General features: G+C 37.3%; 4 protein-coding genes, 1 long non-coding RNA gene and 1 other non-coding gene across 8 annotated transcripts; 4 read left to right on the top strand and 2 right to left on the bottom strand.

Annotated features, from left to right (window-relative positions):
• Positions 1-25,214: 25,214 nt before the first annotated feature.
• Positions 25,215-120,537, bottom strand: Vps50 (VPS50 subunit of EARP/GARPII complex). Of its 2 annotated transcripts, XM_048340033.1 has the most exons (28): positions 120,402-120,537; positions 113,296-113,364; positions 105,353-105,475; positions 103,914-103,985; positions 101,050-101,103; positions 100,235-100,305; positions 99,441-99,558; positions 99,324-99,359; positions 97,774-97,856; positions 88,360-88,402; positions 87,030-87,128; positions 85,889-86,029; positions 75,244-75,376; positions 72,067-72,158; positions 69,164-69,258; positions 68,740-68,838; positions 64,914-65,004; positions 63,089-63,265; positions 61,227-61,345; positions 58,975-59,081; positions 45,750-45,871; positions 42,461-42,541; positions 36,786-36,934; positions 34,888-34,984; positions 33,805-33,963; positions 30,035-30,156; positions 28,126-28,315; positions 25,215-25,887 (listed from the first exon to the last, which is right to left on the bottom strand). In XM_048340033.1, the coding sequence occupies exons 1-28, from the start codon at positions 120,432-120,434 to the stop codon at positions 25,768-25,770; spliced, it is 2,895 nt and encodes a 964-aa protein (XP_048195990.1). In that variant the 5' UTR covers positions 120,435-120,537; the 3' UTR covers positions 25,215-25,767. The 2 variants fall into 2 exon arrangements, with proteins under 2 accessions (XP_048195990.1, XP_048195991.1); XM_048340034.1 differs by lacking the exon at positions 101,050-101,103.
• On the top strand, positions 42,707-42,832 carry LOC125347450. Its single transcript, XR_007210226.1, has one exon. It is a non-coding gene; the product is annotated as a small nucleolar RNA SNORA40 (small nucleolar RNA).
• Positions 75,977-79,937, bottom strand: LOC125347009. The gene is made up of 3 exons (XR_007210086.1): positions 79,283-79,937; positions 78,148-78,154; positions 75,977-76,338 (listed from the first exon to the last, which is right to left on the bottom strand). It is a non-coding gene; the product is annotated as an uncharacterized LOC125347009 (long non-coding RNA).
• Positions 120,538-126,503: 5,966 nt separating the features above from the next.
• Hepacam2 (HEPACAM family member 2) lies at positions 126,504-164,865 on the top strand. 2 transcript variants are annotated; one of them, XM_048340031.1, is made up of 10 exons: positions 126,504-126,659; positions 134,804-135,157; positions 137,409-137,693; positions 146,308-146,604; positions 153,537-153,662; positions 153,749-153,773; positions 153,865-153,902; positions 154,937-155,010; positions 158,717-158,826; positions 164,135-164,865. In XM_048340031.1, exons 1-10 carry the CDS (start codon positions 126,581-126,583, stop codon positions 164,136-164,138), a joined length of 1,392 nt encoding a protein of 463 aa, XP_048195988.1. In that variant the 5' UTR covers positions 126,504-126,580; the 3' UTR covers positions 164,139-164,865. The 2 variants fall into 2 exon arrangements, with proteins under 2 accessions (XP_048195988.1, XP_048195989.1); XM_048340032.1 differs by lacking the exon at positions 164,135-164,865 and having other exon boundaries at positions 158,717-158,830.
• Positions 164,866-194,987: 30,122 nt separating this feature from the next.
• Positions 194,988-212,288, top strand: Samd9l (sterile alpha motif domain containing 9 like). The gene is made up of 5 exons (XM_048340030.1): positions 194,988-195,172; positions 195,763-195,901; positions 198,661-198,834; positions 206,800-206,865; positions 207,405-212,288. Exon 5 carries the CDS (start codon positions 207,426-207,428, stop codon positions 212,199-212,201), a length of 4,776 nt encoding a protein of 1,591 aa, XP_048195987.1. The 5' UTR covers positions 194,988-195,172; positions 195,763-195,901; positions 198,661-198,834; positions 206,800-206,865; positions 207,405-207,425; the 3' UTR covers positions 212,202-212,288.
• A 7,599-nt stretch (positions 212,289-219,887) lies between these two features.
• Positions 219,888-237,672, top strand: Samd9 (sterile alpha motif domain containing 9). Its single transcript, XM_048340029.1, has 2 exons — positions 219,888-220,182; positions 232,825-237,672. The coding sequence occupies exon 2, from the start codon at positions 232,833-232,835 to the stop codon at positions 237,570-237,572; it is 4,740 nt and encodes a 1,579-aa protein (XP_048195986.1). The 5' UTR covers positions 219,888-220,182; positions 232,825-232,832; the 3' UTR covers positions 237,573-237,672.
• The last annotated feature ends 1,991 nt before the right edge of the window (positions 237,673-239,663 follow it).

The following is a 239,663-nucleotide window of genomic DNA, read 5'->3' as shown; positions in this document are numbered from 1 at the left end:
CTAACCTTTATTAGTGTAGCCACCTTCAATCTTCAATTTGACAATGAACTTAGCAACTGTCAATCTATTATTGTGTAAGTTTGGAGTGTACAACAAAGAAATTCAAGCAAGGAAGTATCAAATCCTGTTCATAGTTTTTACATTGTTATGGGACCAGAATTGATACGTCCAATATCATATCAGATCGTTAGAATTGTTACAATCAGATCAGATCATTAGAATTGTTACAATTACCGCTTTTCAATATAGTTAGGGAAAAACACTAAGGATAAGTAAAAGGTAACTAATTAACTATCATTAGAATTTGCAGAGGCTACTTATTGTTGATTTGGAAAGCCTGAAATGGAAAACTGAGGATTAAATGAGAGAACTGTGATGAACTAATAATGGTGAACAGGAGAAATTTGTAAGTACTTCACATTATGTGATAGGATCCAAAATCATTGCCTCATAAGATCTGGGGAACTTTTTCAGAAATGATACATCAGGACTGCACTGCTTCCTGAATGTTCCAGAGAGTGACACAAATAGATATTATTTTCCCTGTGATCTTGAAGAACAAAAGCCATTTTCCATTATAGCTTAAAACCTAATTCTTCAACAGAATGACTTACACCCAGATAGACATCTGCCCATCTGCTTTGATTCCTAACTACAAAGTGACCCAAAATAGGCCTTTGAGTACAAATGGATAATATGATTCTCAGAGGAAGAAGAGATACTGAAAGAGACATGAAAAATGCCTATAATGGAGCTACGAGAGTTTTCATTCATTCCTTCATTCATCACTCATGGTTCCACAAATGTTTCATACACCTTCCATCTTCCCATACTAATGTTTATTACGAAGAATTATCATGGCAAAGTTTCTTTGGAGAGGTGACCACCTCTTTTCTGAGTGAGTGATAAAAATCAAAATCTACTAAGTGAAAACTGTAACCACTAGTAACTTTGGGCTGGGAAAAAAATAATGACACATGTGGCTGGAGGTTGTGGCTGAGTGCAAGTGTCCCTCCTCATGAACACGGACCAAAGGACTCAAGTTATCAGGTGCATGCTGCAGATAAGATCTCCACACAAAGTTTTGATACTCCTCTTCATCATGCACACACAAAAGTCTGAAACACTGGTTCTTCCTTCAGTCACACTGCAGCTTACTGCATGCCGTTAGAGTCACACTTCAGTGTCTAAAATGAGATTACTTAGGGTAAGTAGAGATCAGAAACAAATTGAGAAAAACTATAAGATGAAGTCAGAAGTTCCATCTGATACTAATACTGAAATGAAGATAAGGAAGCATTGTTATATTGAGTAGATGAACTAATGGTCATTGGCTTATTAATTTTGAGTACAACATCTCAGTAATTGGTGTTTATTTGCTTCTTCTTAAATTATCTATATTTAGAGATATTCTCTATAACTTAAGGAAAAAGTATGCCTCTCCCAAAGGAGTGGGTAAAGGGGAAGTAGAACATAAAAACAATGAGATATACAGATGGAAAGACAATAATAACTGGACAATAGTCCCCAAAAGACACAAAAAGCTTGCAATGAGAAATAGGATATGTTTGCAGAAATATAGTTGAAATTCTTCCACATTTAAAAAAAATCTCAAGATAGAAATACTTCAAAGACTTCCAAATAATGCACAAAAATGTTTAGGAAAAGATCAACATGGCATGGCAGATGGTTACAACTTTTCTCTCATAGGGGAAAGATGAATATAGAAGGTGAAACCTGAATATTGAAGAAGGAAATATAGAAAAATAAAAGTCAAAAGATATATAAAATACATTACTATAACAACCCATCTAGGATCCGAACAACAAAGTCATACACCAACATGAGATACACACAATTCAACAGGAACTCTAAAAAGTTCAACAAAATAGGCACCAGAAAATGGGTACTTGGTGGGTAAGGGGTGGGAGTGGCTAAGGGGACAGAGGTAGGCAAACGAGGAGGAAATGAACAGGAGAATTCAGTCATGAATTCAATGTATATCCTACAAAATTGAGAAAAGTGAGGGCAGGGCTGTTTTGGGAGGGATGGTAGACAATGCTGAAAGGAGTGACATTCGTCAAGATTCATTGTATTCCTAAACTGCTTTGTTAAATGCACCCACCCCTAATAAAAGTACACAGGGACAGGAACATTATGATAGGGAAAAATGAACCAAAAGAAACTGGTGGGAGCTGTCTTAATATTAAACAAAATATCATAAAAGATGTGGTCTTGGTCCTTTAGGATGCTATAACAAAATATCCTTAGATTGGGTGGTCTATAAGCAGAAATTGATGTGCACAGCTCTAGAGGCTCAGAGTTTGAGAGCAAGATGTTTATTAAATTCAGTGTCTGAAGAAGGCCCATGCCTCATAGATAATGACATGATAAAAGGTAAAAAAGGGAGCTGGGAAACTCCTAAGGCCTCTTCTAGAGAGGCATTAATCACATCAGCAAGTAAAAAGTCCTTATAAGTTTACCATTTTTCATTCTCCTAACACTCTTACTTCAGAGATTCCATTTCAATATAAGAATTTTGAGAGGACTTAGACATTAAGATCACAGCAGACAAAAACAAAAATGAAGGGCTGGGTATATGGCCTAGTGGCAAGAGTGCTTGCCTCATATACATGAGGCCCTGGGTTCAATTCCCCAGCACCACATATACAGAAAATGGCCAGAAGTGGCGCTGTGGCTCAAGTGGCAGAGTGCTAGCCTTGAGCAAAAAAAAGCCAGGGACAGTGCTCAGGCCCTGAGTCCAAGCCCCAGGACTGGCCAAAAAAAAAAAAAAAAAAAAAGAAAGAAAGATATCCTAATAAAAGTAATAACTGAACAGAAGACTTAGCCAACTAAATGCATGCATATCTTAAGACACAGCTTCAAAATGTGTCAAGCAACACTGACATGAGAGCCACCAGGAGACAGTGGTGACTCTAATTGCAGAGCACAAAATTATAGAAAACATGTCTTCTCTTTAAGTATGCACAGGATATTGACATAACAATGTATTTAAGAACAAAGTATATTTACAACAGAAAGATTGAAACCACAAGATCTCTGCCCATTCTGCAAAATAAATAAATAAAATCAATAGCAAAATTGTAGCTTAAAACAATCGGACACTAAAAAATGAATATTTCTATGTAATTCTCATTTTTAAATGGATATGAAGAAATGCAGAATGGCGCTTATATCTATTAGTGCCACAGAAGCATTGATTATTAATATTTCTTAAAGAAAGTATTACAACTCTAAATTCATGGGGCATACCTAAAGCAATTCTTAGAAACTCAAATTTTAGTCACATTTAAGAGAAAACAATGACTCAAACAGCCAAGAAATAGCAAAACACAAAGGACATTGTCCTTGTCACAGCAGATTTTCAGTAAAAATTAAAGATTATTGACACATAGGTACTTTTATCTTCTTCAAAATGAAGACAGTAGCTTGGTCAAAAAGGTAAAGGAAATGAGGAGAGTTTCATCTGTGGATATCAATGTGAAATAGAATTTTGTTTTCTGAGTAGTACTCAAATAGTACAGTAAGGGCCTGCTACCCTTTCAATAGACAGAGGATTCTACTTGGTAGAATATCTACTGATGCAGTCAAGAACTCTTTGAACTGAACATGGGGAAGGAGAGTGATGGTCCCCAGACATAAATCTAAAACTTTCTCTGCAGGAACTCAGCATGACAAATAAAAGAGAAATTAGATTTCATGGGAAATTATCTGCTCAAAAGTGAAATCATTCCTATATCCTATAGACACTATAGAATGATGCACAGTGTGAGAGTAACAGAATGAATAAGAAATTTAAAAGCAAATAGGAAAGTATTGTAAGATGGATAGTACAGAGAGTTGAGGAAACATCAACAATATAAAGACATAATGTTTTTTTAAAAAATAAAATAACTACTAAAGGGATGGATGGCCAGCATAATAGAACCTTGAGAACTGGTTTGCCTAAACAATCAGAAGTAGAGTTGGATCTGATGAAGAAATGAAAAAAGAACATCTAAAGACATTAGCGTGCTATTCACAACTCTCTGGGCAGAATGCAGTACTTTATGAAGAAAAACACAGTTACAATTTTTTGTTGCTTGTGAATAATCAGGTAATTCATATTAGGCTCTTCTGTTGTCTTGTTTTGTTTTGTTTCAGGGTTTGTTTTCAGAAAACAATTAAAAAGTTTGATTAAAAGCATTTTGACCAAAGCATAAAACTAAGAATGAAGGGGGCTGGGGATATGGCCTAGTGGCAAGAGAGCTTCCCTCGTATACATGAGGCCCTGGGTTCAATTCCCCAGCACCACATATACAGAAAACGGCCAGAAGTGGCGTTGTGGCTCAAGTGGCAGAGTGCTAGCCTTGAGCAAAAGGAAGCCAGGGACAGTGCTCAGGCCCTGAGTTCAAGGCCCAGGACTGGCCAAAAAAAAAAAAAAAAACTAAGAATGAAGAAAAGAAACATAATTGATAAATGACTGGGAAGCAAATAACCAAGAAAGTGATTTCAGAAGCCACTGTACACTGAGGCCATTCCCATTAAGAATCTTTTTTTACAATTTAAGAAGACTATTCAGATATTTCTTTTTTTCTTTCTCTTTCTTCTTTCCCCTTTGGTTTATCCCCTGTTGTCACTGTTTTTTATTTCTGTCCCTTTGTCTTGTATGTAAATTTATCTCATTTGCAGAAGGGAAGGGAAATCACAGAAATGGCAGATCAAGGGGTAAAGCAATGCAACAGGGATACTCATGAGACACTAAAATGTTGGAAATGAACTTTACAACTTGGGGGAAATGGAGAAAATGAGGGATGGGATAACACTGTTAAAAAAGAAATGTACTGATTACCTTACTTGTGTAACTGTAACCCCTCTATACATTACCTTTACCAAAAAAAAGCTGGAAAAATGAATATTCAAATAATACATAAACAACTCCTCTTTAAAGTAAACTGGAATCTCAAAAGGCTACACCTTTAAGATAAAGATGACTTAAATTTAGTTTAAATTTTCCAGAACTATTGACAACAATAATCTTACTCAATTTTTATATTTTTATTTTTATAAAGGTGATGTACAGAGAGGTTACAGTTATATTTATTTTTAATACAATTTAATAATTTAAATAAATATTTTAATAAAATACTCAATAACTGGAACTTGAATGATAGAATTAGAATAAAATTATGTAAAGATGCAAGATATTAAGATTGTTGTATGCAGAATACAAAACAACTTTGCTGGCTATTCTTAAACATTTAAAATTTGAGCCAAAAACTAGTGGCTCACACTTATACTCCCAGCTACTCAGGAAGCTAGGACTCAAGGATTTCAGTTCAAAGCCAGCCCAGGTAGGAAACTCATAGAGACTCTTATCTTCAATTAAACAACCAAAAACAATCCTAAAGTGAGCTATGGTTCAAGGGGTAGAGCACCTGTGAGCAATAAAGGTCAGAGACAGCACCTAGGCCCTGAATTCAATCCCAGTAAGCAAACAAAATTTGTTTAAATTTGAAGATATTTTAAAAACGAATATAGAATGTATAGTTGTATAAGTAAATTGTATAAATATATAGTCTACATGTAAATAATATTACTACTAATAATATAAGTAATTGTATTTATAATTATAATTTAATATAATTTTAATGATATAAAATAACATTATTTTAACATTGTAACACTACATAATATAATAATATAGAATAATATTAATGTTTGAGAGACAAACAATGGGCTTAATTAAAGATTAGGCAGGTAAGCAAAAGATTCGTGGATTTAAAGAAGAATGAGATAATAATTATCCAAAGTTCATATATAAACAAGAGAAATACGTAGAACAAAGTTAAGAGGGCTTGACATACATTTATCCAATGTTTAGACAGAATGGAAAAACAAAACTTACAAGCAAAATAAGAAGAAATGAAAGCTTAAAATTTCCCATAACAGTTCAAATACATCAATGCACAGACACAAGAAACAAAATGAAAATCAAAAAGAGTAAATTTTAAAACTCCACTCACAGTCACACACTCGAAACCCATAGAAATCAAAATCAGGAAACTTAGAAAAAAATAAGCAGTGACCCAAAATTCACCTAATAAGTGAACTAGATTGACAATTGGATTTCAATGTTAGTAACAGAAACCAGAAGGTAGAAAAGTTATGGAATCAATAGGATAAGATAAAGTGCATATCTTCCTAAATTATGTGCTAAAGAAGAATGAAGAAGAGATAGAAAGGAAGCACATCCTGAATGGCAGAATAAAGTTTCAAAAAAAAAAAAAAAAAAAGAAAGCAACTTCTCATCCATAAAAAAACAAACACCTAAGAACCTTACCTGTCCCTCAAAAACCAAAAGTCAGATAGCATTTTAATTTGTGTTTTGCCACTCTCTTCTCCCTAGATATAGTGGTCTTGAAAGTCAATCATTTTGTAATATCAATAATGAAGTAGAGTGGGGGTTCGCTACAATGAAACGGGTTCCACCCCCAAGGAAGGGGATTTCTAGTCCCCCCAAGAGTCCACTACAAGATGACAAAAAGACAGATTTATTGGGGAAGTAAAAAGTGAACAAAAAGTGAACCGACCGGCCTTGGTCGCAGCCCAGACTCAGGAGCCAAAACTGCCAACCATGAGTGCAGGATCAGGGCCCAGACTCCCAGACTCGGAGCTGGATCCGCCCGCACGTGTGCAGCCCAGACTCGGGAGCTGGAACCGCGCATACATGTGGCCTTCCAGCCTGGTTATAAGGCAAACATCCCAGCCAAACTTGCCACATGCAGGTGACCAATGAAGATACAACACTTACAGAGCATGCTAGGCCACACGCAGGTGGCCAATAGAGTTACAGTCTGTCTCATAGTATCTATTTGAACCAACCTATCATTCTAGTTAGAATTGACGCATGGATTTGGGGGGTTCACATGATGCAGGTGGATATGCCTACTCACAGGTTCTCTTGAAGCTCCCCAGCCTCAGATGGTCAATCTACATAACTTATCATAATAAAGGGGAGATCCCTGAATAGGGTGGGGGAGGGCTTAGTGGAGATGGAGTTGGCTCCTGCTTTTATCTGAACTGAAGTCAACCTGAAGTCCCTCCACAGTTAATGATGGCACTGGCCAGATGTGACCTCCCTATTACATTCCCCCTTTTTTTTTCTTGTACATAAAAATCAAATCATTGATTTTTCTTGGAGAGCTTAATCTTGCCTGGACTGTAACATGACTCCACCCAAAGGTTTCTGGGGAGAGCAAGGATGATACAAGAGCCAGTCTGATGTGACTGCTGCTCTTAAGCTTATACCCAGAAAGAACCTGGTTATCTATGAGGTCCATTCTCAGGACAGATGCAGATGTTCTCACCTGTTTTAAATCTCCATCCAGTTACCTAGGTAACTGGCACACCTCCTCTGAGGTCACACCCTAGTTCATCTGGACAGTCTAGTACACTTGGACACATCTCCCACTCCAAGCATTTCCTGGGAGTGACTCTGTAGCCTGCCACGCATGTTTTTCTTAATAGAGCTCCTCAACTCCAGTTAACTTAGAGGAGTGGGAAGGTTACCACAGGAAGAATATCTCCCCAATATCTTAGTTTTACTACCCACTATCACAGATGACTGGCAAGTTCCTGCCCAGTAGGTAGGCATGGGCATTTAGAAAAGCATGCTTACAAACTATTCTTTTAGGACCTCCCGGCTCTGGTTAACTTTTGAAAGGCCAAACACGGGTGACTCTGAGATCTGACATCATCTCTGCCATCCAAGCAGTGGTTTGCTGCCTCTGGATGTTCCATTTGTCCCAGGAGTGACTTTTCCACTCAGAGGTAAATGCACCTTTGGCATTTCTCTTGGTCCGTCGCTGGACTTGGACTCAGGGCTTGAGTGCTGTCCCTCAGCTCAAGACTAGCACTCCACCACTTTGAGCCTCAAAGCAACTCACAGCTCTGTTCCCAGCACTCTGCTGGCTGAGTAGAGACGAAGACTCTCACAGGGACCTTTCTCTGCCCGGGCTGGCTTCGAACCGCAGATTTCAGATCAGTGAGTCTTACAAGAGGCCACTTTACTCCAATTAAGGCAACAAGGTGGTCCACACAGAAATAGTTTTTAAGTTTGCTCTTACCTGGAACTTATTAAGGACCAATGTTAGGAATCACCTCTCCTCTTTGGGTCTGTTGAAAACTGTTACAAAATGCCTATAGACAGACTGGAAATGCATTTTTGATTTCAAAGTCTTTTCCTCAGTTCCTTTTTTGACAATGCAATAAACCTCCAAAAATTTGGTAATGCTCAAACTCCTGAGTTTAAACTTAAACTCGCCCATTCTTACTCTTTATCAAAGTCACAAGAACATTGCTAGTTCAAATGTTTCACAAATGTCCATTTTAGTGGGTCATCACCAGATTGCACCACCTTCCACTTGTCCTCCTTGGTCAGGTTAGCTGCTTTGACGTGGGAAGTGTGGATCCAGGTCTAAGCTTAGGCCATCTACCTTGACAGCAGTAGGAGTGGTCAGGACTACAGTGTAGGGGCCTTTCCAGCGGGGCTCCAAGGACTCAGTCTTATGTCGCCTTACCCACACCACCTGTCCTGGCACAAAAGAGTGTAAGTCTAGGCATCCTTAGGCAGCTTCTCATGAGCGACCTTGATCTGGGAGTAAAGTTCATTTTGGATTCTCTGCAGGGACTGTAAGGACTGTAACAAATGTTGGTTAGACAATTCAGCTATGGCTTCAGAACCAAGCTTAGGGCATGGGGAGGAAGCCTCCCAAACATTATCTCATAAGGTGTGATGCCCTTGAAGTATGGTGTACAGTGTACCCCCAGAAGGGCAAATGGTAGGAGGGCCGTCCAGTTTTCGCCAGTCTCAAGGGTCAATTTGGCTAAGGTCTCCTTTAGAGTCCTATTTATCCTCTCTACCTGACCTGAACTTTGGGGATGATAGGCACAATGTAATTTCCAATTAATCCCCAATGACTTACCCAAAAGCTGGGTTACATGAGAGATGAAAGCAGGGCCATTGTCTGAGCCGATGGCCACTGGGAGTCCAAACCTGGGAATTATCTCCTCTAGCAGCTTTTTCATTACAGTCTGTGCTGTTTCCCACTTGGTTGGGAAAGCTTCTGCCCATCCTGAAAAGGTGTCTACAAAAACTAGCAGGTACTTATATCCATACTTGCCTGTTTTTACCTCATTAAAGTCTACCTCCCAATAGGCTCCTGGCACTGTTCCTCTTTCCCTCCTTCCTTTGACGGCTACTCCACCAGCAGCATTTGTCCTCTGGCATGGCACGCACCGGCTGGTAATATCTTCTAGCATTTTGTCCATTTCAGGTATATAGTAGAACCAGCAGATCAATTCCGCTAGCTTGCTCTTTCCTAGATGGGTTCCCTGGTGTATTTGCTTAATGAGAGTCCGACCTAATGTTTGTGGAAGAATAATTCTTCCGCTGTGAATCTGTTTCCAGTTTCCCTTTTCACTTACATTGTGAAGAGACTGGAGAACCTTTTGATCTTTAGAAGAATATTGGGGCTCCTCTGGGAGGGCTGGTTTCGGGAGAAAGGCTAATGCCATCAGGCCCCTATCTCTTGTAGCCACTTCCCATGCGGCCTCGTCAGCTCTCCGGTTCCCCTTTGTCTCCTCTGAGTTTCCCTTCTGATGTCCTTGGCAGTGCATTACAGCGACTGCCTTTGGCAACCATATGGCCTGAAGTAGGCCTAATATCTGTTGTTCGTTTTTGATGGTTTTGCCTTCTGCTGTCAGCAGCCTGCTTTCCTTGTAAATGGCCCCGTGTACATGTACAGTGTCAAATGCATATCTGCTGTCCGTATAGATGTTGACCTTCTTGTCCTTTCCCAGCGTCAGAGCTTGGGTTAGGGAAATGAGCTCAGCTTTTTGTGCTGAGGTGCTCACTGGTAACGGCTCAGCCCAGATGACCTGGTCCCCTCCTGCTAGCCTCACTCCGTCCATCGCATAGCTGCTCCCATCGGTGAACATCGTCTTTTCCGCATCTGGTAGTGGGACGTCTGTGAGGTCTGGTCGAATGCTGTGGACATGGGCCACAACCTCCACACAGTCATGCAGCACTGTCTGATCAGTGTCTGGCAGCAGGGTGGCAGGGTTGAGGGCTGTGGAAGCTCAGAAAGTCACTTTAGTCTGGTTGAGCAGCAGGGCCTGGTACTGTGTTAGCCTGGCAATGGACATCCACTGGTCTGGGGAGCTTGCAACAAGTTTTCAACTGCATGGGGAGTAGTTACCACTAGGTCCCGCCCCAATGTTAGCTTGTTAGAGTCTTTGACTAGCTGAGCTGTTGCTGCAATCACCCTTTCCTACTCCACCCTTTCCTACTCACACCTTTTCCTACTCCAGCCTTTTCATCCACGAATAAGTGGAAAGGTTTGTAGATATCCAGAATGGCCAGGGCTGGAGCTGAGACTAGCTGCTTTTTAAGGGTCTGGAATGCTCACTCCTCTTCTCCTGTCCATCTAATATTTTCTCCTGGCCCTTTGGTAATCTCATATAAGGGCCGTGCTACTTCAGCAAACCCCAAAATCCAGAGTCTACAGTATCCCAGAGTTCCCAAGAATTTCCTTACTTGTCTCTTAGTCTTGGGAGTGGGGATCTATAGGAGTATAAGTACAGTAAGCATCAAGAAGCCTTTCTAAATAAGCTGTTGGGGACTCATTTATTCCCTGTCTTACTTCCCCAACCTTAGAAAAATTCATAGGGCGCTTTCCAGCAGCCCGGAGACAGCCCAGAATAGTCTGGCGATAAACCTTTAGCCGCTCCCTACCTGCCGATGAATTCGGGTTCCAGTCCAGATTCTGGGAGGGGAGGGCTTCCTCTATCTCAAGGGGGTCTTCTGATGGCCTGCCGTTGTTTCCTGGGACCAGCTTCTTGGCTTCCCCGAGAATCCTGTCTTTCTCCTCAGTGGTAAAGAGGACATCCAGGAGTCGGTGAGTCATAAAGAGAGTTTCTAACAAAGAGGTTAGTGTCTGAGGCTTCTTTGAGAAGGGAGGGTTCTGCTGTTTCCAATTTAATAGATCATAGAAGCGAAGGGGACATGAACCTCATAAGGGTGAGCCTGAACCTCTTCAGGGGGTCCCACCTTTTCCTGTAAAACACATCTGAAAACAACAATAAGCAAAAGCAAAAAGCAAGAACAGACACAGGTGGAGGAGCAGTTCCTCAGTGGATTTTGCTCATCCCATGCTTCCCTGTAGAGAAAAGTCAATCACAGCACTAGCAAGCAGGAGTTAGAAGCATGAACAGACACAGATAGACAAGACCACGTGCAAAACAAGGTCAGAATTGCTGATCTTTTGACAAAATTTATACATGTCCTTTCCAATGAGGACCTCCAGAAGGGAGTCAAAGCGTCCCTCGACAACCCCGGCCTTAGAGAGCTCTGTCGCATCCAGCTTCTCTCTGTCTTAGGCCTACAGACCGTGCACCTTCAGATTCAGATGGGCCCACTTGGCAGCCCCACAGACAGCCTTTACAGCCAGTGCACTCTTGCAGACAGGCCCACTCGGCAGCCCCTTTACGAATGGGCCCACTTTGGCGGCCCTAAAGACGGGCCCGCTCAGGCAGTCCTACAGAGGTGCCACTCAGGTGGCCCTAGACATACCTCATACCTCCGGAGGTTCCTTTTCTTCACCTGGGTGTCTAACCCAACAAAATATTGTGGTTAAGGACTCTTCCCGGCCCATGCACCAATATGAAGTAGAGTGGGGGGTTCGCTACAATGAAACGGGGTCCCCCTAAGGGAGGGGATTCCTGGTTCCCCCAAGAGTCCACCACACAATCTCCAGCTACAAGATGACAAAAAGACAGATTTATTGGGGAAGTAAAAAGTGAACAAAAAGTGAACCGACCGGCCTTGGTCGCAGCCCAGACTCAGGAGCCAAAACTGCCAACCATGAGTGCAGGATCAGGGCCCAGACTCCCAGACTCGGGAGCTGGATCCGCCCGCACGTGTGCAGCCCAGACTCGGGAGCTGGAACCGCGCATACATGTGGCCTTCCAGCCTGGTTATAAGGCAAACATCCCAGCCAAACTTGCCACATGCAGGTGACCAATGAAGATACAATTACAGAGCATGCTAGGCCACACGCAGGTGGCCAATAGAGTCTCATAATATCTATTTGAACCAACCTTTCTAGTTAGAATTGACGCATGGATTTGGCGGGGTTCACATGATGCAGGTGGATATGCCTACTCACAGGTTCTCTTGAAGCTCCCCGGCCTCAGGTGGTCAATCATAATGAAGGGAAGCTTCCCTGAATAGGGTGGGGAGGGCTTAGTGGAGATGGAGTTGGCTTCTGCTTTTAGCTGAACTGGAGTCAACCTGAAGTCCCTCCACAGTTAATGATGGCACTGGCCAGATCTGACCTCCCTATTACAAATAACTTTGTAAACCAGCAACCTACAAACCACTGAAGGAAGAAAAGTGAGCTTGGAACCCACAATGTTCCATTTCCACAAAAATGGCTTCTACTTGGCTATCTGGAAAATAACGAATGAACTTGACTCTGACCATTTGCCTATTTGATCTATTCGATCTGCCTCCAAATAGTCTGTGCAAACAGTCTTTCCTTTCTTATTCCTGGAATAAGTGGTAAAAGAAGCTATTTAAAAAATCTTAAAAGAAGCCAGGCGAGGGTGGCTAATAAGTGTAATCCTAGATGCTCAGGAGGCTGAGATCTGAGGTTTACAGTTTGACGTCAACTCAGGTAGGAAAGCCCCTGAGATTCCTACCTCCAATTAATCACAGAAAGAGCAGTAAGTAGAGCTGCAGCTCAAGAGGTAAAGAGTTTGCCTTTAGTAAAAAAAAGCTCAGGAGCAATAACTGGACTGGGGGCAGGAAGAAAGTGTTTATGGATAGTGGACTGGTTGGGAGTAACCAGTCAGAGGCAATACACACACACACACACACACACACACACACACACACACACACACACACACAACTAGCAAGTTACAAAGGCAAGAATGCAAGTTTCTGTCCAGATGGAAAATGGACAGGTATGGACATTAGGTGGGTAAACAACTATTCCTTTTGATCTCCCAGCTCTGATTAATTTTGAAAGGGCAAGTTTAAATTGACTCCATTTAAGATGAGACTTCATCTCCTCTTACTCTTCTCCATGGTTCCTCATTGTCAGGATTGACCTTGTCCTGAAGGTCTAGGTGCTCATTGCTTGGATAGTTTGTCCCAGTTGGCATTCACAGGGTTTGAACTCAAGGCCTTCTTTGTAATGGGCCACAACTGGGTTTATGTTCCAAATATAACTTTTCTGGCTTGTGACTAGGCTGTGTTCTCCCATGTCATTCATGTTAACTGGTCCTGTGAACTTGTCAGCCTTTTGCCTGACCCTTTTCAAGTCTCTTTCAGCAGGATAACATCCCTCACCCAGGATGCAGTTCAAGGCCATCCTCTTACTACACTGCTCTGCCCAGCGCAGATCTGGACCCTGAAGACCCCAGACCCAGTGACTCCTTGATGTGCCCAAGCTGCAGGAGGTAGCCAGAGGAGACCATGACACCCATTGGCCCTGATAACCATTCTTGTGGAAATGATGAGGACTTTTACCAACCAAACTGTCAAACAAATACTTCTTGCACGGTAGCAGGACAAATAACGAATCAGGAACACCTGACTACATCGCCCCTTTACAGCAGGAAGTAGCTCCACAGGAAACAACCTCGGCCCATACTCCCAGCCTGGTACCCTCCTCTGTATTAATAAACAGCAAATGGGGGAATGTTAGCATTTCCCTAGCCTCAGGTCCTCAGCTCCTCCCACTAGCCCCCAGATCCACCCATACCTAATGAGCCACTCCTACTTACTACCTAACCACTTCCCCTTTAGCCCCAGAGAGAGAAGCTGCCACCAGGATAAGGTACAGAGGCCATGTAGCTCCCTCTCCTGTGGGAACTATGGCCCCCACTAATAAACCTTCTTATGAACCTGAAAAGAAAAGAAAAAAATAGCTCAGTAGCCAAGTTCAAGCCCTGGGTCCCCAGCACCAAAGAAAAACCAAAACAACTCCACTACTGGCTCCCTTTTCTATGAGTAAGGACCTAAAAGGAAAGAAAGGTGGCATATATATTTTATGCAAGTTAAATAGCTATCTTTTCACCTATAAGAGAAAAACAAGAAACAAAAAACTGAGCCAAGAAATAAGATTCCAGATGTTTTAAAATTGTTCTTCTCAAACAACAACAGGCGAACTAAAAGCAATTTTCAATTCAACAACAACAAAAAATCTACTTCATTTGCATTAATTACTAGTTGACAACTTCTATTGACTACATTGAACTTTGTAACATGTTCTAACAGAAAAACATTTTTCAGATGGTAATTTCAGTCTGGTAGGTAATTAAGGCAACTCTTATTCAAATTGGCCAGTATTTGAGTACCTGCTACTGGCTTAAAAATGGTACTGCACCATGAAGTTCCATCTGATTGACAGTTAGAGAAAATTAGTGTCTTGCATGTGTAATGTGGAGTCTGAGATAATCAAACTTAACTCTCTTATTGTCTTCAAAAGAAAGTGAATCACCTTGGACAATCAAGAAAAATGAAATTTAGTGTCTATTGTTTTGAAAATATATAACTTACAAATTACACTTTCAATGTCTTGAAAAACAAGGTTTTCTTTTGAGAAAAACATAATCACATGTAAACCAGGGGTAATGTACAGCCTACTGAAAGGGCCACGAGTTTGAATACAAATAACAACACTCTCATCTTTGTATGTCACATGCCACATCTTGGAGTTGTAGTTCTTTAAAAAAAATAATCATTATTGTTATTGTTAAAGTTGCATACCTCAGGTAATGAGTACATTTCTTTGAACAATCTCACCCCCCTCCCAGTTTTTTCCTCCCATCTCCACCCACATTTTGTTCATCCTTTCTTTGTCCCTCTATTTCTCTGCCCTTTCTTACCCTACCAAAGACAGATAAGATGAACAAACAAGACAAAAAGAAAAGAAAACAAAAACAGCAACAAAGAAAAAAAAGCCTCTTGTTTTCATTTCCTTGAGTTCATTTTGATAAATATTATTTTATATGATTAGGTTAAGATTTCCTCCTCACACTTGTTAAAATGACCATTATCAAGAAAACCAACAATAACAGATGCTAGTGGGGATGGGGCCAAAAGGGAACAGTACTACACTGTTGATGGGAATGCAAACTTGTTCAACCACTCTGGAAAACAGTATGGAGGTTCCTCAAAAGTCTAAACATAGAGCTTCCCTATGACCCAGCAATCCAACTTCTGGGCATTTATCCAATGGATTTTCAGTTCTAAGATTATTTGAAGTATTACCTTACCAGTGTTCAAACTCCCAAAAACGCAAATAAATACAATGAGTGCTTTTTATTTTTTATTTTTATTTTTTGGCATTTCTGTAAGTGCGAACCCTGGGGCTTGAACTCAGAGGCTGGGTGGTGTCCCTGACCTTTTGTACTCCAGGTTACCATTCTGCTACTTGAGCCACAGTTCCACTTCTGGTTAATTCTGTATGAGTCCCACAGACGTTCTTGCTTGGGCTGGCTTTGAATCTCAATCCTCAGATCTCAGCCTCCTGAGTAACTGGAATTGGGATTACAGACCAAGTCATCAATATCCAGCACAGAATTGTTTTTATAATATAGTGTTTTAGTCTGGTATTCTGTACTTGAATAGAATGTCCCCACTGGCTTTGAAGCTAAATCTTCAGTTCTCAGAATCCCACGTGGCTAGGATTAAAGGCATAGCAGCTGGCACCCAGTAACAGTCTTTATTTTGCATTCACGTCACAATCCTCTCACCAACAACACCATCATCATCATTTTAGATGTATTCTCCACAAATGAATAGGAATATGCAATATATTTTTTAAAAACATGGTTTATATCAACACAGTGGTCTCTAGTTACATCTATTTTTCTGCAAATTAGTAGCACTCCATACTGTGTGTGTGTGTGTGTGTGTGTGTGTGCATGTGCACAGCTGTGTGTATCAACCACATTTTCTTTATCCACTCATTGGCTGACCACCTGAGCTTATTCCTGGTTTTTTCAAACGTAACTGCAACAGACATGAGTGTGTTGGTATCTTTATTGTATATTGATTTGCTCTCCCTCAGATATATGGCAAGGACTAGTATTGTGGGATCCTAGTATAGTAAGTAAGTATATTTTTAGTTTTTTTAGGAACCTCCATACTTATTTCCACAGTGATTATACTAAATTATAGTCTTGCAGTGGTTTATAACTGTTCCTTCTTCCACTCACTCACATATATCCTTCCCAGCATTTGTTGTTTGCTTTCTTCATAAATGCCATTTGACTAGAGATGAAATCTGAGTGTCATTTGGACTTGCATTTCCTTTAGGCTAAGCCTGTTGAATATTTCTTCATGAATTTTAGATGTTATATGTAGGTCTAGAATTTATTTTGAGTGAATGTTTGTACATGATCGAGATTTTGCGTCTTTGCTTTGCAAGAACTGGGGAAGGTACAGTTTTTTGTTTGTTGTTTTACATGTGGATATCCAATTGCTCTGGTACCATTGTGAAATGTTGTCTTGCATCTTTTGTCCAATAAAATGATTGTGTGTTTATTGAAAATTAATTGGCCACATGTATGTGGGCTTATTTCTGGACTCTTAAAGTTCTATTAGTCTATTCTATCCTCTTTACCAAACAATCTTGATAACTGCTGCTTTACAGTAAGTCTAGAAATAAAAATTAGTACGATTATCAAAAGCAGATATCCTTACCTTGTTCCCAGTGTTGTGGGAAAAGAACTTATAGTCTGCCACCATTAGCTAGGGAGTTAGCAGTGACATTTCTATGTTTTTTGTTGTTTTGCTTGCTTTTGTTTTTTGCCAGTCCTGGGGCTTGAATTCAGGGCCTAAGCATCATCCCTGGCTTCTTTTTGCCCAAGGCTAGCACTCTACCACTTGAGCCACTGTGCTACTTCTGGCCTTTTCTATATATGTGGGGCTGAGGAATCAAACCCAGGGCTTCATTTATATGAGGCAAGCACCCTACCACTAGGCCATATTCCCAGCCCAGCATGATATATCTGTGTCAAGTATGTTCCTTTCTATTCCTTTCTCTGAGCAGTTTTGTTGTGAATAGATACTGAAATTATTTTTCAAATTACTTTTTCTTCATTGGCCTATCGAATTGATTCAAATAGAATAAAACTGGAGTCAATAGTAGAAAGATAATAGAAAAATTTCAAAATAAATAGAAACTACAAACACATTTCTAAATAATCCATAGGTCACAAAAGACATGTCAAGATAAATTGAATCAAAGGAAAGTAAAAGATAGAGTACATTAGAAGTTGTGCAAAGAAGCAAAAGCAGTGCTGAGAATGGAACTTACAGCACTAAATGCTTATAGTAGAAATGAAGAAATTCTCCAATCTGTGAGTGCCCAAGGAGAAAGAAATTAAAGATGTCCAAAGAAAACAGGAAGAAGTATTAAAATAAGAGCAGAAATTACCAAAATTGGAGAACAAAAATCAAGAAACTAAGAAAAGTTGGTTCTTCTCAAGGGTCAAAAAGATTGATAAGCCTCTAGCAATACTTACATCAAAAAGAGACAAAATATAAGTCTGCAATATTAGTAATGAAACAGGTGTCACCACAGACCAGGAGGTCAACAAAAATATAATCAAAGAATACTATAAATCATTCATTTGATCAGACCTATTAAGGGAATTTTAAAATCTCCAAAAGAAGTCTCTAGGCCCAGAGAAAAAATTATCAAAATGGTTAAAGAAGTAACACAAATTCTAAGTCATCTCTTCTACAAAAGAGTAAACAGTGAACACATCCCAATCTATTTTGTGAAATTATTATTCTCCTGATACCAAAATTCTACCTAAAGAGTTCAAAACAGAAAAATACAGATGAATATTCCTCATGGATGTAGATAAAAATTCTTAAAAATATTAACAAATATAACATACTGGTATATATCAAAGACATCTTGTCTTTCATTCAAATGTTCAGGGTATTTTTTTCACTAAAATATTTTTACTTCTAGGCCTTCCTATTTCAAATACCAAAATTATATCATTTATAATTGTCTCTCATTGTTCTGCAGAACACAATTATCAACTAGTCCAAACCTTACCACCTCACCTCCCACACAAACTATTCTATGCCACTGTCATTTTGATAAAAGTGCTATCTCTCCAAAATTCCTCTTTATTGTCTCCTGAAAATGAAATCTAAAGGGTAAATGGGGAAAGGAAGCCAAAGAGGAAAAGACTTGACAAAATCTATTTTGGCTTACAATTTACAAAAAAGAAACTATCAAGATAGTTCAATCATTTTAAATCACAAGTGCCAAGTTCCCATCATCATCATTAAATACCAGCCAAATTCTTCAAATTGTCAGTATGTTGAAATTTCCTCTAATATGCCCAAAATGATCAATGGAATTTCAATCCTTGCTTTCTAAGGTGTCTTAAAAAGTATTTAAATGAGCTTCCACCAAATGAGCTTTTAAAGATAAAGACAAAGTACTTACTAATTCTATCAGGTATTGCCAAACCTCTTTCCCTGGATGGATGCTAATTATAACCTCATTTAGAATTTTTTTTATTGGCACACACTTAAATCTCAGGGACAAAACTACAGTTAGTTTGCTCACAACAAGCCTTGTCTCCAAGATTAATGACTCAGAAGAGGTATCCAATGGACCTCAGTCTAAATAAATTTTGAAAGAACTATTCCATTATCTGAACAAACAGATAGCAAGCAGTGCATTTGTTTGTTTTTACCAGTGAAGTTAGGGACAGGCAGATGTGTGTGTGTGTGTGTGTGTGTGTGTGTGTGTGTGTGTACATATGAACCTGGAAGGGAATTATTGTCTCTTCATAGTTTTTCAGACTACAAATTATGAAGAATACTACTAAAAGCCACGGGAGATATTAAGATATTGGTCAATGGTGGGGTTCTGTGGACATTTCCAATTTCTTTGCTTCCCACTGTCATTCAAACACCAATTTTTCTCCTTTAATCCTCAAATAAGATGAAATAATGAATCTAGGATATTTCTGATCCCAGTGTAAACTAAAATAAGCTCACTTGTAGACTACTCATTCTCTTTCCCCAAATACCACAAAGTTGAGTAGAGAAATGGAATTCTGGGAAAGTTGATTAAGATTCATGCCCAGTCACCTTCTCCATAGAATTAAGTAAATAATAATGACTAACATTTACTTATCTCTACATCTAAAATTGTTTTTGTCTTTCCTTATGGCACAGAAGAGTGGCCAGAAATTACACAAGGATCCATGAATGTAAAATCAGTTGAGCTGGGCATGGTGGTTCATTGCTGTAATCCTAGCTACTCAGGAGGCTAAGATCTGAGGATCGTGGTTCGTAGTCAGCCCAGGCAAGAAAGTCCATGAGACTCTCATCTCCAATTGCCCACCAGAAAATGGGAAGTGGTGCTGTGGCTCAAGTGGTAGAGTGCCTTGAGCTGAAGAGCTCAGAGACAGCATCCAGACCCAGAGTTCAAGACCAACTGACCCCTCCCCCGCACCAAAAAAAAAATCAGTTGAGTCACAGCAGTCAATATGCATCCAGTTCCAGGGTAAGTCTAACATAGAAACAAACAGGAGGGGAAATCTGTATTAGCATTGCATCAAATAAGATTTATCTTTCCTAATTTAATCAAACCAAAAATGGTGTGCTTGGCCTAATGTATGTGATAATAAATAAATGTTCTGCAAGTGGACTCATGATAGATTCCTAGACCTCTGAGTCAAATCCACACTACCCTCTTAACTAAGTAACAATGACTTACACTGAAATTCATGGACCATCCAGTGTGGACATGATCACAATGGTGGCTACCAGACTTGATGGGACTAAATGGACAGAAGTAAAGTATGCTTGTTGAATGCTGACTACTAAGATGTGACCACTAGTTGTTTGATGTTTGGCTGAGTTTTGTGGGAAACACACAAATGCAGTATGTAGCTCTTTCCCCAGTATCCCAAACCAAGACAGACATCTAAGGTGACCAAGTACAAAGATGGTCTAGACGCTGGCAAGGGAGTGTGTAGGAAGGCTTGATGGTCCTGAGTTTATGATGACAGCAAAAAGGTTTCAATGAGAAAAATCCCTGTGGATGAATGTGCCTAGAGAAATAGAGGCCATGATGAGAGTCTGGGACTGTGAGGTTGAGATACACAGGATGTCCCTTCAGAAGGCACAGGCTGGAGGAACAGGATCATTTTAGTTTTCTAGGATGCATTAGGACAAAAAATAAAAGCACATATATTTTTGGGAAATGGATGTGTATTTGAAAATTCTCAGAAAGGGCAGTTCTTAGAAATTGTTACAAAAAGAAACATACCAAAAAGAAAGAAAGAAAAGAAACCGTGTACTGTGTCCATTTTTAAGAGTCACATGTCCAATCCTTTCCCTAAGTACTCTGACAGGTGGCCATCCTGATGTGCTCTATTAGGAAAAGAACTCAGGCAGCCTTTTATTTTTGTACAAAGCCTTATGAAAACCTCAGAATAACTATAGTGTAATAACTTCATTTTTCCATTTTATGCACTAAAAGAGATGTACTCACATACCTCCCAGAGAGTCTAGCCATGGCTTTGTAATGGAAACAGCTGCCTTCCCAAATGCTTCTGTGTTTGTATGGACAATTGAACACTAACCAGTTCTCTCAACTATTTGAGTCCTTTCTGTATTTGCTGGACTATAGGGAAAGTGGATTTATGTAGCCAGCATTTATTCTCAGACAACAGCCACCTGGCTGGCTAACTTCCCTTACCACATTGTGAACTAGTTTCTGTCTTTCAATTAATTGCTGAGTGAATCAAAACCCAATTCCCAGTAAAAAAAAAAAGTTACAATTTATTAGTTATGCCTGCCTTTCTACTTGTCATACTGTACTTAACTTAGGGCCCAATTAATCATCTTTCTCATTCAACTGCAGTGAGAGTGGAGGAGAAACAGCTTGCATGGTGGCCTGTCCAACACAGGTCACTCGAAGGCTCAGGTAGGAAAGACAATATTCTAAGATTTGTCTCATGGAAAAGTTGCAATTCTTAGACTATTGTTTACAAATGGAAAGAAAAGCCTTCTCGGGGCTCTGTCTGGGAGAGCTATACTGCAGGTTTTTGTTGTTGTTTTGTCAGAGGGAAGAAAGTTCCAGATGAAGTAAGTACTCTGGGCCACAGTCAGCGTACTTCTATCTGGTAGTTGTAATAGGTATGACATAGTAAATGTCCCAGAGACTCTTGCGTTGAAGGCAGCAGTGTTCAGAGGTCAAGCCTTTAGGGAGATGTTTGCATCCTGAAGGCTTTGACCTTATGAGTGGAGTAATCCATTGATAGATTCCTAGTGTAATGATTTGAGGAGGAAGGACTTTGTTCTAAACTCATCCATGCTCTGTCTCTGCCTCCTGGCTGCTAAGAAGTGAGCCTTCTTCACAACAATGCAGCCATGACCATGATGCCAAAAAGTAACAGGCCAACCAGGTACTGACACCACAAGCCAAAAATGTTCCTCCTTCAAGTTGATATGTCTCAGGTATTTTGTTACATTAATGGGAAGGTGATCAGTGCAATAGGTAAGTCCACAGCCCTGATTCTTAAATTTTACTTTGTCCCAGGGCTTGTTAAAACACCAGCTGAAGAGCTCTGTCCAGAGTTTCTGATTTTATTGGTATGGTGAGTAAAAGAGTATGCATATCTAAGGAGCTGCCAGGTGATTATGAAGCTGGATAAGTACAACATTTTCAAAACCACTGATCTAGGGCAATCTATTAAAATAAGTCAAGCTCCATCCCAGATAGTTTGCAGGTGATATACAAACATTGAAGGGAATGACGTAAGCCCTTCCTTCATCCTTAACAGGCAATATGTCCAATTCAAATGCCAGTGTGCATCTCTCCTCAACAACATGCGAGAAATTAATCCTCCTTCCTCAATACTGAGAAATCAATAGACAAACCCCAATCACTGTGTGATCCACATGGAGGTTAATGTGTACAGGTGAACAGTTCAGCCCCAGTAGAACTGATCAGCTTCTCAGGACCTACATTCTTATATTTCATCCATCTTCAAGGTCTACATAAGGTTTTGTGCTAGATGCTATCCAAGATGCCCTCTAGAATGGATGGAAATTCTGGTCTCTTCTTTCCTTTATAGGGACTCCTCCCTCCACTAACTAATGGGCCAGTATAAGAAGTCAGTTTATTTGATAGAGTTTAGTGACAGTTCAAGTGCTTACAGATACTGCTTGGCCATACTGATCACTTCTTAAAATACTTAGAGACATCTGCTGCTTTGGGTGCTTGTGTTCCCACACCAACCTTGCTGATCCTCAAAGATGCTCTTCTCTCAGCCATTGCTTAAATGTGTCTTTTTGGGAGGAGCCTTTCCTGACCTCTACCCCAGACATTTCCTCTGGAATAGTCTCTCCAAAGATCCTATCAAATAGCCAATCATAGTGCCTGCCTACAAAACACAGGTGCAGTCTGATCCCTGTCTCACAACACCCACTAATACTGCAGCAGTCCCAGCCCCTTTCCTGCCTCTCAGGGTTATTGTACTAGCTTTCCAACCTGAGCCTTGTTTTGGTTATGGGTTCCTGTATAGTCTTCTCTCAAATACACAGGCCTTCTGCAAACAGCTCTGTGAAAATTGGATTACAAGGGTGTCTCATACGGTTCCCTATTGATTTTTTTTCTCCACAAAAGCTGTCCTTGAGACAGTCTATTATAATCTGGGTTTTTTGATATATTTATTTGCCTGCTATTTTTTGGTTGGGGGTTTGGGGATTTTTAGTGGTACTAGGGGTTGAACTAAGGGCTTCATGCTATCAAACAGGGGTTCTACCCACACATCTCATCCTCCATTAAGAATTCTCATTATAAATACATTTGACATTTTGTCCTTGTAAGAGTTGTGCAAATTAAACTTTTAGGTGACCTTTAAATTTTCATGAAAGATAGCAATTGGGCAAATATTTTCCACAATAAAAAATATCTGCAGAAAGCTGGACCTGTGAAACTTTAACAAAGATTACACAAGAGGATTAATAATTCTCGTTATTAATCTCTATCCAGGGCTGAATATCATTTTATTGATCACAAAGTCTATATCAAAATTATTCTGGAGTAATGAATATATATTTTTCCTTCCCTGTACCACTTCTATTCGACTTGAGTACAATTTGTATTCATCATCTTCAGACCCACTGTTCATTACAAAAGATAACTATGCTTTCAAACTGAATTAAATTACCAGCCTTTTTTATGAGGATTTTTCAGTGTATGAGTAAAGAAAAAGTTATTTAACTTAACTTAAAGTTGCATGTTAGCACATAGTTAAACAGAAATTTAAAAGCAGTTCTACTTAAAGATATATCATATGATTCTGGCTTCAAGAAAAAAATTGATTTCATTTTAAAAGTTGAATAAATGAGCTTATTAAAGTGACTAATGAGGTCTCTATAGTATTTTTGTAAACTGAAGCAAATTAGGTCATCTAAATTGCCCTGTATCTTCCTAGCATTTAAAGATGCAAAACAGTGAATTTGTATAAATAATCATCCTTTCTCAGGAGATATTAGTTTACCAGGCTCCTGTAACAATTCAAAATCTAGAATTTTACAGGATACTTTCTTTTAAACTGTTACAGGAATATTAATACTCAAAAAAATTTTTGGATATCTCTGAAAGTTTTTTGAGTGTGTAATCCCATTTACTTCTGGCTTTTCAATTCTATCTATCTTAAAATAAGTTTTCCAAGATATATTGTAATTCAGTATCACTGCATAATATATTTGAGAACTGTCCAATAATTCGATTAGGTAATTCTATGATTCAAGTCTCTTGTTATTTTTTTGATACTGGCATTTGCTAAGCTACCTTTCAATGTAAAAAACAAACAAAACCTTTTTTTGAGGGCTATGATGTAGCTCAGTGGCAGAGTACTCAAAAGCAAGTGAAATGTCCTGGGTTCCATACCCAGTACTAAAAAAGAAAAAAAAAAAAAGAACACTTTCTTAAAAGCTTAGAGAAGATTTACCATTCTTAGTTTGAAGATAGAGAAGCAAATTAAAGGTAAGTTAAAAGGTCTGTCAGATTGTATGCCTGAGTCTCTTATCTCCAAAGATAAGTATGTCTTTTGTATCAAGTCCTCTTACCAGGAAGGAAAAATGGACTCTACTAATCAAGTAATTGCTCTCCATTTTACCTAGAACCAATGAAGGTAGAAATGAATGGAAAACAACTATAAAATCCATGTTAAAAAAAAAAAGAAAAGGAAGCATTTGCTAATCAACTGAGAAATAAATAAGATTGATTCGTCCTTTATGTGCCCAGCTGAATAAGCCATTTCAGCACAAGGCTTACCTTCTGTTTGTTTTGTCCAAGTGGCTGCAGAACCTACTTTATCATTACAATCTAGTAACACAGCAGATCACAATGGCACCAAACTCATCGCTTTATAGGAGGAAAGTTTTAAATTGGCAGTAAATAAAGTGTGAAGCAACTTGTGACTGAAAATGAAAAACTCTCCACAGAGACACACACATGAACACCCCTCCCATCCCAGACAAATGCTAGAAGTGCTTCACTGTATACTGTGCTGAGAACTTCTGGAGGTATAGATCATGCAGGTAATCAGTGGATCAACACGGTAAGTCAAAAAGGGCAAGAACAAAGTTTCTTTTACACAGCTGGCCGACAGAGGTGTACGGCAAATTTTCATGTTGTATATATTAACAAAGCTATCTGGCGCCAGTGCAACATTTAGAAGAATAAGACATGGCTACTACAGGCTAATTAACTCAGTCCTAAAGTTCACCACTGTCTGCATTCATGCCAAATGAGTATTTAAGGAAAGTAAAACTATGGCCCTATATTTATGCAAAGTTAATAGACACCTCTTCCCCAAATCAGGAGACTCAGGTATTGCTGTCCTACTATGCTGAATTCAAAGATAGGAAAACAAGATTGAAATATTGCATATTTTTATAAAGGAGGATAAAGAAAACCCCACAATAATCATTCTGTATGCTACTAAGCACTAAAAAGGTACTTCTCACCATCAGGGTTTAAAATAATAAAAAACGATTACAGTTTCAAGAATTCTGCCTTCCAGGTTAAGAAAAAAATATATATATCAAAATGCAGTCTCACACAAGCTGATTCTTTTACAATGTTACATTTATTAAATCTCATCATTTGTGATCACTTCATTATAACCAAATTAACCTTGACATAAATTTGACACTTAAAACATAACATACTGATTTTTCAACTATTTTACTTACATTTACTTTTAAATTTTCATGCAGCGCTCATAATTAGGAAAACTGTACATCAACCCTTTCATATTATGCTTTGTAAGAACCAAATTCAGAGCATTAAAAAAAAGCCAACATAAAGTCACTCTCCAAAAACTGCTCAAAGATACATTAGCCACAGTTCTAATGACATATTAATGGTACAATCTTTTTGACAAGGCAATAATATCATTTCAGGAAAGAATCACAACAAATGAGACCAAAAGTTGAAGGGAAGAGGCTGGAGCAAATAAACGTCATTGAGAACCACACACATTTCAGTATTTTCCACCTTCCAGTTGCAAGGAATGTACACAAAATTTTTCTTATCAACAGTTGTCAGGAGCACAGGGAAACTGCCTTTCATATCATATATTTTGAGAGAAGACCAGTGCCAGGAAAGAGAGCTGTGCTCATTATCTTTTAGGTCTATCTATATCATCTATAGCTGCCAGAAGTTTTTGTCTTGCTTTCTTATTGATATGGGATCCCAAGCAAACATTTACCAGGTTGGTCAGCTGCTTCGTTGAATATTCCTGTGCAAAGAAAGAAGATGCAAGTTCAGAACACAAAGTACATATGTGTGTGATCAATGATAGGAGAGAACAGGGAAGTTCAGTGAACACTAGAAGCCAGGGAGAAACAGCACACATTACAGTTGAGATGCAGAGAACTTGTTGTCTGAACAAGAAAAACAGGGAGTAAAGATACTACACCATAGAACATTTGAAACACAAAGCAACAGAACCCATTTTATAACCTGGTAAATAGGACAAATCCATGGTTTATATCAGCTTCAAGCTCACACATGTAAATCTGTTTCTGTGGTAAGTTCTGAAAATATACTGTTCATACAAAAATTTTAAATACAACTATTTTTTAAATCTCCAACAGAACTCAAAAAAGATTAAAAATAACTAATAAATACTTTTAAAAACAACTCATTTATACTTTCATACTATTCAAATGTTTCCTGAATTTCAGTTACCAGGATAATAATAAATTGGGACTTATCAGAGACACCTGATGGTTTGATTGTAAAGGATGAACAGCAAAAGTTGTAAATAGCCATGTACCATTATCTAAGAAGAAAAGAACATCTAAAAAATAAAAACAACAGAAAATCTGTCATTTTTTGTCAGCCAATAATGGAGTATAATTTGAAATTCAGAGGAAGAGTTCATTCTAGCAAAGCAAAATACTATTGGCACTGGGTAAAATCAGTTTTAATCAGTTGGCACTTAGTGAGAATCCACTGCCACCAAGCACTGAATTTGGCCATATATGTAGTTTTTCTAGAAATTTCCTGTTTTCCAGGAGGAAAGACCATGCAGCAAGTGTCTCAACTGCTACTGAGAAAATGCCACCAAATGACAGATATTTATCAGAATATCAAGCTAAGAAACTTGGACGTTCTCTATTAAAAGAATAAATCCTAAAATAAGTATCATTCTTGCACCCAATAAAGGCTAATTAAGAACTGTGAGTTTTCTCAAAAGAATTCAACCCTGAAGTGTTTGCAGCTTACTAACCTAAATGCATCCCAGCACTCAGGAGTCCATATGCAGACAGATTTAGCATTTGGGTCACAGATATCCCTGGGGTTAAGAGGTAAGGTTTTCCTCAGTTCTGGTTTATGCCAAAAACCACTGAAAATAATCTGTACATTTTTTACTTTGCTTCCAATCTAGAGTGGACACATTTGCACACAACCCAGCAAACACTGGTGCTCAGGGATAGAGTTCATTTGATCATTTTACAATGTTAAACCTTGAAAGGATGCACCTAAAAATTAAATACAAATATTACCTATTTCCTTATCCAAATGACTAAAGTATCACATAGGTTCTACCTTGATAGCCTGAGTATAAACACTACAGTTAATAAATTAACAAGATTTGGTGACAAATCTTTTTTTTTTTTTTTGCAGGGGGGGTATGCTGGGTTTTTGCAGTTGTTTTATTTTGGGGACAGGATCTAGCTATGTCATCCAAGTTGGGCTCAAATTCCTTCCTGATTGATCCCCTGCTTTAGATGCTGAGTGCTTAGACTGGTGATGATTTTAATATCTCCCATGTTTTCATTAACTCCATTTATCTATCTGTCTATTTATTTATCTATCTGTCTATCTATCTATCTACCTATCATCTATCTATTTATCATCTATCTATCCAGACAAACGATACAAAAGTCATAGAGAAAAATCCCCATACCAAGCATGCTGAAATGATACATGTGAAAGTTAAACTGTTAGAAACTTCAGCATGCTAAATAACTTATAGTATTTTTCCTACAAACAAAAAAATTAAATATATATTAAAGGTAAAATCTAATTTAGGATAAAAGTCTAGTTATTTACATATTGTTACCTCCAATTATCATTAATACATGGCAGTACTTTAAGGCTGTACTATTTCACATTGGGAAGAACAAAGCTTAAGTAGTATAAAAGACTGCAGCTCATGAATTGGTTCAACATTACTAGATTTAATCCACCTTGATCCTAATCAACAGATTCAGGAAAACAGTAAGTTCTCACTTTGGCTATATTTCCAGCATTCTAACGGTTCAAAAGCGCACAAAAGCTTAAAGAGCACTGCACAGACACAGTGTGAATATGATTTTTAAAAAACTGAACTGAGCTAAGTAGTTCATGTTTTAAAAAGCTGATGTTTTTACACTTCATACTAATAATTTATAATTATATAATATACCAGACAAGAACAGCACAAAGGGAAGGAATGAAAACTTAATTAACTATTTCTAGTTCTCACCCTGTGCTCTTTGATCCAGCGTTCCATGTCATTCTCAGTTAGGTAGTAAGCCTTGATGTAGGTTTCCACAAATTCCTTATCAGGAATGGGTCTAATATCAGTCAGTTTTTCAAGTTTCATTAAAAACTGCTGGAAATCCAATTGCATTAAGGCCCGACCTTCATTACTGCACTTTTTGACGTTGGCATATCTAAGATACATAATTGCAAGACAGCACAGATGATGGCATGATTAGGGAAAGAATCCTTTAGGTATCTGAACTTCCCCTAAACTCATTTGAGTAGATGGTCCAAAAAAAAAGAAAGCATTCAGGAAAAAGAGTATATGATCCTGTGTTACAAGAAATCGGTTGAATTTGTGCCTGGCATTTTAACTATCTGACTGAAAGAAAAACAATTTTTCCTATCTGACCTCCGTTTTCCTCATTTGCAAAGCAGACTGAAGACTTCAAGGTTCTTTGTTCCTCTATGGACTATAGCTCTTTGCACCCAATTAACATACCTATGAGAAAGTTGAACTGTTACTTCAGTTAATCTAGCTGCCAAGAGTTATTTATAAAACTAAGCTCTGAATATCCCGAAGTAATCCATTTTATAAAACCATTCAGTACTATAACCACTGGATGCAAAAGAAACAAATTAAGTAATTCTCCCACTAACAGTATATATATTTTCCAGGATAAAACAATTCCGATTTATTGTGACCTCCCACACTGTTGAAGCATTATGTTTTGTAAGGTGAATTAGCAATCTGCATAAATATATTAACTTTAACGGTACATATTTTATTAGTCCTAAGTCAGTATATAGCTCCTTTAATTAATCATACAGAACATGGAAAATTCAACTCAGGGAATGAGTTATTTCCCCTATGGAAAGTTGCAAGAGAATCACAGCTTATATTATTTATTGACCAAGCTTTCATTTATTTTTCAACAAAGTGATTTATATAGAAACCTAACATGTATTACTTACTTTTCTACTCTAAACAAGTTTACTGAAAATACTTTCCAGTCTGAATTATTGAGACAGCCATTTTATGACTCGTAGCATTGGAATTTCCAATACAGAGAGACAAGACAGCTGTCAGTTCATCCCCATAAATTTGCCATTTTCTAATACTTCCCATTTTATAGCAAATAAGAACTAAGGAGAATTGGATGAATAAACATGTAAAAATTCAACTAATGTACAACTCTACAGTACTGTACATGCTATTTGACATATCAGTTTGTCTTTTGGGGATGTTTTTGATGTATTACTGATTTTTCTCTGTGTTCACCTGTGGCAGACTAAGCATGGTCTTTCAGTAAGTGGGAGAATTGCTAACAACTGGTCTGTAAATTAGCACATAAAAATGATACTAAATGTTTAACAATAACTCAAATATGACAGAGAAAACAGGAATACTGAAACATGGATAATGAGAACTGACATTACCAGCAGAAATCTCAAGTCCATATGTCTTCTCTGAGTTTACAATCAGTATGAACTTGGACAAGTTATTTAAACTCTGTAAGTCTTGATTTTCTAAGGCTATCTCATTAAGTATATAGAAAGAAAAATAGTGTCTGTCAAGGAGGTAAGTCACATGTTGGTGATGCGACTCAGTGAAACATTTGGTTCAGTAAATGGCATATACTTAGTGCTCAAATGTTTGGAATAATTGTCATAAAAATTTTACTTTAGGTAATAACTATTAGTCTAGTTTTCAGATAATTTAATTATTCCTTAGTCATCTACTAGCTTGGATTGGTACCACCAGCAACAAAATAAAAGCACAGAGACAGGCACAGTGAGGTTTAGAGTTTCTTCTCAAATCAGATTCCAAATTTGTCTATTATTATCTCCACCAATTTCCTCCATCCACTAGTGATAGCACAGACTGTCACCCATCATTAAAGACTTACCCTTCTACAATAGTTCTATTAGCCAGTCGTATACAATGTTCCCACAGTATATTAGACACAGGCAAGGGTATCCGAACTCTCTTTGACACTTCATTTAACCTTCTGTTAAACTGCTCAAATTCCTAAGAACACAAAAATGTAATCAACTGTGAATGTCATTTTAATGCCATAGCACTTCCCCCCAAATAGTAAAAGAACATACTTCATCTGAAAAAAAAAAAAAGTATCAGTAGTAGCTGACAATGTCAACTATGTCCAAATGTTGCTTCTTTGTAACATTGTTATGGTTGTCACTATAGACTAAATGAGCCCAATGTCTCAATCTGGCTTTAAAACTACATTTGAGAATCCAGTGTTTAAATGGTTATTTTAAGAAATTTCCAACTGAAAGTTAACTCTCTGTAATCTGTTCTCTCCTTAGAGAGCAATCTGATGTTATTTTCCTTCCTAACATTATTTGAAAGTGAATTGTACCAAATGATATGAAAGCCATGGCACATGTAAACTTTTAATACAAAGGAAAAAAATACAAAAAGTACCTCCAATTATTCACAGAAAAAAAATGGAGTCTCTTTATTGGCTATTAATTTCTATGACATGATGGTACTAAAAAGACTATATGCTGCTAATTTGGGAACTTCAAATAATTAGATGAATGCAAGATATGGTGGTCTTCCACAGATGATCTGTTTGGATTCCTTTCTTCATGTAAACCTGGCCATTTATAAGAGCAAGTGCCACAGCCTTTCTTTTGCAATGTATTTTAACAAATTTAAGAAAGCTTAAAATGATGCTCTTATTCTCTGGTATCCTGAATAGAGAAGTGACATAATGTCTAACAAGACAGATGTTTAAATGTTCTAATAACATATAAGAGAGAATAACCCAAGCTGATTGTCCCATCAGATGTAAAGATAATTGTGTTACTCTTTGCTCTTTGTTGCTTCTTAAATCACAGTTTTCCTTGCTGATTTATTTTTAACAGTTCATTGCTTTTAATCATTTTTTAAGAAAGAAGTAGATCCTCAATTCACTAAGTGCACCACTGAAAATCAAAGTAAAATAAATAATGGCACTTTCTGTATCATTTCATGGATCTAAAAGAGCAGAAGCATTTGACATGGTACTTACTTGTGTGTTTAAACTGTTTTGAATTTCAAGAGTCATAGTTTTCAATAAATTTCATTAATTGTTTATTTAAAGATAAAGCTATATGCTCATGGTACAAACTGACATTCTTACTGCTAAATTTAATGTTTAAGGATGGCAGTCACTAAATGAAAAATAAAAACCATTTCACTGTACTTATAATTCTCTCTTGCCAACAAAGGTGGAAAAGCAATCCAAAGATCCAAAGTAACAGCAATAATTAACCTTTATCCTTAAAGAAGGCATTAGCCTACTGAAAACTGGATTTAGGGTACTATATGCTGGTTCTTCCTGATAATTATGCTTCTTGGATTTAGGAATAACTAAGCAAGTAACTCACTCTAGTATATGTATATTAGTCTTTATTTATTTATTTATTTATTCATTTATTTATTTTTCTTTCCTGAGTTCTGAACTCAGGGACTTGGCTTGGAACTCTAAAGCAAAGGCGTGCCTCTAGCCCTGATTTTCTCTCATTAGTTTTAGGGTAGTGTCTTGCTTACTGGCTGGTCACATGCCTGAGTTGCTATCCATCAACTTTAAGCTTCTCATCATAGCGGGGATAAACAGGGTGGCATCATCACATCCAGCTTCAGGGAAAACAGATTCACTGGACTGACACTTCTACTCTTCTCAGCTCACATACCTTAGAATAACAGGTGAACACCACTGTACCCAGCTATGGACTGAAAAAGGGTCTTGCAAACTTTTCTGCCTGGGCTTGCCCTGAACTAAAATCCTCTAGATTTCAGACTCTCAAAAAGCTAGGCCCACACAAAGTAGGATCAGCAGAAATGGTTCCTGCATCCTCTGATGAGGAGCACACTTGACATATGGTATGGTCTGAAGGTTTGTATCCCCCTAAGTCTACATACAGAAATCCCAGTGTCAATGGTGATGGCATTGAAAGTGGGGCTTTTTAAAAATTGAGTTGTGCCCTTTTACCATATGAGCGTACAGTGAAAAGGTTACATGTATTAGAAAGTAGGCCATTACCAGACAGAATCTGAGGACTGATCCTGAACTTTCTGGCCTTCTCAACTATGAGCAACAATGATTTGTACTATATAAACAATCTAGTCTGTTGTACTGTTAGAGCAGCTGAAACAAACTAAGGCAGTATGTCATAAGGCAATGTCATTAATTGCAAATTATATTACCATTTCAACATTCCATTAAGAATTCACAACTGGAATCTCCTGTGTCCTCTGCAAGTCTGTTTTCCCTTCCATTAAAGGTTAATGATCAGTTAATTCAGGATGGTAAATAGTACTCTTGTCACTTACCTCTTAGATCTCCATGGAAACTTCTAGACATTATTTAGTAAGACCATTGAATTTGGACATAGTCTAGCAATCCTCTGGCGGGTGAGGGTGGGGCTGAAGGGTGGGAGAAGCAGGACTACTAAGGAGGACTAATAATATGGTTATCTTTGTTTCAAGCTACAGCTCCTGAGTCCTTAGGCTTCTCAGGCTACTATTTATTACCTTGAGGTAAACAGTCAAACATAAACATGTAAATGAGATAAAAGTCAGGGATTTTAAAAAGGCTCAATTTCTACCATTACCAGTGGCTCACACTTATGATCCTACCAACTCAAAATGTTGAGACTTGAAAGACTGCAACTGGAAGCCCACCTGTGTCAAAAAGACTGTACGACTCATCTCCAATTAACCAGCAAAAAGTTAGGCAGAGGGTATAACTCAAATGGTAGAGGATCAGTCAAGTAAGCAAGCTGATTAAGTGCAATCCCCTGAATTCAAACCCCTGTGCCTGAAAAAAAAAAGGGAGGGATGCTAGCCTATTTCTTTATCGTGACAAAAAAACAAAAATAAAACAAAAGAAACAAAAAACTCAACAGATATTTCGGAACACTGCCTCCATCTTCTCAGATACTCTTTTTCTTTACTCAGATATCACATGGCTTATATCTCCACTGGACCAAAGCAAATACATGGCATTTCTCACCTATATCTTGTCATTTCCTATCACTATTTACCTCTTTTTTTTTTTCTTTTCATGGCACTTGACATTACTTCTCAGTTCATTGGTTACTCCTATGTCTGCACTGGCAAGTAAGTTCCTTGAGGGCATGTAAGTTCCTTAATTCATAAGTATAGTATCTCTATTAGTGCCTGACACTTATCAGGTGATCTATAAATATATAATGACAAATAAATGAAAATGAACTACAGTTCTTTCTAAGGAACTTATTAATATAGGTCACTGAAAGCAAAGAGCTATTTCTTTCTATGACACATTGCCAAAGTAATGTGATTTCTACAAAATACAATTTGGAATAATCAGGGGCATGGTTATATACAAGCTCAACTATAGAAGTAACTTGTAGTTAAATAGGAATATCTTCTTGAGTTTAAAGTCAAGATCATTGGGGTTAAGTAATATGAAAGTCACCCATGACAGGAAATAATAAACTCTAACTCAACATGGGAAACTAAAACAACAAAAAAATCTATGAAAGAGAAAGTTTTAGATCTAAGTCAAAATTCAGAAGTCAACCTATTCTAACTCAGGAACTTTAATTCTGCAAGGGAAAAAATGTGGTAGTAACTATGTCACTGACAGTACTCTTAGTAGAACGATGTTACCAAGGTACTTGCCTTTAACAATGCATCTACATATATGTTGTGCTGTGACATAATTTCCTTTACATCCCACTTCACGCTAGCCATTAGGAGCAGCATCTGTTCGTAATCAATGGCTTTCCCAGCTACAATCCAGTAAATTGGCTTGCGCAGTTCACTGGCAGTTGAGACCGTCTGAAATATATTATACAGAAATGAAAATAATTATCTTTACAAGCATCAAGTTCATAAAGAATATTCTGCCCCTCTTTCTAGTATACATTGTACCAGAAAATGAAACACTACAAATGTGGAGACTTAAATTATGAAAATATTCTGGTACAAGGATTTACTCAAAATATAATTTTCTTCTATGCATTTCAATTTCCAGTATCCCAGTACATGATTCCAGAATCTCTCACCTATGATGTGTAAAAGCCTTCAAACCAGCCTTGTTTTCTCCATCTAGACAAGCCAACTAGAGTCTATCCTTCACCTGCCTCCAACGATTCTGTCCAAAATACACACTAATATACTGCTTGATTGTTTCAAACTCTCTCCAGTAGCTTCCTAGGGCATTCAGAATGAAGTCCAACTCTAGGCTGAGTGCTTCCTAAGATGTGGCTTCTGCCTGTCACTCTTATCACTAGCTCTTCCATGTTCTGTCAAGTGGGCTGTCTTCAGATGCTCATATGCACCATGCTCTCTCTCACTCTCTGGTGTTGATGTATGCCACCCCCTTAGTTGGGAATTTGTTCCCAATTTACTCTCTCTATCTGGGCAGTACCGTGTAAACCTCTAGACATCTATCCTCCGACTTCAGCTCCATCTTCTTTAGACTAGGTGGCATTTGCTGTCATTCTTCTTTCCCCTTATCATAGCACATATTATAATGTATTATAATGTAGTTTTAATTAGTTCTCTTCACTAGATTAAAAATTGTATGAGGTGTTTGATAGGTACTTATCTGACATAGGGAATCCATGAGTAAATAGATGAAGATTCCCTCTAGCTCTCCATTTTATAAAAATTTTGAAGCAAAACATACCCAAACCAACCTAACAACTGGTGAGAGTCCCACCTTGATCAGGTTGAAATGATCAGTAGAAGACAACTGACCTGAGAATAGAACTGCTGCAGAAAGGGCTTTTTGACTGCAGGCATCACAGCATCCAGATGTGGCTGAAGGAACTCGAACTGTTCAGCCAAGAACACCCTAGAGGGAGCAAATAACTATCATATAAACAAACTAGGCAGGCCTTCTAGTCACTGAGTCCATACAAGCAATCCAAGATCTCCAAGAAAAACATAAAAATTAATATTACTTCCCAATTTAACTAACCACCTTGTTCTCCGATATGCTCACTGACAATCTACACAACAATGAATGCTGACACAAGGGAATGGAAGTTGAAGTAAGAAAACAGTAACCTTTTTTCAGTTCCATCAAAGATGAACAGTTGAGATCAATTGACAACCATCTGTTGTGAGACTGTCATGGTAATGGGAGAATTACTTAGTTGTTAGAATCAGTCCTATAAGTATGTTATGTTAGCAACATAAACATTATTTTGGATAAAAATTTCAAACATCTAGTTACTAACTTGAAATACTAGACTCAAATCCTCAGACTTCTTGAAAATTAGCATACAAAATAATTTAGCAGGACCCAGTCATTTGAAAAATTAAAAAAAAAATCTCTTTACCAGAACTTTCCTTATGCTACTTAAATGTAACACAAATTGCATCTTAAATACAATATCCTCCCTCCATTCATTCTTCCATATATCTTTCCAGCATTGTGTCGGAGAGACTAAATTGGCAAAATGACCTCAAAATTTTCCTTTCCTAATCTCAATACAAGTTCATCAATAATTTTGTATAGTATTTTTAATAAAGCTTAAATACATTTAGAAAAAAAACAATAGTTTAAGGAAGATAATCTGATTAGTGCAAATTGTAATATTGCTTTGCATGTAAGACATGCAAAGACTAAAGAAAGAAGAAGGTATTTATTGTTAGAGAGATTCTTTTAAAAAATCCCAATCATTTATAGACCAAGAGCCTTGGATTGTGGGTTGTACGTGTAACTGTAATTGGGCCTGAGCACACATGCGCATTCCAGGCCCAGGCTGCTGGTGCAGGAGTGGTGGTCACTTGGCTGGGGGATGCACTTACAGAATCACTGTTGTGAAGCAATTTTTCTCTCCATTTTTCTTATGTATGCTGGGATTTTTAAGTTATACTGGACTACATTTTTTTGTCAGTCCTGGGCTTGAACTTAGGGCCTGAGTACTGTCCCTGACTCATTTTTGCTCAAGGCTAGCACTCTGCCACTTGAGCCACAGCGCCACTTCTGGCTTTTTCTATTTATGTGGTGCTGAGGAATCGAAGCCAGGGCTTCATGTATGCAAAATGAAGCACTCTACCATTAGGCCATATTCCCAGCCCCTGGACTACATTTTATAGAAGTTAGTTGAGTTAACAAATTAATTTGGGGGGTTATAAGGGTCAGGAAGCACTCTTGCTTACACCAAGGGTAAATTCCACTAAAAAATGACAACTTAACTATTTCTCTAGAATCATCAATCCATAAGGAAACGTAACTTTTTTTTTTTCTGATGGTAATACAAAATCTAGTAAGCACTATGAAAGCTATGCTTCCAGACCATTTATCTTTGTTCTTCTAGACAGGGTCTCATTAATTGCCTAGACTGGCTTTGAATTTGCCATCTCCTGCATCCCTGTTGCACACCAGAATTACATGCATGAAGAACCACACCTGGTCTATAAGATTAAAAAAAAATTTATCCAAAATAATGTTTATGTTGCTAAAGATCAAAATTTATAATACTCTCCTTCCTTTAATTTATAAATTAAAAACCAACCTTGCACTTATAAAAAGTAATTCACAATCTCTGTTAGCATATTCTTCTTAGACATACATATATACAAATCTTTCTTTTATGGCTTTTCTTAAATAGTTCATGGCAGTGCAAGTGCTTTTAATAACTTACAAGGATTCGGTGGCTACCACTCTTTCTGCTAATCCGTATAATGTATCCCCAGATGTCAAAACCACTAGATGACTAAGGTGTGGGCTGGGTACCTTCTCCTTTCTTTCTTCTGCTGCTGCAAGTGTGGCAGTGGGATCAGCTGAGACTTCCTAAAAATATAACACAAATGTAAACACCAGAAACAACGAAGTCTGCCAAAGGGGGGATGGGGACTACAACCAAAATATAGAGCCATACAATAATCCCACTTAGTTTCAACAATTTTACAGCTGCTTTTATGTTGCTATGTACTAAAAGTATCACTTTTTATACTAAGAGAAAATTGTTCTGTACATCGAGTATATGTTATTACCATCCCTGCACAACCTAAATTCAGCCTAGACAAGAAACCTGGATAAACTGACAGCTGTGTCACAGAGACACTGGAAAACTGGTATACAAAGGAAATGAGATTGCCCCTTGAGAAGATGGCTGGAAAAATCATAAAGTACAGCATATCTAGTCATTTCACACCTAAATCTTCATCAAGGCAGCCTTGGTATAATCTCAAGAGGGCAGAACTAGAGTATAGTTATAAACAAATACAAAATCAAATTCAACGTAGATGTCTTGGAGAAGATTTTTGATGAGAAGGAGGTTGCTCAATGTGAATAGATTAAAAAAAAAAAAAGACATCTATAGGGTAGAGAAAGCCGGGCTCCTCAAAAAATTGTCATTGGTTTAGACAAAAAACAAACAAAACATATAGTCAATATCAGTGACAGTACAATTTGTGGCAAGGAAAACTCATACACTTTAAATCTGTCTTGTTTTCAGCTGATGCCATGCTTACCAGTAATCTTCTCCATAATGTATCCTTCCCACTATTGTGATACCAGAAAAAGAATACCTAGGATATGTCTTATACACTCTCCTGGACTTCACAGAAATACAACTCATATTACAAACAAACAACATGGGAGGAGAGAGGGTCTTGAGGTCTTAGGTAATGCGGTGCTAGACTATTTACTCAGAGTAGCTAATAGAGGGCCAGAAAACCTCGAAATATTTAGGTAAACAGGCTTCTCTTTACACAACAAATAGGAAAAGTTTCTGCACTGAATAGTGATGTCATCAAACCAGTTACCTAAATAGTTGCTCCACTCAGTCAGAAAATCTCATTTATGGTTTTGTGACAAAACAATTCCAAAGGACCTTCTCAATAAAAAACTCCTAACAATGCTGTTACTTTTATAAACTTAGTCACTACACTGTGGAAGGCCATGAAGCCTTTTATAACAAAATATATTTGTAATAACAATTAGCTTGACTTAGAAATGGAAGTTATAATCTTTGTTTAATTATAATACCTTTTCAAGTAATGACATGACAACAAAATCTATTTATTACATTTTGAAAAAAATTTCAAGAATTGGTAAGAAGAAAATAATTAGTAAACACCATACAGATACACTATTATATTTTTAAGAACAGGAGAACTCCAAAGCACTTACCTATGACCTTAGTACTTTGTATATAATGTTGAGTTCCCTCTTTACTTACAGAGCTCTTTTATAAAAACACTCAGCAATTTCCAATTGCTGCCTAAATCCCAAAGGTTTTCATTACAATGGAGTCCTTTGTTCCCAGTTACCACTTGCAATTTAGGAACAAAAATTATGGTAATTACTTGCTGGAAGGCTAAAGGTCAGTGTTTACATTTAAGGAAAAGAAGTGAGCAAAAGAGAATAAAAAATGTCAGGCTGACATACATAAATGGAAGTACTTATTGTGCACTTAGGTAGAAAAACTCCTAAACTGAATCCCTGTTTCAATGGATTACAACCCAAAGAGTAAAAGAAGCTACAGCTCCTTTGGCAACTGAAAAATGAAATCTTAATCTCTATTCTCATAGAAAGATACATTTTGCTAGCCTTTCCCTGGCAATAACTTATTACTACAAAGAGAGTTTTGTAGATTTTTCTGGACAAATTTAAAATACTTTTTATTACCAAAGATTCAAGCTGCACACAGTTATAATCCCAGTAGTAGGCAGAAGGATTACCATATTGAGGCCAGCCTAGGCTACACAGTAAAATACCATCTCAAAAATAAATGAAGAAAAAGTAAACCAAAAAATTCAAAGTAGGTCAAAGGTTTTAAATAATTTAGTTACCACCATCAAATAGATAAACTTAGTAATTCCCATTTCTGGCGCTATCATCACCTACATCAACTGTCTTTCCTGTATTTTCTACAGTTACATTTCATTTGTTGCACTTTTTTTTTGATATGCCAAACAAATTTTTTACACCGAATTTATATGAGAAATTTTCGTTGTCCTTTTTAAGACCACAATCATTCTATTGTTCCCTTACAATTTAAAGAAAAGTAAAAATCAGAAGAGATATAATATGAAGGAAATGAAACTTCGAAAAGTTTACTAAGATCTTATATGAGATGTAAGAGAAATATACAAGAAAGAAAGTATTACTTTTTTCTTATTGGTTCCCTATTGGTTATGCGCAATTATTTTACTACCCAAAGAATGTACTAGTAAGAAATCAGTTAATTTTCTGCCAATGTAGAAATTAAACTGAAGAAAATTGATATGCCAACTTAAAAAGATCTGACATCAAGGTCCAGGAAATAACCAAAAAAAAAAGTATCACCAAAATAATAAGTCAAGGCTTAACAGTATGAAAACATAGAACAGAACAATAAGCAAAACCATAAATGGAAATTTTTGAGGAAATTTCAACTGGATTGTGTAGAGTCCTATCCCCTAGAGAGGCGAGGATGATGGCAGGCAGTGCTCCACACGAATGGAGGGAGGACCAAGGTACACATGGGCTTCTCATCCAGTGGGAAGTTTTCTGACTCAAAAGATGAGTAGAACATAAAGAAAGGACAGGTTTAAAAAATAATGCGCCAGGGGCTGGGGATATAGCCTAGTGGCAAGAGTGCCTGCCTCGGATACACGAGGCCCTAGGTTCGATTCCCCAGCACCACATATACAGAAAACGGCCAGAAGCGGCGCTATGGCTCAAGTGGCAGAGTGCTAGCCTTGAGCGGGAAGAAGCCAGGGACAGTGCTCAGGCCCTGAGTCCAAGGCCCAGGACTGGCCAAAAAAAAAAAAAAAAAAAAAAAAAAAAAAAAAAAAAAAATAATGCGCCAGGGCTGGGAATATGGCCTAGTGGCAAGAGTGCTTGCCTCATATACATGAAGCCCTGGGTTCGATTCCCCAGCACCCAAATATATAGAAAACGGCCAGAAGTGGTGCTGTGGCTCAAGTGGCAGAGTGCTAGCCTTGAGCAAAAAGAAGCCAGGGACAGTGCTCAGGCCCTGAGTCCAAGCCCAAGACTGGCAAAAATAAATAAATAAATAAATAAATAAAATAATGTGCCAAAAGTAAATGTATAACATGGGCATATTTACATATTGGGGGGAGGTACAATTGGCTTGTAAGTGTACACCTCTAAATCATCCCACAATCACAGAAGTCGGGCAGATGTCACATTTATTACCAGGGGATGAGGGCAGCTGTCTGAAAGAAGAGCTAGTTTGATACCGTTTTGTTCTATTTATACACATGTGACAAAACCTGAAGGAAGGATAAGCCCAAACCTTACTGGTCAAGTTTCTGTGGATGGCTTGACAGTCACAAGCCCGTAACTAGCAGAGATGACCAAGAAATCCAACAGTGAAGGATTCTAATGGTGAATTCTAGCCCATCATTCCTGAGGCTTAAAGTTAGAAACAAGGGAAACTTCAGCTGTGGACTAAGAGCTGTAAGACAAGATCTGATGGTCAAAGCTATGCTAAGCCCCAAAGAAATCTGAATTAAGCACAAGAAACTTCCAATGGGCTGAAAGCCAATGGATTTTTGAAAGCAGACTTAATATGGAAACCAAAGAATAAAGCTTATTCATTTATTCCATACACTTGTATCAGAGAAATGCTTCATGTGAAGGAGACTGCTGTGATTACATAGTCATTCCTCCATATTCATTGGTCTGTAGATTCAACCAATTATAGATAAAAAATATGTGAAAGGAAAAGAAGCACCTGTGTATAGAACATGAATAGACATCTTTCTTGCCATTATTCTCTAAACAACATAATGTAGCAGTTACTTACAAAGCATTTACATTACACTAGGTAATTTAATCTGGAGATGATTTAGTGTATACAGGAAAGGTTGTGAAGGTTGTATAGAAATATAATGGTATTTTACATAAGGGACTTGAATATACATAGGACTAGGTTATGTGTACACTGGGAGAGCATTAAAACTAATGCCCTAGAGATACTAAGGGAAAAACTGTATTAAAAAAAATGTACTGGATTAAGACATAGTCAAAGAATAGTAGAGATAGTAGAGAGAGACATTACTTACTTCCTCTGTTCAGTGTTCACCTAAGACATCAACATATGCCTCTCAATATCACTTATGCACATTTTGCTCAAACATTACCATCCTACCATGCTCAGCTTTACTTCATCTTAACACTTAGCAGTACCTCACAATATATTTATTGGTCTTTTGGATCCAACAAAACATAAATTCCAAAAAGAAGAGATAGAAATGATCTCTTCTATGCACGGATAGAGATTCTTAGCAGCAAGAATTATTTCAGTAAGATTTTCTTTTCTTTTTGATTAAGAAGAGGTTGGGGGGCTGGGGATATAGCCTAGTGGCAAGAGTGCCTGCCTCGGATACACGAGGCCCTAGGTTCGATTCCCCAGCACCACATAGACAGAAAACGGCCAGAAGCGGCGCTGTGGCTCAAGTGGCAGAGTGCTAGCCTTGAGCGGGAAGAAGCCAGGGAGGGTGCTCAGGCCCTGAGTCCAAGGCCCAGGACTGGCCAAAAAAAAAAAAAAAAAAAGAAGAGGTTGGTCTTACTATGTGGCTAGGAAGGCCTTCAACTCCTGATCTGTCTAGCTAATTAATACGTTTCTTTTTTTTTTTTTTGCCAGTCCTGGGCCTTGGACTCAGGGCCTGAGCACTGTCCCTGGCTTCTTTTTGCTCAAGGCTAGCACTCTGCCACTTGAGTCACAGCGCCACTTCTGGCCATTTTCTATATATGTGGTGCTGGGGAATCGAACCCAGGGCTACATGTATACGAGTCAAGCACTCTTGCCACTAGGCTATATTCCTAGCCCTAATACATGTTTCTTAAAAGAACAAATGGTGGCATTGCATTCTAAAACTTCCAATAACAGAATCATACAGACAATATGGACATTATAAAAAGAGTCAGACACTATGAAAATGACTGTTGATTAAAAAAAAAAAAAGACTGCTGGGGCAGATTGAAGAAAAAGAAAAATTCAGAGAGGCCCAGGGCTAATGTAGCTACAGAAATACGTCCTAAAAAATAAATTTCTGACTAATAATGACCAACCACAGAATTTTTTTTATTATTCAAGTTCTTAAGCTAGCTTAAAAACTACCTTTGTGCTGCTATCATCTCTTCTTAACAAATGAATTTCATCATGTGACAAGAGTCAAGAACTGGGGCTGTCCAATCACAAAGATTTGTCCAACTAGGTACAACCTATTTTACCTCCTACATCTAATACTAATGGGCACAAGTACTCCAAAGATATATAGATACACATTTACAGGGTTGATTAGATGTTAATTTCTATTTTATACAACTCAAATGAATTAATTCCAATTCTTCACTTACCAGATCAATTAGGCTCTCTTGTATCCTGTTCAAAGTTGTTCTTAGTCGACTACTACTAAGACCAAGTCCTGTTGATTCTAACTGAAGGGGAAAAAAAAAGAAAGAAAGAAAAGCATGTTACTTCACTCTGGAGATAATCTTGCAAATGATGTATCTTCCAACTAACCAAAGTATCTGATGAGTTTCGTCAGATGAAAATAAGTTGCTCATCTTTCAAACTGCACTAAAAAATTCCAGCATGTAGTATTTGTCTGTATGCGTCTTTGTTTAATTTGTAACAAAGTTTTACACACAGGTGCAAACAGTAAACTCTTTTGCAACCCAGAACTTATTGTTGAGTACAAGTTTTTGGTACATGTAAGAAGGACTATGATTCCTACAATAATTGGCAATGACAGGGGTTAGTTAACTCATGCAGGTTGGCTCTGAGAATAAAGTTGATGTAAAAGCTGGAAACAAAAAATTAGCACAGCAAGCAAAGCAGTCAAATCTTAGCCCCTAAGGAAACCAAAAGGCCATTCCTCATGGGCTCACACCAGCATCAATCTTACAAATCACCAGGAGAGAATTCATCAAAATTTCCTCCTCCCAAGGTATTATTATTACAAAGCTTGACATTTTAGATATGTAAAGACAGTACACCAGTGTTTTATTCATGTAGAAGCAAAACACTGAAGAGATGCTAATTGTTTTTCATACACAAACTAGAGGTAGCTTAAATCCTCACTTAAAAAGCAAATGAAGTTTTCTCTTAAGCTTTGTAACAATTAATAGAATTCTATTCACTATAAAAAAGCCAAAGCAATTTGAAAAACTTGTAAGGAGCATAAATGAAAAGATACAAAAATAAATAACTACATGCATACATAGTACAAATTGCCTTGTTGGCTGTTGAGTCTTAGGTGGTGGGAAGGGAGAAGGAATCAAATAATGAATAGAATAGGATGAAAAAATACATGTTTGTATTTCTTTTTTCCCGTGAGAGGGACTTGTATGGGTGATCTGACAAGGATTTTCCTTGAGGAAGAGTCACTTGGCTCAAAAATGCCTTTAATAGAGATCAAAGTTTTTGCTTAAGTATTTCATCCAGGTTTATAAGACCAAAAATATTAGGGTCTGAATAAGCTGTTCTATTTGAAGATATGTATATTTTCAATATTCACATCGCAGCCAAGAACAAGTAATACATATAATTTAGTAACCGAAAAGCTTTCTTAAAAAGCACAAGCGGAAACAAAAGTGCTATTCTTTACACATTTACTGGTATGCACATTTTTCAACTCACCCAAAGATACAGTCTAAAGATACAGTTTGCACTTTCACAAAGGGATGGACTCATTAAGGATAGAACTCTTTATATCTAATAGCTAATTGCTTCAGTAATTAAACAGTTCTTACTGAGTCTAATAGAATGAAAAATGATTTTAATATAAAGTATTGTGTTGGTTAAAACATAATATTAAACAAAGTATGTAGTACATTTGACAGTAATCTCTAACTAGATTTTTGCCAACTTCTCAGAATCTAGTCAAGTACACTGTAAATAAATATGTACCAGTCCATGATCAGCTACAAAGTTTCAAAACAATTCTATTTAACACATTTTATCATAATATTGTCGATAACTCTTCTTTCAACATGATAGTCATTAGTCACATTAGATATCTGGATCCAAAGATAAATTAACTATACTTAGGATACAATTGAAGATTCATTTCTTAAGTCACATAAGTCACAATTCAAAGGTTAAATAGTCACTTGTGGCTACCACACAAGGTAGTGAAAGGACAAAACATTTCTATTTGATGAAAAATCTCTTGGGCAGAGTTCAGAAGATAAAAGACTCTTCTAGAAGACTTGGAAGATTCTGACATTTAGCTGAAATTCCAGAATGGCTTCCTCTGATTATTTGGTAAACTCCTAAATTCAGAATAATAAATCCTGTGGTGATACTTTAATGAGGACAAATTGAGGATAGTTATTACTCTTTCTAAGGAACAGTTTTCAGAATTAGGATCACAGGGAATTCTATAATAAAAGGGAACACAGGGAATCCTATAGTAAAAGACCATGGTTTTTATATATCTATGATATCATTTACTTGTGATTCACATGATGAATGTAGCTATCCATTAAAACATACATGTTTTCAAAATGGAAATATGGTTATAAAAACTAGAATTATGATACATTCATGTGACCCAGTAGTATGTTCTTATATAGAAAACTTAAATATTTATGCAAACCACATAATAATTTTTTAATATGAGATAAGTTCCTGAATAACACTGTGCTATACTTCACTAGGAATGGAAAAAGATAAACTCAGTAAGTGTTTCAACACAAAAATAGAGGTAAACATTAATTCTGTGGCAATCAGATGGGCTAGTTCAACAATTTCCAATTATTTTACTACACATTTGTCATTAACTTCTAAATGTATTAATGAAATTTAAGATTGTGAATATTTAGAAAGTCTTATTTAGTGTATATTAAGTATGTGTACAGCCAGATTTTTTTTTTTTTTGGCCAGTCCTGGGCCTTGGACTCAGGGCCTGAGCACTGTCCCTGGCTTCTTCCCGCTCAAGGCTAGCACTCTGCCACTTGAGCCACAGCGCCACTTCTGGCCGTTTTCTGCATATGTGGTGCTGGGGAATCGAACCTAGGGCCTCGTGTATCCGAGGCAGGCACTCTTGCCACTAGGCTATATCCCCAGCCCTACAGCCAGATTTAAATAAAGTAACTTGTACATTTTTCATTGCCCAAACATGTCAAAATTAGAAACAGTCTCACTTTTCCTGCCTGACATGTAAATAATATACAATGATTATGACAAACTTCTTTCTTTCTTTCTCTTTCTTTCTTTCCTTTCTTTCTTTTTTTGGTTGATTGTGGGGCTCGAACTCTGGACCTGGGCGCTGTTCTTGAGCTCTTTCTCTACCACTTGAGCCACAGCACCACTTCCAGTTTTCTAGAGGTTAATTGTAGATAAGAGGCTCACGGACTTTCCTGCCTGGGCTAGCTTTGAACTGTGATCCTCAGATCTCATCCTCCTGAGTAACTAGCATTACAGGCATGAGCCACTGGTGACCAGCTATAACAAATCTTAAATTCATATATAAGTAAGGCAGTTAAGCAGAAAACAGCAGTTATGAACCATTTTGTATCTATCAGAAAATACTCAAAATAATGTTACCTACATATTTTATACAGAAAATGAAAAACTTTGCTTAATGTTTTTAAGAATAGGTAAGTTTAAAGAGAGGTTTTCCACTAAAGTTTGACTTACTGAATCATTTCGCCCAAAAAAGGTATATATTGCATACAAGTAATAATCAAAGAGCTGGGACATGAAATGGATAACATCAAAGGCAATTGGTTTAAGAATGTTCATCATTTGCATATATTTCCCTGAAAAGAAAAGAACAAAATTAAACATTTAGTCCATAATTTTAAAACAACAATAAAAACACTATGTTAAAATACTTAAGCAAAATGAAGTGCTGTACTCCTCAAGTTATGTGATCTATGCTTTAAGGACTCGGTAATTACAAAAGGCTAGTTAGTGGCTGTCGCATTAGCCACAGCCGAGATTACAACTAGCTCCAACACCCTAAAAAGTTCTTTTAAACAGCAGTGATGAATGGTTCCCACCCTTGTAACATTTTCCTACTATTATATCAAAAGTTTTATTTAACTGCGACAAAGTCTTATTTAAATCAGTTAATTTTCTAGAAATGACCCTGAATGAATACAATATCAGTCTTCTGTTGAGTTTCCACTTAAAGTAATTTCCTCAGAAATGTTTAAGCATAATGAACACAACATACTAGAGAAAAAGTGAGTGTTTTTGTTTTGTTTTGTTCTGTTCTCCCCTTAGGCATACACCCATAGTGAAAGTAAAACAGCAAGAGGAGAAAAGGACCTAAAGAAAGCACTGTCCATTCCCTTTGAGGCTAGCCCTGTGAAATATTGTGTAGAGGCCAAAGAGCATGCATTCCCTGTATCTTTCTCTTTCTTCTGTGATCAGCTAATCAGAAGAAAAAAGAACTAAAAAAAAAAAAAAAAAAAAAACAGTAACTACTTATAGAAATTTGCTAATACAAGGGAGATGGGATACAAGTTTCAAGTTCTGTTTCTTTTCTATGGAAACTGAGAGAAGCACAGCTACTAAAAATGCTCTATGATCATCTCTTGCAAAAGTAAAATGTTAAAATGAGTCACTTGCTTAATTTGCATATAACTCACAAAACTCTTAGCTCTCAATTGAAAACCAATATGCTATTGAAGATAGCAGGACTGAAAATCAAACAAATTAAAAAAGAAATAAAATTTTTATTTTCATGGAAGTGCTTGCTTTCAAAGCCATTACTTTTCGAACCCCATTCTCTGCCTTAATTCATGTAATAGGCAATTCCAAGTAATAGTGTTATGGTCAGGAAGAGAGAAACACAAGCATACATCAAAGTCAAGTGAAAGCCACTCTAGTTAGAACCTATCTTAATCCTGTTTACAACTCTTTTGTTAAAAAATCACTTTTGCAATTGTTTCATATTTAGACATTTTTCTAAAATTCACATTTAAAAATTTCAAAGATATGTTCCTCCAGCATTCTGAGTTACTATGCTGCTCTTTCCTCTTCCCTCTAGCTAACATAAACCAATGTGATACTGTCAAGAAAAGAAACAGAGCTGGGAATATGGCCTAGTGGCAAGAGTGCTAGCCTCCTACACATGAAGCTCTTGGTTCGAGGTTCGATTCCCCAGCACCACATATATGGAAAACGGCCAGAAGGGGCACTGTGGCTCAGGTGGCAGAGTGCTAGCCTTGAGCGGGAAGAAGCCAGGGAAGGTGCTCAGGCTCTGAGTCCAAGGCCCAGGACTGGCCACGAAAAAAAAAAAAAAGAAAGAAAAGAAACAGAAAAATATATTACTTTAATTGTTAGAAGAAAAACCGAGATGAAAAAACAGAATACATATAACTGAGCCAAAATATATCCAGCATATATGGCTTTTCTCCATTCTTGATAAAATCAAACATTGCTCATTTCATCTTAAGATTTAAAAGTGATTAATAACAGGTAAAGGCTATTTTGAGTATGTATTCAAAAGAAAAAAGAACATCTTTCCTCACTTATCTGAAAAAAATGTGAAGCAAAGATAGACATTCGGCAAACACTATTTGAAGACTGACTAGGTATTTGGCAGCTGAGTTCCTGCTCCCCTACCCTGAGTGGTAGACCACCATCAGTCAGTAGTACATTACACAGCATAAGAGTGAGGGGTCTAGTTTGCCATTCAAGAGAGCTGCACAAGCAGACAGTAGTCCTTCAGAGGCCTGGAGAAGCTTACACATCTCATCAGATGCTAATAAATTAAAAAGGTTCCACAACGAATGGATCCCACACTTATGAAGGAAAAGCAGAAAGCAAGGGCAGGCAGAAAATAAATCTCAAAATATCTATAGATAGGGGCTGGGGATATAGCCTAGTGGCAACAGTGCCTGCCTCGGATACACGAGGCCCTAGGTTCGATTCCCCAGCACCACATATACAGAAAACGGCCAGAAGCGGCGCTGTGGCTCAAGTGGCAGAGTGCTAGCCTTGAGCGGGAAGAAGCCAGGGACAGTGCTCAGGCCCTGAGTCCAAGGCCCAGGACTGGCCAAAAAAAAAAAAAAAAAAAAAAATCTATAGATAGAGGTTAGCAAATATCTCCCGTAAAGGACAAAATAATAGATAGTGAGGCTCTCTATGGCAACTATGCAGATTTGCTGGTTTCTGTTGTGACTGCTCAACTGTGCCACTGTAGCACAAGAGCAGCTATAGACAAGTGTAAAAAAATGACATGACTGTATTTTAATGAAACTTTATTTACCACTGGTCCTTAGGCCTAATCTTGTGCCAGTACCAAGCTGTTTTTATTACTATGGCTTTGCAATAGAGTCCTCCAACACTGTTCTTAATGCTAAGGATTGTTTTTGTTATTCAGGGCCTGTTATTACTCCATTTTTGGACTGTTTCCTCTATTTCACTAAAAAATGTTGTTGGAATTTTAGTGGATACTGTATGGAATTTGTAGATAGGTTTGGGCAATACTGCCATTCTCATGATGTTAATAGAAGAAACAGAAATGAATCCAAAGACCTACATCCACCTAATATTTGATAAGGGAGCCCAAAACACAGGATGGAAGAAAGGCAGCCTCTTCCACAATTGGTGCTAGCAGAATTGGCTACACACGTGCAGAAAACAGAAGCTAGATCCTAATATACCACCATGTATAAGAATCAACTCCAAATGGATTAAAGACCTCAGTGTAAGATCAGATACCCGGAAAATATTACAAAAGGGGTTAGGGCAAACACTTAGGGCTCCTTGGCACACAGGTTGAAACATAAATAAAGATCTAGAATCACAACAAATCAAAGAAAGACTGGCTCAATGGTAATGCATCAAACTGAAGAGTTTCTGCATGGCAAAGGACATAGCTAGCAACATAAATACAAAGCCCACAGAATGGGAGAAGATTTTTTACTAGCTATGCATCACACAAGGGTTTCATATCTAAAATATACTTAGAGCTCAAAAATTAACCCCCCCCCCCAAAATCCTCAACAACCCAACTAATAAAGGCTAAAGACTTGAAGAGAGACTTCTCAGAAGAAGTATGAATGGCCAATAGGCATATGAAGAAACATTCAACATCTCTGGCCAAAAAAGAAATGTAAATCAAAACAACATTGAAATTCCATCTCACTCCAGTCAGAATGGCCATTATCAAGAAAACTAACAATAACAAATGGTGGTGGGTCTGTGGCAAAATGGGAACTCTACTACACTGCTGGTGGGAACATAAACTTGTTCAACTGCTCTGGAAAGCAGTAAGACATAAAGACTAAAACATAGAGCCTCCCTACTGACCTCATTATAACCCAGCAATTCCACTCCTGGACATTTATTTAATTGACCACAAACCAGGCCACATTAAAGCTACCAGCACAACCATGTTCACTGCAGCATTATTTACCATAGCAAAAATATGAAATCAACCTAGATAGCCCTCAGTGGATGAATGGATCAAGAAAATGTGGTATATATACACAATTTTATGCTTCCCTCAGAAAGAATGATACTGCACCATTCATAAGGAAATGGAAAGACTTGGAAAAAATTATATTAAGACCCAAAGAAACATAAGTTGCATGGTTTCCCTCATTTTTAGTGATCAGAATGTGCCTATAAATCTACAAGTAAACACAATGGACAGTAAAAGAAAAAAAAACTACACTTTAACATTATAAATTAAACAGGAGTCTAAACATTCACAAAGTGAGACCAAAGGAGGATATTCTTAGATAATCACAAAGGCTCAATAGGTATAATTTAAAATGATATATATCAAAATGAACTCCAAGTGTTGTTTAAGTAATTTTACATAATTCACTTGACCATTGGTAACCATACAGTCAGATCAGCACTATGGTTTGCAACTGTTCCCTGAGAAAAATGTTTTTAATACTGAGGTAGTCAAAAAGCAAGCACATCAGATGTTTTTAAAACTAATACTTGTTTCTACTCCATTTATGAGTTAACAAGTTATTTCACATGAGCTGATGATTTTTTTTCTATTAAAAGAAAAGGCTTCTTCCTTAATATTGTTTATCATTAATTTTCTAAAAATGCCTATTTTCTTAAATTTACAGCATAGGAATATCTTTTTTTTCCCCTCAGAGTTCACTTCTTAGCATGGTCTGGCATAGAATATTTGAGGACAAGAATTCATAACCTTTTATTTAAAGAGTCTGTAAAATCAATGGGTTTGTGTTTATAAGGTTGGCTTCAAGATAATTAAGCTGCTAATTATAAACAAATAAACCAATTATTCTAAAAAAAACAACTCCAAGAAATGAAAACAATAAGTGTTTTGCTTTTGTTTTGTTTTGTTTTTTCTCCTTTGGTATTGTTTTTGATTTCTGTAACCTATTGTAAGTTGTGTTTTTTTTTTATGCACAGACAATTTAGAACAGACAGGTCTGTTGTATATGATGCAGATTGACTATGGTTGTCTAAAGTAGGAGAAATGACCACAGAGAGGCATGGGAGACTTTGGGGGATGATATGATTATTCTCTAGTTTCATAAGTAACTTATTAATTCTCATTTAACTACACTGAACTGGATATATTCTATCATATGTTCATTATTAGCACAGATTTTTTTTATTAATTAAATTTTGTTGACAAGGTGGGGAAAAGAGAGGATAGAAATTCACCTGTAACAGAACAACTAGAACCTTTAGAGGTTTCAAAGTTCCAAAGAAAATAATTTTTAATCTACATTTCTAGTCACAGCTGAACAGTAGTTCAAATCAAAGAGTAAAATAAAGATATTTTCAGACTGACATGAATTCCAAACATGACTTCTCACCCTTTTTCTGGGAAGTAACTAGAAGACAAACAGACCAAGAAATTGCTTCCACACTGCTGATAGGGAGCAGCGGGGTGAGTCTCCTGCTGCTTCTCAAAAGCTCTTTTTTTTTAAAAAAACAACTTCACTATGAGATGTGGTACCTTGATAAAAAGAAGGCTTTGATGTTAGCCTTTTTAAAAAGTGTTCACTGTTCAGAATGTAGCTGATACACAACAGAGAAGTAGAGAAGTCATGTAATATAGCTTAGACCAGGAAAGGTATCTGTTCCCAGATTCTCCATTGCAGAAGGTTGTCATGAAGTATGTATACGACGATATCTATACGATACCATTCTGACATGAACAGTTAACTGTTCAAGACTGAGAATTTATGTCCCTGCTTTCCTCCCCTCACTAGGAAGCATGAAAGTTGAGCTGTAGGTTGCCATATGGAAGAGGGTCCAGGGAATTTCAGGTTTTATCAGGAAGATAGACACTTTTCCTGTCTAGAGGAGGGAGCACACATATATAAACACCTTTGCATTGTGGGTAACAGCAAGAGAGTGGGAAAAAGTTTCTCCAGCAGGCATGTTTTAAAAACTTCAGGCTTGTCAGACCAACTTGTACTAGGAAACTACAAAAGTAAAAGACATGGCTGGGCTGCACAGAAGCTCCACAAACTGACTGCTATCTCTAGGAGTTTACAGTGTCATGAGAAAAGAGCAAGAACAGAAGCAGAGTTGGAAAAATAGTAATTATTCTTGCTATAGTGAATCAATCTGTGGAATCACCAATTCATATAAACAGCACATAAAGATAAAAGAGTATAACTAAAGGCAAACTGGGAATGTTATAAATGAAGAATAAAAGAAATAAAAGTTACTAGAGCTTGGGCAAGTTAGAAAGGGCGCAGAACAATGAAGAGGACAGTAGAGTAAAATATTCATTTAGTCCTTAGCCAGGCACCAGTGGCTCATACCTGTATTTCTAGCTACTCAAGAAGCTGAGGTCTGAAGATCGTGGTATAAAGCCCAGCCCAGGCAGGAAAGCCTGTAAGGACACATAGCTCCAACTCACCATTAAGAAACCAGAAGTGGAGCTGTGGCTAGCTTTGAGCAATAAAGCTCAGGGACAGCATTCAGGGGCCGAGTTCAAGCCCTTAGACACACACACACACACACACACACACACACACACACACACACACACACACACCCCTCTCAATAGTTCCATTCAGGGGCCGAGTTCAAGCCCTTAGACACACACACACACACACACACACACACACACACACACACACACACACACACACACACACACACCCCTCTCAATAGTTCCATTGTCTAAGTGCCTTGTTTTGGGGAGGTGAGTAGTGTTGAAATGAGGTTTGAACTTAGGGCCTCATGCATGCTAAGCATGCCAACAACCTGAGCCATGCCTTCAGCCTTTTCTCTATTGAGAAAGGATCTGGATCAGCTGGTATTGGTCAAAATGCAGTCTTGAAATTTCACCAGATTGGCCTTGAACCACAATCCCCAACCTCTGCTGCTCAAACTTCAGTTACTTTGGGATAAGGTCTCAAAGGTTTTTCCTAGGGCCGAGGTCTTGGACCATTCTCCCATCTATGACTTCTGACATTGCTGAGGGCCACCACATGTGGTTGGAATATTCTTAGTCTCCTAAATCTCCAATATCATTTTCTTGTGACTTGTTCTACAGGACTGTGCTTCTTGGAATACCATCTCAAAATATCATGGTGTATATACAACCAGCAACTCTAGGAATATTCTATAAAACTGTTTCAAAAATAAAATTTACACATTATAGCAACATATCAACAATAACATCAACAATAATACCTTACAATAATACTGAAATCAAAGAGTGATAGATTTTTTTCCCTAGGCATTAATATCTTTAAATGATTTTAGTTTAATCACAAAACATGGTTTATAATTTTAAAGCAAATTACTTTGGTACTTCTATAAGATTACACTTAAGATTTCACAGAATTCTGGAACTTAACTCAAATATCTGAAATAAGTTTAGTTTTTAAAACAATTATTACTTGCATTTACTAGTAAAAAGCAACTAACATTTAACTATTTGTTATATAATCAAGAGTCTTCTGTTATTTAAGCACATATTGTTTTGTATTTTAATTAGGAAACTGGAGAAAGCACTTTCCCTGGACCAGTTATTCAAGCATCACCAAGAACCTTGTTAAAAAATGTACATTTGGGGGCTACATCCCAGAACTGTAGAATCAGATGCTCTGCAGGTGAGACCCAGCTTTCTGTTTTATCAAGCTCTCTAGTGATTCTGATATATGACTAAAATTGAAAATCAGTAGCTTAAATCAGCAGAAATGACTGATCACACATGGTCTTTCTTCTTATCAGGAGTAGAGATGATCCTTAAGCTTCAAGGACTTGAAAAGGGTGTTATTCTTTATCTATTAATTTTTCCCAAGTTTCTCTACCATTTATTTTAGGACCTCCTTGGCTTCTCTTACTGTCTTCTTGCTGTCTTCTCTTGCTGCTCCTCAAATGTTCCAACACTGTACCCTAGGCCTCTGTGCACAGCTAGCCTGTGCTTAAATGTTCATTTATACCATGTGGGTAGAAGGGTGTTAGAGTTTCCAACTGATTCTCAATAAACCCAAAAGGTTAAAAGCCACTGTCCAAATAAACACACCAACCATTATGATCTTAATACAGTTTATATACTAATAACTCAAATGTTGTACTCTGACAATATTTTAAATTATGTAAAATAGGTCATCTTCTCTCTATTATAAACGTCATTGTTTTGCTTTGGCATTCTGTATTGTATCAAATGATTTGAAAAAAACAGAAATGTTCAAAAGCAGAAGACTTGTAAAACAAATCTTGGTACACTTACTATGCAATAAAACCAGGACAAGGAATGTGACCTACCAATACTAAATATAATCAAAATACATTAAGTGAAAAAAGTTTAATGGATGCTAACATTCTGAGTGATCCAGTTTTTAAACTATAACAAAAAAAATCAAGAGAGGAGACAGACATAACAAACTTACTTATAAAAGCACATTACATTTTTCAAAATCAAACAGGGAAAAACTAAACCATTTTCTTTCAGGGTTTCTGTTTAGGGTATTTTAATCACAAGCCATTCCTATATATTGTCTTTTAAATAATATAAATGCCTAATAAAAAAGAATGTGCCATCAGAGCAGCAGATTGCTTCCCTTTCTTTCTGTGTTCTCTTTACTACTACAGAAACTCAACCACTTTAAATCTAAAACATTCCTTAGATGAATATATCCTAGGTTGATTTTTAAGTCCTGATGAATGCTCTAGTATATTTTTATCCTAGCAACCAATCCAATATGTTTGATGTTGTAAGCTGTGTATTTGTTTGTTACTTGGTCTTTGGTAACCTAGATCCGGCTCCTGGGATCTATAAAATGTACTCAAGTGAGAGCTGCCACCAGGAGACAGACTCTTCAATATCAATGTTAGTTCCATGATGAGACAGACACATTTCTCTGTCTCTACCTATAAGTACTCAGAACTTTCTCGTTACACAATGGTCTGATTAGTCCTCTGCATGGCTGGAAAGTCTCACTGAGCCTTTCTAAGAGATGCATGTACATCTGGGGCTGGGAAGCTCCATTAACACTGCTTTGTTTAATCTTTGATAATTATCCTAAGAAAATAAATGCCTTAAGTGGATCTCAAAATGTATTTCCCATGAACTTGATCATTAGATCTTTCATGTTCTATGATGCTAAAAAATTAATCTTTCTTATTTACACAACTATGAAAAGAGGCATGTTCTTTGCCGTAACGTGATGGAATTGTGTTTGTACTAGTTGGAGGTCCTTGAATGAAAGGTTCTCTTCAAATTGTATTTCATGAATATGTACATGTGAGAAAAACACATTATAGGAAGACAGAAACAGGCACTAAAGTCTACAATGGGGACCTGGAGGTTAAAGACAGAACCTCATCTAAGCCCTAAGTGAAAAGATTTAAAAAAATAAAATTATTATATTCAATGTTGCTTCCTAACTATAACTCTAGTGAAAGATATGGTATTGAGTAAGGTTTGACTCAGGGTGATGTCCTACTTAACAGGGATGATATAACAAAGACCCACAAGAAGAATATGGCTCTTCTCAGCCTCTATATATCCAATGCTAAGAAAAATAAATAAATAAAAACACACAGCATAATGGCTACTCCAACAATCAGTAATCCTTATATGATGAATTGCTGCTATTACCTTGAATTTAGCATTCAGGGAACATTTCTGTTATTAAAAAAGAAATAATCTGGGCTGGGAATATGGCTTAGTGGTGGAGTGCTTGCCTTTCATGCATGAAGCCCTGGGCTCAATTCCTCAAAAAGCAGGCTGTGGCTCAAGTAGTAGAGTGCTAGCCTTGAGCAAAAAGAAGCCAGGGACAGTGCTCAGGCCCTGAGGCCATGCCCCAGGACTGGCCAAAAAAAAAAAAAAAAAAGAAAAGAAAGAAAGAAAGAATCTTTTTCAATCATGAGAGTAGCAGGACACATCACTTCTTCAAATTTGTATGCCAACTAAGAACTTAAAAGCTGCATTTCACTGAACAAAAAACAGGATATCCTCCATCCTCAGTTTGGTTTTGCCTGTGTTTTGTTTTATTGACTGTCATAATGTATGCCTTTTTAGAGTAAAAAGAAACATGACAATCTCTATTCATTTTTGAGCTAGCTAGGCTTAAAAAATCCACTCACATGTGACCTTTTGCATTATTTTCCCCAATTATTGGTTCTTCTCATACTCTGTAAGAATATGTATTATATGTCCCTGGCCACTTCCCTTAACTTGCCATGTTTTTTAATGCAAAAGCACATGCCCCTGATGTAAAAAGCCACTATGGTAAGACTGTTTGTAACTCAAACATAATCAGCAAAAACAAACAAACTACATCTCAATAAGCATGCTCAGACGCCAAGAACTACAGAGTGTAAGCAAGCCTAAAGAGAATGACAATTATTCTGAAATGATAGGAATTCCTATCAGTAATGACAGATAGGGTATTGCTGCATACTGAATCTAAGAAATGGATGAGATGGCAGGTGTAAGGAAAGAAAAGACAAGATAACTACCATCACCATAAAAGTGACTACATAAAAGAACAGGAGGAAAGGAGAAAAAAAAAAAACCTACAGACAGGGCTTCTTTCAAGGAAGAATTAAGTCCAATAAATAAATTAGAAAATAGAATTAGAGAGAAAGCAATTTTAATTTTGCATAGAGAAAAGATTTCTAGAAATTAGATCAGTCTAATAATAGAATTAAGTAGACTGACAAAATAATATGCTTTGAGTGACTGTAAGTCATGAAACTGAAGCTTAGAGGCTACCACATGCTATCACATTATTGAAAGAAAACCTCTTTCTGTGGGGATTCTATGCCAGATGATCTCTTAGCACTCTTCCAATTCTGGTTCTGAAAATTCTAGTAGATTATTCATGACAATATTCAGCAAACTCTCTTGGATAAAAGGAGAAAAATCTAATTATCCTGACAATAATTAGCAAAAGATTAGGTTTTGGGGGTGAGAGTCTCTTTTTTTTTCTTATTTATTGTTAAAGTGATGTACAGAGAGGTTACAGTTTCATACGTTAGGCCTTGGGTACATTTCTTGTACTGTTTGTTACCTCCTCCCTTATTCCTCTGCCCTTCTCTCCCTCTCCCTCTCCCCCCATGAGTTGTTCAGTTGGTTTACACCAAACAGTTTTGCAAGTATTGCTTTTGTAGTCATTTGTCTTTTTATCTCTCAATTTTGGTATTAGCTTTCACTTTCCTAGTTCTAATGCCAGTACATACAGTTTCCAATGTACTCAGATAAGATTCAGTGATAGTGCAGGTACAACCACAGGAAGGGGATACAAGAGGATCATCAACAATAGAAGCTACTGTTTCATATGGCATGTTGAAAGTAATTACAACAGTGATAAAACAGTCGTTTCCAAAACATGGAGTTCATTTCACTTAGCATCATCTTATGCATTAATAAGGGCATAGCGATTAGGCTCTTGTGATCCTCTGCTGTGACTAGCCTAAATTTGTGCTCATTATTCCCTATGAGGGAGACCATAGAGTCCATGTTTCTTTGGGTCTGGCTCACTTCACTTAGTATAATTTTTTCCAAGTCCTTCCATTTCCTTATGAATGGGGCAATGTCATTCTTTCTGATAGAGGCATAAAATTCCATTGTGTATATGTACCACATTTTCCTGATCCATTCGGTCTATTGAGGGGCATCTGGGTTGGTTCCATATTTTAGCTATGACAAATTGTGCTGCAATGAACATTGCTGTGCTGGTGGCTTTAGTGTGTTCTTGTTTGTGGTCTTTTGAGTAGATGACCAAAAGTGGGGCTGCTGGGTCATAGGGGAGCTCTATGTTTAGCCTTCTGAGGAATCTCCATACTGCTTTCCAGAGTGGCTGAAGCAGTTTACATTCCCACCAACGATGAAGTAGGATTCCCTTTTGGCCACATCCCCTCCAATATTTACTACTGTTAGTTTTCTTGATAAAGGGCATTCTTACTGGGGTAAGGTGGAATCTCAATGTTGTTTTGATTTGCATTTCTTTTATGGCCAGTGATGTACAGCACTTTTTCATATGTCTCTTGGCCATTCTCATTTCCTCATCAGAGAAGTCTCTTTTTAAGTCTTTAGCCCACTTGTTGAAAACTAGATCCTTATATATCACCCTGCACCAAAATGAATTACAAATGGATCAAAGACCTCGAAATTAAAAGAGATACCCCAAAAACAATAAAGAAGAAGTAGGAAAAACACTTGGGCTCCTTGGCACAGGATGGAACTTCCTTAACAAAGACCCAGGAATGCTACAAATCAAAGAAAGGATGGACAAATGGGACTGCATCAAACTGCAGAGCTTCTGCAGGGCAAAGGATATAGCTCACAAGATAAACAGAAAGCCCACAGATTGGGAAAAGATCTTTACCAACCATACAACGGACAAAGGCCTCATATCTAAAATATACACCGAACTAAAAAAATTAAATTCCCCCAAAATAAAACCACGAGTCTCATTTTTTTGTGACATGAAAATGTAGACCTTTTCTTCACAATTCATTCTTACTTTTCCATATTTTCTTTGAAGAAAGTAGGACTAAAGCATTTTGTACATTTTAGTCTATTTGTTAATGAAATTAAAAATTATCTTCCAGACCCAAGCTTAATCAAGCACAGCAGTAGACAAATACTATCTTCACAAACAAAGTTCAGAGGACTTAATGTGACAAAACAACTCTTTAACTTATCTGTCAAATGTATAGACAACTTGTGAAATATAAAGGCTGAGAGCATAAAAGATATTGAAATACTAGCAGGAAAAAGTCTATAACATCTTCATTTTGAAAATGGTATTTCATGTTGTCTTCAATACAATCATCAGTTAAGATCTTTTCTGAATACTTTTACTAACCACATATTTAGACCACAGAACACTTCCTGTGATGTGACATTAAATTAAATGTCTGCGTGACTATCACATGTGCACATCTAACTAAATTAGGAGAATCTTTACTATGTTTCAAGTGATTACAATATTTTAGAGATATAACGATTTAACAAACAGTTAAGTAAAAAATGTGAAACTGACACTTGGATCTGTATCTTACTATTTGGAACATATAAGATGAGAAACACTGACATGAAACTTTGTTATTCCATTTGGTTGAGTTTTGTTGTGCCGGTAGTAGGGCTTGAACTCAGAGCCTGAGCACTGTCCTTGAGCTTTTTTGCTCAAGGTTAGTGTTCTGCCACTTGAGCCACTTGAGCAACAGCTCTACTTCTGGCTTTTTGGGGGCTAGTTGGAGATAAGAATCTCACTGACTTTCCTGCCCAAGATGGCTTCCAATCTCAATCCCCAGATCTCAGCCTCTTGCCACTGGCACCGGAGACAAATGAGACTCTTTAAACCCCTCACAGCACAGGTTACTGATTACCATATAAGGAAATTATCAAATAAAACTCATATAGTAATAAAAACAAATTCATTCAACTGTACTAACCTTTTTATAACAAGGTATAACTACTTACCAACAAGTCTTATTACATTTAGTGTTGTATTTGTTAAGATAGGTGCATTCACTTTATTTAGACTGTAATCTGATTTCTTCCTGCTTTTTAGGGTTTCTCGAGAAACACTTAATATGGAAAAACAAGAGTTGTAATTAGGGTTACCAATTAATAAACTGGTTATTCAGCTTAGCATCTAGTTTTTAGTCACTATCTATTAAAAATTGGTAAGCTTTTAAAAACAGATTTTTCTAGGGAAATTATACATCTAGGTACAAATGTACTAGGTTTTCTAATTTTGAAAACATATAAACAATAGCATCATTAGAAGCTTAATTCAATATACAGTGTGACATCAGAATCTGGGATTAAGGAGCAGAGTCAAAGGAGAAGCAGAAGTTATACAGGAAGTATACAAAACAGAGACACTCAGCATACTCAGAAACCCAGCATAGTTAAGGAGGATGATTGAATAATTTGGCACAGAGATAAATTTGGCATGAAGTAGAAAGGTCACTGCATCATAATATGAAAAAAAATTGTATTTTCAAGGGACACTATAATTTAGAACAAACAGCAGCTGTTAACTGATTGGCTTCTGTTGGTTAATTATATGATTCAAACTTCTTAGGGGTAGATCAGAGGATTTCGGAGGCTACATTAACATTACCAAAAAATGCAGTACAAACATACTCCAGCCAACCCTATATTACTGGTTCCTCAATTCAAACACAGCTTTACTTTGACCAAATTATACCCAAACTTAACATGAAGATGTACAACAAAACAGCTCTATTCAGCTCAAAAGAGATCACATCTATAGATATTTCAATGTATTACATATGGAAAAACAAATGAAAACAGTATTTCAAAATTAATATACTTAAAGCTATATGAATTGCTTATCTTTAAGGAAAGAAATGGAGGCTGGGAATATGGCCTAGTGGTAGAGTGCTTGCCTCACATACATGAAGCCCTGGGTTTGATTCTTCATTACCACATATATAGAAAAATAAAAAAAAGCCAGAAGTGGCGCTGTGGCTCATGTGGTAGAGTGCTAGCCTTGAGCAAAAAGAAACCAAGGACAGTGCTTAGGCCCTGAGTTCAAGCCCCAGGATTGGTAAAAGAAAGGAAGGAAGGGAGGGAGGGAAGGATGGAGAGAGGGAGAGAGAGAGAGAGAGAAAGAGAGAGAAAGGAAGGAAAGGAAGGAAGGAAGGAAGGAAGGAAGGAAGGAAGGAAGGAAGGAAGGAAGGAAGGAAGGAAGGAATTATTCTATCTTGGGTTTTAAGAGTAGGGAAGAGTATATCTTAATCTTTTTATTTTAACTACATTTGTGGTCACTAACTGGCTGATATTAATTCGTATGAACACATCAAAATCAAGGCTACTAAACTGATAGAAAGTGACAAAGAAAAACCTCTGTCATGGTTTTGAAAAGACAGGTTATTGCAAAACAAAATTCAATTGCGAACAGGAAACCTTAGTACAAGATTCAAATATAAAACCCAAAGGACACTGGGATAATAAAAATGGAAAGTTGCTGTATTTATTGAATGATAGCAAAAACTCTTTTTTTTTTTTTGCCAGTCCTGGGCCTTGGACTCAGGGCCCGAGCACCGTCCCTGGCTTCTTCCCGCTCAAGGCTAGCACTCTGCCACTTGAGCCACAGCGCCGCTTCTGGCCGTTTTCTGTATATGTGGTGCTGGGGAATCGAACCTAGGGCCTCGTGTATCCGAGGCAGGCACTCTTGCCACTAGGCTATATCCCCAGCCCAATAGCAAAAACTCTTGATCTCTGAGTTGAAAACTCTTTGGTTATGCCCAATATTTTCATCAGATAAAACTTAAAGCAGTTCAAAAAAGATTAACTTTTGGTAATATTTTTTAAAAGGAATTAGAACCTTGCTGCAAAAACCACTAACAAACAATCTATATAAAGTTAAAGCTACTTTAAAAACCACTTTTGTAGATAATAAAATCAACAATTGTGATTTTTTTGACACAACTTTTATGAGCAAACTCCCAGTGAAATGAATTAGTTTGTAAAATGCCTAAAGGAAGTTCTGTTAGGCATTTTATATGCAAATTATATGAAAAATCCTATTTTTTTAGTCTTCTGGAGTCATTTTTAAACCACATTAACTTCTTTTATAGAATGTTATGAACACAAAAAAATCCATTTTTTAAATTTCTGTTAATCTTCAAAGGGAATTCTATGATATGTTAGACCCAAAACCTAAGAAGCTAAATACCATACAACCTAAGAATGATTACCTTTTTACTGGAGCATCGCCTGTCTGCTCATCCACGTAATCTCGCTTGAGTTCCTCAGGAACATCACTGTCACTGTCATATTCTTGATAGGCACTCTTTTCTTGTTCATCAGACTCATACTGAAGAGAACAAAGTGGATTTAAGAGCATCTTTACTGCAATCCTTCTACACAATGAAAGTAACCCAACTATAACTGTGTAAGACACCACTAAATATAGGAAATTTCTTAATAATTTCACTTTAATTTCACTAAAAAGAATCATAAGATACTTCATTTTATCATCACACCTCATCCAGCTGAGAAGAAAAGCAAAAAGATATGTATAGAGCTTTGTAAATGACCAAGAAAATCAAATTTCCACATACAGGAATCGAACACATCAAAAGGAACTCAAATGATGAAAAGAATATATATCTGATTATTTTACTAAAAAAAAAGTAATTTCCTAAAAGTTCCATCACACTTACTTCTGATCTGCTGATTCATTATAAACTGGTTGAATCTCCATTTTTGGCACACTGGAAGTATTCATTTAGTTTAATGAACAAGAGCGACTTAGGAAATTACTGTCATCCACAGCCATACTGGTTGCTTTTGGGAGGAAGGATACATTGCTAATATTTCCCTATCTTACGTTATCATGACCTCAGCCAGAAGGGGAAAACACAGTGAAACCCATACTAGACCAAAAGGAGCAATAGTAGCAATATCATCATCAACAATGTAGTAGATTAATATGATTCGACAGTGGCTAACATTCCTTGAGGCTTTGACAAACCCAAATTATTTCACTAAAAGTATTTAGTAATTCTTTGACAATGTTTTATCTCCTTATGACAGCTGAAAAAAAAACTGTACAACGACAACATGGAAAGAAGTTTGTCATAAATTCAACAAGTACTACTTGAGTCTTTGTTAATGAAATCCACTAATCCATTGCACTATATTTAGATGTGGATCCAGATTCTCAAGGACTAGTTCTATACCTGGAAAGATTAGGTTATACGTGAATAATTCTAAAATCACAGTAAGCTTTCTTTTATAGTTATGAGCAAAATTCTTGATATCAGACGAAGTTCTACTCAAACTAGCTCTCTTGGTTATAGAAACAGAGCTTCATAATTACATATATTGTTGGTATTCTGTTTAAGGACTCAATATTTTCAAACTTGTTGATATGTTAGGATTTATTTGTTGTTTTTTTAAATATGAATAATTCATTATCTTCAATATTAAAAGCAAACATAATATATTTGTAGCTCATAAAAATGATAAACGAAATGTTATACACACTATTCTATAGCAATTTTAATAAGAGAGGACCAAGGTTCAAATGCTCCATCAATTTAAATCCATAATAGAATATTATTTGTGCTATACAGTATTAAACACCGAAAAGCAGAGATACATTAAGATTTATTTGTAACACCCCCAAACCCATCCTTAGGTACTTTTCCTTCATAGTCATTCATGGACATGTCATCCAATATGAACATTCTATCTGAGGGCAAACAAAGCAATGGCCTCCTTGCTTTGGGTCTTGTACTATAAATAAGTGTCCTTTCTATGAAAGTACTGTGAACACTGAGTTAGCAAATACTGAACTCTTGTTCCTATTAGATTCTAGTGATCCTCTGGTCACAATATTCATCATTCATTAATATTGAACCCAGGGCCAACAGCACTATAATTCATGTCCAAGTAAAGCTTGTCTAGTGCAACCATTTCACCTTAAGATATATCAAAGCCTTCTTGCACTTCTGCACTTCATTAAAATAGAGCCACTCTATGAACAGTGAACTCACCAACAAAAAGGACAGAAATAGAAAATACATGGCACTAAATACACTATATAACATACCCCATTAGAAGCCAAGACATCCTCTGTTTCTTCATCTTTGTGGTTGGCTTGAATTTCAAATGGATTCCCACCACTACAGTACTGCTCAAACAATGTTGTTGCTTTTGAAGAACTCGATGTTGGCTGCTTACTAGGTGAAACTGATGGGGATCGGGACTGTTCCATGAATTTAAATTCCTAAACAGTAAAAAAAAGAGCTAAATACACTTTAGCAACAACAATAAACTTCTAGTACATAAACATATCCTGTTGATATAGAGTAAGTAGAAAGAAAAATCATGATCTTCAGATAAGTCAGTCTTACAAGCTGTATGAAATCAGTTTTGGTAATCGATGTTTAAAGATTTTGCTAGAGCTCACTCAGTCCATGCCATCACATAAATCAGAGTTACCTGGTTTGAACTAATTTTAGTTTACTTTAAGGAACTTTTAAGAAAAGTTTTTGAAAATAATGTGAAATTTCAATGCTATTTTCTAAAAATTTTTAAATAGTAGCAAAAGTCTTTATAAGCAGAATAAAATCATTTATAAAAACAAATTGTTAAGCTGAGCATTTGGCTTACTCCTACATCATGTAAGATAGTCTATACAGATACCAAAAATTTATGACCTAGAGAAATTAAGGACCAAGTAGAAGATAATACATCTAGTTAATGAAATCATTGAAACAATCTCTAAAATTCATTTGAATTATAAAACTATTGATGGAAAAATTTATCAAAAATTTAATAAATGTTTCTATACCTATAAGAGATTTCCAAGTTAACCTCTATGAAGGAAATGATGCTCACCTGAATAGGAATGTTTCAACATACTGCTTAGGAAATTGGCTTACAATTTTACCAACTATGTGTAGAAATATGCACACATAATTATTAAATCAAACATCAAATAAAGTATTTAAACAGATATTAGATATTCAAAAATTAACACTAACTTAGAATTCTAGGTAACATTAAGGAATTATTTCATGTATTTATAATTAAAAATTAATGATAGTTGTGTTGTCTTTCAGCATAGATTAACCATGTTTCAGTGTTTTTACTATTTCCATATTAAGACAGAAACATGACAGAACTAGATAAGAAGCTATTATAAAATATGAACAGAACAACTAAGCACTATCAAAAAAAAACCCCTAAATTATCTATTCCCAGACTAAATGGAAAGCCATTTTTCTATAAGTTATGTGTTCCCCAATAGCCATTTTTCTCAAAGGCAAAAACATGGTTCTTTCAAAACACAGATATACACTGTATTTTGACATGTGTGATTTGTAGAAAATAATCTTTCACACAGGAATATTTATCAACAATGTATTTCAATTAAAACAAAATCACACCAATTTAAGACTTTTTCATATACTACTTATTCTGTTAATTAAATTCAAAATAAAAATCAGTTAAAAATATTTTGGTGTTTTTATTTTTGAGGCATTTGCTCATTACAGGCAAATTAGTTCTTTTAAGCAGTTACAAATAAGCACTGTAATAGACATTCTTATTAAACAGTACCAAAATACAATTAACTTTCTGAAAACTTAACAGTAGACTCTCTTTAAAATTCAGAGAAAAAAAATCGTTTTAAGTGTAACTCCTTTTAGGCAAAAGTTTTCCTAGAGGGTGTAAATAAATTTTGTAAAGACACAGATTTTTTTCATAACTATAAAAAGATAATCCTCATAGGAGGGGCTTGCCATTAAAAACATCAAGGCAGACAGAATCAGCATTATTCAGACATCCCATTCTTTTATAAATGCACTCCATACATCTGTTTTTTATTTTAACAAATTAAAAGATTTATTTGTTCTTAAGAAAAAACTTACATGAAGTTGCAAGATGCTGAAATTTGACTTCACAGGACAAAGTTCCCAAGTCTCATTCTCTAAGAACATTCTCAGTTCATCAAGCCGTGTTCTTCAAAAAGAAAAGCAACACTTTACAAATTAGAAATGAAGAAATAAAGCACAGTCCAATCACAAGGTTATCATCATAATCAACTTTGAGAACCCATTAAGATGAACACAGCAAACAACAAAAGTTTACTTTTACTCATTAATATCTTATAATCCTTAAGAGGAAAATTATGAAGTATTTACTTAAGTGAATATTCTTATTGTATTGCAAAAGAATGTTAGGAAATGGCATTATTAAGGGGCTAAAATTCAAGCTTATTACCACCTTGTTTGCTTACAATATCCATCACTAATGATACGTCAATGTCAAAAAGAAAAATAATGTACAAATTATATAAGATGGTAAATAATACATACTTCATACTGAACACCACAAATCTTAATCATATTTACAAAGCCACAATATCAATATAAATATCACTTTCTCGACATCTTTAGCTAAATGTCTATCTCATTTATAAAACTGAACAAGCAGGTAAGGGATATCTGTACCTGACAGTCTACTAATCACCAACGTCATATTGATCTTTTTATTTCTCTAAAGCTACTGCTGCCACTATCTATCCTCGGTAATCAGCATGTTTCCTAGGCAGCCCAGGAAAGACAGGTGATAACAGCTAGTGCCTGTCTTGTTTTTGTCTTTCCTGCCACAAGTTGTTACTACTATGTTAAAAAAAAAATCTAGAATATTTTAAAATATAAACACCTTAAACTAAAGAAGAAATAAGAAGATGGGTATATAAAAGCTAGGAATGTCCAAAAATATTGAGGCCTTGGACAAGGACTATAAGTTAAATAAAACAGACAGAGATGTAACAAAAACGTATGTAAAAAAATGGCAAAATAAAAAAAATCAAAATAATCAAATTATCATGCCAGAATGACTTACAGTTCTGGAGACCAAAAATCCAAATATCTGTAGCACTGAGTTGAAATCCCAAGAGTTGGGATTCTGTACTCTACTACATTTTAGGGGAGAATGCATTCAATCATGCCTTTTACAGGCTTTGGCAGCTGCTGGTATTCTAGATGTGCAGCCATGAAATCACAATTCCTGCCTCAGGTGGCCTTTTCCACTGCATGTGTAGCTTTTTCTCGCCTTAGAAAAATCCCTATTGCCTTCCTTTATTTGTGATGGCATTTGGGGCCCATCCAGCTATTAAAAAGAACTCGTTTCCATTTCTTGGAGTTCATTTTGATAAGCTTCACTTTATATGATCATATGCATCCAGCTACTGAGCTATTGCCATCCTCTCCTAAGAATATCATAAATATATTCTAGTTGTTGCAGATGTGGGAAACCATACAGCCTATTTTTCTTTGGATTTGGCTTGCTTCACTTAATGTAATTTTTCCCAAGTCTTTCCATTTCCTTATGAATAGAGCAATGTCATTCTTTCTGAGGGAAGCATAGAATTCCATTGTGTATTTTACCACATTTTCTTGGTCCATTCATTTACTGAAGGGCAACTGGATTGGTTCCATATCTTAGCTATGGTAAATAATGCTGCAATGGACATTGCTGTACTGGTAGCTTTAGTGTGATCTAGCTTGTGGTCATTTGAGTCAATGCTCAGGAGTGGGATTGCTAGGTCATAGGAGAGCTCTAGGTTTAGTCTTTTGAGGAACCCCTATACCGCTTTCCAGAGTGGTTGAACAAGTTTACATTTCACCAACAATACAGTAGAGTTCCCTTTTGGCCACATCCCCACCAGCATCTGTTATTTCTTTTTTCTTTCTTTTTGTTCCCCTGTGGATTATGCCCTGTTGTTACTATTTTTGATTTCTGTCCCCTTTGTCTTGTATATAAGTTTAAATGATTTGGGGAAGGGTAGGATAATCACAGAAACCTGACAGGATAATATAACAGTGATACTCACTAAACACTATGTTGGAAATAAACTTTACAACCTGGGAGGAAGGAGTGGCAGGGGGAAGGGAGGAGAAAACAAAGGAAGTGGTAACACTGTTCAAAAATAAATGTACTTATTATCTTATTTATGTAACTGTAACCCCTCTGTACATCACCTTTACAATAAAAAATGTGTACATTTTATGTGTAGGGATGGACCCTGAGCCTTGTATGTGTTAAGTAAATGTCGTACCATTGAACAACCTTCTCAGCATATCCTCACAAATTTCTTAATGTGATCACCACACCTTTAGGTACTTTTTTTAAGTAAATAAGTTAACATTTACAGTTTCTAGCCATTTTGGACCTGATATTTGTTGTTGTTGTTTTGCTGAGAAGGAAAGAGGATGTTACATTTTCAACATTTTCTGAAAGCAAAAAATCTTTTTTATATATGAACAGTAGTTTTTTTTTCTCATTAAAAAGATAGGTACATCTGTCAATGTACTTTTTAGGGTCTTTGAAAACATTTGATAAACATTGAAAATTACAGTAATTACAAATCCGATACACATGCTATAACCAGAATGTTTTGACAATTACACATTGCTATATAATTTCAATGTCATTACTTTTGAAATTAGAAGACTGTGCTTTGTAAAATTTTGTAATTTCTAGCAAAAGAATGATAGTACTAGATGTATATAATCTATGAGTACTAGATCATAAAGTTGGTGGAATAAAACTGATAATTCTGAAAGCTTTTGTTCAGAAAATATAACATGTAAAATTTTATATAACTTCCATATACAGCATCAGTGGAATTCCTAAGTAGATGATATTCCTCCAAAAAGTAAACTGCTATTTTAAATCTTTTTTATGACTATGTCTTCATACTAATCACCTAACCATGTACCTAATACAAGAATAATTTGGTTCAAAGACTTCTTCATTCCCAAGAGTTCTCCTTGGCAGGAGATTACCATTAAACAAATTGTTCATACATTTAAACATTTTTAAGAACATTTTTAAACATTTTTAAGTGTGTGAAAACACACTTGATCTGTATTATCTTTCCCCTGATATAACATATTATCACTGTGAGCTGGTATTAACAGTAAACAAAGAGAAAAGCTAGAATTTCAAATTTTCACTCTCTGACACTAAAATAACAAAATCAAAACAGTTGAACAAAGTAAAGGTTTGGAACAAAAAGTAAACTGTAACTCCAACAACAAAATATATGTCAAAATGCTCTGGAACTGGTTTCTAGCAGGAAAGATCTATGGAATGTTAGCCTTCTCTCTCAGTTGAACACTGGTTTAAACAAGCAGTCCAGTCACTCTGATATATAAGCATCCCTTCTCAGCTTCTTCCACCAAAACCATTCCTTGTCATCCTTTCTAAAGGTGGCTTTGCAAAGTAAGACAGCACACAATCTTGGTTTTGCATCTAGATTCTTGGAATATCATTACGTCCTCTATTTTAAAATACTTCTTACCCATAAGAGTAAGAGGTAAGCGCACCCCCCACTGATTATGCCCTCTATGGCCTTAAGTTCTATGATTAGGTATGACATGGTAGCCAAATTCCTTCAGTAAGCTATGATGTAGTGATCATTTTCTTTAACCCTAAAGAAATCCATTCAGTGCTTTAAGCTTGCAAGACAAAAATATAGTAAGACATTCAATGAATAAGTGAGAATGTTTTATCATATATTTATCATATATTTGATAAAACATTTTAGTTTTATTAAAGAGAGCTATGAATAACACATTTAAGTATAAACACTATTGTTTTAAATCAATTAATGCTATAAGAGTAAGCATTAGCCTAAACCATTCTCGTTACCTAAATTTATTCATGTTGTATTAGAATTCTTACCTATGATAGTTCTTGAAATAATTGACACTCTGTTTTCTAATAGACTCTTGTAAAACTTCAGATTTGCTACCACAAAATTCTTCTCCAACCTGCATCAACCTAATTAAACAGAAAGTTTATGTAAATTTCAGCATCAATCTCACAAAGAAGTTGGATGTTCTTTGTTCAAAGACAATAAGCCATAAAACTTGCATATTGCAAAGAATTCTACAGATCACAAAATCCAAACTGTGTTAAAAACATCCAAAGGGCAGACATATTTAAACACACTCACAAACAAACCCAGCCGCAATCATTTTTTAGTGTACAATTATCTTCATTTGCATGAAGAAGTTAGACATAATAACACATTAATTCCTCATTTCTGTGATTATCATGGTTGAATGAATCAAACTAAAGATTAAGGAAAGACCTCAAACACTACCTGCTTATTATATCCAAAACAAAGATGAAATCATCATATTTGAATATAGACAAATCAGTTCCAAGCAAGTAGGTTTTTACTTTTAGCTGAACATCCTGCAAGACCAAAAAAAGATAATCAAGAACCTCAAATATAGAAAATAAGCTGTTAGATCCATTTATTCTATACTTACAGATGAAGATAAAGAATGTGTTCCATTCTTAATAAAACTATTTAAGCTAATAGCCAATAACTTTAAAGGCAATATTACAGGGGCAATGTCATAAATATTAGATACAAAATAGTAAAGGCAAGAATCTCACTATAATATAACCAAGTTCTATTAAATGCTGTGTTGTATGATGTAAAACACATGCACGTACACACACATACACACAATTCTTTATGATACACAAGAAGAAACCTTGAAAATTTTTCAGCAAACTTGAGAGTAATGAGAATAGACAGGAAACCAATTAGTATAAAGATGTCGATTTTCCAAATCAATGTACAGGTTCAATGAAATTCTAACCAAAATCACCAGACTTTTTTTCTAAATTCTAAAATTCACATAGAATAAGAGGTAATAACTGGGGTGTGTGTGCGTGTGTGTGTGCGCGCGCGCTGCGGCTTAAACTCAGGGCCCAGGTGCCTCTATCCCTGAACTTCTTTTGCAAAAGGCTAAAGCTCTAGCACTTGAACCACAACTCCACTTTTAGCTTTTGGGGGGTAGTTCATTGGGGATAAGTCTCACAGACGCTTCAAACTCTTAATCCTGAGACCTCAGACTCCTTAGTAGTTAGGATTACAGATCTGAGTCACCTAGACCTAGCAATAACTTAAGGGCTTTGTAAGGCTTTGTAAGGACTGAATAAAAGTTATAAATAATGTTGAAAGACTTATAGTGTCTATATGGAGTTACTGATATAGGGTAGCAAAAGAATGTTAGCAATGTAACAATATGCACAAAAAATCATTTAGGATCACCAACAAAAAAAGTACATTAAATATTCCAGGTAACAGTGCTGGTAGTTTAAATGAATGACTATAATTTTCAGATAAAGTTTAACTAAACATTACATGGAGTTTTTAAGAATAAAGATAGCATATTAAAATTCACAAAAGGGAAGTGGTGCTATGGCTCAAGTGGTAGAGCACTAGTCTCGAGCTGCAGAGCTCAGAGACCATCCCAGGCCAAGAGTTCAAGCCCCATGACCAATAACAACAACAACAAATAATGGTAGTAAAAACTCACAAAAGGCAATAGTTTGATATAAAAATGCTAAATATCTGCAAAGTGAAAATAAGTAAAAATAATATAACTAATAAAGGATTAAACATTACCACAAGTAGAATCTAGGAAATAAATGAGCATAAAAGTATACAAAATTGCATTCATTCATAAAATTTTAAATATTGAATCTAATGAAAAGAAAAAGTATCTCTCAAACAAAAAATAACACGTTTACACTTACAGAAGAAACAACTGTAATATTTAAAATAAAGCGATAGTCAAGACAGGCACTGGTATAATCCTAGCTACTCAGGAGGATGAGATCTGAGGACCAAAGTTGAAAGCCATCCAGGCAGGAAAGTCCATGAGACTCTTATCTCTAATTAACTACTAAAAAGCCAGAAGTTGAGCTGTAGTTCAAGTGGTAGAGCACTAGCTTTGAGCATAAAATTTTGCTCAGGGAGAGTTCCCAAGGCCTGAATTCCAGCCCCAAGTCTGGTAAAACATAGATACACGATAGACAGACAGACAGGGATAGAGACTTGCCTGGTAAATATAAATAAAATAATGATAGCAGTGCCAGCAGCAGTGGCCAGTAATCCCAGCCATTTGGAAGGCTTAGCTAAGAGGATCACAGTCTAAGGCCTGCCTAGGGAAAATGGAACACCCTATCGGAAAATACTATGAAACAAAGGCATGTCTCAAGTGTTAAAGCATGTGCATAGCAAGTGCAAGGCCCTGAGTTCAACCTCTTGTACTACCAAAATAATAGAGATAGAAGTGGTAATAATAGTACCAAGCATACTAGAACTCACAGTAAAATACCTCAATAATCAATTCCAAGAGAGGGAATTTTCTTCTTTCACTCCAGGATTTTTACTTTATTCCAATTCTTACTTTATTTGTTGCTTTATCTGAATCATCCTTAGCCAAATATTCTTTGGAATCAGGATTTCAGATGTTAGAAAGGTAATATGGCATATATAGCATACATTATATTACAACCCTGTAGTGGAGTATGTGACAACATCCCAAATCAACTCATTACTATTCTCATGACTATTAATAGACTAAAGATAATACTGGTCAAGTTCTACTAGCAAAAAGTTAAATTTAGATCAAATTTTACCTGCCAGCTGTCTTAACAAAAAAAGATTCCTTATTCAAAATTAATGTTTTCAACGGTACTGTATTTAGCCTTGTAATTTCAATTTAGTAAACTCAACAAGTTCCTAAAATATACAAATCTTTGTTCTAGACAAGTTGAGAATTGGGAATGAAGAGGGGACTGAGCAGTGATGAGGTGAAGATATTCTAAAGTTGAAACAGTTATCTATACTTAAAAGCATGATGATTTCCATTAACTTGGAAATGCTTACCAAATTCTTCAGTGAGAATGGCTCACCAACCATTACATTTAATAAATTTTCTTGTATCATTAATGCCATTGGTTTGCCACAATGACTGGAGACTAGCTATAAGAAATGCAAGGTATTTCAAAGTACATATATTGTATTACCAGAAATTCTACCATGGGCTGTCATTTCAATGCCAATTAAATTGTAGCCTTATTTGAAGAAAAACTAGGATTAGATCCACAAAGAATATAGAAAACTTTTAAAGCCAGTTGGTAAAGCAACCTTGACATGAAGATTTCTACTGCTTCTATAATTTTTTTAAAAAACCAAACCTGCCATATTCGTGTAAGTCCATGTTCTAACTTCTTCTTTATGTAGCCACGATCAAAATTAGTTTCTTCAGTACCCATCATATTACTCCCTTCTGAAAATAAAAGATGATATATATTTTTAGATTTTAATTCAGTTTGGTTTTCCAACTAATAGCCATTTGTAATCTCATTTCTGTAAGCTACATAAAATACATAATATATGCCTTTGCATATCTAAAATACATAAATACATAAAATATTTACACATTCAAAACAATGTCAAAAATAGACACCAGAAATTAAACTCATTTGGTAAGACTGATAAGGTTAGCTAGTGAAATGCTAAATATACCTCATAACACTCAGCTCATGTGTGATTGGAGCAAGAATTCCAACACAGTAGTGTGGTCTCAGTGACCAGGTTGTCAATGGTCACATACTGCTTGTTGAAACACCACTGAACAAGCCGGCATTGGGGCATTATAGGATCAACCAACCCAATCATGAATTAATATTCACACCAAGCAGAGTCAATCACAGAAGTGTTCCTTTAATGAAGTAATGATGAATACTTTCATACTTTGATTACAATAATTGAATTCATCGTTTTATAAAAATAGTTCAACCATATCTAGTTCAAAAAGTTAAGACCAATGATCTGCCTTAAAGCAAATCTTATCCTTAAAATAATAGATCAAAGCTTGAGCCACCTAGCTTGGGCCCACAGTTTCCCTTAATGGTATAATTTATCTTTCTATTAAACTCTTTGCTTTGTCACTTTGAAAAGAATAAAATATAATAATAGAAAATGTATTTGTTTGAAGAGCTACACATTTATGTGAATAAACTATGTGGAACAACAAAGAATTAAAGTGAACAATTAACTTTTGGAGTCCTCAAAACTATCAATGGAATGTGAGACTAATCAGAATACTTGAATACTCAAAATACACAGATTAGAGCTAAGGAATCTTAGCCACGAAGACTAAGTAAGGCTCAAATCATTTTAACTTGAATTCAGTACTCTATGGAATGCAAACTATTAGCTTAAAGTAAAAACAGGCTTTACCATGATAAATGCAAATACTAACCTCTAACTCCTTTTTAATTTTTAAAATTGTTATTGATACATAGTAATTTAATATATTTATGAATTCCTATACCTAAATGTATGTATTAATTCTGTTAGAAACTTTCCTTTGGTTTGTTCTTTAAAAAAATATATCCTAACCATATCTGGAAGAAAACATAAAAGGTCCCAAATCTGAATCCATTTTCTGAAAAACTGGATCCTTAAAGAACCAGGATTAAGTTTTGATTTGGCCTGGCTCTGTCCTCACAGTGCTGAACCTTGAACCCAAGGCCCTGCTTGTAGCAAGTAGATGCTGTATCTTAGCCCACTGGACTGTAATCCTGGCTCAGTGCCTGCTACCTATTTCTCTGCCTTCTCTTCCTTTGCTCTCCCTGACAATATTTCTAAGTAAATGAATATCCAGCCATAGAACTTTCCTTTTCTGTTTTGCTTTCTGTGTTTATAATCTTTTTATGAATCAAGACAAAGATTAAACTTCTATTTTGTAACCTATCAATGTCTCTACTCATGAATACTGGGTGTTTCTTGAACTTGGAAGTTACTAAAAAATTTGAATAGTTTTTATTAAATTGTACTTGATACAATTGAATGCAATATAATTTTTATAATTTCTTTCCACATTAATCAAGATGCTGATAAAGTCATTTCTTGCTCTTATATGCATTCTGAATACTTAATCTTGACTGTTGTTTAAAGGATAATCACTTAAAATACATAATTATACAAATGAGGCAATTTAAACAGAATGCCTAGTAAATACAGTAATTTCTTAGCCTTGTTCTTTATTGTTTGGTTGTCTATATTACAGTCATTTAAAACTGTGCTTTCCATTTAAAGATATTTAATTATTGTATAAAGTTCAAAATCATCTTGCATTTCAAGAAGGAAAAGGTCAATATGGTAATAAATTCTTTTTTTTTAGAGGTTGAATCAAGAGTCTTTATTGGAAAGCCAGTCATTGCAGGTGGACTCTTGTCCCAAAGACCTGAAGCCCCTCAAATATACTTAACACTGTCAGAAAACTGACCCACATGAGCAGGAGAGGAAAGAAAGAGCAACAATACCAGCAAACCAGATCAACTCGAAAAGAAAGTTGAAATGGAACACTATGGTGACCGGAGGAGAGCCAGGAGACAGAAGACACTGGACACAAGGCACGGGGCCTGATAAATTATTAAAAGAGTCGGGGCTGGGGATATGGCCTAGTGGCAAGAGTGCCTGCTTCATATACATGAGGCCCTGGGTTCCCCAGCACCACATATACAGAAAATGGCCAGAAGTGGCGCTGTGACTCAAGTGGCAGAGTGCTAGCCTTGAGCAAAAAGAAGCCAGGGACAGTGCTCAGGCCTTGAGTCCAAGCCCCAGGACTGGCCAAAAAAAAAAAAAAAAAGAGTCTACCTTTATTAGTATAACCTGGACATAAGCAAAACAAGTTAACAAACATTTACCATGGATTTCATAGTAAATTTGAAGGGAATGATGCTTACTTGGTTCACAATAGTGTGTACACATACACACACACTACACTTACACAAGTTCTCAAAACTAGTGCTAACAGCCACTTAAAAGTCCTTGGCCAGGGCTGGGGATATGGCCTAGTGGCAAGAGTGCCTGCCTCATATACATGAGGCCCTGGGTTTGATTCCCCAGCACCACATATACAGAAAATGGCCAGAAGTGGCGCTGTGGCTCAAGTGGCAGAGTGCTAGCCTTGAGCAAAAAGAAGCCAGGGACAGTGCTCAGGCCCTGAGTCCAAGCCCCAGGACTGGCCAAAAAAAAAAAAAAAAAAAAAAGTCCTTGGCCAGCCAGGCATCAGTGGCTCATGCCTGTAATCCTAGCTTCTCTGAAGGTTGCAATATGAGGATCGCAGTTCAAAGCCAGCCCAAGCAAGAAAGTCCATGAGACTCTTATCTCCAGTTAAGCATCAGAAAACTCAAGCTCAGGGACAGTTCCCAATGGACAATGGAGATTTGCAATAACTAAAGCATGCTCTTTAACATTTACTCTGTAATCACTAATAATATCTGAAATCCTCAAGATATTTCCCTTTCCTTTTTCTCCTACTCCAGGAATAGTTCATATTATTATAATTTACTCTTTTCTACCGGAAGCTGAAGTCGCATCCTCACTGTCATGCTTTTCGTGCCACTCCATGGTCCTGTAGTAGCTGAGCATAACTTCCCATAGTGCTTTGCACAGATCTGCCAGGCATGGAATGTAGCTATCTGGTGTAACATGCTGAAGAAAATGAGAAAAAAAAAGCCAATTTTGAAATGATTGCACATACTTAAAACACTCGACATTAATTAGTATAAGCCATTATTAATCAAATTCATTACAAATTAGAGATACGAAATGTTCTTCCACCATTATATCTATAGAGAAAATTCAAAGGTAAGAAATTCTTTTGAAGCAATTCCCATGTCAACTTTTTTTTTTTCTTTTTAGTATTCATCAGGAACAGCAATCTATACAGAATGAACTAACTACCATTCCAGGACCATCATTTTTAAGAACTCACTGAATTAGCAAGTATTCTCGTAAACAGCCTCTGTACAAATGGGAGCTAAATTCAGTTTACAGTAGCCTCCTTCTTTTTGGAGCAGGGTATTGCAAATTAAGATCTGTCCTCACCACGGAAGAGTCTGGCTATGACCTCATCTTCCCTCTGTTGATGAGGTTGTGAAGAACACTGCTGGTAGGAATGCAAAACTACAACCACAAGAAGGAACCAATGTAGGAAGAAATGTATCCAATGCCTAATGTATGAAACTGTAACCTCTCTGTAATTCAGTTTGATAATAAAAATATATTTTAAAAAAAAAGAAGGAACCACACCACATAACAAAACAGCTACGGATTTCCCTTCCACCAACAACCCACTCTGAGAAATTTATCCTGAAGTTGTATCTTGAACAATGTGGAATACATGCACATAAGGCTATTCATTTAAGGCTTCTTTACAATTGCAAAGTCATTAAAATCTACCTGACTATCCAAACACAACTGAAGGATTAAAAACTATCACTCACACACGAAAGAATATTATGCAGTAGAAAAAATATTTGAGGTAATTTCCAATGCTTACTTTATAAATGCAACCATTATCATGAACTAGTCTTAATGTTTTTTCCTTTGTTCATGTATTATGGCACGCACACACACACACACACACACACACACACACACACACACACACACTGAAAACAATACTGATGAACAAGGTTGGGAAAAGGGTAAAATGGGACAGCAAAGGAAATAAAGAAAGTACCTGAGTTCTGTCTATAACTCAAAAATGATTCACTCAAATATAGGTACCCTTTTACAAGTCCATTTTCTTCAACTCTGCATACATTTATATTCCTGTTATGCAAATGTATCTCAAATTTCTTTATGGTAATGAGACAAAGGCTATTAGGCAATGTTAGTTTTTCCAAGGAAAAAAACTATGACCACACAAATAACTGTTATAGGCCACCCATTAATCTCTATTATACTTGTCTTGTTACAGTTAAACAAACCAGAAAATTAAAACTTAGATGTACTACTTTCTATTCTCCAGCCAATCACTGTGTCACTACTTGCCTATGTATTTGAGAAAAAAAGAAGTTATGTTGAAGATTTGCCAAAATTTAATGGATTTAGTCATACACAAACACACACACACACGTAAATTTATTTTAAAGAAAAAACTTAAAATATTCAGTGAAGTTACAGCAAGCTTTTCCCCTGCACTAATTCCAGTATAAATGGTTATCAGATCCAACCAAACCACTAAGCTTGCCTAAAAGTCCCTCACAGAACTCCACTTTTTTAAATTTCCAAATATATTCATATGTAGAAGCAAAACACCATAATACGCTCAACACTGGGTAACAAGATGACTTTTCCTTAAGCTTAAATCTAAAACAGAAACAAATAAATATACCCCTTTGCAAACATGTATATATCAGTTTCAAAAGATCAAAATAGGATAGATAAAAAAAATACTGTTTCCTACAGGTATAAGTGCAGATATGCTTGTCTTTGTACTTGAAGACTATGCAGAGAATAAATTAGAGTTATTCTGGGTAAAACAGGATAACCTTCCATTGTAGCATGCCAACAACTGATGACAACTTCACATCCACAAATGCGTATCAGACTTTTAAGACTACGGACTTAAAATCAATTGTAACTAGCATTTTCTAATTATAAAGATCCCCTCCAAATTCCAAACAAGAAATCTTATACAGCTACTGATAAACTGTGACCAAAGACATTCAGAAAATCAACACATATGCAATAACAATGTGAGTTAAAAAAAAAAAAAAGCCAAGAAGAGATGAACTTCAGAACTAAGAGCTCAAACAACTTCTACTCAGATTTCAATTCTTCCATGTAGCCAAGGAATCCCAGCCACCTGATCAGAGACAAGCCATTCTGAGACAAACCTGGAACTTTCTGCCATTGGCTTAAATCATTCAGGCTGCCTACCATGAAGACCCAACTGAAGTGCCAATTAAGGGAAGACACAGCGTAAGATCACGATCTCTGGGATGGGAAACACTATATCCCAGTTCTAGGTAAATATTCTATTTGGGAGATAGGAAAGGAAGTAATTAGTCAATCAAGTTAGAAAATATTCTCATAGTAAGACACCCTAACCATTAAATGTCTTGGAGGGTTTTTTTTAAGTTAAGAATAGAGTGTGTGGAAAAAAGAAAAGGTTATAACCAGATAGATAGATAGATAGATAGATAGATAGATAGATGTGTGTGTGTGTGTGTGTGTGTGTGTGTGTGTGTGTGTGTGTGTGTGTATTACTGGGGTTTGAATGCAGTCCTCTTACTTGAGTCATGCCACCTACGCACTCTTCTCCCTCCTCTCTCCTCACACTAAGCCTTTTCATGCTTTACTTCTTTTTCAGATAGGTCTCACTGTTTGCTTTGGACTCTAATCCTGTGCCACCCTGTAGCTGGGACTGTAGGTCATATAGCATGTCTGACTTATTGGTTGAGATATCTCACTTCTTGCCTAGGCTGGCATGGAATCAATATCCTTCCAATCTCTGCCTCCTGAATAGCTGGGCCTAAGCCTGAGAATTTTCTTTTTTTTTTTAATGCAGAAAAGAAAAATATTTTATATAACCTAAGAGTTAAAGGAAACCATCTACAACCTTTACAGAGAAGACATACATGTCTCATAACTTTGATAATTATAAAAGGCAACAAATACCTTAAGATTTAAGACCTACAAATTTTAAAACCCAAATGTTACAATGCAGTAAGAGTGACCCAGCATTTCTTCCATGTTATCCCAAATATTTTTTTTCAGATAGAACTTCCCATTTTGGTCCAGAGTAGACTTCAGACTTAGTTCTTCCTACTTGAATCTCCAGCCTCACTGTCATATGAGGTGTGCACTACCACCTGGCTTGTTTTCAGATAGAGTCTCATTAACTGTTCCCAGGCTGGTCTCAAACCAAGATCCTCCCAACTCTGCCTCCTGAAAAGCTGAGATTGCAGGTCTGTATGGTTAATCCAATCATGATAAAATGCTTTCACAGATCTGATCTTCTGAGTCAGCATTACTACTTCTAAGTAACACTTGGCACCTTCAGACTTCACCTTCTCAGCCAACCAAAGTGATCAGAATTATAATGATGAGATTAATTCATTAAAATCAGCAACAAGTCATCTTTGATTATAATCAGTAACTTTAGGTATTTCCAAAGAATAGTGAAAATCCAGCAGTAAATGAAAGCAACCTTTCTGAATTTGATGCACACAAAGAAAGAACGCCATATTTTAGAAGTTAAGTGCAAAGTAAAATAACAAACCTGAAAAAAAAAGCGAGGCTGCTAGTCTTTGCTTTTTCTTTTTTACAAAACTTACTTTTATACCCATCAGAAATCTCTTTTAACAAACCCCTAAAGAAATTTTAGGAAGATGTTTCTTATATTAAAATGTCAAAACAGAAATTCTTAGTGGTATCCCGAAAGCATTGTTATTTCTTGCCTCACATTCAAAGTTAGCACTCTCATCACTTTCTAACAAATATAAAGAGAATAGATGTCCTGACAGTTTCACAGGAATCCAAACATGGCCGCTCCCTACCTCATATGCATGCGTGCGCCCCCCCCCCACATACACACACACTCACACTAAAGAAATCAAAAAGTTATCAGTATCATAATGTAAATGCTATTAGTGGTGAGCTATCATCACAAGCAAATGATGGGGATAGCACAAATGCTTCTGGAAATACTTTTCACAGGCCCAAGAAGGCTCATCTGTGAGGGGCTGAACACTGGTCCTCAATATAAGTGTCTGAGATAAGCAGCTTCAAGAGCCTGGCAATCTCTAACTACCACTCAAAGTACCAAGCTGCAAAATATGAACAGCTTAAGCAATTCCTAACCATCACAGACCAGGTACACAGAAGGACCATGAAATGAGGGAACATGCTTGGGCTTGGAGTCTAACCTTGCAAGTGTCAGTTCATGATTCCTACACATCTCTTCATGTATGGGAATCATAAAGGTTAAAAGAAAATCACCTAGAATCTCTATGATGATGCACATAAACAAACTTTGGCATAACATCCATTGCACTTGAGTGGATTCATTCACTGTTTAAAAGCATGACTATATTAGAGGAACATGGTCATTCTCAACTGCCAGATTCTGTGTCATCAGTGCTCAGTATGTTTAGACACAGGAAGACAAGGTAAGCCATGTAACAAGACTGATCTCCACTTGAACTAAAGAACTAGCAACTGCTAAACTGTGAAATAGAAAGTGCCCCTTCATTGATTTTTTTTCAGTAGTTGTGCAAAGGGTCCTCAATTCAACATGTCAGTTTATGAATCTTGATCAGTGTCACCCTTTCTATGGTTCTTCCCATCTCTTCCAATCCCACCCCATACCCTCAATATTCTTAGTTATATTTTCACATACATATTATGGATGCATTCTCCCACCCTTCCTCTCTTTTGTCTGCCCTGTTCCCTTGACCTTTCCTCCCTTGACACCCCAAATTCCAGCTTTCTGGTATTTATTTTGTTAGACTGGAAGTAAGTTTGTTGTTCAAAGGACACCAATGGAATTCTCTCCTGCATATACCATACTTCAGTTAATACATCTGTATGTGTTTACATATATGTGTATAATTTATATCTAATTTCCACATGAGAGAAAATAAATTGCTTCTAAATACATTCCAAATTTTCTAATTGCTGTGGAATGCCCATAATCAAAGGTATACACTAGTATCATAAAACAAGCAAAGCATGTGCAATCAGAATACATTCTATCTTTCAAAATTTCAAGTAACAAAATGTTGTTAATTAATCCTTATGCTATTTGAGGTCACAATAAAAGGTAGTGTTTAAATATAAAAACAATTATCAACTTAAGAAGTGACTCTCTGGCAGATTTCAAAGTGGCTTTCTCCTAGTAAATTACATTTGTTTCTGTTAGCAGTTGTGGGCCACCCTCTAATACTAAACTAGCACTTTCAACTTTTACCTTTGGTCCTTTCTCACAAATCATGCAGCAGCAGTCTTAGTTACATGGGTGGTTTCCTGCAACAAAGCTCAGGTGAACAGAAAAGCCTTGCTTTTCCAACCAACACTGGGAAGACTACCCAGAGAACTACCGCCAAGCATATACTCCATTAGCACTCACTGGGTACACACCATTCAACCAAAGCACTCCAGACAATATTCAACTCAATAGCATTCAGGGGGGGAAAAAGAAAGGCTCACTCACCAACCCAACAAAATTAACAATTATAAATGCCCTGTTTAATATAATATGTCAAATATACCTGAGTAATTAGTAACACAAATTATTGTTTTTGCATGTGTGTGCCAGGGCTTGAACTCAGGATCTCATGCTCTTGCTTAGCATTATAACTCAAGGTTAGTATTCTACCATCTGAGTCTCAGCTCCACTGCCACTTTTGGCTGGTTAAGTGGAGAGGAGTTTAACAGACCTTTCTGCCCACACTAACTTTAAACCATGATCCTCAGATCTCAGTCTTCGGAATAACTATGATTACATGTGTGAACTGCCAGCACTTGGCACAAATTATTTTTGATATGCTACCTTGTAATATCTGACAATTAATTAATTAAATAACAAATAATCATTTGTATATTCAGGGACGAGGCCTAGAACAGACACTGATGTGGAGTAAGCAAATCTACTTTCAAGAAGCCTTAGAAATGTAAACACTTGGACAAGGCAATTTCATTTCTCAAGATCTACTCCAAAGAAATAATTCAATTAATGAAATGATGTCTTTTATAAGACTAGAACTCTAAAAGCCTAGAGGCAATAGCCAGGTTTGGTTATTATGCCGTTGGTGATATGCACATGCCTAGCACATATGGCCCAGCAAAGATACTCAGTGCTGGATTCTTTTCCGCCCACCTAACTTACTAGATGTGAATTGTGTCAATAACCACACCTCCTAGACACAAAGATGGAAGTCCAATTTACTCAAGCAACATTTATTTAGCACCTCTAACATGCCAGACACCATGAAAATACATAAAGCTCATTATTTGGGAATGAGCAACTGCAAAATGGTCGCGCAAACTTCAGCCAGCTTAGTCAACTGTATATCATAAACTTAATAACATCCTAATTAACATCTTGTAATAGGCCCTCAAGGGAACCCTATCAGCCTACCAACAATATTATTAAAAACTTGAATACTTTATAAACTTTCACATAAGCACAAAAGCTTTCCCTTCAAAATTAATAAATAATGATCATCTATGTGGCAACTATAAATCTCTCCATGTAGAGTTTTAAATACCTAGGGCATGCCAAAATATAAGTACATCACAAACAAAGCTTAACATTTTTCAGGAAATTACAATGTCCCCTTTTGGAAACAAATTAAGTTGGATTTTCTTCTGCAAGTACTACTGTTCAGAATAAGCTTGATGGCCCACAACCATAAGCTCAGCAACGTGAAGGTCACAGACTGCAAAGGACTGCAATTCAAAGGCCAGCCTAACAAAAATTAGCAAGACCCCACCTCAATTAATGGAGCCATGTATGACAGACCAAGCTGAGGCCACTGCTACAAAGAAGATCTCAGTCTGGGGCTGGCCCTGAGAAAAAACACAAAATACTACTTGCCGGAGTGGCTGAATCAGTTTACATTCCCACCAACAATGAAGTAGGGTTCCCTTTTGGCCGCATCCCCTCCAACATTTATTATTGTTAGTTTTCTTGATACGGGACATTCTTACTGGGGTAAGATGGAATCTCAGTGTTGTTTTGATTTGCATTTCTTTTATGGCCAGTGATGTAGAGCACTTTTTCATATGTCTCTTGGCCATTCTCATTTCCTCATCAGAGAAGTCTCTTTTTAAGCCTTTAGCCCACTTGATGAGGAGGCTGTTGGTTCTTTGCGGTTTTGTTTTGGAGGAAGGTAATTGTTTTAGTTCTGCATATATTTTAGATATGAGGCCTTTGTCCGTTGTATGGCCAGTAAAGATCTTTTCCAAATCTGTGGGCTTTCTGTTTATCTTGCGAGCTATGTCCTTTGCCCTGCAGAAGCTCTGCAGTTTGATGCAGTCCTATTTGTCCATCCTTTCTTTGATTTGTAGCATTTCTGGGTCTTTGTTAAGGAAGTTCTATCCTGTGCCAAGGAGCCCAAGTGTTTCTCCTACTCCTGCTTTTAGTGTTTTCAGGGTATCTGTTTTAATTTCAAGGCCTTTGATCCATTTGGAATTCATTTTGGTGCAGGGTGATATATAAGGCTAAACATAGACCTCCCCGATGACCCAGCAGCCCCACTTTTGGGCATCTACCCCAAAGACCACAAACAAGAACACACTACAGCCACCAGCACAACAATGTTCTTCGCAGCACAATTTGTCATAGCTAAAATATGGAACCAACCCAGATGCCCCTCAGTAGAAGAATGGATCAGGAAAATGTGGTACATATACACAATGGAATTTTATGCCTCTATCAGAAAGAATGACATTGCCCCATTTGTAAGGAAATGGAAGGACTTGGAAAAAATTATACTAAGTGAAGTGAGCCAGACCCAAAGAAACATGGACTCTATGGTCTCCCTCATAGGGAATAATGAGCACAAATTTAGGCTAGTCATAGCAGAGGATCAGAAGAGCCTAATAGCTATACCCTTATGAACACATAAAATGATGCTAAGTGAAATGAACTCCATGTATGGAAATGACTGTTATATCACTGTTGTAATTACTTTCAACATGCCATGTGAAACCGTAGCTTCTATTGTTGATGATCCTCTTGTATCCCCTTCCTGTGGTTGTACCTGCACTATCACTGAATCTTATCTGAGTACACTGGAAACTGTATGTACTGGTATTAGAACTAGGAAAGTGAAAGGGAATACCAAAATCGAGAGACACAGGATAAAAAGACAATCGACAAAAGCAATACTTGCAAAACTGTTTGGTGTAAATCAACTGAACAATTCATGGGGGGAGAGTGAAAGGGGGAAGGGGAGGTGGGAATGAGGGAGGAGGTAACAAACAGTACAAGAAATGTATCCAGGGCTGGGGATATAGCCTAGCGGCAAGAGTGCCTGCCTCGGATATACGAGGCCCTAGGTTCGATTCCCCAGCACCACATATACAGAAAACGGCCAGAAGCGGCGCTGTGGCTCAAGTGGCAGAGTGCTAGCCTTGAGCGGGAAGAAGCCAGGGACAGTGCTCAGGCCCTGAGTCCAAGGCCCAGGACTGGCAAAAAAAAAGAAATGTATCCAATGCCTAACATATGAAACTGTGACCTCTGTGTACATCACTTTGACAATAAATAAGAAAAAAAAGTCCAAATACAACTTGGAAACAGCAAAACAAAAAAAACAAAAATCAAGTAAAAAGGACTGATGACATGACCAAATGCTAAACTGCCTACCTAAGAAACCTAAGGTCCTGAGTTCAAATGCCACTACCACTGAAAAGGAAAGAAAAGAGAAGAAATGAAAATTTTGCTGTCAATTAACAGGTATTTATTTGGACTCCATAATAATGTACGCATTTTTGTTAGAAAGAACTTAAATGACTAGTCTAAAAGCAGTCATCCAATATATTAAAAAAAAAAAGACAGGGAACCAGACTAAATAGATTATTGAAAGAAAAAAAATGGTTCAGTATTGGGGGTGAAAAAAGGACAGTGAATTATACTTTTTTCTTGGGGGGGGCGGTTGGGAGGGGATGGAGACTTACTATATAGCCCAGGCTCACCTTGAACTTGTGATCCTCCTACCTCCGAATCCTAAAGGCTGGAATAACAGATATGCACATCCAGCTATAAAATCGTTTTCTTTTTCCATTAACATATGGATGAATATGAGTGTTTGTGTGTGTGTGTGTGTGTGTGTGTGTATGTGTGGGTATGTATTTGCCAGAACTGGGGACTGAGCTCAGGGCCTTTTTACCCAGCTACAAAAAACATTTTTAAAAGCTCAAAACCAACTAAATTTTTAAATATAGAGAAATGGTAAAAGGAAACCAATGGAAGAGAGTTCCTAATGAGACAGGCTGCTACTGGTCTTCAGAACTGAGATGATATGAAAATTAAGTAATAAAACACAACACTAATTTTACCCAAATTTCTTTATAAAAGGACTTAGTTAAATTTCACTCCCATTCATGTAGGCTGACATGTGAAAGTAGTTGACTGAGAATCTCTCTCCATTGAAAGGAAGCACAACTGTTCCCTACTTGGTTCCTTTTTCCTCTCCATTCGATTATCTTAGTTTTAATACTATTTTTAAACTATATTTATGATTAAGAATTTCCTTCAAAATATTGTTCAATAGGAAGCAAACACACTGCTAACATGCCTAAGCTCTCTCTTCTCAATTCCAAAATATGCCAGTCAGCCTAAATATCTTCTTCATCTATACCCATTTTCCCCAATCTTCTTAGTCTCATAGCTATAACTAAGAAGATGCTATACCTTCCAAATCTGTTAAGTTCAGCCCTGATCTCATGGGTTCTTTTATACAATGGCCTCAAGGAATAAGTATACTTGAATAGTCAACAGGATCAAACAGGCTCACAGTTGAAACCTCAGGACTGAGGCAAGAGGACTTCAAGTTGAAGAACTGCCTAGACTACACAAAAAGATGTCCCCCAAACAAACAATAACAACAAAAATCAACAGAATGAATAATTTTCCACTGCAATCCTGGTTCCTTTCAACCTTCCCTTGTAAAAGTAGATGACACTTCCACTTTGCAGCTGTTTATCCTTTTTCTACACACTGTATCCCATCAACAAGACCTACTACTAAGATAGCCCAGATGGACTTACTTGGACTTCTCACCTGTTGGGTTCAATTAGCTTAAAACTTCATGCGCTTTTAGGAATGAGAAAAAAATAGCTGGTTACAGAGACTGACAGAAACAGTACGTACACACATACAAAGACTGGAGAAAGATGATTCCAGAGGAAGATGATTGCAGAGGAATCTTCGCAATTGCAAAGAGAATTTAGATCAGTGAAAGAAGAGGAAAGTAAGCTACAGAGCAGAATCAATTTAGAAGCAAAAACACTACAATCCCAGCACTCTTACATTTGTGTGACTGAGTCTTTGGTTTTCCTATGAAGAAAATAATATGAGAGAAAAAAATAGCTTTTGAGCAACTTGTTTGTTTGTTTTTATTTTCTAGCCTCATCCAAAGGTAGATTCAAAAAAAGGGCATATCAATTTAAAACCTAAGAAAGATAGATGAACATATTACATACTGTACAGAGATCTTTGTATTGCAGCTTTTGAAATTTTGTGTCCGTGTTTCCTGCACATAGTTCCACATAACCAAGGACAACTTGAAATACAGTATTGTGAATGGCTTGAGTAAAGTGCATATGAAGTTGATCCATTGCAGTCTATGGAAGGAAAAAATATACAATAAGAAAAGACATACAGTTTAACTTCATATTCCTAAAATAAATAAATGTCAACAGATTGGAAAACACAGAGACAAGAATCTTTACTGATTATAACTACAGCACTAAGATCAGTTCTATTCCCAGCAGTAACTGTGTTATTTTGCTATCTTCAAATAATTCTTTACATAACCAGGTCATCAATAGCATACAAGGAAGTCTGCAGACTGTGAACACTACTCTGTTGCTCTGTATTTACAAATGGTGCTCATCCTGCCCTTTCTCAGAGGTGCCATGAATAGAGCACACCTCAGGACCCCTCCAGCATTCAGCATTCACTCCCTTACAGAATTCAGGACATACTTTCATAGTTGACTTCTCATATAAAGCAGTACTTCCAGTGCTCTAGTCACTTGCCCTAATTTATAGTTCTGGGTAGCACTGGTTACTTGTATGTGTGTGTGTGTGTGTGTGTGTGTGTGTGTGTGTATGTGGTACACGTGCATGCATATGTGCGTGTCTCATCTGATTTGGTTTTATTTTGATTTTTTGAAATATATTCTTACTGTGTAGCCAGGCTGAACTTAACTCCATAATCCTCCTTCTGCAGCCTCCCAAGTATAACACATTAAAAAAAAAAAAACCTATATAAAACTATGAAAATACTAAACCTGGAAAACACTTTATTCAAAACAGATGTAAGTACCATTTTAACCATACTACAGAGAAGCGGAGAACCTGTTTTCTGCCAAGGGCCATTTGAATATTTGTGACATCATTTGCAGGCCTAGATTTATTGAAATTCAGACTCCCAACTGCAGTTGCCTTAGAGTGACCGCATCAACAGATTTCCGACCAGATGTTCCCACCCCTGGAACACCCATGTCACCACTGTTAATAAATGTACTTTATTAAGTGAAATTTTGAGGATACTGCATTACTATTATATAGTCCTAAACAAGCATGAAAGCCAATAGGAGAACATCCTTTTAAAACTAACCTGTGTTTTTCCAAGAAGTCGATAAGCTTGTTGCACCTTGGTATAATGATTAATGTCAAAATTCTTGCAGATTTTTGAAAGTGCTACATCCAATTGTTCCTTTGTAATTAAAAGAGGAAGAAATGACTTAAAATTAGGTTTTAAAGGCAATGGAAAGAAAATATTAAGGCTACTCTCTCAGAGTAATCAATGTCTATTTAGTATCACACTGAATTAGAAAGTCAAAAACGAATTAAACTAAAATTATAATTTGCTAATTACCACACCAAGTTTCCTGAAATAACATTAATATAAATGTTTCAGTTGTGAAAACCTTGGACTTTAAGGAAAACAAATTAAGTATGATTTTTTTTAATCTTGTGTTTTATTTTTTGTTAACTTGTTATTTCCTCAGGTATCTGCTAAAATGTTCTTGTGAAGTTATTAAAAAAAACCTTTCTGTAATCACTGACAGGTAATTTTCAACAAAATAGTGACTTCAAAAGCATACACCTCAAGATTAAGATGTTTACATCTAAATAAGTAAACTTTATTTATGGGTTTCTATTTTAATGATTCAAATTTTAAATGCTGATTTGCTACAAAGTATAGACTAATATTTTCTATTAAGGACTGAAGAAATACTGAGCTCTCAACAGGAAGTCTTCATTAAATGTCACTACTTGTAGAAAAAAAGTTAGTGAGTTAATTTACTTAAGAGTAAGGTTTACTTACAAAATTCAAAGAAGCTGTTTTTTGCGATTATCAAATATTTCAGTTTTACAACTAGCAAATAACTGCATTTATAATCAAAGAACACTTTCACAAAAGGTCATTTAGAGTCTTTTACTTTTATAAGTACCTCTATTAGTAAAGCAATAAAACAGAATGTCAAAAGAAATCTTACTTTGTTAAAATGAGTGCCCTGCTCGCAAATATTGACAACAGATGAATTCTGCATAAGTAAGAGAAAAGGCAAGTCTGCGTGCTCATACTACACACTCTTATTTTCTACCATTTTATCAATTATATGAAATATTACTAGGAGGTTTAAGAATTTAAGAGTATTCCTCTTAAGGAAATTACTCTTAAGTTAATTAACTCACTAAAGTTTTTTTTCTACTAGTAGTAACACTTAAAGTACTGTTTTGAGGCCCCATAATTCCAAAAGCATTATGAAACTCACAAGTAGATTAACACTATTTGACATTTCATGGATATTCCAAAGCAAAACAACAGCTCAAGTGTAGTGATCTAAAAACACTGATAATAACATGAAGTCAAAACATTATGACGCACTGTGGTAATCAAAAGCCACTGCAAACCATTTACTATAATAAAACCTTCTCACCTCAATTTGTTCCAAAGTGTCTTGAAGCTTTGAATTCAACTCACTATTAAATAAAGCAGAGTTAGATATATTATCTTTAAAAGAGACAAGCTAAGTGTGATCAAAAAGTTAGGTGAATAAATAATCAGCAAATGCCAATAGTATACTATTGATTCTATGGGCACTGCAGTAAGACAAGAAAATAACAAGAAAAGAAATAGGAAAGGAGAAAGGGAGGAAGGGAGGAAGGGAGGAAGGGAGGGAGGGAGAGAAGGCGGGAGAGAAGGAAGAGTCGGGGAGGAAAACAAGGAAGGAGTTAGTGTAGATGCAATAGGACTATGTGTAGCAAAGAACTAGAAAATGAAAAATTTTATGTACTACTTTTAAAAATCAAATATGCACAAAAAGTCTAATAAAAAGTTATACAATATAACACCATGCTAAAATAAGTAATAATTAAATACACAGAGGCATATACCACGTTCACAGATTACAATTTTCAGCTAAGTTCCCACCAAAATGATCTAGAAAAAATGACATTCTAATCAAAATCCAAATAAGCTTTTTTTTTTTTTTTTGTAGAAACTAAAGGGCAGATTCTTAAATGTATGTGGCAATTTGAATGGCAAAGAATAGACAAGAAAACCTTGATGAACAATGTTAAATTATTAAACTAAATCAGGCAAAAACTTACTATAAAGTTTTAATCCTAAGAACACATAAACCCATCAATACAACAAAATGAAAATAAAGGGCAAATGGATTGAACACATACTTAGAAATACCCAAATAACAATAAATCCATAATATATAAGCATTCGAGTCCATCAGTCATCTACAAAAAGTAGCTACAAAACCAATGTAATTAACAAGCCGAACAGCCAAATACATTTGTAAAACACCAGAAATAACATCACTTAATTTTGTTTCATATGGAGCAAATGGAATACTGATTCAATGTTGGCTAGAGAACATTCATGCAACCTCTTTGGAAAACTGGCTATAGAAATCCCACACTGACCATACATAACTCAGCAGCTTTAGTCCTGAGAGCACATGATCCTTGCAGCACTATTTGTAATAAGCAAACATGTAAAACTGACATTTAATTATTATGTCCTGTTACTAAAAAATGTTAGGGAGATGTAACAAAATAAATGCAATAAAAATATTTTAACAACAAAAAAAGACTGACTTAAAAAACTGACTTAAGTTATATATAAAATAGTAAAAACAAGTGAAAAAATGAGTTGGACATGCAAAAAAAAAAAAAAAAAGACTGTTTGCAACTGTTATCTACAAATGACAAATCTGACTCTTAAATTCCTAACAGAGAGGAATACAATTCAGTGTCCACAATATCAAAACACACCAGCAGGTAAGCTGTAAAACAAAACAAAGAAACAAAAATTACTTTTATTGACATAACATTCTAAGAAAAATTTCTGCACATCTTGATAAAGGAGACTTTCTATCTTCGAAGCCTCTAGAGCCTTGCCGATGTCCTCACAGCATCAAGCACATGCTTCCTTCACTGCTTCTTACTAATTAAGCCTTTCAGTGCACACTGAGGTCATCACATAGTGGGAGGTAGACACAGAGAACTGGCAATTATATTATATAGCAAAATCTGAGCATGAGCACAACTATACTGTTTGACAAGTAACAGAACCCTACTGATACCTTATTAGAAAAGTTAAGATCTCTAACCAGAACTTATACCTGATATATGACCAAATATACAAATAGAGGTAAAAGGAATATTTTCAGACCAAGATTTTCCTTAAAAATGACTGATTCTAGGACAATTCCTCCCCCTCCCCCCAAAAATTAATGAATGAATAAGAGGTACAAACTCCAAAATAGTTCCACTGAAAGGATAGTCTTTGCATTTGGAATTAAGCCTCACCTCACTCCCTGTCCAAAACAAAAGCATGAATGTATAAAGAAAATGTGGTATAACATTGTAAAACACAGCCAAAGAAAGGATGACATCTTGCCAGATTGGACAAGATGCTCAGCCTGGAGTAAGCAAAACAAGCTGAGCATGGAAAGATACTCATTGCATAGCCTCACTCACATGTAGAATCTAAAACAGTTGGTCACAAGAAATTGAGAGTAGGGCCCCATGCAATGGCTCACACCGGTACATTTTAGCTAATGGAGAGGAAGAGATTGGGAGGATCATGACTCAAAGTCAATCCAGGCGAAAAGTTCAAGAGACTCATACAACCAATAAAATCTGGGTATGGCAGCATGTGCCTGACATCACAGCAGTGAGGAAAGCATAAATTTGGAGGACTGTGGTCCAGGATGGCCAGGGAATAAACATGAGGCCCTATTCAAACTCTAAAGCAAAAGCGGCTGGATGTCTGATTCAACTGGGAGGATGCCTGCCTGCCTGCCTTGCAAGCACAGACCCCAATTTCCAGCACCAAATCCAACATAAAACAGAAACAAGAACAACAACACTGACGGTAAAACAGTGATTACCAGGGTAGAAGAGTTATCTCAGGAATGAATATACAAATTATTTTGTTTTAAAGTAAAATAAAACCTCTCTCCTCTCGAGCTTTCTTCTCCCATGTTTTCTGTGTAGATTCAGAGCATCACCACCCACTCCATTCAAACTGGATCCTTCCAGTCATCTTCCACGCTTCTCTCTCTTCAGATCTAACTGGCAATGAAATTCCAATGGGTTCTACAGTAGAATCAGTGTTTCCCATATCTGTACCTATTTATGAGTATATTTCTCATTTTTGTGTCCTAACTCAAGTTTTATCACTTTTTTGTACGATTTATTTGAATAGACACCAAATAAATTTGCATATACAACATATACATCCAAACATCCATCCATTTACTTGACAAACACAATTGCCACACATTGTAAACCTTCCTCCGTTCACTAAGCAAATGTCCATCTAACTTTCCAGGCCCGACTGATATGTCATCTTCTCTGGAAGGTCCAACTCACTAAGTACTTCCCATATTTTTCACAATGCTCTGTTCACAGCACTCAGCAATACAGTATCAAATATCTGTTGCCTGTGACTGTTTTCTTCCAAGACAGCCTCTAAGAGATGGCCACTTATTTGTCCATAACTCCCAGAATTAAACTCACTACCCAACTCAGAGCAAGTAATAGTAAAATTTGCAGCTCCAACAAAAATACAAAGGTTTACTATCATTCCTTTAGCTCCACTTTTCTACGTCAATGAATAAAACTATGGAAATAGAAGAAAAAGAAATTTTTAAGAAGAAAAAGAACCACACTAGACTCAAGAAGAAGTTAGCAAGAGAAAAAGAAAAAAAATAGCATTTAAAGCTGGATTCATTCCTCTATTGTATAAACTTCTAAAGTTCACCTACAGCTGAAGCTAAAGACAATGCAGGCAAAACCACAGAAATAATGGAAAACCAGAATAGGAAAGCATATTGTTTTAGGAAATATTTTGAGTTTAGACAGAAAGCATAACTTAAATTCACTCACAGCCTCCAGACAAAAAATGAAAAACCAGCTGGATGCTGGTAGCTCACTCCTGTAATTCTAGCTACTCAAGAGGCTGAGGTCTAAGGATCATGGTTCAAAGCCAGCATGTGCAAAAAAGCCCATGAGAATGTTATCTCAATTAACTTCCAGTAAGGCTGGAAGTCAATCTGTGGCCCAAGTAGAGAATGCTAGTCAGGGACAGCATCCACGCTCTGAGTACAAGTTCCAGGACTGGCACACACAAAAAAAGTAAACTGTAGTAATCATTCCTAATTTTTTAATTTTCGTAAACCTAGCTATTGCTTTTACTGGTGTTTTTATTTCAAGTTAGATGTTTGTAAGTTTCATGAAGTGAGGTACTATGAACATGGTAACATAAATAGCAAGTAGAAGGCTATAAATATAAAACATCAAAAATAATCTTTTTTAAAAAGGCTTTCAAAATCTATAACTTCAGTTTGACAACAATTGACTGCTAATTAAATATCCATACATAAAAATTAGTGGTTAAGGAGTGGACATTAACTGTACAGTTTTTAAAGAGATCCTTGGTTATCATTTAGTAATGTGAATTCAAGCCATTTCAGTCAATTAAGCAAAGTACGTTAAAAGGATCTGCTCATAAACATTTTGATAAATAAAAGCTACATTATGATTTTTTTTTTCATTGCTTGTTCCCAGATGGAAGGCTAAAAGCTTTTAAGAGCTCTCGGCAAGCTGAAAAGGATAAATTGAACAATTCAGCAGAGTATCTCTGCCATCGCTACCAAAAATACTGAATACAACATAACTATAAATAACTAATTAAGTGTTCTTTTAAACAGCTGCTCTAGGATACACAAGCTAGCAAAACTTAATCCTAGAAAGGTTACAAATAAAGCAATGTTTTGTACACATTTGGCCATACAGAAAGACACAACAGTACAGGGAGTGTTCGCATCATTGGCCTGATCTGTTATTTAGGAACCCATATGACTTAAGGCCAAATCTCTTAGAATCGCCAAGCATCAGTCTTTCTACAAATATAAGGGGGGGGGGGGGGGGAGGCTATATCAAAAGGTTTGCTTCGAGCTCGATTGATGATTCTACTACCTGCTAAATGCGCTATTCAATTATCATGTCCTTTTAGTTAAATATTATGGTTTTGCCATCTATAGATTTATTTAATTTTTAAAGAGCACTATACAGAGGAGCGAGACAGCAGAAAACAAAAATTAAAAGATGAGGAGCTATCCAAATAGAACAGTAACAGTAACTCTGTTAAAGCACATACAGCAACAGAATTCAGGGTTAAGCCTGGTGACCCAGAAGAACCACTCAATGCTCCAACATCACTTGAGCAGGATTCCCAGGGGTCCTGGCCAAAATCTACTAGACAAACAGATCACAGACACATTTCCTAAGAAAGGAACTAAAGACAAAAGAGAAAGACAAGTCCCTAACCCTAGTATATTTATAACTAAAATGCTGTATTCATTGGCTGTATGACTTATGTTCTAAATTCTACAGTTTCCACAAAACTGATAATAATATATTCTAAGAGGAAATAAAAGATGATTTAAAAATTATGAAAAATTAAATACATTTGTGTCTATGTTAAAAGTACAGTACTCAACAAAATAGTCTGATAGCATGCAAACTTTTCAAATATAATATAGACTGCTCTAAGATTCCATTAAATAATGTCTCTCAAGTGAAATAAAAAGCAATAAAGTAGCTTTAACTTTTCAGAATAACTTCTCTTGAAGCTAATTTAGATAAATTCAAGTGAAAAAGAATGCCTCATTCACAGACATACTTTAACATAAACACATTTTGATTCTTATTCCCAGTAAATTCCAACTATGACTCTGTCAATCAACTCAAGAATTTTCAAATAATATAAAAACATTTGCTGTCAGTCATAAAAATAAAGTTTCCACTACAGTTCCTTTTATTAAAGATACTGGAGCATGATACATGATGATACAGTTTGACAATACATACACACATATACATATATAATCTGAGATTTACTAGACATAAAGTCAATGCTTCTTTATAAAGAAACAAATATATGAATTCTGATTTTCCTACTTCCAGAATCATAAATCAGTCTCCTAGTTGTCCCATGTAATCTACTCCAAGTATCATTCCTTGTACAAGAAGGTCTCTGCCCTCAACCAATTTCCATTAAAGAAATGAGGTATGACTAGAAAAGAGGATAATACAATTTACCAAAGAAAAACTAAACATGGTTGAGCAAATATATCATGCATATGAACTTGCTTAACGTGTTTTTTTTCTTTTTAATTCATACCAGAATGTTGCTAGGTGCCAGTGGCTCCCACCTGTAATCCTAGATACTCAGGAGGCTGAGATCTAAGAACTGTAATTGGAAGCCAGCCCAAGCAAAAAAGTCCATGAGATTCTTATCTCCAACTAACCACCAAAAAGGCAGAAACAAAGCTGTGGCTCAAGTGGTAGAATGTGGCCTGTGACTTAAGTACTAGCCTTGCCCAGGCCCTGAGTTCAAGCCCCAGAATGGGCACTTTAAAAAAAATATATATATATATATATTAGATTTAGAGCAGAAAGCTTCTCATATACATATATATATTAGAGCAGAAAGCCTCTCAATATATAATATAAACATAAACTTATATGTCAATATATAAATAATTATATGCACAAATATATGTATAAATCATATATAAATATAAAATCATAAACATTTGTGATTTTCCAGTACAAAACAAGACTTAAAATATTTATAAAAATTTAAAGAACAAAAGTATAAAAATTCAACAGGAAATTTAATTACTAAGATTTTTCACTCTGGTTCACTTCCATTGAAGCAAAAATTATGTCATGTCCTTGGCTAAATTCCACAAGTTTAGATCAATAAAATAAAAAGTCTAAAGAACCCTTCCACATAGCTCAAAAACAGACACCAGCACATTATTGGAACACGAGAGGAGAAGAAAAATAAATGCACAATCACAAAAGTCTACATCTAAATAATAAAGACAAAACTAAAAGGTTGTTAGAAAAGAGTAGCTTCCATTTTTATGAATCTGTTCCACATGATTAACTAACCTACATGCTTTTTAAATATTGTATAGCCTAAAATAAGACAACTATTCATATGTCATCATTACAAATCTCCAGTTTCTACCTTTTTACTGTATCTGAATACTGTAGCATGTACTGATACTTCTACCTCCTTCACTTATCCGTGCAGACAACAATATAAAAAATGGTTAGAGACCAGGAATGTGGCTTAGTGGCAGAGTGCTTGCCTAACATGCATGAGGCCCTGTTCCATTCCTTGGTACCACATAAAAACAAACAAACAAAAATGGTTAGAAGCCACTTCATGCAAACTTCACAAAAGCCAAGTAAGAATTTCTTTCAAAGACATTTTCATAGCCAACTCTCATCATGTAATATATTTCATTTAGCCTGGCTAAAATAGAATTTTAATTAACCAAAAACAGTTTCAGCAGTGAACTGTTCCCACAGTTTCATGCTATCAAATTCTACATTCATTCTATCCTATTATAATAGATGGTGTCCAAATTAATTCCTGCAAAGACCTGGAATTTTATTGTATTCTCCTATTTCATTTTTAGCCTCTCATACTTTTCTAGCCATTTTTCAAACATTCAAGTTTCTCTCTAATTCTACATCTTTCCTCTTGGCAAAACTTCTCAATTGTAGTAATACTTCAACCAACTTCTACCAAATCTCAAATCTGTCCTTGAAAAGGTTGACTATAGCTTTTGTTGCTACAAACACAATAGATAGATATTGTCAGTCTTCATTTTGTTTGGCAACAAAGACTGTCTGCAAGGAAGATTTAATTCATAGTCCTTGGAATTTTCCATGACAGTCCCTCCTATCTTGAATTAACTCCTGTCTGCCCTTCAGATCCTCCTTATTCTTGACATCCCAAAGTATGAGATCTTATTGCTTCCAACAACTGTATGTTTGATTCTTCTGTCTCACGGCCTAAATTCTACTTGTGTCTACTTCAATGCAAGCCCTTCTTACCATGCTTTACACTTACAGTGAGGATTTATAGTGATAACACTGTATATGGTTAATCATTATATTGTCAATTTCAAAGCAAAACACCAAGTATAAATACTCAGTAAACACATAACTTCCAAAATTATTTATCCTCAATAAAAAATCTGTTACCACTGCAACAGATGCACCAAAAAACATGAACTAAATGAAAGATAACTTTTTTGGACCCAAATGCTTTATTAGAAATTTCCAACTAGATTCAACACTATATGTTAATTCTCTGTTCACTCTGTCTAGTAAGTGCAAATGAGATCACCACAGTTTTAGTAATCCATTCTCCAAACCCACAAACTAAAATATTACTGGCCATACACAACTATGTATATCCCAGTCAAATAAGAAGTATGTTATTTCAAGCCACATGATCCTTAAAAAAAGATAGTAAATATTCTAGCTATTTCTCTATATGAGCAAAAGCCTTTGACATGAAAATATATTAAAGCAAAATTGTGACCCAAACCCTTATTTTTCAGATACAAGCAATCAACACTTACAACATCAGTGACTTAGGCTCACTGACAGGCAGAATTTCCATACAGGAAACCAAAGGCGTGCATTCTGGGATAGGTACAGATTTAATTTCAATTAGAATTTAATTTGAAACTGGGTTTGCTTAACAAGCATACTATTTTACTTGCTTATTTGGAATGGCTTTGGAAAAATGCTGCAAATTATACCAGAGTTTAGAGCCTCCCCAATACAAATAATATAAACTCTTCAGCAGTGGAGATGGTCTGGCTTGAGAACCATAGAAGACCAGCAAAATAATTTGATATGTGAAAAGACAGACATATGCTTCTTGTCACTTGCCAGTAGTCTATCTTCCTATACTGATAATTCTGTATTGCCCATGACGATGTAATTAATATCCAAATTACTCTTGGCAGAAAAAAGATTCCCATCCCAGCACAGAAACAAAAAAAATCTACTAATAAAGTTAGAATAACAAAAGACTCAGCAGCCACTGCTGCATGATATATTTTATAATTGTACATTCTAAATAGGAGATATAACACACTAAAGACACAATCAATGAAGTAATACAAAGATGATTATTACATAAACTGAAATCATATTTAAATTTTCTAAGACTTATCATGATGAGCCAAACACCTGAATTTTGTCTTAAAAATAAGCTGGTAGAGCTGGAGGAGTGACTCAGTTGGTGTAGCATCTGACAATGAGCAAAAGCATCAGGTACCAAGTTAGTGTCCTGACCTCAAACCAAAAGAACCCAAAATACAACAACAACAAAAATAGCTGACATAATATTCTCAGTATTTCTACAATGGGAAAGGTTAAGGAAGAAAAATTCCCAGGAAATGTAATAGAAATAGGAACAGGATTATTTTGGTCTAGTACTTTATTTTTTTTAATGACATCTTTGAGACTAAAAAGAACAAGGGGGGAAAGTTCCAATGAAGTACCAAGAGGCAGGAATAAGAAATGTTCACATCTTGGGCTGCGAATATGGCCTACTGATAGAGTGCTTGCCTCGTGTACATGAAGCCCTGGGTTCAATTCCTCAGCACCACATATATAGAAAAAGCCAGAAATGGCTCTGGGGCTCAAGTGGCAGAGAGCTAGCCTTGTGCAAAAAGAAGCCAGGGACAGTGCTCAGGCCTTGAGCTCAAGCTCCAGGACTCCCAAAAAACAAAACAAGCAAAAAAAAAAAAAAAAAAAAAAAGAAAAACCATTATTCACACCTTAAGCATTACTTATATTTCGCTGTACTACCCACATATGACCATGGATGTCAGGCTAGAACACAGCACTTTATATTAACTCCCAACATTTACTAACATCATGTTACACAACTACATTAAACTGGCACCATAATCAGCTTTACAATTCTTACATTATCATACCTTATACAACTGTAATGTTTAAAAGTGCTGGCAGCTTTTTGACATTCCAGGCACAACTGAATAGCTCCTGGATAGTCTTCCTCCTTAAGAAAACAACAGTAGTCATTAGACTAGAAACATTTTTCTTAACAATTTTCCCCATAAAAATACATCCATGTTCATAATCTAACCAAAGTTACAGAATTAAAAACTGCTGATCAAAACAACAGTAAACAAAAACATAAGGAGACAACTACAACGAAGCCTAAAATGTAGACAAAGAAAAATAATTTTTAAATATTCTGTTCCCTCCAATACATCCTAACACCCCTCTGAGACCTTTACTTATACATAAAGTCTATAAATAGAAGCTGCTTCATAGGAACATTTTAACAGTTCACATATCTCCTGTAGTAGTAGTGTTTATATAAAAATGTTTCAAAACAGTAGAAAACTATTGGTAAGTGACACAATCACCATCAAACAACAACCTACGAAATAACAGATATTTCTAAAGAAACAAATTTAGACAAAAAAGTGAAATATTAATGAGTAATTTATGGTTTAGCAATGTTTGCAATGTCCCCCAAAGGCCCATATGCTAAATAAAGCTGTGGTCACCAGCCTGTAGTGCTGCTGGGGCATGGCAGAACCTTTGGAAGGTGAAGCCTAATGGGAGGAAGAAGGTCATTGTGGATGTGCCCTTAAAGACTCTCTTGACACCTCTTCCCAGAGCTCCCCAGTCATCATTACCTGAGCAGCTTTCATCTGCCTTCGGCCATGAAGCCCTGCCTCACTATCAGCCCAGAGCTAATGTGGCAAATGTCTACAAACTGAACCTTCTGAAAGGTTAAGTCAAAATAAACCTTCCTTCCTTTAAGCTGATTTTTTTCCAGTATTTTGTCACAGAAATAGAAAGATAACACAATAACTCCAGAATATTAGCAATAGTCTGGAAGTAACACTGCGTTTATAATAGAAAATCACATATACTTTTTCCTCCTATGCTCATCTCTAAAGTCAACAGATGCAATTCAACCCATTAGGGATGCTGAGGTAATGACAAAATAACTACCCCCAAGGACCTTAAATATTATGTTCCTCAGAATATTTAATATTTCATTATGCTTTCTTGAACCTTATTATAACAGAAATAGTCACAGAATATTAGGAAGCATCAAAGAGAAACAGATGGCTCACTCAGAAAACCAGTTCACACACGAGATACTAAATATAATGGAAGTCCTACACATATTCCACCCACTGCTACTGTATGTTAAATGCAAAAGATAATTTTATTCTTATTTAGACACATGCACCCAAGACTAAAGATAACATTCCCATGTTATTACTAAGTAAATGTTGTCCTAAGTAAATTTGTTTTTCTAAAAGAACTATATATTATGTTTATAGAAAAAAGGTTCTGGAGCTCTAGATCCTTATTTTTAAACAAGGGACTTGTTTATAGAACATAGCAATTCAAGAAAAATGCAAATCTGCATTAAGTCCATTGCATTTTTTTCTATATAATTTTAACTTAGCGTTAACTAATTTCCAAGTTTGTTACTTACCTCCAGCATTTCACTTAAGCGTACATCTGTTCTTTGCTGGAGAAAAAAAACAAACCCACAAATTTAAGATGTGTTTCAACCATGAAACTAAGTTATTATTTTTTAAACTGTATATACCAATGTTTTTATAGTTCTCAGAGACTTCAGAAGTCCAATCAGCAACTGACGTTTCCTCTGATTTGCAAGAAGGCCTAAGCTAGCTTGAGTAAAACCTTCCTTTGCAATATTCAAATGTCTGTAAAAGAAAAAATAGTTAAAAATGTCTAATATAACATGAATACTACCCACACAGAACTATCAGGCAACTAATGAGGCAGTGCCCTGGATTACTATTAAAACTGGGAACTGTGACAGTTACTTGAAAAATTAGTTAATTTCTCAATCTAAACCAGCATTATTCATTCATGCTCAGTGGACTGATGCCAATGTACAAACTATTCATGGTCCATGGTAAGAAAAGCACAGAAATTGAAAATAAGCATCTAAAAACTTAGTGCAAACATTGGGGGACAAATTTTGTTTTTGTAATTCTTATAATAAAGAATTGTCATTGTATTATATAGCTTTATTTTATTATTCTTAAGAATCAGTTTCTATTGTATTTAATTTTCATTATGGTTTGGTGATAGTAGGGGGTAAAAAAAAGGTATAAGCAATGATCTTTCACCACCAGTACTTTAGGAAGCACTAGTCTAAATAATATATAATAATAACATTTTTAAACTACTAGCAGATTTGTAGATATTTCATACATTCACTCTACAGTTTTTAAATCACTGTATATATTCACCCACTGAATGGTATTCTAGAGATTACCACAATAATTTAAAAGCTCAAGTGTCAGTGATAGATTTTAGAGTTACTCTTGAAATATGTTCAACCTTAAAGACAAATATCACTGAAAGCAATACCTCCTCCCATTTGTGCAGATAACAGCAGCTAACTGTAGTCCTGTCTGTAACGAGGTAACTCTTTCAAGTTCCTGTGGAAAGATTGGGTACAGGTTTCTGACTGAGGCATTTGCTCTAGTGAGTTTCACACAAAAGCCTACTTGGAAAACAAAGCAGCAACTTGAAAAACATCAGCATATTTTTCAAAATTATTTTAAATGACTACTTCCAATTTTTACAATGACAGATGACAAAATATTTAATATTAATATTGCTTCTAGGTAAAACTAGGCCTAATTTTTCCAGACAGAAATAAATAATATACCTATTTACATGTTTCCACCCAATACAACTTCATGAAGTAATTAAGGAAATGACAAGTATGACTTCTGCTTGTGAAAATCCATTGACAATGAAGATTTTGATCTGAACACTGGTAGACATTTCAATGGATTTTAAAGGCTTTTTTTTCTCATAAAAATACAGATTCAGCTAGGAAGTAAAAATTTCATCATATTTTGCAGCCAAATTGTATATTGTTGGTAAGGAAGATTATTCTACTGTTGATGTATGTGTATGTTACAAAATTTACGGAAACAAATTTTTACTAAACTTTGAAAAACAAAAGATATCACTTTAGAATCCTATATACAAATTGCTTCTTTAGCTTGGTAAGTTGCCCCAAATGAGAGAGAATATATACATATACACATATCCCACAGAGGCAGTATGTTGGTATAGAATTATAGACAAAACCATACAATATTAATTTTCAAGTGTAAGTCATTCAATCATTTATAAAATTTTATGATAAAAAATCATAAATATTATCATACCTTTACATAAGCAGGCTGTTTCTCAAGGATTAAATCAGCTACTTTTTTAGAGACCTACAAGAACATGTAATCAAACAAAGTAAAAGAAAAGGCCTCATACTGCACACTACATTTTATAGTCAAAGTTTTTACCAAGGAGAGCCTAGAGGCTATCCCAACAACTACTAGAACAGCACTAGAATGTGATGGCAGCATCTAAGCTCTGAAATTAGTTAAACAGATGCAAAATAAACACATGATGTAGAACCTGGACCTTAATAGAAATTTAGTATTTGTCATTAATAATGTCAGCAACTTTAATAGAATTTGATTTAATAGGAAGAAAGTGTCACATCTTTAAGGGCACAAGATATGACTTACAAAGATGAAGTTGTTAGGATTAATTTTCCATCAGTTGAAGGTATGGAGACAATCTCTGGAAAACAGAGAATTTGCCTGGTACCAGTAGAAGAATTTCAGCACTTAATAAGAAAATGAACTAAGTTGGTACCTTACTTCTGAAACATTGAAAATACATGGTTTTTGGAATACAATAAACTATCAAGGTGTTGCTCTTCAATTCCATGAATAATGCTGACATAAACCAGTCATGTTCTTATTCCACATTTTAGAGGCCATGCCAGCTACATCAAAAACATCACATCTACCGCAAAGTATGCACACAGAATGTATCTGTGTACTTAGATAAAATTTGCTCCAATGCCCCCAGGCCAAATGAGAACAAACCATCGCACACTACTGCATTAATCCTTTAATGGTTTTTTGTTTCATTTTGTTTTTTGTTTTGTTTTGTTTGCCAGTAGTTGGGCTTGAACTCAGAGCCTCACACTTGTTCAGCTTTCTGGTTCTGCTGGTACTCTATCACCTGAGTCATGCTTTCACCCCAGTTTTTGTTTTTGTTTTTGTTTTTGTTTTTGCCAGTCCTGGGCCTTGGACTCAGGGCCTGAGCACTGTCCCTGGCTTCTTCCCGCTCAAGGCTAGCACTCTGCCACTTGAGCCACAGCGCCACTTCTGGCCGTTTTCTGTATATGTGGTGCTGGGGAATCGAACCTAGGGCCTCGTGTATCCGAGGCAGGCACTCTTGACACTAGTCTATATCCCCAGCCCTCACCCCAGTTTTTTATTTTGGGAATACAGTCTCAGTTTTTTCTGCCCAGAGTGGTTTAAAACTGTGGTCCTTCAGATTTTAGCTTCCTAAGTTGCTAGAGTTACATTCATGGACCACCAGCACCTGAAAATTTTGCATTGTCTTAATTTGCATCAAACATCTTTGAAGTTATGTAAATTATTTTCTAGATACACTGATTCATTTTGTCTAGAAAGGGTTTAAGAAAGATTAAGAAAATCAAACTTTAAATAAATTTTAGACCTCAATTAATGAAGGTTAACATGAATATTTCATATCATTTAAGAATTCCAAAGATTGAATCAGACACTCTAGCAACAGCTTAATTAACATAATATAACCCATGAGAAAAAAAAATCAAGTGGGAGCCACAGTAAGAAAATGAGATCAGTAAGCTCTAACTATACCATATATTTAAATATCTATGGGGTTGTATCGGTGTACACAGGAAGTACCTATCTAATTTTACCCAAGTGGATTACAAAAATAGATAATATAATGACTCAGTCTGCACCATGCTAGGCAGTGCACTTACTGTTTTTTCTACATTATTAGGACTCATTATAATCCCTTTAAAAGGGTTTTATGCTTTCTCCTTCTCCAAATAAGCATTTTTTTTCTTTTCTTCTCTTTTTAGTGGTTATGGTAGTACCAAACTCAGAACCTCATGCCCAGGCACTCTGCCACTTAAGCAATGTCTTGAGCCCAGAGAAGCAATCTTAAAAGTAACTCACAAATAGTCCCAAAGTCCCACAATTAATAAATTCTAAAGCCAAGATCCAAATATAAGTTTACCAAATTCCAAAGGCCACTACCCTACATAGTCCTTGTTAAGAGACACGTTTCATCAGGAATAACACCCCATAAAGTACTCATATGGAAGATAACATGTGGAAGCCAAAAGATGTTCATTACCACCCACCAAAGACTAACCCCCTAGAAGCTCAAGTTACTACACAGCTCTCTAGGGCTCAAGTTCTTTCTCCTGCCTAAGCCAACTACTTATACCCTCTACTCCTGCTACCCACTGGGTGTAACAAAAAAAGAGAAGTACTGATCTTCCTTCATTTGCAGATAATTGCTAAACTCAGAATAAACTCAAATAGATGAATTCACTACTATTACTCCTCTACTTGATAAAAATTCACAAGACCACATGCTACTAGCTAGTCTTCCACAGTGAACTGCATAGAAGTGAGTTCAACTTAACATGAAGAAAACATAAAACCATGGAATTGTAGAGCATTACAGAAAATGCAGACACTTTTACAGGAAAAAACCAAAGGGATTCTTTAGTGAGGTACAATGACCTGGTCAACACCCTAATTATATGCTAACTACAACTTAGCCTTTCTGAATCTTAGCCCTAAATTCTCTTTAGACCTAGAACCAGAGACTTTCATTGAGATAAAAATGTTCCACTACAAAATTACAGGTAGCAAAGTCACCATACATGCTTAAAGACCCTTGTTCATCTGAAAGCAAGGTTGAATTCCTTGATCATATTTAGGACTCCTGAGATAATTACAAGTTCTAGAAATTTGCTTTGGGTAGAAGCAATACAAATCTATCAAAAGAAACTGCATGAGCATTAAAACTTATTAATATTAATGTATAATTTGAGTTAGTCATGTTAAATAATATGTTAATGTATTAATCCAAACCAAGAAATTTGTAAACATTACATCTCTACTATGTTTATTTACAGTTTTACTGGAAATAAATGGATTTTACTTACTGCAGCTTGCTGTTGTTTCAATTTGTCTCGGTACTCCTCCAATTCTTGCAAATTGAGAATAGGTGGAAGTTTCTATAGAAAAAAATATTTACTAAAAATAAAAAGCGGTGTTTAATCTGGCTTCATTTATTTGAACACCTATAACTAGTATGCATACAAAAGCATGATTCATATAAATTGTTCTCCATTATCCCTATCTCATCCAAACCCTCCTAACTGGACTCCAGCCACAAAAACGTACACATGTTTTATGTGATCCTCTGGCTTCTACTCTGACCAACCTTGTTATCTCCATTGCTACCACTCTGACCACTGGGAAAGTCCACTAGCCATGGACAGTCGGACTTCCATGATCTGAGCCAGGAAAATGGGCCCTAACATCCCTCATTCCCATCTCTAAGGCACCCCTACTTACTTATAATAGAAGTCAACACAAACTTTCCCTCTGCACTACTGTAAATGGTAACTAAGCTAAACACTACAGTTGCTGTACTACATTCTGGATTATATCCACTTTTAGAAAACAGTATGAAAAATAATTTTTAAATGCACGATACTGGGGGATGGGAATATTGCCTAGTAGTAGAGTGCTTGCCTCATATACATGAAGCCCTGGGCTCAATTCTTCAGCACCACATGTATAGAAAAAGCCAGAAGTCATGATGTGGCTCAAGAGGTAGTATGCTAGCCTTGTGCAAAAAGAAGTCAGGGACAGTGCTCAGGCCCTGTGTTCTAGCCCCAGGACTGGAAAAAAAAAAGTGCACAAAACTGTACATGTAGAGAAACATACTATAAATCCCAGCCAATTAAGGAATGAAACTTGAGAATGAGTTGGGGATTGGTTGACTTTGTATCTACTGAACATAAAGTATATATGCATATTGCATTTGGTTTTACCTAAAACCAAATTTTACTATTCCAATTTTTTGGAGTTCCTATAAATTTTAATGTCACTATCATAAACATCATTCCATGTGGGTATTGCATGTGAGTGCATAATATGCACTCATGATTAAAAACCTCAGAGCATTAACCGGAAATGGTAGAGGCACACTTCTATCTCACTTGCATGGGGGAGAGGGGGTGGGATGGCCTAGGAGTTTGAGAAACAGTGAATCTTATCTCAAAAAAATAAACATTCTACTTTCCTAAACATATTTAGGCAATATAAAACAGGAAAGAAACAGAACACTAACATACTGGGATGTTTACAGGTAAAAACCAAAATTATAGGAATGTTTCCCTGACTAATACCTTAAAGCTGCACTTAAAACTACTTTTCTAAAGATAGTCTGACCTTTAAACAATGCTCACAGCTCATTTAGTCACAGTGTGATAATCACAGATCCGATCTGGTCCTCATTAATAAATAAATAATTCAAATCTTAAATGAAATCACTGAACAGAGAAGATAGGTTTCCACGAAAGTTTTCTTTTACCTCCAGCTCATATTTAACAATATCAAATGAGTCTGCAGAAAAATAGACTTGCTCAATACTATTAATTAGCTCTTGTTCAGCTTGAGGGTCACTTGGCTGTTCTCGAAGTTCCCTGAATTCCTCCTTTAAGGAAAAAAAAAGGCACAATTACCAATTACAGTGCTTCTAGCTGTTAAAATTCCATCTACATAGAAACAAATGATCATCTGTCCTAACAATCACATCTCTTCTGAGAGCCATTCTGATCAAGGACACAAACTAATTAGAAACCAGCAAGTTGGTAGAAAATTAGGAAATAGTCTAGTGCTAAAAACTGCTCACCTACTGCAGAGACAAAAAACTGGCCAACTGAAAGATTTTTTATTTTACTCTTCCTTCTGAGTGCCAGCAAGGTTGAGAAACATCAGTGTAAAGCTAAGCAACACTGACTCCAGAAAAACGTTTATAGTTTAGCTCAGTAATCTCATGGAGCTTCCTTCAAAGTGTACTGAATATTGCCATATATAATATGATTATTAACCTAAAGTTCTATATTTGATCAAATATATTGCTTTCTAATGGTATGGAATGAGGCGTCCATGAATTTTTGCAACAACAACAAAAAAAAAAGCTTGAAAGACAAATCCCTATTCGTAATGTTAGCATCCTTATCCTACGCAATTACTGCATAATTGCACACACCTTCAATTAACTAGAAAATTTCAATACATTAAATACCCATCCCCACCACACTACCTAATCAAGACACTATTAAAAACACATAACAAGTTAGCCTGTTCTTCTCCCCCCCCCCATTTCCCTCAGTGAAATAAGCATCCAAAGTTATGAAAAATGACAAAGGGAAAATGATTTCATTAAAAAAAATCTCACAGGTGTACATTTCAAAACCGACGAATCTGTAAAGAATACAATCTCTATGTGTGTATGAAAGGTCAGATGCTTTCCTTCCTACAAACAAACAATATCACAGAGAACCAGCCAATCCCATATAATTTCAAATCGCTGACACGGAACACCTGACACTCTAATAAGAAACCTGAAATAAGAAAAGGAATAAGACCAATGAAGGCAGGGAAAGAAAGATAGCATATGATGAAGAACTCATCCCAAAACAAATGCCCCGATATATCACCACATCCCTAGAAAATGTCCTCTCCTTTCAGCCAGGCACTGGCTTCAATGGAAATACACAAACTGCATTCTCAACAGAATCAGATCTACATGGACTTTGCAGTCTCACCGAACTACAGGATGTAAGACTCTGCTTCTACCCTAATCATTCTCCAAATGCATTGTGGATGTTAGAGCTGGTTGCCTGTCAGTTTTGGAGAAGTAAGAATGCTCCTGAGTCTACTTCACCATGCTCCACAGTACCAAGGCACATTTCTAGGTAATGATCACTAATCAAACTAAACTCAATTGAACAGTCAATTCAAAATCTTCCACCAACGATTAATAAAAGGTCTCTTCGAGTCAGAAATAACAACAAATGTTAGGTGATTTAGAAATTCCTTGTGAATCTCAAAGTATCTTGTATTTTTAGAAATATATAAATTTAGAAAATTAAGCAGCTACACTGTATTTTTAATACAACTGCCCTCTTATTTTTTGCCAGTAAAAAAATTCATATCCTTTGACCACTCAAAAAAATAGCACCCAATGTAATTCCTTAAGAAAAATTTACAATATTATTATTTGGAATAAAATTATTTAGAATAAAATATGTCTTATAAATTGTTGTTACACTAATGAAACATTTAAGGATTGATTTTTTTTTTTTTTTTTTTTGGTCAGCTGTGGGACTTGAGCTCTGGGCCTGACCTCTTCAGCTCAAGGCTAGCTAGTGTTCTCTACCACTTGAGCTACAGCACCACTTCCTGTTTTTTGGTGGTTAATTGTAGATAAGAGTCTCACAGACTTCCTTGCCCGGGCTGGCTTTGAACCACGATCTGCAGATCTCAGCCTCCTGAATAGCTAGGCTTACAGGCATGAGCCACTGATGCCTGGCTAAGGATTGACTTTTATGGTAAATTCCCTGCCATATAGCACATAACTAAATACATATTATATAATAAGGGTTAACTGCTTTGTAAAATAATTTGTCAACAACTACAGACTACTAAATGTGCCACAACTTGCTTGCCAATTAACTAAAAAAATTTTTTAATGTACATTGATGTCAACCCAGAATTAAAGATGGTTAACTGCACGTAAGGGAAAGGAAGCACAAAAGACAAAAATGAAGAAGTCAAGTCTCTCCCATCTTACTTTTGGGAGCCAATCTGCCTACTTTGGGGGCTCTTATTACCTTACTTTTTCCAGACAGTATAATTCCATAAGCCAAACAATATTTCATTCTTAATATGTAAAAGTTCCACAAACAAAAAAGTTAATACATACACAGAAATGAGCTCTTGGCCCAAATAGTTGAAAGACAAAACCCTATCCCTAATGTTAGCATCCTTATCCTATGCAATTACTGCATAATTGCACACACCTTCAATTAACTAGAAAGTGGAATCAGGTAAAGAAGCAAATAGCAACAGCACAAGGCCAAACTTCAGGAGACACAAAAAAAAAAAAAAAAAGGGCATCAAAATACCATGATGTCGCATCTGATGGAAGAAATGGTATTGAGAGAATATAGAACAAATAGGCAGAATTTAGATTTCAGACACTAGGGCATAGACAGGGTTACAAATATAAAGGAAAACTAAAGTAAAAACAGTCTATCAGGGAAGTGAAACGAGTTCAAGTGATAAAGTGTTAGCTGCCTGCAGCAGACAGAAAGGTTAACACAGCCTGCAAGTACACCATGAGGCAATAAAAGGCAGTTATTGGCATTTTTATTTTTTATAAGTAGTTCTTTTTTTAATTTTTACTGTCAAATTAATGTACAGAGAGGTTAGTTTCATACATTAGGCATTGGATACATTTCTTGTAGTGTTTGTTTATTGACATTTTTAATCCAAAATATATATGTATATATATATTCTATTTTTCTTTACTAAAAGCAAAGTATTGTATTGTCCCTGTAGCAGAGATTATATCAAAGCAAGCATAAAGATGGAATTATTTCTTACTATAATAAATCAAGCAGGATGACTTTAGGACAGTGGTAGACAAAAAAAGATGTTTCATTTTTTAGAGGCTGGTTTTTCCAACAGTCCTAACACCTATATGTAACCTATAGCTTACATATAATATTACCTACACTGTTTTTCTACTTTTCTGTCTCTGAGTTAAAGCTACATGAATTGTTTAAAATGTACATTATAAATGTTACTTTATAAAAAATGAAAAAATAATCATAATGGAAATTTAAGTCAAGATTTTTTACTTACGAACCCATGTTATACTGTCAAAATTAAAACAAAAAATTTTATGAGAACTGAAGATTCAACCCTATAAAATAATTTGAGCCCTCTAAAACAGCATAAGGTATTATAAAACATTTATAGCTTCAAAAGAACCAGGACTAGAACTTTACAAAGCAACTTCCCACTTAAGAATTCATCTTGTAAGGGAATATTTCCAAGTTTAAGAAAGAAAATAGAGACTACCAATTTTGCATTTAACCATTACTTTCAAATTATCCGAAATCATGTACTCATTGAAAATACAATCCAAGTTCAGAACTTTCTATTCTATTCACTCTAAGATATGTTATGACAGCTTACCAGATCTCCTCACCACTATGAAATTCATTGTTCTCTTTAATTCTGAAAAGTAATGTAACCTCATTTTTAAACCCACAAGACAGCTTAGAAACTCATAATCTTCAGTAGCAGATTTCATTCAAAGAAAAAAGTAAATGTAAAATCTTCATGGATGAACTTGCAACTCTAAAGAAAATTTGTAGAATACTGAGGCCCCAACTTCTCTTTTTACACTTAGCTTATTAGAACACAGGTCACAAGGAATACTTGATTACTTATCTGTAAGGCAGAGTGTGTGTGTGTGTGTGTGTGTGTGTGTGTGTGTGTGTGTGTGTGTGTGTGTAGGTAAAGGTGGGGAGGGAGAATTTTGCTCTTATAAAGCATGAATTTAGTGTTTGAGTTAGGTTTTTGCCATTGACATTTCTTTATCAGTAAAACCAATCTTACAACAAATTCTAAAAAACAGACTCCATAATCTTATAAAGCTAACACCATATTAGAAATGTAATTGAAAGAAAAAAAACATGTTTAGCCACCAAAATTCATAGAGCTAAAGGAAGAACAAAATAAACAGTCTTCAATTTGCAGTCAGTACTATTAAAACCATAAATCACTAACCAGATATCGGTTTGATCTGCTTCCAAATGAAAATCTTCTTCAAGATCACACATACCCTAAAACCATGTACCAAATAAGTTTATAATGAATTTCCAGATGTTTGATTACATGTGGAAGTAGAATATTTTCTTAAAATCCCACTAGAACAATAATAATCCATCAAAGGTAGTCGGTTCATCAGTTTCTATTTGTATTTTAAATAAAACACAGCTTTTAATGTTTACTCCGTTTTTCGTCAAGCTTCCAGTGCCATCTAGCGGAATACTAGAGAGATTACAATTGGAGAAGTTTCAGAAAAATGACAGGAAATTTTTACGAACGGTTTTAGGATTTACACAATCCTCATTTACACAAAATCGAGTCAAATCCATTTAGTATATTTCACAAAATAATTTTAAACTATAGAAAACATTTTGCTCTAACTCTCAATGTTTATGCAACATAAATACTACAAAGCAGGAAAATACTCAATAAATACTGGTAGAATGGAAGAAGTACAGAAATAAAAATACTTTCCTATATGTATAGAATTGTATTCTCAAATTGGACAGCCACAGGGACTTCCTTTGTCTTCACACTTGGTATTTTTCTTTCACGAAAAATAGGTAACACTAAGCCAACCATGTAATACTAAACATAGCTGAGTTATATTTATATTTATGAGTTAATCAAAGCAAAAAAAATTCTTAAAAGAGTTATCAGGTAGTAGAAAGCCATTATAGCCACCCATGAAGTGATACTAACATCAGTATTCTTTTCAAGCTTATAATTGACAGCCATTTGGAAGCACTATAAGCAGTGTTTATTACAAATCAATATAATTTTTAAGGTATTTTTACTTTTATCAAAGCTCAACAAATACTCTCAAACACAGTCTTAATTAATTCCATAACTAATAATTTTGTGAGCTACTATAATTATTTTATAATAAATACTAGTTTTAACTTTTCAATCCTTATATTCAACTAAGTGAAAACTCCTTGACATTTCAATAAATTCAGTCAATAAACAATCTTCTTTTTCATACTTTACCTCTGCGTGAAAATAGTACTAATTTGAAATACTACAAAATACATTTCTCAAGAATGGAATTTAAAATATTTCTACTTAACCAACAAAAATTGTCAGTCAAATTGGAATTTTTTAGAATACTTGTTATATTTCCTTTCGTATTTTTCCACTCAGTGATTGTGCTTTCTATAATACTTTATTCACCAAAATCACGAATTTCCAGTATTTAAATTATCATCAGAATTATGTTCTTTTAGTAGGCCACAGCATCACCTTGTCTATAAAATGTGGAAATTGTACAAAATGATTTGTAAGGTTTTTCCTCCCTTACATTTTATATAATTCTCAAAAATATGAGATAAACAATAACCTCTGGTTTATGAAACATATCCACATGCCCTTCTTCACCCTTCACTACCCTCCTTGTCTTACAGAGTATATGAAATTTCCCAATATCTGGCCATTTTTAACCTATACCAAGAGCCATTTCATATGACTCAACCTAATATTCACACAGATACACACTTACCCTTTGTATTAGAAATTTTCAATATCTCATAATCCAACTTACTCTTTCTTGAAAACAGTACTAAAATCTAATTCCTTGTTACAACTTAAAACATTTTGACACCAAAGGGGTGAGTAGCAGGCCCATTCTTAAAGAGCCCATTCTTAAAGAGCACATTCTGTGTACTTAAAGAGCAAGTTATTTGAAAATGGGAAAAATACAGCTCTTTTTTCTGTTTTGTTTTGTTTTGCCTTTTGAGGCAGTCTCCCTGTGTAGCCTAGGCTTGCTCACTATCTTCCTGCTTCCACTTTCCAAGTGCTGGGCATGTACCCCTGTACCCATCTATGAAGGTCATCTTTTAAAAACATCTGATTTTAGATCAGCAAGAATTCAGAGCACACTAATTTTAAAGCAACTGTATAAAAAGTAGAACACTCCATACACCTGGATAATAAATCAAGTACAAAGTCATATGTAGGTTATAAAAAATACACTCAGTATTAAAGTTATATTAAGCCATACTGCGGGGAACCTCTAAATGTAAATCTTAACTGTCATTCTCACTTCTGTGTATACTCCACTCATATCCAGTCTATGGACACCTTTGTCACACTCTGGGCTGAGCAGTTCTAGAGAAAAAGCAGCTCTGGTCATCCAGGCACTTGCAATGTGACAAGCAAGCACAGAGAAAATCTGCTTGACCAGCCAGTTAAGTCATATGTAAGGCTAAACATAGCTTGTAGCCCTGGTACCATGTCACTCACTGGTCTCTTCCCCTGAACCATTTTCATTTGCTGACCCTGTGGCCCCTGATTAGCCAATATATCCAGGGCCAGTTATCTCAAAAGCACACATTAGAGGGTCCATAAATACAGGGTGCAATAAGAGCATCATAATTCCACTGCTGGATAAAGAAGACATCCAGGCTCAAGGTTTAATGACAATAGAAAGTTCTTATTAATACATTCCTGTATTTCTTAATGAGACTCACTCATCATTTTGACAATGAGTATAAAGCATGCAAAGCAGTTTAATTCAAGGCACGTCCAGTACGTTATTTATTTTTTCTGAAGTCAAAGAAATAATATGAACTGTTCTCAGGCAACAGTTTTCCCTTATTTCCCAATTGTATCACATCCACTCATCCTCATTAACATTACATAAAACGATAGTATTGGAAATGCCTCTCTATGTTTTTGCCCAAACAATTGCATGCAAAAGTGTTAGTTAGACATTTACTGTATTTGAACAACATGTATGGGTCTGAACGAACACAAAGACTGACCAGTAAATGCAAATTTGCTTTAAGGAAGAAGGTGCCCCAAGGAGATTGGACCCATCTTCCTTAGCCACTGACACGGGGGGGGGGGGGGGGGGGGGGTGGTGGGGGAGGAATGTTAGGGCACGGAGGGGGAGGCCTTACAGTACAGAACAAGGGGAAAAAAAGCATTAAAATATAAGACATGGAAAACAAATGTAATCCTCAAATTTAAAATCCTAGGAGCAGGCATTCAGAAGTGCCAGATTTTCTTTGTGCTGGAGACAAGACGCTATGCCAAGTAGCAGCACTACAGACAGCAGGGACTTAATAGCTAATACTTTTCCTGGGGGAAAACAGCTAGCTTTCAAATAATCTACATTAAACCTGTAAACTGAGAAATCTGCATGAGTATCAGATATTTAAATCTGAAGGATATGTGATGCAGTCAAGTTATGCTTTAGCAGCTCATTCAAAAAACTCTAACTAAAAGAAAATCATAACTGTAATTTGGGGCTTGGAATGTTATAGTATAAAAGGTCTGTAGCAAATTACTTTATTTAAACTATACAGATAAAGTACTTAAGTTAAATATGCATACGTATGTGTATGTGTGCCTTTGAGCTAATAATTTGATATATAAACTTTAAATTTATCAATTTTGCCATTTCTGCTTCACTTTAATGAACCATACACATCTCAGTGAAAATGCATAATAAAAAGCAAACAAAAGCCCCATATGACTATCATATTACACAAATTTACCTAGCGTATCCTAACCACCACCTGCCTGTGGGAAAGAAAAGCTTCTGTGAATCAATTGCTATCCACAGGCAATCATATTTCCTTAAGGAGGTGAAAAGTCACAATCACACATGTAGATCAATACCTTTCCAGGGACCCGCAGACTCTCAATGGCACCAAGATCACTGAGGCTCTCAGGGGGGCTTTTTAAACCCTTCAAAAAATGAGAAAAAACTAAGTTTAATTGTGCTGACCAATGACCAGAGGATAGAATACACGTAGGAAAACAGAAATAATCATTTTTAAAATACAAATGCATTTACTGCTTCAAAATACACAGAACATACATTCTAAACACTTAATAAATGCAGTACTGTTATGGATTTAGGTTACGGTAGAAGTCTTAGTCATAATTTTAAAACCATCAGAAGGGGCTATGGTATAGTAGCTTGGTGTTAGAATACTTGACTAGTACATGAAAGGCCCTGGGACCCATCCCCAGCACAAATGCCACACACACACACACACACACACACACACACACACACACACACACACGTACAATTCAAGGCAAAGGAGAATTTGACTATAAGAAGTGTCCTAGGGTCGGAGGTGTGGCGTAGGTTGTAGAGCACCAGCCAATGAGCAAAATCAAGTGTCAGATAGTGAGTTCCAGTCCCGGTCACAGACAAAAAGAAAATTAAAAAAGGTGTGCTATAAAAGAAAAGTACTTATTTTTAACAATTAGCAAATTTACCAGGAAAGAAAAGGACTATGCAATAGAATTATGATTCACAATAATGTACTACCCGTGAGAGTTAAGCAAAGACTTTTCAACAATACTAGCTGCGTAATAAAAAGGGGGCTTTATTTTTCGTGATTATTTCTCAGTAATACAGACAATTCATTTTGCTTAAACTGAGATTTAAATTCCACATCTCACTGCTTTCTACCTCTTCTTTTGCCCTCTTCTTTCTGCATGCAGTGTGAGACTTACAATAGAATTGGTTTATCTTTAGGTAATACAGGTGTGTGTGTTTTATCATCATTTTATGAAATGTCACAAATAAAACTGGATTACAATCCTAGCTACACAGGAGGCTGCAATCTGCAGATTGCAGTTTGAAGCCAGCCTGGGTAGGAAAGTATGTGAGACTCTTATCTCCAATGAACCACTCAGAGAAATCCAGAAGTGGCGCTGTTGTTCAAGGTGTAGAGCACTAGTCTTGAGCAAAAGAAGCTCAGGGACAACTCCCAGACCTTGAGTTCAAGCTCCAGGATTGAAACACACATGCACACACACGCACGTACACACACACATTACAAATCAAATCATTATTTTCTGACAAAGTGCTGTTTCACCCCCTAAGTATTCCATTAAGCCCAGAGTATGTAACTGGTTTTCATCAATTATTCTCTTCCTTTCTCTTCCCTCCCCCTCACTTCCTATCCACACACTCCAAGAAGAAACCATTATGCGACCTTCAAAATTCCTTCCTCTATGAAGTCTTCCCGGTATTTCCCAATGCAACTGAAGAATCAACTCCATCAACTTCACCAAAGGAATGGGTTAACAATTCAGGGGCCAACTCTACTACAGACCTAATAAACAGATACTTCTGGATTCAGATCTGGACTCTGCATTTTAACTAGACCTCAGGTGACTCATCTGATTCGTGATACTTAGAAACATATCTAGACATTTTCCAAGACAAAAAGAATTCTGAATGCTTCTCTCTCCCAAAGGAAGAGAGGACCGCTCTTATTAGACTCAATTGCCAGATGGATACCAAAGTTCCTGGAACAGAGTTAAACACCACAGAAATGAGGTAAATTAGTAGAAGAGACTAGTTAGGCTACAATCTCCAATTAATTAGTACCATGTTCTCAAGGGAACATGAATGAAGTTTCTAAGAAGGTGTGCTAGAAAAAGGCCTCACATGAAAGAAAAAAGAAAAATCTGACATGTTTTAAAATGGGGGGGGGGCAGAAAAACAGCTAAACTTACAAGCCTTGGGCTGTCTATTATTTCTTGTCTGGATTTCTTAGTAACAGCATCAAAACTGGTATTGGAGGCAATGCTGGGTTAGGAAACTACATTTCTATGTATATTATGTACACACTGTACACATGCACATACACACACACACAAAAGTGCTTCATAATTAGATTCGAAATTATGCCCTAAAATATTCTTTTGAAAGTATAATTGCCATTTCTTTTTAAACAAATATTTTAAAATGTAAAAGAAATCCTCAGAGAAATTCATCATGCTAATTTTCTTCCCCTACAGCTTCTCAGTAAGAATATTATGCCTGAAATGTAAATGTGATATAGACCAACATCCAGAAAAAAAGGTTTTCAATACCAAGAAACAGGAAGCCCTAAGCTCACATCAGGAGGAATAGAATGATTTCCAAAGGGCCTCGGGGGCAGCCCACCTGGGCTTCTATCCTGTGCTCCCAAACAACTTACTGATCCTATATGGTGATAACTCACTGGTTGTAATAAGGAAGAAAAGAAAGTATGTGTGGCTGCAAAACAGAAACCAGTATACTGCAAGAATTCTTTTTTTTGCCAGTCCTGGGCCTTGGACTCAGGGCCTGAGCACTGTCCCTGGCTTCTCTTTGCTCAAGGCTAGCACTCTGCCACTTGAGTCACAGCGCCACTTCTGGCCATTTTCTGTATATGTGGTGCTGGGGAATCGAACCCAGGGCTTCAAGTACACGAGGCAAGCGCTCTTGCCACTAGGCCATATCCCCAGCCCCTGCAAGAATTCTTTAACTATTAAAAGTACTCAACCGAAACACTTAGTACAAAAATTGAAATCCCTTGATATAAATAATAACAGAAATATAATAATATACTAATTTTAATGACAACATTATTATGATCACAAGACATGTTTTTCTTTTATCAAAACAAATGAAGAATAATTACATAAATATCTCAGACACTCAACTGAAGTTTAGGATTATAGATCTTTAACCCTTTCTCTGGCAATATTGTAAGTTCCTACTAATAAATATGGAGCCATTTTTATGTTATATTTGGCACTCTAAAACACAAATTCATGATTGTAACTCCAGTAGTCCACCTTTACTAAAACTTTCATTATAGACACTACCCATTTTTATATTTTCTTGTATTTGAGTTTTTAATAATTTCCTTGTTTAAATTTATATAAAATTGAGCATTAATAACATTTAGTTCAGCATTATATTTTTTGTGTGTAAGTGCTGGCACTGGGCTTGTATTCAGGTCCTTAGCACTCACTCTACCACATAAGGTTTGCCTTCAGTTCCATCTTTTTGCTGCTTAACTGGAGATAAGAGTCCCATGGATTTGTCTGCCCAAGCTGGCTTCAAACCTGGATCCGAGATCTCCACCTCCTGAGTAGCTAGGACTATAGGCATGACTCACTAGTTACCTCAGCATTTTTTACCCAAAGCTTTGACCCAACTCAGATTAACCCTGTAGACTACCTCAGCGAATCTTTTCCCAAATCAGATATCCCGTCAGACTATTCTCAGCTCTCCACAATGTCTACCAACAGATCAGCAATCTCTGTCTAATCAGACCAAAATGAACATCTGAAAGGATTCGTTTTTCCTTCCTTAAAAAACTCAAGACTGTTTATCCTAAGTTTCCAGTTTCTCTCCCCATATTTTCTTCTGAACCCACCTACCAAGCTTTTCTCCACACCAATACCTGGAAAGTGCTATTGGCAAATCACTGATGACCTCCATGAGGTTCAACTGAAAAGCTTATTGTGTCACCTTGGTGGATCTGCAGCATTCATACAACTTCTCCTTCTCTCTTTCAAATCACTTGCTGGGCTTGTGGGACTCACTCCTACTGGCTGTTCTTTTTATTCAATATTCATGTTTGTTCCACAAGTATTTATTGAGCATCTGCTATATGCTAGGAATCATTCAGGATGCTTACCTCACTGACTGCTCCCTTTTACTCTGCTATGCAGAATCTCGTTCTTCTTTCTGAGCTTTCAACACTTAGTTCTCAGAGACACCAAACTTTCAATGGTTCACATTACATACTCTCATTCCATTGGCTATTCTAGTCATCTGTATGCTTGTAATGCTGAAACTTCATACATTAAATTTTGTCCCATAAATTCAGACTCATTTAGTTTTGTTTCTACATTTAAATATGAGGCTTTCAAATGAGCAAGTTTAAGAATCATTACCACTCAATGTGTTCCTCCCTCAGTTTTATATATCTCCATAAGTAGCAACTCCATTCACTCAATTACTGGAACCAAACTATTTCAGATCACACTTACTGTCTGTCTCACTTTCCCCAAAATCCAAATCCAATCCATCAGGAAATCCTCTGACCTCTACATTCACAATATATCCACAATTTGACTTCTCAACACTTCTACCACTAGCCCCCTGGATAAGGCTCATACTGTTTCTCACTAGAATTACTTTAGTAGCCCCCTTCAGAACTCTTTGTTGTTTTTAATCCTTTTCCTTAACTGACTTTTAACATATAAGTCAGATTGATCTCTCTGAAGTACTAAATGTTACATCACTTCTCTGCTATTTTACTGAAAATAAAAGTCATGGTCTTGCTATGATCTGTCATGCTCTCTGTGATCCTGTGTCCTGCCTTTAGCATACTGACCTCATTCCCATCTCACCTCATCTGCAACTGCTGTTCTCCTCACTCACTTCACTCCACTTACACTTGTCCTGTGCTGTTCTTCAAACAAGTTCCTGCACCATCAAGACCTCTTCATTTGCATTTCCTTGTACTGATACCCACATGGTTTACCCTGCTATTTCTTTGGGATCTTTATATTCTCTTCTCACTGGGGCCATAACTGATTTACCTAAAATTACAAATGAGGTCAAGTTGCCAACAACTCCCATAGTTTCCTGTCTTTTTCTCTAAAGCATGTTTCACTGTGTTTGCCTTAAAACTGGAGTGCCTATCTAGCAAGTGAAATGTCCTGAATTCAAAGCTCAGTACCACGAAAAACAACAGGCACAAACTTGTCTTTTTTTTCACAGCTGCATCCTTCAGGCTTAGAATAGTGCCTGACACAGGGCTCAATCCAGTTTGAACTGAATGTTCGAGTTGAATAAAATGAAAGACCAGTGGCCAGCAAAATGGTCAATTATTAACAATAGCTCTCCTTTAAACAGAGACCTAACAACACTGCCCTTAGTTCTGCCCTCAGATCTTTCACAAAAATCCTAGAACAGTTGAAATGTCACACACACACATGCTTGTGCATGCATCTCAATTTCATAGACCTTAAATTCATATATCTCCTCACTGACTCAATACAGAACTAGTATAATCAAATATGTATGAATCAAGCCATAAACATATATAATAGGATGGCTTTATAAAAACTGTAAAACACCAAATTTTTGACAATTGGTAAAATGTTTATTTTTTTGGTGGACTATGGCACCACTTTGAAGAATAAAAGACAGGATTCATTACCATTTAATAAACAATATACTTTCTTAGGAGTAGTGTTTAAAGAAGTTTCTTTGAAAAAAGGTAACTTTCAAGACATTCTTATATTATATATTTTCAATATTAAAGGTCCTAATTTTTCTTACTTTTTACACAATATAGCCCTGCTTTTTATTTATTCATATTTTTCATATATGTATATATGTGTATATATATAACCTGACTTTCATCCATTCCAACTAAACAGAGATGACTTGATCAAATTCAATAAACAACTGATTGAGGGTTAAGAATTAGCATATCCAACACAACTTTATTATACTTAGAAAACATAAGCTTAAATTTGGAATTTCTGGAGTTTTTTTTTCCTCTACTACTCACTACAGAGCAATATCCAAAAACAATAAAACAACAGCTGCTGTGCAACACTGAATTGTATGACAGTGCAAATTGTATGAAGTGAAAATTATACAAAGGGCAAATTCAGTAATCCAAAGGGAGTTTATGTGGTACAATTTACAAAAAGTACATGCTGTTTTACAAGTCAAACAAATGCCAAAACCAGCCTGGGATTATCTATTTACTGACATAATGCAACACTATATCCAGTTTTCCTGCATTTTTTTCTTCTCCTACTGCAGAATACAGCAGGACCCAACTAATTATCAAGAAGCATAGCAGCAGCACTGAATAAATGTGAAAGACTGCTAAATATTATTGCCCATTTACTTCAACATTATTATTCACATAACACTTTGTTTTCATGACATCAACACCACCATAATTTTGACAAATGCAAAACAATCATGGAAGGATTGCTTATAATTTGAAACCTGTTCAGATAAGACATTTAATTTATACTTTTGATTTAAAAAAATCACAAGTGAAATTAGTGCTAAAGTATTGCCTTTCTTCAAACTTCTCTAAGCCATGTTTATGCAAAATTATCAGTTAGGTTTGTCTTATATTTAAAAATGGACTAGTTCTAGTGAAATAATGGGAAATGAAATGATTTCTAAAAATCAAGTTTTGATCAATGTTACATAAAAGGAAATGTATGGCACTTCTGGTGTGAAGGAAGTTAATGTAGTATTAGGAAGCTCCTAACATATATTAGTTGTGTTACAAAACTGCCAAAGCTCTTATTCATGACTTATCATTCTGGCAAAAATATAAAGGACCACTATTTTACCATGAGATACTTTTAAACAAGCATGCCACATGTATTAGCTTATTGCTGACCCTCACAGCAGCACTGTAAGATGGAATACACGAAAAAGTAATTATTATTCTAATATTCACAGCCAGACACATAAGTTATGAGGTCTGGAGCTGTGCTTAAAAATCACAAAGCTATCAAATCTGTCTTCAACTTATCTCCTACCTCGCCCTCCTACACACAATCTGCTCAGGACCTCTTTATTGCTCAGAGGCCACTTCCTTTCCTATCTAATGACAGTCAGCCCAGGATTGGGGGGGGGGCGGGGGGGAGAGGCTCTACAAGGCAGCTCTGTAGTCCAGGAATGGTAGGGGAGAGGAGAGAGCACAGACTGATTCCATCACTGATCTTGTCCAATGGAATGTTTGGGGGAGGGCGTTGTCCACTAGAGCAGAGATCGGGTACAGGAGGGGCTAGGGTGAATTTTTCAGGGTGAGCCCCAGTTTACCGACACCCCTGACACCCACCACCACTTATAACTTAGGTCTCCGCCCGCCGCAACCGGGTGACAGAACATCTCGGTTCCTTCCCCAGCCGAAATAAAGGAGATCTTTGCTGCAACGCCCAGGACTTACCTGCCGGGTCATAAGAGATTTGATTTTCTGCATGTTGAAACCTTGTAAAGATTGGTCTATAACAAAAAGGTAACAAATCAAATCGGATCACCAGAGAGCAGGCCCCAACACAAGGAAGCCATAGTGGGTGGTCACGTGGAGCCGCTGACTGGGGTCAGCCTTCCTATCACTAAGCATGATGGGAAATGTAGTCTTCCCACAGCTGTGGCAATGGAAGTTGCGCGGCCCTGACACTACATTACCCCAAAAGCACAGCAGCGGGAGCAAATCTGATTGGCCCGAAGGACCCAGATGACTGTCGGCCTTTCGGCTTGCATTTATTTGAGAGTTCGGTTTCTGGCAGGCTGGAACTCAAATGCTAGGCGAGGCAGGTATTGCGCTAAAAAAATAAACACTGACCAGATTAACTAGGATGACTTAATGCACTCGAGGAGTGTGATGGAGGAAAACCCCACGTGCTTTAGAGAGGTGAGACTGGAATTCCCCAAGGACCTAAGAGCCTGGCACTGACTCCTATCTCTAATGCAGTGTTTGGGCAGCGGGAAGTGTGCAGGTTGCCTGTGAGGAGGCTGATCCGGGGCCAAACAGTACTAGTCTGTTCTTATATCTCTGCACATGCCTTCAAATAAAAGGATTTCGATTAACACTCCCCCCCCCACACACACATCATTTTACTACCTGTGTAAAAAGGCAGAAAATATGGCAATAATAATACATGTACATGTCACTTTAAAATCCTACTTCCAAGTTTTAACAGTTAAGTTGGAGAAAGCAATGGAGGAGCCTTAATTTTAAAAGAACTTTCAAAAGTTATGAGACTGTCAGAATAAAGCGAACCCAAAATTAATAATAACTTCGTTATTATTTAGAATTTCAGTACTTAGAAGTCTGAATGCATCAAAAGAAACAAGCTGCCAACCATACTAGTATATAAAAGTAAATCCAGGGGCTGGGATTGTAGCTCAGTGGCAAAGCACTTGCCTAGCAAGTGCAACATCCTGGGTTCAATCCCCAGTACAAAAAAAAAAAAAGGCAAAAAATTAAATCCAGTTCAATAAATGTTGATTGTTGGGAATGTAGCAATGCTGTCTTAAGTGTTTTTTTATATTAGTAGAGCATGGTTGTGGTCTCCAAGTAATTTGTCAATTAGTTCAATAGTATATTTTAGGAATGGATTCAGTCTAGTGGCTACCAAATCTCACTATTCAGTGTTGCTACTCTTATCATTGTTATTTTCCTCTTACGGAGAAGAGAAAAAGCATTTACGATTTATGGGCCACCCATTTTATTAAAGCTTGATCCAAACTGGAATATAGATTCTAGTTTGAATCTAGATGATATCCAAGTTTTCTGAGACTCTCAAATACACAAAATTAGGGCTAGTTTTAAATGATTTTCAGTTTTCAACCCAGTATACTGATTTTCCATAGGCCAATTTTGAAAATTTAATACGTGCCACATCTATTAGACACTGAAAAATCAAAGAATGCACTAAAATTTTGTTTTATTCTAGTAATCCACAGTATAGTTTCTTAAAAACTGGAGAAGTGAGTAAATTGAGCTTCTAAAAGCTCAAAGGCTGAAATTTTAATATTGAAAATCTGTAAATTCCTGCTATTTTCTAACCATATCAACATACTCTAACAATGTATAAAATAATCAGTACATGGTACATTTTTAGCTTGCTGAACTATAAAAATGTCCCATAGACTCAAAGGTAAAATACTTCATTTTTGAGACATATATACATAGGTTTCTTTATATCTTTTATATTTGCTTGGGAGTGTTGTTAGCAATAGATTAGTGCAAAGTAGTGAAAAGTTTGGATGGCCTATCAACAAGTCTTAAGGAAATCTTGCTCAATGGTTGTCTCTTGATATCAAAGTTCCAGTCCTGTCTTCACATATTTGAACAGCAGAACTCAGTGTCATGTAAATACACTTGATTCTGAAAAATAGACTTCCTGCATTTTTCTAATAACTCAAAGAAGTGGAGCTTCTGCAAGCTCCAATGAGAGATCAAATCATACTGTTCCTGGGGAAATTAATTTCTTGTCTCCCAATAAATATCAAAGCAAAAGTGCGGTTGGGCCTTCCAGATGACATGACTACATTTCCAAAGCAGGTCATACCAGGAAAAGGACACTTGCTGAAAGTCAAACAGTGGCCTGGAGCTGTACCCAGGAAAGACTACTGCATGATCAATTTGCAGCTATAAGAGATATAAACCACTAGGGGGCAGCGCTGTAGATTTGACTACATAGAAGTGTACAGTAAGTACACTAACAGGTTCTCTTTGTAAACTGTAATCCTTAAAAGGAATCCAATTAAGGGGCTGGGGATATGGCCTAGTGGCAAGAGTGCTTGCCTCGTATACATGAGGCCCTGGGTTCGATTCCCCAGCACCACATATACAGAAAATGGCCAGAAGTGGCGCTGTGGCTCAAGTGGCAGAGTGCCTTGAGCAAAAAGAAGCCCAGGGACAGTGCTCAGGCCCTGAGTCCAAGCCCCAGGACTAGCCAAAAAAAAAAAAGGAATCCAATCAAAACAAGTAAATGATTCCTTTCCCTAATTCTTCTTATGCTCAATGACATTCACATGTGTCCTCAAATGTTTTTGTCATTGCAAAATACTCAAAAATATGTATTAGCTTGGCATACAACTGTGCCTAGCTGTGGTTCACATCTGTAATTCTAGCTACTTGGGTGGATGACAATGGGAGTATTTTGTAACTAGAGATATGGCTCATATGGCAGAGAGCCAACCATGACCAAAACTGCTGTGTGAAAACTCAAGGCCCTGAGTTCAAGTCTTAGCACCAGCACACACACAAAAATAAAAAAAATTCTCCCCTTCTCTAACAAATTTAAACTAATAAAATGCATAAAAAGAATATGGAGCAGGGTGCCAGGCCCAGAGTTCAAGTCTTAGGACCAGGAAAAAAAAAGAATATAGATGTTTGAAATTCATGTAGCAAACATTTCCTGCATAAAACAGACCAATTTTACAACTTCAACTAGATTGCAAGCTATGATGTGTGACTTGGCAGGTAACACAAATACTTTGTTCAACACACTTATGAACACACACACACAAATTCACACACATGCATACAACTTCACAAAACTGTGTATATATTCATATACAACTATAAACACACACAACCCCAGGGATTGCATGCATGGGATTGCTTGAAATTTAATCAACATGGATATAGATTGTTTTAAGCCAAGAAGCCTTCTCATTTTATATGAAAATATGAATAAGATAGTAAGCAATAAAATATAGATCCTTTTTTCCTAAAAAAAAAAATGGCTCAACCCATAGAGTGCGTCAGTGAATTGTACATGTGAGGTGAGATTTTGATGTGAGAAATTTTGTATAACAATAAAACAATTTTCAAGAATTTCAAGCATCATAAAAATTGACAGTATTTAAATCTGATTATTGGGAGGAGGGTGGGGGGTACGAGGGATGAGGTAACAAACAGTACAAGTAATGTATCCAATGCCTGACGTATGAAACTGTAACCTCTCTGTACATCAGTTTGAAAATAAAAATTTGAAAAAAAATAATAATAAATAAATCTGATTATTGCTTGTAGGTTAGACCTATCCACCTACCACTAGAGGGCAGATTGTCATAGTTCTGCTACATAGTGCTTCCTTAAAGCAAACCCCATAGTGTCAATTCCTTAAAGTATGTTCTGACATGTAACATCACAAATATGCTTCGTTCTATATCTAATTTATTATTATAACATATCCTGTCACCCATATCATAAAAGAATGGATATTTTAAAATGACAAAAGAAATTTAAAAAAGAGAATAGGGCTGGGGATATGGCCTAGTGGCAAGAGTGCTTGCCTCGTATACATGAGGCCCTGGGTTCAATTCCCCAGCACCACATATACAGAAAACAACCAGGGGCGGAGCTGTGGCTCAACTGGCAGAGTGCTAGCCTTGAGCAAAAAGAAGCCAGGGACAGTGCTCAGGCCCTGAGTCCAAGCCCCAGGACTGGCAAAAAATAAATAAATAAATAAATAAATAAATAAATAAATAAATAAATAAATAAATAAATAGAATAATACACACATCTTTGGGCAAGAATAATGACACACTGATAGAATCCCAGTGATTGAGACCCTGAAGCAGGAAGACCACAAGTTTGAAAAAACCTAAACTATATAATGGAATTCTGTCTCCAAAAAGATGACAAGTTCTTTAAGTTAAGAACACTTAACATTAGGAAAACTTAACAGTTTCTTTATTTCTTGGATATTTACGAAGGACCCAACAAACTTCATAATAAATCATCATTTGGTTAGAAAACATCAGAAATAACTTATTTGAGCAATTGGAGACTAATACTGACCTAATTCAATTGAGGAAACCTTATGCGTCATCTATAGGATTTCCATGTTACATTCCAAATTGTGTTTTGTGAAATCCAATATAAAAATTAAGTATATTTACTAAGTATCAACTGAGAGAAGGCATGAGTCAAAGAACACTTGGAATTTATTTGAGAGAAAATATAATCATTATGATGATGGTGATACATAAATGAATAAGACTTTTTTCTGTATTTGAGGATCCCAGAGGGAAAATCAACATCTAATAAAATATATTGAAGTTAATGAGGGGCTGGGGATATGGCCTAGTGGCAAGAGTGCTTGCCTTGTATACATGAGACCCTGGCTTCGATTCCCCAGCACCACATATACAGAAAACGGCCAGAAGTGGCGGTGGAGCTCAAGTGGCAGAGTGCTAGCCTTGAGCAAAAAGAAGCCAGGGACAGTGCTCAGGCCCTGAGCCCAAGAACCAAGACTGGCAAAAAAAAAAATATGTATATGTATATATATATGTATATATTGAAGTTAATGAAACAAGTACTGCAACAGCTATAAGTACAAGATTTAGGGGTAGTGTAGAGAAAGTTGGGGCATAGTTCTTACCTGGGGTTGGTGGGAGTTCTTACTGTTTTATAAAGCTCATAAAGGAACTGACTTCAGAAAAAGACTCAAATTCCCAACTAAAACCAAGTCCTTTGATTGGGAGTTTGCAAAGAGTATTCCATCCTTGGATTCCAAAGCAATTAATATTGTTGAGAATATTGATACAAATAGTATTTCCAATCTTGGATTCCAAAACAACTGATATTCCTTTTTTATCTTTAATGACATAGGAGCAACTCTTATTTCTCATCATCAGACTCCTTGGGTGGGCCTTTATTATTAATGACATGACTGTAATTCCTCTGTACATCACCCTTACAATAAAACTTTTTAATGATAACACAAGGACTTTTACTTGATTTGAGGCATATTATCTACTTTTCATTTCATATAGTAGAAGGCATGGACTAAGGCCTTCTTGAAAACAGAGTTAACATAACTTGGCAAATGAAACAAAAGTGGTACCTGATGCCAAGACTAAGTTTAAAAAAACTAAAAATAAAAATAACTAAAAAATAAAAATAAAACTGTAGTCATGTACCACAGTAGAGGCATGATTTTTTTCTGGATCAATAGTTCACTACCTCTAAACTTCAACTGTGAAAATATGGAATAGGATATTCTTTGTCATTATGTCCAGCCCATGCTTCAACCCCATCTGAGATCATTCCAAATATTCGATAAAACCAGAGCTATCATTTTACTAGGAAACACTGCATACAAATACGTGTTTTCAAAGATATTTCATGCTCTGTTTTGGTTCTTTTGTATAATTTTTACATGTTAATAAGTAACTGAGTCATGAAGATTTATACCTGCTTTGCAGTACATAAACTACTTCAATTTTTACAGAAAAAACTTTTAATATCAAAATAATAGCATAATTTTCAATGATAGGAAACCAGCTTTTATTTTTATTTTATGAAGTTATCCAAAAAGGTGCCTTTCAGCTTGAGATTATTAATAGGAATATAAATTACATGCACAGTTACTGATAATTGCTAAGAGACGGTTCTGAAAGTCATAACCCTGTGTTCTTGCAAAGCACAGAACAGGTGTTCCCACTCCCTGTGTCTTGTGTATACACATTCATTCTGTATTCAAATCACAGAAGCAAGAAGCAGGACAGGGTCTGTTACCTCACTGCTAATTTCCCTGGCAAATAAAACAGCAGCTGCTGGTCCATGAACCAACTTACCACTCAGAACAGGGCACTGTATGCATGGGACAGGATGCTTTCATGGAGCCCCCCAGCTGCACATTTTGGATCATTCAGTGCAAAATATACCTCCTTCTTATAGGTAAGGTTCTGCATGAATTGTGTTTGGGGTGTTTTCTGTTGTAGTTTGGGGGGGGGCATTGATGGCAGGTATATGGTAAATATTTGCTTTAAGCTTTAGATTTTTCTCAGATAAATACAAAGCAGGTCAGAACCTTTTAACAATAACACACTGTTCCAAAAAAGAAGCACATGTAAGAGAAATGAAGTTCAAAGAATAGATTGTTATTGTTTTCTTGGAACAATTATTGTCAAATATATTTTGCTAAGAAAGTTAAGACATTATAAACTATTCTTTCTACAGAATGTACTGATAGGATCAATAGATCACTAATACCTTTGGGACAAATATTTTAATAAGGCACGAATTGCGGCCACTTAGATTGAAACTCTAAACCATTTATGGGAGTGAATTCTTTTTTAATAGAATATATTTATGAAAGGTGTGGCTGCCAATGTTGAATCTGCTTTATTACAAATTACCTATCTCCTGAAACATAACAGAGTTCTCTCTAAATTGACAAGAGATACTTGTGTTCACAAGGATCATTTCTCTAAAATGACTTTAGCTTTCCTCTTTGCTGATTAAAACATTCTCTGTTAGTATTGTCCCTTTCTCCTTTTCATCCTTAGAGCTACAGGAGCCCCTGTGCTGTCCCTACTGCTTTATCTATCAATATTATTTTCACTTCATAGCTCCTTTTCTGCTTTTTCTGTTCACTGCTTTCTGAAGTTGACTTTGTTTCTTATTTTGTTTATACCCAACAGACAGAAATTTTTAAAACAACAACCTAGCTGCAGAAGTAATTTGACTTTTTGAATTTTCAGATAGAGCCTTCTTTTCTCTAATATGCTTTGTTGCACTTTTCCTCATAAATATAAATTCATATTTATGTTTAATATTGAAAAATTCACACATATGTAAAGCATACCCTGTAATTTTTAGGTGTTTCCCCATAGCTGTGAATTCCCATGGTATTAACAAATACTGATTGATAACAATCAATTTCAAGCCTATAGTCAATTTTTTTTAATTTTTAAAAATCTTGATCAATTTACCATAACTTTAACTTCTTTTAGCTTTGAAAATATGTGTTCTTTTAGATTTGCATAGATATTTTAAATGATGTCTATGCAATTGGTCTTAAGAAGAACATCCAAACTAATTGTTTTTTTTATATAGTTTTATTATCAAACTGAATTACAGAGAGGTTACAGTTTTATACATTAGGCATTGGATACATTTCTTGTACTGTTTATTACCTCGTCCCTCATTCCCCCCTCCCCCCTCCCCCTTTCCCTTCTCCCCCCACCATGAGTTGTTCAGTTCATTTACACCAAACAGTTTTGCAAGTATTGCTTTTGTAGTTGTTTGTCTTTTTTTACCCTGTGTCTCTCGATTTTGGTATTCACTTCCAGTTTCCTAGTTCTAATACCAGTTTACCCGGTTTCCAATATACTCAGATAAGATACAGAGAAAGTGTAGGTACAACCACAGGAAGGGGATACAAGAAGATCATCAATAATAGAGCCTATAGTTACATATGGCACGTTGAAAGTAGTTACAACTGTGATATAACAATCGTTTCCATAACATGGAATGCATTTCACTTAGCATTATCTTATGTGTTCATAAGGGTATAGCTATTGGGCTCCTGTGATCCTCTGCTGTGACTTGCCTAAACCTGTGCTAATTATTCCCTATAAGGGAGACCATAGAGTCCATGTTTCTTTGGCAGACTAATTGTTTTAAAATATCATAAAATAAAATTAAGGTCTGCTTTAGAGAAATTTTATGTTCATAGTCATTATATATCAACACTTTCCTTTGTATGCATATGTGTTCTTCCCCATAAGGAGTGTGTTACAAAGACCACAAGTAATGTGGAAATCCTTTTGCTTTTTGGAATATTGAATTTTTTTGATTCAAAAAAAATCGAGGAGTACTGAATTTTTGTTTGTATCTTTACAAACATTTGAAACTCATACATGTAAACCACACATGTTACACATTTAAAAAATACAATTTCATAATTTTGATTTTTTTCAAAGGATGCAAGAATTTGTTTTCAGTCAATAGTTGTGTTGTGCTTGCTAATACCATGCATAGTGATGAGAAAGAAATACCAACTGTTTTCAGCTACGGCAGAGGTCACTCTGTGAAGCCTAATGTTTGTATTCAATACAGCGAAACTACTCTTGAGGTCCTTTGTTGCTGGAATATAGATAAATTTTGCAGTATAATCCCAAGGGTTACTTATCACTATACTTTTAAATGATCCTATTATCATACAACTTAAGACAGTCCCTAAAGATTAAACTATTGCTGTAATTTTATCTGCCAGATTATGAATGGCATTAGCCTTAATGGTAATGCCCTTCAAGCAAAAAGTCTAAGAGTTTTCCTTTTATATACTCAAAAATTAGGAATGTAAACCTAATATATACATATATACATGGATATGAATACAAATATAATAAAATTAAACGTCCCAAGTCCAAGTAGTTGGAATTTCAAAACAAGTTTAAAATTTCAGCATTTTCTGTCATTTATGTACCAGTTGTTTATTTGTTTGTGTCGAAAATGACTTTCCAAAATTATTGTATAAATCTTTTGAGTTTGCTAATAGAAAAGCACACTTGAAAGCATCTCCAAATGACGGTAATTTCTCTGCAGTTCTAACCTACTGTGTTACTCAGCTTGCATTGTCTGCATATGGAGTGGGAAATATATGAATGACAGAAGTATATGTTTCTAAAATGTAAAGGAAGCATCCAATTGCTCCCTTATTCCCTGAATTTCACTGTACAAATTGTATCATATCACATAAGTGCATGTCTTTCCTGATGAAAAGATTTTAAGTAGCTGCTGTTAGATACTGGTTAAAGAAAAATTCATTCCTTGCTGACATTCTTATAATTTGTGACCTATAATTGGTTACATAAATACTGTAGGCAACTTTACAGCTATTGTAACAGCTGCCTGCATGTCTTTGTCCTAGATACATTTGAAAAGAAAGCACATTCTGGGGTAAAAAAAAAAAAAAAACATTTTTCATTTTATATGGAAGTACTATATATATTCAGAATATATTCATATGTTCAATACTGGATATATTCAGTTTTGATATCATTTAAGATATTATTACATGATGCAGCATAGTCCAAAGAACTAGTCCCCTCCCCCCAAATAGTGATTGTAAATGTCATATAGCTATTTTTCTACTAAAGTAGTATATTCAATTCTGGGCCACAATATTTGAAATATACCTAATACTATATTAAATACAATTTTCTTCTTCTAACTTTAGTGATAATCTTTCAAATCAGTCTTTTTATATGTAAATCCAAAAGTCTGAGTCAACAGCTAAAAGTCAGTTTCATTTCTATTCTGGAATTGGATACTGAACTCTGCAGTTCTGTACTGTAACTCCAAAGCAATGTAGTACTTCCCAAGCATTTGCAGACTATAAACTCAATCTCAATCTTTTCCAACTACAGTTACAAAAAAAATGTAGATTAAAAATATTTCTTCCCGGACTTGGAAAATGTTATACTAAGTGAAGTGAGCCAGACCCAAAGAAACATGGACTCTATGGCCTCCCTTATTGGGAATAACTAGTACAGGTTTAGGCAAGCCATAGCAGAGCATCACAAGGCCCAATAGCTATACCCTTATGAACACATAAGATGATGCTAAGTTAAATGAACTCCATGTTATGGAAACAATTGTTATATCACAGTTGTAACTACTTTCAACGTCCTATGTGTATGTGTAGTTTCTATTATTGATGATGGTCTTGTATCACCTTCCTGTGGTTGTACCTACACTATCTCTGTAATCTTATCTGAGTATATTGGAAACCGTGTTTACTGGTATTGGAAGTAGGAAATTCAAAGGGAATACAAAATTTGAGAGACACAGGGTTAAAAAAAAAAGAGAAACAACTACAAAAGCAATACTTGCAAAACTGTTTGGTGTAAGTGAACTGAACACCTGGGGGGGGAGGGAAAGGGGGGGAGGGAGGGGGGCATGAGGGACAAGGTAACAAACAGTATAAGAAATGTATCCAATGCCTAACGTATGAAACTGTAACCTCTCTGTACATCAGTTTGATAATAAAAATTTGAAAAAAAAATATTTCTTCCCTTTACCAAAACAAAACAAAAAGTAAACTACAATTCCTTCAATGGCTTCCCCAAATAACAAGAGCATACAGGCTCAAATTGCATTCAGGCTATCTATATCAACATCTAAGTCTAGCAGGGCTTTCTAGGGGAAGCTGTGACATGTCTTAAATGGACCAGTAAGTCAATGACAAGCTGCTCACTGCTGGAGGCAGCCACCTCATTTTGTGATGGCAACCACGTAGCTCTTCCAATGCATCCTGGAGGCCATGATGTGGATTTCCACAGTGCCCCCTTCATTTCTTGGTTACAAACACAGAGCCACGACGTTATTAAAGAATATCCAGAGGTTGACAACTTAATAAGTAGGACCAGACTCAAAATTCGTTGCACCCTTCACCTTCAAATGTATGCAGCTTACAACCCTAGGAAAACACCGCAGATCAAGAACATAAACAATAAATGACTAGAGATTATACAGCAGCTTTAGAATCCATCTATTATTACTTGCTTTTCACACATGAGCAAATAGTCTTAGATGACATACCTGAAGTCACATAACTGCCCAAATGGTATTTTATCCAATCTCTGTTTTTTTTACTAAGACTTCAAATTTCAGTGGATTTGTAATTTTATCAAAGTACCAAACACAGTAATCTCTCAGTACATTTAGAGAAAAGATTCCTAAATTTCCTTGCTGAAAGAAAATTTTCAAGTGATGAATTTAAAACTTAATGCCAAAAATAGGGCAATAGAAGCCAAGATCTAAGATGAACCATGTAAATATTTTCACGTGAATTCAAATGGACAAAGAAGACAGAAACACACTAAATAGCCAGTCACATTCTGCATATCTTTAATAATAGTGGGTACAAAAAAACTTCATTTTTATTTATTGTTACTAGGAACTGATTAAGAACCATATTTCCAATTTCAATGAAAGGCAGGGAAATGCATCTTGTTTTTGTGCAAAGAACACATGTACTAAGGGAAATCTTTTTCTGCTTTGGACTCCCTTCCAAATGGCCAGTCAGTGTGAGGCTTGGTAAAGTGGCTCACATCTGTGTTCCTAGCTGGGCAGAAGTCAGACAGATTGTGGTTCAAGATCAGCTCAGGCCAAGAGTTAGCGAGACACCACCTCAACAAACAATCTTGTCATAATGGTTCCCATTTATAACCTTGTCATAATGGTAACCCATTTATTATGTGGGAAGTATAAGTAAGGTGTCTTGTGTTCAGATCCTACTCTTGTCAAAATAATGTCAAGTGTCTTTTCAAATCTATTGACTAAGAGCTTCAACCACACTCTCAACCTGTCTTCTATATATCTTAAACATTATTTGTTTTAGGACACTGACTTACGTTCCATATTCCTTTTTTTCTCCCATCATTTCCTTGCAAAAACTACTACTCCTTTTTCTGCAGTTCAGCATGTGTCATATTTAGTTTCCCAGTACACTCTTTTTCTAATCATTCTAACTGGGAAACTCCACTCTTTCATGTTCCAGAACAGAATTCAGGACCAAATCCTCATATCTTTGTAATGCTTTTCATAAAGTGAATTTGCAAATAGAGTCCTTATCAGAAAAAAAAACTATGAATTAATCACAACTAAATAGAGAGTCCAAGGCAACAATAAAGTCAGTCTATGTTCCCCTCGTATTCACATTATTTTCTATCCTCGTGGTCTCTTTCAGTGTCAAGGAGTCTTCTTCCCCTAACCCTCTTCTCGCTTTCTCTTTGGGCTTCTTCCTGAATTCTTTGTTCTAAGTTTCTGCTAGTCCCTAAAGGTGAAGGCCATAGGAATCTTAGCTCCCACTTAAGAAGGAAAGGAAGGAAGTAAGGAAGTGAGGGAGGGAGGGAGGAAGGAAAGAAGGAAGGAAGGAAGGAAGGAAGGAAGGAAGGAAGGAAGGAAGGAAGGAAGGAAGGAAGGAAGGAAGGAAGGAAGGAAGGAAGGAAATTTTGCTGCAGGTAGAACATGATTGGGAGCAGGCCAGCTGAATTGAGCTTCTCTGCAGAAGTCATTGCAATAGACAGACCTACCTTCCCCGGTCTTATGTCTTTCCATAACTTGACGTGGAGGACGCTTAAAGACCCATCCCTTCCTGGTAGCCATAAAAAAGGGAAAACAATCAAAGAGGAAAGGCATTGGTATATATAAGATCCTTCTATTGCTTCCTAATTTTCATGCCTCCTCCCACTATAAAGATTTTTTTCAAACCATCGCTTTCTGCTTCATCAGCATTTTTCTTTCCAGTAGATCATCCCTATAGCCACAAACCTGACCTAATAGTTCCCATTTCTACCTTCCACTCATTCCTTTGATCCCCTCACAGCGAAACTCCTCAATGTGTCTGTACTCAGAGTCTCAAATTTCCATCTCATTCTTTCTTCTATCATAGGCCAAACTACTCCATAGTTAAATTCCTTATATTCAAATTTAAATGCCTCACTAATTTCACTGTTTTTAAAGACCCATCTCTTCCTGGTAACAATGAAAATGGAAAGCAGTGGAAGAGGAAAAAATACTATAAAGATGAAAGTACCATAATTTCCTCCACATAGAGTGAATGTTTTGAAGCAAAGAGCTACACATTAGAATGCCAGAAACATGGTGGCCTGGGCTAAACAGAAGTCTCTTTGCACTGCAAATATATAGAAATAGAAATGTTAAATCAAGTAAAACAATATATAATGGTTTGATATCAAGTGGGGATATATCCAGATGCCAAAAAGCAAGAACGAATATTGAGAAATAAGAATTTGCAATGATTGTATGGCCCCAAACAACGTAGACACTGGCTAGGGCTGTATACTGGGCAGAGCTCCATGCCCTGGGGCAGTTCAGGCTTCTCATTCTCTCCTAAGCTAACCCTAGTCAGACTTTCTTGTATATTAAATCCATTCAACATTAATCTTGGTTGTCTAAAGGGAATCTATAAATGAACATATCAAAACTGACTCATGATCTCACATATACACACACAAAACATTTCACCCATGATTAATGTGTTAGTTGGAATTTCCTTCACGTAAGTCAAGAACGGTGAAATGATTCTTGATTCCTCTGTTTCTTCTATACCAACCTTTGTGTTTTAACATCTTTTTAGCATCATCAGCCTTTTCCCCTGTTTGTTATGGCCCTGGTCCACAGCACTCTGGTCTCCTTCCCATCCCTCTTCTCACTCTTGCCTCCAGTTCAGTTACTTCTCACAGTTGCTAGAATGAGTCTGAGAAAACATTTTAAAAACCGTATTTTTCCTTTGCTGGTAAACTCCAGTTGCATTCCCATTTCAGTCAGAGTAGCATTGCTGAAGTCGTTTCCATGATCCTGAAGTAGGTTGGTCCTGCACAACTTGTCCTAACCAGCTCATTGACCCTATGTACTCTGTTGCTCCTTCTGCTCCACTTTGATCCTTCTGTGACTGTTCTTTGCTATTCTCCCAAAACATCAACCAGATTCCTCTTGTAGGCAAGAATAACTGGTTTGGTCAATAATGGTTTAATATCACTCTTCTTGAGTTAGTCACAATTGGCAAGATGTTGTCTAAGAGCAAAAAAAATTTAAAGTGCTTTACTGGGTCATTTAATAAGGCATTGGAAGAAAATCTTAGAAGGAAATAACCCCCAACCATTCAGAAATTATAGTTTGATTAGGATGTGACATGACATAGACATTAATATAGCCATAATTTCAAATGTTCCTAATTGTATTGCTGTACTTTAGAACTAATAACCTTTGCAAGTTCTGCTTTTCCCATTATTGTTTAACCATCAGAGATAATAACTTCTGCTTTCCCTTTTCGCCTAGCTTTTAGAGAAGTTATGCAATCAGAACAGCCTTTGGGTGGAGTCTTCAAAATACAGAGAGTTTCAGAGACAAATATTTACTTCTTCCTGTAACTAGCACTGGAATAGTCAGTACCTAGAAGACACTCCTTTGAAAAGGATTATCATTTGATCAAGTTCTCTCTGCATCTGCCCCTTTGAATTATCACATGTACCTGGAGGTCTTCACCGCTTTTCTTTCCTTTGTAGCAGGTACTTGTTCAGGGTTGAAAGTGACAGTGCCTTCACACACGGTCCATGGCATCAGGGGTCAGGCCCTCTACCTCCCTGTGCACTATGGCTTCCACAGTCCAGCATCAGACATCCAGATCATATGGCTGTTTGAGAGACCTCACACCATGCCCAAATACCTGCTGGGCTCTGTGAATAAGTCAGTGGTTCCCGACTTGGAATTCCAACACAAGTTCACCATGATGCCACCCAATGCGTCTCTGCTCATCAACCCACTGCAGTTCACTGATGAGGGCAATTACATCGTGAAGGTCAACATCCAGAGAAATGGAACTCTATCCTCAAGTCAGAAGATTCAAGTTACTGTTGATGGTGAGTCCATAATGACTACAAGTAGAAAATGAATATGCATTTTGCATAGTGAGAGGACACTAGACCTTTTGGCTTTAGGTCCTGGTCTCCGCCACACTGGACTATTCCATTAACCCTAAAAACCCAATTTGTTAGGCTGCTAATGACATTTTCTACTTTATGAGACATTTTGAGGACTAAACCAGGCATGCATATAGGAAATATGCACAGTGATCAACAAAAGATAACCAAGAAATAAGTAAACTTCATTTTTCTCCTGGGAACTACCAAGTATAAAAGTGCTGAGATAAAGGAAATTGTATTTACTCAATAATAAAATGCACTCTGGTCCCTGGGAAGAGCTATAATTTTTGTCCTGTGGAGATATTTATTTGTTACCCTATTTGGCAAACTCAGCTCAAGAAACACATATAAGTACAATAGAAGTTTCTTGTTGCTCAGACAAGGAACAGAGCTAGCTAACTTTCTGATATTTATTTTCTACATTGAGATATGTAAGTAGCATACCCTAAATATATTATGTTCAAAGCTGAACTTTGGGTTTTGCTAACTTTTTTCTCTGTTTTTTTAAATTTATTTTTCTCCCAATATTTTTTCTCTCTGTTCATTTGACATTTCTCATTTTAGCAGATATTAGATCTATTTTATCATGTACTCTCTCTTTTTCTTACATTCCACTTCCAGTACATAGGAAATCTCTGTTGTCTTTACCTTCAAAATACAGACAGGATCAAACGACTTCTCACCACTTTAAATTACTATCCTGCTTTGTACCATGAGCTGTAGACTGGAATATCCTAATAGCCTGCTTCTCTCTTACACTTACACTTCTGCCTCCTGTGGCCTAAAGCCTTCCCATAGCTGTTCATTTTACTCAGAAAGAAAGTCAAAGTCCTAACTATAACTCGAAGGGACCAACATACCTCTCATCTGTCTATCCCCATTCAAATTCAATTCTCTGCTTTTTAAATTTACTTCTGTCTCCTCCTGGCTGGCGAATTTAGTCTCTTTGTGCCCTGGTGTATACTTTCCATTGTAGGAAAATGTAAGTAACATACAAATAAATTTTCTTAAAGAAAATGAATCATCTTCAACTAAAAGCTTGATATGAAATTAAAGCCTATGTACTGGAACCAAGCATAAGTTCCTTACATGTCACCCAGTTCTCGCTGTGTTCTGTAACAAAATATAAAAAGATATTATTAAGTATAGGATAGAAACATTGCCAGATGTGAAGCTTTTCCTTTGCTCTTGGATATCCTATAACTCTTGGAAGAATCATTGTTTTTATCAAGCAAATAGTCAAAAATTACAAAGATTGATGAAGGTTGCTGAATGTGAACACATATAATTTCTACCCTTATCTATTAATTTCAAGTTTTACAAATAAATATTTACTATAATTGAAATTTTATTTTATTTTATTTTTTGTCAGTCATGGGGCTTGAACTCCGGGCCTGGGCACTGTCCCAGAATTCTTCAGCTCAAAGCTAGAGCTCTACCAGTTGAGCCACAGTGCCACATCCTCTTGAAATTTTTAATTTGATAAGTATTATGTGCCATGTGTCAGACTCATTCAATACAACTTTTTCTACAACTTGTCTTTCTAACAGGAATTTTATTGGAATTGTCTTTGATATCTCAAATTTAATATAATCTCAGTATTACACTTGGTTCTGTGATCAGAATGAATCAATGTTGAAATGTAAACACTGGTTTGTTAAAATAACCAGCAAGGTGAAAATAAGCATGCAAGGCAATCAAAAAATGAACAGCACTTATAAACAGAAAATGAAATTGTGCGTATGTGAATTTCCAAAACTTTTCCTCGATTCTCCCATATGAAACCTATATTTTGCAGATGATAGATGAAATCTTGAGGTGACAACATGCATTCCAACAAGTCAAGAGAGAGAAATAATCCTATAAACTTTGCTACTTATGTTGTTTGAAAATCAGGAAGTTGGCATTCTTAACCCTTAACTACATTATCTAGAAAGTTCTTTATTAGACAATAATTGAAGAGTATGGTCGATAATTTGGTTAACTGATGACAGAGTTTTTATATTTTCATTTTGTACTTTCTATAACTTTTTAATTCTCTCCTTTAATTATTGCCTGAAATGTCCACAGTATGAAACATAAAGCATCGGAATCATTTCCTCAGGATTTAATATTTGAAACAGCTCATAGAGATTTGTTGTACATTCATGAATGGAAAAATCCATTTTTATTTCTCTTGACCTTGTAGATCCTGTCACCAAGCCAATGGTGCAGACACATCCTTCCTCCGGGGCTGTGGAGTACGTGGGGAACATGACATTGACATGCCAGGTGGAAGGGGGCACCAGGCTGCTTTACCAGTGGCTAAAAAATGGGAGGCCTGTTCATACCTGTTCCACCCACTCCTTTTCTCCCCAAAACAACACTCTTCATATTGCTCCAGTGACCAAGGAAGATGTTGGAAATTACAGCTGTCTGGTGAAGAACCCTGTCAGTGAACTGGAAAGTGACATCATTGTGCCTACCATATATTGTAAGTTTTGTTTCAGTGTTGTATCCAAGTTTGTTGGCTTGTTGGGGTTGGGGGTATTCTCAGAGGGGTGGGCATATACTAGTGTCAAATGTCACTTGGCCTTTAACTGGAGTTCATTACTAGATACAATCACACCTCCTAGGTACTGTTAGATCATGAAAGATAGATAGATAGACAGATAGATAGATAGATAGATAGATAGATAGATAGATAGATGCACAACTTTTATTTCTTGAATATTAAGGTGAAATATTGGCTAGATGCCATTTGGATACAGTCTGTGAATCAGTCCATTGATAACTGTGTTATGGGAATGGTCCAGTGCAATGGTAGGCGTTATGTACCAGCATCCCTAGCCTCTACCCACTGTATACCAGAAGCCCCTTCTCCAGTGTAACAACACAATATGTCCTTGGACATTACGTATGTCTCCTGAGTTCTTTAAATACAGCAGAAAGAAAATATGAACAGGTAAATTTTTAAAAAAAAATCTAGGAGCATTGGAGCATCTTTATGTTATTCTTTATGTTATCTTGTTGTTTTCTTTATGTTATTGTTTTGTACAAACTGTTGTGGTTCATATTTCTTAAAAAGGGCAGAGATCTAATGGTGTTTGGTTTTGACCATGTGCTCTAGCTGATATCATGTCTTTGGAGAGTGTGATGGACAGTGTAGTGGATATGAGCTTGAGTTGTGTATTTGGACTAAGTGGAAATGTTATCTTGCCACTGCAAGTAAGACCCTGTATCAAAAAATTAAGTAAATAAACCAAGCACTAGTGGCTTACTCCTGTAATCCTAGTGACCCAGGAGGGTCTGAGATCTGAAGACTCTGGTTTGAAACCAGCCCATCCAAGATAGTATATAAGACTCTTATCTCCAATTAGCCACCAAAATAAGCCAGAAGTGGATCTGTGACTCAAATGAGTGCTAGCCCGAGCAAATAAAAGCTCAGAGACAGCATCCAGGCCCTGAGTTGAAGCCCCAGTACCAACACAAAAACAAAAACAAATAAGTAAATAACTTTTTCAAAATAATAGAACAAAATCCATAATGTTCTGAGGATGTAGCTCAGTGGTAACCTGCTTGTTTTGCATTCATGAAGCCCTGGGTTCAATCCCCAAGTACAAAAACAAATGAGATTCAAAACGAAGAAATTAGTGTGGGTTGCATGGGAAGAACTCAGTAAGTGTTAGTTAGCTCTTTTTCTTTGCATTTTTCTCTCTTTTTTCTTTAACTTAAACCTGTGCTAACATGATTGGAAACATGGCACAAAGAAGTTATGGACATATAGATAATACAGAAAATGCCTGCAAAGACAAAACTGAAAGAATACCTGGAGAAGAACTTCCTCTCCTATCATATATATAGAAACACAACCCAATATCATTCATTTAATATAGTCTATTGAAATCACTGTTTTTCTTCATTTCAGGTAATAACAATTGAATAAAATGGAGATTAGTCCTTCTATTATGTTACACATTGATCAATTTCCAATTTTTACCATTCCATGCTAGCAGGGACTACATGCCTAACTTAATGCTATCCTCTTTTTTCACTGGCTACCTTTTTCTTTTCGACATCATCTTCTAAAAGACTAATCTGCCCTCACCTGATCTCCTCTCTTCAGTGTTACCTAGGAATTCATGCTCCTTCCTTATCCTGGTTCTCATTGCATTGTACTTTCCTCGATTCTTCTCCACTCATAAACACTCCAACTTCAAACATGTATTCCACATGATTCATTTGTACAGCTGTAGGGCAGAATTTGACATAGATTAAAAAACTCAATAAAGTTTCTTAAACTTGACCAAAATGGGATAGATTATCTCTGTTCATATCCCTTTCAGTCTAGTGTTATTTGATGATACTGTAGAAAGGTTAAATTCCTATTAGAAGATGACAGCCTCTTCATTATAGTGCTTTGGCCTTTTTTTCTGACCTTTAGCTCAGTTCCTCCATAATCTAGTAAGTGTCATATTCTAATTTCCTCCCATAGAGGTCCAAATCATAATTTAGAATTTCAGGATGACTCACTCACTGTGTTTTCTAAAATATAGTTTCCAAGAGTTTTCTTTATGAAAACAGGAATTGGTTTTTATTTTGGCAGGAAAAACATGTTTAATGAAGTTAAGCAAGATTGATAATTATTTATAAGGTTATGATACCATAATCTATTATTGACCTGGGTAGAATACAATGTCAAATTAATTATTTAGACAAATAGCTATTACAGTTCACAAAATGCATATGCCTTCTAGATCCAGTTGTAAATAACAAACCAGTAACTACAATCTTTTGTGTGTGACATATGGCAGTGCTGCAGGGGGTCACTCAAAGTGATAAAAATTAAAGGGGGAAAAAAGGTCAGGCACAGTAAATACTTAACATCTGTTCCCAAGCACAGTGGTGAGCAGCATCATGATGGAAATTTAGGTATTGTTCCACCCAGCCATAAATTGTTAAAGAGAACAGATGATATTGCTATGTGGATTTACAAGTCCTTTTGTAAACAACTATTCCTGAGGCAAGGTTCATTTCCATTGGGAATTCTCTGCCAAAGGCAAGAAAGTGAACCATAACTGAAAGTTAAAATGGAATTGTCTTTCTGCTTTCATCCAAAGATCAGAGACTGCTCTGTTTGAATCACTCTAAAAGTCTCCAACTAGATTGCCCATTCAGTTGAATAATGCACTAGGCTCTCCTTCCCGTACAAGGATGGTCAGCCTGAAGAGCTAATGAATCGGGAAACAACATCCTAGTATAGTGAGAAGAAAATAGATTGTAGACAGTATTACAGTGTGGAATATAGAGGTGTGTGTGTGTGTGTGTGTGTGTCTGTGTGTATGTGAGACAGAGAAAGAAACAGAGAAGACTTGATCATACACTGACTTGCCATCATCTGCATTTGAGCTATTTCTCAAATTAAAAATAACTTTGCATTGTCAGGAATCCTGGAATATCAGGATTTTTTGTAATTATTATACATTTCTTTTTTTTTTTTTTTTTTTTTTTTTTTTTTGGCCAGTCCTGGGCCTTGGACTCAGGGCCTGAGCACTGTCCCTGGCTTCTTCCCGCTCAAGGCTAGCACTCTGCCACTTGAGCCACAGCGCCGCTTCTGGCCGTTTTCCGTATATGTGGTGCTGGGGAATCGAACCTAGGGCCTCGTGTATCCGAGGCAGGCACTCTTGCCACTAGGCTATATCCCCAGCCCTATACATTTCTTATAGTCAGATAAAATGTTACATATGAAGACATCATATCAGATACAAGGAAATTGAGTGCCTCAAAGTGTTATAGTCCAGGATCTGGAAGAGATGCTTGGGGAGGGGAAATAGAGTTTAAGGGGTTTAAGTCTGACTCTGAAAAGCCTGATGTGATATGTAAATGAGCCATAAAGAAAAGATTGCGCTGATCATGAAGCCAAACAAATGAGGAACTAGCAAAACTCAAACTTGTCAGCTAAGATAATCGGTCTTTTCTTTGAAAATATATTTCTATATTAAACAAGAGCTATTTTATTTATTTAGGTTATTGACCTTGTTCATTAGCCTTTGCTCTAAATGAACCCACAATATGAACCTACCCTCTACAACTGAAGAATTACTACAGTGAAAACATTTCATTATGTGGCAGGATTCAATGGTGATTCCAAATGAGGAATTCCCGTCAACTTCTGAGTAACAGCAACACACTTTGAAAGCAATAATTCTCATGTGTTTATTATAATCACAAGGCAAATTTATTTTTTTTAATTTTTTTTTGCCAGTCCTGGGCCCTGAACTCAGGGCCTATGCACTGTCCTGGCTTCCTTTTGCTCAAAGCTAGAACTCTGCCACTTGAGCCACAGCACCATTCTGTTTTTTTCTCTGTATGTAGTGTTGAGGAATCGAACCCAGGGCTTCATACTTGCTAGGCAAACACTCTTCCACTAAGCCACAGTCCCAGCCCCCAGCCCCCCAAATTTATTTTTATAGTCACATTTTGTACACAGTGGGAAGACAGACACTTAAATTTAATGACCTGCCTTTTTTTTTAAATTAAACATTTTTCTTTATTGTCAAAGTGTGGTACAGAGGGGTTACAGATTCATATGTAAGGCAGTGAGTGAGTACATTTCTTGTTCAACTTGTTACCTCCTCCCTCATTTTTCCCTCACCTTCCCCTCCCCCTTTCTTCCCCCCCCCCCCCCAAGTTGTGCAGTTGATTTACACCAAATGGTTTTCCAAGTATTGCTTTTGGAATGGTTTGTCTTTTTGTCCTTTGTCTCTCAATTTTGGCATTCCCTTTCCCTTCCCCAGGTCTAATACCTGTATAAACAGTATTCAAGGTATTCGAATGAGATATAGTAGTAGCATGGGTACAACCACAGGAAGGTAATATAAGAGAAACAAAACAATCAAACAAACAGACAAGAAAAAATAGGCAAATATAAAAGGTACAGTTTCACATGGGATGATGATAACAGTTACAACAGTGGTATAACTCTTTTCTCCATAACATGGAGTTCATTTCACTTGGCATCATCTTATGTGGGTGCAGCTATTGGGGTATTTTGATCTTCTACCATGACTGACCTAATACTGTACTATTTCCTAGGAGGGACACCACAGGGTTCAAGCTTCTTTGGGTCTGGGTCACTTCACTTAGTATGATTTTTTTCCAAGTCCTTCTATTTCCTTACAAATGGGGCAGTGTCATTCCTTCTGATGGAGGCAGAGAATTCCATTGTGTATATGTACCACATTTTACTGATCCACTCATCTACTGAGGGGCATCTAGATTGGTTCCATGTTTTAGCAATGACAAGTTGTGCTGCGATGAACATAGTTGTGCTGGTGGCTTTAGTGTGGTTTTGCGTGTAATCTTTTGGGTAGATGCCCAAAAGTGGGGCTGCTGGGTCGTAGGGAAGCTCTATGTTTTAGCCTTCTTAGGAACCTCCACACTGTTTTCCAGAGGGGTTGAACAAATTTGCATTCCCACTAACAATGTAGTAGGGTTCCCTTTTGGCAACATCCTCTCCAGCATTTGTTATTGTTGGATTTCCTGATAATGGACATTCTTACCGGGATGAGGTGGAATCTCGATGTTGTTTTGATTTGCATTTGCTTCATGGCCAGTGATGTAGAGCACTTTTTCTTGTGACTCTTGGCCATTTCTCATTTCCTCTTCAGAGAAGTTTCTTTTTAGGTCTTTAGCCCATTTTTTGAGAGGGCTGTTAGTTCTTTGATTGATTGTTTTGGAGGAATTTAATTTTTTGAGTTCTGTGTATATTTTAGATATCAGGCCTTTGTCCATTGTATGGCTGGTAAAGATCTTTTCCCAATCTTTGGAAGCTATTATTTTGGAAGCTATGTCTTTTTCCCTACAGAAGCTCTGCAGTTTGATACAGTCCCACTTGAATGTTCTGCTTCTTATGATCACATTTTCCTGTCAAGTTTTGCCTTGCTCTGCTCTCAAAATGGCTCCTGAACTCAACTGTGTGTATATAGACTCACCTCTTACTTTTCCAGACCACAGTGAATTTCTTCCATTGGTTTCCTTCCATGTGAACCATACCCAGTGCCACCTGGCCAGAAGGAAACTTTGCTTCCCTGATATTCTAAGAATGCTTACAACCTGAAGGGTCTTCAATATCTCAGTTTCCCCTTCCATACCTAAGTATCATGTGCATAGTAATATCTCAATGTTGATTTTTTTTCTTTTTTCTTTTTTTTTTTTTTTTTTGCCAGTCCTGGGGCTTGGACTCAGGGCCTGAGCACTGTCCCTGGCTTCTTTTTGCTCAAGGCTAGCACTCTGACACTTGAGCCACAGCGCCACTTCTGGCCGTTTTCTATATATATGGTGCTGGGGAAATGAACCCAGGGCCTCATGTATAGGAGACAAGCACTCTTTGCCACTAGGCCATATCCCCAGCCCTCAATGTTGATTTTTGTTGAGTGAGTAAAAGCAAATTGGCATTCCTATTCTCATACTTACTATTCAGTGACTTAAGAATAAGAGGGTTCTACTTTATGTGCATTGCTCTGCACTCCATTTCTGAGACAGGGACTTGAACTCAGTACCTGATGCTTTTTCTCATTGTCTAGTGCTCTACCAAAGGAGCCACGGCCTCCAACCCTTTATTTAATAGTTACTTTTGACAAGAGTGAATAGAGGAGTAGAGAAAAGAAAGCAGTCAAGTTCATAGGCACCAAGTCCAAATTCTTACTGCAGCCAGGCAGAGAAGGTGCTTGTGGAGGCGTGGGGGGGGGGGGGGAAGGGGTGCAGATGCGACAAGCATAAATACCAAGTCTTTGTTTGCCAGTGGTATTAGCATCTTTCTGTAAGGTCACACATATCAGAGGTCTCCTGTGGGTTGGTCCACTCGTGTCATGGACCTCAGGTGGGCTGGCTCATGCAGGTTGGAGGTCTCCCTTGGGTTGGCCCACGCGTATCAGTGGTCTCCCAAGTGTTGGCGCACCAGTTGGAGGTCTCCCGTGGGTCGGCACACGCATGTCAGGGATCTCACTTGGGCTGGCCCACACATGTCAGAGGTCTCCCTTGGTTCGGCCCACGCATATCGGTGGTCTCACGTGGGTGGGCCCACGCATGTCAGTGGTCTCCTGTGGGTCAGCCCACGCATGTCAGAGGTCTGCCATAGTTTGGTCCTCGCGTGTCTCAGGTTTTCCGTGGGTTCGTCCACGTGTGTTAGAGATCTCCTGTGGATTGACCCACGCGTTCGGAGCACCCTTGCTTTCCTTTTTTATTGCTAAAGATAACTCTGTACCTTAAGGAAACTATCATCTATCTTAATGATCTCATGGTTTTTATACTGAAAGCCAGCAAGCTGAGGGGAGCTTTCCTCCCGCGTGGGCTGGTGGGGTGGAGAGAGGAGGGAGTGGAGAGTGGAGTGTTGACCATGGCCAGCTCTGAGATCCCTGCTTCCCACCGCTAAGGTACCCAGGCAGCGCCGGCTATGTCTGTCCTGCCACAATTGGCTGTGGAAAGTCCGTCCACCCACACTAACGGGAACGTGTTCTCTCGCTCATGTCCATCCTCACCAGGTCTGGCCACTCCTTTCTCTCACCTGTTGGCCCTAGTGGATGATAGGGCTGGACTCCCAACCTATATACTTATGTGTGTCAGGGCTCTCCCGTGGCCCACGCATGTCGAGGTTCTCCCGTGGGTTGGCCTACGCATGTCAGGGGTTTCCCTGTGGGTTGACCCATGTGCGTCAAGGCTCTTCTGTGGGTTGGCCCACACGTGTCAGAGTAACACTTAAATAATGACTGACTTATCTAATCACTATTTGTATTATCACACATGTTTAGTGATGATTAATCAGCACTATTTAAAAACAAAATCAGGTCATTACTAGGCAACCCATTTTAGTTTTATCTAGTTTGTAAATTCCAAAAGAAAACAAATTGCTTTTATTTCTCATCCATTAAACATGTTACCGTTGAATATCTTCCAAACACATGTTTACTGAATAGTTGGTTGCCTAATCAGAGAATTATATAATTGGATAATGATTTATTACAGAACTAATACCATGAGGTAACAAGAAAGCTTTCTGATACAGAAATTTATGCCATTTGAATTCTCTTTAGGAAAGCAATACAAATAATTAATTAAATACATTTTAAGAGTCCTACCTCTGGGCTTTAATAGTTGGTACAGATCTTGTGGTTGCTTTAAAGGTTAAATGTGGCTATATGGCTATATGTATAGATATTTAAAATCCCTTTGCATGGAAACTAGGCAATTGTGTCTATTATGATCAGCTGAAAAATTAACACAGTTACACCTAAAATGTGAAAATTGTCACAACGTAAACCAAGATCTACATGAGGGGAGAAAATTTACATAGCTGGGAAATATTTTTAACCTCTCTATTTCTGGGAAAGCAATAAGGTATGTCTTTATCTGCTGGTGTTCTGATGTTGTAGAAAGTTAAAATGCTACAGTAGTATGGTAGTGTATGGGAAAATATCATGGGATATCCATAATTAAGTTATTTTTTGTATTCATGACAGTGAACATGCACACTTTTCCAAGTGAACTTGTAAACTGAGCTTGGTGGAGGAATTTGCTTAAATCTTCAACTGTTAAAATCTTATGAAAATATGAAACACTCCTATATCTATTTGCACAAATCTGTCTTCCTTGTGAAACTGTGTCTTCGATAAATATTTGCATGAGCCATCCTAGCACTGAGAAAAAAAAACAGGCAATTTTCAAAGAATTGTTGTCAGAGAAAACAGTGTGCATAATACATTGGGGAAATATTTCCAAGTGGAATTCACATTTCAGAAAGAGCGAGTATGCCTAATAAGATCACACATTTATCAAAGGCAAAACTAAGTTGCACAACAAGAATGAGAGTGTCTATATAGTTGGAAACTAAGTTTGAAGTTTTCACTATTATAAATAAAAAGTTCAATCTCAATGGTTTCAGTTCTTAGGTATACCAGAATAAAACATGGTAGATCCTCACCACATATTGGAAGTCTAAATAAGGACCTGGTTGCCCAAGCCTAAAGAGAAGACATTCAGAGAAAAGTGAAATGCTCCCAAACTATTCTGTCATTACTTATGTTACCTATTTCTTTTTTGCATTGATTCAGATGGACCTTATGGACTTCAAGTTAATTCTGATAAAGGGCTGAAAGTAGGGGAAGTGTTCACTGTTGACCTTGGAGAGGCCATCCTTTTCGATTGTTCTGCTGATTCTTATCCTCCCAACACGTACTCCTGGATCCAGAGGACTGACAATACAACATATATCATTAAGCATGGGCCTCTCTTGGAAGTTGCATCTGAGAAAGTAGCTCAGAAGACAACTGACTATGTGTGTTGTGCTTATAATAACATAACTGGCAGGCGGGATGAAACTCATTTCACAGTCATCATCACTTCTGTTGGTAAGTCTGTCTGACATAAAAGGAAAGGATTTCAATGCAATGCAAATGTGTGATGGCCTTGCTTTCCCTAGCTAATGCCTATGTGAAAGAGAAAATCATTGTGGAGTCTTTAGTGCTCTGTTCCCTAGGTTAACTATCAGTGTGTCAGATTATGCCTTTATGTTCATTATGGGTAAAAATATGTCTGTGGTATCTAGAAGTGTATTCAATTTAAGGATCTCTCACTGCCTAAACGTTCTCCATTAGTATCTACCTAAAGTATTTTCATAGTGTCATAAGTATTTTCATAGTGTCATAAGCCCCTATTTTTCTTATTACCAAAGCCAAAAGACAGCTTCAGTCTTAATGTCAGATAGTTGCCTTTTGCAAAATCTAAAAATCCTGTTTGACCTGTACATAGACCAGCATTTGTTATTATAGTAAATAAGAAGAGCAGGTGTTCATTTTTCAAAGGAGACTCAGCGTTGTCAACATTAGTGACCTCTTTGTGGCTTTCAGAGCTATTTTTCAACCTTCAAATGTCTACAGAACATTAACTCAACTGAACCAGCAAAATGGAGAAAAAATAAGTAGTATTGATGTGCTTTATAAAGTATTTATTTTTTTCTGTTTCTAAATGCATTTCTGCAATGTGGATTAAATATATGCTAACTTACAGTTATAAGTGTCATCACTTATAACTCCTAAGCAACCATCCACTTATAAATAAGTTATATCAAAATCTGTGGGTAATTTGAAATTATTTACAGGAGTAGGGTATCTGCCTTTGAAATGTTTCCAGAACCAATCTTATGTTTGATATAGCCAGAGTCAAATTGTAGGAGATAGATGAAGCTCTTTGTTTTTAACAAGGCAAAAAACAAATGAGCCAAAAAGCCCCAGTGTGCAATGCAGAGGGCAAAGGGAAAGAGTCAAAGATGACTGCAAGGTCAAAACTATGAAAAGAAAATAACAAGGTCAGAAAATAATGAAAAGTTTTATTAGAAATGTTCAGTTAGAAAGAGGAAGGCTGGAAAATGTGACAATTAGCCCTGTGTTTTTCAGCCCTGAAAACTAGACCATTTGGTGACTTCTATCTCTGTGGGCTATCAATTCATATCTAATCTGAGATATTATTAATTGGCCTTTCTGTATAGATAACCTAGAGAAAACAGAGGCAATAGTCAAGGTCACACAACTAGTAAGTAATAACATAATATCTGAATGCTGAGTCTTTTTTTAACTACTATACAAACTTTATCCCTTAATGTTACTGAAATATTGAGAGGACTACAATCTTTCTCAAAGATGTATATACATATATATAGTCATACAGAGTATTTATATATTTTCTCATTATCTTAATTTAATCCTATATACCTATAGATAATCTGAACAAAACATGCATATTGCAACTAAAATATACTAGATGTTTCAGGAAAATGATAGCTATTAAATATTAAATTTGTATTTTGAAAAGTAATTCTCTTATTAACTTAAGGAAGGACTTCTATAAATGCAAATATCTTTCCTTTAAAAATGATAGATAAACTAAATCACTGTTATGGTAATTGGCATACATGAAAACCAAACGTGTTTCTGCAACTGTAAATATGTGATCAGAACCCAAATGTTTCCATTTAATGAATGCATTCAAATATATAAACAAGTATATTTCCCTAAGATCACAGAAATGTAGTTTGCGATTGGGCTACTATAGAAATGTTTTAAATTACTTTGTAAACCTAAGAAATCAGCCTTTTAAGAAGTATTCACATTTTTTCATGAAAAGAATTTAGGTAGAGACAAGGAAGGAAAACTAATTCACTAATTTCTCCTTTATACAGTTTCTCAAGGCAAAGTTTCCAGGATCTACCTCAATTTTGGTCAGTAGAAATAACCACTGAGATAGAACTACTACCCTGACATCCAGACTCAGGTCTTGGGTGACACCCCCTTGAGGACCTACTATATAATGTGTTGGTTAGGTGGGGTGGGCCATGCTGGAGTGTGAAACTGCACAGCCCTCGATATGGCACCTTCATCTCCGTAGGGATCTGAATCCACTGCCATAATCAGTGAACAGATTGGATGGGAGAGCTTTCTGGACTCAAAATTCTGTTCTAGAAATAGACACCCTGACTGGGAACATATGTGTGGCCTGTTTTGGGTGCAGTCTCAAATAGCAGGGTTACGATACCATGGATACCACACCTCTTGCCCATATTTGCATTCAACATGTTATTCCATTTTATTTGTTTGCTTAAGGAGGGGCAAATAGCTTTTGCACTCAGGCTTTGGTAAATGAGTCCATCATGTTTAAATAATGGGGGAGAATGGCATGCTATGTGCTAACAAATAATATTAATTCTCTAAAAAGCAAAAAAAAAAAAAAAAGCAGGGCTCCTAAAAGTGCCCAGAACTGCGTTAGGGATTCACATACATTCTCTGGAGCCAAGAGACAGAGTTTTTCCTCTACAGTATTTTCAAGCTGGGGTTCTTAGAAGTTCTTCTATTAAAACACCTTTGCCCAGGACCGAGAACACAATTATACCCTTTGGTTTGTATTCTGGGATAGAGAAGTGCCAAAAGCAGAGAACTAGAATGTTCCAGAGGCGGAGGAAGCTAGGAAAGAACATTTGTTCTGGTTTTCATCAGAATAATCAGAAGAACCATCCCTGGTTCCCCATTCTCCATGCAGGGCAAGATCAGCCGGAAGTTTGGGGCTGATTAGCACAAGTCATTACAGGGGGTTCTCTGATGTAGGACAAACAGAGGCCAAAGGAAAGAAGGAGAGGGCAATAAGGAAGAAGTCTAAAGAAAAGAGGAAAAGTGAAGGATGGGAAGAATGTGACCTTTTGTAAAAGAGAATGTGCACATTAGGGCATGTTAGTAAATACACATCAAAAGGGACAAAAAGTTAACAGTGAAGGAGGGAGGAAAATGTGTTTCATGTGTCTCCCAGAAAGACATTCAATTGCTGTTTGTTAAAGCTACTACCAGAAGTCAGAATCCCAGAAGTGTCTGGCAAAGGGTGCATGTGTAAAGAGAACAAGAAATAGTTATTGTTAGCACCTTTTCAGGTTTAAAATATTAACAAGAACAGGGGAGACTATGCTGTTTTCCTTCAGTTTTACTCAAAGGAGCTTCAATAGAATAAATTAGCACTTAATGCTTTCTTTTTTTTTTTTTTTGGCCAGTCCTGGGCCTTGGACTCAGGGCCTGAGCACTGTCCCTGGCTTCTTTTTGCTCAAGGCTAGCACTCTGCCACTTGAGCCACAGCGCCACTTCTGGCCGTTTTCTGTATATGTGGTGCTGGGGAATCGAACCCAGGGCCTCATGTATACGAGGCAAGCTCTCTTGCCACTAGGCCATATCCCCAGCCCACTTAATGCTTTCTTAAGTGTCAAGAACAACTGAATTTTGGTAAAGGCAGCCTGGTTCTCATGAAGTAAAAGATGTGATGTTGGGTGTTAGAAAAGATAGGGGAAAAACTGACTTATAGTGTCTACTTGTCAATTATAAAAACCTTGGAACAGAGGAAAAATTAAACTCCAGTCTTTCTTCTAGCACTTATTGTGGCCATTATTTTAGAGACAATTTCTTATCTGTGCCTAAAAATAATGCTGTAATTTTTATTATATTCGTTATTATTCTTAGGGTATGACTACACCAAGTAAGTGGGGGAGGGGGGCATATATATACCTGCTTTTATGTACATATCGAATATACATAATATGTGAAAAAAATATGAGGGCTGGGAATGTGGCTTAGCAGTAGAATTCTTGCCTAGCATGCATGGAGCCTTGGGTTCAATTCCTCAGAACCACATTAATAGAAAGATCCAGAAGTGGCACTGTGGCTCATGTGGTAGAGTGCCAGCCTTAAGCAAAAAGAAGCCAGGGACAGTACTCAGGCCCTGAGTCCCAAGACCCAGAACTGGTAAAATATGATAATAATGAAAATAATACCTTTCAAAATCTCAAGGGATGTTGTCTTTAATTAGCTTATCTACACTTAAGAAAAATATGGAGAATATAGCAATGTAGATGAAACTTATGTGTTTTGTCTGTGACCATTACATTATGTATGGCACAAAAGAAAAAACCCTGAAGAATATTACTTTAGTCTTCAAATACTTAGGTCAGCAAAGTCATCCAAGTAACAATGAATGAAGTTCCAAAGTACATCATTATACCACTTTTATCCTATGAAATATCAACCAACATTCATACTAATATTGTATTTGTCCATCCATGCTATAAATGATTTCCTTGAATTGGACAGCAATTAAGCATTTATTTGAAGTTTAATTTTGTCAAAACATGGTTGAACTTCACCCCTAGTTAACTATATATGTAAAAATTCAACAAAAATCGTAAGCACTATGCGAGAATCAACCAGCTATATTGAATTAACAATTCCATATTAACAATTAAGATTATTAAATATTTTATTGTTATTTGTGATTTATGCATTACACATCCTTTATATCTATAAGATTTCTAACCTATATTAAAAATAGTATATACATACGTATACCCAGTACATATGTTGACATTCAGTTATTAGTATACACTGATACTGTATCCTATTTACATATTCGGCTTCAGACAAACTGTCTGCCCCCAGAGAAGAGCAAGAAGACAACTTAAAACTGGCTTGTCATCTTCTTTCTCTAGTCATGTGAAAATCAAAATTCTGAAAATCAACTGGCTCACATAAATTTTACACAGCTCCTCAGAACAAGCCAATGAACCAGTATATATATTGTGTGTGTGCATGCATGTGTGTATTTAAGTCTTCCCAAAAATTACCAGATGGTAAAATAGTTCCAAACTAAAGACTAATTTACTATACTAGGAGAATATAGTTTATTACACAACTTTTGAATGAAGAGAAAAGGAGGCCAGCTATCTTTCTGTTCAGTTTTTATGGTGCTCTAGTCTACATCTGGCACCAGTACTCTATCATTCTAGCTCACCTTTTAACCATGTTATATTTATTTCTTTCTCCAAAATGTAAATGGCTTTTAAAACAATAGATATCCACATGTAACTATAAATAGTTCTTTTCTCATGCAAGCACATTTTAAGAATGTTGTTTTCTAAATGTATATCAGAAACTTTTTTTGTCAGTTGTGGGGCTTGAACACAGGGCCTGGAAGCTGTCCCTAAGCTTCTTTGTTCAAGGCTAGTGCCTACCACTTTGAGCCACAGCACCACTTCTGGTTTTCTGGTAGTCTGGTGCTTAATTGGGGACAAGAGTCACAGACTTTTCTATCCAGGCTGGCTTCCAACCATGATTCTCAGATCTCAGTCTCCTGAGTAGCTAGGATTACAGGCATGAGCCACCAGTTCCTAACCAGAAACTTATTTTTGATCATGAAAAACACTTTATCTCTTCAGAACTTAAATATAATATTAGAACAGCATTGTGTGGAGAAATTAAGAGAAATAACATGATTTCCATGACTCGTTTACTTGAGTTTGGCATATCATCTGTACTACATGTGGAAAAACTAGGAATACTTTAAATATCAAAATAATTTTGATGAAACAGCCAATGGCATTTACATAGGTCCATATGTAAAATGGAAAATAGGCAGGTCTCCTGCTTCTCTTGCTGCTGGAGCCATCAACAGAGGCTTTATGGTGGAAGGCGACAAGATGCAGGCTAAGGATTTACTGCAGAGCTTAGTGGCTGCCATGTTCTGCACCATACCCAGGTTCTTCAGGCTATTTGACTGATGTGGAGCAGAAGAGGTGTCACTCCCACCTCAACCTGGGCACACAGGGCTTCCATCATTCATTTCTACATCAATATCTGAATCACATGCTCATATGGAAGGCATCTGTTACTCTTGTTTATTGGAGGCCTTTATTACTTCCTGCTGTACAGTTTAACCATCTAACTAAACGTAATACAGACTGTAGCTGCTATTAACACAAGCATGGTAGATAAACTGTCATAAAATAACATTAAATTGAGGCAGCTTCTACCACTTATAAATTGAGTAACCTAGAGAAAACCTCAGCTTCTGCATCTCATCATGCAAAAGATGATTAAACACTACCTCCCTAAATAAGACCGTCCTGGAGATGAACTGAGGTAAGCCATACCACTTTCTCTGACATGTTCTAAACACTGAGCACACATTGCTCTTAGTGCTATATGTTATATAGTGACATTAATGAAGGGAATGACTTATAAAAACAAGTAAATTTTATTCACAGGGTGAGATTAAATATTGTATGAAAAAATTACACTTGTATTTTATTTGGGGGGTGGCTCATGATTGATTAAAAATTAGATTAGCAAACTATACTTGAAGTAAATACTTTTTTTTTTCCATTCCTGGGGCTTGAACTCATGGCCTGGGCACTGTCCCTGAACTTCTTTTGCTCAAAGCTAGCACTTGACCATTTGAGCCATAGGGCCACTTGTGTCTGTTTATGTAGTACTGAGGAATGGAACCCAGGGCTTCATGCATGGTAGGCAAGCGCTTTACCACTAAGCCACATTCCCAGGCTCAGACCTTTAACTTTTAAATTCCACTGCTTCCAAAGGAAGTTCACAGTCTTGAATCACACTAACACAGTGAGACTGGAGGAAACAGACTTACATCTAAAGACGTAGGGACAGTGAGCTGGAACTTATCTAAGTTAAGATAGCAAACACAATTGAGAATTTTGACATGGAGTATTCCCTCCATCTTCAACAATGTGCTAGTATCATGCCAGGCAGCACTGGCCACATTTCCAATCACAGTTGTCCCTAGTGAGTTCCAAAAATGTTCTCAAATAAGTGAATGCCCTCCATTTGGTGGACAGTGTCCAAGAGGGGGATAGGGTTGGAGAGATTTGAAATACTGTCTTGTTTAAGATTAAGAGTCATAAATATTTCAAGTGATCAACTAATTATTAAAAACATGTTTGTCTTTTTGTATGTAGGACTGGAGAAGCTTGAGCAGAAAGGAAAATCGCTGTCCCCTTTAGCAAGTATCACTGGAATATCACTATTTTTGATTATATCCATGGGTATTCTCTTTCTATGGAAAAAATATCAACCGTACAAAGGTATGTTAGAATTAGGAAAAAAATACATTTGGGATATATACTAAAAAATACCTTATTGTGTTTTTGTTTGTTGCTTTCTGGTTTAGCTATAAAACAGAAGCTAGAAGGCAGGTAATGCATATATTTCTATGAAACTTTTTTCTTAAATTCTTTCTCCCTTCAATTATTATCCTTGACATTAATAAATATTTTTTCTTTTCAGGCCAGAAACAGAATACAGGAAAGCTCAAACATTTTCAGGTAATGGTCAAAGTGAAAAGAACTCTGTTAATGTATGTTAATACTGTTGAGGGTCATTGATACTGTTATCCCAGTAATATAAATAACAGGTCAATATCAATGTAACAGAAACAGTCCCTCAGTTTATATCAGTGCCTTCCCTTCACAAAGTGCTGTTCCTGTACTGGTCATATATAAACCACACGGGTCTTCATAATATGTCTATAAGATACTAGCAACTCTATTTTACAATCAAGACCACCACCAAAGGTCAGAGAGATCAAGTCACTTCCCCAGAGTCCTGAGTTCTGCTTAAGCTCATTCATCAGGATTATTAGTTAAAAAAGACTAAACATCTCTCTCACTTCGTTGATTCCTAAGGGAGATATAGTAGGCAACTCTATCATAGGGAGAAGAGGAAAGGGAAGTTTGATTGGGGCCAGTGTTGCTTCTTTGACCTCAGATGACCTTCAATGCCTTCACTGTTGACTCTGCTGAATTGTTGTATGCTAACAAATGCTCAGGCTTTTGTGTCACAGCACACTGGGTTTCCAACTTCAGTATGCCATATTCCCCCTTGGGAAAATTATTTTTCTTCATCTTGACTTCCTGATCTCTATAACAGAGATTAAAGAAAAACCAACTTCCTCCTAACTTCCTCCTAGAGTTGCTATGAAACTTAAATAAAGTCATACAGGTAATAATACGATATATGGATGCCTACTAAAGATAAGCCTTCATGTCTAGTCCTTGCTCACTTACAAATGACTGCCACAGACAGGAAGGGTCTCAAGACTACCTGAACCCCTCAGGGATGAAGATGAGGTGATAAGGATATTGTACTGCACTATATTTTTGTATGTCTGGCAAGATATGATTATTTTCTTATTCTTTTCTGTACTAGTGGTCTCTGTTAGTTCTAGTAAGATGCAGTCCATGAGGGATGAGGAAATGTTCAGTTGGTTTTGTAAATATAACATGTAAGGCAGAAAATAATACAATAGTAAATGAAAGAGAATATTGGGTTTCTAAGTAGCATTGTTTTTCCGTTTCAGGCCATGAAGATGCCCTGGATGACTTTGGAATATATGAATTTATTGCTTTTCCAGATGCCTCTGGTATTCCTAGGGTTGGTTTTCCTACTGGCTGATTAACCAAGAAGTAGAATTCTGCTTTACCAGAGGTGTAAGCAGCCTTCATTTAAGCACTCGGGCAATGTGGTCCAGCGGCTGCATTACCCCTTACAGATTTAGGTAGTGTTAATTGATTTACTAAGGAAGACAAAAGCATTTTTCTCAGCCTTCTTAAGTAAAGCTTACACAAATAAGGAAATTATGCTAATTAATGAACATTCTTTACCTGGCAAGCTCAGAGAAGAGGGAATTAATTCAGTTCAAAGGCAAGAGAGCTGGGGCTGGGAATATGGCCTAGTGGCAAGAGTGCTTGCCTCATATACATGAAGCCCTGGGTTCGATTCCCCAGCACCACATATACAGAAAACGGCCAGAAGTGGCGCTGTGGCTCAAGTGACAGAGTGCTAGCCTTGAGCAAAATGAAGCCAGGGACAGTGCTCAGGCCCTGAGTCAAGCCCCACGACTGGCCAAAAAAAAAAGGGGGCAAGAGAGCTGAATAAGCAGAGGATCAGGAATTCCTGATTTGAATTATTCCACTTTACTTGACTGACCATAACTTTACTGAATTCATTGCTCAGTTTCCCTTACTGTCCCTTCATAACTCCTGAGTGCATTTCAAAGATAATTCCTTGCATCTTTAAAGGTACCTTGTACTCTTCATAAGGATGTTATAGTATAGCTCTAACGTATGCAAGTACCTATCTTATTATGATCACCAGATGCATTAATTAAAGGGAGTAGAGGGCCTTTATAAACTGAAGGCACTTTTTCAGTATGCAAAAAATTATCTCTTAAGATGATGTTTTGTTAAATAAATATGTAGAAAATGTCTGTGAGCTAATCATCTCATGAACACTTTTACAGATTTGTGTAGGACCAACTTTTCCTCTGCTTCTTTAGTCTCCTCTGCTAGTCCACATAATGGAAGGGGCCATAAATGGATCACTTGCTTCTGGGAATTCTCACTTCCATTTTTTAAAACGACTATTTGCTGTTAGGAGATGGCTAGTTCGTTTGTTCAGAGCATTCTATCACTGTGTAAGGTTCATCCAGTATGTTTCCTGGCCACAGACTCTGTTTGAAAAATGTCCCATGAGTAATGGAAAGGACTTGATTGGATTTCATCCTCCCTAAGGGAAGTCAGAAGCACCACCACCCACACAATCATAGATGAAGGAAAAAAAACTACTCCGGAAAGGCTTTGCAACGCCCTTTATTCAATCTCAGGCAGATTGGTTCACCCTTTACTTCCACAACCAAAAAGACAAAATAAATATTTGGTGGGTCACTTACTTAAAACTACTTCTCACAGTCAAAGGAAGTACCCTTTGAAGGTGTATCTTCAAATGGGAGGCCAGGAAAATGAAGAACTAAGAGGACTTAAAATTATGAAGCGGGCTGGGAATCTGGCCTAGTGGTAAAGTGCTCGCCTTGTATACATGAAGCCCTGGGTTTGATTCCTCAGCACCAAATACATAGAAAACGCCAGAAGTAGTGCTGTGGCTCATGTGGTAGAGTGCTAGCCTTGAGCAAAAAGAAGCCAGGGACAGTGCTCAAGTCCCAAGTCCCAAGTCCCACGACTGGAAACAAACAAACAAAAATATGAATCAAAGAGCTCATTTAATATCATGTCCACTTTTTAATTGCTAGGAATTTTAATGGATAGGAATGCATGAGATTTATGTAATAAGAAACTTTAAATTGAGCCTGGGGATGAATCAGAAGGCTACTTGTAGGGAACTAATTGGAGGTAAGTAATTGGAGGGGACAGCCTTTATTGACTCAACATGCTACAGTCTTCAAGAACATAAAGCAGAGATATGGGACAGTACATTGCACCACAGAAGCCCCACTTATTTCAGTCATAAACTGAGTAACTTGACTTGGAACCATGCCTGTTTTCTAAGCTGAAAACTCCTGAAGGATCTGCAGAGATTCTTAATTGGCCATGCCAGGTGGTTTGGGAAAGAAGTGAGAAATCAAAAACAGCAAGCAGAGGACAAAGACACACAAGGAGGTAGGAGTGAGAAGCCAGAGAGGTATTTATGTGAGAAATGGCCCACAGAAGAAAAGTACTAATAAAACCAAGACCTCAAAATTCACACTAAGACAAGAAATAGACTTAGTCGTTTCTTCAGTTTTTAAAAGTCAATTCATCACTTAACTTTTTCCAGTATATTTATAAATGCAATTTCTCTTTCTCACTCTGTGTGTGTATGTGCATGTGTATGTGCATGTGTATTTAGTTCCTCTCTTTTAAAAGTTGGATAGAAAGAAAGACATTGCATAAAGTGAACAGAGTTGTTTATAGTCTTCATATTAGGTTAAGTAAGTTGGTTGATGGGTTTTACCAACACCTATGTCCACCACTAGGCCAAAGAAAATGAGGAGTTGATCTTAAGTGCATCAAAATCTCCTCCACACAGAATGACTGGACAAATCACATATCCTAGTATGGCCTGGAGGGCTATAGTAAGCCGAACGGAAGCAGACAGTATCTCAAAAGTATAATGCCAAGGCATGACACTATAATGCACACAGCAAATTTGGATAAGAAAGAATTCCTTAGGCTTATGCAGGGGAAAGTGACCTCCTGGTAGAGTCATATAAAAATGAAAAACTATAAATAGGCAGAAGTATGATAAAGATAGTGGATAGGGAGGAAACCCCACCTTTAAATAATTAGAAGGCAATGTTTATAAGAAGTAAATTATGAACTGTAAGGAATGAGAGTAAAACATGAATGTCAATTTCAATAAAATATGTGATCATTTTTACTAGAAAAAAATACACTGCTATTCTTTCTACATTCATCTGAGCCTTTTTTTTAAAGAACTTATTAGTACATTCTAACAAAAATATTTACCTCCACACTTGCAATGTGATTAGAATGTCAGGATCTACATTCTTTTTCTTTTAAGCTACTCTTGCACATGTAATTGGAAAAGATTGTCAAATGGATAATTAACATGTAAAATAAAAACCAGATGCTGGTAGCTCATGCCTATAATCCTAGCTCCTCAGGAGATTGAGATCAGAAGAGTATAGTTTAAAGCCAGCACAGGTAGAAAAATCTGTGAGACTCTTATCTCCAATTAACCAGAAAGGGAGTAAAAACTAGAAATGGGGATGTGGTAAAGGTGATAAGAGAGCCAGTCTTGAGTGACCAAAAGCTAAGGAACAGACCCTGGGCCCTAAGTTCAAGCTCCAGTACTGGTGTGCATGAACACACACGTGCATACACATATACTCACAGAGGGAGAGAGAGACAGACAGACAGACAGACAGACCGAGAGGAGACAGAGAGACAGAGAGACCAATGGACTGACAGAGAGAGATGTAAAATAAAAGATGACTATAGATACTCTATTGTTCTAAGCTGTCCTTTTTTTTTTTTTTTTGCTATTTTTCTTCCTTTTATGTTTTCTTTACAGTACCCCCAGCTTTCTTCTAAAATGATGAAAATAGTGATAATGCTGTCAAGCTAATCCTCCTCTGGCCTTAGAGCTAGCTGTGCTGCTGCACAAATTACCACAGGGCAAATGCAAGGTCCTTCAGTGAGGGGAAACAGCCCCCGGAGGATGAAAGACAATTCTATTTCCCTAGCCAACACTACTGCCACTTGTTTTTAGCTGCCCAGCATAATAGAAACACAGATAATTAATCTTGGGCTAACTTTCTTTAATGTGTCACATTTTCTAGATGCCAAGTAGGTCCATTCCAATCTCAGATGGTGCATCAGGGCAAGAGTTGCATGGTACGATTTATGAAGTTATTCAACACATCCCTGCCCAACAACCAGATGATCCAGAGTAAGTATGAGTCTGCACTTGCTGGTACGATGGAGAAGCTCAACACTTAGCCTCTGCTTGCCTCACAAAAATTCTTAAAAGCCACAATAGAAAGATAGTGAAACAGGAAATTATAGCTTGCATACCTTTTAAAAGGTATAATTCACTTCCCTATCTCAGAATACTGTTGAAATAAATGAAACAGGAAAAGACAGAAGTATCTTCTGAGACCATACAATTGAACAAATTGACACATAGAATTCCAGAATCAATTGTCTATTGAATGTATTTCTCCCTTTTATAATATCCTTCTGCCACCCTCCCTTCCCCCCCCCCCCCCCCAGCAATCTAAATCTGGCTATGAAAGGCATTCCCAAGCCAGTTCTCAAGCTCTGGGTTACTTGAAGGGGAGGGGACACAAACAAAAGTTCCCTAGCACAGTGTAGAGGGCCTAACACAGTATAATTCAAAGTGAAGTGAACCACACTAAGAACTGTTCTGAGAGGACAAAACCTGGGTTGAAGCCAAATCTAGCAAACCAGCTGTCCATTTAAGCTCAAGGCTCTGTCTAGGAAGTCTGTCCCTGCCTTGCCATGGAGAAACTAAGCCCACAGTCTTTTGAAATAATGAGATGAACTTCTGTTGTTTTGTAGACTGTAGTTACCTGCAAGGCATAACTGCCACAAATCATCTTCCATTCTTTCTTTATTTGTGACTTATTGACTTTGAAAAGAACATCAATAACCACACACTGGAATTTCCCCTCTGGCAAAAGAAACAGTTCTAGTAAAGTAGTTCATGCACACCTCTGGGTAAATACAAGAAACAACAGCTAAGAGTGAATGAATGCACTGGAAATGTGATGGAGCAGAAACTCCAGCCTAGGGTACTATGCAGTCATTCTAAGGCTAAGTGGCAAGACACCTTGAAAATCCCACATTAGAAAACACTGGAGTCAAGTAAATTAGGAACAGCTACTGATGAATCTAGGAATTTCAGGTTTGAAAAGATACTTGGTTTAAAGCAACAAGTCATTAACTTAACAGAACACTACAGAATTAGATATTTTTCCATGATGGTTTAAAAATTAAAACTCTAAAATGATCCCTCACTCTCTGGAATGGAATGAGAGGAATTTTTTTCCTATCTTCTTTCCTTTCTTTTTTTTTTTTTTTGATGCCACATAGTAATTGTACATATTTATATGGTACGAAGTAATGTTTGACCCATGAATATATTGTGTAAGGATGGAATAAGATTAATGAGCATACTTACTACTAGAGGTTTGAGATGTGTGTGTATATACATATATATGCATATGTGTGTGCTGTTTAATGTTTGTGTATATCTAAACATATATATTTATATATATATAAATGTTTTATATTATGTGTTTATATGTTTATATATACATATATATACTTAATGTATATACTGTGTAATAATGTATATACATTTTTTTCTAGTCCTGGAGCTTGAACTCAGGATCTGGGTGCTGTTCCTGGGCCTTTTTGTTGTGCTCAAGACTAGTGCTTTTCCACTTTAGCCACAGCACCACTTCCAGCTTTTCTGAGTAGTTTATTGGAGATAGGAGTCTCACAGACTTTCCTGCCTGGGCTAGCTTTGAACCATTATCCTCAGATGTCAGCCTCCAGAATAGCTAGGATTACAGGCATGAGCTACTGGTGCCCAGCTTGAAAATGTTTTTTATATATATGCACATATGTTCACACACATGCTTATTTGTGTTTATATGTTTATATGTGTGTGTCTACATATATGTACATATATGTATATACACTTCACTACATATGCATATTATGTATATATATATGTGTGTGTGTCCTTCATTCTAAACATCTCCTTTCCCCACCAGAATACAAACAAACCAAATGAAAACCCTGAGATTTATCTTTTAAAGCTCTGAAGAATGTAACAAATACTAAGTTAGCATTGTAACAATGGTAGCAACAATGTTGCATGTGGGAAAAGCTGGGTCTCAAGAAAAGGTAAAAAGATCATCTTCTGAAATTAGATATCTCCCAAACACAAGCAAAACCTTTATAATTTCTTGGGAATATTTACATTTATTTCAGAAATAAAATTTAAAGGTTGAAAACAAAGCAGAGATCAAACGCACAAAATATATCTTGGTCAAATAATAATCAACATAATACTATTGAGAATGTGCTCCTTAGAAAGCCTATCTCCCCTCTGCAACATCAGTTCTTGTTCCTATCCCAATCTGACTGACCGCCCAGGCCTCTCTTCCCATTTTCCTCCTTTGTCTTCTAAGTCTTATGTTATTGTTGTCTCTCAGCGTGAGGCTTACACGCCTTCTTTATTTCCTGTAGTTTTATCTTTTCTCCCTTAGTCTAGCCTTCCTTCTCCCTTCCATATTTTTTCTATAAAACCTTAAGACTGTTTCCTTTCTCTCTTAAATCCCTTTTAAAATTTTCTTCCTCCATCAATCTTCCAGAACAGCTTTTTTTTTTTTTTTTTTTTTTTTTTTTTTTGGCCAGTCCTGGGCCTTGGACTCAGGGCCTGAGCACCATCCCTGGCTTCTTCCCGCTCAAGGCTAGCACTCTGCCACCTGAGCGCGCCCCTTCTGGCTGTTTTCCATATATGTGGTGCTGGGGAATCAAACCAAGAGCTTCATGTGTAGGAGGCAAGCACTCTTGCCATTAGGCCATATTCCCAGACCCCCAGAACAGCATTTTAAAGGATTATTTTAACTCATACGTATATTACCTACTTCAAAATTAAAAACAATTAAGTAGGATCTATTCCTTCTATCAGAAACTATTTTATACTTATTTTATTTACACAAACATTTCCAGGGTATGTATTATGTGCCTAGGAGAGAAATTAAACAAGACTCCATCTTTTAAGGATTTCATAGTTTTGTAGACACTTATTTGCTTATTTTAAGTAGGCTGATGATCCTTCATAAAAATCAATATTCTTTTGTTTTTCAAATTTTTATTATCAAACTGATGTACAGAGAGGTTACAGTTTCGTACGTTAGGCATTGGATACATTACTTGTACTGTTTGTTACCTCGTCCCTCATACCCCCCTCCTCCCTTTTTCCCTTTCCCCCCATGAGGTGTTCAGTTCACTTACACCAAACAGCTATGCAAGTATTGCTTTTGTAGTTGTTTTTCTTTTTTTACCCTGTGTCTCTCAATTTTGGTATTCCCTTTCAATTTCCTAGTTCTAATACCAGTATACATGGCTTCCAATATACTCAGATAAGATTAGAGACATAGTGTAGGTACAACCACAGGAAGGTCAATATTCTTTTATACAATAAATATTCCTTTTCTGATTGTTCTCTGGGTCCAATTAAATTAGGAGATCAATTTTATTAATAATGCAGTATCATAGGTGGTTAGTGGATCTCTCCCACCTCCCCTTCATGAAGAGTATGGGTTAGTGATTGGGAAATTTAGCTATGTAACTTACTGCTTCTTTTTTTAAATTAAATTTTATTGACAAGGTGATGTACAGAGGGGGTACAGATACATAATAAGGTAGTGAGTACATTTCTTATCATATTTGTTATACCCTCCCTCATTTTTCTTTCCCTTCTCTAGTTCAGATAAGCATATATACAATATCCAGTGTACCAAAATCATATACAGTAACCACATGGGATATGCCAAAGGAAATTCACCTACTACTTAAGACCTAACGACAGTGATAAAATCCTTCTGTTTCCATCTCTTGGAGTTCATCTTGCTTAGCCTCATCCTATATAATCATATGTGCATAGCTGTTCAGCTCTTGTGAACCTCTGATAGGTCTATCCTAGACCTTTTTATGCTAATTCAGTGATTGATTTTAGAGACATAATGTAAAGTCGCTGACCAAAACATGTGCAAATACCATTTGAAAAGAAGTTTCTTGTTTTACAGATGTGATCTCTACTGTTCTCCACCCCCCAACCCCCCCAAAGAAAACAAATATTAGGGAGACCATGGGCCTTTGTTCTCTGTGCTCAAGGCTTGTCTTGCTCAACATTATTTGTTCGAGTTCTGACCATTTCCCTGCGAATAACAATATTTCACCATTCCTAATAGCTATGTAGTATTCCAATGTGTATAAGTACCATATTTTTTGGATCCATTCGTCTGTGGAAGGGCATCTGGGTTGTTTCCATATTTTGGCTATTGTGAATTATGCAGCGAAAAACATGGATGTGCAGATGTCTTTATGGTATCCTGAGACCTATTGTTCAGGATAGATGCCTAGGAGTGGTATGGCTGGGTCATAGGGTATGTCTATGCTGAGCTTTTTGAGGAATCTCCATACTGTTCTCCAGAGTGGTTGCACTAGTTTGTACTCCCACCAACAGTGGAGAAGGGTTCCTCTTTCTCCGAATCCCCTCCAGCATTTGTTGTTGCCTGAGTTCAGAGTATAGGCCATTCTAACTGGAGTGAGGTGGTATCTCAGGGTTGTTTTTATTTGGATTTCCTTTACTGCCAGGGATGTTGAACATTTTCTCGTATGTCCCTTTTCCATTTTTATTTCTTCTCCTGTGAAATCTCTCTTTAGCTCCTTTGCCCATTTCATAATTGGTTTACTGGACTTGGAGAGGGTTAGTTTCTTGAGTTCTCTGTAGATGACGGATATTAGGCCTTTGTCTGTTGCTGTGCTGGTGAAGATCTTTTTCCATATGGTTGACTATCTTTCTAGTTTACTGGCTTTATCTTTAGCTGTGCATGAACTTTTTATTTTGTAGTAGTGCCATTTGTTGAGTCTCTCCCCTATCTGTTGTGCCCCTGGGACTCTGTTCAGGAAGTTCCTGCCTATGCCTATAAGTTCTAGTGTCTCTCATACTCTGTCCTTCTGACTGATTCTTCTATTTGACAATCACTTCTAAAGTAGGAAAAATGTTTAAGCACTTTTTTATTATTTGATTCTAAGACTATGTTCCTGATTATGTGTGCCTGTTAAATTAATTGGAATGGTTTTTAACAAATGGGTAAAATGATCAATGCTCATATTCTAGTACTCAGCACAGTCATTTGTTTATAACTGTGTTTATTGAAATGTTGTTGACACCATTAAAATTCTTGAAAGTTTATTTTACCCCCAAAGTCAATTGTTAGGATCTTGAAAACAGGTCATCTAAGTAAACAAGCTTTGAATTTCAAAAGAGAATTATCTACAGAATTTATGGTTGCTTACCCTTCCCACTCCTAATAAATATAATTCTCTTGAATCAGCTCAGAGCACTCACTTCATTTGTAACTATTTACCTTTAGAACTGGAAAATCTATTAAAAAAAAACAGCTCAGGTGTCTTGTATTTCTCTTCATCAGGTGAATTTTCTTGGCAAAGCAGTACATTGAAGTGAGACAACGAAGGACTATTTTGAGGGAAAATACCTGCAATCATTGAAAAAAACAAGCCCAATACCTCTTACTCATTGCTTCTTTTAAAGCAGAAGAGCAGCATTTATAAATCATAAACTGGTTTTTCCTCACGTGTGTGCACCTTTGTGCGCACGCACACGCACACACAAACGTGCGGTGTGTTATGCCACAAAGGACAGTGGTAGAAAAGTATTCTTCAGTGTACATTGTTTGTCATGTTGCCTGGAAAGAAGGAATAAAGGCTCCCAATCACTCTTCCTACATTATATTTCTCTAAAAGCCCATTATAATAGGCATATGCATTCTAATGCATTCTAGGGCATACTTCCTCTTCCATCAGTGTTGATGCTGTTTGTCTCATTTATAAACATGGAAACCACATTTGTAAAGCTTTTTTCCAGTAGGTTTTTTTTAAAATTAAACTCTCATTAGTGCTAAGATCGCTGTAGTTTTTTAATTCCCAAATTCATTTCTTGTTATTTGTGCCACAAAATAATAGACTTGGTTTTCCCAAAAGTAACACTGTGCCTTCTCTGTCATTGTCAATCGGCTTGATTATCAAGGGTGTTTTCGAAAAGACTTGCAAACTGTTTAAGAAAATGGCTTACTAAAATTCTGTTTTTTATTTTTGTTCAGAGAAAAATATATTCAAATAAATTATTCTGTCTTTGCTTTTTTGTGATCTTAATTCTTCATGTTGTAGAGGAAAAATATTACAAAAAATTCAGAATGTAAAGGTAGGCACCAGTGGCTCAAACCTACCTGGAAGATGAAGATGAGGAGTGTTGTGGTTCAAAGCCAGCCAGGGAAAAAAGTTAGCCAAACCTATCTCAACCAATTGCTATATATGGTAGAACAGGGCTTCATCCCACATGAGGCTTAGATCAGGAGGTTCCAGGCTGGAGTTTCTAAGCCAGCCCAAGGAGGGAAAAATTCAAGGTCCCCATCTTAACAGAAAAAGCTGGAGATGGTGGCATGGGCCTATCATCACAGCTATCACAGGAGTTATAAATAGAAGGATTAAAGTCCAGGATTACCTGAGAGTAAAAAAAAGATCTTATTTCAATAATTACCAAAACAAATAGGGCTTGAGTCAAAGCTCAAGCAGTAGAGTACTATCCAGCTAACATGAAACTTTTATGTTCAAACACTAGTATCACCAAAAATAAAGTTCAAGTTTCAGACTTGCGTTTTTGTCCTTATTTCCCAACATGCAACCAAAAATAGGTTATAAGAAAGAGTTTTCCCCCATAGCTTGTTATTTTATATACATCTGCTAGGTGCCAGTGGTTCATACCTATAATCCTAGCTACTCAAGAGGCTGAAATCTGAGAAATGCAGTTCAAAGGATGAAATCTGAGAAATGCAGTTCAAAGCCAGACTGGCAAGAAAGTCCATGAGAGTCTTATCTCCAATAAACCACCCAAAAGCCCAAAGTGGAGCTGTGGTTCACATAGTGGAGCTTTGTCCTTGAGCAGAAAAGCTCAGGTACAGAGCTCAGACCCAGACTTAGTGTTTATTTTCTTTTCATTTTTTTAAAAAAAGAATATATATTTAATCCAATCACTTAACACAATCCCTCCATATAATGAACAGAAAATAAACACTACGGCACATGGTTCTCTTCTTGTCTTCTCTCGACCACATTAATATAATTTTCTGTTGAAAAAAGTCAATCAGGGCTAGGATGTAGCTCAGTGGCAAAGTGCTTGCCTAGGAAGTACAAGGTCCTGGGTTCGATCCCCAGTACCAAAAAAAAAAAAAAAAAAAAGAAGAAGAAGAAAAGAAAAAGAAGGGCTGGGGATATGGCTTAGTGGCAAGAGTGCTCGCCTCATATACATGAGGTCCTAGGTTCAATTCCCCAGTACCACATATACAGAAAATGGCCAGAAGTGGCACTGTGGCTCAAGTGGCAGAGTGCTAGCCTTGAGAAAAAGAAGTCAAGGACAGCGCTCAGGCCCTGAGTCCAAGGCCCAGGGTTGGCCAAAAAGAAAAGAAAAGAAAAAGACAAAAGTCAATCAGTGCTATCACAAATATAGCCTTCCATAACTAGTAAAATCAAAAGCTACTTTATCTGATTGCAAAAAGAATTCATTCTCTTCACAGACACATCCATATATTTCAGAATACAAAATACTTACCCTAAGAAAATTAAACTCATTTGTAATTCACTTCTCATAAATGACCTGCTAGCATTTTCCTAGATTAGCTATGTATTTATTAGTTATATATTTGTATTATCTGTATTTATATGAGTTAGCTGTAGGGGAAATTGTCCATGTAGCTTACTCCTTTCACCTTTAATTATCCATAATTTTTCTAGTTCCAGAAGGAGTTTGTTAGCATACAATATCAATGCACTTAATATGCATAAAATAAGATAAAACACACAAAAAAGATCCAAACATCCAAAAATCAACATCATTTTTAAAAAAACAGACAAAAGAAAGAAAAACAGAAAAAAGAAACAATGAGTAATGAAGTTAATAACCAGTATGGTTAATTCTCCTTCACCTGTGAGCATTGGGGTACACCTCCAAGATCACAAGGCATATTCAAGTGTATGTTCAAGAAGTGTGGCCTAAAATGAATGCAAGTTGTAAATGTTGGATGAAAGAAAGTTTGCAATCCTATTGTAGGATCAGGAAAGAACAGATAAGTGTTTGTGGCCACCCATCACTCCAGTGCATCTACCTCTGCCCTCTGGGCTCCTTCTTCTGACCCCTCTTTCTTCAGGGCTTCCTTTTGGCTGGTGCATATCTCACTTGGAGGCAGACATTAATGATAAGAAACTATGGCTGTATCTCTGACTTCCTTTTCCTAAATTCAACCCTCAATACTTGAACCCACAGAAAATCTCCAACAGCCCTTTCTTGAAAAGGTAACACTAAGAGGAGGAAGATGGCGCCGCCACAGTAGGGAGGCACCCCAACTCGCTCCAACTGAATAGCGAGCTGGGAACTCCAGCACCCAACACCCCATCAAGAACCCAGCAAAACCAGCAGCCAGAAGCAGTGGAGAAACACAGGAAAACAAAAAGGAGCAAAAAAGAAGAGCCAAAAACCTACACAGAGCCGGAGAATCTCCAGGGCACCCTCCCCCCACCAGCCGACCCTGGCCCAAACAGGCTGGGAAAGGGGACTCGGCGAATGGCAGACCGACTGCCAAAAACTCACACCAGGAGCACAGGGTCCAGACAGCGGAACTCCACGGGCACCAGGGAGAGTGCGGACCAAGACACACGGCTACAGCAGCGATGGGAAGTTCGGGTCCACACCGGGAACAGATGTAAGTGGCTGGGGAACCCAGCAGTGCAGAAGGGGAGAGCTGGGGACGCCACCATGACCTTTCGCCACACCACAGCACTCCACCCCCGAAGGACCAACGGCGGCACAGGACACACACACAATCCAGGACCACACAAAGAATTGACCATATGGAATGCAGAATCACTCTCTTGAACGATGAAGCAGACAAAAAGAACAAGAAAATTACCACACTACAAGAAATGGTGAAGCTTCAGGGCAGACTAATCCAGGAACTAGTGGACAAAGACAAGAGATATAATCTGCACATAATTGGAATAGAAGAAGGAGCTGAATACCAGAGCAGAGGGCTTAATCATATTTTCAATAAAGTTATTGCAGAAAACTCCCCCGATCTCACAGGGGACCCCATCCAGGTAACTGAAGCCTATAGGACACCTGGCAGGCCAGACCCCAGAAAAGCCACCCCAAGGCACATAATATTCAAGACTTCAGACCTCAAGATTAAAGAGCAAATTCTGAATACAGCCAAAGCGAAGAAAGAAATTTTCTACAGTGGGAAGAGGATCCGAATAACAGCAGACCTCTCCACACAAACCTTCCAAGCGTGACGTGAGTAGAAGAACACCATCCAAGTTCTACAGGCCAACAATATGCAACCTAGGATTAAATATCCAGTGAAGTTGGAGTTCACATTCGAAGGGAAAACCAGATCTTTCAATAGTAAAGAGGATCTAAAGGAGTATGTGAATAAAAAACCAGCCCTACAGCGAATTCTAACAGGGGAATCCCACCCAACAGAAATCGTACCGGACACACAGACAGAAACAGAAAGAAACTACAATAGCCAGAGCCCAACAGAAAGAGCAGCTCACTAAAGACAAGAAGAAAAAAAAAAGGAAAAAACAGCCCAACAAGAAAATGGAAGGAGAAAAAACACTCTTATCCTTGATCTCTTTGAATATAAATGGTATAAACTCTCTGATTAAGAGGAGCAGACTGGCAGAATGGATCCGCAAACAAAAAGTTGACATCTGCTGTCTACAAGAGACCCACTTTACAGCAAGGGACAAAAATAGGCTCCAAATGAAAGGATGGAGCAAGATCTTCCAAGCAAATGCACCTACCAAAACAGCAGGTGTAGCCATCCTGATCTCAGACAAGCTGGACTTTTCATTAAAATCAACTCAAAAAGACAAAGAAGGACACTACATTTTAAGACAAGGAAAAATCCAGAATCAAGACATCACGGTGATAAATGTATACTCACTGAACAAAGAGGCCCTACATATGTCAAGCAAATTCTCACAGAACTACAGAACAAGATAGACGCAAACACAATTATAGTGGAAGACTTTAATACCCCACTCTCTCCAAGACACAGATCCAACACCCAGAGGATCAGCAAGAAAGCTGAGGACGTAAGAAACACCATATCCCAAATGGATCTGACAGATCTATACAGAATCTTCCACCCTACAGAGACCCAATACACCTTCTTTTCAGCAGCCCATGGATCATACTCCAAAATAGACCATGTCATAGCCCACATAAAGAACCTCAGCAAATACAAAAGTATTGACGTCATCCCATGTATTATATCTGATCACAGTGGATTAAAGGTAACCCTCAATAATAACGGTTACCACAGAGGCTATACACATTCATGGAGGCTAAACCCCACACTGTTATCCAACACTTAGGCCACAGACCAAATTAAAGATGAAATCAACGAATTCATAAGCCACAAATGACAAAGAAAATACATCACAAAGAAATCGATAGGACACCGCTAAGGCAGTACTGAGGGGCAAGATCATTGCCCTGAGCACTCACATTAAAAGAATGGAAGCAGAGCAGGTAAATAACCTCACGACGAAACTAAAACAACTGGAGAAACAAGAAATGATCGAATCTAAAATGACTAGGAGGAGAGAGATCACAAAGATTAAAGAAGAGATAAATCTGATTAAAAATAGAAAGACCATTCAACAAATAAATAAGACTAAAAGCTGGTTCTTTGAGAAAATAAACAAAATTGACAGATCCCTTGCAAGACTCACAAAAAAAAAAGAAGAGAAGAGACTCATATATGTAAAATCAGGGACTCCACTGGAAAAATTACAACAAGTACACACAATATTCAAACAATCATAAGGAGCTATTTCCAAAACCTCTACTCAGCAAAAAACAATAATTTTACAGAAATGGATCAATTCTTACAGAAGTACAAACTGCCCAAACTGAACCAAGAAGAAATAAATCAACTAAATAAACCAATAACTTACGGTGAGATACAGGAGGTAATCAAGAACTTCCCTACTAAGAAAAGCCCAGGCCCAGATGGATTCACCAAAGAATTCCACAAAACCTTTAGTGAGGAGCTAATACCAATACTCCTCAAACTCTTCCACGAAATAGAAACAGAGGGAGAAATCCCAAACTCATTCTACGAAGCTAATATCATACTCATTCCCAAACCAGGCAAAGACCCAACAAAAAAAGAGAACTACAGACCAATATCACTAATGAACACAGACGCAAAGCTCCTCAATAAAATATTAGCTAACAGGATCCAGAAACTGATCAAGAAAATCATACATCATGACCAAGTAGGCTTCATCCCTCAGTCACAAGGATGGTTCAACATCCGTAAATCAATCAAGGTAATTCACCACATAAACAGATCTAAAATTAAGAATTACATTGTTATCTCAGTCGATGCCCAAAAAGCCTTTGACAAAATACAACATCCATACCTATTAAAAGCTTTGGAGAGAACAGGAATAGATGGAACATTCCTCAAAACAATAAAAGCCATATACAACAGACCAACTGCTAATATCATTAAATGGAGAGAAACTTAAATCATTCCCCCTAAACTCAGGAACAAGACAAGGATGCCCACTCTCCCGACTTCTGTTCAACATAGTGCTGGAATCCCTAGCCATAGCAATAAGGCAAGAGAAGGACATCAAAGGGATCCACATCGGCAAGGAAGAAATCAAGTTATCCCTATTCGCAGATGATATGATCTTATATCTGAAGGACCCAAAAAACTCAGTACCCAAACTCCTACACCTAATAAACCAATTTGGCAAAGTAGCAGGATACAAAATCAATCCACAAAAGTCAGCAGCTTTTCTGTACACCAGCAATAGACAAACAGAAAAGGAAATTATGGAAACAATTCCATTTACAGTAGCCAAAAAAAGAATAAAGTACCTAGGGATCAACTTAACCAAGGACGTGACAGACCTATTCAATGAAAACTACAAAAATCTAATAAGGGAAATCAAAGAAGACACAAGGAGATGGAAAGACCTCCCATGCTCATGGGTAGGCAGAATCAATATAGTGAAAATGGCCATATTGCCCAAATTGTTATACAAATTCAATGCAATACCTATCAAAATCCCAGCCACATTCTTCACTGAAATAGAGAAACCAATCCATAAATACATATGGAACAGCAAAAAACCTAGAATAGCCAAAGCAATTCTAGGCAAAAAAAATAATGCAGGAGGTATCACCATACCAGACTTCAAGCTCTACTACAAGGCCATCATAACAAAAACAGCATGGTATTGGTATAAAAACAGATCAGAAGACCAGTGGATTAGAATTGAAGACCCAGAAATAAAACCGCACTCTTACAGCCAACTGATATTCGACAAAGGAGCTAAAGACATACAATGGAATAAACATAGCCTCTTCAACTACTGGTGCTGGGAGAACTGGGCAGCCATATGCAGAAAACTCAAAGTAGACCCAAGCCTATCACCATGCACCAAAATCAACTCAAAATGGATCAAGGACCTCAATATCAGACCTGAATCCTTGAAACTACTGAAGGACAGAGTAGGAAAGACACTAGAACTTATAGGCACAGGAAGGAACTTCCTGAATATAGTCCCAGGGGCACAACAAATAGGGGAAAAACTCAACAAATGGGACTACTACAAATTAAAAAGTTTCTGCACAGCTAAGGTCATAGCCACCAAAATAGAAAGACAGCCAATGATATGGGAAAGGATATTTACCAGCACAGCAACAGACAAAGGCCTGATATCTGTCATCTACAGAGAACTCAAAAAACTAAGTCCCTCCAAGCCCAATAAACCTATTAGGAAATGGGCAAATGAACTAAAGAGAGACTTCACAAGAGAAGATATAAAAATGGCAAAGAAACACATGAGGAAATGCTCAACATCCCTGCTAGTAAAGGAAATGCAAATAAAAACAACCCTGAGATACCACCTCACCCCAGTTAGAATGGCCTATACTCTGAACTCAGGAAACAACAAATGCTGGAGAGGCTGTGGGGAAAGAGGAACCCTTCTCCATTGTTGGTGGGAGTGCAAATTAGTACAACCACTTTGGAGAACAGTATGGAGGTTTCTCAAAAAGCTCAATATAGACCTACCCTATGACCCAGCCATACCACTCCTAGGCCTCTATCCTAAACAGCAAAACCCAAGATATCAAAAAGACATTTGTACTTCCATGTTTATCGCGGCACAATTCACAATAGCCAAAATATGGAAACAACCCAGATGCCCTTCCACAGACGAATGGATCCAAAAAATATGGTACTTATACACATTGGAATACTACATAGCTATTAGGAATGGTGAAATATTGTTATTCGCAGGGAAATGGTCAGAACTCGAATAAATAATGTTGAGTGAGACAAGCCTAGAACACAGAAAACAAAGGGGCATGATCTCCCTGATATATGACTGTTAACAAAGGGAGACGGAGAGACAGTAGAGACCAAGTATGTGAATACTGTATATGTGCTTGATACATTGTATATTGCATATGGGTCTACCTGACCTAGACAAGGGATGGAAAAACAGATTTAAGATATCACAAGAAATGTACACACTGCCCTGCTATGTAACTGCACCCTCTTTGCACAACACCTTGTAAAAAAATTTATGTTCAATTAATAATAAAAAAAAAAATATATATATATATATATATATATATATATATAAAATCTCAACATAGACCTACCCTATGTCCCAGCCATACCACTCCTAGGCATCTATCCTGAACAGCAGGTCCCAAGATATCAACAAGACATTTGTACTTTCATGTTTATCGCGGCACAATTCACAATAGCCAAAATATGGAAACAACCCAGATGCCCCTCCACAGATGAATGGATCCAAAATATAGGGTACCTATACACAATGGAATACTACATAGTGATTAGGAATGGTGAAATATTGTTATTCGCAAGGAAATGGTCAGAACTTGAACAAACAATGTTGAGCAGGACAAGCCTAGAACACAGAAAACAAAGGGGCATGATCTCCCTGATATATGACTGTTAAGAAAGGGTGACAGAGAGACAGTAGAGACCAGGTCTGTGAAACCAAAAATTGCTTGTCAAATGGTATTTCCCACAGGATTGGGGCAGCAACCCAACAGTATGTAACTAAAACCAAACAACTACTCAACATATAAAGGTCAAAAATTGACCTCTCAGTGGAATACAATAACCCAAAAGCTATGTATGTACGTTCATATAAGACTACTGTTGACATATTGTCTAATACCGACATTACATTTAAAGCCCTAGCTGAATTTTCTTGGGCTTGGCCACATGGATACTGTATATGTTCTTGATACATTGTGTATTGTATATATGTCTACCTGACCTAGGGAAGGGAAAGGAAACAGGGTGTAAGATATCACAAGAAATGTATACACTGCCCTACTATGTAACTGTACCCTTTTTGCACAACTTGTCAAAAAATTTGTGTTCAATTAATAAATAAATTTAATTTAAAAAATGAAAAAAAGAAAAGGTAACACTACAGTCATGAGTCCCAAATCAAAATTCTATTAAAAATGTACATTTGACTTATGTTTATTAATCCTTGGTTTGGTTATTTTTGTACATTCTTACACAGTTTTGTTACAAATCAAAGGAAATAGTAATCTATGTTCCTATTTTTGTCAAACTCACTTTCCAATGACTTGCATTTCCTCTCATTTCTATATCTCTCTGTCTCACAGACAGAGAGAGAGAGAAAGAGAGAGACTCCCTTAGCACATGGTTCTGCTCAAAGCAGCAAGGAATCGCTGAAGGGAGAAACATGAAAAGATCTAGAATCCAATTAACTTTTGCCATCATTGGTGCATAACACAGGATGACTCGCTGCTTTTTTCATAAATGGGGATGCAAATCTCATAAATTAATCAAGCTTTTCCAAGGGAAGTGATGAACCAAAACCCAGATGTTCACCTAATTAACAAATTAATCTTTAAAAACCAGCCTAAACATCCTTTCTTAATCTACACATAATTGTAGCTACTGATAGTTTTTAATTTTATAGTGCTGCTCTCACCTGGAATAGAATCATACTCACAGTGCTTATTATTTTCAAAGAGTTTATCCTGTGGATAGAAAAAATTAAGTGAAAAATTAAAATACTTAGAGTAAAATGTAGCTTTCACTGTGTTTTTTTTTAACAATTTGTACTTCCATGTACAGTAAGACAATTTCAGTTTCATGAATATATACAAGATCTATAGCTTCCTTCATTTCTACTGGAATGTCTTCCAAAGTTTTATTCCAACAATAAAAATTGAATGATAAGGAAGTAGCAAGGAGTCGACATTTTACTGTGTTTTATTCAAGTTTCATTTATTTTCATCAGTTTTTATTTTCTACTTCCATATTTTCTGCAACGTATAAGCATTGTTCACTTATTGTTCTTCCTTATTCCTCTAAAATTCATGTTTGCATATACATAAATGTTTTCATTTCAGAAACAATAAGAAAAGTTTTTCTCTCTCATAGATGATTTAACTATGAGTCTCTTTGTCACCTCATAACTACATTGTTTTGTTTTGTTTTGTTTTCCAGTCCTGGGCTTGAACTCAAGGCCTGAGCACTGGCACTGGCTTCTTTTTTTGCTCAAGGCTAGCACTCTACCACGTGAGCCACAGCACCACTTCCAGCTATTTCTATATATGTGGTGCTGAAGAATTGAACCCGGGGCTTCATGTATACAAGGTGAGCACTTTACCACTAGGCCATATTCCCTGCCCATAACTACATTTTTTATTGTGTTTATGATGTAATTATTATTACTGTGATTATTATATGATGATTAATCTTGAAAGTCATAAACACTTTCCATATGTGACATTCTTTGATCTTCACAAGGAACCTGGGTGACAATGAGCATACCTACACAGGGAAAAACCAGGTTACTAGCAGCTCAATGATTTTGCTAAAGACCCCAAACCAATGAATGGTAGAACTAATAGTTCATCTACTGCTCTGGTTCCAAATCTAGGGTATGTGAATTCTCTGATCATGACATCCTGGAGAGAAGTCAGTGGCATTGTATCTTCTGTCAGCTTTATCTTAGGAACTTTATAGTTTTCAAACACTATTGAGCCTGCAACTAATGGTTTACTTATTTATTTGTTTATGTCTAAGACCTTTCTCATTTGAATATGCTTGTAGAAAAGATGACAGCTTGCCATCACAAGATCATAAACCTAGAGACTGTTTTTATACCTGAGAAAACTTCCAGAGAATTCTATCTTAAGTTTATGTTCAACACTCTCTGAAGCTTCGAAATAGTTCTGTAAATTCTCCATAAACAATTGTCACAGGAAGTGAAATTCCAGAGACACCCCGAAGAAAGCCAGGTCTTAACAGACATACTTTAGAACACAGACAATAAGTGTTTTCTGGATTGCATTGAATTTAATTGCCTGCCCCCTGTATGTTTAATAAAGGCACCATATACAGGAGGCAAATAAATTACTGTGTATCCAATAACCAAGTTCCCTTGGGTTTGACTCTCAGGGTCACTTAATAACTTTGGGAGCTATTTTTTCTTGTGGTTCACTGAGACCCCATCAAATGTTTTGTTCTTCAACAAGTAGAGGGCCATGAGTGTGAAGGTATGAGTTTATCCTCATTGATTATAAAGTAAATTCTAGTTTGTAACTCACAGATTGCTGATCACCAGACACCTTACATATGGGGCAACTGAGACCTGGACTTTTAGGATCTCAGTTTCCCTCTCAGAACAGGAAGGGAGTGGACTAGACAACCTCTGCCTTACTCTAATTTTCTCTATAGTACTAGGGGGGAAGAGGGGAATAATATAAGGTAAATAATTTTGAAATACATTTTGAAAGAAGATGAATATGTTGAAGGAAATTTTGGCCATTGGGGAAATTGCACAAGAAAATCTGTTGAAATTGTTTTGGGGAAAAAGAAAAAGAGGGAAAGGAAAGTGACAAAAGGCAAGATTAACTGGAACATATTATAAAAATTTGTGAAGACTTAACAAGAAAATTTTCCTCTGTAAAACTAATGTAAGCTATTAATAATGAAAAGGAATGAAAGTTTTTCATTTATAATAATGGTGGAACTAGAAGACATGATATTAAGTAAAATAAGCCAGATACAGAAAAATAAAAGCAGTGCTATATGGTTTTTTTTAAATCATATTTGGCAAGTAAAAAAGTTGATTTCACAGAAATATAGAATATAACATTGGTAACTAGAGGCTGGAAAAGCAGGGAGGAGGCAGGACAGAGGTACATTGACATTGGATAACAAAGTACAAGTAGAGGAGAAAGCCAAGTTCTAGTGCTCTATACAGTATACTATATAGTATACCAGGCAGACTATAATTCATAAACTTTACTATGTATTTTATAAAGGACTAAAGAAGGATTCAAAGGTTCCCAACACAGAGAAATAAGTGTCAAAAATGGAAATGCTAATTACTCTTATTTATTATTCATTGTATACATGTATTGAATTATCTCATTGTGCCCTGTAAGTATATGAGTATATTTCTTTGAACTTTTTTTAAGCTTAAAGCAATATTTTCTAATATCATTGCTGGAGGTTACAAAGAAAGCCAACTTCCAGGCAAGTATTTAATGGATGTTCCTTCCATATTAGATCTTTTGAGAAAAGCAAGCCTGTTTGATTCACAATCATTAGACTACAGAATGCTGGGTACAGACTCACCAAAACCATCCCACTTTATAATACAATCAATGGACAGGAACCACACACACAGGTACCAGGACACAGCACTTTGGAATCTTTATATCTTGCTTAACACAATTTTCACACTGTTAACCTGAAAGGTTACCACACAATTTAGCAAGTTAGGTTGCTTAAAGTAATGTTAAGCATTATACCACTGAGCTTTATAGTCACAGAATGAGAGTCATCATTGTGACATATGACCCATATGATTCTTTCTTGAAATTAAAAAAAAAGTCACAGGGGCTGGGGATATGGCCTAGTGGCAAGAGTGCTTGCCTCCTATACATGAAGCCCTGGGTTCAATTCCCCAGCACCACATATACAGAAAATAGCCAGAAATGGCGCTGTGGCTCAAGTGGCAGAGTGCTAGCCTTGAGCAAAAGAAGCCAGGGACAGTGCTCAGGCCCTGAGTCCAAGGCCCAGGACTGGCAAAAAAAAAAAAAAAAAAAGTCACAAAAGCAGAAGAATGAAAAGTGCAGGATTTGCAATGAGACAATGACATTTTAAGGCATACTTGGCAAATAGCATGAGGAAGTATACTCCTAGGCCTGGAAGAGAATTCAATAGACACAAATTGTTACAATCTCAAGGACAACAAATGATTAACATGAAAAGTATGAGATTAAAATGTGGAATCAAACTTGTCTATGGACTATGTTAAGAACAGAGAGGATTTTTTTTTCTAGAAATTGTTTTAAGAGGGATGGCCTTCAAAGGGAGTGGTGACAAAGTCCCTTGCAATCTTGGATTCCCAAAGGGTTTACATTCCTTAATCCTTTAGTGCCACCTATGGTCTCAAATTAGAAAGTGTTGGTTAAAAACAAATTCCGGATGTTATGACGTACCCTGGTTTAAATTGAAACTTTATAATAACACAATTGTCTTTTAACTTTCAAATTTAACTCCATGAACTGGATAAATTGCAAGGGGACAATCTATCTTCATATATTAGGAGGGTTTAAAATGTTTAGACTAGCTGGGTGTGATGGTACATGCCAATAACCACAGCTTTTCAAAAGATTGCAGTTGCAGCCAGCTTTGACAGTCAGCCAGACTCCATTGTCACCAACCAGCTGGACATGGTAGCACTATGTTCCCAGCTGTGTGCGAGGAAGAAAAACAGTTTCAGTTACAATTTATAACTGTCCTTCATATAGAAGATGTTGTCTTTTATAAACCAAAATAGACATGAAATTCCATAGCACATGAAAAAAAATAACCAAACCCATAACTGTTGAAACTAAACTGCTGTTCCAGGCACTAGTGACTCATAACTGTAGTCCTAGCTACTCAGAAGGCTGAGATCTGATGATTATGGTTCAAATCCGGCCTGGTCAAGAAAGTTTAATTATCTACCAGAGAGCTATGGCTCAAGTGGTAGAGTGCTACCCTTGCATAAAACAAACTCAGGGACAGCACCCAGGATCCCAGTTGAAGTCAGAGGACCAGTACACACACACACACACACACACACACACACACACACACACACACACACAGCACCTAATAAGTACAATTTACAAATATGATGAGAGAACTTATAAATGCTATCAGGGCTGGGAATATGGCCTAGTGGCAAGAGTGCTTGCCTCATATACATGAAGCCCTGGGTTCGATTCCCCAACACCACATATATAGAAAATGGCCAGAAGGGGCGCTGTGGCTCAAGTGACAGAGTGCTAGCCTTGAGCAAAAAGAAGCCAGGGACAGTGCTCAGGCCCTGAGTCCAAGCCCCAGGACTGGCAAAAATAAAAATAAAAAGATAAATGCTAACCAGGCCCTTACTTTGCAAAGAAGATGTAAGTCACTGTGAAATTCTTTCATCTTTAAAAATTAAAACATATTGCCCCTTCTTCATGCCTGTGCTTCCTCCTGACTTACGTCTCTCTCATTGCCACAGCAGGGACTGATCTTTACATGTCATCTTTGAGTTCTATCTAATTGCTACCCATTCAAGAACTCTACATTATTCACTCTCCTTTTTCTTCTGCTTTGGAATTCAACCCTTCCTCTCAATTCAATGTTTCCCAGCAGCTTTAAAACATGCCCAGGCGAATAGTATTTTAAATACAACACAAAAGAATTCCTCATGCAACTATTATCTTCTAGCTCCTCGCTACTGGCAAACTATAGTCCCGACTCTGTTATTTACTTCACCGTCTTTTAATTTTATTTATACACTATCATAGTTTTTACACATGTTGCTCAACTCTAAACCCACTCCAGTCTGGTATATTTTTCCATCACAACATTAAAAAAACAATCTAGACAGCCAGGCCCTGGTGGCTTACACCTATAATCCTAGCTACTCAAGAGAGATGTGAGGATGTTCAATACCAACCTGGGCAGGAAATTCCATGAAACATTTATCTCCAATGAGCTATCAAAAAAGCAAAAAGTGAGCCAGGTGCTGGTGGCTCATGCCTGTAATCCTAGCTACTCAGGAGGCTGAGATATGAGGATCGAGGTTCAAACCAAACCCAACAGGAAAGTCCATGACACTCTTATCTCCAATTATCCACCAGTAAATCAGATGTGGTGCTGTGGCTTGAGTGGCAGAGCACTAGCCTTGAGCTGAAGAGCTCAGGGCCAGCACCCAGGCCCAGATTTCAAGCCCCACGACAGACAAAAAAAAAAGCTGAAAGTGTAGCTGTGGTTCAAGTGGTAGAATGCTAACCTTGAGGACAAAAGCTCAGGCACAGTGCCCAGGCCCTGAGTTCATGTTCTAAGTAGAACACACACATCCCCGTCACCACCGCCCCTCCCCCCAGTCTATGTAGTCAATACTAATAACTACTGATAGACACTATCATTCTAGAATACTATCATCTTCTTGAATCCAATTCTATGTTCATGTCTCACACTATTGATTCTGACCCTCAACAAGCAGTCATCACATTGCTTCTAAAAGATACTAGTGTCAATACACAAGGATAGAGCAATGTGGTAGATTAGAAACATCTTCTGTTTGACTCCATGAACGAAAAACATCACAGTAACCAAAAAAGATTATATTCTAAAGAAGGAAGAAAAGAAGGAAGGAAGGAAGGAAGGAAGGAAGGAAGGAAGGAAGGAAGGAAGGAAGGAAGGAAGGAAGGAAGGGAGAAAAGAAGGAAGGGAGGGAGGGAGGGAGGGAGGGAGGGAGGGAGGGAGGGAAGAGGGAGGGAAGAAGGAAGGAAGGAAGGAAGGAAGGAAGGAAGGAAGGAAGGAAGGAAGGAAGGAAGGAAGGAAGGGAAGGGAAGGAGCGAGCATGGAAAATCAAGAAAGGGGTAACAGGACAGCTGAAAGGTAGAAAATAGTCTGTAACTCCAATCCTGGCTCCCCAAGGAGGGGAAACCAAAGACAGAAAGAGGAGCCAAATGATATAGTTAGACTAGCCATTCTAGTCACAAGAGAAGCCCATACTCTACACATGCTTCAAACCCAGCACAGGAATTTGCTTTGACAGTGACTGCTCTGAGTGACAGGCTAGCTACAGAGAAAAGGGACATTTTGTTACTCCTCTTATTTCAGAAATCTATAGTAAGATGCTCTCTTGACAAAAGGTATATTGTAAGACTGTAATACTCTGGAGACTTGAATATAAGAAATAACAGTGGCTCATGAAACCCTAGAACACACTACTACAAGTACCTGGGCAGATACTGTTACAGATAGCCACAACAGATGCATATGGAGATGGTTTGACATGGACACATTGAGAATCTTAAGAAGTGGGGAAATTAGGCAGAGAAAAACAAGTGTTTGGTGGTCCCACACTCCCTGGCAGAGTAAGCCGTATTGCCTGAGGAGCTCATAGCATGAAAAGTACTTGGCTTCTGGGAGCTACCTGCTGGCTACATAATCTACTGTCAAGCAAAGTTTAGCGCTCTGAACCCAGATCCAGGAAATCACATGATTTCCTCCAGCCTTCCCCTCTCACACAAACAGGATAGATACTGCTGGCTAGGATGTGAGAACATGTAGATTCGCTTCCAATAGCTGTATTCCAGCGAGGACTAAGAACCCTGGGCCAAGCATTCACCAATCATGCAGCCTTCCCAGACTCTTTCCTTCCACAGAGTGGTTATCCTCTGGGCGCAGTATAAAGTCGCTGAGTCTAGCACCCAAAGTTCTTGACTTTGTTCTTACCGACCAGGATAATATAATAATACCATACATCTCTTTTTTTTTTTTTTTTTGCTTCATTTCTTCCATTCAACATTATGTTGCTTCAGGTGACTATAGCCTGGTCATTATCATCAAAATAGTATTTCATTATATATCTCCATTACTATTTCTTCATTCCAATATTGATTTTTTAAATGTGAGGGATTTCTTTTGTGGGTTTTTTTTTCCTTTTAGTATGTATTTTGTTTTGATTTGGTTTTGTCTGATTTATAAGCAAGGTCTTTCTTCTGTATATCCTAGACTACCCTTGAATTCATTCTCCTCTCTTAGCTTCTGAAGTGTCAAGTGCTGGGAATATAAATGTGTCCTCAGCTTGACACAGTGCAGTGAATTAAGCTATGAGTATTCTCACATGTGTTTTTTTGGTAGACATAAACTTTTGTCTTTCTTGCATGTATGGAGAATGTTCAATTTGTATATTTCAAGTTAGACAGTTTTCCAAGGTGAATATATGTCGGGATCTCTGAGGACCCCTTCCCCCCACATCTCTCGGGGGAATGCCTGAACCTCAGTTCTATGGAAGAAGCTCCGCCCTACCCCTCATACCGGCAGAAGGAGTAAGGCGTGTCCTTACCGGACTGCTCTAAGCTGAAGTGAGATGCCGAAATCCCTTCCTCAGCCCCCCATAATGTGTCAGGAGCCGCAGGACAAAGATATCGGGGAGACGGTTGGATGGTTGAATGGGTCTCCAAGGATTTAATTGGGAGGGGGGGTTTATATGGCGGGAATGGGAAGGACTTGGGCCATTGCCTAAGCCGGGCTGCCCATCAGGTGATGTCATGAAACTTCCTTTGTGGGCTGGAGAACCCTATCATGGTGGCACGCACGTGTTCGCCCCCCCCCCAGAGGCGGGGGGCTTCTTTTCCAGTTGAGGCCGGAAGGTTGGAGGGGCTTTCTCCCACATTGCCCCAGGGCTGGGGAGGGAAGGGCAGTGTCTGGCTCTTGTCGCCCATCCCCCATTAATGCCAAACTAAATCCCCAACATCTCCCCCTTTTTGTTTTTTTTCAATGAGCAAGGGATGCTGTAAACACATGGCATATGTGGGCATAAGGCAAATGCTGACATAAGATCTGTGGGGCCCCTTCCACAAAAAGGGGTGAGGGGTAGGTAAGGGGCCATCCATGTGATTTCGTCCAGAGACGCTGGAGTCCTTAGCATCTCTGTGCCGTTGAAGATAATGTGGGCATCATTCCTCTTTTGGCGGTAAGGTAGAAGTAGGCTGAAGCTCTGGCATCCCTGGTAGTTCACAGTAGCTGGTAACTTAAACATAAGTGATTAGTAAAACATTCTTTTATATATAAACATTGAAGCAAAGGCGCTAAACCTTGTGCTTACTTTTCTCAAACATTTCTATCATAAAACATTGGGGTTGAGTGTCAATACCCTCAGCTCCTATTTTCTTTCCAATGGGACTCCCCAAGTCTAGCAGCAGGGGGAGAGGAAAGGAAGAAACACCATGCAAAATTTCTTTAGTTTTTTTTGCAACGCTGTGGGCAATATCGCCACGGCAAAACATTGTGCCATGAGGAACTCAAGAAAGAATCTAGAAAGCAAACAAGGAAAGGAAGCTTTGTTGCCTCCTACCGGCCTCCTGCCGTATGCAGTCATACTTTCCATATTTCCATGGAAGAGCAGAAGTCCAACATGGTCCTCATTTTCCTGGAGAGAACAAGAAGAATATATTTCTCCAGAGCAGGTGCTGTGGGTTTAATTTTCCAATCTGGAAAAACACATATACAGTACTCCATCCCACACTGATTCAGGATGATTTAAAATTTCTTGATAATTAAAATAAGCATAACTATCCTTAATTAATCCTGGGGACTACCCCCCTTTTGTTTTTTAAAATTATGACACTGGTGGGCACCAGGCAGGGAATATGGGTGAAGGTCTCTTCTTCTGTAGCTACTTCCTGCTGTCAAGGGGGCGATGTAATCAAGGGCCCCTCAGCCTGGGACCATCCAGTGTGGCTGGCAAAAGTTCCCATCATTACCATGAGAATGATCACTGAGGCCAGAGAGTGTGATGGTTTCCTCTGGCCCCTCCTGCATCTTGGGCATACCCAGAAGTTTCCAGGGCTGGGGCCTCCAGGGTTCAGGTCTGTGTTAGGGTGACGACTATGAACAGCAAATTCCCAGGTGGTGATCTCAGCAAGAGATTTCATTCTGTTAAAAGAAGCTTTTGAAAAGGTTAGGCAAAGTATTGACAAGTTCTCAGAGCTGGTTGGCATGAATGACATAAAGAATATCCTGGGCATAAGCCAGGAAAAGTTTCTTTTGGAGCATAAACCCAATTGTAAAGTGAAGAGGTAAGGAGAAATGACTGAAAGAAGTGTTTAGTGATAGAAAACCGATTTGGCGTAGCCAGTCAGAGGCAAAAATAAATAAATAAATAAATAAATCATATATATATATAACTGGCAGAAAAAGGAAAATGGACAGGTATTACCTCTCTCGATTTCCCGGCTTTGATTCATTTTGAAAGGGTGAGACAAGGCAGCACCCTTTAGGATATGACACCATTCTCCTCTCACTCCACTCCACATTCCCATCTCCTGGACTGGCTAAGTCCCAGGACTTCTAGTGTGGGTTGCTGGAATTGCATTTTCCCATCTGTATTTGAACTCGGGGCCTGAGAACTGTCCCTGAGCACTTCTGTTCGAGGCTAGTGCTCTACCACTTGAGCCACAGTGCTGCTTTCAGCATTTTGCTGGTTCTGCTGAGCCTAGCTCTCAATCTGGCTCTTTGCTGGTTAACTGGGAGGTGGAATTTTAGAGAGATTTTTCTTTTGCCCGGGCTGGCTTTGAACTGCATCCAAGGAGTCTTAGTCTTACAAGCCCTTTTTATCTCCAATTGAGCAACAAGGAAACCAACAGAGACAATTCATTTGTAACTCGTTGAGAACTGACCAAAAACTGCTTGTTAAGGTTTTACTGTAACACAGATCTGGGCCAGGCTGAAGTGGCATCTCTGGATAGACTGTCACATCTCGTTTTGGGTTACCTGCAAAATTTCTATACAGACTGGTTGATATTTAAACTCCCACCAGCATTCCTGGCTCTGCTAGGCTGATGCCCTTCTGGTTTGAGAAGGGCGAAAAGATTTTCTTAATCACAAAATTCACATGGTTGTCTCTGTGGCCACCAACATAACTATGGTGATTTAACCTGGAGTAACTGTTAGGATAGGACTATTTATGAACCCAACTCTAATCTTGGGAGAAGATCGTTAGTAGTGAAACCAGGCAGTTTGGGAACAGACTGTGGTGGCTCTGTCACAGTCCATGCAGCTAATACACACACGTTGGACCTGTATCCTAGGAAGCCAAATGTCAATTTTGGATCAGGAAAATTTAGGTTTATAGTCACATTTGTATGAAACGATTCCAATTTTTTGATCTTGAGAGTTTATGAGAACACAGGAGAGAAAAAATGGGAAGGTAAAATCTTAATTTATGCCAAAGAATTGTCAGGACTAGATGCACACTTAACTTTTAACACACTGAATATAAAAATAACACACTGGTTTACATCACTGTACTTATAACACATGCTGCATATTTGAACCTTATGGAGTTTCTCTTAGGCCCATTTGTTTGCATCCGAATTTTGGGCTGAAAACCTATTTTGTTGTGCTTTTAAATCTTACCAACAGCCACACACACACACACACAGACACACACACACACACACACACACACACACACACACACACACAAAAGAACCTGAGCGCTCCTAAAATTGCTTTTGTGATTGGCCATTTAAGTTTTCTGGAATTCCAGTGGCAAATGGTATTAATTTGCCCATAATAGAACCACATGGTTGAATAAAAAACAAAAAGGAAACCTCTCCTAGTCACCCAATCCCAAGACGAATCTGTGAATGCCAACATGACAATTTTTTAAATCACAGCAGACAAGCAAACTTTTCCACCCATTCAGAAAAACTCCTCCAGTTTTTTTGTATCTTTGAACTGGTAATTATAGGAAATCCAATCAAGTTACTTATTGCTGTATCAAAACCCTTTGTTTTCCTTTTAATATTCCGTTTTAGTTTATAATTTGAGACTTTCCTGGTTCCAACCCCGTCTGCAGCTGTAAGTCTGACACAGAGAGAAAACGTGCAGGCAAGCACAGCAGGGTGCTAGCCCCTCCCAGCTGCAGCGCAATCAATGGAGGCCTGTTAGTCTGAGTCCCCGCCCAGCCCAGGGGAGTCTGGCACGCCCATCACCTGGGGGAATGGGTGGGACTCCACCTTCAAGAGTGTTTCGAACCTTGAGGGAACCAAGATGAAGGACTCCATTGCCCACCACGTGCATTGACCAGCTAGAGAAAACAGGATTTAACCAACAACAGGCAGAGCTTAACCGAATCTCCGAGCTTAACAAACATTAACAACTCTTCTGTTTCCTTTATTGCTTTAACTCCATTGGCAGCCGCAAGCCTGCAAATGACAGGCAGATGCAGCAGGGGTCCTTTCACAGACCGCTCTGGGGCTGCAGGCAGGCCGCTGGCTCCACCCAGCCGCTGCGAGACCCTCAGCTTGGCCCCAAAGCAGCCCTCTCCCGAAAGCTCTGCCGCCGCCATGCCGCGGCTTCCCAAGTGGCGGAACTGCGCTTCCGCAGCACCATGCTCGGCCCGCCACGCTTGGCTGCCCAAAGACTTCCGCACTAGATGCCCGGCGCCGCCCGAGGCCACGCGGGCCCCAGCACATGCCGCCGCCTGTGAACCCCAACGGGGGCGCCGGCCCAGGTAGCCATACGTGCCTGGAGCGCCGCTGCATGTGGGCCCCAGCACACACCGCTTGCAAACCTGGGGCCGCTGGGAGCCCAGACTGTACTCGGCGCCCGGCCCGCAACCCGACTCCCTCCGGCGCTGCCTCCCGGGACTTGTGAAGCCCCCCCCCAGCTCAGCGCCGCCCACAGCCGGCGCGGGCGCCAAACCACTCCGGCGCTCGCGCCACTGCCACTCTCGGGCGCTAGGCCGCCCGCTGTTTCTCAAGCACCACTGCGAGCCCGAGACGTCTGGCCCGGGGCACGCAGAGCAGGACCGACCCCAGCCCAAGGCCGCCGTCCTCGTGCTCCCACCGGCCCGCTGCTCCACTGCCACGTTTCCGCGGGAGGCGTGCCACGCTCCCTCCCCCGCCTGGCGCCAAATTGCCACAGCAGGGCAACTCCCTCCAGCGCCTCATCCCGCGAGCCCATCCCATGCCTGCCTTCTCTCTAATGCGTTTGCCCCCCCATTTGGAGGACACGTCCCACTCCTGAAAACCATGTACTTAGAGCAGCCTGTGGGGGTCGCTGAACCCCGAAATTCCTGGCCATGCGTTCAAGTCTTGCATGGGCGCCATAATGTCGGGGCCTCTGAGGACCCCTTCTCCCGGGGGAATGCCTGAACCTCAATTCTATGGAAGAAGCTCCGCCCTACCCCTCATACCGGCAGAAGGAGTAAGGCGTGTCCTTACCAGACTGCTCTAAGCTGAAGTGGGATGCCGAAATCCCTTCCTCAGCCCCCCATAATGTGTCAGGAGCCGCAGGACAAAGATATCGGGGAGACGGTTGGATGGTTGAATGGGTCTCCAAGGATTTAATTGGGAGGGGGTTTATATAGTGGTAATGGCGGGAATGGGAAGGACTTGGGCCATTGGCTAAACCGGGCTGCCCATCAGGTGATGTCATGAAACTTCCTTTGTGGGCTGGACAACCCTATCATGGTGGCACTCACGTGTTCGCCCCCCCAGAGGCGGGGGGCTTCTTTTCCAGTTGAGGCCAGAAGGTGGGAGGAGCTCCCTCCCACATTGCCCCAGGGCTGGGGAGGGAAGGGCAGCGTCTGGTTTTTGTCGCCCATCCCCCATTAAGGCCAAACTAAATCCCCAACAAATGTACACTTTCACAATCAAAGCATGAGACTTCCAGATACTTAATCTGAATACATAGAGTTCAATCTATGAACTTTTTTCACGTATAGTTAGAACCTCTTATAACTATCCTGTTGAAGAAATCTGTCGGGGCTGGGGATATAGCCTAGTGGCAAGAGTGCCTGCCTCGGATACACGAGGCCCTAGGTTCGATTCCCCAGCACCACATATACAGAAAACGGCCAGAAGTGGCGCTGTGGCTCAAGTGGCGGAGTGCTAGCCTTGAGCGGGAAGAAGCCAGGGACAGTGCTCAGTCCCTGAGTCCAAGGCCCAGGACTGGCCAAAAAAAAAAAGAAATCTGTCACCTTCATATTCTCCTATGTTTTCTTAAAGCTTCGTTTGATTTGTGTCCTTAGAGTTTGAGTAGATAATGCTGAATCATCCTCCTCCAAGATTATTTTTATTTCCATTTGTGTCTATACTATATGTTTATGTATTTCTCCATAACTTCACAAATACTAAGCATTACAGTTTTCATTCAAGCCACATATGAAACATGAAAAATAATGATAGCTCATACTGTTTGGCTTTGGAACAATTATGAATAAGATTGAGAATATTATTCATTACTCATGTGTATTTTTCTGTAATTTTTTTCTTGCTGCCAGGTGTCAGTGACTCATGCCTGTAGTCCTAGCTACTCAGAGGCTGAGTGAGACCTGAGGATTGTGGTTAGAAGATTCAAAGCCAGCCTTGTCAGGAAAGTCTGTGAGACTCTAATCTCTAATTAAGCACTAAAAAATCTAGAAGTGGTGCTGTAGCTCAAGTAGTAAAATGCAAACCTTGAACAAAAATAGCTCAGGGATAGCACCCAAGCCCTGAGTTCAAGTCTCAGGACCAACACACAAAATAAATTACTCTTCATCACTTTTTTCTTATTTTTTTATTGAGCTGCTAGGTTTTCTGTTACTGATTTGTACAAACTATAAATCAAGAAAATCAATTTTATAGGTATTGTAGGCCTTTTAAATGTCAGTTAGCATTCTTTTTGCTTATTTTGTCAAGTGACTTAGATGATTATGCAACTTCCTTTGGTATTTTATTGCAGTGAAAACACTTAACATGAGATATGGTCTCTTAAGAAAATTTTAAGTGTAAGCCACATTGGCTGTAGATAAAATATTTTAGAGAAGATCTTTAAAAGCTTATTGTGCAATTAAAATTATTAGATTTTTCTGTATATGCCTTAGAGGTTATTTATTATACCTTCATAACTTAATGCTATTTTTTACAATGCTAGTCATGTTTTGAGGTTATTTTATTTATTTGTTTGTTTATTTATTACACATAAATCTTTGAGTTATCTGGTATTATCGTAATGTGTGGGAACTTAAGTGATGGAATTTTGTCTGGCCTTGTATCAGGGACCATGCTGTCCTAAGGAAAATTGTGGATGGGACACCATGCCACCATTCTCTCAATGAAACAATGGCTCCAGGAAAAGGCACAGTCCCCAATCTATCCTGAGATATAGCTCATAGTAGTCACTCAAGAATACATACATTTTTTCTTCTTCCAAGTCATGGGTTGCCATTCAAATGCCTTTGTTCCACTTGCCGCTTCAATGCTTGTCCCTATTCTCTTCACTAATAGAAGGAACACAGGCATTCTTCACTTAATCTTTCCATTATGATGACTGTGTTGAATGAGTATACAAAGTCTGTGTCCAGAGGAGCTTTCAGGTCCTACATGCCATCCCGTTCTCGATGATCTTACCTATTAGGTCTCACCTATTCTTTCCCTAAAAGGCATACCAAAAGGCTTCATTGTTGAAAGTGAATTTCAAATTAGGAAAATGATTCTTCTACCAACTCTCTACTACTTTGGTTGAGATGCGGATGGCAACACTGAGATGACAAAAGAGACGGTTTTTGTATCTTCACTTGTTCATCTACTGACTCACTTGTTTGTTTTTCCACAAGTTAAGAATAGTTTAAATTTTCTAGGACTTTTTTGCACTGTTTTGTCCCTTGTTTCAAAATTTGTTTTTTGGGTGTTTGGGTTTTTTGTTTTTTTGTTTTTTTTTTTTTGCCAGTCCTGGGTCTTGAACCCAGGGCCTGAGCACTGTCCCTGGCTTCTTTTTGCTCAAGGCTAGCACTCTGTCACTTGAGCTACAGTGCCACATCTGGCCTGTTCTATACATGTGGTGCTGGGGAATCGAACCCAGGGCTTCATGTATATGAGGCAAGCACTCGTGCCACTAGGCCATATTCCCAGCCCCTTGTTTCAAAATTTGAAACTACCAATCTTGGAATACTTTGTCTCTTTCTCTTGGTGATTAACATTTTGTCTAATAAATTGCACCCCTTCTTTTATTGGAATGTGGCTATCTGTAGTTTTCTTCTGTTTACTACCTTCTGTTTTATTTACTTTTATTAACTTGTGTAGAGGAAAATTATTCTTTTTTATGTCAGTAAATTTTTATTTAAGGAATTTTGCATGTTGTGATTTTTTCACTGTCCATCAAGTCCCTAAGAGAAAAAAACATATTGGTCCTCTATATTGGGTTAACTGTTTTATAAGTCCCTCCTTCAGATCTGAGAAATGGTCCTGTGAGTAGTGTAAACCACATGATTTCTGTATGAGGCTTCCCCAAGGACAGAACTCTAATATTCTGTTTACTATGTCTACATATGAACAATTGAACATGCAAGTAGTGTGATAAGAGAGTGACAGGGGGGATGAGCTTGATCAGGATATATCATATACATGTATAGATATGTCACAATGAAACTCCAATGCACCTTAATTTTATTTTTGGATGATTTTATTATTTGATATTATATATATATATATATCATGGTATATTATGTTATTACAGTTGTATAAAGGAGTTTCAATTCAAATGTTAGTTATGAGTAAATGGATCTTGATCAAATGTTATTTACCCCTTCTGTCATTCCTCCTAATAACTCCCAAGCTCACCTATCCACTCAAGTTGCCTATCTGGTTCCTAAGAGAATGTTGAAAGTGTGATCAAGATACACTGCATTCATAAACTGCTTTGTTGAATGACAATTTCTTTGAGCAACTACTTAAACATAGTCAAAATAATACATACGCACACACAAATATAGAAAAGCTAATTTTTAACTAGCTAGAGAAATTCCCTTTACTTGATATCAAGGGTTACTACAATGCTAACATAACTTAAAATGATATTGTTTACATAAACTGATAGTCAAAAGACTAAAACAGACTATGGCACCCAGAATAGACCTCCACACATTGTGACAAATGAAATGTGACATTTTGCTGCATGTTTATATTTTTACTGCATGATTATTTTTAGAGACATGGTGCTGAAAAAATGGTTAAGAATTTTTGCTTAGCAACACAAAATAAGAGTACAGACTAAAATCTAGAAGACATTTGCAATAACTTCAGTGGACAAAGGATTAGGATATAGAGTATATTAAAGCATAATCAAACAAATAAGAAAAATATGACCAATTTAATTGTTAAAAACATACAAAAGAACAGGAATTGCATACAAGGAAAGCATAAATAACCCTAAACATATGAAAAGATTTCCCGACTTCATAATAGTGAGGAAAATGCAAACTTAAACCACAGTAAGAAAAATTTTATACCTGCTTAAATGGCAAAAGTTAAAAGTCTGATTACTAAGAGTCACGAAGGATATAGAGTAAGATGAATTCTTCTGAAGTCATTAGTAGTAGGAATTTAAACTGGTCTTGCAAGCCTGGGAAACAAGTCAGCACTATTTTGCAGTATTATCTAGTGATCAGGTTCATATTCTTTCTACAGCAGAGCAGTTCCTTATGGACAATGCATGTTCAGAACTGCCTTAGGTTATCCAAACATTCATCAATAGGAGGATGGGTAATATATAGCATATTCACAGAATCTCAGAAACAGAATCTCAGAAACAATGCCAAATAGATTAAAAACGGGCTGGGAATATGGCCTAGTGGCAAGAGTGCTTGCCTCATATACATGAAGCCCTGGGTTTGATTCCCCAGCACCACATATATAGAAAACAGCCAGAAGGGGCACTGTGGCTCAAGTGGCGCAGTGCTAGCCTTGAGTAAAAAGAAGCCAGGGACAGTGCTCAGGCCCTGAGTCCAAGCCCCAGGACTGTCAAAAACCAAAACAAAACAGTAGATTAAAAACTCACAGTCCAATGTAATGAACATGTATAAACATTTGTTTAGATTTATTATGGCTACATTCACAGGTAGTGAAATGAAAATCTAGAGATTCCACACATGTTCTATGCTGATATAAAAGATATCATTTAAAGCAGGAAATTGGGCCTAAAATATCTGCATTTAGGAGACTGAGGCAAAAGAGGCATAAGTTGGAGGCCAGCTTGAATATTTACCTCAAAATCTAAAACTGAAATAAAATAAAGCAGGAAACTGGAAGTATATATAAAAGAAGGGAAACTTGAAGTTATACTAGTGAGAATAAAGGGAATGAACCTCAGAAATTTACTTCTTTCTTTCATTGTGAGCTAGGAGTGTTGTTGTTACTATATGTCTCCATTTTTTCTTTTTGAACAATTCAAACCTGTAATCCACTAATCACAACCATACAGAATATAAATTACAAGGACAAAAGTGTGTGTGTGTGTGTGTGTGTGTGTGTGTGTGTGTGTGTGTGTCCTTGGTGGGCTTTATTTGTGTTAGACATGGGGCTTGAATTCAGGGCCTGGGTGCTGTCCCTGAGCTGTTTTGCTCAAGGCTAGTGCTCTACCACTTTTAACCACAGCACCACTTCCAGATTTTGAGTGGTTAACTAGAGATAAGAGTATCTGAGGGACTTTTCTTCCCCAGGTTGGCTTCGAATCACAATCTTCAGATCCTAGCCTCCTGAGTAGCTAGGATTACTGGCCTGAGCTACCAGGGACTGGCTAGGACAAAAGTTTTTAATAAATAATTTGAGTGAGCTATCTCATCACTCTTCTAATTCTTTAATATCTATTTTAACAAACAAGATAATTTAACATGTAAATCTTCTCTTCATTTTTCCAGTTTAACACCCAGAAAATGTCTTTCATAACGTCCAGAAGACCACGTCTTTGAAAGGTAAACATCCAAGATAATCAATCCTTATATGGGGTAACCTTCCCAAAGGTACTTTCTGTCTGCTGGGCTCTGATATTTCACACAGGCCAATCCTCTATTCAGGCTCCTTCAAGCTTTTGTAGGCTCTGATACCTCCTATCAGGCCACTCCTTGCATGTATGTCCTCCTCCCACTGCTCTAGCTCTGAGTCCCACATTACATCACTGCTCTGTGGGGCTGCCCTCCTGGACTGACTTTCCCACTTGGGTGACCTTGACTTCCATTCCCACCACAGACATCTTTCTCTTCCCATGTAGTGTTTCTCTGCTATATAGTGATGTAGCATCGAACTGCTCAAAATGTAAAAGGAAGAAAGAGAAGAACAAGAAAATGAAGAAGAGTGGTTCATTTGCTTTGTTTTAAATATCTTTGGCTGGCTTTGGATCAGAACTACTTAATGAGCTGTTAAAACTTACTGATTCTTGGTCCTCTCCCCAAAAGATACATGGTTGTTCAAAAAATGTCCTGGGATTCTTATGTGTGTATGGGTTTTTTGTTTGTTGGTTGGTTGGTTTTGTTTTGTTTTGTTTTGTTTTTGTAAAGATAATGTACAGAGAGGTTACAGTTACATAAGTAAGGAAGTAAGTACAATTCTTGTCCAACATTGTTTCTCCCCCTCCCCCCTCCCCATTTTCTTTCTCTGGCTTTCCCTCCCCTTGACTCCCCTCCCCCATTACAAAATAGTGTTTTGTGAGTATGGCTGCTGCATTGATTCACACTTTGTCCTTAAGTACCTAGATGGCAACAGTGAGTAATGAGGGCCCAGAACTATCACTCTACTGGAGGAGGTGGGGGGGGGGGAGGAAGAGGGAGGGGAGATGGAGAAGGAGAGGGAGGGAGAGGGAGGGAGAGGGAGGGGGAGGGAGAGAAGAGAGGGGGAGAGGGGGAGGGGGGAAGAGGGAGAGAAGGGATTTAAAGTAAATTTGAGGATGTGGAGAAGAGTGAGAAAGCTCCTAAGATGGCATTTTATCCTGTACATAAGAAGAAACATCAGTTAAAAGGGATAGAGGTCAAAATTGTCAGGGGATAGAAAATGGAGACTCTATGAAATAGTACTTCTTGAAGAAGAAAGAAGTAGTTTAATTTATAAACTGCTTTGCTAAATGGTAACTCCTTTAAGATAATAAAAATATTCAAGAAAAATAATAAGTAGACAATGTCGATTGCTTGTTTAAAGCAATAGATTTCAGAACCTACTAAGCCTTCCCAAACATTAATTTTTTTATTTTTGGTTTGGTGCTGGTCCCTGGGGCTGGAACTCAGGGCCTTGGTGCTGTCCCTGAGCTTTTTTACTCAAAGCTAGCACTCTGCCACTTTGAGCCATAGCTCCACCTATCGTAGTTAATTGGAGATAAGAGTCTCATAAGTTTTCCTTCCCAGGCTGCCTTTGAGCTGAGATCTGTATATCTCAGCTTCATGAGTATCTAAGATTACAGGCATGAGCCACCAGCACCCAGCTAAATCTATATATTTAAAGGGATATAAGGAAAAAAATAAAATGCAAATTACATTGAATTTGGATACTTTAACTTTTCTCTCTTCTTGGTACATCCAGTATTTTAGTTTGAAATGAACTATTGTTATGTTTATATTGGGAAAAAGTATCTGCTTTACTGGGTATAATTGATATTAAAGATATTAGATCACTTAACATACACATCTTGATCAGTTTGGGCATTTGCATACACCTGTGGTACTGTCATCATAATCAAGTTACTGAACATCCATATCCTCCAAAAAGTAAAGTGACATTTTAATTTTCAAAAGTTCAATGGTGAGTTAGCAGGCAGAAGAATTTAGGGGCACTGTTTCACCTGATAGTGCTGCCATAACAAAGTACTCTCCAGGCAACAGGAAGACATTTCCTCACAATTGTGAAAGCTGCAAGTCTGAAATCAAGGTGTGTCAGGACCCAATCCCTTATTCCTCTGAGAAGTCTGTCTCTGATTATAAATGGCTGCCTCCTCCTCGTATCTTCACACCATCTTTCCTCTAAAAGGCTGTGTCCAAAATAACAACTCATTTAAACTCTATTTTCCTCCTTTAACTTCTCTTACCTCCAGATTATTTGCGAGGAACCATAGAGAGGAGGAGGATACAAGAGAGGATGAAGGAGAGTGAGTAGGATCAAAGTATATTATTGTATGCTTGTGTGGAAATGTCACAATAAAATCCATTATTATGTATAACAAAAATGAGAATAGGGGCTGGGAATATGGCGTGGCAAGAGTGCTTGACTCGTATACATGAAGCCCTGGGTTCGATTCCCCAGCACCACATATATAGAGAAAATGGCCAGAAGTGGCGCTGTGGTTCAAGTGGCAGAGTGCTAGCCTTGAGCAAAGAGAAGCCAGGGACAGTGCTCAGGCCCTGAGTCCAAGGCCAAGGACTGGCAAAAAAAAAAAAAAAAAAAAAGAAGAAAAAAAAATCTTTCAAAAACTATAAAAAAAAAAGACTATCCAAATACATTCATATCCTAAGGGCTTTAGCATATGAATGTGAGGAAGATTCAATTGAACCCATAGTAGGCTCTTGGATTAAATCAGGACTTTTAAAATTATTATTTAGTAGATGTACAAAGGCTTTTCAATTCCATTAACTCAGGTTATGAGGACAATGTATCTTGATCAATGTCATCCTTTCCATAGTTCTACTGCAACTTCCCTATTCCCATCCCTCCCCTCAAGTTAGACCAAGGTTTCTTTTTGTCAGTTGTGGGGCTTAGATTTGCAACCTGGGCACTATCCCTGAGCTCTTTTGCTCAAGGTTAGCACTCTTCCACTTTAAGCTATAGCTCCACTTCCGTATTTTTTAAGGTCAATTGGAGATAAAAGTCTCATGAGTTTTCCTGTCCAGGCTGGCTTTGAACTGTGATTCTCAGATCTCAACCTTCTGGGTAGTTAGAATTACAGGTATGAGCCACCAGAACTTGGCTTAGATCAAGATTTTAATGTTATATTCTTTCTGGTATTTCTGTTATAGGTGCCTCCACACCTGATTTCTTAGTTATTATGGCTTCAAAATACATCTGATAAGCAATGCTTCACATTTCCTGGTAATTTTCTCTGATTTTTTTAATTTATTAATTTATCATTTTTGTGGTGCTGAGCCTCACACATGCTAAGCAAGCACTACCAATGATCTGTAACTGTAACCCTAAAAAATGTTAATATCCTCTGAAATTCAGATAAGTATCTTCTCAAGCAAAACCGAAACTCCCTGCTTCCTCACTCTGCTTCTACAGCCACAGCCCTCCCACATTCAGTCAGCTCACAGAGAAGAGGGAAAGCATCTCCGCTTAATGGCTTAGTTTTGTTTTGTTTTGTTTTGTTTTGTTTTGTCTTTGTGTGTGTGTCTGTGTGTCCGTGTGTGTCTTAAAAGATCCTTAGCCTCATATGTCACACGGCCATCCAAAAAGGAGAAAAGAACACAGAGGTTAAAATGACAAGTGTCTGATAATAAGAAGAGATATTTTCAAGGAAATTCTGGTAAGTTTTTAATTAATTAAATCCTTTTAAAAAATATTTTATGCCTGCAAATGCACAGCTATTTCTTAAAACTACTTTCTCTATAAATACATGTTTATACATGGACTATTACTTGTAAAAATACTGAAGTAATGCAAACTATCAGTGAACACACTGATATTGCATATATTTAACCTACATTAACTTGTAAATATATATACTATATGCAACTGATATTAACTTGTAAATGCTTTGCCAAAAAGGAATGTAATTAGGATGCTGAAGATGAGTGCAGGGAGTGAGAAGGTTTCCAGTTGTGACAGGCCAGCGATGGGAAAGGGGACAGAGGAGCAGGGCACATGGAGCCGGGAATTCAGCATGAAGGATTATAACAGCACCTGTGTTTTGTCTTCTTGTAATATAAGATGATATTAAAAGTGTTGTTTTCATATAAGATAATGCTCTCCAAAGGCTAACTATTCATCTATTTAAATCATTTTTTTTTATTCATAGCCAGCTCATCTAGCAATCTAGTTGCAAACCTTATTTGAAATTCAGACTACTTCAGGAAAACAAAACTAACCGGCTGGTATGTGGTTTCACTTCGTCAGATCCTGGTGAAAGCCTCTGGGGCTGCAGCCAAAACTCTCCAATCTCTTTCCTGTGCCAATAACTAGGAATCCTTCAGAGCAGAGCAATTCCTCAGGGAGTAGACATCCAGTGTGGCTCTGTGGAATGCCTGAGACTGAGGTAGGCCCCTGTGCTTGCCCTCAAATGCTTTGCTAACTTGGTTGTTGTTTGTTTTTTTTTAACTCAATACCAAAGAAAGAAAACTAAAGTGTTCTCTTGATTGTGGCATCTGATAGATCTTTTGTCAATAATTAATCTTGCTAATAAGAACATTTATATTTACACTTGTCTAAAAACAGGAAGCCAAGGGCCTCTAGGAAACCAAGAGTCATGATAAGCCATCTCAAAATGTCCATCTCAATTTACTGAGTTCCAACTTTCTATGTTCAGGTGCTTGTAAAGTTCATAAACTGTAAACTATTTTGAAAAGCTTTATGAATTATCCTATGCTCATAATGCCAGCATGTTAGAGAGAATGGGCTAAGAAATCTTTGACTCTGTAGTAGATCTAACAGTATTGTTGAAGAGGTCAGTTAACATACAGAGACAAGATATTATCAAGTTTTCTATTTAAAAGAAGAACAGACTCTAGAGCTATAGAGCTGTTTCCTGAAACAGAAGCACCAAGTTTATGTTGCAACAAGCCCTACCCTAGACAGATATAGAGTGAGTCATTGGCTACCAGAAGCCAAAAATCAATTTAAAGGGGGGGAGGGGCTGCAGAGAGACAGCCCTGGCGTGATACTTCTTCTAGATCTTTGGGTCTTATTGGAATTTCTGTGTTCACCGGCTAATGCAAAAGAAAAATCTGGAGTCCATCCTGTCTTTGGATAAGCAGGAAGGAGGTGGGCGATGTTAAATTGCTGGAAGAGGATTCTGGATAAAAGATGTTTCAGAAGACCTGAGCAAGGTAGGTCTGTGGGTCTCCTCAGGAGAGATCAGCTTCTGGAGCAAATACAGCAGGTGCTACAGCAGCACTGAGAGTTTACTGAGGACCTTTGGTGGAGGGTTCTCCTCAATCTCGATTTCAGCATACAAAGGGATTTCATATGGCCTTCTTTGGGGACACAGCATAAAACTGAGTTAGGATGTTATGAAAATGTATTTACTTTCTTCTTGATAAAATTTCCTGCATGTTTTATAACCAGTCAATAGAACCTGGAGTTAGTTCTGGCCTACTGGGTGGCATAGCAAAGAGATTTCTCCAGATTTGGAGTTTCAGCCAAGTAAAATAATGACACTAGTAGAAAAAGGAAGGTATTTGATCTACAGCCATCACTAGCTTGAGGGGTTTCAAATTTCCCTTATTTCAACTACTTTAAGAAAGCATTATTCAGACTGGGAATGTGGCTTAGCGGTAGAGTTCTTGCCTAGCATGCATGAAGCTCTAGATTCGATTCCTCAGCACCACGTAAACAGAAAAAGCTAGAAGTAGCACTATTGCTCATGTAGTAGAGTGCTAGCCTTGAGCAAAAGGAAGCCAGGGACAATGCTCAGGCCCTGAGTTCAAGCCCAGAACTTCCCCCACCTCCCCCCCAAAAAAACATTATTCAGTCAGCAATTTTTTCTTAACCTCATATGTGCTAAGCATTGTAAGATAGTAAACAAGAAATGTACAAAATCTCTTGTTCTTGTAGAGTGCAAAAATGATAAGTAAAAGTATGTAGAGATTTGATTGTGATAAGTCCTCAGTAAATAAAAACTAAAGCCAGAAGAGAGAGAGGAAATGTTGGGCAATGAGGAAAGTGTTGGTGGGCTGACCAATCAGTGCCTCAGTGGGAAGATGTATTTGATAAAGACGTCACAGAAGTGAAGATCTAAGCCTGAAGCTTTTCAAGGCTATTCCAGGGAGAAAAAGCAAGCACAGTGCCCCCAACAGAAGGGCATGCTGCCTGGGATACAGAGTAGCATGGGAGTTGAGGGCTAGACCCGATTTAGAAAGGATGGTAAGATTAAGGTGTAATAGGAAAGAGCTCAGCATGCCAAGTCACATAGGGGCTGAAGTTCATTATAAAGAACTTGGCTTTCAGTCTGACTCTCATGGAATGCCACTACAGAGATCAAATATAATGTTTCTATGATATTACATATATACATATATGTAGTACATATATAATAAATACAAATGTATAATATTAAAATATAGTACAATAATATATAATAACATAATATATAATAATATGTAATTGTGTGTGTATGTGTATGTACACCAAGCTTGAACTCAAGGCCTAGGCCCTGTCCCTGGGCTTTTGTGCTCAAGGCTAGCACTCTACCACTGGAACCACAGCTTCTGGTGGTTTTTTTTTGGTCACTAATTGTAGATAAGAGTCTCATGGACTTTCCTGCTGTGTCTGGTTTTAAAAAATGATCCTCAAGTCTCAGCCTCCCATGAAGCTAAGCTTACAGGCATGAGCCACCAGTGCTTGGCTACTTATTATATTTTAAAATATAAAAGATCAACAATAGCAAAAGTGAAACATATGAGAGAGCTTGGGGAGATGGGATGGTTCTTGGACCAGGTGAGAATGGTGGCTGATTATCAGATGCTGGATACATGTTAGCCAGCACAGGATACACTCAACATTGAATAAAGAATAAAGAGAAAAACCTTGCCGAAAACATACTATTGAATGCTTGCTTATTCACTTTCTGAAAAGGACTTAAGCATGAGGGATGAGTACCCCTTTCACTATTCTTTCAAGTTTTCTTCACACTTGAAAATGTTCAGAATAAGAAATTAGGAGGGAAATCCACATCATAAATATTTTCTAAGCAGCAGTCCAGACAATGGCATTTTCATTTGCAATGATGTTGGGTTTTTGTTGTTTTTCCCTCATTTAGTTGTTTTTTGATAGACTCTCAACAAATATCCTCTCCAGCATACTGAACAAGAATGACTCTTCTGCCTGCATCTCTACTTCCACATTGACACACAAACATGACTTGGAAATTCTCAAGCAAATGCAACTAATCAAAAAGTTCCAGATTGGAGAGCCTCATCGAGACATATTTCAAGTTTCTAAATACAAGGCAGAAGTTTTCAGAAAGCACCAGTAAGTTTCTAATTATTAAGTCTTATTTAGTCAAGTCTTATTAAAGATATCTTTTTTAGAAAAACTGATTCTAAAGGTAAACCTTTTAAAATGAATATGCTTTTTTTCAAAAAGAAAAAATATTTAATTTTAGGAAAAAGTTTATCCACCTCACCATGACTACAAAAAAATCTTTATCCAGTGAATACAGACAATTTTAGAGTTTTTTTCTCAAGTTCATGTTATAACTCCCAGGAATAAGGAATATTAGAGTTAGAGTAAGCAGGAAATACAATTTGAGGAGTGACTTGATTCACAGAACCAAGCTTCAAATGGAGCTTAAAAGTCATTCTGTTTAGTTTAATGAGATGAAGATTACCATATTGAAAATGTTAAATAAGCATAAGTTATTTCATCAAAGTGATTCTAATCAAGATTGAGAAACATTATCTGTCACCATGTGAAACTAATGCTGAAGACAGAATTCCCTTTTTTAAATTTTAATTTGCTTTTAAAGAAGAAAAAAGCTGTTCACAAGCACGGTGAGCAAGCACAGATAATATTTCTGAAGAGCCAGGTAAAATGTAGACAAGCATACTGAAGCAGAAAGCTGTAGCCTACTGCAAATTCCATCCAATAGAACAGCAGGTAATATCAAAGGGTATCTAATTAAAGAGAGAAAACCCTGCAACATTGAGGGATCATTTTATTGAAGATTTTCCTTTACAGTACTCTGTGTAGGGACTAGGTTAAAAAAAGAAACTCCATAGATGAAAGGAACATGGAACTGTTTGGTTTCATCTCTGCCAAGTGGCAGAGCAGAGTGGGGCCTGCTGAGCTTCAGCCAGGCTACTGGTGGGTTGACCTGCACTGCCCGGCTGAGGCAGTGGCTAAGGGTTGGCATCTTGAGATGAGGTCTGCACCAGAGTCTATGACACTATTCTGATCTTTCCTGCCCAGCCCCAAAGGAAGAAAATGAAAGTCAATAGAGAACAGATTCTGAAATTAAGTGCTAATAAGAAAACTTAGAGTGTCGGTACTACTCAGTTTGCCTAAAGAGAAGGTGGAGGACAAGTGCTCCAACCAGTTGTATGTTGCTCATAATTAGATATGGAGATTTCATATAAATTTCCTTTGAAGAAGCTGAATGAGAAAAACACAGCAGCCACGACAATACTGGCTCTCATCTAGTTCCCCTCTACTATGAAGGGGGAAACAGGTTGGCTCAGAGATAGCATAATTTGAATAATGAAATAGCTTTCCTGATTATTTCCTCCCCCTTTATGAACACTACCTAGCTTCTTGCTAAACATCAGGACCCCTTGTGTTTAAAAATACACACTTAGCAGTTCATGATTTAAGACTGAAAGCATGGGAAGAGCCAAAGCATTATTAAAAATTTGGACCTAGGGGCTGGGGATATAGCCTAGTGGCAAGAGTGCCTGCCTCGGTATACCCGAGGCTCTAGGTTTGATTCCCCAGCACCACATATACAGAAAACGGCCAGAAGCAGCGTTGTGGCTCAAGTGGCAGAGTGCTAGCCTTGAGCGGGAAGAAGCCAGGGACAGTGCTCAGGCCCTGAGTCCAAGGCCCAGGACTCGCAAAAAAAAAAAAAAAAAAATTTGGACCTAAGTCATTTGCCCCTTGAACTGAGTGCACAGCTCCTGACAAATACAGAGCAGAGTTCACATACCACTGCAGTTAAAAGTGACAGAGGGCAAAAGTCAAGGTATATCAACAACAGCTAATGGGCAGCCTGACACAGCAATGTGATACACATATTTGAGAAACAGCAAGGCAACTGGGAGGTGGCAGTGAAATGAGTAGGAGCAATAAGGCCATAAACATATTGAGGTGTAAGATGGGGCTTTACTTAGGAACTTTAGCTTCCCTTCCCTTCCAATAAGAAGTCATTGGAAGATTTTGAGCTGAGTGACATGACTCCTTTGATATTTGAACAGAGTCATATTGGTGGCTGGTTTGAAAATGGAATGAATAGGATCAGAAGTAAGAGCAAAGCTAGAGTCTGAGATACCAGGAAACAAATTATTAGAAGAATTTGAGAATGAGATGATAGCTTAGATAAGCATGGAGGCAATCAGGATGTAAGACGTGGTAGAATTGTAGGTATATCATGGAGGTGAAGTTGAAAATATTTGTGGCAGTATAAGATGTGAAGTTTCTTCTGCTAGGAGTATCCTAGACATGTACTAAATATTCCCAATGAGGGAAATCATAGAGTCTATGTTTCTTTGGGTCTGGCTCACTTCACTTAGTATGATTTTTTCCGAGTCCTTCCATTTCCTTACAAATAGGGCAATATCATTCTTTTTGATAGATGCATAGAATTCCATTGTGTATATGTACCACATATTCTTGATCTACTCATCTACTGAGGGGCATCTGGGTTGGTTCCACATTTTGTCTATGACAAATTGTGCTGCAATGAACATAGTTGTGGCTTTAGTGTGGTATTGCTTGTAATCTTTTGGGTAGATGCCCAAAAGTGGGGCTGCTTGGTCATAGGGGAGCTCTATGTTTAGCCTTCTGAGGACCCTCTGTACTGCTTTCCAGATCACAATAGCTCAATAGCTATGCCCATATGAACACATAAGATGATGCTAAGCAAAATGAACTTCAAGTTATGGAAATAAGTGATATATCATTGTTGTTATTTTCAACATGCCATGTGAAACTGTGCCTTTTTCATATTTCTTTCCCATGGTTTTACTACTGATATCACTGTAACTGATTTTAGTACCCTGAATATTGTATATAAGTGTATTGGAACTAGTGAAGGGAAAGGGAATGCCAAAATTGAGAGACAAAGGATAAAAAGACAAACCAATGCAACAGCAATACTTACATAACTAGATGATGTAAAACAACTGTACAACTCATAAGAGGGAGAGGAAAATGGGGAGAGGGAGTTCAGCAGGTGGGGGGGAATGAGGGAGGAGGTTACAAGTTGGATAAGAAATGTACTCACTGCCTTAAGTATGACACTGAAACCCCTCTGTACTTCACTTTGACAATAAAGAAAAAAAAAGATGTGAAGTATTAAAGAAAGGAATCCATCTAAGATGCCGTTAAAGTTTGGAACAGTTGGCAGATTTCTTTTAATTGATGAGATTGTGGGGTTACAGGATATGGATTGTGGCCAGGTTCATTTTCTGAGGACTGTTAAATATTCAGGTAGAAATAGATAGGGTGGATATATGGTCATTCTTAAAGAATCCAGGATTGATTATGTTTAATTTGAAGTCATAGGCCCAGAGACTATATTTAAGTACAAGATGAATACAATTTATAAGCAGAAACTCTAGTTAGAAAAGGGATATGCAGAGTAAGACTTAGAGATCCTCTTTAGATAATTTAAAGGAGCCAGCATGGGAAACCAAGAAGGCCCATATAGAAAAAAGAGGAAAGGAGGAGAAAGCTGTGGCCCTAAATGCCTGAGAGAGTCACCGAAATGAGAATAGTAATTTATTTCAAATAGTCTTCTATGTCAAGCATGTTTTGTTTTGCTTTGTTTTGTTTTAAGTCCATGCCAAATATAGTTTTGGTGGAGCACTGAGGTCAAAGCCTGCTTGGAGTAAGTTCTGTGAAAGAGACAGACAGAGAAAGTGTGTGTGTGTGTGTGTGTGTGTGTGTGTGTGTGTGTGTGTGTGTGTACATATGTGGGCATTCACCAGTACTGGGGTTGAAGTCAAGGCTTTGCATTCTTTTTCAACTAGCTTTTTCACAGCTGGCACTCTACCAGTTGAGAAACACCTCCAGTCTGGCATTTTTGCTGGTTAATTGGAGATGGAATCTCTTGTACATTTTTGCTGGAGCTGGATTTTAATTGCTATCCTCCTGAGCAGCTAGGATTACAGGCCTGAGCTACCAGTACCCAGCCTGAAGTGAGTTCTAAAGAGGAATGGAGGGAGAAAAACAGGGACAAGCAGCAAGACACAACTGAACTGTGAAGAAAAGCAGAAATACCAAGTTCAGAGAAAAAGAAGAGATTCATCTAATGAAAAGAAGTCACATATTTGTCTGCTGAAAGGGAAAATCCAGTAGACTTAAAAGGCCAGAGCCAGGGTAGAAAATCACTGGAATTATCTCTTGAGTAGATGAGAGGGCAGGAAGAAAGTGCTAGAAGAGAAGCCAGCCTCACTGTGTGTGTGGATGGTCCATTCAGAGGATAGAAACTCCAAATATATGGAAGCAATAACCAAAGAAAAGTCAAGAAGCAGGCCAGTGGGAAGACATGGTCAGGGAGTTCTCTGTTCTGCTTTACTTCTGCAAGTTTAAATAGGGAGCAAGATCACAGCTGAACGTGACCAAGGTAAGCAGGTGTTTGGAAGTAGGGGAGATGACAATGAAATAGAGTCAAATATCCACTTAAGAGAGTGATGGAGTAGATGGAGCAGAGAAATACAACAGGACAACTGGCAACACTAAAGGCAACACCAGTCAGGGTCTGGAGATAATTGTCCAGATATGTACAGATAGCCAGTAGGGCAGATTTAACCATCATAGTTTACCTAAAGGAGTTCGATAGAGAGGAAAATGTGGTGCTTATAGTGGATGGCTAAACAAAATAAAGACCATCAAAGGAGAAAAGTGAAGAGAAGAGAGGACTGAGAGAGGAGATAATTGTAGGCTCCATGGGCTGAAAAAATATTCATGTTTGAGCACCTAATAGAGTTAGCACAAGGACAGAGACACGGTAAGAGAGAGTAAGATGTTTTGGGGCAGCAATCATGAAGTACTTACTTATTGATTAGTACCAGGAGTGGTCCTGGTAATTCTACTCTCTAGTTTTTAGGGCTGCCATTACAAAGTGGTATAAAGTAACTTCAACAACCAGAATGTACTCTCAGAGTTCTGGAGCTAGAAGTCCAAGGTTAAAAGACTGGGAGCAAGAAGCTCTTCCATGCCTCTCATCTGGAGGTGTGCTGGCAATCTTTCGTGATCCTAGAACACAATCTTGATTTCTGTCTTTATGTCCACATGCTGCTCCCCACCCCCAACCCCCGCCCCAAATTTCTCTTTTTCATAAGAACAGCAGGGTCTGGGATAGACTGGGAGAGAATGAGGGAACAAAAGACACAAAAGGAAATGTACTCATTACCTGATGCAGGTAATTGTAATCCTTCTGTACATCATCTTTATGATAACAATAAAGTAAATTAATTAAAAAATAAAAATCCTTCTTGGAAAAGAATACAGGGAGAAAAAGAACGCCAGGGTCTACCCTAGTGACATGATGTTAGCTAATGACATTGACAACAGCCATCTCCTAATAAGGCCATATTCTGAAGTACTAGAGGCCAGTATTTGAGCACATGGATGCTGAGGGGGATATAATTCAACTCAACAATGTCAGTAAGGTTTGGGATATGACCACAGGAATAGAGACAGGTTGAGGCAGAGAACATTGGCAAGATGTAGTCACTTACTTAGCAAGCCAATGTCTTAAAGGGGCCAAATCTATTGAACTACCAGTAATTATGACAGAAATAGTATCCCTTTAGGTGTCTACAAAAAAATCTGTTAAAATGTATACAAATCAGTTGTCATGGTGGCACAAGCCTGTAATCTTAGTACTTGGGAGACTAAGGCAGGAGGATCTCAACTTTAAGGGCAGACCTTATCTCAAAAGGAAAAAAAAACAGTATGAAAATTATGTACTTAGAAATTCTTCACTTATGAATATTTTTGTAATGTTAGGATTTAAACTCAGAGCTTTGTGCTTACTTGGCTGGCATTCTGCCTATTCAGCCATATGTCTACTTCTTTTTGTTCTAGTTACTTTTTGGTGCATGCTGGAACTGGTGTTTGAATTCGAGCCCTGGGTGCTGTCCCATAGCTTTTTCACTCAGGACTGGTGCTCTACTACTTGAACCACAGTTCCACTTCAGTTCCACACTTCTGAGTTCCACTTGGTTGGTTAATTTTCTTCAAAATGACTTCAAGAAAACCTTTCATTGGAAATTTAATAAGTGCCTATACTTTCCATTCTACCTGATGCCCGCCATCTAACCTGAGATGACCCTTAGGGGCTCTGCAAAAGAGATAGGAAGATAGGAAGATGGAACTCCCCAGGTCCCAGATTACAAGAGTCAGCTACTGGTCTGTGTCTCCCTGCCTAGAAAGACTTCCAGACAGACCGAAACCTGGCTCTGGACACATAACGCACTACCTGCTGCTGGAGCATACCCACTGCATACCTTAGACCTTTACCAAACAAACCTGTAAAAGGACAGCCAGATAAACTATTGCTTATTCCTTTTAACTCTGTCTCCCAGGCCTTCCTCCTTACCTGCTTCCTGCCTTACTCCAGCAGCTCCCTTTCACTCTCACCTGCCCAGTGTTCACACCACCCTACCAGTGATGTCCTCCTGCTCACATATCCCAGCCCTACACCACTTCTTCTGTCTTGCACAAAGCAATTATCACAGTTTGTCCTTTTGAACTTTTTTGAGTGTGCACTTGTGACTCTTTTAAAAATATATTTTAATGGACTATGAGTATTGTGAAAGAACTCCATGTCTGTTTTGGTTGGAATTTTTTTTTCCTTGAATGTGATGCTTGGTACATAAGAGGTACTTATTAACTATTTGTTGAATGGATGAAAAAGGACACTATATAAGGTCAGATAGTACTTACTACTAGTGACAATATATTACTGATTCTTATAGAACTGTACACTGCCTTAGAACAAAGTTGATTGTGTTTAGAAAGCTCATTGTGTCAGTCCCTCATAGCTCTACTAACTTGACTGGGGATGAATTCTGACCTATAGATGGAAGTCAAGAGTAATTAAGAGAATTCAAGACACTAAGACTGCCTGGAAAAATTTTATCGAAACAAGTGGAAGCTCATATGCCCAAAGCCTGGCAAACCATTCTGGTTTAACATTGTATTCACACCAATGACTAAGTAACATAAGTTTCTTCTCTAGCCAATCACAGGGCCACAGGCTAAAGCCCCACTTTTCTCATTGGTTCTCCTTGTTTAACTTTACAGAGATAGTGTGGGTGAGTTTTATAAGAAATGTCGAACATGGTTGGGTCTGGGTCACATTTACAATTTGACTGGCCTTTAGGTCTGGCTGGTTATCGTAAATTGTTTTTGTTTTTGTTTTGTGTGTGTGTGTTACTTGTTTTTAGAGAAACTAGCTTCCTTACATTATTTTTATGTGAAAAGTTGCAAATCTTACCTAGGTGCCTGTGGCTCATGCTTGTAATCATAGCTACTTAGGAGGCTGAGATCTGAGGATCATAGTTTAAAGCCAGGTGAGGCTAGAAAGTCCATGAGACTCTTATCTCCAAAGAACTATCAAAAAAGCCAGAAATAGACCTGTGGCTCAAGTGATAGAGCAATAGGCTTGAGCAAAAGAAACTCAGGGAGAGCACAGAGGCCCTGATTTCAAGCCCTAGAAGCAGAAAAAAAGTAACAAATAAATAGCTGCAAATCTTTTAAACTGTTGCCATTTTCTGACTTTATGATTTACCTTGAAATTTTTTAATGTTTCATTTCTGATAGTTTCTACTTAAAACGCTCTCCTTTTCTTGGTTTCCTCCTTAAACCAATTTATTGAGGGGTATTTTTTATTATAAATAAGTAGGTCCAGTATCGAGTATGTGAATTTATATTTTATATGATTTTCCTACTGCTGCTGCTGTTGTCGCTGGAGTCTGGGGACCACACTTTGAGACCCACTGCCCTTGATTTTATCTGCACAATGGAATGAATCATCCAGAAATATGATTACACCACCCTTAATTCCTTCAACCAATTACCTTAAAGTCTCAGGTATAGTGCTCCTGTTTAGCTAAAACTGAAAATATCTGTATGAAGCATTCCAAATAGCACTTGCAATTTGGCAGAGTCCAGGTAGTCTGATCTTCATCAATCTCATATCAATAATTCAGGTGAAATGGTTATAACACTGGATTAAAATTTATACTATTTTTCCTATCTTTTTTTCAGGTACAGAAGACAAGCTTGACCTACAGCTAATTGGTTTTTGTCACCTCTGGTTGCCACAAGAACTAGGTAACTTGGTTAATTATTTGCTGTCATGTCCCCCAAAGCTGGAGCCATCTGGCCCAGTAGCTAGAGTTCCAAAATATAGTAAGTGATGATTTCATCTTTGTCTTTGTTACTATGTAACACAACTGGCAAGATTCTAAGATATGAATGGGATCTCCTTTCCCTACTCTACCCTTGCCTTCACTTATCTAGTTCTAAACTTTATTTGCAATAGCCTACTGTAGAGACTGATTTGTGGTGTTACTTAAAATTCTATTTTTAAATTATTAACTTCCACCAAGTTAAGACTAAAAAGGGAAATTATCATAATAAAAATGTGTGTGTCACCTAGTTAGAAGGTACTTCTTGCTTCAAAGTGTACCATTGCCTGGGAAACTAGAACATTAATTAAGACTATGAAACTGTTAAGAGTAAAAAGCATGCAGATTTGAGTTAGCCTTGAAAAATATTTTGTATATAGCATATGTATGAGATAATATGCATCATAGTTAAGTGATTTAAATGATAAAGTAAAATATTTATATGTATTACTTTTTTCCAATGAATAAATTTAAAGCTTTAACATGAATGAACAAGTAAATCTACCTGAAAGTATTAAAGACTGGACCAAAGAGCATGTCAAAAAATGGGTAACTGAAGACCTGAAGATTGATGAGAAATATGGGCAAAAGTTATTCGATGAAGAAGTGACAGGGTTAGTCCTTCAGGAATTAACTGAAAAGGATCTTAAAGAAATGGGGCTGCCACTTGGTCCATCACTTCTGATAAAACGCACGTATAACAAGTTAAGTAATAGTTCCCCAAAAAGTAACAACCCAAATTCCAGACAATTAGATGATACAAAATCCTCCAAAAAAGAACAGCAAGAAAAGTCAAAACAGACAAAAAATGAGGAAAAATCGATGTCATCCAATATTGAGCATGATCTCAGAGAGAGCAGTAATTCAAAAGAACAAGAACAGTGTCTTGTGAAAGAAAATAAGATAAGTGAAGTCACAACTAAAGACAAGGAAAAGGATAAACCAAAAGCTGAACAGTTTACTTGCATGCCATATCCATTTGATCATTTCCATGACAGCCAGCGTTACATAGAACGTTATATTCTACAGCCTGAAACAGGACCACTCAATCTCATTGACCCCATACATGAGTTCAAAGCCCTCACCAACACAGAAATGGCCACAGAAGAGGATATTAAGATGAAATTTAGTAACGAGGTCTTCCGATTTGCATCTGCTTGTATGAATTCACGCACAAATGGCACCATCCATTTTGGAGTCAAGGACAAACCCCATGGAGAAATCATTGGTGTGAAAGTCACCAGTAAGGATGCCTTCATTGACCACTTCAATAAAATGATCAAAAAATATTTTGAAGAGAGTGATATCAAGGTAGCCAAGAAGTGCATTCGAGAGCCCCGGTTTGTGGAAGTCCTCTTGCAGAACAATACACCATCTGACAGATTTGTCATTGAAGTGGATATTATTCCCAAACATTCAGTATGTAAAGAAAAGTATTTTTACATTAAGGTGCAAAGTAAGACAGATGAGACATGGAAACAAGACCAAGATCATTCTCTATATGTGAGAGAAGGAGCTACTTCTACGAATATCCTGGCTAAGGCCAAGACACGCGATATAAATTTCAAAACATTTCTAGAAAATCTAAATTCACTGGCAGTATCTAGAAAAGAGGCTGAAGAAGAATACGTGATAAAGACAATAAAGAAGGAGAGTGAAGGGCTGAAGCTGGTTAAACTTCTCATTGGAAACCGAGACTCACTGGACAACTCATACTATGATGAGTACATTCTTGTAATCAATAAATGTAATCCAAGTCAAATAAAGCACCTAGATTTTCTAAAGGAAATTAGATGGTTTGCTGTACTCGAGTTTGATCCTGAATCTCTGATGAATGGAGTTGTCAGAGCTTACAGAGAAAGCCGAGTTGCAAACCTTCATCTTCCACGTCAGTATGAAGAAAAGACAACCACTATACAGGAGAAAATTTCTACTCTGAAACTTTATGAGCAGCCCAGCTGGATCTTCTGCAATGGCAGATCTGATCTGCAAGATGAATCATGTAAACCTCTTGAGCCACACTTATGGCAGAGAGAAAGAGCTTATGGAGTTACAAAATTGATTTCATTTCTCACCGATGAAAATGTCATGGCAAGGGGCAAATTTTTGGTGGTGTTTCTCTTACTCTCTTCAGTGGAAAGCCCAGGAGATCCATTTGCTGAAACATTCTGTGCTTTTTATCGAGCTCTCAATGGACTGGAAAACATGTTGTGTATCTGTGTCAGTTCACAGATTTACAAACGGTGGAAAGATTTACTACAAATGCAACTGAAAATTGCAGATGAGTTGGAAAACCACAGCATCTCCACTTTAAATTTAGGGCTTGTAAATAGTACAGTCCTTAAATTGAAATCGGTGACTCAGTCATCAAGAAGGCTTTTACCCTCTCATGGATCTTCTTCAGTTATCCTAGAGAAAATGGAAGAGGATACATTGACAGCACTGGAGATTCTCTGTGAAAATGAATGTAGAGACACAGACATAGAGAAAGATGAATCTAAATTCTTAGAATTTAGGAAATCAAAAGAAGAACACTTTTATCGAGGTGGCAAAGTATCTTGGTGGAACTTCTATTTTTCTTCTCAAAACTATTCTTCAGCTTTTGTGAAAAGAGACGGTTATGAAAATCTCCAAGATCTAATACAATGCTGTGCAGAATCTCCCAAACCAGTATTTGCCAAAATCATCAACCTTTACCATCACCCTGGCTGTGGAGGTACTACATTGGCTATGCATGTTCTCTGGGACCTAAAGAAAAAATTCAGATGTGCTGTGCTAAAAAACAAAGCAACTGATTTTGTTGAAATTCAAGAACAAGTAAGCAAGTTGCTCACTTATGAGACCAACCACCAGGATTGTATCCCTGTCCTTCTCCTTGTGGATGATTTTGAGGAACAGGAAAATATCTATATTCTACAGAATACCATCAATTCGTTTCTAGCTGAGACTGGTTTGCGCTATGAAAAAACATTGGTGATAATCTTAAACTGTATGAGATCACAGAACCCTGAAGAAAGTGCAAAACTGGCAGATAGTATTTCACTAAAATACCAACTTTCTCCCAAAGAACAAAGAGCTTTTGAGGCCAAATTGGAGGAGATTGAAAAGGAACACAAGAACTGTGAAAATTTTTATTCCTTCATGATCTTGAAAGGCAATTTTGATGAAACCTATATAGAAAATGTAGTAAGGAACATCCTGAAAGAACAGAATGCTGACAGCAAGGAAGCAGAACTCATTTCCTTCCTGGCTTTACTGAATTCTTATGTTACTGATTCTACAATTTCACTATCACAGTGTGAAATATTTTTGGGACTCACATATACTAGCACACCCTGGAAACCTGAAAGTCTAGAAGACAGGATGGGCACCTATTCTACCCTTCTAATAAGAACAGAAGTTTCAGAATATGGGAGATATACAGGTGTGCGTATCATTCACCCTCTGATTGCCCTCTACTGTCTAAAAGAACTGGAAAAAACCTATCACATGGATAAATGTCAAATTGCACTAAAGATTCTAAATGAGGATTTATTCTATGATTCTGGAATAGGGCGAGACAAATTCCAGCATGATATACAAACTCTTCTGCTTACAAGACAGCGCAAGGAGTATGGGGCTGAAACAGACACTCTGTTTTCCCCATTAATTGAAGCTTTGCAGAATAATGAAACAGAAGAAGTCTTGATTGCAGGAAGCATTCGATTCCCACAAAACGCTTTCATTTGCCAAGCCTTAGCAAGATACTTCTACATTAAAAAAAAGAATTTTAGCACTGCTCTGTACTGGGCAAATTTAGCTAAAAAGAGAGCACCTAAAAATTCCTTTATCTCAGATACACTGGGTCAAGTCTACAAAAGTGAAATCAAATGGTGGTTGGAAAAAAACAAAAACTGTAAGAACATTACTGTTTGTGATCTTACACATCTCCTAACAGCTGCTGAGAAGGCCTCAAAAGCTTTCAAAGAATCTCAGCAGCAAACAGATTGTAAAGATTATGAAACTGAAGCTTGGTCACCGCAGAAGTCCCAAAGAAGATATGACATTTACAATACGGCTGGTTTCTTGGGTGAAATAGAAGTTGGTCTTGACACTATTCAGATTCTTCAGCTCACTCCCTTTTTTCCCACAGATAATGAACTATCAAAAAAAGCTATGACAGAATTTTTGTCTGGAAAGGTGAGTGTTCCCTCTGATCCAAAAAATGAGTATTATTTGGCACTCAGCAAGTTCACATCCCACCTGCGAAATCTACAAGCAGACTTGAAAAGGTGTTTTGACTTTTTCATTGATTACATGGTCCTGCTAAAAACAAGGAATGTCCAAAAGGAATTGACTGAATTCATAGTGGGCAAGAAAGTCAGTCGTTGTTTTAAAAAATACACAGAACTTTTCTGCCATTTAGAGGGCAGAGAGAATCAGTTATTCTTAGAAGAAAACTGTAGGAAAAAACTAGAAGCTTTGAGAGCAGATAGGTTTTCCGGACTCTTGGAATATCTTAATCCAAATCACAAAGAGGCTGCCACTACCATGGAAAACATAGTGAATGAGTACAGCTTCCTATTGCACCAAAACTCAAATAGACGACTGATAAAGGAGAAACAAAATTTTATTTTGGCAAACATTATTCTCAGTTGTCTAAAACCCAACTCCAAGTTCATTCAACCATTTCATGTGCTAAAGAAACAGCTGCGAGAAGTCTTACAACTTGTAGAACTAAATCATCCACATCCATATCCTTACTTCTTAGCTTGCCTCCTATTCTGGCCAGAAAATCAAGAACTAGATCAAGATTCTAAACTAATGGAAAAGTATGTCTCATCCTTGAACCGATCGTTCAGGGGGCAGTACCGGCGCATGTGCAGATCCAAGCAGGCAAGCACACTTTTCTATCTGGGGAAGATGAAGGGTCTCAACAGTCTTGTTCACAAGGCCGAAATAGAACAATACTTTAGCAAAGTACAAAATACAAATTCACTCTGGCAGAGTGGTGATGTGTGGAAAAAAAAAGAAGTCAAAGACCTCCTGTGTCGGCTAGTTGGTCAAGCTGAAGGCAAACTAATCTCTATAGAATACGGAACAGAGGAAAAAATAAAAATACCAGTGACTTCCGTGTATTCAGGCCTACTCAGGAGTGGGAGAAACATAGAAAGAGTGTCATTCTACCTAGGATTTTCCATTGAAGGCCCTCTGGCCTATGATATAGAAGTCATTAAAGGAGAATATATGAAGCCAGGCACTGGTGGCTCATGCCTGTGATTCTAGCTACTTGGGAAGCTGAGATCCAAGGATCATGGTTGGAAACCAGCCTGGGCAGAAAAGTCCATGAGACTCTTATCTCCAATTAGCCATCAGAAAACTAGAAGTGGAGCTGTAGTTCAAAGTGGTAGAGCACTAGCCTTGAGCAAAAGCTCAGGGACAATGCTCAAGCTCTGAGTTCAAACCCCACAACTGGCAAAAAAGAATAAAAATGAGTTCACATAACTTTATTCATATCTATGTAAGATTGCACTTCTCTTCTCATCCCCATGGCATCTTTATCATATTATCGGCTAAATTCTAATCACAAATTTTTTTTTCCTCTCTGAATGTATTGGAAGCCTTTCTAGGATATGAAATGTGTCTACATCACAGAGAAGAGCATACAATACAGTCCTTCTTTTTACTATTTTATATTTGTTATTTCAAAATAGAAGCTAAGAAGTCTCATCGGATATCTACTAGTCATAACTGGTTTAAAAAATCAATAAAATGTGCTTTTAATGCACTTTTCTGAATTATCTCTTCATTATGGACGATACTTATCTAAAAAAATAAGGAGAAGAAAGCTCCTCTTGAGCATCTTTTACCTCAAAGTCACAGAAGCACTCTTGAGATCTATTTAACTCATCTTGGTATCCCTAAAAAGTCCTATGAAAGCTCTGGGCATGGTGGTGGTACACCTATAATCCCAGCACTGAGGATGCAGGAAGGTTCTATGTATGAGGCCACTCTGGGCTACATAGCAAGACTTTGTTTCAAGGGGGAAAATGTGGAAGGGAAAAACTTTGTTTTCCACACTATATTTAACTTTTCCCAACACACATACACTTCTTTGAACTTCTTGCCCTCTTCCATCCAGCTCCTTGCTTCAGGAGGAGGAAGAGAGCAAAAGACAAAAAGAAAAGCCCCATGCTTGCATTCTTTTGCACCTTGTACATGTGAATCAGCTCCTTTTTCTATTCTTAACTCTTGTGAATGTGGCCTTTTCTCCACCTAGACATTAAAGTTCATCTCCCTCTACTTCTTTTTTCCCTGTTCATTACAGTGTTCTATTCTGAACCTGCTCACTCTCCTCTTTCTCCTTGAGATTCTCTCATTTTCATCTCACATTCTGTCTAGGGCTATTCTGATCTGACCTTCACAACTCAGTTCAAGAGTCACCTCCACCAGGATTTCTTCACTGATCACCCAGTCCCTGGCTGAGTAGATGGCATTCTCATGGCAACAATGCTTCCCATGTTTCAGCAACAGTGCTTCCCATGTTTCAGTACCAGTGATGGCAACCTGGAGCTCAGTCCATGCCTGGAAAAGCTAGCAGAGCCTCACACAGTATACTGGAGCCTGAAATTTAACCTATTCCAGACTTCAAACTCCATTTCTCTTGTCACCAAACAGTTTATTCCTTCTCAGCCAGGTTCTACTCGTCAGTATTTCTATGAATCTGGGGAGTGCTAATATGGTCTTCAAACATGTCTGTTTCTGAAAAACATCTCAGCTGGAGACTCCCCTCTCAACATCTGCTTCTGTCTTCTATGGTCCACAAACCATAGATACAGACTGTCCCAAGTAGCAATGCTCTCTGAAGTTCCCATAGATAGACATGTGGATATAGACTCATCCCAAAATTCTCTTTAATTCAACGAAAACAAGACTACAGTAATAAATATCTAAAATGAAGAAGGCTGAAGGTATAGTTCAGGTGGTAGACATCTGCTTAGCCCATAAGACCCTCAGTTCAAACCCCAGTACCAAAAACAACAATAATAATAGCAAAATCCTTTTCTGGGCACTGGAGGCTCACACCTGTAATTATAGATAGTCAGGAGGCTGAGAACTGGAAAAATCTCAGTTAAAAGTCAGCCCAAGAAGAGATTTTTTTTTTGAAGATATAGAAGATTTATCTATATTTTTTTTTCTCAAATTTTTATTATCAAACTGACGTACAGAGAGGTTACAGTATCATACGTTGGGCATTGGATACATTTCTTGTACTGTTTGTTGCCTTGTCCCTCATGCCCCCCTCCCTTCCCCCCTTTCCCTCCCCCCCCCAGGTGTTCAGTTCACTTACACCAAACAGTTTTGCAAGTATTGCTTTTGTAGTTATTTCTCTTTTTTTACCCTGTGTCTCTCGAATTTGGTATTCCCTTTGAATTTCCTACTTCCAATACCAGTAAACACGGTTTCCAATATACTCAGATAAGATTACAGAGATAGTGTAGGTACAAACATAGGAAGGTGATACAAAACATTATCAATAATAGAAACTACACATACACATAGGACGTTGAAAGTAGTTACAACTGTGATATATCACTTGTTTCCATAACATGGAGTTCATTTCAATTAGCACCAAGAAGAGATTTTTATCTCTACTTAACCAGCAAAAACCCAGGCTGGAGACATGGCTCAGCTATGGATGAGGCATGGCCTACAGCTTATAGTTGTAAACTAAGGAAGCCAGTAAGCTGAGGAAGTGTGAAGCCCTAGGTTCAAGAAAGAGGTGGGGGGGCTGGGGAGATAGCCTAGTGGCAAGAGTGCCTGCCTCGGATACACGAGGCCCTAGGTTCGATTCCCCAGCACCACATATACAAAAAACGGCCAGAAGTGGCGCTGTGGCTCAAGTGGCAGAGTGCTAGCCTTGAGCGGGAAGAAGCCAGGGACGGTGCTCGGGCCCTGAGTCCAAGGCCCAGGACTGGCCAAAAAAAAAAAAAAAAAAAGGGGTGGGGGAGTGAAGGAAGGAGGGAGGGTGGAAGGGAAGAAGGGAGGAAAAGAACGAAAAAAAGGAAGGAAGGAAGGAAGAGAAAGAAAGAAAGAGAGAGAGAGAAAGAAAGAAAGAAAGAAAGAAAGAAAGAAAGAAAGAAAGAAAGAAAGAAAGAAAGAATACAGTCCTATAAAGAGTAACTGTGCTCAGTGTTCTTGGGTCTGATCTCTCCATGAGAGACTTCTCTGTCCTCAGCTCTCATTTCAGAAGCTATGTTTGGGCTTGTCCTTGCTCAATTTCCTCAAATGTGACACAGTATTTATGACTCAAATTTAGGTTGAAAATCACTTGTGAGTGGCTGGGGATATAGCCTAGTGGCAAGAGTGCCTGCCTCGGATACACGAGGCCCTAGGTTCGATTCCCCAGCACCACATATACAGAAAACGGCCAGAAGCGGCGCTGTGGCTCAAGTGGCAGAGTGCTAGCCTTGAGCCGGAAGAAGCCAGGGACAGTGCTCAGGCCCTGAGTCCAAGGCCCAGGACTGGCCAAAAAAAAAAAAAAAAGAAAATCACTTGTGAGAGAATTATACTTTTTCTGGAAGAAAAATTACATTTTTCCAAAAATAAATATACACATATGTCAGTCCATCTCATTGAGAACAAGGCTTTACATTATTATGCAAAGAAGTTCACTCAGTCCTTATTTCAAAATAAACTCTTGGCATTTGCTCACATTGAATCAATGAGCTCATTAAAATGCTTTACCCAAGACAAAGGCAACATCTTCTTGTGAAGATAAATTCACATTCTAACCATAGAAAAACAGAAAAAATTTATAGTAGCCTTAAATTTGAAATTCTAGTTTATCCCATTTCATATCATTTATGTCTCAAGAATATATTAAAATTCAATTTCTATGCTGGAAGAACATTAAAAAAACAATAATTTTTAATTTAGTTTTTTTCTTAAAGAACTATTTTCCATAGCTGAGAGCAAGAATTTTTCAGATTGAGTATTTACTACTTTGTGATACTACTTGATAATTCTACTTTCTCTTTTCTAGTTCCCTAACCTTGACATGCCCTACATTATCTCCAGCCACCCCACCTATATACAAGTGACAGGAGCACAACAGTGTCACTAGCAGGTCTTACAATTTAGTAATGTTGCAGTAGATAGAGAGATATAAGTGGATACCCCTTCTACTCCCTCATCTGAGATATCCCAAATATAACAAGCGCCCTGGGTTTATGATTAATCAACCCTCCAATGAGGCACAATCTCATTTCAAAGCTGAGCATGTGCATAACTTAACCATGGCTACAGATGACCTCCACATGACCTTCCTGAAGTAACACCAGACTTGCTGCTACACAGCAATATGGGCAATATGTGTACCTTCTCTGGCTTGTTTAGACAGAGTTAATAGTAAACCCAAAAGTCTGTGCCTGGAGATTTTTTTCCTTCCTCATTGCCTAAAGGAGGACTCAGAACAAGTTCTTCTCAGAGCAGTCAGCTCTGCCAAACCTCCCGTCTCACACCATCTCAGAGATGCACTGTCATTTTTACTAAAGGCACATATTTTTTTTCACAATGGAAGTCTGTACTGTGCCTTCCAGCATATTCTCCTTTTTCTTCTGCCAGGACAGTGTTTTGACTTTAGACGGTGTACCTAAAAAGAATTGAGGCTAACCAGCACAACAATGTTCATCGTAGCGCAATTTGTCATAACTAGAATATGAAACCAACCCAGATGCCCCTCAGTAGACGAATGGATCAGGAAAATGTGGTACATATACACAATGGAATTTTATGCCTCTATCAGAAAGAATGGCATTGCCACATTTGTAAGGAAATGGAAGGACTTGGAAAAAAATTATACTAAGTGAAGTGAGCCAGATCCAAAGAAACATGGACTCTATGGTCTCCCTCATAGGGAATAATTAGTACAGGTTTAAGCAAGTCACAGCAGAGGTTCACAAGAGCCCAATAGCTATACCCTTATGAACACATAAGATGATGCTAAGTGAAATGAACTCCATGTTATGGAAACGATTGTTACATCACAGTTGTAACTACTTTCAACATCCCATGTGTATCTGTAGCTTCTATTATTGATGATGGTCTTGTATCACCTTCCTGTGGTTGTACCTACACTATCTTTGTAATCTTATCTGAGTATATTGGAAACCGTCTATACTGGTATTAGAATTAGGAAATTGAAAGGGAATTCCAAAATTGGGAGACACAGGTTAAAAAAGACAAACAACTACAAAAGCAATACTTGGAAAACTGTTTGGTGTAAGTGAACTGAACACCTCATGGGGGGAAAGGGAAAGGGGGAGGAGGAAGGGGGGTATGAGGGACGAGGTAACAAACAGTACAAGAAATGTATCCAATGCCTAACGAATGAAACTGTAACCTCTCTGTACATCAGTTTGATAATAAAAATTTGAAGAAAAAAAAAAAAGAATTGAGGCTGTTACCATCATGCCCATGGACCGCTGCCAGCAAGAAACAGAAACAGAGCAAACCAAGTCAGCTGGTAGGGAAAAAAACATACTTAGACTCACTGTGCAAGATATCTACAGGTCACTGAGTTTACACAGGTAAAGTAGTGTCGTGTTTTAGTCATTTGTGAGCTGAAGAAAATAAACCATTTATAAATACATGGTGAAAATTAAATTTCCTAGAAACAGAACTATGCAATCTATAACATTTGTCACTGCCTTCTTTTACACTTTACATGTCTTTCAGTGTCATCCATGTATCATATATCAGCATCTCATTCCTTTTCACATACCAAATAAAATTCTACCCTGTGGTTATATACTACATTTTGCTTATTCAGTCATGAAGAGCAATTTATTTTTATCAAGCACTTAACATTGATTGTTTTATTGACCTAATATGAGGGTAATTTACCAAGTGAACTTAGGCCTTCTGGAACTTAAATACTAGGTGCTATATTTGTCCCTCAATTAAAGAAACTTATTCACTGATATTTTAAAGCCCTATTTTCTAACGATTCAACCTCAGTTTTCAACTATTTTATTTACTCCTCTTTTCCAAACTCACAAGTGGAAAGAGGTATTGTGGAGGGCTCATCCCCCACCCCCACCCCACTTTATGGAGGCTTGTTGGGAGTGAAATACCAAAGGCCAGGTGGAATGAGGAAGTGAGGGCCAAACCAAGATCCCAGAAAGAGATAGCCAATAACAAGGCCCTTGGAAAAGGAGACAGCCAATCAAAGGTCAAGTAAACCAAGGTATAAATACTACATTCTTTCCTTCTGGTGACTACACTCCCTTTACTAGTTTCCATCTGTTTCCCTCTGACAGCTATCTAGTAAAGGTTTCACTTTTCCTGCTTCTCCTCTTTTCCTGCTGCTTCTCTCCCTCATATTTCTTTTACCATCCTGGGCTTTTAAATCCTCTCTTTACTAGGGAAATAAAATATTATTCCTGAATATTATATCTCAGTGTATTTTCTGTTTTAACAACACAGTACCACAGACTGGGTAAGTTATAAAGAAGAGGTTTATTATAGCTCATGATTCTGACCCAAGGTCAATCAACCTAATCTGATGATACCTTTATGTTAGCAGAGTCCTGAATGTGTTACATCATAGGCTAAGTGGCAAGTATCACAGACCCAGCCATAGAGCCACTTTAGAGATAGCCTATTAAGATACTTACCCTGCCAATGGATTAACTCATTAATAATGGCAGAGCTCTAATCACCTCTTAAAGATCCCATAAAACCTCTGCTCTTGTATCTCACAATGAAGTTTCAACTAGAATTTCTGAGGTGACACGTCACATTCAAACAAAGCACTATCAAATATGCATGAATGATCCAAGAGTCAGGTAGGCTCCTACTCAGGACTGAGAAATCTACCTTACAACATCTCATGAGTGATAGTAAATATATACATATCAGGACAGCAAATGGCTTAGGAGAGAGTCATTCTATGTTCTAATACAAACAATACTCCCAATATGTACTCAAAATACAGAGTCAAATATAGACACTGCAATAGAAAAGAATTACATTTACACTAAGCTGGGTACCTTATATATTCATTTGGAAAAAACTATGACATGAAGTACACTCTCTGGAGGACTTACAGCCATGTGAATTTTATTTAAAGTTGCTGATTCTTCTCTTGAAAGAAGTGTTATGAGAAGGAAGAAAGTTTTTAAAAAGAAGCCAAAGGTCAAAGTCTCCTTAAAGCTGAACAGCACTTGAGTAAATAAAGCCTAGTCATAAATCCTCTGAGACTAACTAATCTATTTTTTACCATTCTGCAGAATAGAGACTCCATTGTCCAGACATGTCCAGTCCCCTGTGGGAAAGTGGGGCCCACCAGTGTGGACAATCAGCATTGCTGTATTTGAAACTCTTAGGGCTCATGCTAGTACTTGGAGGAAGTCAACACTTCAAGGAAACGCCTGTCTCCAAATGATTGAAGGTGTTCATTGGCCATACTTAGCCACAAGAATAGCCTCTGTATAGGCTCTGTATTTTACAGTCTTAGGAAACTGCAAAGTGGCACTCAGAATAGAAGAAAAGAAACAAGAGAAACTGAATAATAGCTAGAGAAAGAAAAAAGAAACAAGATAAGCAAGCTTGCTTTCTCTAGTGATGCTCTGGGCCACTTTGGAACCCTGCCATCTCCAGCAGTAAGAAGACTCTCACCAGTTGCAGCCCCTTGCCCACCTAGACTCTAAAACTCTAAGAAGCAAATTTGTTGTAAACCATCTACTCTGTGATACTCAACTAGAGCAACAGAAAACAGGTTTAAACACTATGTAAATGTAACCAAAACAGAGAAAACAGCATTCCCAAGGAACCAGTTAAGACAGAATGTCACACAGCTTGGCCATAGCCACTACAACAGTACTCTGCAGCCCCTCACACTCTCAAGCAAAGATGTCAAATCTTTGTGCTTTAAACAAACATACCAGCAGGTGGCAGAGTTGTGATTAAGGAAAAATAAAACAGAAAGACAAAAAACCTCTGAGAGATGGGAAATGAAACTAAAACCAAGGCCAATTCTTCCTTTCTCCAATCTTCTCTCTATCAGGCACACCCTGCTGTTTCTTAGCCAGTTTGAGCTGGCATTGAAGTAGAAGATACAGAAGCTTTCTTTAAAGCTGGAATCTTTTCCTCTAACATCTCGGGAAGGAAAAAATACAAACACCAGACATTTTCTTCACTAAAATGGATTGTTGTCCTCTCCTTTAATGTAGAAGAAATTTTAAATACCATCTAGGTAAGTACAATATCCTATTAATATAGTACTTATATCAGAAATTTACTGAATAACAAGAAATCTACTTTGCCATAGGAAGACTTAAAAATACTCCAGAACAAATAATAATAATAACAATATTCTAAGCCTAGAATTTCTAGACTCTGACACTGTGGCATGAAACTGCTTTATAACAGATGGACAAAAAGTCACAATGTTTCATTAAAGTTGCTATTTAAAACTACAGGTAATCTTATTCATGAAACCCACCCACCCTACCCCCAAAAAGCATAACAAGGTCTTCAGGGGAAAACTATAGAAAAACAGAAATATAAAAGTTTACCTTAATCAAAAATAGCTTATACCTTGCATTCTAACGAATAGACATCTTGGAAAACAGAATTCCTAAGAGTATGCAAGGTGTTAGTATCAAATGAGATCTATCTGTGAGAGACCAAGTAGCTACACTGCTATAAGAAGTCGTGGGGATTATGACAGCCATAATATATTCCTGGTAAGAATCATAATTTATGCTGGAGATTTCCCCAAAGCAACCACTAAAGTAATGCAAGGGTCAAGAAGGACTGCCTTTCTGAATAAAAAGCTCTTTTTTACCTTAATTTTATTGTCAAGGTATACAGAGGAGTTACAGTTACATGCATAAGGTAGTGAGTAGATTTCTTGTCAAATTGGTTACCTTCCCCTCATTTTTCTCCCACCTTCCCTTATCCCCAGTCCTCGTCCCCCCCCCCCCCCGGTTTGTACAGTTAATTTTCAACATATTGTCATGTGAATTCCACTGTTGCATTGCTTCACCCTTCGTCCTTTGTCTCACTATTTTGATGTCCTCCTTCCCTTCCTCATTGAGATATACACATATACAATACCCAGGGTACCAAAATCAAATACAATGACAACAGGGGATAAGCCATAGGAAAGAAAAACAGGAAGGAAAAAATAAATAATTTCACATAGTACATTAAAAATAACAACGATGAAATGCCTCCTGTTTCTATATATTGGAGTTCATTTTGCTTAGCATCATCTGATCTCATCATATTAAAAACCTCTTTTTTAAGATAAAGCCAACAAACCCCACAGTGAACCTGACAGTTTATAAATGTATATGAGTTCAGTGATGGACTGACCCATAAGCTTCCTTTTTCCTACTGGTTGCTAAGAAGTTCTGGAAGAATTTTTCAGGCTGCTTTTAAATATATAGGATGAAATATGGCTATTTTAAGCACTTATATCACTCTGGAACATTACTTCCTCTTTTCTTTTTCTCCTATTCCTCATTAGTCTCCCTCTGCTTTCTTTACTTGGGGGTTTTAATATGTGTGTGATCCTGTCCCACTTTCTAAATGAGCTAAAAACCTTTCTGGGGTTTTACCAAGAAAGGAAAATTATTTCCACTATTAAAAAGGTATAATCCCCCCAGAGTGTCATCTTCAACAATTTGGGGATGGAGGTTGGAACAGTACTGGGGATTGAATTCAGGGCCTAGCAGGCAGGTGCTCTACCACTTGAGCCACATCTCCAGTTCATTTTTCCAGGTAGTATCTTGCTTGATGTCCAGGCCAGCTACTTTAGTCCTTGTGCTTGTGCTTCTTCATGTCTCTGGGGATGGCAGGCACATATCACTGCACCTAGTCATTGTGCTTCCCCAACCTAGAGCTAGAATAACAGGGGTATGTCACCACCCTTAGGTGGCTCACTGTTTGGTGCATATATGTTGACACTGTAATTTCCTCTTCAGATCATTCCCTTTCTTAATATGTAGGGATCCTTCTTTGTCACTCCTTACTGTGTTCCTTCCTGTTTGCAAAAATCTGTTAGGTTTCTATTTCCCCGTTGCTGCACCGGTGTGACATACAAATCCTCACCCCAATTGCAAAATTATCATTCCACTCCACAGAACGTGACTTTGCCCCAAATTCCCACAGCTCACATGATGGACCCATGACTGCCCCCTAACTTTTGTTTAAATTTTACCCACACCCATTCACCACTGCTATCTGCAGGTATGTCCTCCAATAAAGCCTTGAGCCTATATAGGTCATTTGCCTCTTAATATCTTACAATTTTAATGAGAAGTCTATTTTTTTTTTTTTTTTGCCAGTCCTGGGCCTTGGACTCAGGGCCTGAGCACTGTCCCTGGCTTCTTTTTGCTCAAGCCTAGCACTCTGCCACTTGAGCTACAGCGCCACTTCTGGCCGTTTTCTACATATGTAGTGCTGAGGAATCGAACCTAGGGCTTTATGTATACAAGGAGAGCATTTTTGCCACTAGGCCATATTCCCAGCCTAGAAGTCTATTTTTATCAGATACCAGTAAGGCCTTTTTGCAGGATGTATTTTCTTTTTGTCTTTCTTTCCTTTTTTTTTTTTCTTTGCCTGGACCTTGGACTCAGGGCCTGAGCACTGTCCCTGGCTTCTTTTTGCTCAAGGCTAGCACTCTACCTCTTGAGCTACAAGAAGCCTTCTGGGTTTTTCTGTTTATGTGGTGCTGAGGAATCGAACCCACAGCTTCATGCATGCTAGGCAAGCACTCTAACACTAAGCCACATTCCCAGAGCAGGTTGTATTTTCTTGAAATAACTTTTTCCATCACTTCACTTGGAATTTGTATTTATCTTTGACCATGAAATACGTTTCTTGGAGGCAACAAATGGTTGTATCTTTGGGATTTTATTTTGTTTTGTTTTGTTTTGTTTTGTTCTTTTGGCCAGTCCTGGCCTTGGACTCAGGGCCTGAGCACTGTCCCTGGCTTCCTTTTTGCTCAGGCTAGCACTCTGCCACTTGAGCCACAGCGCCACTTCTGGCCATTTTCTGTATATGTGGTGCTGGGGAATCGAACCCAGGGCCTCATGTATACGAGGCAAGCACTCTTGCCACTAGGCCATATCCCCAGCCCCATTGTTTTGTTTTTAATCCAGTCTGGTGCTGTACATCTTTTGGGTAGAAAACTGAGACCATTGCTGCTTAATGTTACTATGGAGAAATTTGCCATGCTTCCTGCCACTTCATTATTTTCCTATAGAATGCTTCCTTCCTTTTCTTGTTTTACTAAACTAGGTTTCTAGTTATTTTTATTCATTGATTTATTTCTTTGACTTTGATTGTCTTCTTTAGGATCTTTGTAGTGCTCATTTAGTGTTCATGAATTCCTTTAGTTTTTGTTTATTGTGGAAGGATTTAGTTTCTCCAACAATTATGAATCATAGCTCCTCTGGATCAACTAGTTTAGGTTGGTAATTGTTTTCAAAACTTGAATTATAACACTCCAGACCCTTCTTCATGAAGAGTTTGTGCAAAGAAAGATTATCTCATCTTCTTTCCATTGTAATAAAGTTCCCTCTTTGATTTTTCTGCCTTTAAAATTAGTTCCCTGTTTTTAAAGTCCAGAGATTTTCACAACTGTGTGTCTAGAAGTATTGTTTCTGATCCTGTCTGCTAATTCTGCATATGTCTGTTAGGTGGGTGAGATTCGGTGTCTTTTTTTTTTTCTTGGTCAGTCATGGGGCTTGAACTCTGGGCCTGTGCGCTGTCCCTGAGTTCCTCAGTTCAAGCCTAGCACTCTACCACTTGAGCCACAGCTCCACTTCCAGTTTTGTGGTCATTAATTGGAGATAAGATTCTCATGGACTTTTCTGCCTACATTTGGCACACTTAGAAGCAGAAAGACCAGAGCGTGCCTGCACTGTGTCCCAGAAGTGAGAGTGAGGAAGAGGGAGCTGTACGTAAGATGGAGTGGTTCTGATTCAACAGATTCATGCATATCAGCAGATGAGTTACTGCGTAGAAGAAGGCAAGGTCAAATTTTGAACAACTGTAAAATCAATCCCCATAATATTCTTTGTCCTTTCCTCAGCACTTTCATCAGGCTTGGGTCACTTCTTTTGAATGAAGAAACTTCTTGGCAAAGTTATGGGAATTGCTCTTGAGCTCTGTTTTCTTCCTCAGTAGTGACCAGAGTTGGGGAAAAAATTGCATAACTTTATATATAATGACAAATTGCAATGGACGTATGTTTACTCTCATATGTGGAGCCTAGAATTAATTTCCAAATATATAAGTAAATACTTCAGGGTAGTACACAAGTCTATACAAATGTATTAACTGAAATATGGTAACCTTGGGAGAGAACTCAAATGGCTAAGAAAGTCTAATTCACAGTCCAAAAAAATATACCAGGAAATGCTTACTTAAAAGGGAGAGAGGAAGGCAGACAAATGAAGACAGAAAGAGGGACTAAATGCAGTCATAAAATTCTAAATGTGGGCTGGGAATCTGGCTTAGTGGTAGAGTGCTTGCCTAGCATCTATGAAGCCCTGGGTTAGATTCCTAAGTAACACATAAACAGAAGAAGCCAGAAGTAGCACTGTGGCTCAAGTGGTAGAGTGCTAGTCTTGAGCAAAAGAATACTCAGGGACAGTGCCCTGGTCCTGAGTTCAAGCTCTTGGTCTGGAGATATATATATAATACATTTATATATATAAATGTATTATATATATAAATGTATTATATAATATATAATATATATTATCCTAAAAATTAAGAAAACTGAGAGAAGAGATGGGAGTGGAAGGGATGGAGGAGAATGTTGAAGGGGGTGACATTGATCAAGATGTATTGCATTCATAAACTGCCTTATCAAATAGCAACTCCTTTGTACAACTTCTAAAGACAATGAAGATATTTTGTCTTAGTTGCCTTGATCTTTTGTTTGTTTGTGTAGCTTTTTTGCTTTTTTTCAAAGCTGAAGACTGCATCAAAACCTTGCACTTGCCATACAAGTGCTCTTCCACTGAGCTAAATCCCCAACCTCATATTTTAAAGAATAAACTGTCAAATTGATCCAGCAGCAATGTTCAAGAGCTCCACTGACTCCACACTTCCACCAGCATTTGGGGTTATTAGGTTGTAGTTTTAGCCATTATGCTGGGTAAACAGTTTGACTACATGTCTGAAGCCTATGGAGAATTTCTAGATTTCAAACCACTGTATTCACCTGTGTGACTCAAAAGCCCTGTGATTTCCCATCCTCCTACTAAGTCAATTTTGTCCTCAACCCAAGCAGAGAATCAGCAAATGCCACACACCTTACCTAGGCTGAGCGCTTCTCTTTCTGGAATGTTAATTCATCCAAGTGCTAGTCATTCAGTCTATTTCTAGCTTGCAATCACGTAGTAATATTTTTTTCCTTCTGGTTTGCAGTGGAGATATCAGTGGCTTCGGTGATGTACTACTTCACCCTGGAAAGTGAGACATCTTCATTTCCTCCTAAGTAAATTTTGGTAAGTTATATTTTTAAATAGGATAATATAGAAATTACTTAATATATTTTTAATTTACATAATTGAAGTCTTCAAACTTACTTATGTAACGTTGGCTGCAATATCCTCGAACCCCCTTAATTTCCATAGCATCTGACACTGTATTTGTGTCTTCTCTCTTATTTCTTGGTTAATCTTTCTGCAGCTGAGTCAACTTCACTGCATTTTATTGACAACGTCTTCTGGACTTTGTGTTCTCCTCTTGTAAATTCAGATTTCTGCTTCCTATCTTTATTTTCTCCCTCCTTCTTTTTATACAATCTGTTGATATTCTGTAGATATCTGTGAAAAATCCATTTAATAAATGATATAATTTAACTCTGAAGTTTCTTTGTTGATATCAGGGAGTGGGGGGACTCCATGATGTATTGATGAGAATGAAGTACTGAGATCAACTGATATTATGGTGTTTGGACCTACTTGTTCCTTTATATCTAGAAGCATTTATTTTATAAAATTAGGCTCACTAATTCTAGTTTGTATATATTTACAATAATCATACCTTTTGATGGCTCATTCCATTTATTAATATATAATGGCCTTCTTATTCCCATCTAATTTGGTCTTGAAATCTGCCTTGTCATGTATAAGTATAAATACTCCTACTTCTTCTGATGTTCATTTTTTCAGGCTATCATTTTTCCATCCTTTTAATTTCAGCCTGTGTCTCTTTGCCAATGCAGTGAATCTTTGGCAATCAACTTAGGCATTTGCTTGTTTATTGAGTTAATATTTTGTTCTTTCTTCATTCTCATTTACCTACTTTTCCAGTGATTTATTCTTTCCCGTGTTCTCTTAACTGGGTGCATTTTTATTCCTCTTCTCTGGTAGTATTATTTGTATGTGTGTGTGGATATATGTGTGTGTGTGTGTGTGTGCGCACACACACATACAAACATACATACACAACACCAGTGCTGGTGCTGAACTCAGGGCCTGGGCATTTTCACCCAAGGCTGGTGCCACTTGAGTCATAGCCACACTTCCAGATTTTTGTGGTTAATTAGAGATAAGAGTCTCACAGACTTTGCTGCCCAAGCTTCAAGCCACAATCCTCAGTTCTAGCCTCTTAAGTACCTAGGACAACAGGCATGAGCCATCATTGCCCAAGTACCTTTGGTTGTTTCACTGATGCCATAGATTCCTAACAAATATACTCTCTGGCCTACTGAACAGGAATGACTACTTCTTCCACATCTCTGTTTTCAAACTGATACCCAGAATGAGACTTGCAAATTTTCAAACAAATGCAACACCTCAAGATTCCTGAACAAAGACCCTCATAAAACATATTCCAGGTGTCTAATATACAAAGCAGAAATTTGTAGAAAAGCACAAAGGCTTACTTACCCAACTCTTAAAAAGATATCTTAAAACAGATTCTAAACGTTATAGCAAAATTCTAAAAGTTATAGCAAATTGACATAAGTCATTTCTTATTAAATAATTCTAAAGAGATTGAGAAATACATCTATCGTTGAACTAAGTCTGACTGCAGAATTCTTTATCAGAAAGGAAAAAAGCTGTTAGCAAACTTGGTGAGTAAGCATGCAGACCCAAGTAAATGAAAACGGGTTCGAACTTTTACCACTATGCCAATTAATGGTTGTAAGCATAGACATTTTAGTTTTATTCCCAGTATGAAGAGAAAAGCATCGTCATCTTTCACCATTAATTGTGTTAGCTTTGAGGCATTGGGTTGTTGTTTGTCTTTTAGTTCTGTTTTTTATTTTTCAATACTGGATCTTGAACCCATGACCAGAGAGCCTCGCACACTTCCTCTTGAACTATACCCCTGACCCCTCCGTGGTTTGTTTGTATGTTTGCCAGTGCTGGGGCTTGAACTCTTGGCCTGGGCACTGTCCTTTATCATCTTTTTGTACAAGAAGAGTGCTCTACCACTTGAGTCACATCACCAATTCCAGCTTTTTTTTTAAAGTTTTTTATTGCCAAGGTGATGTACAGAAGGGTTACAGTTACATACGTAAGGTAGTGAGTGCATTTCTTGTCAAACTTGTTACCTCCCTCCTCATTTTTCTCCCCCCTCCCCTTCTTCCCAATCCCACCTCCGCAGTTGTACAGTTAGTTTACAACATATTGTCTTGTAAGTATTGCTGTTGTATTGGTTTACCTTTAACCCTTTGTCTCACCATTTCGATGTTCCTCTTCCCTTCCTTAATTCAGACAAACACATATACAATTCCCAGGGTAACTAAATCAGTTACAGTGACATCAGGGGCTAAACCATAGGGAAGATAAAAGAAAAAATTTTACATAGTATGTTAAAAGTAACAATCATAAGCCACTTGTTTCCATATCTTGGAGTTCATTTTGCTTAGCATCATCCTATGTGATCATATGTACATAGCTATTGAACTATTGTGATCATCTGCTAGGACTGTCCTAGACATATGCTAATTATTACCAATGAGGGAAACCATAGTCTGTTTCCTTTTAAATAGATGCAAGATATGTTTTGTTATCCCTATTTTTTAGACCTCAGTGAGTTCAAACTCATCTTTGTGGATGGGTAGAAACTGAACCACAGTTTTCTGATTCAAAATGTTTTCTTTTTTTAGTATTTTATTGGACATAAGAGTCTCACAAAGATTCCTGCCCTGGCTTTGAACCACGATCCTCAGATCTCAGCCTCCTGAGTAGCTAGGATTACAGGCATAAGCCACCAGTGCACAGCTTATTTTGTTTTTGAGACAGAATATTATTACCTTTCTTCCCAAGATGATCCTCCTACGTCTGCCTCCCAGGACTTAGCACCATCATATCAGCTAGCTGTAAGGTTTTCTTTAATGGATGCTTTTTATAAGACTCTATTCTCATCTAGGTTATTTTGAATTATAATGTGTGCTGAATTTTATCAAGTGTTATGTATACATCCAGATGTGATCATGTGGGTTTTCTGTAGCCTATAATAATGTCCTATTTTATTTATCAGCTTTGGAATACTGAGCAACCTTGCATCTTAGAATAAACCCTTGGTCTGGTTAGAATTCTTTTCTATGTTGGAATTTCTATGTGCAGTAGTTAGGTTAAGAATTTTTTCTCCTATATTACGAATGTATAGAGGTTGATAATGTTATGCTTTATACTGCCTTTGGCATTTTTAATGGAATAATCATGATTTCATAAATGTATTAGAAAGTATTTTTCTTTTTCGGTTTTCTAGAGTAAATTGTGTAGAATCATTGCCAATTCCTTAAATATTTAGTAGAATTCTCAGCCAAAACTATATCTATGTGACAGCATATGTGGAAGATTTCTAAAATTATAAAGCCAGTTTTTTAGAGATTATGAGAATACTCAAATTATCAATTTCACATTGGCAAACTGGGACTTCTCTTTTTATTCTATCACAGTTTGTAGACATGTCAGCCTTTTAAAGAAAGTAGATCTTTGTTTCAGTGATTTTGGTCATTATTTTTGTTGTCAATGTAATTGACTTAACTGCTTACCTTTCTTATTTCTTACCTTCTTCCATTCAAATTATTTTGATCTTCTTTTCCTAGGTTTTTGTGATAAGCTTGTTAGCTTGAGATTTTTTTTCCAGCTTTTTCTTTTTTTTTTTTTTGCCAGTCCTGGGGCTTGAACTCAGGGCCTGAGCACTGTCCCTGGCTTCTTTTCGCTCAAGGCTAGCATTCTACCACTGGAGCCACAGCGCCACTTATGGCCGTTTTCTATATATGTGCTGCTGAGTAATTGAACCCAGAGCTTTATGTATAGGAGGCAAGCACTCTTGCCACCAGGCCATATTCCCAGCCCCTTTTTTCAGCTTTTCTAATGAATGCATTTACTGAATGTATTAACATTTTCTTCTTAATTTAATTTTATTGTCAGGGTGATATACAGGGGGGTTAAAGTTACATATGTAAGGTAGTGAGTACATTTCTGGTCAAACTGTTAACTACTCCTTCATTTTTCTCCCACCCTTCCCTCCTCCTCAATCCTCCCTAAAATTTTCTCTTTTAAAAACTGTCCTATCAGTTTCTCACATCTTAGTTATCCTGGACTTTCATTTTTATTCATTATAATGTGATTTTATTCCTCTTATAAATTTCTCTTTGTCTGTGAATTTTTGTTAGTGGGTGGTCTTGTTTTCTGCTATTATCCTCTCACATTTATGTCACCAATTTCTATTAAGATATCATTGTAGGTTATGCATGAATGAACATGCCTACAACCCCAGCTGCTCAGGAGATGTAGGCAGTAGGACCACAGTTTGAAGCCAGCCCAGGCAAAGTTAACATAAAATTGTATGTAAAAGAAAAGGCATAAGGACTAGGAATATGGCCTAGTGGCAAGAGTGCTTGCCTCATATGAAGCCCTGGGTTCGATTCCTCAGCACCACTTATATACAAAATGGCCAGAAGTGGCGCTGTGGCTCAAGTGGCAGAGTGCTAGCCTTGAGCAAAAAGAAGCCAGGGACAGTGCTCGGGCCCTGAATTCAAGGCCCAGGACTGGCAAAAAAAAAAGAAAGAAAGCAAGAAGGAAGGAAGAAAGCAAGAAGGAAGGAAGGAAGGAAGGAAGGAAGGAAGGAAGGAAGGAAGGAAGGAAGGAAGGAAGGAAGGAAGGAAGGAAGGAAGGAAGGAAGGAAGAAAGGAAAGAAGTGGCATAGTAAAAACAGGATATCTGGAGGAGTGGCTCAAGTACTAGAATTTGAGGATATGAGTTTAATTCTCAGGACAAAAAAATGTATTGTAGGACAAGAAATGTACGCATTACTTTACGTATAAAACTATAACCCCTCTGTACATCACTTTGACAATAAAGAAATGAAAAAATGTATTATAGGTGGTAAGCATCTGTATTATTTCAATTTTTAAGTTATTGATATTTTACTTATAATTCATGATATGGTCAGGCTTGGACATTTGACAAGAATGGTATTGAGCTATTCTTTTTTTTTTTATAAACAGACAAGTTTTATTAAACAAAATTGGTTATCCTGACTGTCAAATAATGTTGTATGAGATGAATCCTTTTGACTACATAACAAGTAACTACTAGCTCCTTTCTGTATGTGGAAACAGTATCTAGTTTGGGACACAACATCCATCTGCAGGAATCACCTTCTGTTCTCATCATCTGTGAGTTGAAAAGGATGCTTGTCACCTTCAACAGACTTTGAGCTATTCTTGAATGATATGTTCTACAAATGTACTTTACAGATCTTGGTTGATGGGATTGTTGGTTTTCTCTACATGTTCAGTATTCTAATTTTTTTTATCAATTGTCAAGGCAAAGGTTTTCAGTTCTCCAACTGCTAATTGTAGATTTGTTTAAATCTGAAATAGTTCAATCTGTATTCACACATTTTCAGCAATTTTGTGTAGTGCACATATTTTAGATTGTTATAACATCTTGTTTGGCATTTTTTTTTTTTTAACCGGTCCTGGGCTTTGGACTCAGGGCCTGAGCACTGTCCCTGGCTTCTTTTTGCTCAAGGCTAGCACTCTGCCATTTGAGCCACAGCGCCACTTCTGGCCATTTTCTGTATACGTGGTGCTGGGGAATTGAACCTAGGGCTTCATGTATGGGAGGCAAGCTCTCTTGCCACTAGGCCATATCCCCAGCCCCTTGTTTGGCTTTTTTAAATCATTATGTAATATTCCAGTCTTTGATAATTTATTTTCCTCTGAAGTCTACTTTATCATTAGTATATCTACTCCTGGATTTATTGATAAATATTTGAGTGATATCAAGTTTGTCTATTGTTTTTACTTTCAACCTAACTATCATTAGATTTTTAACTGAATGGCATATTACAGGACACAATCAGATCTCTTTTGTATGCAATATTAAGGTTTGAACTAGAGTCCTCACACTCTCACACAGTTTGCTTACTCAACTGGCACTCTACCACTTGAGTCACTATGTTTTTTGCTGCTTATTTTTAGAGATAGGGACTACCTGACCATAGGTATGAGTAATTAAATTACCCAGTAAGATACTCTGGATTTTATTTTATTAATTTATTTTTATTATTGAGTAGAGGACATAAGGGATTAGAATGGTGTTGCTAATGGATAAACTCAATTAGTAGCTCCAAAGAATTAATTCATTCGGTGTGTCTCATGAGTTCTTAATATTCATTTCATCCTTATTTTCCTTCCTATGTTTAACATTTATTTTCTTATCAGTTCACCAATGTCAGTTAAATAAAAAATAGACATAAATGTTTGAAAAACTACTCACTTCTATACTTAGTTTTGTTTATTATCTCTTTTCCTCTTATTTTCTATAGCAGAATTGAATATTCTCAAATGATGACACAAATACAGATTACAGCTAATAACCATAAAAGCAGATGAAACATCTCTGTATATACAGAGTGGAAGCATCCCTAACATGTACTTAGTGAATAAAGTAAGGAAAAGAGGATTGTTCATAGTATGCTAATGGTCATGTAAGGAAGAAAGTGCTCACATATTTGTTCTTAGTGGTATTTCTCTGGAAAGTATAGAAGAAAACGATGATAGGCACTTCTTAAGTTTTAGAACACATGGGTTTTACCTTTAAAAATGGCTATTTTTTTGATGGGTGCCAGTGATTCACGCATGTAATCATACCTACTAAGGAGGCTGAGATCTGGAGATTGCAGATTTCAGCCCAGGAAAGAAAGTTCATGAGACTCTCTTTTCATGGTTATAGCTTCCTTTTGTTTACAGGTAAACAAGACTAACAAAATACATGTTTTATTATTGTTTGGGGTTATACAAGGTAGAATGGTTGGTTCTTATTTTATGGATATCATACGCATTTCATTAACACTGAGCATAAATACATAGATATTTGTAAGGTTTAATATGTTAGATAAACTTCAACATGCTCTTAATTTTGTTTAAACATGACAATCTGTATAAATTCTTATTGCTATATGAACTGATTAGAAAAATAATAAATTTTACAGAGCTTTTCTCATTAAAAAAACTATCATGTGACTGCATCAACAATCAACATCTAAAAAGAAAGCAGACATCAAAGCAGAATAAAGAATACAAGTAGATAATGCAAACAAAATAAGATTTGGAAAATGCACAAACAAGAATATTGATATTTTCATATGCAAAAGTCCTATCAGTATCAAAATGCATGTTCTAAATTTGCTAGATTATCTTCAATTAACCACCAGAAAATCAGGAGTAGAGCTGTGGCTGAAAGTTGTAGAGCGCTAGCCTTGAACAAAAATGCTCAGAGACAGCACCCAGGCCTTGAGTTCAAGCCCTATGACCAACAACAACTCCACCAACAACAAAGATTATTCTTAAATTTTACTTGCAAAATACTAAATCATTTTTTTCTCTATACAGTTATCAGAATGGCAGAGCAACTAAATCTTCCAGAAGATACAGATGATTGGACAAAACAGGATGTAAACCGATGGTTAGAAAGTCATAAGATTGACCAAAAATACAGGGAAATCTTGCATGCTGAGGATGTGAATGGAGTGATCTTGAAGTGGTTAAATACAAAACGTCTTGTTGATCTGGGCATAACACAGGAAACAGCTATCCAAATAGAAGAACTATTCAAAAATTTGCAACCAATGTCCTCCAAAGAGTCTATTCAAGCATCTAAGAGGAAAAAAGGGAGCAAAAATGTTACTCAAAAGCAAACTTTGAAGCAAATGAAAAGTACAGAGACATCCAAGCAAAATCAAAGTGATATGGCTGATGCCTCAAATAGGAGTTCAGGGGATGAAAGTTTGAAATCCATAAAAAATGAGCTGACAGAAAATGAAACAGAGCTACAGAGAAAGCAGCCATCCCTAGAACCAACATGTATGCCATACCCTTTTGATGAATTCAGTAATCTATATCGTTACAAATTACATTTCACTCTACAGCCTGAAACAGGACCGCTCAATCTCATTGATCCAGTACATGAATTCAAAGCACTCACAAATACTGAGACAGCCACAGAAATGGATATTATGATGAAATTTAGCAATGAGGTCTTCCGATTTGCTTCAGCTTGTATGAATTCACGTACCAATGGCACCATTCATTTTGGAGTCAAGGACAAACCCCATGGAAAAATTGTTGGTGTAAAAGTTACCAGTGACACCAAAGAAGCCCTAATTAACCACTTCAATCTTATGATACATCAGTATTTTGAATCCCATCAGGTCCAGCAAGCAAAGAAGTGCATTCGAGAACCAAGATTTGTGGAAGTTCTACTGCCAAATGGTACTCTTTCTGACAGATTTGTTATTGAAGTGGATGTCATTCCACAATATTCTGAATCTGGGCAAGATTATTTTCAGATCAAAATGCAAAACTACAGCAACAATACATGGGAACAAAGTTCAAAATATTCTGTCTTTGTGCGAGATGGGCCCAACTGTAAAAACATCTTTAAAAACAAAGCTGCTTTCCAAGCTTTTAAATTAGATTTAAAAACAATGTCAGAGTCTAGGAAAGAAGCAGAAGAAAAAGCCAAACAAAAAACAGTTAGAAGCAATAGTGAGGGTGCAAAGCTAGTTAAGCTGCTGACGGGAAATCAAGATTTGTTAGATAATTCATACTATTACTGGTACATCCTTGTCATAAACAAATGCCATCCAGATCAAACCAAACACTTAGATTTCCTAAAAGTAATTAAATGGTTTGCTGTGTTAGAATTTGATGATAGATCTGAGAGCGATGGAGCAGTTAAAACTTTCAAAGAAAGCCGAGTAGCCAATCTTCACTTTCCAAGTCTATTTGTAGAAGAAAAAAGCACATTAAATGAGAAGATTTCTACTCTGAACCTTTACAAGCAGCCCAGCTGGATTTTCTGCAATGGCAGAGTAGACCTTGGCAGTGGAAAATATCAAGCCTTAGATCCAAGTTCCTGGCAAAGAGAAAGAGCTTCTGAAGTCAGGAAAATGATTTCATTTCTTACACGTGAAGATATAATGGAACGGGGCAAGTTTTTGGTGGTGTTTCTATTACTTTCCTCTGTGGATGACCCAAGAGACCCTCTCATTGAAACTTTCTGTGCATTCTACCAAGATCTGAAAGGAATGGAAAATATACTGTGTATTTGTGTAAATTCAGATATATGTCGAGGATGGAAAGACCTACTTGAAGCAAGATTAACAAAACAGCAAGATGAGCTATCAAACCACTGTATTTCTACTTTAAATCTTGAAGAGATAAATGGTACTATCCTTAAACTAAAATCTGTAACTCAAACTTCAAATCGATTTTTGCCATCCATTGGTTCATCTACTGTCCTTCTGCAAAAAGAAGATATCATGACTGCCCTGGAAATTCTTTGTGAGAATGAGTGTGAAGGTACACTCTTGGAGGAAGACAAAAATAAATTCTTAGAATTTATGGCATCAAAAGAGGAAGATTTCTATCGAGGTGGCAAAGTGTCCTGGTGGAACTTCTACTTTTCTTCCCAAAACTATTCTTCACCTTTTGTCAAGCGGGACCAATATGAAAGACTTGAAGAAATGATTCAAAACTGTGCAGATTCATCTAAACCAACATGTGCCAAAATTATTCATCTTTATCATCACCCAGGCTGTGGGGGGACTACCCTTGCAATGCACATTCTCTGGGAGCTAAGGAAGAAATTCAGATGTGCTGTGCTAAAAGACAAGACAGTAGATTTCTCAGAAATTGGAGAACAAGTGACCAATTTAATCACCTATGGAGCCACAAACCATCAGGAATACTTGCCTGTACTGCTCCTCGTTGATGATTTTGAAGAACAAGATAATGTCTATCTTCTGCAGACCTCCATTCATACAGCTGTAGCTAACAAGTACATTCGGTATGAAAAACCTCTTGTAATCATCCTAAATTGCACAAGATCTCAAAATCCTAAAGACAGTGCAAAAATTTCAGATAGTATTGCCCTAACTCAACGACTATCTTCCAAAGAACAGAGAGCTTTTGAACTTAAATTGGAAGAAATCAAAGAACAGCATAAAAACTTTGAAGATTTTTATTCTTTCATGATCATGAAAACCAACTTTGATAAAGAGTACATCAAAAAGGTGGTTAAGAATATCCTGAAAGGGCAGAATATTTCTACCAAGGAAGCAAAACTCTTTTCTTTTCTGGCTATTCTGAATTCTTACGTGCCCGATACTACCATTTCACTATCCCAGTGTGAAGATTACTTGGGAATTGCAAACAAGAAGGCTTTCTGGGGACCAGAAAAATTTGAAGATAAGATGGGCACTTATTCTACAATCCTGATCAAAACTGAAGTGATAAAATGTGGACAGTATTGGGGGGTCCGGATCAGTCACCCACTGATTGCAGATCTCTCACTGGAAGAATTGAAGAAAAGCTACAACTTGGATAAAAGTCAAATCATCCTGGATATGCTAACCGAAAATTTGTTCTATGATTCAGGTATAGGAAAAAGCAAATTTTTTGAAGATATGCAAACATTGCTGCTCACAAGACAGCGTAATGAACATGTCGAAACAGAGAACTGGTTTTCCCCATTCATTGAAGCGTTACATAAAGATGAAGGAAACACGGCTGTTAAAACTGTGTTGCTTGAAGGAATCCGTCGGTTCAACCCAAATGCATTCATTTGCCAAGCCTTGGCAAGATATTTCTACATTAAAGAAAAGGACTTTAGCAATGCTCTACATTGGGCAAAAGAAGCAAAAAAGATACAACCTGATAACTCATATATCTCAGATACACTGGGTCAAGTTTACAAAAGTAAAATAAGATGGTGGATAGATGATAATGGCAGAAACAGGAACATTTCAGTTGATGAGCTAACTGATCTTTTGGAATTAGCAGTGCTTGCCTCAAATGCATTCAAAGAATCACAACAGCAAAGTGAAGATAGAGAATATGATGTGAAGGAAAGGTTGCATCAGAAGTCAAAAAGGCGGTATGATACATACAACATAGCTGGTTATCAAGGGGAGATAGAAGTTGGGCTCTATGCAATCCAGATTCTCCAGCTCATTCCTTTTTTTGACAATAAAAATGAACTATCTAAGCAAGATATGATCAATTTTGTATCAGGAAACTGTGACATTCCAGGGGATCAAAATGAATTTAAATTAGCCCTCAAGAACTTTATTCCGTACCTAACTACTTTGCAATCTTCTTTAAAAAAGTCTTTTGATTTTTTTGATGATTATTTTGTCCTTCTGAAACCCAGGAATAACATCAAGCAAAATGAAGAAGCCAAAACTAGGAGGAAGGTTGCTGTCAATTTCAATAAGTATCTAGATATATTTGGTCCCTTAGTAGAAACACAAAACAAAGATCTTGGAGCAAAGATTAGTTTGCCACTTCAAGTAGAGAGGTATCGAAGAAGTCTTGAAGCTTTAAAAGCTGATAAGTTCTCTGGGCTCTTGGAACATCTTATCAAAAGTCAAGACGAGTCAGTAAGCATCATGGAAGACATAGTGAACAAGTACATGTTCCTTCTGGACCAATGCACTACCAGACTGCAGCAAAAGGAGAAGCAAAATTTCATCTTAGCTAACATCATTCTCTCTTGTATTAAACCTACCTCCAAATTAGTAAAGCCAATTAAAAAATTGAAAGAACAGCTTAGAGATGTCTTACAACCAATAGGAATGACTCATCGATTTCCGGAACCTTATTTCCTAGCCTCCCTCTTATTCTGGCCAGAAAACCAAAAGTTAGATCAAGATTCTAAACAAATGGAAAAATATGCTCAAGCACTGCAAACTTCCTTCAGGGGGCGATATAAACACATGTATCGTACAAAGCAACCAATTGCTTATTTCTTTCTTGGAAAGGGCACCAATATGAACAGACTTGTCCACAAAGGAAAAATTGATCAATGCTTTGGAAAGAAAGTTGATATTAATTCCTTGTGGCAAAGTGGAGATGTATGGGAGGATGAAAAAGTGCAAGAATGTTTGCTTCGTTTACAGGGACGAGCTGAAAATAACGTTTTATACATAGAATATGGAATTGATGAAAAAATCACAATACCCATCATACCCACTTTCTTAGGTCAACTTAGAAGTGGCAGAAGCATAGAAAAAGTATCCTTTTATCTGGGGTTTTCTATTGGAGGTCTACTTGCTTATGATATTAAAATTGTTTAAATGTCTGAGTTCTTTCTTCCTCCAGGACTATGTCCTGGAATTATCTTTTTAAAAAATTTTACCATGGGGGTGTGTGTAGAAGGCAGGAGAAAAATGAGAGAGGAGGTAACAAGTTGGATAAGAAATGTACGCACTGCTTTATGTATTAAACTGTAACCCCTCTGTACTTCACTTTGACAATAAAGAAATAAATTGTAAAAAAAAAAAAAAAAAGGAAAAAATATCCTTAAGTCAAAAAAATTTTTTACATGCAACATACCTACTTTAAACTGCCAAATTAATAGATATAACTCCTGGATTTTCAGCCTTGTACAAACAACATTTAATTTTCTCATATTAAGCATGTTATAAGTTCTATAAGTATTACAGCAAAGAGGGAAGAAAAGAGATTGGAAAGTAGCAAATCTCTTCCTTGGGTTTGATATCACCAGCACTAAAATAAGTAAGTAAGTAATGACTCTTTACAAACTCTTTCTTCCTCAATGACCACAACTGGCAAATTTCAGCCTGAGTGCCAAATCAAGGTAAATGCCTATCTTTATAAATAAAGTTTTATTGCAACATAGGCATGCCTGCTTGTTTAGCTATTATAGTTGGCTGCTTTTGTACCACCACAATAGATTTGAGAAGGTGAAATAGAGACAACATGGTCTAGAATTGCCTTGATAGCAAATTCAGGCAGAGATGGAATCCCTTTTGAAGTAGATATCAATATATTTTATGAACACAAAGTCCCTTTAAAAACACAGTGAGTAGAATTCAGAAATATATAAAAGAAAAAAATACCATAAAAAGTGAAGTTCCCACTTAGGATTCAAGGCTGGAGCAATATCCTCAAAACCCATATTACTAGGCTAAAGTAGAAACTAAGCATGGTGGCTCATTGTATCCACCTTAAATTGATGTTCTGGTTTAATATGATTTCTATCAAAATCTCAGCACAATTTTTATAGATTTGACAAAAAGTCCTAAAATTTACATGAAAATGCAAAACTATTTTCAAAAAAAACGAAGTACACAGAATAAGCCTATCTGATTTCAAGACTTACTTAAGCAGCTTCAGTGACCGAGTCTGCATGGCACTGACAGAGAAAACCACGTGGAACAGAGAGGAGAATTCATGAAAAGACCTGCCCAATAAATTCAACTAAATTTGAACAAACATGTAAAAGCAATTCAGAGAGGGAAAAGATAGACTTCCAGCAAATGAAACTAGGCATGCATAGGTAAAACAATGACCCTTAATTTAACCTTCATACTGTATACAAAAAAGTGGACTAAAAATAGATCATAGACTTAAGAAATGTTATGTTTTTATAATTTGATGAGATTGCAAACCCTTGAGGGAAAAGTAAAAGAGAAAACATTTAGTATCTAAAGATAAGCTGAGTTCTTAGACTTGACACCAAAATAAAAATCAATTTTTAATTAATAAATTAGAGCTTATCAAAATTTAAGAAACAATTTTTGTATTGGATATTGAATCTGGGAGGCTGAGGATATGGCTTAGCAGTAGAGCACTTTCCCAGGATGTGAAAGGCCCTGGGGTTCTGGGTTCTCCTGAGACACACACACACACACACACACACACGCATGCACACACGCACGCACGCACACACACACAGAGTGAGACAGACAGAGACACAGAGACAGACACAGAAAAAAAAGATGGAAAGATATTTCAGCAATGAAGATAGATAGTAAACAAATGGAAAGATGGTCAATATTATTAGCCATTAGAGAAATGTTGATTAAATTCAGAATGTGTTACCATTACAAACATATCAGCATATCCCATGGGATATCACATATCCCTTAAATAAATAATGCCAACATCAAATACTGGTAGGATGCAGAGAACATAGAAATCAGGCTTGCATGACTGTGGGGTTGTAAAATGTCATAAAGACTCTGGAAAACAATTTGGAGGGTTTTTTTTAATCTAAAAATGCAACACTCACATGATCTAGCAACTATAGTGCTAGAAACTTAATGAAAAAATTAAAACTTAAATTTTTCCACACACTCACACTTCAATGTTTAAAAAAGCTTTATTCATAAAATCCCCAAACTAGAAACAACCCAGATGAT

This window comes from Perognathus longimembris, chromosome 2 (assembly GCF_023159225.1).
Source record: "Perognathus longimembris pacificus isolate PPM17 chromosome 2, ASM2315922v1, whole genome shotgun sequence".
Lineage (NCBI taxonomy): Eukaryota > Metazoa > Chordata > Mammalia > Rodentia > Heteromyidae > Perognathus > Perognathus longimembris.
The sequence above is the reverse complement of the archived record's forward strand: the minus strand, read 5'-3'. Positions and strand labels throughout refer to the sequence as shown.

What these genes read in the sequence shown, in the direction of transcription:
- Vps50 (XM_048340033.1), bottom strand. Translation starts at nt 120,434, where the DNA reads ATGCAGAAAATCAAATCTCTTATGACCCGGCAG. An exon ending in AATCTCTTATGACCCGGCAG is followed by an intron (nt 113,365 to 120,401) that starts GTAAGTCCTGGG and finishes CATTTTTTGAAG; the next exon opens with GGTTTAAAAAGCCCCCCTGA. An exon ending in GTTTTGGATATAATAAGCAG is followed by an intron (nt 68,839 to 69,163) that starts GTAGTGTTTGAG and finishes CTGTTTAATTAG; the next exon opens with GTTGATGCAGGTTGGAGAAG.
- Hepacam2 (XM_048340031.1), top strand. Translation starts at nt 126,581, where the DNA reads ATGGGACAGGATGCTTTCATGGAGCCCCCCAGCTGCACATTTTGGATC. An exon ending in AATATACCTCCTTCTTATAG is followed by an intron (nt 126,660 to 134,803) that starts GTAAGGTTCTGC and finishes TTTCCTTTGTAG; the next exon opens with CAGGTACTTGTTCAGGGTTG. An exon ending in CATTGTGCCTACCATATATT is followed by an intron (nt 137,694 to 146,307) that starts GTAAGTTTTGTT and finishes GCATTGATTCAG; the next exon opens with ATGGACCTTATGGACTTCAA.
- Samd9l (XM_048340030.1), top strand. Translation starts at nt 207,426, where the DNA reads ATGAATGAACAAGTAAATCTACCTGAAAGTATTAAAGACTGGACCAAA.
- Samd9 (XM_048340029.1), top strand. Translation starts at nt 232,833, where the DNA reads ATGGCAGAGCAACTAAATCTTCCAGAAGATACAGATGATTGGACAAAA.